Below are 288,358 nucleotides of genomic sequence, written 5' to 3' on the forward strand. Positions count from 1 at the left end.
CTCCTATGTTGAACATAATAAACGGCTCTCTATCCACCGGATGTGTACCAAACTCACTAAAAGTGGCAGTAATAAAGCCTCTCTTGAAAAAGCCAAACCTTGACCCGGAAAATATAAAAAACTATCGGCCTATATCGAATCTTCCATTCCTCTCAAAAATTTTAGAAAAAGCTGTTGCGCAGCAACTCACTACCTTCCTGAAGACAAACAATGTCTACGAAATGCTTCAGTCTGGTTTTAGACCCCATCATAGCACTGAGACTGCACTTGTGAAGGTGGTAAATAACCTTTTAATGGCGTCAGACCGAGGCTCTGCATCTGTCCTCGTGCTACTAGACCTTAGTGCTGCCTTTGACACCATCGATCACCACATTCTTTTGGAGAGACTGGAAACCCAAATGAGTCTACACGGACAAGTTCTGGCCTGGTTTAGATCTTATCTGTCGGAAAGATATCAGTTTGTCTCTGTGAATGGTTTGTCCTCTGACAAATCAACTGCACATTTCGGTGTTCCTCAAGTTTCCGTTTTAGGACCACTATTGTTTTCACTATATATTTTACCTCTTGGGGATGTTATTCGAAAACATAATGTTAACTTTCACTGCTATGCGGATGACACAGCTGTACATTTCAATGAAACATGGTGAAGCCCCAAAATTGCCCTCGCTAGAAGCCTGTGTTTCAGACATAAGGAAGTGGATGGCTGAAAACGTTCTACTTTTAAACTCGGACAAAACAGAGATGCTTGTTCTAGGTCCCAAGAAACAAAGAGATCTTCTGTTAAATCTGACAATTAATCTTGATGGTTGTAAAGACGTCTCAAATAAAACTGTGAAGGACCTCGGCGTTACTCTTGACCCTGATCTCTCTTTTGACGAACATATCAAGACTGTTTCAAGGACAGCTTTTTTCCATCTACGTAACATTGCAAAAATCAGAAATTTTCTGTCCAAAAATGATGCAGAAAAATTAATCGATGCATTTGTTACTTCTAGGTTAGACTACTGCAATGCTCTACTTTCCGGCTACCTGGATAAAGCACTAAATAAACTTCAGTTAGTGCTAAATACGGCTGCTAGAATCCTGACTACAACCAAGAAATTTGATCATATTACTCCAGTGCTAGCTTCCCTACACTGGCTTCCTGTTAAGGCAAGGGCTGATTTCAAGGTTTTACTGTTAACCTATAAAGCGTTACATGGGCTTGCTCCTACCTATCTTTCCGAGTTGGTCCTGCCGTACATACCTACACATACGCTACGGTCACAAGACGCAGGCCTCCTAATTGTCCCTAGAATTTCTAAGCAAACAGCTGGAGGCAGGGCTTTCTCCTATAGAGCTCCATTTTTATGGAATGGTCTGCCTACCCATGTGAGAGACGCAGACTCGGTCTCAACCTTTAAGTCTTTACTGAAGACTTATCTCTTCAGTAGGTCATATGATTGAGTGTAGTCTGGCCCAGGAGTGTGAAGGTGAACGGAAAGGCTCTGGAGCAACGAACTGCCCTTGCTGTCTCTGCCTGGCCGGTTCCCCTCTCTCCACTGGGATTCTCTACCTCTAACCCTATTACAGGGGCTGAGTCACTGGCTTACTGGTGCTCTTTCATGCCGTCCCTAGGAGGGGTGCGTCACTTGAGTGGGTTGAGTTACTGACGTGATCTTCCTGTCTGGGTTGGCGCCCCCCCTTGGTTTGTGCTGTGGTGGAGATCTTTGTAGGCTATACTCGGCCTTGTCTCAGGATTGTAAGTTGGTGGTTGAAGGTATCCCTCAAGTGGTGCGGGGGCTGTGCTTTGGCAAAGTGGGTGGGGGTTATATCCTTCCTGTTTGGCCCTGTCCGGGGGTATCATCGGATGGGGCCACAGTGTCTCCTGACCCCTCCTGTCTCAGCCTCCAGTATTTATGCTGCAGTAGTTTGTGTCGGGGGGCTAGGGTCAGTTGGTTATATCTGGAGTACTTCTCCTGTCTTATCCAGTGTCCTGTGTGAATTTAAGTATGCTCTCTCTAATTCTCTCCTTCTCTCTTTCTTTCACTCTCTCGGAGGACCTGAGCCCTAGGACCATACGTCAGGACTACCGGGCATGATGACTCCTTGCTGTCCCCAGTCCACCTGGCCTTGCTGCTGTTCCAGTTTCAACTGTTCTGCCTGCGGTTATGGAACCCCTACCTGTCCCAGACCTGCTGTTTTCAACTCTTAATGATCAGCTATGAAAAGTCAACTGACATTTATTCCTGATTATTATTTGACCATGCTTGTCATTTATGAACATTTTGAACATCTTGGCCATGTTCTGTTATAATCTCCACCCGGCACAGCCAGAAGAGGACTGGCCACCCCTCATAGCCTGGTTCCTCTCTAGGTTTCTTCCTAGGTTTTGGCCTTTCTAGGAAGTTTTTCCTAGCCACCGTGCTTCTACACCTGCATTGCTTGCTGTTTGGGGTTTTAGGCTGGGTTTCTGTACAGCACTTCGAAATATTAGCTGATGTACGAAGGGCTATATAAAATAAACTTGATTGATCTAGGAAAACCAAAGTCCAAAGGCTGGGCCTAATATAGTGTATAAGAGGTCATACAAGAAGTTTAGTAGTGTTTCCTATATTGATAACGTAAATAATATTTGCTGGTCTGTGGTGTTTAATAAGGAGCAACCTGACTCTGCAATTGACCCATTTATAAAATGGATTATTCCAGTTACTAATATGAATGCACCCATTAAGAAAATAACTTTAAAAACTGTTAAATCCCCTTGGGTTGATGAGGAATTGAAAAATTGTATGGTTGAGAGGGATGAGACAAAAGGAACTACAAATAAGTCTGGCTGCACAACTGAATGGAAAACATAATGCAAATTGAGCAATCATGTGACTAAACTGAATAATAAGAATAAGAAACTATTCTATGTAACTAGTCTCCCAGTCCCTGCCACTGAAAAACATATCCACGATTCTGCCACCACCATGCTTCACCGTAGGGATGGTGCCAGAATTCCTCCAGGCGTGATGCTTGGCATTCAGGGCAAAGAGTTCAATCTTGGTTTCATCAGACCAGAGAATTTTGTTTCTCATGGTCTGAGAGTCTTTAGGTGCCTTTTGGCAAACTCCAAGCGGTCTGTCATGTGCCTTTTACTGAGGAGTGGCTTCTGTCTGGCCACTCTACCATAAAGTCTGCTGCAGAGATGGTTGTCCTTCTGGAAGGTTCTCCCATCTCCACAAAGGAACTCTACAGCTCTGTCAGATTGACCATCAGGTTCTTGGTCACCTCCCTGACCAAGGACATTCTCCCCCGATTGCTCAGTTTGGCAGGGCAGCCAGCTCTAGGAAGAGTCTTTGTGATTCCAAACTTCTTCCATTTAAGAATGATGGAGGCCACTGTGTTCTTGGGGACCTTCAATACTGCATAAATGTACCCTTCCCCAGATCTGTGCCTTGACACAATCCTGTCTCGGCTCTCTACAGACAATTCCTTCGACCTCATGGCTTGGTTTGGGACCTGTGGGACCTTTCCAAATCATGTCCAATTAATTGAATTCACCACAGGTGGACACCAATCAAGTTGTAGAATCATCTCAATGATGATCAATGGAAACAGGATGCACCTGAGCTTAATTTTGAGCCCCATAGCAAAGGGTCTGAATATATAAATAAGGTATTTCGAGTTATGAAAAAATATATATCTATAACTTTGAAAAATAATCTAAAAACCTGTTTTTCTGAATACTTTCTGAAGGCACTGTCTGTAGTGGTGTAATAATGTTATATGATGTACTGTTTTATCTTTTGTTTTTTTGTGTGATGTAAGTGCCTTAATGTGTTTGGACCCAAGGATGAGTAGCTGCTGCCTTAGATACAGCTAATGGGGATCCCCAATAAATACAAATACAAACCCAGGTTTAACATTTAAAGCATTAGACCTCACTAAAGGCATTAGTCATACAAAAGTTATACTTAAATCTGAACTGGTTCTCTAGTAAATTAGTAAGAATGTCTCATCCCATGTTCAAAAAAACAAAAACAGGAGCTGATCGTGGCCTACCGGAGACAGAGGGAGTGGAGATGGTGAAGAAGGCCCAACAGCGCCTTTACAACCTCAGGTGGCTGAAGAAATTCGGCATGCTCAGCCACCCGAATCACAGTCTATTTGCTCTGCTACCATATAGCAGAGACAGTACAGGAGCATCAAAGCCGGGACCAAAATACTGAAAAACAGCTTCTATCTCCAGTCCACAGACTGTTGAACAGTTATCACGACATTTCCTGTAGTAAGAGACAAAGAAAGACTCACTCACACAAAATGCACACACTCACTTCATACACACGCAGACTCCTGCATTCACATATACACTCACAGACGCATATGCCCATGCCCACAAACACACAAACTCACAGCCAATGCTGCTGTCCCATGTATATACTGTAGATACATTAAACACTGAAACATTTCTATTATACTGTTTTTCATATTGCGTATTCATATAATGTATTCTTCACTTAGCTCATTCTAATATATCAACTACTGTACATTGCATTTTGTTACACTATTTACAGTTGAAGTCGGAAGTTTACATACACCTTAGCCAAATACATTTAAACTCAGTTTTTCACAATTCCTGACATTTAATCCTAGTAAAAATTCCCTGTCTTAGGTCAGTTAGGATCACCACTTTATTTTAAGAATTTTTTAATTATTTATTTCAGCTTTTATTTCTTTCATCACATTCCCAGTGGGTCAGAAGTTTATATACACTCAATTAGTATTTGGTAGCATTGCCTTTAAATTGTTTAACTTGGGTCAAACGTTTTGGGTAGCCTTCCACAAGCTTCCCACAATAAGTTGGGTGAATTTTGGCCCATTCCTCCTGACAGAGCTGGTGTAACCGAGTCAGGTTTGTAGGCCTCCTTGCTCGCACACACTTTTTCAGTTCTACCCACACATTTTCTATGGGATTGAGGTCACGGCTTTGTGATGGCCACTCCAATACCTTGACTTTGTTGTCCTTAAGCCATTTTGCCACAACTTTGGAAGTATGCTTGGGGTCATTGTCCATTTGGAAGACCCATTTGCGACCAAGCTGTAACTTCCTGACTGATGTCTTGAGATGTTGCTTCAATATATCCACATAATTTTCCTGCCTCATGACGCCATCTATTTTGTGAAGTGCACCAGTCCCTCCTGCAGCAAAGCACCCCCACAACATGATGCTGCCACCCCCGTGCTTCACGGTTGGGATGGTGTTCTTCGGCTTTCTTCGGCTTGTTCTTCGGCCCTTTTTTCCTCCAAACATAACGATGGTCCTTATGGCCAAACAGCTCTATGTTTGTTTCATCAGACCAGAGGACATTTTTCCAAAAAGTACAATCGTTGTCGCCATGTGCAGTTGCAAACCGTAGTCTGGCTTTTTATGGGTTTTTTGGAGCAGTGGCTTCTTCCTTGCTGAGCGGCCTTTCAGGTTATGTCGATATAGGACTCGTTTTACTGTGGATATAGATCATTTTGTACCTGTGTCCTCCAGCATCTTCACAAGGTCCTTTGCTGTTGTTCTGGGATTGATTTTCACTTTTCGCACCAAAGTACGTTCATCTCTAGGAGACAGAATGCATCTCCTTCCTGAGCGGTATGACGGCTGCGTGGTCCCATGGTGTTTATACTTGCGTACTATTGTTTGTACAGATGAACGTGGTACCTTCAGGTGTTTGGAAATTGCTCCCAAGGATGAACCAGACTTGTGGAGGTCTATAATTTTTTTCTGAGGTCTTGTCTGATTTCTTTTGATTTTCCCATGATGTCAAGCAACGAGGCACTGAGTTTGAAGGTAGGCCTTGAAATACATCCACAGGTACACCTCCAATTGACTAAAAGTATGTCAATTAGCCTATCAGAAGCTTCTAAAGCCATGACATCATTCTCTGGAATTTTCCAAGCTGTTTAAAGGAACAGTCAACTTAGTGTATGTAACTTCTGACCCACTAGAATTGTGATACAGTGAATTATAAGTGAAATAATCTGTCTGTAAACAATTGTTGGAAGAACTACTTGTGTCTTGCACGAAGTAGATGTCCTAACCGACTTGCCAAAATTATAGTTTGTTTACAAGAAATTTGTGGAGTGGTTGAAAAACGAGTTTTAATGAACCTCCAACCTAAGTGTATGTAAACTTTCGACTTCAACTGTATATACTGGACTCTCATAGCTCACTGTAATATATCTTCTGCTGTACATATCATTCTTTGTATATATTTTTGGTGTATATACGCGTAGATTGTATTTCAGTTGTTAACTGAATTCGTTCTGCCATTCATCATTTCTTGTTTCTAGTTGTTTGACATTTTTGCTGCACTGTCAGGAACTAATAACACAAGCATTTTGCACCCACTATAACATCTGCTAAACTGTGTACGCGATCTCTAAACTTTGATTTGTGTATCAAGCTGCGATCCTAAGACTGTCACTTCATGTGACCAGCAGTCACCACGGAAAGGAATGTGAAGAGAGAAAGCTGTCACGTTACTGTTGCACCAAGATTTTTTAGGAGGGAATATAATTTCCTCAACTGATGATCTGAAACATAACAACTATCCTCAGCAAGGCATCATACATGTGTCTGCCTTGAGGGCAAACACCGTCCAAACAGACATTTCACACTGGCAGCACAAATCTCCGATCGGGGTTTCTATTGGGAAAATACAGTAAACTACACAGCACACCACTGCCACCAAGTGATCAAAATATGAACACACAGCTTTAAAAAAAAAAGTTAAGAGTACATTACTTCCGTCATGTTTTTTTTATTAATAATTAAACCATATTTTTTTTTTAAGACAAGACATAAAATGTATACATAGCCCATGTACATCTCATTTGTTTGTGCTATCATGAGCAAAAACATCCACTCCATGTACACCGTTAGTATTTACATATGCTCCGTCCCCAAATTGCACCCTATTCCCCATATAGTGCACTACTTTTTGACCAGGGCCCATAGGGCTCTGGTCAAAAGTAGTGCACTATATAGGGTATAGGGTGTCATTTGGGACGAACATGTAGTCATTTTTCTTATCTTCAAAAATGAACATGTTTACTTGTTAGGCACGTTTTGTATAATAACCCTCTCGTAAAGATGCTGGGTGCAGATGCAGACACAAAGAACACACGGTGGAATGTGTTGTCTCCTGGTTAGAAACCATCCTGCAAACAAAACTACGAAGTTGATGTGTTGTGATGGTAGCAAAGTCATGTTCTAATCATTTTACACCACACAAAACAACAAAAAATACTTCATGGGTGCATTTTAGATTTGTGGGCAATAGCATTCTTAAACTGTTCCAAAACTATAGCGGTCCTAGAGATATGTACTACAACCATTCCCAAGATACTTTCCCATAACATATACTATTACATTACAATGCAAAAGTCTTCATCATCGAATTCATTATACTAATATACTGTACATAGTTCATTTTACTCTTACAGACTGGTTACAATATAACACTGGAGGAAATTAAACAACAGTCACTCTGACTGAAAGTAGGGGAGAGCGGGGTAAGTTGAGAATTTCTTTACATTCCGCATCACTCCGGCAAGGGAAATATACAGTAGTGTTCTAACTAAGAAAGATATCTACATATATTTCAGGATGTTGTGTATCCCTGGAAATAATCAGAATTCATGTAAATATTACAGTTTCCAAAACATAGCTTGTCCAAAGAATGTGGTCTCTTGGTACAATTTACACCAGGTATGGGGTAAGTTGAGCCACGGGACAGTGTGTTAAGCCGCTTTTGAATGTCTTTATTGAATTAAATGCTAACACTACCTTTTTAAAACCAAGTCTATGTTTATTTCCCAAACATAAACACAATCACCATAGATTTTTTTTGTCTAGTAATCATTTTAAGCATATTTTAACACAGGCTTAACACCTAACAAATACATTAACATAGGCCAGGCCCTGTTGTTATCTAATATCCCAGCGAAAATGCGTTGCATTAAACCTGTCAAGAAAACACTTACATTTGCTCAACTTACCATTGGATCAACCAATGGCTCAACTTACCCCAAGGCAAACATTTTGACTATATTAGCCCACACAGCTACAAGGATGCACTTTCATGCTTGTTTTAGGACCTCATATTGAAGCTTATAGAGACCCCAACTGATGTATAGAACAATCTTAAAATTATCTACTTTGCTTTAGATATAAGCATTATGAAACCTCGAACAATAAATTCCTTTGACTTCTTGAAAATCTGTTTTTTTAGATCTAGCTTGCTTATCACCTTTTCCATGTGGTTTCTTCCTTCACAGACTCCATTAAATTATGGCATCTTCCTAAATATTTGGTAAATTATACATTTGTGTATGGTTTGCTAGAAACCCCTTTGGTTCAACTTACCCCCACTGTTAACCTCCTTCTGACATCAATTTATGGATTCTTGGTCAAGATACTTCATAACAGGATTGGGGTTGGAGGTGACAGATGGTAAAGCTTTACCTTCTCCTGCTCACTTCAATAATGCGTACAGGTCCCATAGCATAGAAAACAAGGACATGACTGGCAACCCGTAAGGGCAAAGCAGAAGCACTGACACATTCTAATGTCTGGGCACAGGCAATAACCAATCAATTGTCTGGAATAAAACGGTATACCTAATATGCTGTCCATCATATCATTTCAGGGACAGTCAAGAAGACATGCTATATGTGTAGCTGTGTCTTCCTGTCCCATTGGCCACTTTGTTTGAAATATAAATGCTTTGAAAAGTTCACATACCAGTATGACACATTTTTGGAACTTTCTAATATTATACTCTTTTCAAAATCCAGATGTCCCATGGACAGCTATTTACTATTCATGCATTCAAACAGGAATCTCCTTCAGTAAATACTCAACTTAACACTGGCATGAGCCTCTTTAGATGGATAGGTCTAGAGTACACAACTACTTCCTCATTCACATTAGGGAAAACAACTTGGTGTTGTTTTTCACATGGGGGGAAATACTAGTTTCAAAAGCCTAACTTGTAGGGATACAGGACTACTACCCTTAAAGGTGCAATATGCAGAAATCACTTCGCCATTTCCTGGTTGGTAAATTTCGAATAGTTCGCCTAATTTCAGTTTATGTGACAAAACAAGCAACGCACAGTGTGGAGAATCATTGCACCATCTAAACCGCTGTGAAACCTCACAGAAAAGAGAAGGATGATTGTGTACAATAATAACGTGCAACTCGTGTATTTGATCAGATGAAATAGCTTTCACTTCATTTATATTTTATAAACCCTGGGTTAGTTAAATTTGACTCTTGGGGTGTGAAAACTATTTGAGCTAACGATGGTTTTGCAGATGTTAAAATCAGACTTCAAAATAAGGAATTTGAAAGCTGAGGTAGCTAGTAACACTTGGACATATTTATTGAAGAAAAAAAACAATGATTGAAATTCATGATTTTGTCACCCAAATAAAAAAAGGAAACCTCACCTTATATCCACCCCTATAATATACTTCAGAGTAAGGTTATACTTAAAAGACAATGAAGAATCCTCCCAAAAATTACAAAAAGAAAACCAGTAAAAATGTGTCTCACTCAAAGTTGAATATAATATTTTTTACTACCAAAGTAGCCTAGACATTTCGGTCAATATGTTGCAGAATGTTAGCAATATTATTTTTACAGCATGGATAACAGGGTTGGGTCAATTCAGGAAATACACTGAAATTCAAACTCGAATTCCAATTCTCTTCAATGCTTTTCAATGAGGAAAATGTGGAATACTTTCTAAATTGACTGGAAATGCACCCAGCCCTGATGTATAATATCAATAAAATACATCATAAATACATCTTATAAATTATATTCTTCAAGATAAAAAACGTTTTTATACAGTAACAATCAAGATTTCACAGAATGAACAGAAACCGCAGGGCACTGCATGAAACCATAACCCTCAGCGACGATTATGGCATCATTAACACCTCAATTCTGCCTCCTGACATGAGGCGACATCCAGTAAGTATCCTACATACTGTAGTTCCATGTTCTCACCATACAGTAACACTTTTAGCAGTTTCTCTAGGAGCGGTGGTTCAAGTACCGAAACTCTTCACAATAAAGTGTGAGATGAGATCTTGGAGTAAAAAATTACATCAAGATCTCATCTTCCTATGCCAACTACTCTACCATCCTAATCCCCCATGTCTCCCCACAACCTTATAAGACAATGATATGATAAGTGCTCTCTGAAAAACGTGAGTTGTTGTAAGGCTTGTGAACAGAAGATCCCATGAAATATCGGACTAATATCTGAGCCCTTTTATTATGTCATAATCCTATGGCTGCTCATAGTGACATAGTTCCTCTATGAGCAGTCTTCTAAAGTAAATATGTTAAGTGTTGTTGACTACTGGCACAAGTTCTCCTTCTTGTATCGAAATGATGCGCAGCGGAGTTTGAAAATGCGTTGAAGCAATAAAATGCAGGGCACAGCAAGCTCTTTCTCTTCTACCTCCATTAAACATAGTGCTAAAAAAATAAAATAAAATCACTCAATCTCCCCAGCGGGCAAAGCTGGTTGAAATGGCATCATTACAACCAGATTACAACCAGTAACCAGATTTGCCCGCTGGATCCACTATCTCCGCTATCTCTCCTTTCAGACTCTTACAGCAAAACAAGGTCCAGAGTCCTATAGGTGAAAAACTAAAAACACTGGGGTAACCATCCCCCAAAAGATCACAACATCATAAACAGTTTATCAAATCCTCTTAAATAAATAAATACTAGTTCCTATGGGGTAAGGGCGGAGACAGGGGCGTAGACCAGGGAATTAATGGTTGGTTGTGCAGTGCAGAGTTGCACACAAGATTGAGTTAGGTTAGCTAGGCCTCTGTCCCATCCCTATGCCCCCTTTCTCTCTCTCCTCCTCCTCCATTGGGGATAGATAGGCTACATAATTGGCGTGTTGGGGTAGTTCCCATAGCTGGGTGTAACAATACCAAAGCCGCCTGCTGCCCTCCCTCAGTCACACGACGCTGTCCTGCAGCAGGGGCTCAAAGTCCTCATCGCTGGTCGGCACCTGCGTGTCCTCGTCGCTGCCCGGTAACGGGGTGTTGATGTGGACGCCGGCTAGCGTGGAGGTTTCCTTAGTATCGGCGCAGGTCACAACTGGAGGCTCAGTGTGTTCGGGGATAAACAAGGCTACTAGGAACGCCACGACAACCGTGCACGAGCCCAGGAGGAAGGGAGGGCCGGGGATCAGTGATTTCTGTATGGAGAGAGACAGTATATTATAGATATGAAGAGTTTGATTCCAAAACACGATATAGCCATTTTCATACATGTTGGCAAATTGACATGAATTAAAAACACATCTTGTGAAAGACCTAGAGCTATAATTTTTTCATCTTACCATGACATGAGTTTGTGAAAACCCAGACATGACTTTGACCAGGTATACACCGACCAGGTAAATCAAGGTGAAAGCTATGATCCATTATTGACGTCACTTGTTAAATTCACTTCAATCAGCAGAGATGAAGGGGAGGAGACGGGTTAAATAAGTATTTTTAAGCCTTGAGACAGTTGATACATGGATTGTGTATGTGTATCATTCAGATGGTGAATGGGCAAGACAAAAGATTTAAGTGCCTTTGAATGGGGTATGGTGGTAGGTGCCAGGCGCACCGGTTTGTGTCAAGAACTGGACGCCGCTGGGTTTTTCACGCTCAACAGTTTCTCGTGTGTATTAAGAATGGTGAACCACCCAAAGGACATCCAGCCAACTTGACACAACTGCGGGAAGCATTGGAGACGACATGGGCCAGCATCCCTGTGAAATGCTTTCGACAACTTGTAGAGTCCATGCTCTGACGAATTGAGGCTGTTCTGAGGGCAAAAGGGGGGGGGGGTTGCAACTCAATATTTAGGAAGGTGTTCTTAATGTTTTGTACACTCAGTGTATACTGCAAGGTCATTTTATTTTAGAGTGACAAAATGCTATATATCCACCCCAAACAACAGAACTCCCAATTGGGTTTTAAACAGTTACATGTAATAAAGTAGTCCTATCTATACATACATGAATATTAAATGATCCCAAACAGTAAGTCTGATTACATGTAAAATAGCCTTTTGAGTGACTAAAACATAATCCATAATCTTTTTGGGGGCTAGAAATGTTCAAACTAGCAGGAAGTTTGAAAAGACAGGCTGAGTGGGCGGGGAGGTTATATTCATGAGCTTGTCTTGACTGACAGCTCTTTGAAACGCCTATGTCAAGGAACTTGGATACAGTGAGCAGTGTTGCAGTAAAATCGTATCAAGCTAATTTGGTGATACACAAACCAACTCAAACAACATTGAAATTGCATCTGCGTCAGAGTTTTAAACGATCCTTCGCCCCCTTTTGTTCCATGCTGCCTGAAGACCTAGCTAGCCAGTAGCTAGCTAACACCAGACACAGATGAAAGGGGAGACATGTATCTTTGTCATAGTTGAACAGGGCAAACCTTTAATTATATTTTCTGACACCATACAGTCAAATTTTGGCAGCAGTAGAGTAGCTATCTAGTAAAATAAACCACGCCCTTTCGCAAACACGCCTTCTCCGATGTTGGTTAGAATGTGGTACTTATTTAAATTAGGTAAAAGAATATCATGTTACCATTGGTGTATTAAAATGAGAGTTAGGGTGATGTCACCCTATCCCCTTAGTTGTCCCGCCTCCTGAATCCAACCAAGAATTTAACATGGGGGAGGGAACCAGTAACTTTATGATCAAACTTTATCAATGTAGAAGCAACAGTCTTGTTTCATACTTTGATCTGGTATCTTCCAAATATCATCCAATTTCATGAAAAACATGGTTTTGACTGTTCATGAACTTTAAAATAATCAATTTGTTTAAACTATATTTTGCAAAAAGCCTATCACTGTCACGTTCGTTGTAGAAATGAGCGGACCAAGGTGCAGCGTGCGTAGAGTTCCACATATTTATTAAGGTGAAACTTCAAACAACAAATAAATAAACGAACGTGACAGAATATCCCACCACTACAGGACCAAGCAGCGTGCCATAGAGGAAAAGGAGAGCTGGACATTGGAGGAAATAATGGGTGGATGCGAGACCCTTCCTTAAGGAGTAAAAAATGTAAAAATGTGCTTAACAAGTCACATAATAAGCAGCATGGACTCACTGTGTGCAATAATAGTTTAACATGAATTTTGAATGACTAACTCATCTCTGTACCCCACACATACAATTATCTGTAAGGTCCCTCAGTCGAGCAGTGAATTTCAAACTCCGATTCAACCACAAAGACCAGGGAAGATTGCAATGCCTCGCAAAGAAGGGCACCTATTGGTGGATGGGCATAAATAAAAAAGCAGACATTGAATATCCCATTGAGCGTGGAGCATATGGATGGCAGGTAACCTAGTTGTTAGGGCATGGGCCAGTAACAGGAAAGTTTCTGGATCGAATCCCCAAGCTGACAAGGTAAAAATCTGTCGTTCTGCCTCTGAACAAGGCAGTTAACCCCCTGTTCCCCGGTAGGCTTTGTGCAATTAACAAAAGTTTTGATGCATGCTTGTCTGCCCTGCGAAGATAGGGAAGGAGCACACTGGCTGAGAACGGAGGAGAAAAGCGCAAGGAAATCAAAAGATAACAGTGGAAGATGTACAGATAACTCATCCAAACACAGCAGAAAGCTTACACAATATGATGCCCCGTCACCTTACTAATTTAGTAACTTACGTAGATAGCAAGCGAAACTTAGGAGTCACGTTAACGCAGAATTCGTAAATGTGTAAGAAATCTCTTGCCGCGTTTTGTAAACGCAGATCTAAAATGCTTCTTATTGTAATTTCTGCCCAGCATCAGACATCGTGCTTCTACACCTGCATTGCTTGCTGTTTGGGGTTTTAGGCTGGGTTTCTGTACAGCACTTTGTGACATCAGCTGATGTAAGAAGGGCTTTATAAATAAATTTGATTGAATGATGAATACTGTCTGAAGGCACTGTATCTAGAGAGTTGGGCCAACTTTTCGATTTTTTTTATATTGTTCTAATTCTAGGCATTCAGAAACATAGCATTTAAAAAAAATATTCCCTGTGTAATGATAATCGGATGCTAACATGTCTGCCATAGAATGTTGTCGTGTCATGTAAATGCATCATAATGCAGAAAACCCAATGTCTATACTCTCGATACACATGGCTCTGGATATAGCTCGTTTTGGTATGAAACAAGTGTGTCGCATATCGCGTTTAGCAACAAAAAAAACATTTTAAAGAACATCTAAAGTAAATGTTATAGAAGTATGAGAACAACCATAATTCATACACATAGAAAGGGATCCCTGAGCATTCATTTCAGACAGCGACCCATGAGCAATTTCATTTCAGATTTTGTGTTTATCGTGTTTTGGGAATCAAACCCTTCAGATATAACTTATTTTTCTGTAGGAACTTGATTTCACATTCATATAAACACAAATAATATAATCCATCTCTGAATAAAGAAACAGAAGGATTCAGGATTACAGCTAAGGAAAGATTGCAAGTGCTTACTTAGAAATAAATATGTTTTAAAGCTAAAGAAGATAGATGTATATGGCTAGTCTGGCTGGCCCTAGAGGCAGAATGAGAATGTGATATTGGTTTTAGTAATCCATTTACCTCAGCCGGTGGGTTTATAGGTATAGGGTCGATGGGGTATTCTCCCTGGATGGGGTCAATGGTGTTCAGCTCTACGTTGAACATGAAGAAGATAAGGCCATACAGTGCTGGGCCCAGACCGTTACACAGGCCCCGGATACCAGTGATCATTCCTTGCACCAGACCTGAGGAGAGAAAGGTTAGTAGTTTATTTGTCACTAACGATATGTACCACATGTAGCTACATAGACCATCTGCGGTTCGTGGGCAGAACACACAAACAGCATGACATCACAGAAAACACAGCATATACCTAAACATCCATGAGGATCTGTTTTTGATAAAAGTCTATTATAAAAACAAATTCAAATGACAACAGGATTTGTCTGCTATGAAATAAAACAGTCAACGTTAAAAACATCCATGCATTTATATGCTGTGATGTGTCTTAATTGAAAATGGTAGTAAAAAATGTCTCCAAAAAATAAATAACATTTATTCACTATCAAAAAAGGACAACGGAGGAGGAAAGGCAGTACTGTAGAGAACAGGATGAATGGATAGATTACATGGAGGAAAAAAGGGAATGACTTAGAGCAGGACAAATGGATAGATTACATACAGTAAAGGGCATAAAGGGGAATGTTTTACCCTGTTTATCTGGGTCTGCGCTGTGGGACACCAGGGCGCTCACTGCAGGAAAGGTGATACTAGACATGGCTGCTACTGCACCCGCAGCCCACATCATCCTAAAAACCACAGCGAAAGAGACACAGAGGAGACCGTGGTTAGCTACAGACACATACAGTATGATACATCACTTAGCTAAATGGACCCACTCTAAGGAGTCGCACCATCAGGACCAGCCATACTGAGCATGCTCAATGATCTTTGACAAAATCGATTCCCGATCCTCCTTCTCTTTTCTTTTCATTTTAGATAGATTCTAAGATGAAGGAGAAAGATATACCAGTAGCTACATAAACATATAGATTTTACATGTAAAACATTACTTAGTCATTAGAAAAACATTTTTTTTTTGCTAACTGTATGTAGGACAGCTCTGTAGATCACACTCATACCACAGTGAAGAGAGAGTTAAAGGTGACCCACCATGGTTCTGCCGCAAAACCGTACCAGGCCAGCTGTAGAATCTGGAAGCCCAGCCCCAGTAGAACTGTGTTCTTGTTTCCGATCGTTCTCATCAAGACTGTCAGGATAAGTGTCTGCAACAACAAATAATCAATGAATCAAACAAATGTATTTATAATGCCCATTTTATAATCAGAAGTTGTCATTAGTGCTTTACAGATTGCTAATTCGTTTCTTCAGAAATATTGTATGCATAAGAATGACACGAGTTGCTACATTACATTAGAATGCTTTTCTTATAAGTAGGATAGAGCGGGCAGCCTCAGGCTATGTCGACATGATTTACATCTAAACGTGGAGCTAGATTAAATACATTCCAAAGGACAGTCACACATTTGAACTGAGACACATGCTGTTAACCTAAGAACGGACTGTTCGTTAACACATTGCAGTTCCCCACAGACACAGTTAAATGGACTAGCAGAAGGTCACCATTGCGTCAGATACATACCTGGGCTATAATGGAGAGGATTCCAACCACCCCGATGAACACCGCGATCGTTGCCGAAGAGAAGTTAATGACCTGAGTCGGGGTAGAGAGAAAAAAAGAAAGAAAGAAAGCGAGAGAAAAAGAGAGAAAGAGAGAGTAAAAAGAAAGAACGAACAAAAGAAAGAAAAACAGCATTAGCCTCTCTTTCTCTCTTTGCTCCAAGGGTCAAGGGCAAAGTAACAGAACTATGCTAAATGACTAGCACTTGAATGTGCTCAATGGAGATAGAGCTGTACAAGTGGATCTAAAAAGAACACTCTCTCTAAAATTATAGTCGCTGTACTAAAACGAACTGAACCAGAGGTACTGAACCAGAGGAACTGAACCAGAGGTACTGAACCAGAGGAACTGAACCAGAGGTACTGAACCAGAGGTACTGAACCAGAGGAACTGAACCAGAGGAACTGAACCAGAGGTACTGAACCAGAGGAACTGAACCAGAGGTACTGAACCAGAGGAACTGAACCAGAGGTACTGAACCAGAGGTACTGAACCAGAGGTACTTTCAACACTGTGTGCTGAAATAACTTTGCTGTTCTTCATCTCTTGTTGTTGCACTTGTAGTTTATGTAGATGGTGTTATCATTTGCAATCTGGCATGTCTTTCTTAATTGCCCCTAAGGGGATGAATAAAGTTGAATTGAATCTCATGTTTACTGCCAGATGGTGCAGGTAAATGTAGAGGAGTTGTCCTGCCTAAGATACAGGACAAGCTGGATATTTACCTGTCTAAGGTAGAGAAAAAAGCTGGAGTATTGGCCAGCTTCAGGTAGGTAAGACAGGAACACTGTTATACAGATGAGAAGAACCGTGGGATCCTTCCCCACTTTCCTCATCGACTGCAAACAAGAGATAGACCATTGACTTTTAAACAACAGAGAGACAACAACGTCTTTTAAACAACAGAGAAACACCAAAGTCTTTAAAACAACAGAAAGACACCAAAGTATTTTAAAAAGGACAGACCCTCATGAAACCATTAGCTGATGTAGCTTTCTCAGCATAGCATGGCATGCCATGGCATAGCACTCACCTGGAAGGGGTCGGCCTGCTCCCAGGTGATGGGTGCACCCCAGGTGTTGAGCCTCATCTTCTCCGGGAGGGACTCTGGCACGGCCAGCAGGATGAAACAGATGTCTGCCAGAGCAACCAGTGTAGCCACCAACACCACCAGGTTGTCACCATAACACGCGGACAGGTACGCCCCGATGGCTGGACTCGTCACCAGGCTGGCAGCAAACGTAGCCGATACCTAGGGACACAGGAGGAGAATTTTCGTTTCAAACACACAGTTGTTTCGAGGTCAGTTTATATTTCATCATGATAGTCCACTCAGTGACAAGTGTCACTGTTTTCCATCAAGTCCTTGTCGTATGTTTTGTGTTGTGTATTTTTTTGAATTGTGTTGGAGCCAATAGCTGTCAACGACCCAATTGTCAGGGATGCAGTCATTTTTCACAAGTGGTTGAGCTACAAAGGAAAAGGAATTTATGTTCATTCAAGGCCAGGGCTCAAAATACAAAGAGAAAAGGATGGGAGAATTCAATGGGATATGTTATACTGCAAGCATTTGGTTGCACCTGCTACCATCTACTAATCTGTGTGCACAACCAAATAACTTTGATTTGATTTACTGCATGCTGTGACCTCAAGGGACCCATCACGACACAACAGTATTAGATATGAAAACCACCGTGTGAAGCATAGGCTTGCAGAAACATGACACTACCGGCATCTATTCTCAGCACAAAAGAGCACATTGCATGACCCTTGTAGAATTACGGAACTTGATCTTTACTCACATAACTGTCAGATAGAAAGGTAAGATGATCCACTACCCTCTTCCCCAATCAACATGGGAATCGAATGAGAAAGATACAGGATATCATAATGAAAACCTGTAAATAACTTTTTACCAATCCGTATGCTGTGCTTCTCTCATGCTCCTCCGTGACATCAGCGACATAAGCGAAGATGACAGAGAAGGTGACAGAGAAAGCCCCTGACATGGAAATCGCTGCAAAGTACCACCTGAGGGAGGGAACATTGTCAGTTAGACTCTTTTCAAACTGCCAGTCAGTCACATTCAAGCAAGTGCATTTCACACCATGTCCTTGACAAATAACATCAACAAATACTCATTCAGACTCTAAAGATAGAGATTCCGTGACTGATTCCATGACAGTCTTAAAGTGTTTACCAATTACAAATGCTGACTAAAATTGGTAAAAAAACGATATGGTGGTGTGTGCATATGAGGGATAATATAGTATTTGAATCTAAAACAGCACTGTTACATTTGGACAAAGACTACACTCTTAGACAAAATTTGCGAGGGATAGGGTTCTACCATCTGAAAATCCCTTTTTGGAAGACAATGGTTCTTTGTAAGGCAAAGGGTTCTACCTAGAACCTTTCATTTCCTAAGAACCGTTTTTTGGAAAAAGGGTTGATGATTCTTTGTAATGTAAGAAAGATTCTTTGGAAGGCAATAATTATTCTTTGGAAGGCAAGAAGGGTTCTACATACAGAGCATTCTGAAAGTATTCAGGACCGTGGGGCGACGCACAATTGGCATAGCGTCGTCCGGGTTAGGGAGGGTTTGGCCGGTAGGGGATATCCTTGTCTCAGTATGTAAAAAAAAATGTAATAAAATGTATGCACTCTACTGTAAGTCGCTCTGGATAAGAGCGTCTGCTAAATGACTAAAATGTAAATGTAAATGTATTCAGACCCCTTGACTTTTTCCACATGTTGTTGCGTTACAGCCTTATTCTAAAATGTATTAAATTCGGGGGGGTTTTCAATCTACACACAATACCCCATTATGATGAAGTGAAAACAGGTTTAGACATTTTTGCAAATATATATAAAAAATAAAAAAACAGAAATACACATTTACATAAGTGTTCAGAGCAATACTCAATACTTTGTTGAAACACCTATAGCAGCGACTACATTCTCAAGTCTTCTTGGGTGTGACATTACAAGCTTGGCACACCTGTATTTAGGGAGTTACTCCTATTCTTCTCTGCAGATCCTATCAAGCTCTGTCAGGTTGGATGGGGAGTGTTGCTGCACAGCTATTTTCAGGTCTCTCCAGAGATGTTTGATCGAGTTCATGTCCAGGGTCTGGCTGGGCCACTCAAGGACATTCAGAGACTTGTCCTGAAGCCACTACTGCGTTGTCTTGGTATTCCTGTTGGAAGGTGAACCTTCGCCCCAGTCTGAGGTCCTGAGCGCTCTGGGGCAGGTTTTCATCAAGGATCTCTCTGTACTTTGCTCCGTTCATCTTTCCCTTGAGCCTGATGGGACTCCCAGTCCCTGACGCTGAAAAACATCCGTCCTCAACTGGCAGCTTCATTAAATACTACCCGCAAAACACCAGTCTCTACGTCAACAGTGAAGAGGCGACTCCAGGATGCTGGCCTTCTAGGCAGAGTCATATCTCAGACTAGCCAATAAAAAGAAAAGATTGGAAAAAAGACTAATCTAAGTTTGAGGTGTTCAGATCACAAAGAAGAACATTCGTGAGACGCAGAAAAAATGAAGATGCTGCAGGAGTGCTTGACGCCATCTGTCAAGCATGGTGGAGGCAATGTGATGTCTGGGGGTGCTTTGGTGGTGGTAAAGTGGGAGATTTGTTCAGGGTAAAAGGGATCTTGAAGAAGGAAGGCTATCACTCCATTTTGCAACGCCATGCCATACCCTGTGGACAGCGCTTAATTGGAGCCAATGTCCTCCAACAACAGGACAATGACCCAAAGCACAGCTCCAAACTATGCAAGAACTACAGTGGGCTCCAAAATTACTGGCACCCCTGGCTGGCAATGCACAAACAATACTTTAAAAAATGTAAACAATATAATTATTGAGATAAACTCAAAATACCAACATGTGAGAAATATTGTACTTTATTAATGTTTCAATGGAACCAACCAAAATCATACAATTATTTAATACAAAATAAATTGAACCAAAATCAAGGTTTCATAATTATTGGCACTCCTCATTTAGGACTTAGTGCCACCACCTCTGGCAAGGATAACAGCATGGAGTCTTTTCCTGTATGTTTGACAAGGTTAAGGAACACATTTGGAGGGATTTTGGACCATTCCTCTATGCAGATCCGTTCAAGATCCTTCACATTCTTGGGTTTGCGCTTATCAACTGCCCTCTTCCACTCAGCCCACAGGTTTTCGATTGGATTGAGGTCCGGCGACTGAGATGGCCATGGCAGAACATTGATTTTGTTTTCACAGAACCATTTCTGTGTGGATCTTGAAGTATGTTTCGGGTCATTGTCTTGTTGGAAAGTCTACTTACGGCCAAGTCCCAGCCTTCTGGCAGAGGCAACCAGATTGTCAGACAAAATTACCTGATACTTGGTGGAATTATTTATGCCGTCAATCTTAACCAGTGCCCCTGGTCCTCTGGAATTAAAACAGCCCCAAAACATCACTGACCCCCCTCCATATTTCACCGTGAGTATGAGGTTCCTCTCCTTGTATGCATCTCTGTTTCCACGCCAAACATGCCGAAGCTGTATCTGACCAAAACGTTCAATTTTGGTCTCATCTGACCAGAACACCTTCTTCCAGTCATAATTTAAATGACGTTTGGCAAACTCCAAGCGCTTGCATTGGTGTCTTGGGGTCAGAAAGGGCTTTCTTCTGGCAACCCTTCCAAAGAGCCTGTGGTTGTGGAGGTGGCGTCTGATGGTTATTTTTTAAACCTGGTGACCCCAAGGCCTGCAATTCTTTCACAGTGATTCTTGGGGATTTTGTTGCTTCTCTCACCATCCTCCTCCCTATCCTGGGGGGCAAAATGCATATGCGTCCTCTACCCGTGAGGTTTACAACTGTTCCATATCTTTTGAAATTTTTAATAATTGCCCTGACAGTGCTCAGTGGTATATTCAATTGTTTGTGGATCTTCTTGTAGCCATTACCAGATTTATGAAGGTCTACGACCATCTGTCTCTTTTGAACTGCCAGTTCTTTTCTTTTCTTCATGATGTTGGATGACAGCGGGATATTGCATGTGTGTCACCTAATTTTTATACCGTACTGAAACAGGAAGTGATGTAATGGCTCAATATAGTTCCTTAAGACTTAGATAAACTTAAATAAGTGGAATTAAATTTGTGGTTTAATTTTGGTAGATGTTATTTACAATAATCTTTAAGGGTGCCATTAATTGTGAAACCTTGATTTGGAGGACATTGATTTTTAATTAAATCAATAAATTATTTTGGTTGGTTCCATTGAAACATTAATAAAGTACAGTATTTCTCACATGTTGGTATTTTGAGTTTCTCTCTATAATTATATTGTTTATATTTGTTTAAGAATTGTTTGTGCATTGCCAGTCAGGGGTGCCAGTAATTTTGGAGTCCACTGTATTTAGGGAAGAAGCAGTCAGCTGGTATTCTGTCTATAATGGAGTGGCCAGCACAGTCACCGGATCTCAACACTATTGAGCTGTTGTGGGAGCAGCTTGACCGTATGGTAAGTAAGAAGTGCCCATCAAGCCATTCCAACTTCTGGGAGGTGCTTCAGGAAGCATGGAGTGAAATCTCTTCAGATAACCACAACAAATTGACAACTAGAATGCCAAAGGTCTGCAAAAAAATTGCTGCAAATGGAGGATTCTTTGACGAAAGCAAAGTTTGAAGGACACAATTATTATTTCAATTAAAAAACATTATTTATAACCTTGTCAACGTCTTGACTATATTTCCTATTCATTTTGGAACTTCATGTATGATTTCATGGAAAACAAGGACATTTCTAAGTGACCCCAAACTTTTGAACGGTAGTGTATGTGTGTATATATATATATATATATATATATATATACACGTGTATGTGTGTGTATATGTGTATATATATATATATATATACACACACACACACACACACACACACATATATATATATATATTATATATATATATACATATACATATATAAACATTGGGAGGGGGGGCTTGCCTATTTTGCATGTTATTTTAATACGTGTCACATTTCAGTTTGCAAACAATTAAAATAATTATATATATATATATCATTGAGTTAATAAAGCTGCATACAAACATGGACTGTTTTTTGTTTTCTTGAGTAAGGCAGCTCCAAAATGCAGGTGTTTCAGCCTAGCTCAGTGTTTTCTGTGGTGGTAAGGCACACCAGCAGAAAATAGGAGCATTGCACCGTGAATGGCTCAGCATTTCACCGTGATTGGCTCAGTGTTCTGTCACTCATGGGGACACAGGTCACCTGCCTTTAGTAAGGGTAGACATCAAGAATGTGAGCCCTTTGGGTCCTGCCATAGACTTAGATTAGAAGTGCCCTTCCAAAAATGCTCAAGGTCATTTGCCACATTTAAATGACGTCAAATCACGTTACATCTACAGTAGCTTTGATTGGATCATCAACATAAATCAAGTAGACAATCTACTGGCAAATCCTTTTTAATCATTGTCATATAAAGAGAAATAATGAAGAGAAATTACAGATAAAACGTATCGGTGCTCATCAGCCATTGGACATAGAAATTACACAACAAGTTGGAAATCGCAAATTCAACAATGAGTCGTTTGGAAGGAATCACTGGCTAACTGCAAGTGTTGCAAAAAAACATTAACGTTAGCCTGCTATTCAATGGAGTGGCTGTGAGTTCCCACCATAAATCCAGAGAATGCCAGACTACGATGACAAAGTTTGCCCACAAAGGACCTCTGCGCCACTGTAATATGCAAGGGATAAATGTATACTGTAGCTAAGAAAGTAATACTAAGTGTATGTTGTGTAGTAAGCTGTTAGCAGCCCATGTGTCTCACCCTAATAATTTGGTCTATTTTCACCAACGTGGTATTGTAAACACATCATTGGTGGCCCGGTGTGTGCTTGTTTGGCTACTTTTTGTACATCTTTGACAGTGCTGCTGATAGTAGTGGTGGTGCTTAGCTTGCACGTGCAAATTCAGCACACACAAGATTATATAATAGAATTGTGTTATTTGACGTGTCAAATTAAAAGCTTATTTCATGCGTCAAATAGTGTTATATGGCGTGTATATGTTTTGACACGCAAAACCCAAATGGCGTTCAATGTGCCTCACCCTAATAATTTGGTCTAGTTTCACCTCTTGATTTCGCCTACTGTTCTAACTTGGTGGTGCACCTAAAGCCTACAACCTGTTTCAGAGAAATGTAATCATTGAATATTGTAAGAGCTTTCATTGTCTGTTTATATGCCCCCTTTATTTATCCTACGGTTTTGACTTGTACAGGGAGTACACTGTAAGAACGGCCCAAGTTCTGAATTCAGTCGCTGTACATTTCAAAAGTGCTGATCAAATAGTTATATTGACTATGTCCGGCGTTGTTTGCTCTTTAATGTCTTAATCGAAATTACGGATTGCCTCTTATCTACTTGTCGTTCACTTATGCCATAGTTTGTACATCTCAATTGTCAGTAGACATCACATTTGTTTAAGTAAGTCAGCTATATCAGCTATGTTTTTTTTAAAGGCAGTAAATGAGGCTGATTTAACTGTTTCACTGCCAGACAAGGCTCTGCTGAAAGCCAGGTGTAGCAGTGGTAAGGTGTGGGGACTCTGCTGTCGGGACTCTGCTGTCGGGACTCTGCTGTCGGGACTCTGCTGTCGGGACTCTGCTGTCGGGACTCTGCTGTCGGGACTCTGCTGTCGGGACAGCTTTATGTAGGCCCTAACAGTTTGTGGGCACCATTTGTCACCGTTATAATTAATGTATTGTTTAGTGTTGTGTTGTGTAGTGGCTTTGCTGGCATGCATCCCACATTTCTTTTGTTGCCCCACCAAGATTTACATGCTAAAATCGCCACTGACCTGAGCTCAATTTTGAGTCTCATAGCAAAGTGTCTAAATAATTACGTAAATAAGGTTTTTAATACATTTGCAAAATTGTCTAAAAACCTGTTTTCGCTTTGTCATTATGGGATATTGTGTGTAGATTGATGAGAAAAAATGTTTTTTAATCAATTTTAGAATAAGGCTGTAATGTATCATAATGTGGAAAAAGTCAACGGGTAAAAATACTTTCCAAATGCACTGTATGGACATAGGATTAGGATGCTGTATATAGCATTTTAAGATATTACAACAAAAGAGATAAATAATATTTGTCCAGCCTTTGCTGCTATGCTTGCAGATGTGCATGATATGCTGCGCCCCTAATCAAAAAGTATTTAATAACTTAAAATAACCAAAATGTAGCTATAGGTTGTTGTAACATTTAAACTTAAAACATGTTTTACTTTTTTTTTGCACTGCATGGATCACTTGAGCGGTGCAAGGCAGCATTGCTGTATGGTGCACTCAAAACGTACTGTAGTTGAGTAGCCAACTTAGGCTACTGCTCAAATGTTGCTGTCATAGGCTTACATTTTTCTCTTTTGCATTTTGTTTTGCTGCAGTTTAAAAAAAAAATATATATATATATATATACATTTTTAAGCTTTAAAAACTGAAGCCAGTCTGCAACATTTTAGTAGCCTAGCTAGGACTGTGAGCGTGTGTCTGTACACTTTCCCTCCACTGAGCGCTGTAAACGGGACACATGAAAGCAGCACAGTTGAAGTTGAATTAATGATACGAACACATCAGGCTGTAATTTCAAAAAGTAGAACTGTTGACTAATTTATACTCGCTTGCTTGTGTGTCCTACTTGGCCCGCAGGCCTTGTGTTTTGTGTTACGCTAGCCTATCTGCCATGTTATGACTGACTTGTGATCATTGCCCTTGCTAGTGTGATTGTATTGTATCTAGTTAGAGTCGTCCGTTTTTGTTCAAAATATTGACTCACTGAAACGGTGTATCCCGAATGGGTGGTGGCAGCAAACAATGTACCAGGCCAGCTGTGATTTACAATCCGATAGCAATATTTTTTGGACTACCAATAAATGTATTGGTGAATTACATTAATCATGTATTGAACTGCATCGATCTATTCTGTCAACAATGCCTTACTGTGCTGGGAATTTGATATTTTTGACTGATATTAGGATTGTCTGTTTCATACTGTATACGCAAAGTAGTTAAAACACTGTCAGTTCGTTTAAATACTGCCTAAGCAGTCGTATTTCCCTCAGTGTTTCAACCGTAACATCAGGAGTTTGAGTAATCTGATCAATTTTAAAAGATAGGTGTGAGAATGTTTTAATAAGCAGAGTTGAGTGAGAGTGTGTTACTTTTACTAGAGTAAAAGACTCTAAACCATGCCAATTATTATCATATTTCCCAGCATGCTCTATTGCAGGTAGATTTTCAGAATTGTTTGTTTCAATATCTGTATTTTTGCATGTACAGTGAATGGTTGATTCATTTTATGCTAAACAAAGATAAATAGCATGCATTTTTATAAACTAATCCAATCTGTTAGTAGTTGGATTTATTGTACCCGTTACTGAGATGATTGTTCCAGTTTAGAAGATTTATGTAGACTCTTCCCTACCTTAGCAGTAATTTTGAATGCAGACTGCTAGTGATGTTACGTTTGATAACAGCTCTGAGACATGCGTTGAAATTGTTAAGCAGTTTACTTCGAAGCAGTATGCCGGTATCAATTTTTCAGACTCACGTGATCAATGACGTCCGAAGCTTTGTTTAGTCAAACAACCAATTGAATGCTTTGATATTGGTTTCGGTAGAAAACATAAAGGCTACCCTGCGTACGGGCTGCTGTGTTTGGGATGTCATCTATAATAATTTGGCTGCTCTAAATTCTTTTGACCAGCAGGTGCCACTAGTGTACACTGTGTTGATCAAAGCCTTGAGTATAAACCTATTTTTGACACAATGGGCTGGATAGCCTCAATGCTTCAAGAAGCTTAGTTTCCCCATCACTAAAGATTGAGGGTGATCAAAAGTTTCAATTGTGAGATATCCTCACTCTGGCTGGATTCCAACAGGAATTACACTTCACTTTCCAAGTGAGCATAACGTGCATTGCAGGCCTGATGTGGCCTGTAAACAAGGAGTTTCCTAACACCAGTGTTAGGGTATAACTAGGCCCTCAAAGATAAGGCTTTTGATATATGTAATTTATTGTCATAAAGACTTTTACCTTTAAAGGCTAATACGGCCAATGCAAGCACTCAGAGGGTTCTAGGAAGAACCCTTCAAAGATGAAAGGGTTCTTAGTAGAACTGTTAATATCAAACCAAATCAAATTTTATTGGTCACATGCACCGAATACAGGTGTAGACCTTACCGTGAAATGCTTACTTACAAGCCCTTGACCAACAATGCAGTTCAAGAAATAGAGTCAAGAAAGTATTTACTAAATAAACTAAAGTAAAAAATTAAATAAAAAGTAACACAAAATAATAACTTGGCTATATAAAGGAGGTACCGAGTCAATGTGCGGTGGTACAGGTTAGTTGAGGTAATTTGTACATGTAGGTAGGGGTAAAGGGACTATTCATAGATAATAAACAGCGGAGGGTGTCAATGTAAATAGTCCGGGTAGCCATTTGATTAATTTTTCAGCAGTCTTATGGCTTGGGGATGGAAGCTGTAATAGAGGGTTCTAGGAAGAACACTTCAAAGATAAAAGGGCTCTCGTGGTACCTTTCATCAAGATTTCTAGGGAGAATCTTTAGAGGATAAAAGGGTTATAGGCAGAACCCTTCAAAGAGGGTTCTAGGTAGTACCATGTACAGGGGGTTCTATGAATAACCATACATAGAGGGTACTAGGTAGCACCAAAAAGGGTTTCCCTATGAGGACAACCCGAAGAACCCTATGTGGTTTTACTTTCACTTTTTTTCTAACTGTAGATTTCATGTTTAAATGTGCTTATTGTTTAAATCAAATAAACAATGAATACTAAACCAAATCACAGTGTTTTTTCCCCAGCAGAAACGGGCTGTCTTACCAGGGACTGAGTCTCATAAGAGGGATGGGGGCGCAGGTGAAGAACACAGTGACCAATAGGAAGGGCCGTCTTCCCCACACGTCTGACAAGGCACCAATCAGAGGGGCGCTCATGAAGGACAGAAGACCCTGTTGAAGAGGAGGGTGAAGAGAGGAGGAGCCTCTGTTAAAATTGTCATGGTTACCGGGAACCCATAATGAGAAGCCTCATTCATCTTTAGTGGAAATGAGAGCAAGCTTGATTACAATCATGTTGCAGTACAAAAATGGCTCGTTTCATGGCATCCTGAAATGACCTATAATAAACCTACAATAAACATGCACTTGATATGAAATAATAAGACACTGAAAAAAGATCAGCTAGAGTACACAGAATAAAGAATGTGCAGCTTTTGTTCAATTGCTCAGGGATGCAACTCTATGGGGGGTCCTCTGTAGCATAGAGGTGATCAATAAATTACATAGTTGGTTCATTTTTGGGGAGATATACTGTTCGTAGTCTTTGCTAAATAGTTATTTCTAAGCATGATATCTTACCTTCACCCCTTGAATGAGACCATTCATCAGAAACGTGTGCTGTGGAAAAGTTTCATGTAAAACCTGCAAAGAACAGAAAAACCACAAACATCTTAAACAGGGCTGTTCGATGGAAAGGCTGCCAAGAAACCATAACAGTCACAGACACACACACACAAGCATTTTAACAAGCCAAGAAACCTACCCTAAAAAACAACACAGGTGCGTTTTACGAGACCATTCCATAGGGAAGGTAGACAGAGAGGGAAGGTAGACAGAGAGAGAAAGCGAGTACAGAAAGATGAAGAGGAAAATAAGAGCAAGAGAAGGATGACTGTGTAGTGTCAGAAAGAACAAGATAGAGAACGATAGAGAGAGACCTATAGACAATTAGTATTTCTGTAATTCCTCATAACCTTCTTTCTTGCCTCCTTCTCAACCGTATTGTAGGGAAGGGCCAAGGGCCCTCGGTCCCAATGAGTTTTGAGAAGATTTATCTCAGTTAACACATATGGACCCAGAGTGTTCTGGGTTAAGAGAAGAGGTAGAATGAGGATCGGAACGGAATAGGAGTAAAAAGCTCCACCCTGTCTCTTTGCAAGTTACGGGCAAGTCTATGGGCCAAATGTCCCCTCCTTTTCCGAAATTTGGAAAGATGCTAACACCTGCGAAGTCATGATTTGTCCAAAGCACCAGAACAAATGCTGCTACTTATCTCACGCATTCCCTTGTATCGTGACAGACCTACGGTACCATTTACAGTTGAAGTCAGAAGTTTACATACACTTAGGTTGTAGTCTTTAAAACTCATTTTTCAACCACTCCACAAATGTATTGTTAACAAACTATAGTTTTGGCAAGTCGGTTAGGACATCTACTTTGTGCAAGACATAAGTAATTCTTCCAACAATTGTTTACAGACAGATTATTTCACTGTATCACAATTCCAGTGGGTCAGAAGTTTACATACACGAAGTTGACTGTGCCTTTAAACAGCTTGGAAAGTACAGAAAATTAAGTCATGGCTTTAGAAGCTTCTGATAGGCTAATTGACATAATTTTAAGTCAATTGGAGGTGTACCTGTGGATGTGTTTCAAGGCCTACCTTCAAACTCAGTGCCTCTTTGCTTGACATCATGGGAAAGTCAAAAAGAAATCAGCCAAGACATCAGAAAACAAATTGTAGACCTCCACAAGTCTGGTTCATCCTTGGGAGCAAATCCCAAACGCCTGAAGGTACCACCTTCATCTGTACAAACAATAGTACGCAAGTATAAACACCATGGGACCATGCAGCCGTCATACCGCTCAGGAAGGAGACGCATTCTGTCTCCTGGAGATGAACGTACTCTGGTACGAAATGTCAAATCTATCCCAGAACAACAGCAAAGGACCTTGTGAAGATGCTGGAGGAAACAGGTACAAAAGTATCAATATCCACAGTAAAACGAGTCCTATATCGACATAACCTGAAAGGCCACTCAGCAAGGAAGAAGCTACTGCTCCAAAACCGCCATATAAAAAACAGACTACGGTTTGCAACTGCACATGGGGACAAAGATTGTACTTTTTGGAGAAATGGCCTCTGGTCTGATGAAACAAAAATAGAACTGTTTGGCCATAATGACCATTGTTATGTTTGGAGGAAAAAGGGGGAGGCTTGCAAGCCAAAGAGCACCATCCCAACCGTGAAGCACGGGGGTGGCAGCATCATGTTGTGGGGGTGCTTTGCTGCAGGAGGGACTGGTGCACTTCACAAAATAGATGGCATTATGAGGGAGGAAAATTATGTGGATATATTGAAGCAACATCTCAAGACATCAGTCAGGAAGTTAAAGCTTGGTCGAAAATGGGTCTTCCAAATGGACAATGACCCCAAGCATACTTCCAAAGTTGTGGCAAAATGGCTTGATGACAACAAAGTCAAGGTATCGGAGTGGCCATCACAAAGCCCTGACCTCAATCCTATAGAAAATTTGTGGGCAGAACTGAAAAAGCATGTGCGAGCAAGGAGGCCTACAAACCTGACTCAGTTTCACCAGCTCTGTCAGGAGGAATGAGCCATAATTCACCCAACACATTGTGGGAAGCTTGTGGAAGGCCACCCGAAACATTTAAACCAAGTTAAACAATTTAAAGGCAATGCTACCAAATACTAATTGATTGTATGTAAACGTCTGACCCACTGGGAATGTGATGAAAGAAATTAAAGCTGAACTCTACTTTTATTCTGACATTTCACATTCTTAAAATAAACTGGTGATCCTAACTGACCTAAGACAGGGAATATTTACAAGGATTAAATGTCAGGAATTGTGAAAAACTAAGTTTAAATGTATTTGGCTATGGTGTATGTAAACTTCCGACTTCAACTGTATGTTTACGTAGTCTGTCCACAAGATATTATCAAAAGACGGATGTGAGGAATCAAGGCCATTTTGTTTTAGAAAGAGCCCTACACTCTTTAAAATAAACGTGCAATAGGAGAACCATTTGAGGGTGTCTGACTGAACCATAAATTGGATGGTTCTTTGAAGAAACATACAAAAATGCAAAACCAGACATGTTTCGGCCTTCCAGGACCAGAATTCAATAGCCCTGCTGTAGGGTTTCAAGGCATATTTGCATATTTCCCACGGTGCCTTTCAGGTGAATTGAATGAGTTAGCACCCATGACTGTGTTTGCTATTGACAGAGACATGCTTGTTGCACTTATCCAATTTCATTCCTGAGCCTTTTCACCAATTGAGATCCTAAGAAAATATGTTGTCATAAAATGTTATAAAAAAATGAAACATATTTCATAAGAATTTATTTTTCAGGGCATAGTTTTACCCTAATACAGTGGCCTGAAACTCTTGGTATACAGGCCACATTAGGCCTGCAAGTCACATTATGCTGGCTTGGAAAGTGATGTGTAATTCCCATTGGAATCTAGCCACAGTGGGGCTAACCAACATTTGGGATCTTTTATCCATCTGCAAACTGCATCCAGAACTATTTCCAGGGTTGGGAAGACTAAAATACGAGACTACCTTAAACATCTAAACTGGAACAACCATTTCAGTAACAGATGCAATAAGTCCAAGTAACAGATTGGAATAGTTTAGAACAATTTTTGTTATTTATATTTGAGTAGCTTGATATCAATTAATCAATCAATGCACATGCAAACACATAGGTATTGAAACAAATCATTTTTTTTAAATCAACCGTATAGATCATGCTGGGAAATATGATAATGATGAGCATGGTTTTGGTTCAACTCTGGTTATTAACACTAGTACTGAGGATATTTTAACCCACTGAGTGTTAATTTAAATCTTTATTGAATTCTTGAATCAACACAAAAAAATTCAACAACCTTTCCAAATTCTGAAGAACCCGTAGATGCCACATCAAGCACCCCACACTTAACTCAAAGGTTATTTATCAGACAAGTGTTCTTAAAGGAACCTTAAGAGCTGAGGAAGAAACATTTAAGAACCTTAATTGTTTTCAGTGTAGATCATTCCACGGAGGGCTGAGTGTCAGCGGGTTTTCACTCCTCCCTTGTACTTGATTCATTCATTAAATTCACTAATTAGTAATGAACTCCCCTCACCTGGTTGGCTAGGTCTTAAGTGAAAGGACAAACAAAAAAGCTGCAGAAAGTAGGCCCTCCATGGAATGAGTTTGACTCCCCTGGTGTAAATAGACCTGGATAGACCTAGCTAGCCCAATTCTGATATTTTGCCAAATTACTGTCAAAAGAGCTTATCTGATTCATCAAAATACCAATTACTGGGAAAAGATCTGAATTAGGCTGATGTGTAAATGGGAAAATATCAAAATTAGGCAGAGGCAGCCTAATTCTGATGTTTTATTACACTAATTTGTCTTTTGACCAATCGCATCAGATCTTTTCACATCAGCTCTTTTTCAAAGCTGATCTGGTTGGTCAAAATACAAATTCGAAAGATAGGCAGGCAAGCCAGATAGAGATGGAACTCACTGTCAGCATTGGAGTGGTAAGGAGACCCCAGGCAAAGAACTCCAGGAAGATGACCACCACAGCATGGGAAACACTGGGTCTGCCAATACCCTGGCCCGGCTGCAACACACAGTAAAGAATGTCAGCCATTTTAGAACATATTGTATTCCATGTTAAAACATACACTATGGAAATTAGCAGCTCTTACAGTGTTAGAAAAATGTAAACAGTGTTTCAAAAAGGTAACTTGAGATGATCAACAACCACCATTTCACCATAATCACAAAGAATATAAAAAACATTATCAGGACCCTGTGAATGGGGTTGCTGTATTTGAGTGCCTGGATTTATTTTGACAAATGCAGTCTATTCTTTTGGGAAGCAGAAATACAATATGCACTATTAGGAAACCAATTTACTAAGGCAAACATTTATTGATCTACACTCTATACCGTAGATCTTTCTTCTGAATGAGATGGTCAAGAGGAGTCCAAACAAAAATGATCAATAAAAAAAACCCACTGCTTCTCTGTTAATATGAATCAGTCACTTTGCTATTTGAAGACATCCACGTGGCCATTGTCTCCCAGGACATCCCTGAGCAAGGACAGACAGCAGTGGTATTTGAGGAAGGCAGTGGCATAGAAAAGATAGATAGATTAGCACAGGCCCCTAGCTACTTCACAGCACAGTGTGAGGCAGCCTGCAGCTTGGGAAGCTTGGGACATGGCCGTTACATAACAGTGGAGACGAGATGGGCCCCCCAATTCCCTATTCCTCACAGTGAGTGCACCAAGTTTTCTGTGTGTATGTAATATGTATGCATGAGTGAGGACTGGAGGAGATTGAGATGTGGTTGTGTTCTCAGCTCGCTGTCACGCAAAGAGCAAATCACGTCATCGTCACCTAGTCTAAACTGAGAAATTAGACATACATTGTAGCCAGGCCTAATGGAGATTGAATCACTGTTTGCTTACTGCTTACTGTTTGAATAAAATAGACTTAGGCCTAAACGTTAATTTGCGTTGTTTGCTACAAATAAAACCACTGATCTAAAATGAATGTCCCAATCCACTTTGCTGTGATAGCTCAGATTACATAATAGAATAGAATCTTGTTTATTTTTATATTGGGCCATCTGTAATTTAGTTTTTGGTCCAGGTCCCCTTTCCTTTCCAAGGAAACACCATGGTAACACCTTCTATGGCCCTCACAGCTGGCTATTGGCTAGTGTTCAGCCTATGAGGAGGTTTAAATCCGAGGGCACTGTGGGATACACAACTTGCCTGGAGCACCTCCAACATCATCAACACCAACAGTTCATGAAAGGATAGAGGTCGCTGCAATAAAAAAAAGTGTTTTATTTTTATTGCAGGGGATCTGGACTCTATTATCTCTACCTATAATAAACAAATAGGCCTTAAGCATTTTTTTTATGGCAATATCATGATTATGCACCAGTCTATGAATATGATTATGGAATTATCATGCAAACAGATTGCGTTGAGAGGCAGCCGGGGATGTTATGTAATACAGTAGGCTAATGGCAGCGGCAGGACAATGTTATACAGTCTTCATTCAATAAGCTATCTGCAGCTAGGCCTTCTGAAAGACGCAACCCCGATATATTACCGGACGCGTCCTTCCAATAGAGGTTGCAATGTACCCATCTCCTATCACTATTGATCATCTATTAACAAATTGATACAAATGTCAAAGCTGTTTGGCAATAGCATTACGGAAAACTGTGGTGCACTGTACGCTGACAGAGCCGTTACATTTTTCACAAGGTACAGTATCTCGAGTGCATAATGTCCGCTTATGTCATAACCTGCAGCTACCGCAGGCGCACTCACAGCTGATGTTGCATCCTTTGCCGTTTATGTGAAAATCGGTTACATTGTTACATACACATTCCCGGTTACAATTGGTAGGATACCGAAATAAAGACGATTAATTCACATACCGTGGGCCCATCTTTCATGATAATTTGCTTGACCAACACTATACGGTTGGTACCCTGATGATCTTTCTCTCCCGGAGCCATCTCCTCATTACATTTTACCGGAGTTATATAGAATCCATGCTGCGTAGGGATCTTCGGTGCACCCGTTTCGTCCAGGATGCCTTCTGATTTAGCCTTGAAAGGCTAGCGGTTATTAAATGACGTGTTTATAACCCAGTAGCACCAACCGAATTGACAACTGTACAAAATGGATATTGCACACGTCAACACGTCCTCTCGAATCCCTCTCTGTGCCGAGGACAGCGCACTATGCGATTGAATTTTAGAGAGGAGCTGAAGGACTGACTGCGGATCAGTGCGCGGTTTAATGGCGTCATTTTATGCATCGGCTTGATGTCGGCTGAAGGTTGGAAAAGCTGGTCTGAAATCAGATTTATGGCTAAGCAGCGCTTCTTTCTGCAGCCACAGTAGACTACGGGAAACTACGTGGCACTTGTCTATTAGGGTTTATTCTCCCTCTGGTACAAATAAAACATTAATTTGTGGTTAAATGTATTGAACTGAAAGTACATGACCTAATTATGGCCTACTCTGAGAAAACATGAGCTGTGATCAATTATTCAAAATAATATAATTGGGAGGCTATATGACGACTCTATGAAATATGCTGCATGGAATTCTATTGTTGTATTCTTACATTCACTGTCAAAAAAAGGTTATGCGATATCCACTTGCATTCTATTGACAAATCATGCAGTGTCTGTTTTTCTACCAGGTTTTGAATTGTAGGCTATCAGGTGTAGCATTCACAAGGTCATTTTTTCTTCTGATATATTTCTATTCCATGCCCATAAAGTGTGTACTAGGTGGGTAAGTCATGCGAAATAAATTGCTTTACTTTGTGCTCCATGGGGTCTGTTTGTGGTCATTGCTAGGGTTTAGCCAGCAAACTCTACTAGGATCACCTAAGGCAAATTCCTTCTCCTCCACAAATAACATCTTTAGACCCACTTGTGTCTGTTTCTATAGACAGAATGGCCTTAGCAAGTGGACACAGGGTTGACAAGGAAACAAAAGGTGAACCGCCAAGCCCCAGGTAAGTAAGTAAGTGTCTCACAGACAGACAGACAGACAAAAATGTATTCCTCTGTCTTCTGTAGGAGGACCTGTCAGTATATCTGAATTACTTCTACATGCTCACAGTTTCAGTATAATTCTACTCTATGAGCTCAACAAAACACACGCAGGCTATGACTAATACCCTTGGTGATGGCTTGGTTAAATCATAATTCCAGCCTTCTTAAAAATGCACTGTGATATGATTATATGCATGATTACTCACTTCACTTTACAAGTTGAATTGTGTTGTAGTTTCACCCACTCACATCACATGGGAGGTGATGCCACAGAATGGTAAATTATATACTGTATACAGCATCTGAACAATTAAATACAATTGTCAGGGTGCCTTTTGAATTAATTTTAAAGTTACCAGTACCACTCATGAGTCTGTTTGCTAGTGACAGAAACATGGTTGTTACATTCATTCATTCTCAGTTCTGTGGCCTTCACCAAGTGAGATCCTAAGTAAATACGTTGTAATAAATGTTTTATTCTTAAACACAAAGCAATACATATTTCATAAGGCTTTCTTTTGAGGGCCTAGTTTTACCCTAACACAGTGGCCTGAAACTCAGTTTACAGGCCACATTATGCTGGCTTGCACACTGATATATAATTCCTATTCGAATCCAGCCAGAGTGGGGATATATTACACTTAGCATTTTTAGTGTCCAAGCTGCAGGCTGGAGAATGTCTTCCTGCATTCTTAAAAATAATTATTGCCAGAGCTGGGTACACAACAACATGAGACTACCTTAAACATCTAAACTGGAACAACAATTTCAGTAACGGGTGCAATAAGTAACAGATTGGAATCGTAAAAAGAATTATGCTATATACTGTATATTTGAGTAGCATTAGATTAATTAATCAATCAATGTGCACGCAAAAACATAGATAACGAAACAAACAATTCTAAAAATCAACCTCCAATAGAGCATGCTGGGAAATATGATAATAATTGGCATGGGTTTGGTTCACGTCTGGTTATTAACACCAACACTAGGGTTCTTTACACCACTGAGTGTTAATTAACTCTTTACAGTGTTAATTTGACTTCTGAATCAACACTCTCTGCTACAGCACAGCTAGTGGTACAGGAGCACCAACTCTGGGACCAAAATGCACCTGAAAAGCTTCTACCCCAAAGCCATAAGACTGCTGAACAGCTAATTAAACGGCTACCCTAACTTTCTGCTTTTCACCCCTTACCTACATGTACATAGTACTTCAATTAATCGCCTAACCAAACCTACATGTACATATTACCTCAATCAATCTCCCAACTACCTCGTACCCCAGTACACTGACTCAGTGCCGGTACTCCTTGTATATAGACTGTATATAGCCTCGTTATTGTTGTTTTATTGTGTTACTATTTTATTTGTATGTATTGGTTAATTTTCATATTTTTTACTGCATTGTTGCGAAAGGGCTCGTAAGTAAGCATTTCATGGTAAAGTCTACACTTGTTGTAGTCTGTGCATGTGACAAATAAAATATGATAATTTTTTTATCGTTACACTGAAAATCAACACCAGTTTATACTGGCCAATTTCCTGAAAGGGACACCTCTGTAGGCTTCCAAACATTTCAAGAACCTTTAAGAATTCTGAAGAACAGTAGATGCCACGTCAAGAACCCCACACTTGACATTTTTTCAGTGTGGAGTCTACTGCTTTGACATAGGTAAGCTTACAGGACAGGGCAGGGCAGGGAGTCTAGTCTGTCTACTCCTGGGTTAATAAAGGGAAGGAGTGTAGACGATAGGAAGAACACAGCCTCAACTCTCAAAGATGAAGGCTAAAATAACTGATTAAAAGCCAGCTTCTTTGCTACTTCATTTTTGCCAATGTCAACGGACGGGATGGTGGATCTTAACTCCCCAAATGAATGACAGCAACTTTGAAAGAGTAGTACCCATAGCATCCATTATTTCCACGGGCCTTGACCCATATTCAGGATCTTTAGGGTGGGATTGTAATGTTCATTACTGAGTTTGCTGTACAATTTATCATTGCTAAAACTATACAGTCTGATACACAGTCACATTATACAACGCCTCTCCCCCATGTGACCTACTTGTTGTGTGTATGTACTGAAATGTATATGTGTAACTGATACATGCACACGCGACATAGAAATTCTACCAAATATAATTTACAGAAACTTGTTACAAATGACGGAATCATCCATGATTCACCCAAATGTACAGTTGAAGTCGGAAGTTTACGTACACCATAGCCAAATACATTTAAACTCAGTTTTTCCCAATTCCTGACATTTAAACCTAGTAAAAATTCCCTGTCTCAGGTCAGTTAGGATCACCACTTTATTTTAAGAATGTGAAATGTCAGAATAAAAGTAGAGAGAACGATTTAATTCAGCTTGTATTTATTTAATCATAGTCCCAGTGGGTTAGAAGTTTACATATACTAATTGAGTATTTGGTAGCACTGCCTTTAAAATTGTTTAACTTGGGTCAAACGTTTCGGGTAGCCTTCCACAAGCTTCCCACAATAAGTTGGGTGAATTTTGGCCCATTCCGCCTGACAGAGCTGGTGTAACTGAGTCAGGTTTGTAGGCCTCCTTGCTCACACACGCTTTTTCAGTTCTGCCCACAAATTTTCTATAGGATTGAGGTCAGGGCTTTGTGATGGCCACTCCAATACCTTGACTTTGTTGTCATCAAGCCATTTTTCCACAACTTTGGAAGTATGCTTGGGGTCATTGTCCATTTGGAAGACCCATTTTCGACCAAACTTTAACTTACTGACTTATGTCTTGAGATGTTGCTTCACATAATTTCCCATGATGTCAAGCAAAGAGGCACTGAGTTTGAAGGTAGGCCTTGAAATACATCCACAGGTACACCTCCAAATGACTCAAATTATGTCAATTAGCTTTACAGAAGCTTCTAAAGCCATGACATCATTTTCTGGAATTTTCCAAGCTGTTTAAGGGCACAGTCAACATAGTGAATGTAAACTTCTGACCCACTGGAATTGTGATACAGTGAATTATAAGTGAAATAATCTGTCTGTAAACAATTGTTGGAAAAATTACTTGTGTCATGCACAAAGTAGATGTTCTAACCGACTTGCCAAAACTAGAGGAAGCAAAATATTTTTATATTTTAAGCATATGTTATCATTTCAGTCTCCTCCATCTCCACTAACTGAAGTTAATTGTAAGGATTTATTTTTCTATTAATAACGTCAAATTAACAGCTGCAGACTCATGTGAAGGCCAAATTACAGAGGAGGAACTTGTTGATGCAATTAAAGCCTTTCAGTCTGGGAAAACTCTGGGGCTGGATTGAATACCAGCTGAGGTGTATCAAACATTTTTCTAGTTTTTTTACATGGACGATACATTGGAGATAATATAAGACAAGTACTAGAAACAACAGAACACTATGAACAAATTGGGAAACCGGGCATAGTACGAATAGCTGATTTTGAAAAAGATTTTGATAAAGTACAATTAGAATTTATGTATAAATACCTGGAGTATTTGAATTTGAAAACCCAGCAACGATGCAGTTCTTGACACAAACGGGTGCGACTGGCATCTACTACCATACCCCAATCAAAGGCACTTACATTTTTTGTTCACCCTCTGAATGGCACACATACACAATCCATGTCTCAATTGTCTCAAGGCTTGAAAATCCTTCTTTAACCTGTCTCCTCCCCTTCATCTAACTTGATTGAAGTGGATTTAATAGGTGAAATCAATAAGAGATCATAGCTTTCACCTGTTTAGTCGATGTCATGGAAAGAGCAGGTGTTCCTAATGTTTTGTACACTCAGTGTACGTATTTGGTGGGAATTTAAAAGATTTTTAATACTTAGGTACTTCTTTGCAATCCCATTACACTTATACATCTTTCTTCAACTTTAGCAATGTGTTATTCCCTCTCTGGAATAATGGGCCGGGTGCAATGCACGCTGACACGGTCACAAGGTGTACGGTGTTTCCTCGTGACACATTGGTGCGGCTGGCTTCCGGGTTAAGCGGGCATTGTGTCAAGAAGCAGTGCGGCTGGCTGGGTTTTGTTTCGGAGGACGCACGGCTCTCGACCTTCGCCTCTCCCGATGAGACAAGACTGTAACTACCAATTGGATACCACGAAATTGGGGAGAAAAGGGGGTAAAACTTAAAAAATGTTTAATTAAAGGTGATAAATCTGACAATGGGCCTTGAGCAAGGCCCTTAACCCTAATTTGCCACAGGGGCACCGTACTACTATGCCTGACCCTGTAAAACAACACAGTTCACTGCACCTATCCAGTGTGTGACAGTACAACATATATTTATATTTTTTATCCCAGGAAGAATGACGAAAGCTTTGTTTGTGGTTTGGTATTGCAGGAACTACAGGAAATGCTTGAGAGACACAGAGCCCAGAACGAGACCTGGCTATGTGCTCAGGCAGAGGAGAATGACAAGGAGAGAAAGGAGCTGTGTAAACTCAGGGTTTTTTGTGGTAACACCACCTTCACACCCAGCAGTACAAACATAAACAGACATGTAACATTTCCAGGCCATTCTAAACCTAGGTACGAAACATAAGAGACAGATTATGAAAACATTTATTCTATTCAGTTTTATTTATAGTGGATTATCGGTCTTCGGGGAGTGTGTGACAGTCGTACCTTCCAGCACCGGGCTATAAGAAAATACCACTTGTTCAGAAAAGGTAGCCGTCCATCTATGAATACATCAATGTGCTTTTAAACTGAGGTATACTGTAAAAAGCCATGGGGCTATCGTGAATGAATTTTCCTTTTCTGATTTTCAAGGAGGAAGTTGTGCATGAGCAGGAGAAACTGAAAGAAGAGCAGTGATCAGCTCCTATCCATCATGCAACAGTTCAAAGGCATGTAAAGACATATGTTTCCATGGCAACCACCTGGAGGAAGCAGATTGCCCATGTTTGTGGGTGTGGTTTACTTTCCCAAGGATGAAAAACCAAAGGGGTCAACTCAAAAGTCTGTGAAAAGGAAATGTGACATTAATTTGTCTTTTTCCACTGGTGTGTTTAAATAGTTAGCATTTTGTCCATAGCTGAGATTAACTTTTGTTGTCTTTTGCCAAATAGTCATAATATTTTAGAGAGATGGGGGACAAAGGGATTATTTTGACCCTGTCAAAAGAACAAATCACTCATGGCATAACGTTTAAATCTTTGGAATTCCTAGTTGGGCATTTCAAAGTAGGTCTGTATCATAATAGGCCCAGTGGCGACCCCTCATTCAGGACAGGTGGAGCGGCAGCCAGGGGAAAATACAGAGCATAGGCGTTGGTAATGTTCTCTAGTTGCGCCGTGATTGGCTCAGTGTTCTGCCACTCATGGGGACAATACGTCACCGCAGAATCTACAGGGAGTGCTAGGCAGTTCAAGTCGCCTTGGGTCCTGCCATAGATTTACATTAGAAGTGCCCATCCATAAAGGCTCAAGGTCATTGGCCACAGATAAAGTGACGTCAAATCACATTATATCTACCATAGCTTTGATTGTACTGATTTTGTCAACATCATACTTTCAAAATCTCAGCTAGTAAGCTAGACAAGCAGTCATCATCATGAATCAGGTCGACAATCTCCTGGGAAATCCTTTTCAATCCTTGTCATATGACGAGAAATGATTGATTAAACATATCGGTGCTCATCGGCCATTGGACATACAGTAAACATTACACAACAAGTTGGAAATCGCATATTCAACAATGAGTGGTTTGGTAAGAATCAGTGGCTAACTGCAAGCGAGGCAAAGCAATCAATATTTTGCTTCCCCTGCCTGCTAAAACATCTGTCTAAAAGGGTCTCTTTTCCAAGCTTAAAAGGACAAACATTCACACGCAACACCATGGGCCAGAAAAGTTTGAATACATTGACCATGTCAATCCAGCATGACTTCTGCCACATTCAAAACAACTGTAAACTCGGAACTGGGAAATCTCAGACTTCAGTGAGTTCAAGACAACTGGGAACTTGGAAAGAAACCGGCTCCGACTGGGAAAATACGTTTTGAACGGTCATCCAACTCGGAACTTGGGCCTCTTTCTAGAGCTCCGACCTGAAGATCACTGACGTCACGATTCAACCTTGTTTTTTTCAAAGTTCCCAGTTGTCTTGAAAGCACCATAAATCCAGAGAATGACAGACTTTGATGACAAAATCTGCCCACAAGAAGGACCCCTTCCTGTTCAAGTGAGCACAGCACAACAACGGTGAATCCAAAAATGTCTTGTATGCTGCTGCATATATGATGTAATATGCTAGAGAGTTATGTATACTGTAGCTAAGAATGTAATACTAAGTGTATGTTGTGTCGTAAGCTGTTAGTAGCCCATGTGCCTCACCCTAATAATTTGGTCCCTTTCCCCCTCCGAACTTAGCCTACTGTTCTCACTTGGTGGGGCAAGCTTTCTTTGTCTGCTAATATGTCCCCTTTATGTATTCTACGGTTCTGACTTGGTATACAGGGAGAAACTGTAAGAACGGCCCATGTTCTGAATTCTGTCACTGTACATCTCAAAAGTTGAAAAAATAATTATATTGACTTTGTCTATCTTAGCTCGCTTATTAATGTCTTAGTCAAAATTACGGATTTCCTCTTATCCCCTCATTGTTCTCTTATGCCATAGTCTGTACATCTCAATTGTTATAAGCCTTTTGCTTATATAATGTAGGTCTATCTCATTAGTATCTTATTCATCATTTTAGGCAACGTTGGAATGATTTCATTGTTTTCTTTACTTTGTGTATTATAATTAGCTTGTGCTTTTCTTGACGAGAAGGAGATACTATATAATGTTGTTGTGTCTGTAACCATGTTTGCAAGTGAGTCTCTTCCCATTCAAAAAATTTTTTTCAACAAAAAGTTCAGTAATAGACCCATGTAATTCCAGTTGATATTGTGAGGGTTGTTTTGTTTGTGCAATGCGCTGTCTGTGCGTCGGTATATTGCATATAAAGTGGATCCTCATGATTGTATTTTCCTTCCTTTTTAGACAACATAGGCCAAATAAAATACCTCAAATGGTAGGCTAACCAAGAGTCTCTCTCTGTGTGGTGATTTAAAGAATAGTAAAGTTAAGGCCATATTTCAGAATTTATCTGAACTAACATCGATCTGACTTTCTGTCTGTATCCATTTTGAAAGTGCTGACCGAATAGGCCTACCTCATTGGAGCTTGTTTGCTTGCACTTGCTTATAATTAGAGTTAAGTGTTAATGATATAAGAATAAACATTATGAATTTACTGAACATAAATGTAATAATGTTTGTATATGGTTCAAAAGTCAAAACTAGTTTTGGCGTTCATTATTATTGAAGGAGAATGCGGTTCTTATCGACTTACACAAATCCACGTGGAGTCAGCAGTAACCATATTTGTTTAAGCAAGTCAGCCATATCAGCTATGGTTTTTAAAAAGGCAGTAAATGTTGGGACAGCTTTCTTAGGCCCAAACAGTTTGTGGGCAGTTTGTCACCGTTATAGTGCAATTAATCAAGTGTTTTGTGTTGTGTAGACTGGTTGTCAATTAAATAGTTTACTCAAATAGTTTTCTTGTCCTCAAGTTGTTCCGAGCCCTGTCGCAGTCACACATGCGCAGGTGCAGAGCTGTCGGTTCGGGGAACGCGCAATGACTCACTATTTTGCAGGAAGATGGAATTTACTGCGCCAATTGTTTCTCGTGCTGTAACACTATTTGGCAGCGGAAGAAGAGGGGAAGGTTTTTGGCCGTAGAATCGGTGTTGCCATCAAACGGAGACTGGCTTGGCACAGGGGACAAACGGGAGACGAAAATATCCTTCATATCTTGCTATAATTTCACAATAAAGCGGGTAAGATATCCCGACAGACAAACATCTATTGTCAGACAGGAAGCCAACCACAAATATGCATTCGAAAAGGTCTCTATGCGCGCGTAACATGGGTTTTCAAAATTAGGGTGGAAAGTAGGCTGGTTTGAGTCATTTTTGTTTTCACTTGAAAATGTGTTTCTTGTCAGCCAGAGTACAGTACATCCTTTGTTCGACTGTGCGGTTTTAGTACTTACTCTCCCCTCTGCTGCAGGGAATGTAAATAATAGTAATGTAATATGGCTGACATTGGCTGCTGCAGCCACTAACGTTAGCTAGTGTAGCTAATTATGCGCTGTTTGCAGACTGCATTTTTCTTACCATTTTAAGACAATGACCACGTTTACATGCGCACAGTATTCCTGATAGTAGCTCATATCCCGCTTAAAGTCAATTTAGGCTTGATCCGAAAATGTGGTCGGAGGCTTAGTATGGAGGGCGTGACGCAATTGCGTAGTCATGCAGAGGCAAGTAAAACTCTGTACCGCATCGCCTTGCCCTTCCGAACTATGCGGAGTGTTCCGTATAGTCCGCATCGACATGATTGGTTGACGGTAGGTGGGGGCGGTACATCCTGTATAAACACTAACTTCCCCGACAACTTCCTTCACAATTGCTCTGCTCTGCTAAGCGCAAGAAGTATGAAAGCCTTGACATCTGTGGAGGCTGCATCTCAGTAAATGCTGTATGGCCACAGATGTCTGATTGACCAATCAGAGCCTTTTAAGGTCATATTCGGGATAAACTGTTTACATGAACCTTTGATATACTGTTTACATTAACCCTTGATATCCTGATCATGAGTATCCCTGTAACCATGAATAAACAGAATTTTCCTAATTTAAGTATATGGGTTAAATTTAATAGTAACTGATATATGGACACTGACTGTTGGCCTATAACCTCTCACATGTAATGTAATATAACATTAACTCCTCCTGATTTATCAATTTTTTGCAGAGAAATTATATAACAAATGTTAACTTTGTCTTGGGAACAGGAGTGGAGAAATATATATATTTTTTTTCTTTCAGCATCTCTTGAGAACATGTGAATGAGTGTGTAATGTGTAATCATTGACACTGTTATGCAAGCAGACAGTATTTCAAAGAAAATTTGATTGGCCACATACACATATTTAGCAGATGTTATTAAGGGTGTAGCGAAATGCTTGTGTTCCTAGCTCCAACACTGCAGTAGTATCTAAAACTATTCACAACAATACACACAAATCTAAAAGTAAAAGAATGGACTTTAGAAATATATACATTTTAGATTGAGCAATGTCGGAGAGGCATTGACTAAAATATAGTAGAATAGAATACAGTATATACATATGACATGAGTAAAGCAGTATGTAAACATTATTTAAACATTATTAAAGTGACTAGTGCTCCATTATTAAAGTGGCCAGTGATTCCAATTCTATGTATATAGGGCAGCAGCCTCTAAGGTGCAGGGTTACGAAGCTGGCTAGTGATGGCTATTTAACAGTCTGATGGCCTTGAGATCGAAGCTGTTTTTCAGTCTCTCGGTCCCAGCTTTGATGCACCTGTACTGACCTTGCCTTCTGGATGATAGATATGTGAACAGGCCGTGGCTCGGGTGGTTGATGTCCTTGATGATATATTTGGCCTTCCTGTGACATTGGGTGCTGTAGGTGACCTGGAGGGCAGGTAGTTTGTCCCCGGTGATGCATTGGGCAGACCGCACCACCCTCTGGAGAGCCCTGCGGTTGCAGGCGGTGCAGTTGCCATACCAGGCGATGATACAGCCCGACAGGATGCTCTCAATTGTGCATCTGTAAAAGGTTGTGATGGTTTTCGGGACCAAGCCAAATTTCTTCAGCCTCCTGAGATTGAAGAGGCGCTGTCGCGCCTTCTTCACCACACTGTCTGTGTGGGTGGACCATTTCAGATCGTCAGTGATATGTACGCCGAGGAACTTGAAACTTTCCACCTTCTCCACTGCGGCCCCGTCAATGTGGATAGGGGCGTGCGCCCTCTGCTGTTTCCTGAAGTCCACGATCAGCTCCTTTGTTTTGTTGACGTTGAGTGAGAGGTTATTTTCCTGCCACCACTCTCCCAACGCCCTCACCTTCTCCCTGTAGGCTATCTCATCGTTGTTGGTAATCGTGCTTACCACTGTTGTGTCGTCAGCAAACGGGATGATTGAGTTGGAGACGTGCGTGGTCACACAGGCATGGGTACAGGAGGGGGCTGAGCACGCACCCCTGTGGTAGGAGAAGAACCATACAATTTGAATCACTCATTAATTCTCTTCATGATTGAATGATTCCTGACTTATTTGATGAATCATTCTAATTATATGTGTAAAACAGGGCTAATTTAGTGTTTTGATTAGCCTAGTCCTGGTATCTAATGGTAAAATCTGAGTGACATAGGGTGGATGGTAACAAAACAGGCTTCTCCTTCACTTTGGCGATCATCACTTCAATGTAACTGACTACATACATGGCTTGGATACATTCCAATAATACACATGAAATCAGTGTCATCAGGGTCTCTCACTGTTGCCATGACATCCTCACACCAGTGGGAAGAAAGAGTTTTTTTTTTTTTTTTAAAGCTACAGTACCAGTCAAAAGTGTGGACACACCTCCTCATTCAAGGTTTTTTCTTTCTTTTTACTATTTTCTACATTGTAGAATAAGAGTGAAGACAACAAAACTATCATGTAGTAACTAAAAATGTTGAACCAATCAAAATAGATTTTAGATTATTCAAATTAGCCACCCTTTGCCTTGATGACAGCTTTGCACACTCTTGGCATTCTCTCAAATAGCTTCACCTGGAATGCTTTTCCAACAGTCTTGAAGGAGTTCCCACATATACTGAGCACTTGTTGGCTGCTTTTCCTTCACTCTGCGGTCCAACTCATCCCAAACCATATCAATTGGGTTGAGGTTGGGTGATTGTGGAGGCCAGGTCATCTGATGCAGCACTCCATCACTATCCTGCTTGGTCAAATATCCATTACACAGCTTGGAGGTGTGTTGGGTCATTGTCCTGTTGAAAAACAAATGATAGTCCCACTAAGCGCAAACCAGATGGGATGGCGTATCGCTTGAAAATGCTGAGGTAGCCATGCTGGTTAAGTGTGCCTTGAATTCTAAATAAATCACCTGACAGTGTTACCACCAAAGCATCCCCACACAATCACACCACCTCCTCCATGCTTCATGGTGGGAACCACACATGCAGAGATCATCCGATCATCTACAATCATCTAAGACATGGCGGTTTGAACCAAAAATCTCAGATTTGGACTCATCAGATCAAAGGACAGATTTGATTTCCATGAAGAGCATGCATTTAGTTTTACTAGCATTTAAAAGCAATTGGAGGCCATGGAAGGAGTGTTGTCTGGCATTGAAGCTCGTTTGGAGGTTTGTTAACACAGTGTCCAAAGAAGGGCCAGATGTATACAGAATGGTGTCGTCTGCGTAGAGGTGGATCAGAGAATCACCAGCAGCAAGAGCGACATCATTGATATATACAGAGAAAAGAGTCGGCCCGAGAATTGAACCCTGTGGCACCCCCATAGAGACTGCCAGAGGTCTGGACAACAGGCCCTCCGATTTGACACACTGAACTCTATCTGAGAAGTAGTTGGTGAACCAGGCGAGGCAGTCATTTGAGAAACCAAGGCTATTGAGTCTGCCGATAAGAATGCAGTGATTGACAGAGTCGAAAGCCTTGGCCAGGTCGATGAAGACGGCTGCACAGTACTGTCTTTTATCGATGGCGGTTATGATATCGTTTAGGACCTTGAGCATGGCTGAGGTGCACTCATGACCAGCTCGGAAACCAGATTGCATAGTGGAGAAGGTACAGTGGGATTCGAAATGGTCGGTGATCTGTTTGTTAACTTGGCTTTCGAAGATTTTAGAAAGGCAGGGCAGGATGGATATAGGTCTACAACAGTTTGGGTCTAGAGTGTCTCCACATTGGAAGACGGAGATGACCGCGGCAGCTTTCCAATCTTTGGGGATCTCAGACGATACGAAAGACAGGTTGAACAGGCTAGTAATAGGGGTTGCAACAGTTCTGGTGAATAATTTTAGAAAGAGAGGGTCCAGATTGTCTAGCCCGGCTGATTAGTAGGGGTCCAGATTTTGCAGCTCTTTCAGAACATCAGCTGTCTGGATTTGGGTGGAGGAGAAGCGGGGGGGGGGGGGGGGGGGGGGGGGGTTCGGGGGGTTGGGCAAGTTGCTGCAGGGGGCCTCCCGGGTGGCGCAGTGGTCTAAGGTACTAGCTGTGCCACCAGAGACTCTGGGTTCGAGCCCAGGCTCTGTCACAGCTGGCCGCGACCGGGAGACCCACGGGGCGGCGCACAATTGGCCTAGCGTAGTCCGGGTTAGGGAGGGTTTGGCCGGCAGGGATATCCATGTCTCATCGCACACTAACGACTCCTGTGGCGGGCCGGGCACAGTGCACGCTGACCAGGTCGCTAGGTGTACAATGTTTCCTCCGACACATTGGTGCGGCTGGCTTCCGGGTTGGATGCGCGCTGTGTTAAGAAGCAGTGCGGCTTGGTTGGGTTGTGTTTCGGTGGACGCATGGCTCTCGACCTTCGCCTCTCCCGAGTCCGTACAGAAGTTGCAGCGATGAGACAAGACAGTAACTACTAACAATTGGATACCACGAAATTGGGGAGAAAAAAATAAAAGAATTGCCAGGTGGAAAGCATTGCCAGCCGTAGAAAAATGCTTATTGAAATGATCGATTATCGTAGATTTATCGGTGGTGACAGTGTTTCCTAGCCTCAGTGCAGTGGGCAGCAAGGAGGTGCTCTTATTCTCCATGGACTTTACAGTGTCCCAAAACTTTTGGGATTTAGTGCTACAGGATGCAATTTTATGTTTGAAAAAGCTAGCCTTAGCTAGCATATCGATGGGGCATATCGATGGGGCATATCGATGGGACTATTCGATGGGGCTATTCGATGGGGCATATCGATGGGGCATATCGATGGGGCATATCGATGGGACTATTCGATGGGGCTATTCGATGCTAATATATACACTGCTCAAAAAAATAAAGGGAACACTTAAACAACACAATGTAACTCCAAGTCAATCACACTTCTGTGAAATCAAACTGTCCACTTAGGAAGCAACACTGATTGACAATAAATTTCACATGCTGTTGTGCAAATGGAATAGACAAAAGGTGGAAATTATAGGCAATTAGCAAGACACCCCCAATAAGGGAGTGATTCTGCAGGTGGTGACCACAGACCACTTCTCAGTTCCTATGCTTCCTGGCTGATGTTTGGTCACTTTTGAATGCTGGCGGTGCTTTCACTCTAGTGGTAGCATGAGACGGAGTCTACAACCCACACAAGTGGCTCAGGTAGTGCAGTTCATCCAGGATGGCACATCAATGCGAGCTGTGGCAAAAAGGTTTGCTGTGTCTGTCAGCGTAGTGTCCAGAGCATGGAGGCGCTACCAGGAGACAGGCCAGTACATCAGGAGACGTGGAGGAGGCCGTAGGAGGGCAACAACCCAGCAGCAGGACCGCTACCTCCGCCTTTGTGCAAGGAGTAGCACTGCCAGAGCCCTGCAAAATGACCTCCAGCAGGCCACAAATGTGCATGTGTCTGCTCAAACGGTCAGAAACAGACTCCATGAGGGTGGTATGAGGGCCCGACGTCCACAGGTGGGGGTTGTGTTTACAGCCCAACACCGTGCAGGACGTTTGGCATTTGCCAGAGAACACCAAGATTGGCAAATTCGCCACTGGCGCCCTGTGCTCTTCACAGATGAAAGCAGGTTCACACTGAGCACATAAGCACATGTGACAGACGTGACAGAGTCTGGAGACGCCGTGGAGAACGTTCTGCTGCCTGCAACATCCTCCAGTATGACCGGTTTGGCGGTGGGTCAGTCATGGTGTTGGGTGGCATTTCTTTGTGGGGCCGCACAGCCCTCCATGTGCTCGCCAGAGGTAGCCTGACTGCCATTAGGTACCGAGATGAGATCCTCAGACCCCTTGTGAGACCATATGCTGACACATGCACATTTGTGGCCTGCTGGAGGTCATTTTGCAGGGCTCTGGCAGTGCTACTCCTTGCACAAAGGCGGAGGTAGCAGTCCTGCTGCTGGGTTGTTGCCCTCCTACGGCCTCCTCCACGTCTCCTGATGTACTGGCCTGTCTCCTGGTAGCGCCTCCATGCTCTGGACACTACGCTGACAGACACAGCAAACCTTCTTGCCACAGCTCGCATTGATGTGCCATCCTGGATGAGCTGCAATACCTGAGCCACTTGTGTGGGTTGTAGACTCCGTCTCATGCTACCACTAGAGTGAGAGCACCGCCAGCATTCAAAAGTGACCAAAACATCAGCCAGGAAGCATAGGAACTGAGAAGTGGTCTGTGGTCACCACCTGCAGAATCACTCCTTTATTGGGGGTGTCTTGCTAATTGCCTATAATTTCCACCTTTTGTCTATTCCATTTGCACAACAGCATGTGAAATTTATTGTCAATCAGTGTTGCTTCCTAAGTGGACAGTTTGATTTCACAGAAGTGTGATTGACTTGGAGTTACATTGTGTTGTTTAAGTGTTCCCTTTATTTTTTTGAGCAGTGTATATACATCAATGATGTTGCTCTTGCTGCTGGTGAGTCTCTGATCCACCTCTACGCAGATGACACCATTCTGTATACTTCTGGCCCTTCTCTGGACACTGTGTTAACAACCCTCCAGATGAGCTTCAATGCCAGACAACTCTCCTTCCGTGGCCTCCAACTGCTCTAAAATACAAGTAAAACTATATGCATGCGCTTCAACCGATCGCTGCCTGCACCTGCCCGCCCGTCCAGCATCACTACTCTGGACGGTTCTGACTTAGAATATGTGGACAACTACAAATACCTAGGTGTCTGGTTAGACTGTAAACTCTCCTTCCAGACTCACATTAAGCATCTCCAATCCAAAATTAAATCTAGAATCAGCTTCCTATATCGCAACAAAGCATTCTTCACTCATGCTACCAAACATACCCTCATAAAACTGACCATCTTATCGATCCTCGACTTTGGCGATGTCATTTACAAAATAGCCTCCAACACCCTACTCAACAAATTGTATGCAGTCTATCACAGTGCCATCTGTTTTGTCACCCATATACTACCCACCACTGCGACCTGTACACTCTCGTTGGCTGGCCCTCGCTTCATACTCGTCGCCAAACCCACTGGCTCCAGGTCATCTACAAGACCCTGCTCGGTAAAGTCCCACCTTATCTCTGCTCGCTGGTCACCATAGCAGCACCCACCCGTAGCACGCGTTCCAGCAGGTATATCTCACTTGTCACCCCCAAAGCCAATTCCTCCTTTGGCCGCCTCTCCTTCCAGTTCTCTGCTGCCATTGACTGGAACGAACTACAAAAATCTCTGAAACACTTATCTCCCTCACTAGCTTTAAGCACCAGCTGTCAGAGCAGCTCACGGATCACTGCACCTGTACATAGCCCATCTATAAATAGCCCAAACAACTACCCCTTCCCCTACTGTATTTATTTATTTATTATTTTGCTCCTTTGCACCCCAGTATGTCTACTTTGCACAATCATCTACTGTCAAATCTACCATTCCAGTGTTTTAATTGCTATATTGTATTTACTTCGCCACCATGGCCTATTTATTTGCTTTATCTTGGCCAGGTCGCAGTTGTAAATAAGAACTTGTTCTCAACTAGCCTACCTGGTTAAATAAAGGTGAAATTAAAAAAATACTAAAATAATGCAGAACGCCACAGGATGTTTTTATGCTGGTCAAGGGCAGTCAAGTCTGGGCCTGATTTACGCAGTCTCTGAACAGTTGATGTTGAGATGTGTCTGTTACTTGAACTCTGGAGCATTTATTTGGGCTGGAATTTCTGAAGCTAGTAACTATAATGAACTTATCCTCTGCAGCAGAGGTAACTCTTCCTTTCTTGTGGCGGTCCTCATGAGAGCCAGTTTCATCATAGCGCTTGATAGTTTTTGGGACTGCACTTGAAGAAACTGTCAACGTTCTTGAATTTTTCCATATTGACTGACCTTCAAGTCTTAAAAGTAATGATGGATTTCTCTTTGCTTATTTGAGCTTTTCTTAACATAATACGGTCTTGGTCTTTTACCAAATAGGGCTATCTTCTGTATACCAACCCCACCTTGTCACAACACAACTGATTGGCCCAAACGCATTTAGAAGAAAAGAAATTCCACAAATTTACATTTAACAAGGCACACCTGTTAATTTAAATGCATTCCAGGTGACTATCTCATGAAGCTGGTTGAAAAAATGCTGTCATCAAGTCAAAGGGTGGCATTGGCTACTTTGAAGAATCTCAAATATAAAATATATTTAGATTTGTTTAACACTTTTTTGGTTACTACATGATTCCATATGTGTTACTTCATAGTTTTGATGTATTCACTATTATTCTACAATGTAGAAAATGGTACAAATAAAGAAAAACCCTAGAATGAGTAGGTGTGTCCAAACTTTTGACTGGTACATCTTGATGATTTAGCCCACAATATTTGGGGAGTCTGCTTTGGTATGAAATGGATAACCAAACACAATGTTTTTCTCTTTTTTGAGATTATGTGCAAAATTAGTCTTTTAAAGTGACTCAATAGAATTAAGCAATAAGGCACGTGTGGTATATGGCCAATATACCATGGCTAAGGGTGCCACGGCTGTCAGCCAATCAGCATTCAGGGCTCAAACCACCCAATTTATAATCACCTTTATATAATAATTTATTTTGGTTTGCAGGTCTTCGCAGAGACCTGATGTGACCGTCATCCCTGAACAGAGACATCCGCCTGCTCCGAAGTCAGTCCTCAACCATCCGTGGACAATCTGGGTTGAATACCATAATCCGTCCCTATCCCTTTTTTCTGCTTTCACTGGGTATCATAGATAGACGCTTTACTTTTTAACTCCCTCCCTCCCACTGGGCAAAAACTGGTTGAATAAAAGTTGTTTCCACATCATTTCAACCCCAAAAAACAATATGTTGACGTTGAATCAACGTGGAAAACTGATTGGATATGCAAAAAGTCATCAACATAAGGGCATTTTGTAATTTTTTCACTCAACTTTTAACCTAAATCCAATGACATGGTGACATTTTTTGTTGGTTTCATGTTAGTTGACAACTCAACCAAATGCAAATCAAAACTAGATGTTGAACTGACATCTGTGCCCAGTGGGCAGTTTCCATTTTCTGAATTGGTTGCCAAATAGATTTTCACTTTCTCACTTCCTCTGACTGGACCCACTGGATTCTATTAAGATTTATTCCCTGGCTGTTGTCCATCTCTCTGGGCTATTACATAAATCATTAATGTTTTCATTACATTCATATTTTTATACCCCAGACTTGGTACCATAGATATTTTCACCCTAGTCTGGCAGCTCGGCTGCTCCCCTATATGCTGATGAATGAAGACCCAATTCAGGAAGAGCGCGCCGGGCCAGCGATCCAGAGCTGATGCAGGTTAGTTTGGCTTTAATCAGGCTCTTTATAGATGTGTTTGCGGCATCCCAAATGGCATCCTATTCCCTTTATTACTTACTTACTTAGCCTGCTCCTTTGGGAGCATAGGCCATCAATGACTCCTCTCCATCGCACTCTGTTCTAGTGTTGTATGGTAAGCTGAAATGTCTGTACTTTTTTATACTAGAACATGAGAAACGGTTCAGTACTAGAATTTGTATTATTTTCGGTACTTCTGTCAAATGTCTCATGTCGTCTACTGATTTGAAAGAGGATCAAGTCTGTCTATCAGCGCAGTCGAGGTGCCCTTATAGCGCGAGAGCACCGTGCCTGCTCCACTTACTCAGTGCTAGCTCTAGCCTGTCCTGAGGAACCACTGAACTCACTGAAGTCTGGGCTGCATCATGTTAGCTCCCCACTCATTCGGCACAGAAGTTAGCACACTTGAATAATGCAAAACGGCATTTAGAAATGTTGCAACTGTTTTGCGAACTGTATTTAACAATGGCGTTACAGGCGAGAGCACTTTAAAAATACAATATTGAAGATACCGGTAGCTTCCAGCTTTGTAGGCTAACTTCCCTTGCTAGCTTACAGCTGAAGCTAACATCAATTCACTACCCTAGTACTTAGTTTGTGATATGCCAAGCGTAATGCAAAATATGCTGATTTCAAAGCTGATTGTCAACACAAACCATAGCTACAGTCATTGCCCAAAACTTTATTCACTTTGTCTCCCTCGCCTGCTATGCTAGGTTACGTCTTTCATGTCTCTCTCATTGTGTGTGTGAATGTACCACCTCAAGGCTTACTATAAAGCAGGTGACAACGCGCCTTATTTGGTAATGGTCTTGGTAAGTGGAGTGTGCCAATATATTTTTGCTTGATGCTTCCTTGACTAGACTACTGACATTACCCAAAATTCAAAAGGCAGTAAGGCACATTTCCGCATATGACCAAATTCAACATTCTTTCTTACCCTTTCATACACATCTATGTGCTTTTGCGAAGAAGAAAAAAACATGTAGGCTATGAGGATTATACCTTTTATATTCGTAGCTACATCCATCGTAATAAGAAATAGATGACAATGGTAGTCATCTCAATTCCTTGTATTTTTTCTCAACTACTATGACTGATTGGTGGCGCTGTTCGCTAGGACAGTTGGCTCATAGTTCAATAGATGGGTTAGCTGACAAGGTCACGAAAACTATATGCAACTATACCAATACTAACATAATGTATACTACATACTTAATGAGTATATATTACATACTATTAGTTCATTTTAGTATATTGTAAACGAACGGTATCCTTTCAGTTGATTATATTAGTGCTTCGCCTGTCTACCTGAAGTTGATGCTGTTGCTATGCAACCTATTGCTAGCTTGTTAGCATAACAAATTACTAGCTAGATATTTTACGGTTTCGGGTGTGTTCGTAAATTCAATCCAGAGTGTTGTCAGATTGTCCATTTGCAAATTCAGAACGTTTCGCTCTTGGAGTGTACACTGGACGCTCTGGCCGAGGAGTAGGGTTGATCCGAGCGAGTGTTCTCACCTCACAACGGTAATCAAGCACCCAAGCTAACGTTGGCTAGCTTGCTAGCTACTTCCAGACACAAATGAGAGAACACCTCACTCTGACCATTTTACTCGCCCTAGCAGAGCTGGTTAGGCTGTTTTAATGTTATCCAGAGCGTTGGTGACTGTAACTGTGCTGCTGGCAACAATTTAATTACGCTTGTTTTTGCAGACGTTTACTGACACTGGCCATATTCAATAGGCGTTGAGCGTTTGTAAATCCTTCAGTAATTCTTCGCTCTGGCACACTCAGACGAGAGTGCTCTGAAATTGGAGTAGATAGCCAAAATTAACAATATCCATTGAGAACTCACAACGACTATACCACTTAGCTAAGAATGACGTGAATAATCAAAATCAATAAATGTTGGGTAGTTAGTTAGCATATAGTTAATATACTGCCTGGCAAGTTCATTGAAATAGTAGCCAACTAATGTTAAGTAACTAACTAACATACCGATACATACTGTTGTAATGCTATGCGGTTCGTAAGGATAACAAACTGACTAACAAATTGTCAGCCAACATAATGTGTAACGTAACTTATTTGAAAAGTCATTACTTTATTACATTGCTCAACATTTTCTTAAACATTTGTCATAATTAGTTAAAGCAATGAATTTTGTATCCGCTCTCTTCAACTTCAGCTGCATATTTTCCACCATTTTCTTCAAATCTGAAAACATTGTGAAACCACGCCCATTTTCTGAAGAATTTCATTATGGGCCCTAAAAGCACAGAAATAGTGTCGACTGCTTGAATTCTTCGTATTTTGGCAAAATTAGTACGACATCCAGGAACTTTTGGAATACTAACTATATCCATACTATGACCAATAAGCATACTACATACTCAATTTATGTCACAAATAGTACAGTTAGTGTAGTTGGTATGAGTATTTGAATATAGATGTCTTGTTTTGAGGTGTTTTGACGGATTTCATATCAATGCTAATATGGCTGAAATTCGCTAGCCAGATAACCAACAACTGTAACCATGTATTTGAGAGACAACAAGTGCTCATTGTCCAAATGTATTTATGTTTTCAATAAACATTGGAGACGAACTATACATGTCAACAATCTAAGCTAACCCCCTCTAGTTTTTTTCATGTAGTTGCACGTGCCTTGGTTTTGTTGCTAAACAACCAACCCGTCTATGGTCGAGAGTTCTAGCCCCACATGGGGCAGATATCTTATATATATATATTTTATCCTTTATTTACAATATTCATCCCGTGCCCACACACTTTGAATTCTGAAAAGTGAAAGCATACCTGTGAGAGAGGTCGCCCTGGTAGTAGTTTTTATGTTTTTTATGTAGTACCCACGACCAATCTGTGAGTTAATTTGACCATTGAAAAAAGAGCTACTGCATAAATACTACAATGCGGGTTGGATTGAACTAAGCCCCCCCAATTGAGCCCCTAAATCTTAATTTTCAAGGGATGATTGTTATTTTCTTTCCAACACAATAAATGTTAGTCCACATTTCAACAATTTTTTTTGCGCCTCATGTGGGATTCGAATTTACACTGCAAGTGGCAATAGGTGTCAGGAACTCAGGAACTTGGCGCCTTACCACTGGTTTCCAACTAGTTACCACAGCCACAAAGTAAAAGTTGGCTATAGCGTAAAAATGAATGAAAACAAAAATTAGGCATAAGTTAGGGTTGTGTTAGGGAAAGGTTAGCACTGTGGTTATGTTAAATTCAAATTTTAAGAAGATAAGTTGTAGAAATAGGTGGCCTGTATGACTTTGTGGCTGTGGTAACTTGTGACGACCCATACAGGGGCTAACTCTCCTAACTGCCCAGTGCCGTATTTGCTCGCAATGCACATAATTGTATTATCAGAGCATGCCAGTGGACCTCTGGTAAGTAGGCTATGTTTTATTGAGAAAGTGTTGGGATCAGGTACTACTACGTTTACCTTGGTAGGCCGTCAATGTAAATAAGAATTTGTTCTTTAACTGACTTGCCTAGTTAAATAAAGGTTAAATAAATAAAAATGAAATACCCCCAAATGAATATTTATGTGCAATTCTCCCAACCCACAACTTCTCACCTGAATTACTTTTTATTTTTACATTTTAAGGCGCAAAGGCTTAAATTGGGGTTGAGAGTTACCCTTTAAAAGAGACAGCGCACACTTTTATATAAAAAAGATATTGCTTTCTATGCAAATGTCGTTCATCAGTAGGCTACTGGGGATGAGTAGCCTAGTCAAACTGCGCGCTGTTGGTCAGTGTGCGAAGCGAGAGGTAAGCGGCCTATTCCTATTCAGGTAAGCGGCCTATTCCTATTCCTTGCACATCTGCGCATGGCACCTCCAGCATTCAAATGCTTGTAAAATGGTTGCGTAATGTTAGGCTTTATTAATTGAGTGACAACCACTGTAATTGGTTATTGTTATCAAATGCTGTTGGAAAATTGTGTTTTACCGGAATAAAAGAAAGCGACCAGAGACACATCTCTCATCTGGCTATAGCCTATATACAGTGTCTTTAGAAAGTATTCACACCCCTTGACTTTTTCCTAATTTTGTTGTGTTACAGGCTGAATTTAAAATTGATTACATTTAGATTTTGTGTCACTGGCCTACACACAATACCCCATAATTTCAAAGTGGAAATATGTTTTTAGAAATGTTTACAAATTAATAAAAAATGAAACCTGAAATGCCTTGAGTCAATAAGTATTCAACCCCTTTGTTATGGCAAGCCTAAATACGTTCAGGAGGAAAAAGTTGCTTAACAAGTCAATAAGTTGCATGGACTCACTCTGTGTGAAATCATGTTAACCCCTATTATTGTTGAATGACTACCCCATCTCTGTACCCCACACATACAGTTATCAGTAAGGTCCCTCAGTCGAGCAGGGAATTTCAAACACAGATTCAACCACAAAGACCAGGGAGGTTTTCCAATGCCTCGCAAAGAAGGGCACCTAAAAAGCAGAAATTGAATATCACTTTGAGCATGGTGAAGTTATTCATTACACTGGAGGGTGTATCAATACACCCCCTCACTACAAAGACGCAGGCGTCCTTCCTAACTCAGTTGTTGGAGAGGAAGGAAACCGTTAAGGGATTTCACCATGAGGCAAATGGTGACTTTAAAACAGTTACACCATTTAATGCCTGTGATAGGAGAAAACTGCAGATGGATCAACAACATTGTAGTTACTCCACAATACTAACGTAAATGACAGAGTGAAATGAAGGAAGCCTGTACAGAATAAAAACTTTGTCCTTAATTTAAAGCATTATGTTTGGGGCAAATCCAATAGATCACTGAGTACCACTCTTCATATTTTCAAGAATGGTACTGGCTGCATCATGTTATGGATATGCTAATCGCTGCCAAAGGTGATTCTTACATGTATTGACTTGGGGTTGAATGTAATCAAGATAAATTAGTGTTTTACTTTTCATGTATTTTCTTAAAAATTGTAGAATTTTTCTTCCACTTTGACAGAGTATTTTGTGTAGATTGTTGACAAAACAATTACAGTTAAATACATTTTAATCCCACCTTAACACAAACTGTGGAAAAAGTCAATGGGTGTGAATACTTTCTGAAGGCACTGTATACCTGCTGAAATTAGATTTAATTTTGATTGTTCAGGTTCACCATCAGCAATAGTTTTGGTAGTTTTGCTTAAACCCAGTTCAACATTTTCACACATACCAACAAACTGATGTGATCTTCTAGTGGTCCCTGCAGTGTACGCTCAAACTGGTGTGATTAGAATGGTTATTTAGAACGTCCAGTTTCGATTGACGCAGCAGTCAGCATTTGAGCCAGCCACATTTTGCACAAACACAGTTCTTACAAAGTTATGTCCTGAATGTGACCAGTTTATTTTTGGATGCAGTAGCGACAGCATACGCAATCATCCAAACCAGACAATGTAGGCTACATTAGTGGATGTCAATTAAGGCAGCCCTCACACCTCTCTGATTCAGGGGGGTTGGGTTAAATGCGGAAGACACATTTCAAGGCATGCAGTTGTACAACTGACTAGGTATGACACAAGTAATTCTTCCAACAATTGTTTACAGACAGATTATTTCTCTTGTAATTCACTGTATCACAATTCCAGTGGGTCAGAAGTTTACATACACTAAGTTGACTATGCCTTTAAACAGCTTGGAAAATGATGTCATGGCTTTAGAAGCTTCTGATAGGCTAATTGACATAATTTGAGTCAACTGGAGATGTACCTGTGGATGTATTTCAAGGCCTACCTTCAAACTCAGTGCCTCTTTGCTTGACATCATTGGAAAATCAAAATAAATCAGCCAAGACCTCAGAAAATAAATTGTAGACCTCCACAAGTCTGGTTCATCCTTGGGAGCAATTCCCAAACGCCTGAAGGTACCACGTTCATATGTACAAACAATACTACGCAAGAATAAACACCATGGGACCACGCAGCTGCCATACCGCTCAGGAAGGAGACGCATTCTGTCTCCTAGAGATGAACGCACTTTGGTGCGAAAAGTGCAAATCAATCCCAGAACAACAGCAAAGGACCTTGTGAAGATGCTGGAGGACACAGGCACAAAAGTATCAATATCCACAGTAAAACGAGTCCTATGCGTAGTATTTTTTTTTCTTTCTCAGAGGCGCTGAGTTTGAAGGTAGGCCTTGAAATACATCCACAGGTACACCTCCAATTGACTCAAATGATGTCAATTAGCCTACCAGAAGCTTCTAAAGCCATGACATGGCATATAAGTGAAATAATCTGTCTGTAAACAATTGTTGGAAGAATTACTTGTGTCATGCACAAAGTAGATGCCCTAACCGACTTGACAAAACTATAGTTTGTTAACAAGAAATGTGTGGAGTGGTTGAAAAACGAGTTTTAATGACTCCAACCTAAGTGTATGTAAACTTCCGCCTTCAACTGCAATTAGATTGGTAAAAACGAAGTCAGTGGTTGTATAATTGATTACTTAATGCATACATGACTATCTCTGAAAACATATGAACATCAAAAATTTAAAATGTAATGATACCTCAAAAGATCTGTCTGGGTCAAGTGCCATTCTGTGACTGGCGTTTTTTGTTGTGATGGTATTGAGTGTCATGATACTTAACCTGGTATCAAAGTCTTCTGCTATTGTGACAACACTACTTTTCTGGGCAGTCTTCTCCAGCTCGTTCCACTCCAAGCCGGTTCTCCTTGTATCTGCCTCAAGCTCCCACCTCCAGGTGTTTCTCGACACCCTTTTTCCCTTTCGCCAGCCTTGTGAATTCCAGGATCCAGCTTGTCTGGTGATGTTGGAAACACCTGGACACCTATTCCCTTTATAGGGCACTACTTTTGTTTCCTTAATAATGCACTTCTTTGAACCAGGGCCCATAGAGGCTTTGATCAAACATAGTACTCGGTAGGCCTATAATAGGGGGGGACAGACTTTGTGGTTTGCTTTTGTTATCTTCAGATGATAATCAGGTACATTTAGCCCACTTATAAGAGTAGAGTAGCCTAGCTACTGAATAGATTTACTCCATTAATTTGCATTAGAATCATTTTTTTTTAAATGTTTTTGTTTTTAAGGGCACTCAGGTGTTTCTGCAAATATGAAGAAAAAGAACTCCCACAAGTAAGCCAGGAATCCTCTACTTACCTTAGCTATTATGTACCCTTTGTGATTGTGCATTTGTAAAACATTCAGCATTCAACTGTTTTGAATAGACATTTTGCGTAGTAGGCCTATTAAATGAACGGCTAAAACCATCTGCAGCCTACTTTTGACTATGTAGAGAACAGTGGTGCTTGGTAAGATACATTAATTATTTAGTCTAGTAGTGCCACGCTGAATACCTGATATCTAATACTGTTCTTTAGTGGCCTGCTGAAGCGAATACAGGGCTAGTATCAGCTGTGCAGTGACACACTACCATGGTATGGCCAGTACTATATTCACACTTCAAAGTACACAGTCTTTACGGGTCTCATGTAGACAGATCCAGAGAATGAAAGCAGATCAGAGTACACACTTGACTGTATTATATTGCTATGGGCGACAATGCATTTGGAAAGTATTCAGACGCCTTGACTTTTTCCACATTGTTACCTTACAGTCTTATTTTTTTTAAATGAAGTCCTTATCAATCTACACACCATACCCCATTATGACAAAGCAAATAGAGGTGTGTACTTTTTTTTGCAAATGTATTAAAAATAAAACAAGAAATAACTTATTTACAAAAGTATTTAGACTCGAAATTGAGCTCAGGTGCATCCTGTTTCCATTGGTCATCTTTGAGATGTTTCTACAACTTGATTGGAGTCCACTTGTGGTAAATTCAATTGATTGGACATGATTTGGAAAGGCACACACCTGTCTATATAAGGTCCCACAGTTGACAGTGCATGTCAGAGCAAAAACAAAGCCATGAAGGTCTCTCAGACCATGAGAAACAAGATTATCTGGTCTGATGAAACCAAGATTGAACTCTTTGGCCTGAATGCCAAGCATCACGTCTGGAGGTAACCTGGCACCATCCCTACAGTGAAGCATGGTGATGGCAGCATCATGCTATGGGGATGATTTTCAGCGGCAGGGACTGAGACTAGTCAGGTTCGAGGAAAAGATGAACGGAGCAAGGTACAGAGAGATCCTTGATGAAAACCTGCTCCAGAGCGCTCAGTACCTCAGACTGGGGCGAAGGTTCACCTTCCAACAGGAATACCAAGACAACGCAGTAGTGGCTTCAGGACAAGTCTCTGAATGTCCTTGAGTGGCCCAGCCTGAGCCTGGACTTGAACCCGATCAAACATCTCTGGAGGGACCTGAAAATAGCTGTGCAGCGACTCTCCCCATCCAATCTGACAGAGCTTGAGAGGATCTGCAGAGAAGAATGGGAGAAACTCCCCAAATACAGGTGTGCCAAGCTTGTAGCGTCATACCCAGACTCAAAGTTGTAATCAATGCCAAAGGTGCTTCATCACAGTACTGAGTAAAGGGTCTGAATACTTATGTAAATTTGATATTTCCGTTTTTGCTTTGTCATATGTGGTGTTGTGTGTAGATTGATGAGAGGAAAAAATGTTTTTCAATTTTAGGATGAGGGTGTAACGTAACAATGTGGAAAAAGTCGAGGAGTCTGAATACTTTCCAAATGCACTATATATATTTAATAAATGAAATATTTTAGGCTATTTGATGTACTATAAAATTGATCCAGTTAGATTAGTAGCTAATGTAAGGGACTGACAGCCATCAGGTTTTCACCCTTTTCATTGGCTAAGTGTATGTTTGTTCCCCCGAATTCCCCTTTTTCATAAGTTGTCTGAAACATCGTTCAGGAAACAAAAGAACAGCATGGGCCCCAACAAGGCAGTGTCGTCGGCGCCACGGCGGAACATGGTGGGCTGTCGTATCCAGCACATCTGGAAGGAGGGGAGTGCTACGTCTCAGTCGCAGTGGAAAGGCACGGTGCTGGACCAGGTGCCCGTCAACCCCTCGCTCTACCTCATCAAGTACGACGGCTTCGACTGTGTCTACGGCCTGGAGCTGCATAAAGATGAGAGGGTACAGGGCCTCGAGGTGCTCCCTGACCGTCAATGTAAGACCTTGGTCTATGTATACATATTGTTTATATTGATTGTTGTCATTTGGTGTTGATTGATTAACGCAAGTCGCAGACGAGTTTCTGTTTGTGCTCTAATGGTGTTACACGTTCATAGTGCTCCTAAAATGTTAATAACATGGATTGTGAGTTTGATCGTTAATCGTTGATATTCATGAGTTAGTAAGTTTTCCAATATATAAGTTAAACATGGCAAATAAACTTGAAACTAGATGTTACCATGTACCATGTACTCTGTTGCAGCCTCTACGCGCATCAGCGACGTCAACCTGGCTGACACGATGATAGGGAAGGCAGTGGAGCACATGTTTGAGACGGAGGACGGAACTAAAGACGAGTGGAGGGGCATGGTTCTGGCCCGGGCACCCATCATGAATACCTGGTTCTTTATCACCTACGAGAAAGACCCCGTCCTGTACATGTACCAGCTCCTAGACGACTACAAGGAGGGAGACCTGAGGATCATGCCTGACTCAAGTTAGTCCTGTCCTTAGAGTTAGGCTGCACTTCAAAATGACAATAGACCACTCTCTCTTGATTGTAAGACTGCTTAAAGCTAAGATGTGTGTACGAGTTTATGAACATTTTATAAGCATGCATGAGCCTTTATAATGTCTATACTCGCCTGATGATGGGTGGGTGGGTTGCTTTTCATGATGATAGCAGGCTACTCTCTCTTCATGATTAAAGCTTTGTGTTCTTCATTGTCCAGGTCTCTCTTGTAAAAGAGATTAACCAGGTTGAATAAATAGATAGGTGAACATGTTTGAGTTTCCAATGATTTCCCATAAATAAATTACATATGGCAAAATTAACTTAAACTTGTGTTATTGTTTGTCTCTTAGATGACGCTACGCCTGCGGAGCGGGAGCCGGGGGAGGTGGTGGACAGTCTGGTGGGGAAACAGGTTGAGTACGCTAAAGAGGACGGCTCCAAACGAACTGGCATGGTCATCCACCAGGTGGAGGCCAAACCCTCCGTATACTTCATCAAGTTCGACGACGACTTCCACATCTACGTCTACGACCTGGTCAAGACCTCCTAAGGGCCACCTTTGACCTCTGACCCCTTTTCACACTACTGAGCCGAATCGAGCAGTGCTGGTCTGTTTACGTGTCCATCCACCATTGCTGAAAAGGACTATGTGGGAAAAATATTTCATAGAGAGCCAGTATAGCCTGGTTCGGGTCAGCACGGTAGTGTGAAAAGGCTACTGGGTCACTGGGCCCAGAGGACAGGAGGGCTGTCTGGGGAGTTAACGATGGATGCGGAAGTTGTGGGGAAACTCTACCATGCAGGAAAGACGATCAACCACCACCATCACCACATGGAACCTTATCTTATCCACCAATTTTCCCAAAATATCTCTTCAACGTTTCATGCAAATACTTCTTTGAGATGTGACAGACGGACAACTGGATTGGATATTTCACTGAAGCCTTTGGATTTCTACTCATGAAACATCTCTGATAGCTCTAGTCAGAGAAGAAAAAGGGGGCACTGTGCATCTGAATTAGTGGCCACAATTTGTTTCGTCAACTGTCTATCCCCTGTAGTTGAGTGATCCTATGGATACATCCCATCAATCTCTAAGGGAAAGGACAGGGAAATGATAACAAGCCTAATATTTGCACACTGCATATAAAGTTAGTTGGCATCTCATTCGATTATTATCAGTGATTTGATGACCAAACCAGTCATAGCAATGTATATCCTATATATGTGTGAGTGTATGAGCTCTTGTGTTCATTATTTTGTTGTACATGCAGTTCTGGAGTCCCCCTATCTTACAGTGGTCAGTGACTACAGTACTTGGGTTTGTTTCAGTTTCGTAGAATCATTCAAACCCTGACTATGATTACATTTGTTTCTTTGTAATGTTGAAAGATATGCAACAACATATGCAGTGAGCAAAGAAATGTGTGGAAGTTATGAGAGGGAGGTGACCAGTGTTTTAAAATGATATTTTGGCAATGAGGCCCTTCATTTACTTTCCCAGAGCCAGATGAAGTCGTGGATACCATTTGTATGTCTCTGCGTGCAGTTTGAAGGAAGTTGCTAACTAGCGCTAATGCAATTGCTAACTAGCGTTAGCATAATGACTGGACGTAATTGACAAAATCCCAAAGTATCCCTTTGATTCAAACGTTTTATTTTTTTCCAAGAACTTGTTTACTTTATACTGTATTTAATGTATATTCATAGAAAATAATAGTTTGATACAGATTTAGTTCTATCACAGCACTAATTTCAAAAAATCTTCTTAGAAGATAGAGGATTTAAGAGCACTTGTTTGTTTTAGTTTTTTTGTCTGAAAGGACAATTATATTTTGATCATCTCAACAACACTATTCAAAAATGGTTAACCAGTGAGAGCGTTAATCTGTTGTCCTGAGAAAGATTTTGTTTAATATGCCTTGCCAAATCCCTCGACCCTTTTAATTCATTATTCATTCATAATAACAGCAATAATTGTTCAGATAATAGTTGTTTATTGTTGTTCCTGTATTCATATGTTTACAACAGTTTGTTTTGTTGGGAAAATCTATTTTCGTTACTTTTTTACTTGTCATACGTTACTTAGAATCATCACATTCTTCTTGACCTCTGTGTTAAACACACTTTCTGTTTAATTGTCATAGTAACATTTTAGTAAACTGTTTTCTCATGGCTTTTAAAAACTGAAGACGGTATGGTAAAAGCACTGCAAAGTAAGACAATTATTTAGAAGTGAAAATTCCATACCAGCTCCTCAAAAGTGTTCTAAATTCAGCAGTACCACTACAACAATACTAGAGTGATTTTCAAAACATTTTCACACAACTGTTAATACACAAGAAGTATTCAAAACTTTAAATGCAACACCCACTTTATGGAGTGCATGAAATATTGTACTTGACGAACGGTTACTCGCCCTGAAAGAGATTTTTATTTGCTGTGTGTTTGTGTGTGTGTGTAACCAAACTACATGTTCCACCAGATGACCTCTTAGTATGCTCCTTTAGGGACGTTACCCCTGTTGTCAGAGAAACAGTGGGCAACTAAGTGGTCTAGAACCTCTAAGATACAGATGTTGTTAATTAGTTTGTAACGTATGTGACTGTAACTCCCAACACTCCACCCTCACTGCTTTCTCCATGCCCTCCATGACACTGAAGCAGTGTATGTTCAGATGCAGTTTCTGAAGAGGGGTAGTACTGTTCTTTACAGTATTCTGCATAGTAACAGAACAGATTAGCTGTTGTGACTGATTTTGAGATTAAGTCCCTCTGTTAGAGGAGTAGCTAATGCTTACTCTAGGTTATACACAAAGTATGACTGAATGGTAGCTTTAGAGATGGATAGGAAAACCTGAGAGTATGTATATCGGTTATAATAAAGATGATAATTTTAAGACCCCGTACAGTATAAAGCCCCTCTATATCAGAAAAGCTACACACAAGTAAATATCTTCTATAACCTGTTGTATTCCAAACTGCAAACTGACTTGTGTTTTATGCAAGAAGTCACCTTCAGAAAACAATTGAAAGTGTTCGATGAATTGGCCTTTCACACTTGCCTACTGTAGTATTGTACTGTGTTTGATGTCAGTTCATTGTGGGATAGAAAAACAGACCATTCGTTTTGCATGAGTAGCGAAAACAGAACTGTAAGTGGAAGTTAGTGTGAAATGTGAGATGTATGTGTGTATCTCTCATTTTATTTAAGTTTTTCTATGATATGTTCAATGTGTTTCTTATTGTGACATTCCCTTCTTCTTTTTTTTTGCATTTCTAAAGAAAAACAGTTATTTTTTGTATTCCATTTTTTACCCTGCTCCGCTATAGGATCAAACTCACTGGTGTTGTATGTGGCGACAACAGAAGGGCCACAGGGTGGTGGTGTTACACAGTATTTGAGGGATTATATCCTTCACATACAAAACTGATGTTGTCCAAAATAATTATATATATGTATCTCTTTTGAGTGCCACAAGGAAAATATGAACTCAAAGAAAAAGGCCTTATACAATTGGTAGGGGTGGGGAAATGTTTATATATAAATATAGTATATATATGGTGTGTAAGTGTATGCATGTGTGTGGATGTATAAGGTAGGTAGCACATCTTAGTTACATATCCGTGAAATAAATAATGTACATAGACATTTTTCAGAAAAATACACTACAAAAGTATGTGGACACCCCTTCAAATTAGTGGATTCAGCTATTTAATCCACACCCGTTGCTGACAGGTGTATAAAATAGAGCACAAAGCAATGCAATCTCCATAGACAAACATTGGCAGTAGAATAGCCCGTACTGAGGTTCTCAGTGACTTTAAATGTGTCACCGTCATATAAGTCAGTTTGTCAAATTCTGGCCATGCTAGAGCTGCCCCGGTCAACTGTAAGTGCTGTTATTGTGAATTGGAAACGTTTAGGAGCAACAACGGCTCAGCCGTGAAGTGGTATGCCACACAAGCTCACAGAGTGGGACCGCCGAGTGCTGATGCGCATTAAAAAACGTCTGTCCTCGGTTGCAACACTCACTACCGAGTTCCAAACTGCCTCTGGAAGCAATGTCAGCACAATAACTGTTTGTTAGGAGCTTCATGAAATGGATTTCCATGGCTGACCAGCCTCACACAAGCCTAAGATAACCATGTGCAATGCCAAGCTTTGGCTGGAGTGGTGTAAAGCTTGCCGCCATTGGAGTCAGTGGAAATGCATTCTCTGGAGAAACTAATCACGCTTCACCATCTGGCAGTCTGACGGACAAACCTGGCTTTGGCGGATGGCAGGAGAACGCAACCTGCATAGTGCCAACTGTAAAGTTTGGTGGATGGGGAATAATGGGCTGGGGCTGTTTTTCATGGTTCGGGCTAGGGCCACTAGTTCCAGTGAAGGGAAATCTTAATGGTACACCATTCAATGACATTGTAGACGATTCTGTGCTTCCAACTTTGTGGCAACAGTTTGGGGAAGGCCCTTTCCTGTTCCAGCATGGCAATGCCCCCGTGCACAAAGCGAGGTTCATACAGAAATGGTTTGTCTAGATCAGTGTGGAAGAACTTGACCGGCCTGCACAGAGCCATGACCTCAACCCTGATGAGCAGGTGTCCACATACTTTCAGGCATGTAGTGAATACACTGAACAAAAAATATAAATGCAACATGCAACAATTTAAAAGCTTTTACTGAGTTACTGTTCATGTAAGGAAACCAGTCAATATAAATACATTCATTAGGCCATAAATAAATCATCTATGGATTTCACATGACTGGGTAGGGGCACAGCCATGGATGGGCCTGGGAGGGCATAGGCCTACCAACTTGGGAGCCAGGCATACCCACTTGGGAGCCAGGCCCACCAACTGGGGAGCCTGGGCCCAGCCAATCAGAATTTGTTTTTCCCCACAAAGGGACTTTTTTAGAGACAGAAATACTCCTCAGACGATCCGACATGTGATCAAGCCGGATGTGGAGGTCCTGGGCTGGTGTGGTTACACATAGTCTGCGGATGTGAGGCAGGTTGAATGTACTGCCAAATTTTCTAATAAGACAGTGGTAGAGAAATGGACATTACATTTTCTGGCAGCAGCTCTGGTGGACATGCCTGCAGTTAGCTTACCAATTGCACGCCCCCTTAAAACTTGAGACATCTGTGGCATTGTGTTGTGTGACAAAACTGCACATTTTAGAGTGGACTTTTATTGTCCCCAGCACAAGGTGCACCTGTGTAATGATCATGCTGTTTAATCAGCATCTTGAAATGCCACACCTGTCAGGTGGGTGGATTATCTTGGAAAATGAGAAATGCTCAGTAACAGGGATGTAAACAAATTTGTGCATACAATTTTAGAGGAATACGCTTTTTGTGCGTATGGAACATTTCTGGGATATTTTATTTCATTTCACGAAACATGGGATCAACACTTTACATGTTGCGTTTATATTTTTGTTCAATATATATAATTAGGGTTTTCATCTCTCAGTTACACTTAATTGTGTTTAAAAAAAAAAAAAAAACGATATGATTTATATGGCCCCTTTTGGATGCTGTTGCTCTTTAATAACTTTGTAAAATACAGTGCAATTGGATGGTTGCAGATACATGTAATGTATAGTTGATTCTTCATGTTCGTTGTTGTCTACTTGGCTTCTATTGACCGCATCATCTTTTATTGTTCTGAAGAATGTAGATAGTTAATTTTATTTGAATTTAGAGGTATACACACATTTAAAAACATGTACTTTTTATACTTATTATGTAAGTATCCATATAACATTTGATCAAATTAAAACTTTATGTGAAGTTGTATGTTGGTTTCTCTCTTTGTGGTTTCTCTCCTTTTAGGGATGACAGACTTTGGTATTTATCTTAAAGGAGTTTACTACCGTCATACTATAGTCTAATAGATAGTATGTAATATTAATGAGGCTATTTGTATTGTGTAAATATTACTGATTGTACCTTTAAATAGTACTGTAGAGGACGGAGGACACTGATTGGCCTCGCGAAATGTCAATCAAATTGACTGTTTTTTTAGCCAACCAACAACAGCAAGCGTCACACAGCAGTGAGTACAGTTTGTTATGACCACGTTATGACCGGTAGTAAAGTGATACAAATAGTGATTGAACACTGAAAACTATGACAGCGTTGTACTTGGACGAGTGATTAAGCGTCTTGCTTCAAAGTAACGGTTCACGGCGAGTATAGCTGCAACGGTGACCGTCCTGAACTGGTTTTGGCTACAGTTGCCTAGTTCGTTACTGTTGCGCGTGTTCACTGACCCGACCATGGTGGAGGTATTTGCTGGGAAAACTCTCCTCAATAAAGAAGGGGATCTTATAGACCCAGAAGAAGCTCTCAGGAATAAAGTAGTGGGAATATATTTTTCTGCCGGCTGGTGCCCGCCTTGTCGAGATTTCACCCCTATTCTATGCGATTTTTACACGGAACTTGTCGAGGAGAGCGAACCACCTGCACAATTAGAAATCGTTTTCATATCTTCTGACAAGTCGAGTGACGATATGGTGGAGTATTATCATGACATGCACGGAGATTGGCTGGCCCTGCCTTGGACGGATCAATACAAACAGTAAATTCGTATGACTGTCTCATCTTTCATGTAGCCTATTCCCATTTGAGTTATTGGAAAGGGATAGTATTGATAAACATGTTTGAATTGATTTTAGGCCTATATACTTTCCTCCACTGTCTAGCCATATTACAGCGAGTGTAAGCAACAGGCTTTGTAAGAGGTTTATGGGTCACCCTTTGAGGGATTAGGTTTAAAAATAGGGCAATGTCTCTACCTGCCTGATGAGACAAGTGATTGGAGTTCAGCAAGGCTTGCCTACTGTATTCCTCTGCTAGATTGGGACCTGTATTTTGTATGGTATAATCCATATAGTTATAAAGTCATGATTATGCCCTGTGCTCTTCCACTTTCCCTTCAGTGATTTAAAGAAGAGATTCAATATCACAGCGGTCCCTAAGCTGGTGATTGTGAAGGAGAATGGAGACGTCATCACAGACAAGGGAAGGAAACAGATCCGGGACCAGGGACTGGCCTGCTTCAGGAGCTGGTTGGAGGTGGCCGAAGTGTTCCAGAACTTTAACGCTATATAGACATTCTAGAGTACATAGTTATACATAATAGAGCACCTTCCTTCTTCTGACTTACAAAAACAATTATTTTTGAACAATAGTTGCAATACTAAACTTCTGCACTACAACAAAAATTGGGCTTTTTTTCTTAAATAGGCTTTTATAATACCAGCTACAATAGAAACAATGAACAGACATGAGTGGCTTATATTTTCAGAATACATATTTTGAGGTGTTCGGCTATTTTTATATTTTGTTTTATATGACTTAAAATGCACAATAATTAAATCCTTTGCTGTCTGTTTACAGTGTAGTTATTGTTGACTGTGGAGTCTTGTGTTGTTGTGTTATGTATGGAACATTCATGTCACTGTCATCCCCCAGTGTGCCATTAGTATGCTTCTAGGAAAGCCCATAGGATAGTATTTCCACCTTAGCTAATACACCCGAGTCTCACTCCTCATTGCCTTTGCACCTCTTTGCATTGAAGCATCATTTTGTTTAACTTGTAAATTGGCAAGCTCCTCAACTTCGATTACGATAGTCTAGTCACTCAGCACACATCCCCATCTCTGTAGATTAGATTGTTTTTAAGGTTACCTAAGGGCCTCGTTGTAATCATGCAAAGCAGGCTCCAGAGATTCTATCATGACAAATCATGTTGATGTACATGAATTGAATAATGTCCTCTTGATGACTGTAAACGAACAAGGTAATGCTAATGTCTTTGCACTTTATTTCAGGGATTTTATGGCAAGTTCACTTAATGCCTCAAGATGTCGCCATAGACTCACCTGTGAGGCTACATCCTCAGCTATGGATTGATTGAAACAGTATTACCTCTAGTCCCCTCCTAGGTTGTATGTTTTTCAACCTTATTTTGTGAGAACATTTATTGGAAACAATGTCCTTTTAAAATCTTATTCTGAGAGAGTTGCTATTGCGGTATGTCAAACAGGGAAACTATAGTTCGAGGGCGATTTGACCAAATGTTCAGCTGAATTTGACTCTTTGAAGTAAACGAGGCTTTACAAATTGGAGGAATTTTGCGTTAAACAAATCTCTCAAAATGCCATAGGCATAGCCCTTGCTAAGTAAGCTCCTCCCCCCGATACATTATGGTCTGACTGAAATACTGCCTATATAGTGCTGAGTGGGCCATTCAGTCTTCGGGTGAATATTTTTACAATAATGGGCAATTATGTCGAATCTGTGGAAGAAACTTGCTGTCCTTACTCAACTGAAGTGCCTTTAGGTCATCGTCTTGACCATGAAAATGTCTATTTGGGCTTTGATGAAATTTTTTCTTGTTGTCAAGGTGGGCAACAGGTGATCAGAGCTACCTTTAGACCTTGTTCACCGGTCTGACATCTGCTCTATGTAACTAGCGAGCTGCCACCAATTTAGTCATTAAAGAGGCTTGAACTAGTGAGCATATGATTACAGGGAGAGCTCACACCTGTGCCATATAGGTCAAGACCTCTGGGCAGAGGCCATAGTTTGCTCATGTAGGCTTCCGCGAAGCTATAGTCTTACCAGGTATGAGGCAAAGAGTCCCTCCGATGCTAGACAAAACTGACAGTCTACGATATTGTTTAGTTCTTCTTGATGGGACCATGATATATCACTTTGCCCAGAGAGCAAACTAAAACCCCTTCGGCTGTTTGACCAGTTTACACTGCTTGAATGCATGACACACAATCACTTGCGCTGTCCTCAGAGTATGCGCAGACCAGCTGGCTGGAGTGTTTACGGACATATTCAATCTCTCTCTGTCCCAGTCTGCTGTCCCCACTTGCTTCAAGATGTCAACCATTATTCCTGTACCCAAGAAAGCAAAGGTAACTGAACTAAATGGCTATCGCCCCAAAGCACTCACTTCTGTCATCATGAAGTGCTTTGAGAGGCTTTTTTTTGCTTCTTAATTTTTGAAATTTAACCTTTACTTAACTAAGCAAGTCAATTAATAACAAATTCTTACTGACAATGAGAGGCTAGTTAAGGATCATATCACCTCTAACTTGACACCCTAGACCCACTTCAATTTGCTTTCCGCCCCAATAGATCCACAGACAACGTAATCGCAGTCACACTGCACATTGCCCGATCCCATCTGGACCAGAGGAATCTATGTAAGAATGCTCTTCATTGACTATAGCTCAACATTCAACACCATAGTACCATCCAAGCTCCTCATTAAGCTCGGGACCTGGGTCTAAACCCGGCCCTGTGCAACTGGGTGCTGGACTTTCTGGCGGGCCGCCCCCAGGTGGTGAAGGTAGGAAACAACACCTCCACTTCGCTGATCCTCAACACGGGCCCCATAAGGGTGCGTGCTCAACCCCCTCCTGTACTACCTGTTCACCCATGACTGCGTGGCCACGCATACCTCCAACTCAATCATCAAGTTTGCAGATGACACAACATTAGTTGGCCCGATTACCAAAAATGACGAGACAGCCTACAGGGAGGAGGTGAGGGCCCTGGGAGAGTGGTGCCAGGAAAATAACCTCTAACTCAAGATCAACAAAACAAAGGAGCTGATCGTGGACTTCAGGAAACAGCAGAGGGAGCACGCCCCTATCCACATTGACGAGATCGCAGTGGAGAAGGTGGAAAGCTTCAAGTTCCTCAGCGTACACATCACTGGTGATCTGAAATGGTCCACCCACACAGACAATGTGGTGAAGAATACGCGACAGCGCCTCTTCAACCTCAGGAGGCTGAAGAAATTTGGCTTGCCCCTAAAAGCCTCACAGAGTTCTACATATGCACAATTGAGAGCATCCTATCGGGCTGGATCACCACCTGGTATGGCAACTGCACCGCCCGCAACCGCAGGGCTCTCCAGAGGGTGGTGCGGTCTGCCCAATGCATCACCAGCGGAAAACTACATGCCCTCCAGGTCACCTACAGCACCCGATGTCACAGGAAGGCCAAGAAGATCATCAAGGACATCAACCACCCGAGCCACAGCCTCTTCACCACGCTATCATCCAGAAGGCGAGATCAGTACAGGTGCATCAAAGCTGGGACCGAGAGACTGAAAAACAGCTTCTATCTCAAGGCCATCAGTCTGTTAAATAGCCATCACTAGCCGGCTTCCACACTGTTACGCAACCCTGCACCGGCTGCTGCCCTATATACATAGACTTACTGCTTTACTCATCGCATATGTATATACTGTATTCTATTTTACTGTATTTTAGCCAGGGTCACTCCGACATTGCTCAATCTAATATTATATATTTCTTAATTCCATTCTTTTACTTTTAGATGTGTGTGTATTGTTGTGAATCATTTTAGATACTACTGCACTGTTAGATACTGCTGCACTATTGGATCTAGGAACACAAGCATTTCGCTACACCCACAATAACATCTGCTAAATATGTGTATGTGAGCAATAACATTTGATTTGATTTGCTTGAGTCAGACTTCCCAAGTATCCAAATGAACTGTCTGACCGCAACCACTGCTCTGAGACCTGTTCTCAGTGTGCTTCGAGACACAGCCAGTGGGATTGTGTGAGTGGTGAGTGCAGCCCTGATGAATAAACCACTATTTTGTAGCTGCGGATGTAGTTTTCCTACCGCTGCTCAGCTCTGCTTCTAAACCGCATTGTCAACAGAACAGAGTTGCAACAGGAGGACCTCAGTACTTCCTTTTCTTAACTGACAAGAGACTCGTATTACCGAAAATAATGGACCTGATTTTGGGACCAAAATGGATTAGGCTTTTATCCATCAAATTGATCTTGATTTATTTCCACATGCATGTTAGCCAAGAACAGTAGGCCTACGTTTGATATTTCACCACCGCAGTTTTACTTGTTCATACTAGATCAAAGGACAGAATCGAGTGTGGAGCGCTTTATAGCATGCTTGTGTGTCAGGGGCGTTTCTCAACTCTCATCTCCCCGATTTCTTCACATGGGATTGTCAAGTCTATTTCAGGGCCAGACCAAATAAGATACACAACAAGTTACGCAACTGAAATTGTGCATAGACAAATCCAGATTCACATGTCTAATGCATTTAGAGATTCAATCAAATAAGACTACTTTCTTGCTGGTCTGTGTATGAACAACCTGGTCTCAGAGAATGTCGTATTATTCTGTAAGTATATCCGAGACACTCCATTTAGTATGATATGTTACGTTTCGTATGGTAGGCCTATTTATTAATTTGTGGATGTCCTTCGCCCATTTCCATGATATGTTATGAATTACAATTCATATTATATGTCACGAATTTGCAAAACGTACAATAGGGGAAGGGTTAGCTAACATGCAAAATAGAGAAAAAGTACTAAGTAGTTGAAAAGTTGCTAATTTGTTCAAATGCTAAAGTTGTCTGCGATGACATTTGAACCCATGACCTTTGGGTTGCTAGACGTTCAGGTTGTATGCCTACCCATCCACTCTGACCAACTAACATACTTTAGAATTTGCTCTAACAATCTGTTTTATGTAACCATACCAAACTTACTTTATCACACTAATTTGAGTGTACCGGATTTATGTTTACTATGTTAAGTCTAGTCTATGAGACCAGGCTGGTATGAAAGCCAGTAGTGTTTCTTATGCTAATGGGATGCTGGATCAGGTAACAACACATCCATTATGTGAGTTGCTAGAGGAGAGGCGGAGGAATCACCGGGGCGGACTCGCGGATCCTGTTCCTGTCAGAGTATACATACACACACACACACACACACACACACACACACACACACACACTTTAAACTCGTGTTCACGGACTCAGGAGCTCGAAGACCGGTCCAGGTTTGGGTACCGCACCGTGCGCTTCAGCGAACCCCTCCGCTGGAATTATGAGAAATGGATGAATGAAACTGAAAGGTACGTAGAGATTACAAAGATTATTGTTAAATCTTGTCTGTCTAAAGCGTGAGATTGCGATGCTGTGGGTAAGTAAGATACACTTTGCCATTGGTTGGCTATTGTTTGAGAGTTGCGGTTGATGTGAGCACATGTTGCCATGTACACACAATTAACTGTTCACATTAGGACGCTTAGAGTCTCTTTACTTGAGTGTAAGATTTGGTGAGGAAATTGTTTCAGTTTTAACTAGTCAGTTCAGCCATTTCAATTTGTAAAATTATTTGGCGTGTGTGTGTGTGTGTGTGTGTGTGTGTGTGTGTGTGTAAAGAGAGGAGACTCCTTGAATAATGGTGTCTTATTCATTGGGACAGGATAGTGGGATGTTTTCTTTTAAACGATGGGAGGGCAAGATAATATTGGGAAGAGAATGGACTAATAGAATATGGATAGGCTGGAGTGGAAATGGGATTGTGTCTAATGAGATGAAAGAGGGTAGTGTTGGAATGAGATGAGACAGTATCCTACTCTCACTTCTCCAGCAGTAAGCTATAACACACACACACACACACACACACACACACACACACACACACACACACACACACACACACACACACACACACACACACACACACACACACACACACACACGGGGAGAGAGTGATGAAGTGTAAATCAATAACTGAACAGGGAGAGGTCATGATTTCAATTAGTTTTGTGCGCAGTCATGCACCCACACACATTCAGTGCATTCGGAAAGTATTCAGACCCCTTCACTATTTCCACATTAGGTTACGTTACAGCCTCATTCTAAAATAGATGTTTGTGTTTGTTTTCTCATCCTCTACACACAATACCCCATAATGACAGAGCGGAAAAAGGTTTTTAAAATTTGACAAATGTATAAAAATACATTTAAAAAATCACATTTACATAAGTGTTCGGACCTTTTACTCAGTACTTTGTTGATGCACCTTTGGCAGTGATTACAGCCTTGAATCTTCTTGGGTATGATGCTAGAAGTTTGGCATGCCTGTATTTGGGGAGTTTCTCCCATTCTTCTCTGCAGATCCTCTCAAACTTTGTCAGGTTGGCTGGGGAGCGTGACTGCACAGCTATTTTCAGGTCTCTCCAGAGATATTCGATCGGGTTTAAGTACAGGCTCTGGCTGGGCCACTCAAGGACATTCAGAGACTTGTTCCAAAGCCACTCCTGCATTGTCTTGGCTATGTGCTTAGGGTCGTTGTCCTGTTGGAAGGTGAACCTTCGCCCCAGTCTGAGGTCCGCTCTGGTGCAGGTTTTCATCAAGGATCTCTCTGTACTTTGCTCCGTTCATCTTTCCCTCGATCCTGACTATTCTCCCAGTCCCTGCCACTGAAAAACATCCCCACAGCATGATGCTGCCACCACCATGCTTCACCGTAGGGATGGTACCAGGTTTCTTCCAGACATGACGCTTGGCATACAGGCCAAAGAGTTCAATCTTGGTTTCATCAGACCAGAGAATCTTGTTTCTCAAGGTCTGACAGTCCTTTAGGTACCTTTTTAGCAAACTTCAAGCGGGCTGTCGTGTGCCTTTTACTGAGAAGTTGCTTCCGTCTGGCCGCTCTACCATAAAGGCCTAATTGGTGGAGTGCTACAGAGATGGTTGTCCTTCTGGAAGGTTCTCCCATCTCCTCAGAGGAACTCTGGAGCTCTTTGAGAGTGACCATCAGGTTCTTGGTCACCTCCCTGACCAAGGCCCTTATCCCACGATTTCTCAATTTGGCCAGGCGGCCAGCTCTAGGAAGAGTCTTGGTGATTCCAAACTTCTTCCATTTAAGAATGATGGAGGCCACTGTGTTCTTGGGGACCTTCAATGCTGCATAAATGTGTTGGTACCCTTCCCCAGATCTGTGCCTCAACACAATCCTGTTTCTGAGCTCTAGACACAATTCCTTCGACCTCATGGCTTGGTTTTTGCTCTGACATGCACTGTCAACTGTGGGACCTTATATAGACAGGTGTGTGCCTTTCCAAATCATGTCCAATTACAGGTGGACTCCAATCAAGTTGTAGAAACATCTCAAGGATGATCAATGGAAACAGGATACGTCTGAGCTCAATTTCAAATGGTCTGAATACTTATGTAAATATTTTTTGTTTTGTTTTTTTATATAAATTTACCAGCATTTCTGAAAAACCAGTTTTTCCTTTGTCTTTATGGGGTATTGTGTGTAGATTGATGAGGGAAAAATTATAATTTTAGAATATGGCTGTAACGTGACAGGCACTGTACATACACACTAATCCAGCCAGCCCACCCGTCTCTTGTCATGCTAAATTCTGATGACAATTGGGGAGGTTAGCAGTAAAAGATTAAAGTCGTGAGAGACTAAAGTGTCAGTATTTGGGTTGTTTCACCATAGATTTACCACATCACAACATCAGATCTCCTATAGCCTATACCCGCAATTCTGCTCTCTTACAATTCAACCTCTTGATTTTAATCAGGAAAGTTGTGGTTAAGTCCCTCACTGCTAAAATATTTGTCCATAAAAAATCCTGTTGTTTTCTAAACCATGGAAATCCCAACTGGGATTGATTTAAATGTGTTTTTTATGAATGATTTAGTCAAATATTTTAACTATGAGCACTGGCAGTCAAAAATCAGCCACGTACTATTTTCCTTACTAGTGTCAGACCCCACGCTGTAGCAGTGAAATGACTAGTAGTCACTTGCCAAACACATACACTACACTACTAAAGTATATGGACACCCCTTAAAAATTGTGGATTTGGCTATTTCAGCCAAACCTGTTGCTGACAGGTGTATAAAATCGAGCACATAGCCATGCAATCTCCATAGACAAACACGGGCAGTGAAATGGTCCGTACTGAAGACCTCAGTGACTTTCAACTTTCAACGTGGCACCGTCATAGGATGCTACCTTTCCAACAAGTCAGTTCATCAGATTTATGCCCTGCTAGAGCTACCCCGGTCAAGTGCTGTTATTGTGAAGCCTCTGGAAGCAATGTCAGCACAAGAACTGTTCATCGGGAGCTTCGTGAAATGGGTTTCCATGGCCGAGCAGCCGCACACAAGCCTAAGATCCCCATGCGCAATGCCAAGTGTCAGCTGGAGTGGCGTAAAGCTCATCGCCATTGAACTCTGGAGCAGTGGAAATGTGTTCTCTGGAGTGATGAATCACGCTTCACCATCTGGCAGCCAATGGACGAATCTGGGTTTGGCAGATGCCAGGAGAATGCACGGGGGCAACTGTAAAGTTTTGGTGGAGGAGGAATAATGGTCTGGGGCTGTTTTTCATTGTTCGGGCTAGGCCCCTTAATTCCAGTGAAGGGAAATCTTAAAGCTACAGCATACAATGACATTCTAGGCGATTCTGTGCTTCCAACCTTGTGTCACAGTTTGGGGAAGGCCCTTTCCTGTTTCAGCATGGCAATGCCCCCGTGCACAAAGTATGGTAATGCCCCCGTGCACAAAGTGAAGTCCATACAGAAATGGTTTGTCGAGATTGGTCTGGAAGAACTTGACTGGCCTGCACAGAGCCCTGACCTCAACCCAATCGAACACTTTTGGGATGAATTGGAACTCCGACTGCGAGCCAGGCCTAATCACCCAACATCAATGCCCGACCTCGCTAATGCTCTTGTGGCTGAATGGAAGCAAGTTCACGCAGCAATGCTCCAACACCTAGTGGAAAGCCTTCCCAGAAGTGTGGAGGCTGTTATAGCAGCAAAGGGGGGACCAACTCTATATTAATGCCCATGATTTTGGAATGAGATGTTCAACGAGCCATGTAGTGTATGTTGTCCACTTAACTTTCTGTTTAGGAGGGTATGATTTACCTTAGTGAGATGCTCAATACAACAATACATTATATGTCTGCATCTGTGTGGGAGTCCAATGTCCATCTGTTAGAGATGTACTGTTGTTTACTGTGTGAAATATTCACTAGTTAGTCCTCTACTGGCCTGCTGGTGGACGTTTAGCTCATGTTACACAGATCAGGTGTCAGTCATCCTCTCTCTGAAGTACAGTCCATCTCTGAAGTACAGTCCACTGATATACACTCAATCGCCAGTTTATTAGGTACACCACCCTGTTCAAGAATATAATTCACTCCTACAGACAGTAAGTCATGTAGCCGTGGCTTGCTATATAAAGCAGGCAGACAGGCATCGAGGCATTCAGTTACTGTTCGATGGAATGTTAGACTGGGCAAAATGAGTAACCTCAGCGACTTTGAGCGTGGTTCCAGTATCTCAGAAACGGCCGGCCTCCTGGGCTTTTCCCACACAACCGTGTCTAGGGTTTACTGAGAATGGTGCGACAAACAGAGCCAGCTGCAGTCCTGTGGGCGAAAACAGCTTGTTAATGAAAGGTCGAAGGAGAATGGCAAGAATCGTGCATGCTAACAGGCATGCCAAATAGGCAAATAGCGGTGCAGTACAAGAGTGGTGTGCAGAACGGCATCTGAGAACGCACAACTCGTTGGTCATTGTCGCGGATGGGCTATTGCAGCAGACGACCACACCGGGTTCCACTCCTATCAGCTAAAAACAACAAGGATCGTCTCCAGTGATCACCAACACTGAACATTTGAGGAGTGGAAAAACATTGCCTGGTCCGACGAATCCCGGTTCCTGTTGCATCATGCTGATGGCAGAGTCAGGATTTGGCATAAGCAGCATGAGTCCATTGCCCCATCCTGCCTGGTGTCAACGGTACAGGCTGGTGGCGGTGGGGTAACGGTGTGGGGAATGTTTTCCTGGCACACGTTAGGTCCCTTGCCACCAATTGAGCAACATTTTCATGCCCCAAAGAAATCAGGCTGTTCTGGAGGCAAAGGGGGGTCCAACACGGTACTAGATGGGTGTACCTAATAAACTTCACCAGGACCAAATGGGTAGTAGTGCACTATATAGGCATTAGGGTGCCATTTGGAATATACATTTTGAGTCCATCTGGCCAGTGTGATTTATCACGTGTTCATTATGATCAGTAGTAATGTGATCTCCACAGAGATATGTCTCCATAATGACCAGATTTCAGAGGATGAGTCGCCCTCATCGACCCAGCTCCACACACACACACACACACCAGCTCTGGCCACATACACTAACTCCACCTCTCATTGTGTTATGTAACCAGTAGTCTTGGCTACCAGTCAAGTGCACATGTATCCACACTGGCTCCATTCACTGATCCTATTCCCAGATCAGTGAATGGAGGCTGGCATTGCTGGCCAAAGTATTACACCGTTTTCTTGGAAAAGGTCGCTGGAATCTGCGCTTTAATTTGCCAGAAATCCGGTCCATCATGTATTTCACGGGCAGCTGGAAAGCGGAGGGGAAAGAAGTGTGTGGGAGTGCATGACAGTTTGTGCGTGCGTGTGATCTTGCGTGCATGTCTTTTGAGTGTCATACAGCCATGCCATCTGTGCAGATAAGACGTGACCTGCGGCTAGATGGTCATGCTTGATGAGCTCATCTGTTTTCAGGCAATCATCGGACACGGGTGGTGAGTGCCAAGGCACTGAGGGCAGAACACACACATTTAGTACACGTATAGTATATTATCACTGAAAACTATAGGCTGTCACAAGCACCTCCCCAACCTCCTGCCCCTCTGAGTGTCAGTGACGATGGGATAGGAAATTGATAATATAGACTAGGGCAGGGGTATTCAACTCTTACACTACGAGGTCCGGAGCCTGCTGGTTTTCTGTTCTACCTGATCATTAATTGCACTCACCTGTTGTCCCAGGTCTAAATCAGTCCCTGATTAGAGGGGAACAATGAAAAAACACGGTGGAACTGGCTTTGAGGTCTAGAGTTGAGTTTGAGGGGACTAGAGGAACAACATGATCTTCCTACGCTAAGAACCCACTAATAAACTAAAAATAGTTGTCTGGTTGAAGGACTTAGGAAGGAAGTAAATACCTTTTTAAGACACTAGTTTAACCAAAAGACAGCAGGATGTGGGGTTTGAAGCCCAGAGACACTGAAATCAAGCCCAGCTATCCCTTCTCACACATTATTTAAACAGTTGTAATTATAGGGATGGATTTTTGTGCAGTATTAAAAACATTGTGACTTTTTATTGTGATGCACTAAGGATGTGCCCTCTAATTTTCCTCATCTGTGCATTGTTTTATGAAAGGCAACTTTATAGTGTTTATGGTTCAAGTACCACTGTTTTAGGCAAATATAGATTAGTACTTACGTTGCCGTGGAAAAGTATTTGACCACTTTCTCATTTTCTCTACTTTTGCATATTTTATGATACTGAATGTTATCAGATCTTCAACCGAAACCTAATATTAAATAAAGGGAACCTACTTTTTCACAGCAATGTACATGCAGAACTAATTGCACTATTTGTAGTACCTATAAAGACACAGCCTAGTTGAGAGAAGTTGTGAGCATCTGGAAGAATGTGAAAGTACACAGCGAATGTTTCAATACCCAGGTATGATGTTATGTTCTCTTTGTGTTTACTAAGTATAGGGTATAGGTCTACCATTTAAAATACTTTGTGACTTTGTTGTATGTCAATGTGTGCTTTTGTGTGTACTGTACATCGATAGAGAGATGGAGTGTGCAACTGAGAGATGTGTTTAGTGTGTAGCAGAACAGATGGGGGGTTTTAAGAGCTGAGTGGGCCAGACGGTGGGTAGGGTAGGCTAGGATACGGCTTGGGTCTGGCACTGAGGAAACCAGCTACCAGTAAGCCTAATCAAGGGGAAGGAGAATCACCTGAGGGCCAGAGAGACATCAAAAAGACCCTTCTCTACCTCTAACCCTCCCTCTCTTTCTCTCTCTATAGATCACTCTAGCTCTCTTTCTCTCCCCTCTCTCTTTCTTCCTCTAACCCTGTCCTCCATTTTTTCCTTCTCTCTAAAGCAGGTTTTCCAAAAACTTGGTCCGAAACGTGCACCCAGGACTGCTCTCCAATGACATCTGGGACTGGTTTTGCGTGCTCTCCTCCTTTCTCTCAGGGATGGACCTGATGATGGGGTTATGGTAAGGCAGTGAAACCAGGTGGCGCGGCCCGGCAGCCCCACCTGGAGCTTTTCCTGTATGTCACAGTAGAACATCCTCCTTTTACCACGACCAGTTCAGACAGATTCGCTGTAAAAGCCTATGTACGTTCCCTAAGGGAAAATAACAGAAGAAATACAGAGATCACAGAGTATTTTTAATAGGGTCAGAATCATGCCTTGTGGTGTCTTTCTGTGGTTAATTTTCTTGTTTATAGTGATTACAGACCGACCACTGCTTATGCCTTACGGGGATGTATGTAACGAATGTGTCTTGTTGAAATGATCACTATGGTAAATTATTGTACATTCTAGCTTCATGTATTTAGTAACGCACGTGGGTACACACACACACACACACACACACACACACACACACACACACACACACACACACACACACACACACACACACACACACACACACGCACACACACACACACACACACACACACACACACACACACACACATTGAACTACTGTTTGTACATTTGGAGACTGTCACAGAATCATACTTCACACTTCACAGAGACAGTCTCTTCTACTGAGGAGAAAAAGAAGGCTGTCAGAAGCCCTCCCGCCCCCCTCAAACCTCCCAATCCTCCCAAATCCTGCCAAACCTCCCAAATCCACCCAAACCTCTCAAACCTCCCGATCCTCCCAAATCCTCCCAAACCTCCCAAATCCACCCAAATTCTCCCAAACCTCCCAATCCCCCCAAACCTCCCAAACCTCCCAAATCTTCCCAAACCTCTCAAACCTCCCAAATGCTCCCAAACCATCTCAAACCTCCCAAACCTCCCAAACCTCTCAAACCTCCCAATCCTCCCAAATCCTCCCAAATCCTCCCAAACCTCCCAAATCTCCCTTCTCTGTTTCAGGAGTTATTTCTCCTGCATAACTGTGACTGCTGTCTGGGAATGGGCCAGAAACGTGTCACTATTTATAATAATAATGCCCCCCCCCCCCCCCCCTCACACACATTCTTCCCTCCCCCAGGTACATGTAAATATTAGTTTGACGTAGTCCCAGTACATTTAACATTTTTAAATCCGACTAACTTAGCAGACGCCCTTACAGTAGTAGGTGCACTCATTTTCATATTTTTCTCCTTCATACTGGTCCCCCATGGGAATCAAACCCACAACCCTGGCGTTGCAAGCGCAACGCCCTACCAACTGAGCTATACGGGACTATAAAGACACACACACCACCACCTCCCACCCACAGAACGGCGAGCACAGTTCCACGCCACTCCACCACCAATGTAGCCAGGAAGCCGCTCTAACAGGGGGCGTCACTTCTGTGCCAAAGCCAGATGCCGCTCAGCGTTGAACACAGGAGGCGTCCCGATCTGATCTTCGCCCGCCCGACTCGCCACCTCACCTCGCTCTCTTTTCTGCCGTTCCCTCTTTTCCCTCGCTCGCTCTCTATCAATCTGTTTTTCCTCTGTCTGTCTGTCTGTCTCTCTCTCTATATCTATCTATCGCATTTTTACATTTGTATACAAGCGTTTATAAATATTTAGAAACACTGTTTGCGTAATGATCATATAATGATTCAGATTTAGCCACTGTGTAATTAAATATTCTGCATAAACATGAATCTGGCTTTACTGCTCCAAAGGAACAAACCAATCACTCTTAGTCATGCAAATCCCGGGAGAGAGTCAGAAACATGAGCAGAAGTAACAGCAGTAACTGTAAGACAGAACCCACTGTGGTACGTAACTATTTAGGCACAACAGCACAAATCAGAGGTGACTAAACTCATGTAAACTGTGTCACCACAGTTACTTCTCTCTGATTGGACAGTGGCCACTGCTGAGATGAGATGTGCCAAAATGAGAAAAAAAAAGGCACATCATTTCCTGACTGCAATACAATGCCAGTTTGTTTTACTTCAGTTGGAAATTAAGTCAAGACTTGTAGGTTAGCTCAGTTGACAAATTACCCGAGTTCTCAGAAGTAGATGTAGATGTTAGGCGTTCTTTAGATGTTACTTTTCGTAATTATCTTATTTGAGTTTCACATGAGGGTTACATTGTACTAAATGTAGATATAATCAGTATGATGATGCTGTAATTTAATAATAAATCATCATTTAATTATGAATGTTAGAGAAGAACACGTCATCCCGTAATATGATTTAGAGGTTATATATTGTGGTATGACAGCCCTGTCCGTTCCCTTGGGGAGTTAAATGACAACCAGTGAATCTATCCATTGACACAGTCAGTGAGAGTCAGTGGTTTGGCTGTGAGTCACCATTCATTCAGTCTCTCCTCCCAACCCCAGTCCCTGGCTCTGTGGGATGGGAATCTCTGTGCTGCTAGAAGGATGCCTGGTAATTAGAGGCTATATGGACTCACAGGCTACATCTCAATAGTCGTAACGTCACATCCTCTTGTCTCCTTTGCAGTTCATAACATAACCAGGCAGGTGAAAGTTCATTTCTATTATTCAGGCTCCCCCCACATTGTTTTCACTTATTTCAGTCAATCTCAGACCAGCAATGATGAAGGAGAGGAGACAAGAGGAAGAAGCCACTTTAGATTCTTGAGATCTAAAGTGGCCATGGCGCTGTTACAGGAAGGGCAAAGTCATCTGGGAACTTTTTTTCAATGGTGTCTACGTACGTAACACATTCATAATCCCTACATAATGCATTCATTTCGTAAATGCTTATGTAAACATCGGCGACTGGTTTGACCCAGCAACGCAGGCACAGAGCACAGGACCTATACAGCCCGGTATTCTGACATAACTGGTCCTTTCATTAGTAGCAGGCTGCATTGAGCCTACACTACCAGTCTAAAGTTTGGACACACCTACTCATTCAAGGGTTTTTCTTTATTTGGACTATTTTCTACATTGTAGAATGATAGTGAAGACATCAAAACTATGAAATAGCACATATGGAATCATGTAGTAACCAAAAAAAGTGTTAAACAAATCTAAATATATTTTATTTGGCTCTCATGAGGACCACCGCAGGAAAGGAAAACCCAGAGTTACCTCTGCTGCAGAGGATAAGTTCATTAACTGCACCCCCAGATTGCAGCCCCAATTTCTTTTTTCTCACAGAGTTCAAGTAACAGACACATCTCAACATCAACTGTTCGGATGAGACTGCGTGAATCAGGCCTTCATGGTCGAATGGCTGCAAAGAAACCACTACTAAAGGACACCAATAAGAAGAAGAGACTTGTTTGGGCCAAAAAACACAAGCAATGGACATTAGACCGGTGGAAATCTGTCCTTTGATCTGATGAGTCCAGATTAGAGATTTTGCATGAACCGCCGTGTCTTTGTGAGATGCAGAGTAGGTGAACGGATGATCTCCGCATGTGTGGTTCCCACCATGAAGCATGGAGGAGGAGGTGTGATGGTGTGGGGTTGCTTTGCTGGTGACACTGTCTGTGATTTATTTAGAATTCAAGGCACACTTAACCAGCATGGCTACCACAGCATTCTGCAGCGATACGCCATCCCATCTGGTTTGCACTTAGTCCCACTATCATTTGTTTTTAAACATGACAATGACCCAACACACCTCCAGGCTGTGTAAGGGCTGTTTGACCAAGAAGGAGAGTGATGGAGTGCATCAGATGACCTGGCCTTAAACAATCACCCGACCTCAACCCAAATGAGATGGTTTGGGATGAGTTGGACCGCAGCCAACAAGTGCTCAGCATATGTGAAGCTGGTTGAGAGAATGCCAAGAGTGTGCAAAGATGTCATCAAGGCAAAAGGTGGCTACTATGAAGATTATTAAATGTATGTTGATTTTTTAAAACACTTTTTTTGGTTACTACATGATTCCATATGTGTTATTTCATAGCTTTGATGTCTTCACTCTCATTCTACAACGTAGAAAATAGTAAAATAAAGATAAACCCTTGAATGAGTAGGTGTGTCCAAACTTTTGACTGGTACAGTATCAAATAGATCATTGTGTGGTGAGTCAACAGGGAGATACGCGTACAGACACACTAACTGCACAGTAACTACACTCACAAACACACGTGGACCCGTGCTTCCATCGTGCACAGCACACACAAATAAACCATCACCTGCACAACACGTGCCCACAGGCTTGGAAACATAGGCCTACAGGCAAGCAGTCTTTTTCTATCTCTGTCCATACAGTCTTCCTTAATGTGATTAAGGAAATTTTCTTGTGGATGAGAGAGAAAGACAGAGAGACAGAGAGAGTGTTTGTGTGGGTGTGTAAATGGCCCATTTTCTTGTTTTGTGTTTGCTTGTCTCCTACTGATCCAGTTGTTCCACAGTGAGAGGACAGGCAGGCAGAAGTGTCCACATACGTCTACAGTCCTTAATGCTTTTAGAACAGCCCCCATAGTGCCACACTGTCATCACTAGCAAACATTGTTATTCAGCAGTTAAAGGGATTGCGAGATGCTTGGCTTGGCTGTGTCGCTAGGTAGAAAGCCATGCTTTCAGTTCATATCAAAGTAAACATTTCAAATTGAGTGGCATGTTTTATAATCTGAGTTAGATATTGAAACTATTGTCCTTCCCTATATCCTCATGCAATAGACCTTAGACCTCATGCAGACCTCTAGCCCTCCCAGGTTTATGACAATTTTTTTATCTCTGAAAATAAAACATCACAGATTTATACTGCAGCATATCGAGAGCTTTACCACAAAGTGAAGCTCTTCATTTTCAGAGAGCCAAGCAATCGTATATACCAAGACATATGTCTAGATGGAGATTTGAAGAAATTGATTATGATGACTATGGGATGTTAATGATAGTGATGATATCATATACTCATGAACCTTAACTGCGCTTTCATACCAACTGAGTTTTAACTCTCTCTCTCTCTCTCTCTCTCTCTCTCTCTCTCTCTCTCTCTCTCTCTCTCTCTCTCTCTCTCTCTCTCTCTCTCTCTCTCTCTCTCTCTCTCTCTCTCTCTCTCTCTCTCTCTCTCTCTCCCTCTCTCTCTCTCTCTCTCTCCCTCCCTCCCTCCCTCCCTCCCTCCCTCCCTCCCTCCCTCCAGAAGGCGACTCATGGAAGATATATACATCATGAAGAAACTGCGAACAACCCAAAATGTTCATTCACTTTCTTTTAAGGGATGTGGTTTTGTGTTCTCACTCCTCTATGCAGTTTACTCAATCAGGTCCAGGAAGACGAATCATGTGTCATCACCCCTCAACATGAGTCCAGTGGAATAAACAACGAATCCCAGACAGACATTCTCTCAGGGGCCTGTAATGCAGCATCAGACAGGAAGGATAGAGCAGGGTGCACAGAGAAAGTAGTGGGACCATATGTGATGTGAGTCACTGATGAATGGCGTCTGTTACCAATGACCGGATCGGAAATAGAAATAGCCAGGTTCTGGACCTCGTCAAACCTTACTGGGCCCCAGCCAGGGGCGAAGGAGAAGGGGACATGACCAATGGGCCTCACCCTTGAACGCAAACATACGGATGAGGAATCCAGACAATGGTATGAGCAATGTTGAGATGTCCCTTATAATGGCCCAAATGATCATTCAGGCGGATCTTCTTTGGTTAGTCAGACATTAATATCAATCACAAAGACAATCATATTTTAGTGGGCGGTGAGACTGCTGGAGGGTAAGGTGTGTGTGTGTGTGTGTGTGTGTGTATCCCTGGATCCTCTGGGTAATAGCGGGATGCTGCGGAGGGGTCTGCTGGCCTGGGTGTCCCGTGTGGGCGTGCTATTGGTCCTAGTGTGCTGCTCTCTGTCCCTCCTCTACGTCATGACCTGCAGCCCCCACTCCGAGGACAACCTGGTGAGCCACGCCCTGCCACACCCAGGGCTGGGGGTAGGGGCAGCAGGGGGCACAGGGGCGGCTCAGAGCGGACCCCCGGGACGGGAGGACTACCAGGCCATGCTAGCGGAGCGTGAGGAGCAGCACAAGCTACACATGGCGAGTCTGAAGAAGCAGATCGCCCAGTTAAAAGAAGCACTGCAGGAGCGTAGTGAGCAACTCAAAGGAGTTCAAGAGACAATGGAGCGGGCGGCAGGGAGAGGCCAGGGCGGACAGTCCCCAGGAGGAGGTGCCCTCGGGGAGGGGGGCCAGGGGCCTGGGGCTGACAGGAGCCACACAGACCTCCAGGAGTTCCTTCGCAGTCAGCTGGGCCGGGCGGAGGTCCACCAGGGTACTAGAATACCCAATGAGTACGCTGTGGTGCCCTTTGAGAGCTTCACCCTGCAGAGGGTGTACCAGCTGGAGATGGGCCTGACAAGGCACCCTGAGGAGAAGCCCGTGAGGAAGGACCGGAGGGATGAGCTGAGTGAAGCGCTGGAGACAGCCCTGCGGAGCCTCAACACACCCCGAGACGGAGCAGACAAGGGCCGCACCACCAAGGTCTACTCACCATCAGACTTCATAGAAGGTGAGTCACTAAGCTCCATACCAGAGCCATATGTATACAGCCATAATGGTATACATACTGTGTATGTATAATTGGCGAGGACGGGCTCGTGGTAATGGCTGGAGCAGAATAAGTGGAATGGTATCAAATTGGTGCCATTCCATTTGCTCCGTTCCGGCCATTATTATGAGCCATCCTCCTCTCAGTAGCCTCCTGTGTATGGCATATATACAAGGTTCTGCTCCACACTATACTACGACAGCTTACAATAGCTACATTGTGGAGTGGCTGTTGAACTATTGGAATACTGACACGGTTGTAATAAAAATGATATGAAAATGATCAAAACAATGAATTCACCAAATTGAACTCCAGCCGGAAACAAATAAATAATCAGCACATCCCCATTTCCAACGGAGAAAATCGAACGATTGTTTCTATATTTTCTCCGGTAAACTACATCCGTAACGAACATGTTCGTGTGTTCCTTCTTGTTTTTTCGTTGTTGTAGTTTTGCTTTGCTGTGCGATAGCCATAATAGAGGTGCTGAAGAGCCACAGCCAGGATATCCAGCTCGTCCTGCATGATTTGGAGTAGGAAATGAGTAGAGCTGCTTTCCATTCAGTGTGTAGCATCTCTACAAGCTCAGAGAGGGTGTACGCTTCCTCTGAAAGGTCAACATCTTTACTGGGGCCATGTCGGACTAATTCCTACGTGTACCTGGGAGAGGGAAAGTGTGTGTGTGTGTGTGCCTGCCTTTGCGTGTGGTGTCTATCTGTGTCTGTCTGTGTGTGTCGACATACCAACAATATACTGAAAACCCATAATTGTTTATGTACCTCTATCTCTCCCTTGAAATACTTGTTCAGGTATCAGCTCTTAAACATACTCATAAGGAATTAAGAGTTTCTTTCCAAAAGGCGATATAGAATAATAGTGAAGACATCAAAACGGTGAAATAACACATATGGATCATTGTAGTAACCAAAAAAGTGTGAAACAAATCAAAATGTATTTTAGATTCTTCAAAGTAGCCACCCTTTGCCATGATGACAGCGTTGCACACTCTTGGCATTCTCTCAACCAGCTTCATGAGTTATTCACCTGGAATTAATTTCAATTAAAAAGTGTGCCTGGTTAAAAGTTAATTTGTGGAATTTCTTTCCTTCTTAATCCGTTTGAGCCAATCAGTTGTGTTGTGACAGGGTGGTATACAGAAGATAGCCCTATTTGGTAAAAGACCAAGTACATATTATGGCAAAAACAGCTCAAATAAGCAAGAACTTTGAAAGTTTCTTCAAGTGCAGTCGCAAAAACCATCAAGCGCAATGAGGAAACTGGCTCTCATGAGGACCGCCACAGGAAAGGAAGAACCAGAGTTACATCTGCTGAAGAGTTCATTAGAGTTAACTGCATGTCAGAAATTGCAGCCCAAATAAATGCTTCACAGAGTTCAAATAACAGACACAAAATGTGTGGGCTCTCCTTCTCCGTGGCCAACGTGAGTAAAACATTTAAACGTGTTAACCCTCGCAAGGCTGCAGGGCCAGACGGCAACCCTAGCCGCGTCCTCAGAGCATGCGCAGACCAGCTGGCTGGTGTGTTTACGGACATATTCAATTAATCCCTATCCCAGTCTGTTCTCCCCACATGCTTCAAGATGGCCACCATTGTTCCTGTTCCCAAGAAAGCTAAGGTAACTGAACTAAATGACTATAGACCCATTGCACTCACTTCTGTCATCATGAAGTGCTTTGAGAGACTTGTCAAGGAACATATCACCTCCACCCTACCTGATACCCTAGACCCACTCCAATTTCCTTACCGCCCCAATATGTCCACTGACGATGCAATAGCCATCACACTACACACTGCCCTATCCCATCTGGAAAAGAGGAATACCTATGTAAGAATGCTGTTTATTGACTACTGCTCAGCATTTAACACCATAGTACCCTCCAAACTCGTCATCAAGCTCGAGACCCTGGGTCTCGACTCCGCCCTGTGCAACTGGGTCCTGGACTTTCTGACGGGCCGCCCCCAGGTGGTGAGGGTAGGAAACAACATCTCCCCGCTGATTCTCAACACTGGGGCCCCACAAGGGTGCGTTCTCAGCCCTCTCCTGTACTCCCTGTTCACTATGTCTGTGAGGCAATGCACGCCTCCAACTCAATCATCAAGTTTGCAGACGACACTACAGTGGTAGGCTTGATTACCAACAACGATGAGACGGCCTACAGGAAGGAGATGAGGGCCCTCGGAGTGTGGTGTCAGGAAAATAACCTGTTTAAGTTTTAAGTTCCTCGGCGTACACATCACGGACAAACTGAAATGGTCCACCCACACAGACAGTGTGGTGAAGAAGGTGCAACAGGGCCTCTTCAACCTCAGGAGGCTGAAGAAATTTGGCTTGTCACCTAAAACATTCACAAACTTTTACAGATGCACAATCGAGAGCATCCTGTCGGGCTGTATCACCGCCTGGTACGGCAACTGCACTGCCCTCAAAGGCAAGGCTCTCCAGAGGGTAGTGTGGTCTGCACAACGCATCACAAGGGGAAACTACCTGCCCTCCAGAACACCTACAGCACCCGATGTAATAGGAAGGCCAAAAAGATCATCAAGGACAACAACCACCCGAGCCACTGCCTGTTAACCCCACTATCATCTAGAAGGCGAGGTCAGTACAGGTGCATCAAAGCTGGGACCGAGAGACTGAAAAACAGCTTCTATCTCAAAGGCCAGCAGACTGTTAAACAGCCATCACTAACATAAAGTGGCTGCCAACATACAGACTCAAATCTGGCCACTTTAATAAATGGACTTAATAAAGGTATCACTAGTCACTTTAAATAACGCCACTTTAATAATGTTTACATATCCTACATTACTCATCTCATATGTACAGTTGAAGTCGGAAGTTTACATACACTTAGGTTGGAGTCATTAAAACTCGTTTTTCAACCACTCCACAAATTTCTTGTTAACAAACTATACTTTTGGCAAATCTACTTTGTGCATGACACAAGTAATTTTTCCAACAATTGATTACAGACAGATTATTTCACTTATAATTCACTGTATCACAATTCCAGTGGGTCAGAAGTTTACATACACTATGTTGACTGTGCCTTTAAACAGCTTGGAAAATTCCCAGAAAATGATGTCATGGCTTTAGAAGCTTCTGATAGGCTAATCGACATCATGTGAGTCAATTGGAGATGTACCTGTGGATGTATTTCAAGGCCTACCTTCAAACTCAGAGCCTCTTTGCTTAACATCATGGGAAAATCAAAAGAAATCAGCAAAGACCTCAGAAAAAAAATTGTAGACCTCCACAAGTCTGGTTCATCCTTGGGAGCAATTTCCAAACGCCTGAAGGTACCACGTTCATCTGTACAAACAATAGTACGCAAGTATAAACACCATGGGACCACGCAGCCGTCATACCACTCAGGAAGGAGATGGGTTCAGTCTCCTAGAGATTAATGTACTTTGGTGCGAAAAGTGCAAATCAATCCAAGAACAACAGCTAAGGACCTTGTGAAGATGCTGGAGGAAACGGGTACAAAAGTATCTATATCCACAGTAAAACGAGTCCTATATCGACATAACCTGAACGGCCGCTCAGCAAGGAAGAAGCCACTGCTCCAAAGCCGCCATAAAAAACTGCACATCAGGACAAAGATCGTACTTTTTGGAGAAATGTCCTCTGGTCTGATGAAACAAAAATGTAACTGTTTGGCCATAATGACCATCGTTATGTTTGGAGGAAAAAGGGGGATGCTTGCAAGCCGAAGAACACCATCCCAACCGTGAAGCACAGGGGTGGCAGCATAATGTTGTGGGGTGCTTTGCTGCAGGAGGGACTGGTGCACTTCACAAAATAGATGGCATCATGAGGGAGGAAAATTATGTGGATATATTGAAGCAACATCTCAGACATCAGTCAGGAAGTTAAAGATTGTTTGCAAATGGGGCTTCCAAATGGACAATGACCCCAAGCATACTTCCAAAGTTGTGGCAAAATGGCTTAAGGACAACAAAGTCAAGGTATTGGAGTGGCCATCACAAAGCCCTGACCTCAATCCCATAGAAAATTTGTGGGGAGAACTGAAAAAGCGTGTGCAAGCAAGGAGGCCTACAAACCTGACTCAGTTACACCAGCTCTGTCAGGAGGAATGGGCCAAAATTCACCCAACTTATTGTGGGAATCTTGTGGAAGGCTACCCAAAACGTTTGACCCAAGATAAACAATTTAAAGGCAATGCTACCAAATACTAATTGAGTCTATGTAAACGTCTGACCCACTGGGAATGTGATGAAAGAAATAAAAACTGAAATAAATCACTCTACTTTTTTAATGACATTTCACATTCTTAAAATAAAGTGGTGATCCTAACTGACCTAAGACAGGGAATTTTTACTAGGATTAAATGTCAGGAATTGTGAAACACTGAGTTTAAATGTATTTGGCTAAGGTGTATGTAAACTTCCGACTTCAACTATATGTACTGTTCCATACCATCTACTGCAACTTGCCTATGCCGCACGGCCATCGCTCATCCATATATTTATATGTGCATATTCTTATTCATCCCTTTACATTTGTGTGTGTAAGGTAGTTGTTGTGAATTTGTTAGATTACTTGTTAGATATTACTGCATTGTCGGAACTAGATGCACAAGCATTTCACTACACTTGCATTAACATCTGCTAACCATGTGTATGTGACCAATAAAATTTGATTTGATTTCACTATTATTCTACAATTTAGAAAAATTATACATTTGTAACATCAATATTTAAAAATAAAATGACTCAATACAGTAATATGAGATCTGTATGTAAAACATTTATATTTGACATTTCCGTCATTTAGCAGAATCTCTTATCCAGAGTGACTTACAGTTAGTGCATTCATCTTAAGCTAGGTAGGGGAGACAACCACATATCACAGTCAAATATAGAGGATATGAACATTCTAATCCAGCTAAACAATGGATATATAGCGTTTTGCAAAAATAACACATTTTTTAATACACACCTAAAATCTATGAATTAAAAATTTGAGAACAGTAATATTTTACACACATGAAGGTACCCATAAGCAATAATTTCTGGTGAAAAAAAACACGTGAAACATTTGGTAGATATAGCGTTTTGGAAATCAACTCTTTGAATGTGTTTTGACCCTGTAGATAGCCAATTTGTTCCTGAGTAATCCAAAGAGTACTCTGTAGTTGGGCGTGGCTGTGTAGCAAGTAGCAAACAACAACCGTTGTTCAACAACAAAAATGAAAGCGGCCGTGTAGGCTAGTTAATGAACTGTCTTCATATTAGCAATGAAGGTCTCCTTGCCCGTCCTTTTAAATGAGTTGTACCAGTGGACAAGTACCGTTTCATTCACTCAGTGGACAACTTGAAGCTTGTTGAGATGCTGACGATTACAAAGGGAGCATTAGAGCCCTGCCAATTCTCAGTTAGCGAGCCGCGACTGAACACAAATACCGAACACTACCCATTGGCTGCAATGAATGGTGTTTTTCAGGAGCTGCCCTGGGTGGGTTTGCTCAGCTGTCTTACAGAAAGAATGAGAGTGGGGCAACGAGACAACAAGGAATAAGCGGGACAGAGTAGAAGGGGAGAGAGAGCGAAGGAAACGCGAGGGAGAGACAAACTAGAACAAATTAGAAAGCAAAAGAGAGGGTTTGGGTGGAAATAGAGTGGTACAGACGTAGGATCTTCATTTGAGCCAGTTTGCTACAGCAGGAAAATAATCATGCAGCAAGAGGAAATGTGAATTATTATGGCTGCTTTTAGAGGCAGCCCAGTTCTAATTTTTTTTTTCACTAATTGGTCTTTAGACCAATCAAATCAGCTCTGAAAAAGATCTGATGTGAAAATAGATTTTTTTTTAAATGTAACTAGGCAAGTCAGTTAAGAACAAATTCTTATTTACAATGATTGCCTACTGGGGAACAGTGGGTTAACTGCCTTGTTCAGGGGCAGAACGACAGCTCACCCTGTCCCCAGATTTAAGAGAAGATGGCTCTTATCACAGGAAGTTAGTCTTACCACTATCGGACTGGGGATCACAAGCTATTCCGCTCGGCTTTTGCAGCTTCCTGTGTTTCTATCGGTGTAGTTTGAGCGGGAGAGTACAGTAGCCTGCAGTATGAGGATTTTGATACTGCACTAGATTCTACTGCATTGTTGCTTGACTTAAAAATTCCTGTTTATTCTTGAAGTAATCGAAAGTAGAATGTTTTGAAATGGGAATAAAGTACAAGCATTTTCTGTAGAGAATTCAAATAATTATTTCGGACAGAATTTTGCTTTCGTGATGACAAACCTCACACACTTGCTGTATTTTTGTTCAGTCCAGTCATGTCATCTTTGGAACAAGAGGTTTTGACTGACAATGCACAGCTGTGAAGGGGGGACTGAGTAAACTGTATTGTTGTTGAGTGATATGTCTGGGTATTAACTACTGTGAGGCGTTGTAAATCCAGTGTGAGTATGATCTCTATGCATGACCAGTCTCCTTCAGCTGTCGTAGTGGCAGATGGCCCAGGGCCCCAGCCAAGTCCACCTAGGAGCAGAGAGGAGAGGCTGGGGATCTTTACAGTGGCCTGAAATGCCCTTTCTGTCCATCTCTCTCTGGACATAAAAATGCCCTGTCATAATGCCCTGTCTGTCTGTCTCTCTCTCGACCCCCGCTCACTCTCAATTCAATTTCAATGTCAATTTAAGGGGCTTTGGTTTACATTACCAAAGCAAGTGAAATAGATACTAAACAACAGTGAAATAAAAAATGTGACATTACAATCAATAAAAGACATTTCAAATGTGATATTATGTCTATATACTGATGGGTTCTGACTTCTAAACTTGAAATATTGAAGGGAGGGAGAGCGGGGAATGCAGAACATGTTATTGTTAGACATCAGGTATCCTATGGAGAGGAGAAGGGCCACAGTCTGGTACAAGTCAACAGGACAGCCGTCCGTTGGGGGAGGAGTGAGGAATTTGGGCCGAGGTCAGGTCAGATGAAGTGAGAAAGAACATGCATCACTAACGTCCTGTCTAGCAACCGAGATGTATTGGCTGTCCAGATGTGTAAGGAGGAGACTCAGCATAGGAGGCAGGTTTAAAAACGAGCGTTTCATAGTTGCCCTTCACTTTTTACCATGTTATTTAGAACCTAACAATACGGTGTTGTGATGATGTGCAAATAGTTAAAGTACAAATGGGAAAATAAATAAACAAATATAGGTCGTATTTACGATAGTGTTTGTTCTTCACTGGTTGCCCTTTTCTTGTGGCAACAGGTCACAAATCTTGCTGCTGTGATTTCACGCTGTGGTATTTCACCCAATAGATATGGGAGTTTATGAAAATTGGATTTGTTTTCGAATTCTTTGTGGGTCTGTGTAATCTGAGGAAAATATGTGTCTCTAATATGGTCATACATTTGGCAGGAGGTTAAGAAGTGCGGCTCAGTTTCCACCTCATTTTGTGGGCAGTGTGCACGTAGCCTGTCTTCTCCTGAGAGCCAGGTCTGCCTTCGGCGGCTGTACATAGTCAAAGATTTCCTTCATTTTGGGTCAATCACAGTGGTCAGGTACTCTCTCTCTCTGTGTGTCTGTGTGTCTGTCTGTCTGTCTGTCTGTCTGTCTGTCTGTGTGTCTGTCTGTCTGTCTGTCTGTCTGTCTGTCTGTCTGTCTGTCTGTCTGTCTGTCTGTCTGTCTGTCTGTCTGTCTGTCTGTCTGTCTGTCTGTCTCTGTCTGTCTGTCTGTCTGTCTGTCCCTTTCTCATTCCGTGGGCCTGAATTGCCCTGTTTGTCTCTCTCTCTCTCCCTGGGCTTGAAATGCCCTTTCTCTCTCCCTGGGCCTGAAATACCCTGTCTGTCACTCTCTCCCAAGGTCTGAAATGCCCTGTCTGTTGCTCTCTCTCTCACTTAAATGCCTGTCTGTCTATCCCTGTCTCTCTGGGTCTGTCTTAAATACCCTGTCTGTCTCTCTCTCCCATGGCCACACAGCCAAGGACTATCCTTCTCTTTTCGAAAAACTTTCAGTTTCAGGCAGCAAAGTGGAGAAAATATTCACCAGTTGACAAACCCAGACAGATTATCCACGATGCATTACTGGATAGCAATCAACATTATAACAACAAATAATCAAATAAACTGAACTGCAGTTCAGCTGTGTGTGTGCGTGTGTGCGTGTGTGCGTGTGTGCGTGTGTGCGTGTGTGCGTGCGTGCGTGCGTGCGTGCGTGCGTGCGTGCGTGCGTGCGTGCGTGCGTGTGTGTGTGTCTGCATTTGACAGCCCTGGTGTGTGCATGTGTATGGGTAAACTCACTCTTCTCCCTTCCCCAGGTATCGCTCGGACGGAGAAGGACAAAGGCACTCTGTATGAGCTCACCTTCAAAGGGGACCAGAGCCGTGAGTTCAGGAAGCTGGTTCTGTTCCGTCCCTTTGGACCGCTGATGAAGGTGAAGAACGAGAGAGTGGATACGGCTAACGTCCCCATCAACATCATCGTGCCCCTCTCCCAGAGGGCCGACAAGTTCAGACACTTCATGCACAACTTCAGGTGAGAGCCACTCAGTTATTCATGCGTGTTATTGGCCCTTTCGCCCCTCTCCTCTTCCTTGTAACTCTTTCCCCGGGTTGTTGTGGTAAATCAGAATGTGTTTCCGGGCAACCTACCTAAAAATAAAATAAAGGTAAAATTAGGGTTAATAAAGAAATTTTAAAAAGCATGTTCACTTGTATTAACTATGATAATGTTAGGCAATAACCGGGTTAAAGGGAACGAGAAACAGAATATACAGTAGTTATCCATGTTTGACATTCCTGGTTTGTCACAGCAGTAAGGATTCAGAATATACAGTGGGGCAAAAAAGTATTTAGTCAGCCACCAATTGTGCAAGTTCTCCCACTTAAAAAGATGAGAGAGGCCTGTAATTTTCATCATAGGTACACTTCAACTATGACAGACAAAATGAGAAAAAAAATCCAGAAAATCACATTGTAGGATTTTTAATGAATTTATTTGCAAATTATGGTGGAAAATAAGTATTTGGTCACCTACAAACAAGCAAGATTTCTGGCTCTCACAGACCTGTAACTTATTCTTTAAGAGGCTCCTCTGTCCTCCACTCGTTACCTGTATTAATGGCACCTGTTTGAACTTGTTATCAGTATAAAAGACACCTGTCCACAACCTCAAACAGTCACACTCCAAACTCCACTATGGCCAAGACCAAAGAGCTGTCAAAGGACACCAGAAACAAAATTGTAGACCTGCACCAGGCTGGGAAGACTGAATATGCAATAGGTAAGCAGCTTGGTTTGAAGAAATCAACTGTGGGAGCAATTATTAGGAAATGGAAGACATACAAGACCACTGATAATCTCCCTCGATCTGGGGCTCCACGCAAGATCTCACCCCGTGGGGTCAAAATGATAAAAAATAAAAATAAAAATCCCAGAACCACACGGGGGGACCTAGTGAATGACCTGCAGAGAGCTGGGACCAAAGTAACAAAGCCTACCATCAGTAACACACTACGCCGCCAGGGACTCAAATCCTGCAGTGCCAGACGTGTCCCCCTGCTTAAGCCAGTACATGTCCAGGCCCGTCTGCAGTTTGCTAGAGAGCATTTGGATGATCCAGAAGAAGATTGGGAGAATGTCATATGGTCAGATGTATAGAACTAAAATATAACTTTTTGGTAAAAACTCAACTCGTCGTGTTTGGAGGACAAAGAATGCTGAGTTGCATCCAAAGAATACCATACCTACTGTGAAGCATGGGGGTGGAAACATCATGCTTTGGGGCTGTTTTTCTGCAAAGGGACCAGGACGACTGATCTGTGTAAAGGAAAGAATGAATGGGGCCATGTATCGTGAGATTTTGAGTGAAAACCTCTTTCCATCAGCAAGGGCATTGAAGATGAAACGTGGCTGGGTCTTTCAGCATGACAATGATCCCAAACACACCACCCGGGCAACGAAGGAGTGGCTTCGTAAGAAGCATTTCAAGGTCATGGAGTGGCCTAGCCAGTCTCCAGATCTCAACCCCATAGAAAATCTTTGGAGGGAGTTGAAAGTCCGTGTTGCCCAGCAACAGCCCCAAAACATCACTGCTCTAGAGGAGATCTGCATGGAGGAATGGGTCAAAATACCAGCAACAGTGTGTGAAAACCTTGTGAAGACTTACAGAAATCGTTTGACCTCTGTCATTGCCAACAAAGGGTATATAACAAAGTATTGAGATAAACTTTTGTTATTGACCAAATACCAGTACTTATTTTCCACCATAATTTGCAAATAAATTCATTAAAAATCCTACAATGTGATTTTCTGGATTTTTTTTCTCATTTTGTCTGTCATAGTTGAAGTGTACCTATGATGAAAATTACAGGCCTCTCTCATCTTTTTAAGTGGGAGAACTTGCACAATTGGTGGCTGACTAAATACTTTTTTGCCCCACTGTAGGAGGTAAAGGTTCTGTTTGTACTCTGATAGCCACGGCATGTCTGTCTGTTAGAGACTCTTTCATTCCTGTAATTTGTTACACTCCTGCACAGCTGCTTATCAAGGCTTTGAGGGGGGTTTTTTTCTGGCAAATCCTGCTTAGTAGCCATCTTAAACCCGGCACATTAAACTGCCCCCTGGACTCAGAGGAAACCTGTGATATAGTGGTGCTGTTCATGCTGTACAAAGGTTCCCTGAGTCGCTGAGCAAACGCTTTGGTCTCATCCATATTTAAGGGAGGAGGTGTGTGTGTGTGTGTGTGTGTGTGTGTGTGTGTGTGTGTGTGCGCATTCACGTGGAGAGAAGAGGAATGTGAGGTCGAACTGACAGTCTTTCAGAAGCCATGTGCCTCATTTACTGAGCACAGCATATACATTTGGCGTGTCTCCATCAGAATGTCTGCTGCTAGAGTTCTAGAATGTCACACTAGTGCTGGAGATCGATCGCTCTAGGCTTCTGTCTGGTGCCAGGTCCTCATTGTGTGACTCCTATATAAACGTAACATACTGTATGTAGCCTGTGCATATACCGTATGCACCAGTGGAGGCTGTTGGGAGGAGCTAAAGGAGGACGGGCTCATTGTAATGGCTGGAATGGAATCCATGGAACGGAGTCAAACATGTGGTTTCCATAAGTGCAATGTGTTTGGTACCCTTCCATTAATTCCATTCCAGCCATTACAATGAGCCCGTCCTCCTTTAGCTCCTCCCACCAGCCTCCACTGGTATGCACCTACCCTTGAGGGTACTCGCTGATCTTGCTGTAACCCCATTTTGAACTGACCTCTTTGAACTGACCGTTACAATATGTGTTTTCTTTCAAATACTTTTGAACTTTTTGTCTCAGCCTTCCTAGCGAAAGTCTGCTGAAAGCAAAACAAATGATTGCAACCTAGGCTACCTTTCCCCTTGGCCCTCTCTGTACTGGGATTGTGTATAATAAGTCCCTTGCTCTGTTTGATTCATTGTTTCTTCATGTGTTTGTGTGTGTTGTTGCAGAGAGGTGTGTGTGCGGCAGGATGGCCGTGTTCACCTCACAGTGGTGTATTTTGGGAAGGACCAGATGAATGAAGTCCGGAACACTCTGGAGAACACGTCTAGGTGGGTGGAAACACACAACAACACACCCACACATGCTCACACATGCACAGATGAGCAAATATGACTGTATGCTTAATTTTTTTAATTATTTTATATTCATAAAATTGCTCGGAGAAATGATCTAAAAATGATAGGGGTCAGAATGATTGACACCCCTGTTTTCAATACTCCAGAACCCTCCCATTGTGAGGTTAACGACACTGAGCCTTTCTCTAAAATGTTTTATGAGATTGGAGAACACATTGGGAGGGATCTTAAACCATTCCCCCAGACAGGATCTTTCCAGATCTTTGATATTCTTTGTCTGCTCTTATGAACTACCCTCTTCAATTCAACCCACAGGTTTTTAATGGGGTTCAAATCCGGAGACTGAGATGGACATTACAAAATGTAAATTATGTGGCCAATGAACCATTTATTTGTGGATTTTGATGTGTGCTTGGGGTTATTGTCTTGCTGGAAGATCCACTTGTGGCCAAGTGTCAGCCTCCTGGAAAAGGCAACCGGGTTTTGGCTAAAATATAATGGTTCTTGGGAAGGGGACAGTGCTAGAGTATTGAAAACAGGGGTGTCAATCATTTTGACCCCTATCTTTTTCAGATGTTTTGTGTTAAACAAAATGTCTTTCTCTGGGCAATTGTATTAATATCAAATAATGTACTTAAAAAAATATGTGAGCATACAATATAGCTCAGTATTTGTAATATTTATTTTATACTGTCTTTTTTGCTCATTTCTATCAAGGGTGCCTATAATTATGGACCCCACTGTACAACCCCCCCCCCCCCCCCCCCCCACACACACACACTCCCTGTCTCTCTTTATAGCAACTCAGAAACCTCAGCACCGTCTGATGAATAATGTAGGAGTGTGGCCACCCAGAGGCACTCAGTGACCTCTGCCAGTGTCGGATATTACAGGCCTGGGATCAGGGCTGACAGCTGACAGTGAAATTAGTGTATTGCCCGCAGATACAATTACAGGTCCAGGGTCAATTTGAGATCGTCTTGTGGGTGAAATGAGTTCACATGGTACTCTGGTACTGTGCTGATTATCTGGTAGGTTGCCATGGAGACGCTGTGCTCACCCCTGGCCGGATGGTTTGCAGGGGTAGAAAGAGAAAGAAGGAGAGAAAGAGGGAAGGAGAGAGAAAGAGTTGCACACCTCATGCTAGGCTTTGAGCTGGTTTCAGATGTCACACGACAGCTTTCTCTCTCTCTCTCTCTCTCTCTCTCTCGCTCTCTCGCTTTCTTGCTCTCAATGACAATGAGGCCGACAGTATTGTCTAGAAAGAGAAATCTGATGAGAGCCAAGGTCTTTCGCTCAAAGATATCTCATTGTCAACAGCTCTCATGTCTCTGCGAATGGCTGTGATGGAGTGAATAGTTAAAGGGAGAAAGGCAAGACGGTGTCCTTGTACATTCTCTCTGAGACAGTGACCTCCGCTGCTAATGTGTTGTCTCACTGTGCAAGGGAAAGAGCTGTGTTAGTCCTTGGAGGATTTGTTCGCTTTGCTCCCAGCAAATACCATAGACACAGCCTGTGAGTAACAAGACATGTGTTGATACCTGTTATCTACACAGTCTCACTCAACTAGTTCACAGACAACTGAGCACTACAATCCCTCGTTCTTGCTAGGCTTTGTGTATCACAATTACTCTGATAACCAATATCTTAACAGCCATAACAGTCCCACGATTGAGCTCACATCAGACCTGGGTTCAACTAGTAATTGTGTACTTTCAAATGATTTAGCTGCGTTTTATGAGCTTGCCCTGGCACTCCAGGCAGACTCAATCAAACTCTTTAGAGTAACACTATTTGACACCGGGTCTGCTACAGTTCAGGATGGAGCTCACATGATACCAAAACATATCTACTGTGTCAATCATGGTCTGTCCTCTTGCCACCTTATAAACAGCTCTCTTGTTGTCAATCGCCATGGTTACGTAACACTTCCTCTGACTCTGGATCAGACACTTTAATCAAGCGCTGATCTCCTCGAGTGAAAGATAACAACATCCAAACCTCCAATCTCTCCCTGTTCCCTTTTTTCCCTGTTGAATTGGTCTGAATGGTTATTGATTTGTGTGACGGTACAATTATTCCATGGGCGACGATCTGAATCCTGCCTGCCCTTATTTTAGCTTTGCCGATGTCAATGTCTGTTTCCAACAGCAGGCACCGCATGGATCATTTGCTGCTGCTGCTGCTGCTTCTGCCCTGTCTAAATCAAAGTCATCCTTCCCTAGCCAAAGACTATTTGTGTTCATAATCATAGGGGCAAGCGCTGTATCCAAGTCAGTTAAATCACATCATCAAAGTGGAGAGACAAAGCAGGTTGAAATACAGTTACATTCCTTTTGCTCTATGTTAGTGAGCTGCACCGGGACCACGAGACATGATTATCATGTCGAACACGCTTCGACCACTAACTGTCCGTCACTCCAGTATTGAGATGGACAGAGACACACCGAGCTGTTTGAAGAGTGGGGGAAATCGATAGACATGAATAAATGAGTGTCCATGAGGGAGCGAGGAGAGGAGAGGAGAGGAGAGGAGAGGAGAGGAGAGGAGAGGAGAGGAGAGGAGAGGAGAGGAGATGCATCAAAGAAAAGACACAGCAGAGAAGAGAAGAGAGCGGAAGAGGAGAGCGTTTTGAGCCCAGGGTGATAGCTGAACGCCTGTGAACCACAGAAGTCCTCAGAACATAAACACCAGCCCACCAGCTAGCAGCGTACAGTAAATGCTAATGCACCATTCCCACATCTCCACAGAGGGATCAGCTCCTCAGGGAGACAGACAAAGCACTGCATCCTTTTAACAAAAAAACTTCATCACAGGGTAGTGTAGGATTTCATATGGATGACACAATATTTTGGCTTCTCAGGAAACTGGAAGCCGGAGTGTGTTCTTTCAGTGTTTCCATCCAATGTTGATGTTGATCCACGTAAAGTAAATTTAAATCTGCCTCATTATGCTCTGTTTTCTCACACACACACACACACACACACTTAAAAACCACTTCAGCCCTGCTTAATGGGGCCTTGCCTGAAGCCTGCGTCTACACACGTCTACATTTTTAATGACCAGTACTGATGATGTTTCTTCAAAACATTTGACTGAATCCTAACTCTCCAGGGTCCTCCAAAACACTAGAGGCCCCGGGTGTCAGACAAATGGGCGGTGAGTGCTCTCACTCAGACACACACACACACACACACACACACACACACACACACACACACACACACACACACACACACACACACACACACACACACACACACACACACACACACACACACACACACACACACACACACACACGAAGTGAGACTCCTCAGGGTGTTAACAGTAGACAGAGAGGGGTCTTGAACTCCTCGTTGAAGATTTCCCCTCCCTGGAGGCAGAAGACAGGACAGGGCAGACAGACAGACAGACAGGAGCTCCTCCCTGTGCTTGTTTGACATGGCAGTACTGAGGATGGCTGGAAAATGGATAGAAGGATGTAGGGAGAGGGAGAGGGGGAGAGAGAGAGGTGGGGGGGCTTTCCCAGACCAGCACTAGACAGACATACCAAACCAGGATCACAAAAGGAAATATCCAGAGTGTGTTTTGGCCTGAGGCTTGGGGCTGCTTGAATCCCAGTGGAAACACTCCAACAAGCAACCTGAGTCCTAAACTAATCCCACTCCTACCCACAACTAATGTGATTTGAATTAAATCATGTTTGCCTGCTTTTAATTACTCTGGCCCACATACATATTTAATGCTTTTTCAAAAATATATAATTTGTTGTTTAAAAGGTATTTATCAAATGCGGGAACAAACTCCCACGGGGCTTGGCAAACAATGTCTTAATGTCCTAAGAATTTCTGGGGACTTAAAAGATTTTGTGCACCTTGAATAAACAACAGCTGGCTGGGAATTCTAGTGGCAACATTTACAAGCATACATTCTGCACTAGTATGAGTTTTAGTATGTGAGTATGGTAGGCATGCATGTGTGCATTTTTGCGTTTGTGGGTGTATCTGTGGGTGTCTGTGTTTCTGTCTGTTTATATTTGTCTGCCAGTCTGTCTGTCCCTATGTCTGCGCACACCAGCCAAAACGTGGGTGTATCTGTTCTGGCCACACCAGCCAAAACGTGGGTGTTTTTGTTCTGGCAACACACCCACGTATTGGCTGGTATCTGTTTTAGCCACACCAGCCAAAACGTGGGTGTATCTGTTTTAGCCACACCAGCCAACCCGTGGGTGTATCTGTGTGTGTCTACGCAGGATTAAGCTCATGTACACTGGTCCTAAATCTGTTTTCTTTCTGACAGCAGATATAAGTCGGTCTCCATACAGATTAATCTGAAATCAAATACACAGTTGATCTATTCCAGAGCCAGAGTCCCCAGGAAGGAGAGAAAGAGCCCTTCCCTCTGGTTCAGTTTGGCTAGATGCTGATAGAGAGATGATAAGAGACGGGGAGAAGGACTCCGTACTGGGAATAGCCTACGGGCTATAGTGTCAGACTGAACTACAGATGCCGTATCTTGATTTGACCCAGTTTCTCACAGCAGGAAAAGAATCCAGCAGCTACAGGAAATGTGAATTATTATGTGGATTATAATGAATGTAAAAAATAAAAAAAAATTGTAGGGGTTGATAAATTTTTCATTAGGGCAAATTCATTATGACAAATTGTCGGACTCAAGTAAGACTAGCTGTCGCCATTGGCGTCGGCGAATGGGTATCCCAATAAATCAAATCAAATCCAGTCTCGTATTTTTAAGTGGAAATTTGAAACGTTAGAAGCATTTTTAAACCTTCAATACACTACAAGTTTGCATTTCCATTATGATCAAATTAAGATACGGCATCTGTACTACAACTGTCACGCCGCCTCCCACCGTATAACTACCTTGGAGTAACGTCTAACCCTGCAGTGCAAAGCTAGAGATCAGGCCGCAACCATTGTCATCTTATAGCCACCATTCAGAACTATCACACAGTGCTATAGCGGACTATGAACCCCATAATAAAGGCACATGAATCAAGTATCAATATTATATTTTAATAATAACTCGATAATTTAAAAAAAACGGATTATGTTCCTCATGTTCTTTGATCTGCTGATGGGCTACAGTTGAATCTATGGGTTATCTCTGGAAATATTATCCGTTTATCTTCTGCTACCAGACCTGTGAATAAAATACACCACAGTACATCATCATTTATGTCACAGATTAGTAATTATGTTCTCTTTTTAACTGGAGAGTTGAATTTATGATCCATTTTGGGCATGAATATGTGATCATGTGAGAGCGTTCATTAATAATGTATTAACAATTTTATAGTGTTCACATCTCAAACAATTAATTGCAATGTTTTCTTGCTATTTCCCCCTAGTGCAAGGCCCAAGGTTAGGAATGGATGTATAATTTATCCTGATGGATCCTGCTGTGTGTGTGTGTGTGTGTGTGTGTGTGTGTGTGTGTGTGTGTGTGTGTGTGTGTGTGTGTGTGTGTGTGTGTGTGTGTGTGTGTGTGTGTGTGTGTGTGTGTGTGTGTGTGTGTGTGTTTGTGTGTGTGTGTGCGTGTGCGTGTTTGAACTCCCATAGCGTCTTTGCAGTCCCCGTCTCTCTCTCTCTGTCTGTCTCTGTACGGTAGCAGGCTTGTATTTGAGTTGAGCCCACAACGTGCCACTCTATCCACAAGGGCATAATCCCACACTAATAAAGGAACATCAATCAGTGGTTGTTTACCGTGGGTGGATGATAATAATGCCTAAAGGAGGCTGAGATGTCACAAAACACATTTGTCACGTTGACAGAGTAAGTAGCATATTAACTATGTAGGGCATACTGTAGGTGCCATTTGGGACCCAGCCATCATGTAGCCACTTTACAGACCTGATCTTATTAGTTCTGCTGTTGTCAAAGGGGAAATTAGGTTCGCTACAGTATACGGGGGTAGTGTGTGTGTGTGTATGTCTTGTAGTTAATGGTACAGTACAAAGACAGAGCTGTGTATATTGTACGCGGTGTCTGTATTCGGACTCAGCTGGGCACTCTGCTCTCATAAGACCCATTAGACACTGATGAATTAAGCCTGTCCCACTCCCTCTACTAAATTAACTTTAAACCAATGACGCTAATTCATTTTTGGTCCATTTTGTTTTCCACACTCCCTCCCTCTAGTGTCTGTTGGGTTCTGTCTCTGAATCAACCTCCGATTTCATCTCCAATTCTGTCAAATTCTCTCTTCCCCTCTCTCTCTCTCTGCTCCAACCTCTCCAACCTGTTTGCATATGAGTTTCTTTCGGAGAGGTTGGGTTAAAGCAGAAGATACATTTCTGTTGGACATTTGTGTATAAAAGGAAAATAAAGGATTCTTCTTCTTATCTCTCTGCAGGGAGATCAACTTTAAGAACTTCTCCCTGCTCCAGCTAAATGAGGAGTTCTCCAGGGGGCGTGGCCTGGATGTGGGCGCCAGGGCGTGGAAGGGAGGAAACGTCCTCCTCTTCTTCTGTGACGTCGACATCTACTTTACCGCCGACTTCCTGAACACCTGCCGTCTCAACGCTCAACCTGGTACTACAGTACACTGAACAAATCCACATCAGTGCTATGTTCGGCGTAGGCCGCTGTGTCTTTGGTTTTCTAACAAAGCTGAGATTTGAATGAAATAACTGTTGAGATGTTGTTTTGTATTAACCACTGGTAATTAATACTTTGGAAATCTTCGATTTGTTTGGTTACATTTTCATGTGTTTATTTCTTCCTCAGGTAAGAAGGTCTTCTATCCTGTTCTGTTCAGCCAGTATAACCCAACCCTAATCTACGGCAATCATAACCACATCCCGCCAGTTGAACAGCAGCTGGTAAGAAACCTGCTTTCGCAGATGTCCTCAGAAATATGTACAACAGCACATTTTCTTAAGTTAAAGATTTCCTGTTCTTTTGTTGTTGTTGCTATTTTTAATAGGTGATTAAAAAGGACACAGGATTATGGAGAGACTTTGGCTTCGGAATGACGTGCCAGTACAGATCAGATTTCATCAACATCGGTAAATATCATGTGACCGTGCTCATCGCTGGTAAATTGTCATATACAAACCATCTGCAATAGCATTATGGACTCAAGCATATTGGCTCTCAGGACAGGTTTTGCCTCAATACATTTTTCCACCTCAGTCGAGGCCATTCGATGAAGTCACAGGCTATAAACTATGATGTACATAAGAGTCGTTTCTGGACGGTGTCTGCATCCCAAATGGCGCCCTATTCCGTATATGGTGCACTACTTTTGACCAGGGCTCGTAGGGCACACGTGTCTAGGCCAGAAATACACACACACACACACACACACACAGAGAGATAGACAGAGATTTGACTGTTTGTCATTGTAATTTCATTTGCCACTGGCAGAACATTAATATTACTGTGGAGGGAGACAGAGGTACAGCATCTGTCTGACCTTAATCTCTCAGGAGAGAGACACATTGTACTACAGTATGACCTATAATACATCAAATACTCCTTGCAACTCTAGGGTGAGTGATTTGAGATTTAGATGTGATGCGAATAGTAATGAATAATTAATTTATCTGTGAATGAGATTTTCACCCAAAGTAGAGAGAGATGAAGGGAGGTAGAGAGAGGCACAGACAGAGAGGGAGAGAGAGGCACAGACAGAGAGGGAGAGAGAGGCACAGACAGAGAGAGGAAAATAAACAATGTGCTTCTCACAGTGAGATGAAGAGAAGAGACTTCAAACAGAGGAGATATTTTTTGGCTCTGGTGCACACACAAATAAACAATTTCCAACTTCCTGGTCCGGTTCATTGTTTAGCCCCTCAGCACTGAGCAGTCATCTTAAAAAGAGAGAAAGAGAGAAGGGGGGGGAGAAAAACCGCACTCATGCATAAATAAGCAAAACATGATTACCCGTGTCACCTAGGGTATGAAGAGGATGTAGTCCAGTTGGTTGGAAAGAACTGCCGTCAGCGTCTTCCTTCCTCTGGAAGTCAAGTTAGGGTATGTTCTGAGGTTCTATCGCAATATTTCATCACGCCACCGCTGTCATATCATCAGACCCCATGCATTATGCATGTAGAAAAAACTGGAAGAACACTGAGTGTACAAAACATTAAGAACACCTGCTCTTTCCAATACCCGACTGACCAGGTGAATCCAGGTGAAAGCTGCGATCCCTTATGGATGTCACTTGTTAAAGTCACTTCAATCAGCGTAGATGAAGTGGAGGAGACAGGGTAAAGAAGGATTTTTAAGCCTTGAGACGACGGAGACATAGATTGTGTATGTGTGCCATTCAGAGGATGAATGGGCAAGACAAGAGTTTGAAGTTCCTTTGAATGAAGTATGGTAGTAGGTGCCAGGCGCACCGATTTGTTCAGAACTGCAATGCAGCTGGGTTTTTCACGCTCAACCGTTTCCCATGTGTATCAAGAAAGGTCCACCACCCAAAGGACATCCAGCCAACTTTACAAAAGTGTTGGAGTCAACATGGTCTAGCATCCCTGTAAAACGCTTTCAACACCTTGTAGAGTCCACGCCCCAACGAATTAAGGCTGTTCTGGGGTGGGGGGAGGGGGGGCAACTCAATATTAGTAAGGTGTCCTTAATGTTTTGTAGACTCAGTGTATATAGATTCAGAGTGTTTAATAGTCACATGTACAGGGCTGTAGGTGTGATTGCAGGGTACAGTGAAACTCTTAGGCTAAAGGGCTCCAACATGCAGGACTAAGTGAAATAAAATTATGAAAAACGGTAATAAAAAACAACAATTGAAATAGAAATAGCCCTATATAATAACAACAACTGTAGCAGTGATGAATAAATACATGTTCATTGGGGTGGAAGCAGAGTAAAGACTGTTGAGGGGGTGGAAGCAGAGTAAAGACTGTTGAGGGGGTGGAAGCAGATTAAAGACTGTTGGGGGGGGGGGCAGAGTAAAGACTGTTGAGGGGGTGAAGCAGAGTAAAGACTGTTGAGGGGGGGGAAGCAGATTAAAGACTGTTGAGGGGGTGGAAGCATAGTAAAGACTGTTGAGGGGGTGGAAGCAGAGTAAAGACTGTTGAGGGGGTGGAAGCAGAGTAAAGACTGTTGAGGGGGTGGAAGCAGATTAAAGACTGTTGGAGGGGAGCAGAGTAAAGACTGTTGAGGGGGTGAAGCATAGTAAAGACTGTTGAGGGGGTGGAAGCAGATTAAAGACTGTTGGGGGGGAGCAGAGTAAAGACTGTTGAGGGGGTGAAGCAGAGTAAAGACTGTTGAGGGGGGGGGGAGCAGAGTAAAGACTGTTGAGGGGGTGGAAGCAGAGTAAAGACTGTTGAGAGGGTGGAAGCAGATTAAAGACTGTTGGGGGGGAGCAGAGTAAAGACTGTTGAGGGGGTGAAGCAGAGTAAAGACTGTTGAGGGGGGGAAGCAGAGTAAAGACTGTTGAGGGGGTGGAAGCAGATTAAAGACTGTTGGGGGGGTGGAAGCAGAGTAAAGACTGTTGAGGGGGTGGAAGCATAGTAAAGACTGTTGAGGGGGTGGAAGCAGATTAAAGACTGTTGGGGGGTGGAAGCAGAGTAAAGACTGTTGAGGGGGTGGAAGCAGAGTAAAGAATGTCGAGGGGTGGAAGCAGAGTAAAGACTGTCGAGGGGGTGGAAGCAGATTAAAGACTGTTGAGGGGGTGGAAGCAGAGTAAAGACTGTTGAGGGGGGAGCAGAGTAAAGACTGTTGAGGGGGTGGAAGCAGAGTAAAGACTGTTGAGGGGGTGGAAGCAGAGTAAAGACTGTTGAGGGTGGAGCAGAGTAAAGACTGTTGAGGGGGTGGAAGCAGAGTAAAGACTGTTGAGGGGGTGGAAGCAGAGTAAAGACTGTTGAGGGGGTGGAAGCAGAGTAAAGACTGTTGAGGGGGTGGAAGCATAGTAAAGACTGTTGAGGGGGGGAAGCAGAGTAAAGACTGTTGAGGGGGGGAAGCAGAGTAAAGACTGTTGAGGGGGTGGAAGCAGAGTAAAGACTGTTGAGGAGGTGGAAGCAGAGTAAAGACTGTTGAGGGGGTGGAAGCAGAGTAAAGACTGTTGAGGGGTGGAAGCAGAGTAAAGACTGTTGAGGGGGTGGAAGCAGAGTAAAGACTGTTGAGGGGGGGGGCAGAGTAAAGACTGTTGAGAGGGTGGAAGCAGAGTAAAGACTGTTGAGGGGGTGGAAGCAGAGTAAAGACTGTTGAGGGGGGAGCAGAGTAAAGACTGTTGAGGGGGTGGAAGCAGAGTAAAGACTGTTGAGGGGGTGGAAGCAGAGTAAAGACTGTTGAGGGGGGGGCAGAGTAAAGACTGTTGAGGGGGTGGAAGCAGAGTAAAGACTGTTGAGGGGTGGAAGCAGAGTAAAGACTGTTGAGGGGGTGGAAGCAGAGTAAAGACTGTTGAGGGGGGGCAGAGTAAAGACTGTTGAGAGGGTGGAAGCAGAGTAAAGACTGTTGAGGGGGTGGAAGCAGAGTAAAGACTGTTGAGGGGGGAGCAGAGTAAAGACTGTTGAGGGGGTGGAAGCAGAGTAAAGACTGTTGAGGGGGTGGAAGCAGAGTAAAGACTGTTGAGGGGGGGGGCAGAGTAAAGACTGTTGAGGGGGTGGAAGCAGAGTAAAGACTGTTGAGGGGGGGGGGGAGAATGATCTTTGAGTGAAATAAACAACAACAAAAAGTTACAATATACATATTTACAACTGCAACAGTGATGAATGTCGTTGTGGTGGGGGCAGAGTAAAGTCCGTTGGAGGGGGTGGAATGTCAATAGAGGGAGTAGCAGGTAAGGTAAGGGAGAGTTGAGGGGAGTGGGGGGGGTGTCCATGGGGGGGAGTCGCGGGGGGAATGTCCATAGGGGGAGTAGCAGGTAAGGTAAGGGAGAGGGGAGGGGAGTGGGGGGTGTCCATGGGGGGGGTCGCGGGGGGATGTCCATAGGGGGAGTAGCAGGAGGAAGGGGGGAGCAGGTAGCTGACTAGTGGTGGCTATAAAGCAGCCTGATATAGTGAGTTTATGAGTTCATGTCTCTCCTCCAGGTGGTTTTGACGTGGACATCAAAGGTTGGGGTGGTGAGGATGTTCACCTTTACAGGAAGTACCTGCACAGCAACCTGCTGGTGGTGCGTTCCCCATCGCGGGGCCTCTTCCACCTGTGGCACGAGAAGCGCTGTGCTGACGAGCTGCCCCCGGAGCAGTACAGGATGTGCATGCAGTCCAAGGCCATGAACGAAGCCTCACACGGCCAGCTGGGCATGCTCTTCTTCCGACACGAGATCGAGGCACACTTGCGTAAGCAGAAACCCCAGCGGTCCATTGCCAAAAAGACATGAGGGAATCACACAGGAATCTAGACTACAGGAAGAGGGCATGACAGTATGACAGTCATAGACAGTGAGGGGGTAACAACAACAAAACAGAGATCTTCCGTTATGAACAGTGATGACATAACAGTACTGACTCACTATAGAGGAAAAACACTCCAATATATCCTCCCTTTTGTTATGCCAAAAAGGGCCTAACAAAATACACCTAAGACGCCTGCCGTTACTTGAAGAAGTGCAAGCACTGTGAAGACAACAGTTAAAAGGGCCAGCAGAAATACTTGTATTGACTGCTCCTCTGTGTTTTGGTCTAAAATCATGTGCCTCGTGTTGACTGACTGACAGCTGGTTTTAAGAATCATGACGTGGCATTGCTGGTTTCTTGAAGGAGGCTGGAGGCAGACCGGAACAAGATTTCCCTGTGTCTTACTAGAGCCACCTTGTGGACAGGAGGAAAACAGCATGTCAGTGAAGGGAATGTGGACACTAAAGCTCAAGTCATGTAACCTGGTTACGTGACAGTGCACTCAGACAGATGGTCAATCAATAAATGAAAACAGGTGTTAGCGATGCTTATTTAGCGAGCCAATGACAACAATGGAGGGACATGGACACTGTGAGACATTCATTATTTCTCAAGCTCCACAGAATCATTATGGTGCTCTGCTTTTTCACGAGTTTTACTAATCCTACCTGCATGTGCTTTTATGTGGTTTTTCATCATCAAGAATCAAAACAGTACAGTGTTGTCTTGTTTTGAAGGGTCAAAATATATATAGTATATTTTTTACACTAAGCAGTATTATGGTTTGCAGTTTGAGAATGAAGCTACATGTATGAGGAAGACTGTATGGCCCTGAGAGTAAATATGGGTACAGTGTCCTTTGTTTTGAGTATGGGCTAACATTGAGCAAATAATATATTTTATAATAGATGTATTACACTTCTGTTCCAAAATTAAGTTATCCAGTGTTCAAATTATAGAATGATTTTCACACTTTTGTTGGAAAAAGAAAAAGCCTTGCTCCAAAAAAATGCTTATTTATTAGTAGCAATTGTTAGCTACATCACTTATTTGCCTATTCTTTCTTAGAAGCAGAAATGACGGTGGCTTGACACAAGTCTACATGAGCCAAATTAAGTTTAGTGGTTGTGTAATGCGTCCATGTCTACAGAGCACTATAGACCAGGACAAGAAAGGTTAAGAAAAAGCCAGTATGAATGTGAAAATAAAGACAATCTGAAATGGAATGTTAATATGGAAAGAGTGTCTGGTATTTGAAAGTGGCAAATTGTTTTGACGTTAATCCTGATGGATTTCTACTGAGAGTATTCCTTAGAGATGTAGCCTATAGATAAATACACTTTCACAGGATTGACATTCACAGCGAGTGACAATGCCTTTAACGAGTTCACTTATTTGTCTTCAACTAACTATTGAGAGATTTGATTTAATTCCCAGGTCTTTCAATTTCAAGAAAGCACTTGGGTTGCTTCACATGGAAGAATTTGTATGAACCTAAATTTGTGTTAGATGACCAAAACCTGTAAAAAGAGTCAAGAGGATGCATCTTTTAATTGTTTTACATTTTATTGTTTCATGAAAGGATACTTCTATCTGTTAATAATACATTCAACTTTCCTGATGAAGTTCTTTATAGATTCTCAATTCATGCCCATTTTTTCTTCATTTTTCTGTTCGAAGTGTTGTCTACAGTTGAAATAAACATCTATACTCATTTTGAGACCCTTGTAATAGTTTGAAATGAAGAAATAAAATGATATTCTGGTCTGATGCTTCTTCACAGATTTTATTGGACTCCAGTATGTAAAAACTGCAGTAGTTTGTAATGTACAATACTGTATCTCTACGCTATACTTTATTCTCTACTCACCTGTGGTGCAGCCTGCGAAATGTCTAGAAAAGACTCAGTGGTATTGTGTAGGGATGTACACAAGATGGTAGTCTCGTCATTACATTGTGTTCAGTAGTAGATGGAAGCATTGCATCCCAGTCGAGGAACCAAAGTGCCAAAAACCTATGAACAGATACTGTATGTTGGCTATGAAATAGATGTTGTGGAGAGTTGTGTGTGAACTATGGGGTGAGCCAGGGGTCATTCATCTCCCCTGAAAGAGACATGAGCTCATCTAGAGGCAACAAAAGTCAAACTTGGGGGGGGGTCTCTAAATATTGATAATTTGACCAGAACGCGTGCCGACAGCAAGATGCATGAATCTCAACGGAGAATGAATCCTATTGAGCGAAACAGCGCCCCTCCATTGCTCATGTATCTGATGGTGCCTGTCGAAAAATAGTATGAAATGTTACACATGCTGAGCCAGCGGGGCGCTGTTTCGCTCTCTCATACTGTAAGCTTTCTCCGCTGAGATAGATTCAGCCACATGCGAAAAAGTAAAATGATGAAACATTATTTAAAGTTGTTTTATTTATTATTATTGTTCACATTGTTGGGGAAGCATGGCTTCCCTTGGGTTCTATAAATGCACGCCGCTGTAGTTGGCCTAATGAAAATCGCTGAATGTCATTACACTTTTGTAACAGATGTCTCTTTCAATTCATCAATTGGTCCGTGCACAGTGCACTGTTTGGATGCTGGAATTATTTTGGAGTAGCCTACTTTTTGAAGTGATTTGTTCGACAATCAGCCTAGTACATTTTTACCATTAAATTACTTTTTTCCTATTAGGCCCATAAAGAATTTACAGTGCCGTGAAAAAGTATTAGCCCCCGTTCTGATTACTCTATTTTTGCATATTTTTGATACTGAATGTTATCAGATCTTCAACCAAAACCTAATATTAGATAAAAGTAACCTGAGTTTACAAATAAACAAAAAAAGATATATACTTATTTTGTTTATTTAATTAACAAAGATATGCAACATACAATTCCCCTGTGTGAAAAAGTAATTGCCCACCATAACACTACCACCACCATGCTTGAACGTTGCTTTAAGGTTATTTCTGTGGAATGCAGCGTTTGGTTTTCACCAGACATAATGGGATCCATCTCATCCAAAAGGTTTACTCAAGTTTTCCAAAAAGGACCTGGAAGCACCTGGATTATCATCAAGACTCTTGAAAGAATGTTCTATGGACAGATGAATCTAAAGTATCTTTTAGGATAACATGGGTCCCATTATGCCTGGCAAAAACCAAACGATGCATTCCACAGTAAGAACCTTATACCAACGGTCAAGCATGGTGGTGGTAGTGTGATGGTTTGGGTATGCTTTGCTGTCTCAGGACCTGGACGACTTGCCTTAAATAGAAGGAACCATGAATTCTGCTCTGTATCAGAGAATTCTACAGGAGAATGTCAGGCCATCCGTCTGTGAGCTGAAGCTGAAGCACAGCTGGGTCATGCAGCAAGACAATGATCCAAAACACACAATCAAGTCTACATGAAAATGGCAAAATAAAATGTGTTCATTTGAAGTTTTGGAACGGCCTAGTCAAAGTCCAGACCTAATCCCAATTGACATGTTGTGGCAGGACTTGAAACGAGCAGTTCGTGCTTGAAAACCCACAAACGTCGCTGAGTTAAAGCAGTTCTGCATGGAAGAGTGGGCCAAAAATTCCTCTACAATGACGTGAGAGACTGATCAACAACTAGAGCACAACCAGTTATTGAGTGTAAGGGGCCAATGACTTTTTCACACAGGGAGTTTGTTTATGAAATAAATGAAATAAGTATGTCATTGTTGTATTATTTTTTCATTTGTTCCCTTTATCTAATATTAGGTTTCGTTTGAAGACCTGACAACATTCAGTATAAAAAAATATGCAAAAGTAGTTTTGAAAGGGGGCAAATACTTTTTCACAGCACTGTATACCCAATAGAGGCTCCCCCTAATGTCACAGTATAATTTATACATTATAGGGCATTTGCAACCTGAGACTGACATTCAGTGCATCCTGTAACATCCGATTACAATATATAATGTTATTTTATCAATTCGATTTCCTCACCTCCTGCATCCTCTCTCCACCGTCCTCTTGAACAAGGTCAAAGGTCATCGAGGAGAGGGAACTTGCATGGAAATGCACTTGCTTGACATGAGACGGTCCTTCTCCACTCGTGCGTCATTAGGCACATTACATTTACAGGGGTGGATCCCAAAATAAACGGGTAAAGTGATCAAAACAAATGAAGTTAGTTGTGCAAGACATTTTATAGATAAAACAATAAGTAGCATGTTCTTTTTAATGTAACTTTTTCGGCCACCCGACCAAATTCAACACAACTGATTGGGTCAAACACATTAAGAAGGAAAGACATTCCACAAATGTACTTTTAACAAGGCACACCTGTTAATTGAAATGCATTCCAGGTGACTACCTCATGAAGCTGGTTGAGAGAATGCCAAGAGTGTGCAAAGCTGTCATCAAGGCAAAGTGTGGCAACTTTTAAGAATTTAAAATGTATGTTGATTTGTTTAACACTTTTTTGGTTACTACATGATTATACCATATGTGTTATTTCATAGTTTTGATGTCTAAATAAAAAAATATAAAAAATTAAAAACCCTGGAATGAGTAGGTGTGTCCAATCCTTTGACTGGTACTGTACATACACAAACATCAATGACATCACACCTGCCCAGACCCATCTGCTCACACCCATCGAGTATCTCACTGCACCCTCATATGTCATCTCTTCAAATATGCAGACAGACGTATTAAAAGTACATTTACATTTTAATACTTCTGACAACAAACTTTCTAACTCTGCCCATGACTTTTGGACTAAAGCATTCCCAAAAGGAATGGATTTTGAGTCCTTGTTAGTTTTACACTTAACTTCTTATGGCCGCAGGGGCAGTATTGAGTAGCTTGGATGAAAGGTGAACAGAGGTGCCCAGAGGAAACGGCCTGCTTCTCAGTCATAGTTGCTAATATTTGCATATTATTATTAGTATTGGATAGAAAACACTCTGAAGTTTCTAAAACTGTTTGAATTATGTCTGTGAGTATAACAGAACTCATATGGCAGGCAAAAACCTGAGAAGTTCCACTTCCTGTTTGGATTTTTTCTGGGGGTGCTAGATTTTCAACCAAGCTCTCGTTGAAATTACAGTGAGATATTGATGAGTTTTCACTTCCTATGGCTTCCACTAGATGTCAACAGTCAATAGAACTTTGTCTGATGACTCTAATGTGAAGGGGGGCCGAAGGAGACAGGAATTAGTCACCACTGCCACGAGCTGACCATGCTTTGACCACGCGCGTTCACGTGATAGGCATCTCCGTTCCATCGCTCAACTGAAGTCAATCTAATTCTCCGGTTGGAACGTTATTCAAGATGTATGTTAACAACATTCTAAAGATTGATTCAGTACATCGTTTGACATGTTTCTACTGACTGTTATGGAACTTTTGGACATTTCGTCACGTTATAGTGGACGCGGTTTGTGACTTTGGAATTGTTTACCAAACGCGCTAACCAAAGTAGCTAATTGGACATAAATAACGGACATTATCGAACAAATCAAGCATTTATTGTGGACCTGGGATTCCTAGGACTGCATTCTGATGAAGTTCATCAAAGGTAAGGAAACATTTATCATGTATTTTCTGGTTTCTGTTGACCCCAACATGGCGGCTAATTTGGCGGCTAATTTTTGCTTTTTCAGCAAAGTTTTTTTGAAATCTGACACAGCGGTTGCATTAAGGAGAGGTATATCTATAATTCCATGTGTATAACTTGTATTATCATCTACATTTATGATGAGTATTTCTGGCTATGCAAAATCACTTGATGTTTTTGGAACTAGTGAATGTAACGCGCCAATGTAAACTCTGATTTTTTATATAAATATGAACTTTATCAAACAAAACATGCATGTATTGTGTAACATGAAGTCCTATGAGTGTCATCTGATGAAGATAATTAAAGGTTAGTGATTCATTTGATCTCTATTTCTTATTTTTCTGACTGCTATCTTTCGCTGGAAAAATGGCTGTGCTTATTGTGGTTTGGTGGTGACCTAACATAATCGTTTGTAGTGCTTTCGGTGAAAAGCATATTTGAAATCGGACACTTTGGTGGGATTAACAACAAGATTACCTTTAAAATTATATAAGACACATGTATGTTTGAGGAATTTTAATTATGAGATTTCTGTTGTTTGAATTTGGCGCTCTGCACTTTCACTGGCTGTTGTCATATCGATCCCGGTAGCGGGATTGCAGCCATAAGAAGTTTTAAGACATGACTCTGCCATTGTGCTGTAGAATGTGAATTTTGTCTAGTGTAATAATTGCTATACATGAGTTTATACTGGATTAAGTACACATTTTTGTTAACTGTAAATGTCATTAGATTGAGATAGGCTATTGCCACGACGAGCGCATCGGCCATCACGTGAGTAGCCTATGGCTTCATCTTCATCATTAGGTTAATCAGTGTGACACTAGGAAGGGGTGGGGGGTGGTTTGGTAGGGGGGTGGTTGTGTAGGCCCTGCACACACACGCACATCCATAGAATCGGAAGTTTACATATACCTTAGCCAAATACATTTAAACTCAGTTTTTCACAATTCCTGACTTTTAATCCTAGTAAAAATTCCCTGTCTTAGTTCAGTTAGGATCACCACTTTATTTTAAGAATGTGAAATGTCAGAATAATAGTAGAGAGAATTATTTATTTCAGATGTTATTTCTTTCATCACATGCCCAGTGGGTCCGAAGTTTGCACACGCTTTTTCAGTTCTGCCCACAAATTTTCTATAGGATTCATTGTGTCATTGTCCATTTGGAAGACCCATTTGCGACCAATCTTTAACTTCCTGACTGATGTCTTGAGATGTTGCTTCAATATATGCACATAATTGTCCTGCCTCATGATGCCATCTATTTTGTGAAGTGCACCAGTCCCTCCTGCAGCAAAGCACCCCACAACATGATGCTGCCACCCCCGTGCTTCACGGTTGGGATGGTGTTCTTCGGCTTGCAAGCCTCCCCCTTTTTCTTCCAAACATAACGATGGTCATTATGGCCAAACAGTTCTATTTTTGTTTCATCAGACCAGAGGACATTTCTCCAAAAAGTACGATCTTTGTACCCATGTGCAGTTGCAAACTGTAGTCTGGCTTTTTTATGGTGGTTTTGGAGCAGTGGCATCTTCCTTGCTGAGCGGCCTTTCAGGTTATGGCGATATAGGACTCGTTTTACTGTGGAGATAGATACTTTTGTACCTATTTCCTCCAGCATCTTCACAAAGTCCTTTGCTGTTGTTCTGGGATTGATTTGCACTTTTTGCACCAAAGTACGTTCATTTCTAGGAGACAGAACGTATCTCCTTCCTGAGCGGTATGATGGCTGCGTGGTCCCATGGTGTTTATACTTGCATACTATTGTTTCTACAGATGAATGTGGTACCTTCAGGCATTTGGAAATTGCTCCCAAGGATGAACCAGACTTGTGGAGGTCTACAATTCTTTTTCTGAGGTCTTTGCTGATTTCTTTTCATTTTCCCAAGATGTTAAGCAAAGAGGCACTGAGTTTGAAGGTAGGCCTTGAAATACATCCACAGGTAGACCTCCAATTCGCTCAAATAATGTCAATTAGCCTACCAGAAGATTCTAAAGCCATGGCATCATCCAAGCTGTTTAATGGCACAGTCAACCTAGTGTATGTAAACTTCTGAACCACTGGAATTGTGATACAGTGAATTATAAGTTAAATAATCTGTAAACAATTGTAACGGCAGTCTAAGTCGTCCTCCTCATCGGACGAGGAGAGGCGAGAAGGATCGGAGGACCAATTTGCAGAGTGGTAAGTTTCCATGGTAATTTAATGAACACGAAAACAATACACGATACAAAACAATAAACGAACATACCGTAACAGTCCCGTGTGGCGAAACACTAACACAGGAACAAACACCCACAAACCACACGTGAAACCCCGGCTGCCTAAGTATGATTCTCAATCAGGGACAACGATTGACAGCTGCCTCTGATTGAGAATCATACCAGGCCGAACACAAAAAACCCAACATAGAAAACACACATAGACAACCCACCCCAACTCACGCCCTGACCATACTAAATACATACAAAATAAGGGAAATCAGGTCAGGAACGTGACAACAATGGTTGGAAAAATGACTTGTGCCATGCATGACTTTATTCCCTTTTCCTCCAGTGACTGTCTGATCAGAATGTATTTACTTGCGTTTATCTATTAGATTAGCAGACAGGTCCTGGACGAATCAAATGGACCGGCCATGTATTTTGATCTCCTTCCTCCCCTGTGCCCTCAGAATGTTTATTTTGGTCTGATGGTTCCACAGTTTGAAGATTACCATGAGCAGGTGTTTATCTTTCTTCTGCGGATCATTCCAGATCTTCTGGTGATATATCCATGTCAAGCTCCTCCGATATCAGTTTGACCACGTAGCTGGAAATGTCTCCTTTCTTCTCGTCTTCCGGTATGGACAATATTCTCATGTTGTTTGGTCTCATTCTGTTTTCTTGCTGGTCCAATTCATCTTCTGAAGTTTGCAACCTTTTTTCAAAATGCAAATTTTGTTTGTTCACGTGCACGCCTTGTTTGTGCATGTCTGATACAATAGCCTCTACTATCTTTTCGAGCAAATTCACTTTTGTAATAACAAATTGAAGCCGTTTGTTTGTTTTGGTGTGCATTGTGAACATTTTAGCTACGTTTCCCTGGATAGCCTTTGACAGTTCATTCCTTTCTTTTGCCTCTCCAAGTTGCTCCTTGTCTTTTCCTCTGGGGGAAGACATGCCTTGTTGTATTCGTGTCGCCACGCCGCTTTACCAAATGATTTGATCGCTGTTGTACATAACTGATCGCTCACTTTCCCAGTTGCTTGGGGATATGTTGATTTATCGATTTTAGAGGATTCATTTAAACTTTGTTGTCTGGTTTCTATATAAACTCAGCAAAAAAAATAAAAAACGTCCTCTCTTTTTTGCTTTCTTGATTAAGGCAGCTCCAAAATGCAGGTTTTTCAGCCTAGCTCAGTCCTTTCTGTGGTGGTGGGGCAGCCAGCGGAAAATACGGAGCATAGGGGTGGGTAATGTTCTCTAGTTGCGCCGTGTTCTGTCACTCATGGGGACAATACGTCACCGCAAAATCTATGGGGAGAGCTCGAAAATTCAAGCCCCTTGGGTGCTGCCATAGAGTTATATTAGAAGTGCCCATCCAAGAAGGCTCAAGGTCATTGGCCACAGATAAAATTACGTCAAATCACGTATATTTCTACAGTAGCTTTGATTGGACTGATCATGTCAACATCATACTTTCAAAATCTTAGCTAGCAGTCATCATCATGAATCAAGTCGACAATCTACTGGCAAATCCTTTTTAATCCTTGTCATATGAAGAGAAATAATGAAGAGAAAGTATAGATAAAACGTATCGGTGATCATCGGCCATTGGACATAAACATTACACAAGTTGGAAATCGCAAATTCGACAATGAGTGGTTTGGAAGGAATCAGTGGCTAAATGCAAGCATTGCAAAGCAATCACTTGCCTGCTATTCAGTGGCGAGGGTGTGTGGTTCCAAGTCTGTTTATGTGCCCTTGAGCAAGGCACTTAATCGTAACCGCTCCTGTTAGTCACTCTGGATAAGAGCGTCTGCTCTATTACCTAAATGTAAATGTATTGAGCCATCATCAATACAGCTCATCAATGAATATGCTTAATGATCCCTGAGCCTGTTATATGTAATGTTGTATAGGCCTAGGCCTATTTATTTTCTTGATTGTTGTATGTAAAATCGTCATGCATTTATTTTCTGTCTATCTAGGCAATACAGGCTGGTTTCTTATCGGATCACCCTGGAGTGGACGCCGAGTGGAGAACATCTAGGTTGAGGCCAACGACGGCTACTCCCAGCCTCTGTGGTGGCAACAATTACATCTAACTGCCCTGACCCCAACAGCAGCAACATTGGATTCAAGGAAGTTGAGGAGGCTCATAGCGTCTTATACAAATAATATTTTCAAGAAACAACATTGTATTTCTAAAAAAATTTAAATAAAGAATTTGTTATTTTAAAACAACAATTTCACAGTTACAATGCCATTCACACGTCACTCAGCATTAGTTACAAACATGTTCCTGAAGAGCAACCGTCTTGTAGGTTTTCACTCCAACAAGTGAGCTTGATTAGGGTTGGGTTGGATTGAAATCCTATAGGACGGTAGCTCTCTAGGTACAATGTTTGAGAACTGCTGGGTTATATAAAACACAGGGAAAATCCCAATTGCATACTCCTTGCATACTCTCTCCTTTTCAAAACACTTTGGATGAGAAAGCCAGAGGACCTTTCTCATCCAACGTGTTTTGAGAAGGAGACGAGGAGAGAGAGGACGTGAGGAATTTGTAATTGAGATCTTCCCACAGAATCCTAGTCTTTACTCCATGTGTTGGCTCACGCCTGTTCCAAAACTTCACCTGATGCACCGTAGGGATGGTGCCAGGTTTCCTCCAGACGTTAGGCTTGGCATTCAGGCCAAAGATTTCAATCTTTGTTTCATCAGACCAGATAATTGTGTTTCTCATGGTCTGAGAGTCCTTTAAGTGCCTTTAGGCAAATTCCAAGCGGGCTGTCATGTGCTTTTTAATGAGGAGTGGCTTCCATCTGGCCACTCCACCATAAAGGCCTGATTGGAGTGTTGCAGAGACGGTTGTCCTTCTGGAAGCTTCTCCCTTCTCCACAGAGGAACTCTGGAGTTCTGTTAGAATGACCATCTGGTTCTTGGTCATCTCTCTGACCAAGGCCCTTCTCCCCGATTGCTAAGTTTGGCCAGGCGGCCAGCTCTACAAAGTCTTGGTGGTTCCAAACTTCCTTAATCTAAGAATGATGGAGGCCACTGTGTTCTTGGGGATCTTCAATGCTGCAGAAATGTTTTGGTACCCTTCCCCAGATCTGTGCCTCGACACAATCCTATCTTGGAGCCCTACGAACAATTCATTCGACCTCATGGCTTTTTGCTCTGAAACATTGATTCCTCCTTTAAAAGTTGCGAGTTTACACCGCAGGACTTAGCGGTACCCAGTGTCATGGGTTCATTGCTCCAGACCACCACAAGGGGGAGTTAGAGCATTCATTATGCATTTGGGTCCCAAGGTTTTTATATGACCAATCATATCGAGTGGTTCCAATGACAAATTTGACGTGAACCACCCGTCCCTGGTGACTTTCTTCAGCCAAGATGGCTGACAAAACATTACAGGGAAGCAAATGTAAGTAGTTATAACGAGTCAAGCAAAAAAAATACAATTGAGAAGAATCTGTTAGTGAATGTAGAGACAAACGATTATGCATATTTTTTGTCATAAAGTTCATTTACGAACATCACTATTTAGCAAGTTTTTTTCTGTCATATCCAATACCAAGTGTATAAAACACCATTATTTGAATGATGCTGTGTCTGCATGTATGTATTACAATTATACACTTCAACAGTGTTTACCACTCCTGCTCCTGGGACGTCAATGATTACACATTGTAACTATGCAAAGATTAGAAACATGATTGATTTGTAATTCATATATAGAGTAAAAAACAGTACATCCTGCCAGCACGCCCACAAGCGTGCTGAATGACGCGTGGAAGAGAGCGAGGAACGAGATGCGAGTAACAACCCAGGCTATTTGCTCTGAGACCTGCATAATAATGTAATGAAACAAGGAGGGAGCAGGTTTCGAACCCTCAACATTCTAGCTCAAAGTCCAGCACGCTATCGACTGTGCCCAAATGTATTAATTAGGGTTGAGGCCGATTGTGGCTAAAAACACTTTATTAATTGGAATCTTTAACATGTGGAAAGGGGGGAAAGTATTATTATTAGTTTTTCACAAGCATAGCAGGATGGGCTATTAGCTGAACAATGGACTATTCAACCTTTACTAAAGAATTGTCTAATAGCCGAGCTATTAGCCCCCCCAACTTGAGCTAGGTGTGAACACCCAAACCCCCCCTCCCCAACTTGCAACAAATCATTTGTATCTATCGATCTACCTACACACGTATCTACCTCCCCACGGTTAATGTTCTGGGGAAAAAAAGATATTTATATGTCGCGATCGTCGTTGGAAGCATACTCGGACCAAAGCGCAGCGTGATCTGGGTTCCACATATTTATTGAAGTGAAACTTAGAACAAGACAAAATAAAGAAACAACGAAACGTGATGTCAATGAAGTGCTAAAAGGCAACAAGACAAAAACAAGATCCCACAAAACACAGTGGGGAAATGGCTGCCTAAATATGATCCTCAATCAGAGACAACGATAAACAGCTGCCTCTGATTGGGAACCAACATAGAACTAAACAACCTAGATAGGAACCCCCCCCCTAGTCACACGCCGACCTAACCAAAATAGAGTAACAAAGGCTCTCTATGGTCAGGGCGTGACAATATATATATATATCATGGCTCCCGAGTGGGGCAGCGGTCTAAGGCACTGCATCTCGGTGCAAGAGGCTTTACTACAGTCCCTGGTTCGAACTCAGGCTGTATCACATCTGACCGTGATTAGGAGTGCCATAGGGCGGCGCACAATTGGCCCAACGTCATCCGGGTTTGGCCGGGGTAGGCCTACATTGTAAATAAGAATTTGTTCTTACCTGACTTGCCTAGTTAAATAAAGCTTCAATTAAAAAAACAACTGGCAGCAACCGCAGCGCAATCAATAGGAGGTGAACAGTGGCTGGGGCTGAAAATATAGCTAACTTGTTATGCAAGTGTTGCACACCAACAGATGGAGAAAACCTACACCAGTCGAGCAATTCATTTCAACAATAATCTTCATTTTAATTTGACTTTACAAACAACAAGAGGGCTTTATAGGAGTCTATTTCTTCGGAGCCCAAACCTATATAAAATAACTTAACTGGCTGAAGTAGGCTATGAGGCTTAACAGCCTAATAGAAGTAGAGGTTATTTATTAGGCCTACTTACAATTGCAACTGGTCAAAAATGTAGCATCCTACATAAAACTATAATTTAAAGACAAAAAGTCTGCACGTTCGAACTAAAGAATGGAACTAATAATTAAAAGCGCACATTTGTAAATCCCAAACTCTAAAAGTAATTGGAAAGGTAGATACAAATGTGTGGCATTGTGGTTACAATAAAGAATGTAGCCCATCATGCAAATGTTTCCTATTAGCAGGACAATAGATTTTATATAGCCCGGCTACTGTTGTGAAAATCCCTCAACTTGCAATGTATTCGATGCTTAAGTACTCTAAAGTGTTACATTTTTAACTCAAAACAGCATTTCTTCATCAACATCTTTATGCTTTCGTTAATCTTCTTGATCTTCTTCCTTTTTTTCTGTAGCAATTTTGAGCAAATTGTTGATTTGTCTGTGAAGATGACGTGATTGAATGTCTCGCCAGCTTTGATCCATGCCTTGGCCTGCAGGACGCAAAGTTCTTTGTTTGTCAGACGAATCACTAGAATCATTGACTCACTCACGCGTTGAAAAGGGCGAGGAACGAGATGGAGTCACAATCCATACCAGACACACCTGTGAGCTCTGGAACTCCACCTCCGACAGGCAGAGTCAACATACGTGGCGGGTTTGTCAGGTCTTCGGTTCACCCTGACATTTCCATTCCTCTTCTGACAACTTGACCAACTGCTCACCAGGCACAGCAAGGACCGCCCGGACCGTTATGCTGTTCTGCTATTCCAAGGATGTGTAACTGAAGAGAGATTCCACGAGTGGGCACAGAATACATAGCCTTCCCACTGCGGATGTCTATTTCAGCACTGTTTCACGCTGCTCTGAGACAAGCATTGAGAAATGAAAATGTTCAAATATTCCATGATATTCTTAAGATATGTGTTGACTGAATATAAGCAAGTGATGTCTGCTAAATAATCAAGTTAGGTTTCTCCAGAAATAAATAATTCAAAATAACAAACTGGCTTTATTTACAAATTAGAGAGAATGTCTCACCCCCATGTTCAAGAATTGCCTTTTTCTCACTCACTCTAGGTTAAATGAAAACGAAATCTCAAAAATATCGTTAATTTTTAAACAAAGCGATTATTATTATTAATTCATTTAGAATTACATAAAAGCCCCTTAGATATTCTCAGATATTCTCACAGACGAATCATTGGGTCGAACCTACAGAACAGTACAAAACAAGCGAGCACACATTGTTAATGTTCTGATAATTTAAGAAAAATAATATATATATAACATTTCTCACCAAGCCTTTCCATAAGTCCACGCAAGTTTCTTCAACTGTCTTCTGACTGTAATTAGAGCGAAAAGCCTACAACTATTTTAGCACCGTTTCGCACTGCTCTGAGGCAAGCATGGGGACTGGTCTTGATAAATCAATGAGATTTTTATTTTCACTTAATCTCCGTGTGGGTATTGGTTAGACAATAATTAGAAAATTAGGGTGCAGAAATGTTATGCTCTTAGTGTAACCTTTATTTAACTAGGCAAGTAAGTTAAGAACAAATTCTTATTTACAAGGACAGCCTACTCCTTCCTCGTGCCCTGCGGGGATTCTTTAGCTAAATAGCCCAGTACTGTACTGCTGACTGTCATGTTGTACAGCACCATATTTTCCATTCCATCCTGAGGGAAACCCAGAGAGTTTTTGTTTGTCTTGGAATAGAAAAAACATAATACGAATCAAATTAATTAAGCAAGCACCAGTTAAAGGTTTGGACATACGTACCTAGTCATTTAAGGATATTTTTTATTTTTACTATTTACTACATTGTTGAATAATAGTGAAGACATCACAACTATGAAATAACACCGGTCTCCCGCGTGCCCTGCATTCTGTAGTACAGACATGGCCTGCTCTCCCTTATGTAAGGAATTAGACACCTTCCCATGTTTACTACAGTATGTATTGTAGACTGCACAGTAGCCTAATAAACAAATAAACACATTTCATTAATAAAATAATGATGAAAAAAAGACTCTTTCAAAATGCAGAGGTTGATTTAGTTATGGATCCATAACGAATGACTATGGGAATAAATATCACTGATTTACAGAAATATTGGAACAAAGTTGTCTATGTTTTAATAATTTCATTTTTTGGGGTGAAGCTTGCCACTCCCTTTAGCACACAACATGCTTCGATTCACCCTGTCACAAGGAGATGTATGGCTGATTTAAGAAGAAACTGTCAACCCTGTTACGTTCAACCCTCTTACTTTATCTGGTACTTAATAGGCACTTATGATAGTCAAGTTGATCATGTGCTCTTTTTATGACCGAATGTTAAAATTAGTGGAATACATTTTTTTTTTAACGAATTTACACTTCTCAAAAGGCCCAGAATTGGTGGAATGACCCATGCCATGTTAGGGTACTAGGGGGTAACTAGCACCCCCTAAGACCAATGTTGAATTGCTGCCACAAAAAAATAAATGTTTGGTATGTGCATTTAACCCATTTAACCCAACACACTCATCCAACATATTACTAACGTTACTTTACTCAAAAATGATCTATATTTTTCTCTCTAAACAAGTGGATTATTTATCTTAAGGCTTTCCTACTTGTATATTAAAAAAATATATATAGATCTAACTTCATTGGAATATAGCTACAACTTTTTCAAAATTTACAAAAGTTACATCAACTTACCACAAAATTGTTTTGTTGAAATATCTCCAAAAGTTGTGATGACACAGTGGACATTTTTGGTTGAGCAAGAGCAGCGGCAGCCAGGGAAATTGTTGGGGAAATAATTTGGTGACATCTTGTGGTCTTAATGTGAATTACATGGGGAGGGGGCAGTTACCCCCTAGTACCCTAATAATGGTATCGAGTGAGAATGACTAACAAAATCAATGGGGGCCCTCTGGAGGTCAGGGCCCCTGGGCACATGCCCTGCGTGCCTGGTTGGTACTCAGGCACAATTACTACAAGTTTAGATAGCTGGCTAGACTAACTACCAATCTAAAAAAAATGGTTAGCTGACATGGCTAATTGAGTGACTGTCAGTGACTGACATAACAGGAGACAAACTGCTGATGCACAACCAAATTTAGAAACTGCACCTGGTGTATTCTACTATTCCTACTCTCAATAGTAAATTTAGACCCAAATGAGTCACTTATGCTTGGAATAAGGCCTGGAACCAGCCCCGACTACCGGTTATGATTCCTAAAGCACAATCAAATGTTCTGGATAAATTATATATTTCCATCGGAGTTAAAAATTCAAGCTATACAATATTGATGAGATGTCTTGGCAATGTGTATCTATAAAACCAATACAGCTTTGTGTTGCAAACCATGCTTTGCATTTAACCTATCAAACAGCCTGTGTAGATTATTTTCTTCCTGATATCTGTGTGCCTTTTCCTCAATTAGTTATTAAAGGACCATAATAACATTGCTACAGTAACTGAGAAAAGTAACACAGCAATGGGACAGATTATTAGAGTAGGTACCGAAAGGGGACGTGACCAGTGTTCTCATATTGTGCTGGCAAGCAGGCGATAGGCTCTTCTGTTGATCCTCGTCAGCTGCTATCATGAAACCCCACTGTGCCCATGGCTTGGTGTGCAGTCCGGTACAGAACTCTACCGAATAGTTTACGCCGTCGGCCAAGCGATTTTGAATGAGACGGCAGAGACCGTCTAATTTACCTTTGATTGGAATTTCGATGCGCGCTATAATTCGGTAATTCCAAGGGAAGATCGGCTCTGCATTCCGTGTCAAATTACGGCGACTAGGCTATCTGTCGCCATTAGGGTAGCCTTCCAATGGTAGGCTACTCGATTGACGGGGTTTAATAATCTTTTTAGGTAGAAGTGTAGTTTTAGTCTGAGATCTGCGGTTTGCTGATAGGTTTGGCTACTGCGCTTTCAAGGATACGACAACGACACCACCAAGGAGCAATTGACTCGTGCGAGAGTTTTTTCTTATCTGTGTCCACGAGCTGAGGAGAAGAAGCCGCAATCATGTTCGAGACGAGAGGGATTCCTTTTATTCTGCTTGACATAGCCTGTTTAATTATCGGTATGTATCTGGTTGACATGACTTGCGTATTATGTTGTTACATTGTAATGAGTTAACCTTGTTTCCATAATGATATTTTTGACAATCACTGTCACGTGCATGCAAAGGCTATTACGTTGGGAGACCGTGGGTTTGAGATTCGATGTTTGCCAGACATTCGGACCTTCAAACTTCAATAGCTCGTTAACGATTTGAGGTACATACCTCAGGTTAAGCTCTCTACGAAGGCAAAAGTTGTACAAAATTGCACAGGTCTTATTTTTATAATCATATGGTAACGGTGTAAGCAGCGTGACTCACCATCAATGCAACCAGTTAGGGACCGTCGACAAAGTACATGATCACAATATTGAAATGTCAATACGTCTTCAACCACATGACTTAGCAACATAATTTCAATTGTTCATTATTCCTTACAAAGAGAGGTATGCTGCACATGCGTTGGTTTTGTCAAAAAATTATTCTATTAAAATATATATATATATAATTTCATTAAAACAATTCTCACAATTCAATAGCTCCTTGATCACATGACCAAGGCACTTGGTAATATTGGCACTGAACACAAGGGCCACTATTTTCAAACCCCATAGATCCTCTGTTATCCAAAGGTTATTGCATTGCTAACATGTACATTTAAAATCCCATAGAGAATGCTAACTAAGTTCTAACGAGCGCATTGCAAGCATTTTATACAGTCTCTGACTTAAAGTATTCGCAGGACAGACACCCCAGTTCATAAAGTTATACAAGTAACTAAAAAATGCTACTCCTAGTTTGATGCATGCACAAAACAAATATTAGACAGCAAGGCTCTTGATCCATGAGGGGATACTGATCAAGAGCCTTGCTGTTGCTAAGCTTGATTTTGGAAGTAACTAACCACTTAGCTAGATTGCTAACTAGCTATTAATTGAGCAAACCAATGCACAACTGCAGAGCATTAAGCACAGTTTAGACCATTAACCTAATAAGTATAAGATATCTATACTGAACAAAAATATAAACACAACATGTAAAGTGTTGGTCCCATGTTTCATGAGCTGAAATGAAAGATCACAGAAATGTTAAATGTGCACAAAAAAAATATACATCTCAAATTTAGTGCAGAAATGTGTTTACATCCCTGTTAGTGAGCATTTCTCATTTGCCAAGATAATCCATCCACCTGACAGGTGTGGAATATCGAGAAGCTAATTTAAAAGCATTATCAGTACACATGTGCACCTTGTGCTGGGGACAATAAAAGGCCACTCTAAAATGTGCAGTTTTGTCAAACAACACTACCACACATGTCTCAAGTTTTGAGGGAGTGTGCATTTGGTATGCTGACTGCAGGAATGTCCATCAGAGCTGCTGCCAGAGAATTGAATGTTTATTTCTCTGCCATAAGCTGACTTCAACATCGTTTTAGAGAATTTGGCTGTTCGTCCAACCGGCCTCACAACCGCAGACCATGTGTAACGACGCCAGTGCAGGACATCCACATCTGGCTTCTTCACCTGCGGAATCATCTGAGATCAGTCACCCGGAGAGCTGATAAAACTGTGGGTTTGCACAACTGAAGAATTTCTGCACAAACTGTCAGAAAACGTCTCAGGGAAGCTCATCTGCTTGCTCATCGTCCTCACCAGGGTCTTGACCTGACTGCATTTTGGCGTCGTAACCGACTTAGTGGGAAATTGCTCACCTTCGATGGCGACTGACATGCCGGAGAAGTGTGCTCTTCACAGATGAATCCCGGTTTCAACTGTACCTGCAGATGGCAAACAGTGTGTATGGCCTCGTGGGCATGTGGTTTGCTGATGTCAACGTTGTGAACAGAGTGCCCCATGGTGGCGGTGGGATTATGGTATGGGCAGGCATAAGTCACGTACAACGAACACAATTGCATTTTATCTATGGCTATGTCGTGCCATTCATCACCTCATGTTTTAACATGATAATGCACAGCCACTTGTCACAAAGATCTGTACGCAATTCCTGGAAGCTGAAAATAACCCAGTTCTTCCATGGCCTGCATACTCATCAGAAATGTCACCCACTGAGCATGTTTGGGATGCTCTGGATCGACAGCGTGTTCCAGTTCCCGCCAATATCCAGCAACTTCGACAGTCATTGAAGAGGAGTATGACAACATTCCACAGGCCACAATTGACAGCCTGATCAACTCTGCGAAGGAGATATGTTGCGCTGCAATAGGCAAATAAATGGTGGTTACTCCAGATACTGACTGGTTTTCTGATCCACGTAACCTAAGTTTTTTTAAAGGTATCTGTGACCAACAGATGTATATCTCTATTCCCAGTGATGTGAAATCCATAGATAACGGCCTAATGAAATTATTTCAGTTGATTGATTTCCTTTATATGAACTGTAACTCAGTAAAATCTTTGAAGTTGTTGCATGTAGTGTTTTATATTTTTGTTCTGTGTAGCTTGCAAACATTTAGTTGTAAATTCCATACTGTAACTAGATCACCTGGTGTGTGCTGCACAACAGTGAGTGAATCACAAGGTTCCGGTGTCTCATCGTTCTGTGCTTGTAAACAAATACCACGTGACTGGGGACTACCGGCAAGCTTCATAATGAACAATTGTGACCGGTGAAATGAAGAACGCAGTCTTCTTTATCTCCTAACATATTGCACAAATTGAATGCAGGTATTTTCTTAAGTAGCTACAAATATTCACATTTTATTTTAAAAAAAAACTTAGTTTCAATGATATTGACGGTATTGGAAAAACCATCTCTTGGCTGTATCCAAATACCCCGGTATACAGATTACCTCCCAAGCCTATTGAATAACACATTCATAAAAGGAAAAAAAGACAGTCAAAAAATAAAAAGATTTTGAAGTGTAAGAAAGCTCAGGAAATATTTCTGTTTTTTTGGACACATATTTAACCCTTTTATTTTTGTTGGCACAAAACTGCCTCCATACTTTCATTCATTTGTATGGATTACCTTCAGATGAATCCCTTGACACCTGTAGGGGTCGTAGAGCAAAACAGAGAACATCATCGTGTTCGTGAGAGTCTCCCCTTTCCACAGTGGGGTCATATCGGTCAGATTTTTGGGGTGTCTCATGGTCTGACAAACGTCGCTGTAGCTTGGCCACTTTCCACCGCAAATGCAGAAGGACGACAGATCTCTCTAGCTTAAACGGACAGGTTTTGATGGAGATATTTGTATTATGTTACTTATATTAACACACAGTACCCGCAAAACACCAGTCTCAACGTCAACAGTGAAGAGGCAACTCTGGGATGCTGGCCTTCTACACAGACAATGTCCAGTGTCTGTGTTCTTTTGCCCATCTTAATCTTTTATTTTTATTGGCCAGTCTGAGATATGGCTTTTTTTTTTGCAACTCTGCCTAGAAGGCCAGCATCCGAGAGTCGCCTCTTCACTGTTGGTGTTGAGACTGGTGTTTTGCGGGTACTATTTAATTAAGATGCCATTTGAGGACTTGTGAGGCGTCTGTTTCTCAAACTAGACACTCTAATGTCAGTTGTGTACCGGGGCCTCCCACTCCTCTTTCTATTCTGGTTAGAGCCAGTTTGTGCTGTTCTGTGAAGGGAGTAGTACACAGCGTTGTACAATTTCTCGCATGGAATAGCCTTCATTTCTCAGAACAAGAATAGACTGACGAGTTTCAGAAGAAAGGTCTTTGTTTCTGGCCGTTTTGAGCCTGTAATCGAACCCACAAATGCTGATGCTCCAGATGCTCAACTAGTCTAAAAAAGGCCAGTTTTATTGCTTCTTTAATCAGAACAACAGTTTTCAGCTGTGCTAACATAATTGCAAAGGGTCTTCTAATGATCAATTAGCCTTTTGAAATGATAAACTTGGATTAGCTAACACAATGTGCCTTTGGAACACAAAGGGGTTGTTGCTGATAATGGGCCTCTGTACGCCTATGTAGCTATTCCATTAAAATCTGTCGTTTCCAGCTACAATAGCATTTACAACCTTAACAATGTCGTCTACTGTATTTCTGATCAATTTTATGTTATTTTCATGGACCAAAAAATGTGCTTTTCTTCCAAAAGCGTGGACATTTCTAAGTGACCCCAAACTTTTGAACGGTTGTGTGTGTGTGTTGGAATATTTTTGTGAGAACTAAAGGCTATGCAATATGCCTTTCTATGTAATGAATAATATACAATTGAAATGAGATTGCGTGGTTGAGGAGCTATTGAAACGTAAATATTGTGATCCTGCACTTTGTTGACGGTCCCTAACTAGTTACATTGAAGGTGTGCCAGGCTTTCTAAACATTGCCATGTGATTTATGAAACTCCGGTCCGAATTGGGGAAATAAGACCTGTGCAGTGTAAACATTTTTTCCTTAATAAAGAGCCTAACCTGAGATGGGTAGCTCAAATCGTTCGCGAGCTATTGAAGTTTGAATGTCTGAATTTCTGTCAAATATTGAATCTCAAACCAAGCTGGAAGACCAAGGGAGTGGTTATGTGTTGCCTATTGGTCAAGCGAGGGTGTATCTTTCTTGAATAATTTGATTATAAATCATAAACAGCCGAACAAGTATTTTATTTACTGCTGCTGCTGGTTTACAATAGTTGATTGATGTTGAACCGTTTGTTGCGGTTGCAATGTAATAGACAACGGTAACAAACGTAACTGTTGCGGTCTAGAATGATTGTTGCAATGTAACTCCCGACAAAATTTGTAGAACCATGTCGTGAGCATTGCTGTTGCTGCTGTTTAGATTGTATCGAGTTCCAGCCAACACCTCTATCGTGCATCCACACATTATCTATTCAAAGCTCTCTTCTATTTCAGGCAATATTGAATTGCCATTCATTTGTGATGATTTATCCATTGTTGCCTGGAAACATGGCCTTATTGTGTTAGTGATTCTCTTAAGAGCTTTATGGAAAACCCATTATGGATAAAACTACCTGTCTCATCATGTACTTAGCAATTCTAAAATCATTACCTGGTCAATTTGTGTCAATTCTGCACTGGTGCATTTTTTTACGTAGGCTACTTCTCACAATGCCTGGCTTATGAGATACTAGGCCGAAATAATGTAACATATAAAGTTCTGATAATCTCTTTTTCAGATTATGACTCGTATCTCAACGGATTTGTGTAGGGGTTTAATCTCATTCTGAATTATGGAAGTCCTGGATGAGTCATAGATAATGTATTCCAAAGTGCAGTGATCTAATTTAATTTCCCTGTGTGCTGAACGTTATCTAAGAGGACCCATGAGCCTCAACATGTAAAGTTAATAGGACCGTGACAAATTTAAAGCTAAGAGTCTATTTTGGGGGGGGGGGGGGAATGAAGGCATATACAGTTTTTACCATTTACCATCCTTAGTTTTAGAGAAATTATTTGCCTTCTGTAAAATGTAAGAAGCATTGCCTTGTGCCTTGTAATTCTGTTACCAAAAACCCACATATCGTAAAGATATTTCAAAATGTCTCTCCCTCATGAGGATGAAAGTTCACAGAAGTAACAAGTAAAGGTAGACTTACCAATTAGTTTGTGTTTTTACTGATGTCACGTTTGTTTATGAATTAATAAACGATTAAAACTCGTAATTTTGTTACCAAATCAGTAACAGAATTACAGAAAAATCTGTAACGAAATGACTGCAATTGAATTGGCTACAATGGGAACTCATAGTTGTCACAAACCACAGTTGGGTCACCTGCTACTGTCCTCCCTTCCACTGACATACTGTTATGTTCAGCTGTTTTATTTCTGTTGTCTGGTGGTCAAAGCAAGACTGTGAAAACAACAATCTAGACAATCCTCGCTCGCTCTCTCGCTCTCTCTCTTAATGTCACCTCTCCCTGCTCTTACTGACAGCTCCCATGACACCACCACCTACCCGCTTTCCATTTACTAAAACAAGCCAAATCTAATTGGATTTGTCACATGCACCAAATACAACAGGTGTAGACTTTACCGTGACATTCTTACTCACGAGTCCTTTCCCAACAATGCAGAGTTAAAAAGTAAGAAATTAGCAACAAAGAAAAAGGAAATGGTAACATAATAAATAATATACAAGGAGTACCCGTACCGAGTCAATGTGCAGGGATACGAGGTAGTTGAGGTAATAAGTACATGTAGATAGGGGTCAAAGTAACTAGGCAATCAGGATAGATCATAAACAGAGTAGCAGCGTATGTGAAGAGTGTGATTGTGTGTGTGTGTGTGGTTGGAGGCCAGTGAGTGTGCATAGAACCGGGGCAAGAGAGTCCGTGCAAATCAAAAGGGGGTCAATGCAAATAGTCAGGGTAGACATTTGGTTAACTGTTCCACCGTCTTGTGGCTTGGGGGTAGAAGCTATTCAGGAGCCTTTTGGTCCCAGATTTGGGGCTCCGCTACCTCTTGCTGTGCGGTAGCAGAGAGAACAGTCTGTGACTTAGGTGACTGGAGTCTTTGCCATCCAGGACCTGTTATAGAGGTCCTGGATGGCAGAGAGCTCGGCCACAGTGATGTACCGGGCCGTACGCACTACCCTCTGTAACGCTTGCGGTCAGATGCCAAGCAGTTGCCATACTAAGCGGTGATGCAGCCAGTCAAGATGCTCTGAATGGTGCAGCTGTAGAACAGTGAGGATCTTACAGCCCATGCCAAATCTTTTCAGCATCCTGAGCAGTGGTGATTTTAACATGGAAATCTTGGTGGGGCAAAAATAAAGTGGAATGCATGCCAGCAAAGCCACTAAACAATACATTAATTGCACTATAACGGTGAAAAACGGTGCCCACATAAAGTTGTCCCAACACCTTACCACTGCTACACCTGGCTTTCAGCGGCGCCTTGTCTGGCAGCGAAACCGTTAATTCAGCCTAATTTACTGCCTTTAAAAAAAACAGCTTATATGGCTGACTTGCTTAAACAAATTTCTAATGACAATTGAGATGTACAAACTATGGCATAAGGGGACGACAAGCGGATAAGAGGCAATCCCTAATTTTGATTAAGACAATGAGCGAGCTAGGACGGACGTAACGTTAGTCAATATAACTATTTGTTTAGCACTTTTGAAATGTACAGCGACAGAATTCAGAACATGGGCCGTTCTAACAGTGCTCTCCCTGTAGACCAAGTCAGAACTGTAGGATAAATAAAGGGGGCATATAAGCAGACAATGAAAGCTCTTACTATATTTGAGTATTATATTTCTCTAGAACAGGTTATACGCTACAGCAAAACAGTCAGAACAGTAGGTGAAATTAAGAGGGGTAAATAATCCAAATTATTAGGGTGAGGCACATGGGCTACTAACATCTAGGACTGATTCCTTCCAAACCACTTGTTGAATTTGCAATTTCCAACTTGTTGTGTAATGTTTGTTCAATGGCCGATGAGCACCGTTTTATCCATAATTTCTCTTCATATGAAAAGGATTTGCCAGTAGATTGTCGACTTGATTTATGATGATGACTGCTAGCTAAGATTGTGAAAGTATTATGTTGACATGATCAGTCCAATCAAAGCTACTGTGGGGAGGCAGGTAGCCTAGTGAGCGTTGGGACAGTAAACGAGAGGTTGCTGGATCGAATCCCGGGCCGACAAGGTAAAATTCTGTCGTTCTGCCCAAGCAAGGCAGTTAGCCCACTGTTCCCCGGGCGCCGAAGACGTGGATGTCGATGTAAGGCAGCCCCCCGCACCTCTCTGATTCAGAGGGGTTGGGTTAAATGCGGAAGACTCATTCAGTTGTACAACTGACTAGGTATCCCCCTTTCCCCCTACATAAAACATGATTTGATGTCATTTTATCTGTGGCCAATGATCTTGAGCCTTTTTGGATGGGCACTTCTATGGCAGCAGCCGAAGGGTTAGAATTTCTTGTCTCTTCTTACACTTGGCAGTGACGTAAAGTCCCCATGAGTGACAGAACACTGAGCCAATCATGACGCAACACTCTGTATTTTCTGCTGCCTTGGCCCACCACAGAAAGCACTGAGCTAGGCTGAAACACCTGCATTTTGGAGCTTCCTTACTCAAGAAAACAAAAAAGAGACCATGTTTGTATGCTGCTTTATTAACTCAATGATATACATATATCATTTCTTACATTGTTTGCAAACTGATATGTGACACGTATTCATGCCAAAACAACATGCAAAAAGTGCAAGCCCCACCCCCCAAAAAATATATATAGCAAAACAGGTGGGGCTCTGAATGACGGGTCACCACTGTTCCTGAGGGGGAAGAGGCATTTTCGTGCCCTCTTCACGACTGTGTTAGTGATGTGGACACTGAGGAACTTGACGCATTCGACCTGCTCCACTACAGCCCTGTCGACGTGAATAAGGGCGGCTCGGCCCTCCGTTTCCAGTAGTGCACGATCAGCTCCTTTGTCTTGCTGATGTTGAGGGAGAGGTTGTTGTCCCGGCACTACACCGCCAGGTCTCTGACCTCCCTATAGGTCGTCTCATCGTCGTCGGTGATCAGTCCTACCACCGTAGTGTCGTCGGCAAAACTCAATGACGGCGTTGGAGTCGTGCGTGAAGGAGGGGACTAAATGATTCCATGTGTGGTTACTACATGATTCCATATGTGTTATTTCCTAGTTTTGATGTCTTCATTATTATTCTACAATGTAGAAAATAGTAAAAATAAACACCCTGGAATGAGTAGGTGTGTCCAAACTTTTGACTGGAACAGTACATGGATACAATACATACAACAGAGTAGCTCTACATGTAATAACATGAATATAAACAGAGCAAATGAATGGGAATACAGTGTTGACAGCAATAGCACAACATTGCTAGTGATAAATAGAACAAAGGACTGTGTGAATATAAACAGACATGTAATAACATACAGGGAAAAAATAACCACTAACGGTAGTAAATACACACTCGATCACCGCCGCACACTTTTACCCACGCACTTCATTAACATACGTACATCCACCTCGGGTCTGCGCTGGAACGCTACAGCCATCGGCAATGTGTCCTGTTTTATAAGGATGCAACAGCATGCATCAGGCCTGCCTAGCCAGTGCAGGACCAGCTAGATGTCCTGGGACAATCAGAGGGTGCCTGGTCAGTACAGAGTGTGGGGCAAGCGGGGTACCAGCTGATTGACTGAGACCCATGGGCTGTGCGCTGATCGATATCTCCTCACATGAGGAGAGGTAGACTCTGCAGAGCCAGCCAAAGATAAACCGATGTGCACATAAACAAGTCGAAATGTGAAATAGTGTCTACAATGTGTTTTTATTCACTTTGATTAGCAGATGGTGCCGTAAGGACCCTTGTCCAACTACGTCAACATTTGTAATTGGCTGATTTATAGAATTTGTTAATGGATGTCCAGCTGGTGTGGTTAGCAACAGCATAGGGCTAAGTATGTCAGGTTATCTGATGGTTGAAAAAGCTTGTTCTATCACATGCAACTATGTCAAAGATTTTATTTGGTCGATGAGGATTTAGACTCAACAATTCAAACTGTTTCTAATATTCGCAAGTACGGCCCCTCAATCACCAATGTCTAGATGTGTGACTACGGAGAACTTCATAGCTGTCTCTTGAAATTGTGGTCAATAGGTAAATCCTAGGGATGTGTGTGTGTGTGTGTGTTTGTCAGGCTTGCTCACGTAACTAAACCCATATGGTTAGTTTTAAGTTACTCTGCTGGTCGCAAGAAACCTTAATGCACATATCACGACAGCACGCGTGTGTGGTGCTTTTACCTCTGCACTTTCACAGACAACAAAGTAACCTAAACATATTAAGGAGTTGTAACAGCCTATTTGAATGTTTGTGACTTGACTCTTCAATGTGACCACACTCTTTCCCTATAGGCCCAGAAGCCTCCTAGTCTATAGTATTCACCGAGTGTATCTCTGCACTGCAGCTTAACCATGATCAGTGTCATCCCCTGTCCTCTTTGAAGAGAGGAGGCCAAAACAGGATAAGATTATGAGAGAGAGGGAGGAAAGGGAGTCCTGGGATTTTGTTGTGGCCTGCTGTGTTTTACACACCCACAGGCGCTCTCAGCTGTCACTGCCACTCAATTTAACGGGGTGGCACAGCTGACAATGAGAAATTAAAAACCCAGATATAGATACCAGACAGAAAAGAGAGAGCAGCTTGGAAGGTTTGGTTGTGGCTGGCTAGTAGGCTATAGGTAGCAGGGTTGAGGTCAATTCCATTTTCAATTCAAGTCAAAGTCCAAAACTCCTCAAAACAATGTAAATTCACTTCCTAATTGACTGAGTAAAAACTGAATTGACCCCAACCCTGTTGGACGTGTACTCGGAACATGCACTGACCAGCTGGCAAGTGTTTCCCAAACATTTTCAACCTATCCCTGACCCGGTCTGTAATACCAACTTTTTTTCAAGCAGACTACCATAGTCCCCGTGCCCAAGAACACCAAGGTAACCTACCGAAATTACTATTGCCCCGTAGCACTCGCAAATATAGCCATGAAATACTTTGAAAGGTTGGTCATGGCTTACATCAACACCATCATCCCAGCCACCCTGGACCCACTCTATTTCAAATCCCGCTCCAACAGATCCACAGATGACAAGATCTCTATTGCATTCCACACTGCCCTCACCCACATGGACAAAAGGAATACCGACGTAAGAATGCTGTTCATTGACTACAGCTCAGTGTTCAACACCATAGTGCCCTCCAAGCTCAGGACGCTGGGACTGAACACCTCCCTCCGCAACTGGATCATGGACTTCATAACAGGCCACCCCTAGTCGGTGAGGGTAGGCAACAACACATCCGCTACGCTGACCATCAACACGGGGGCCCCACAGGAGTGTGTGCTTAGGCCCCTCCTGTAGTCTGTTTACCCACGACTGTGTGGCCTCCCACGAATCCAAAACCATCAAGTTTGCTGACGACATGACGGTGGTAGGACTGATCACCGACGATGATGAGGCAGCCTATACGGAGGAGGTCAGAGATCTGGCAGTGTGGTGCCAGAACAACAACCTCTCCCTCAATGTCAGCAAGACAAATGAGCTGATCGTGGACTACGGGAAGGGGAAGGGCGTGCTACATCGATGGGGCTGCAAGTTCTGCGCTAATCACATCACTAAGGAATTAACATGGTCCACACTCGAAACTGTATCTTCCCCCTCGGGAGGCTAAAAAGATCCTCAAAAAGTTATACAGCTGCACCATTGAGAGCATCTTGACTGGCTGCATCACCGCTTGGTATGGTAACTGCAAAGCACCCGACCGCAAGGCGCTACCGAGGGTGGTGAGTACGGCCCAGTACATCACTGGGGCCGAGATCCCTGCCATCTATACTAGGCGGTTTCGGCCCATTCTTCCTGACAGAGCTGGTGAAACTGAGTCAGGTTTGTAGGCCTCCTTGCTCGCACACGCTTTTTCAGTTCTGCCCACAAATGTTCTATAGGATTGAGGTCAGGGCTTTGTGATGGCCACTCCAATACCTTAACTTTGTTGTCCTCAAGCCATTTTGCCACAACTTTGGAAGTATGCTTGGGGTCATTTTCCATTTGGAAGACCCATTTGTGACCAAGCTTTAATTTCCTGACTGATGTCTTGAGATGTTGCTTCAATATATGCACATAATTGTCCTGCCTCATGATGCCATCTATTTTGTGAAGTGCACCAGTCCCTCCTGCAGCAAAGCACCCGCACAACATGATGCTGCCACCCCCGTGTTTCACGATTGGGATGGTGATCTTCAGCTTGCAAGCCTCCTCCTTTTTCCTCCAAATATGACAATGGTCATTATGGCCAAACAGTTCTATTTTTGTTTCATCAGACCAGAGGACATTTCTCCAAAAAGTACGATCTTTGTCCCCATGTGCAGTTGCAAGCCGTAGTCTGGCTTTTTTATGGCGTTTTTGGAGCAGTAGCTTCTTCCTTGCTGATCGGCCTTTCAGGTTATGTCGATATAGGATACTTTTGTACCTGTGTCCTCCAGCATCTTCACAGGATCCTTTGCTGTTGTTCTGGGATTGATTTGCACTTTTCACACAAGTACGTTCCTCTCTAGGAGACAGAACGCGTCTCCTTCCTGAGCGCCATGACGGCTGCGTGGTCCCATGGTGTTTACTTGCGTACTATTGTTTGTACAGATGAACGTGGTACCTTCAATTTGGAAATTGCTCCCACGGATGAACCAGACTTGTGGCGGTCTACTATTTTTTTTTTCTGAGGTCTTGGCTGATTTCTTTTGTTTATCCCATGATGTCAAGCAAAGAGGCACTGAGTTTGAAGGTAGGCCTTGAAATGCATCCACAGGTACACCTCTAATTGACTCAAATGATGTCAATTAACCTATCAGAAGCTTCTAAAGCCATGGCATTATTTTCTGGAATTTTCCAAGCTGTTTAAAGGCACAGTCAACTTAGTGTATGTAAACTTCTGACCCACTAGAATTGTGATACAGTGAAATAATCTGTCTGTAAAATATTGCTGGGGAATTACTTGTGTCATGCACAAAGTAGATGTCCTAAACAACTTGCCAAAACTATAGTTTGTTAACAATACATTTGTGGAGTGGTTGAAAAACAAGTTTTAATGACTCCGACCTAAGTGTATGTAAACTTCCGACTTCAACTCTACAGGCTACATACGCCCACACACTCATAACATAAGCACACACACATTGCTACTGCTCCACATACGCTACAGCGAAGTCTATTTATCCTGTTACCCCTACTTATAAATTCGGCAAAAAAGATATGTCCTCTCACTGTCAACTGCATTTATTTTCAGCAAACTTAACATGTGTAAATATTATGAACATAACAAGATTCAACAACTGAGACATAAACTGAACAAGTTCCCCAGACATGTGACTAACAGAAATGGAATAATGTTTCCCTGAACAAAGGGGGGGTGAAAATCCAAAGTAACAGTCAATGCAGCTGGTGGCCACACCAGATACTAAGTACTGCAGTGCATCTCCTCCTCATGGACTGCACCAGATTTGCCGGTTCTTGCTGTAAGATACCCCACTCTTCCACCAAGGCACCTGCAAGGTCCTGGACATTTTGGGGGGGAATGGCCCTAGCCCTCACCCTCCAATCCAACAGGTGTCAGACGGGCTCAATTGGATTGAGATCTGTGCTCTTCACTGGCCATGGCAGAACACTGACATTCCTGTCTTGCAGGGAATCACGCACAGAACGAGCAGTATGGCTGGTGGCATTGTCATGCTGGAGGGTCATGTCAGGATGAGCCTGCAGGAAGGGTACCACATGAGGGAGGAGGAAGTCTTTCCTGTAACTCACAGCGTTGAGATTGCCTGCAATGACAACAAGCTCAGTCTGATGATGCTGTGACACACCGCCCCAGACCATGACGTACCCTGCACCTCCAAATTGATCCCGCTCCAGAGTACAGGCCTCGGTGTAACGCTCATTCCTTCAATGATAAACGCGAATCCGACCATCACCCCTGTTGAGACAAAACCGTGACTCGTCAGTGAAGAGCACTTTTTGCCAGTCCTGTCTGGTCCAGCGACAGTGGATTTGTGCGACGTTGTTGCCGGTGATGTCTGGTGAGGACCTGCCTTACAACAGGCCTACAAGCACTCAGTCCAGCCTCTCTCAGCCTATTTCGGATAGTCTGAGCACTGATGGAGGGATTGTGCGTTCCTGGTGTATCTCGGGCAGTTGTTGTTGTTGCCATCCTGTACCTGTCCCGCAGGTGTGATGTTCGGATATACCGATCCTGTGCAGGTGTTGTTACACGTGGTCTGCCACTGCGAGGACGATCAACTGTCCGTCCTGTCTCCCTGTCTTAGGCGTCTCACAGTACGGACATTGCAATTTATTGCCCTGGCCACATCTGTAGTCCTAATGCCTCCTTGCAGCATGCCTAAGGCACATTCACGCAGATGAGCAGGGACCCTGAGCATCTTTCTTTTGGTGTTTTTCAGAGTCAGTAGAAAGGCCTTCTTTAGTGTCCTAAGTTTTCATACCTGTGACATGAATTGCCTACCGTCTGTAAGCTGTTAGTGTCTTAACGACCGTTCCACAGGTGCATGTTCATTAATTGTTTATGGTTCATTGAACAAGCATGGGGAAACCGTGTTTAAACCCTTTACAATGAAGATCTGTGAAGTTATTTGGATTTTTATGAATTATCTTTGAAAGACAGGGTCCTGAAAAAGGGACATTCCTTTTATTACCTTGTACCTCTGCACATTGACTCGGTACTGGTACTACCTGTATATAGCCATATTCTTTTATTCGTTATTCACTGTGTATTTATTCCTCATATCACTATTTACATTTAAACATTTTATACATTTTATTACAAAGTTAACCCCTTTACTTCCTCTCTCCATCCACAGGGGGACTGCCCCTGGCAGCCTTTAACTTGGGCAAAATCAAGCCCTATCAGAGGGGCTTTTTCTGTAACGATGACAGCATCAGCTACCCCTTCCACCAGAGTACAGTCACCTCCATTGTGCTCTACACGGCGGGCTTCGCTCTGCCCATTTGCTGTGTAAGTAACAATAGTAGAATTGACAAACCAAGATATTTCGTAGATTAACTGACCAAACATTGAACAGCAGCGTACAAAATTACCAATGCACCTCTGTTACTGTTAGTACTACACAATGACTAACAAACAGGCAGTTGTTCTATCTCAGTGAAAAGTTAAACGCATAGATCTAATACACATACATATCACATAAAGATGTTCCATTTAGTTCTTATGTTAAACCCCTGGTCATGATGCGTATCGTATCACTAAGGCCTCAACATTAGGGAGGATGTCCACTGAGCTTAGGTGTCTGAACCGAAGGTTTAAGTTCAACAAGGTCATACCCAGTAAGCAAAACTAGTTGATGCCATTACAACCCTATAAACCGGTTGTAATCCTGTTGCTTTGCCAACTGTGTTAACTCAAAAGAGGATGTCCAGTCCACAATGAGTTCCCCTTCCCATGTCCTCATTTTCATTTCACATATCCTGATTTCCACATGTCATTTCAGTCACCTGAGAAGCTTTTACAACACGAGCTACGGAGAAGTTTTAGTCAACATTAGGCCTTTAGAGTCCAACGGATCAGCGAGGAAGTCCTGGTGTTTGCAGGCGACTCACAGGAAGGGTGTTCTGGGGTTGAATATCAAAGAGCATGTAATAGCACTTAAGATGAATGCACTCCCTGTAAATCGCTCTGGATAAGAGCATCTGCTAAATGACTGAAATGTAAAAAGAGATTAGAGATTAGACCTGAGAGAAACTAGCAAACCCCTGTGGTCAAGCGGTTTATTATGTTACCCTGTTAACTAGGCCATTCAAACGTGATTTAAAGTTTAACTAGGAACGAGCATGCCTCGCCTACCTCCAGGATCTGTCGATTTCAGCCACCTATTTCCTGTGTTTGAGCGGTGCAAAATCCACTTGTCACTTCAATCTCGCTGGCTTGATTTTACTCCTGCGACGCTTTCATACTCTTGTGCCTATCAAATTTTTCCCGTTAACGTTACGACCGCGGAACTGTTTGTAATGACCTGTCAAATGGTCTTAATGGAATAAGCTAAAGTTTTGTCTGGGATTTAACGCACCGTCTCGACACTTACATCACAAGAAAGAGAAGAAAAATGACTTTTTTTTGATGGGTGTTTTTTTTGTGGAATTGAAAAAAGTTATAATTTAATAGTTGAAATGTTTACAAATTACATGCGCTGAAATGAAAAACTTCCGAAAATTAACACGCAGATTGTAGTGAATATTATTTCGGATCTCACAAACAACGTAAAGTAAGTTTAGATGGGTGTAATCTAAAGCCAAGCGTGTGATTAAAAAAAATACATCTGAGAGTATGCTGCTATTGACACACTTGTTGAATTATGCAAGAGAATGTGACAACAGTAATAAATGAGGCAGTGTAGACGGCGCAGGGGAGTGCAGGTGGGGTAGCAAGTGGCTGGAAGGTTGCAGCCCTGTTAAACCCCCTTATGTTAATTAATGAATATATGCATATACATATGTTTTTCTGCAAATGAGGCACATAATTTTATTTATTTTAACACAAAATATGTAAAATACTTCATACAATAAGAAAATGTATGTTTTACAATACCAGAATTCCCACAAAAACCCCTAAACTTCATTCATTATTTGTCCGTGCAGTAAAATATCTGATGGATTATTTAAAAAAATAAAGTTTGGAGTATCTTCATCCATTGTCCAACTGTTGCATTTCTTATAATTGTTTTGAATACCTTTGGCAATTTCGATGACCTTTGCTAGTTTAAGGTCATGTCCATGTAAAAGAACCCATGAGCACCAATGTGAAGTTCATATGAGCATGTCAAACGAAAGCAAAGAGTCTATATTTTGGAGAAATTAAGACATACGTGCCTTCGGAAAGTATTCGGACCCCTTGACTTTTTCCACATTTTGTTAGGTTACAGCCTTATTCTAAATTTGATTAAATCGTCCCCCCCGCCCCCCCCCTCTTCAATCTACACACAATACCTCATAATGACAAAGCAAAAACTAATTAATAAAAAATAACAAAAAATACATATGTATTAAGACGCTTTACGTAGTACTTTGTTGAAGCACCTTTGGCAGCGATTACAGCATCGTCATCTTAGATATGACGCTACAAGCTTGGCACACCTGTATTTGGAGAGTTTCTCCCATTCTTCTCTGCAGGATCCTCTCAAGCTCTGTCAGGTTGGATGGGGAGCTTCACTGCACAGCTATTTTCCGGTCTCTCCAGAGATGTTCGATCGGGTTCTGGCTGGGCCACTCAAGGACATTCAGAGACTTGTCCCAAAGCCACTCCTCCGTTGTGTGCTTAGGATCGTTGTCCTGTTGGAAGGTGAACCTTCGTCCCAGTCTGAGGTCCTGAGCACTCTGGAGCAGGATTTCATCAAGGATCTCTCTATACTTTGCTCCGTTCATCTTTCCCTCGATCCTGACTAGTCTCTTGTCCCTGCCGCTGAAAAACATCCCCACAGCTTGATGCTGCCACCACCATGCTTCACCGTAGGGATGGTGCCAGGTTTCCTCCAGACATGACGCTTGGCATTCAGGCCAAAACGGTCAATCTTGGTTTCATAAGACCAGAGAATCTTGTTTCTCATGGTCTGAGAGTCTTTAGGTGCCTTTTGGCAAACTCCAAGCGGGCTGTCATGTGCCTTTTACTGAGGAGTGGCTTCCGTCTGGCCACTCTACCATAAAGGCCAACTGGTGGAGTGCAGCAGAGATGGTCGTCTTTCAGGAAGGTTCTCCCATCTCCACAGAGGAACTCTGGAGCTCTGTCAGAGTGACCATCGGGTTCTTGGTCACCTCCCTGACCAAGGCCCTTCTCCCCCGATTGCTCAGTTTCGCCAGGCGGACAGGTCTAGGAAAAGTATTGGTGGTTCCAAACTTCTTCCATTTAAGAATGATGGAGGCCACTGTTCTTGGGGACCTTCAATGCTGCAGAAATGTTTTGGTACCCATCCCCAGATCTGTGCCTCAACACAATCCTGTCTCGGAGCTCTATGGACAATTCCTTCGACCTCATGGCTTTTTGCTCTGACATGCACTGTCAACTGTGGGACCTTATATAAACAGGTGTGCTTTTCCAAATCATGTCCAATTAATTGAATTGACCATAGGTGGACTCCAAGTTGTAGAAACATCTCAAGGAGGATCAATGGAAACAGGATGCACCTGAGCTCAATAGCAAAGTGTCTCATAGAAAAGAGTCTGAATACTTATGTCAAAGTATTTCTGTTTTTTGTTTTTAAATTTGCAAACATTTCTAAAACCCTGTTTTAGCTTTGTCATTATAGGGTATTATATGTAGATTGCTGAGACAATTGTGTTACTTAATCAATTTTAGAAGAAGGCTGTAACGTAACAAAATGCGGAAAAAGTCAAGGGGTCTGAATACTTCCCGAAGGCACTGAACATTTTACAACCATTTTCCATTGTACAAATTTGGAATAAGCAAAGGCTTTGATTTCTGGTCAAACAGATGGAAAAGAGAACATATAGAGAACATATAAAACACAACGTTGAAGACCCCTGCCAACTACTATCTACACTTTGAACGCATCTTTCTGCCTTCTGTGAGTTTATGAAACATTGCCTTTATGTGCCTTGAAATTCCGTTATCAAAAAAACAACATATATTTAAGATATTTTCTAATATCTCTCCCTCATTAGGAGGGAAAGTTCACAGGAGCTACAAAGTTCACAGAAGTAACGAGTACAGGTAGACCTATCAACTAGTGATGCACCGATATTACATTTTTTACCGCTATCCGATATTTTCCTTGCCAAAAAAACGATACCGATATTTACATATTTAGCGGCCTTTTTAAGCATTCTAGTACAGTTAAATAGTTAACACACACACTGCATCTCAGTGCAAGAGGGCGTCCCTACAGTCCCTGGTTCGAATCCAGGCTTTATCACATCTGGCCGTGATTGGGAGTCCCATAGGGCGGCGCACAATTGGCCCAGTGTCATCAGGGTTTGGCCGGGGTGGGCTGTCATTGTAAATAAGAATTGACTTGCCTAGTTAAAGGTTACACACATACCACACTGACCAAAAATGTATTTTGTTGTCATTTACGCATGTTCCCATTACCAGTAAAACATAATCAAAACCTATTTCTTTCACTTACTTGCTGTTTCTATGTTTATTTGTTCAGTCGTTTCATTCTCAAACAGGATTTCATCATACATGTCAAGCAGTAAAGTTTCAGCTCTGTCTGTCAGTGGCCTCTCTTCCTCGGTGTGCACTGTCACTGTGTCCGTTTCCACCTTGTCCAGCTGTGTATGTAACATTTCACGTAAACCCTGTTTCTTGTCTGCATCGACGTAGCGGTCCTTGTACATAGCATCGAGCATGGTGGCGACACAGTAAAGAGAGAATGCCACCGAATAGCTTGTTCACAGCCTGTGTCGGCAGTTTTGTTGTCAAGCGTTTCAATGCCATGACAGAGGGTATCACATCTGCTGCAGGCACAGTTGAGCTTATTTCTTGAGTCAGTTGTTTGAATGGAGCTAGCTGGTGTGTTCATATTTTCAAAGTTTCAAACATGTTCTCAAATGCCATTGAAATGGCAGCAGCAGCGGTATGACAACCAGCACATTCATGAGCATGCAGAACAACTTTCCTCAGTACGAAATCCTCGAAGACCCACTGTGCTGTCAGACTCCGCATGATATCGCTGGTCCAAATGTCACCCGTGAAGCTAATAGCAGTGACGATATTACTTTGTAACTCCGGTAGGGCAACATCTTAAAAATAGCGCACTTGGTAGTGTGTACCGGTGCTTGACTAGTCGGCGAAAGCTAACATTGCCCATGACAGAGAACGGTTGATTGTCAAGGGCAATGAATGCCATTATCTTGGCGTTTTAATGGATTTCACCTTTGAGTTGTCTCGCTGAAATGTTCTTACTCTTTCAAATGACTGCTCGACTTGTTGACTGCTCGATCCACACAGCAGACGTTGTGTGCTAGGTTAGGAATGCTGTGTGTAGCGCTACATTTTACGTGGCGTCATTACGTCATGTACCTACGTTATATAGGTATGCACGTCAGCTTTGACATCGGTTTTGCACATCGCCATTAAACTAGACATCGGGCCGATGTTGGCATTTTTAGCTAATATCGGCCGATTCCGATATGCTCACCGATATATCGTGCATCCCTACTATCAACTAGTTTAGTGTTTTTACTACTATTTATTTTGTTTATAAATGATTAAGTGATTAAAACTAAAAACATTTACCAAATCGGTAATGGAATTTCCGAGGAATCCGTAACATAATGCCTGCAATTTGATATGGCTACAATGACAAATCATAGTAGTCACAAACCACAGTTGGATATTCAAGTTTGGGCAGCGCAGTAAAGTATAGTTCAGTAAAGAAAAGTACAGTAGAGTTTGTTACAGTAGAGCATACTAGAGTTGAGTACTGTACTGAACTCTACTGTACAGTACTGAACTATACTGTAATTTAGTGTACTGTACTTGTACTATACTCTACTGTTCTGTGCTGTGCTCTACTGTGCTGTACTTTGATGTCCCCTACTTGAGAAACAAATACATCTATAATTGGTTCAAATTTGGTCTTGTTTTGGGGCAGAGGTCATTAAAATAATAGCCAGTGTGTAGAATAATACCCAAATATGCAAAGAAGGATATTGCATATTTATACCATTTTGTGTACCTATTTAGGATACATCACCATATCCATAATTATACATTTCTGTGTACTACAGATTAGGGACCCATGATGAAATTCTGTTACTGGGTATAAATCCAGTTCACTTACTGTTCAATAACCAAAAGAGATTTTTTTTCAAAGTCAATGTGTCATGTCATCAGTGAAACCCTATTCTTTCTGTAGACATCGTTAAATCTTAATTTGGAGTAGATTTAAGAGTTTTTGGAAACATGGGAGATTTTACCAAAATTCTGTTACCAAACTTTGCATCTGCAGTTCTTCCAGTAAATGTGTTTTTGTAAAATGTTCAGTGTAAATTGTTAACAGTAGTCTTGGTGCATAGATTTTTTTTAATGGTTTGTTAAATTTTGAAATCAAAGTTGTTTTTTTTGTTTGGCATACATTGAGTCTCGGCGCAATTACGTTATTGTGGAATTGCCCTTAACCACTTTTTCCAACTTTGGCAATAGCAAACATAATTGATCCTAAGGTTTATCTGCTAACACAGAAATTAGATTTAGAAGAATTTCAACATGTTTGTTATTGAGCTTTGGATGTAGAGATGTTATTAAAACTTGAGGATCCTGTTGATAGGCTTTGGAACAAACACTGTTTACTTTCTCTGTCCAAAAATAACTGGAATACTTTCCTGGAACACTCTGATTTGAGTATGTTGATACACACACACACACACACACACACACACAACTATGTCTCACTATACTTGTGAGGACCAACAATTGATTCCCATTCAAAATCCTATTTTCAATTATCCTAACTCCTAAAAGGCTATATAATAGCCTTTTTACAATTGAGGACTGGCAAAATGCCCTCACTTCTCTGAATTTTTGTTGGTTTTCTATGTTTGTGAGAACTTCTGGTACTCACAGGTATAGTAAAACGTGTACACAGACTCTAGACTTTTTTTGCCATTACCTATACTTAATCTGTCATAATCTACTGGAGTCCCATACATAAGTCTCACTGCTTCTGTTTACTATCTCCACTCCAGTCCCCTGGACAAGACTATTTATGGTTCACTCTGATTTATTTATATATACATCAACCTGTTGCTTGGCAACATTTTTCAAACTGTGGTGCTTCACAATGCAGCTTTCGCTCTAAGGAACAGTGGGTCTGTAAAGCGAGAGTGAATCTGTCACTTGACTCTGTGTTGGACCAGTTTCTCCTCTTAGTCCTTGACAGCCAGACTGTTCTGGGGTCCTTTGTGATGACAGCAGCATGATCGGACTATGATAACATCCAGAAAAACAACCTCTTAGATCAGTCGTGGAGAGTATTTGCATACTAATGTGAATTAACGTCAACTATTTTTTGGGGGGGGGTCTTTCTACATGCCCAGTTTCTACTTTCTTTGGGTCAATGTGTGTTGTAGAGCTAGCAGTGTGGGATTTTACAGTTTTGTGTTTATTACTAACTACTAAAACATTTTCTTAATTGACTTACCTGTATATATAAAGGTCTAACAAAAACTTCTTCCACAGCACGTTTGAAGCAAATACAGTTTCCGTACTGTGTGTAGTGTGAACTCTATTGTGAAGTTTCTTATGTAACTAACATTGAAACCAGGTGAATCTTCCTCCGAGTCACTTGGGCAATTCATCGCCAGTGGAGCGGAAAATATTTCTGTATCTCAGATTGTTCTTGCAATTCTCACATAGGAACTTCGTTTGGGAGGAATGATGTTTGACCTGCTTTTTAAACATTTATATCACAACATGTTTTTAGAAAATTTTGGTGAAAGTGGGGGAAATCATGATGAAAGTGGCCATAATTGGCCCTTTTATTTTTTGAACTATGATCTGTGAACCCTACATGATACAGACAACATCTTGGTGTCATTATACACCTTATCATGTGTGTCAACTTATGGAGTATGTCTTGATTCTGAAATGCCAATTCTAACATTTAATTTATTCAACATTAAAACATTAATATTGAATATCTCAAAAATACTATTTTAGATTTTGCTTATGTTTAGACATATATTGTTTGAAACAATATACTCTTCAAACACATACGATTTCCAGAGTGGGCTCTCTGGTACTTTTAATGATATGACCCATTTTATACATAGAAATGAAAGTTATGGGTCATTAACCAATCACAGCCCTCCTTTAGGAGTGCACATTCAGAAAATCACAAGCAGAGGGAGCTCCCATTTAAATCCATTTAACATTCATGGTGTTGGTGGTGCTCCTAAAATGTATCAGAACTTCAGAATTAGCAGAGAGCCCCTTCTGGAAATGTTATGTACTTGTAGAGTATATTGTTCCAAACAAGATATCTTTAAATGAACAAAACCAAAAAGGGTAATTTTGAGATATTCATATGAATATTTTTTTTATGTTGAAATATGTGTATTTCAGAATCTAGAAATACTCCATAGGGCACACTATAAGGACACCAATATATTGTCTGTATCTTGTACGATTCACGGATCCTAAGTTATTTTTATAGGAGGCATGTATAGGTATAAAAAGGCCTCAAACTGATGATTTTCATGATTTTCTTAAAAATGGTTTGTGATAAATGTAGAAAGGCAGGTCAAACATCCTTCCTCCTAATGAAGTTTCTATGTGAGAATTGCCAGAACAATCTGAGATGCCGCCCCCCCCCCCCCCCCCCCCAAAAAAAAATCACTCCCGTTGGCGTGGAATCGCCCACTTCCAAAAGGATGACCTGCTGTGTCCTTAGATGAAGAGAGAACAAGCACTATTGGGAGTTGTTGTGGAATGGACAACTACTTGTCATATTGCATGTCCAGTCCACTGCACTCAAGCACGAAACGGCTGTGAACGTTAAGGCTGTGAATCAGTGCAGAGGAATCATTTGGGCATGGTTTGTTCTACCATTAACATCTTCACCACGGAAGTGAGTAGGGGCTGTTGCCATGACAACTCTCTAACCACAATGTTTTTCATTCCTTATGTTCCTGACAGCATGCGATGTTTAGATATCTACTTAGATATGTCTTGACTTTCCTCTCTGAATGTTCTCTTCCTGTCAGTCTTAAGGCGTCAGCATGCTTCAGTTTGGCTGGAGCCTAGCCGACCCGAACGAGTGTGCTCGCATACTCAGAATTAATCTAACTCAAGAAATCGGTCATTAATTGACATTTATGCCAAAGAGATATTAGATATTTATGTAATTTAGCAGACGATATTATCCAGTGCAACTTACAGTAGTGAGTGCATACATTTCCCCATACCGATCCCCCATGCGAATCGAACCCACAACCCTGGCGTTGCAATCGCCATGCTCTACCAACTGAACCCATCTAACCAAGATGTTTGGTGCAGTATTCTTCATTTAAAAGAATGTGCATAAAAACGAGTCATGCCTCTGTAACAGTATAACTTTAACCCGTCCCCTCGCCCCGACACGGGCGCGAACCAGGGACCTTCTGCACACATCAACAACAGTCACCCACGAAGCGTCGTTACCCATCGCTCCACAAAAGCCGCGGCCCTTGCAGAGCAAGGGGCAACACTACTTCTAGGTTTCAGAGCAAGTGACGTAACTGATTGAAACGCTAGTAGCGCGTACCTGCTAACTGGCTAGCCATTTCACATCCGTTACACTCACCCCCCTTTCAACCTCCTCCTTTTCCGCAGCAACCAGTGATCCGGGTCAACAGCATCAATGTAACAGTATAACTTTAGACCGTCCCCTCGCCCCGACACGGGCGCGAACCAGGGACCTTCTGCACACATCAACAACAGTCACCCACGAAGCCTCGTTACCCATCGCTCCACAAAAGCCGCGGCCCTTGCAGAGCAAGGGGCAACACTACTTCTAGGTTTCAGAGCAAGTGACGTAACTGATTGAAACGCTAGTAGCGCGTACCCGCTAACTGGCTAGCCATTTCACATCCGTTACACCTCGTTGAATGACAGACTTTCTTGAAGAATCCCTACTGTTGACCAATCACCGATGAAGGGGCGTATACTTCGGCTCCAAAAAAACAAAACAAAAAACTCCCTGAAGTCCAAAACGAACAAAAACGTCACAAAATGTTGCCATAATATATGCACAAACTCTACTGAACTGTTTCGTCCGGGAAGCATGCGGACGCCTTTAGACAGGTGTGCATTGACTTTATACGGAGAGGCGGGTTAAGAAGGATGTTTAGGGCCTGCTCTCCTAACCGATTTCTCTTGTTCTGTTTTTTTGCTTTTTGCTAGCTGGACTCCCATTCGCAATACTCACACCGCTACACAATCCCTTCAAACGTGGATTTTTCTGTAACGATGACTCAATCAAGTACCCTCTTAAAGAAGACACCATATCCTATCAGTTGTTAGGTGGAGTTATGATACCCATCACAGTACTCACTGTAAGTGCACCTGTTTTTATGTTCACTCGATAACTTATCGTTCTCTTCCTTTCCCAGTCTTAGCGCTTGTCATTTAATTTATGCTATACATACATCACTGTAGCAATGATGTGTGTGTATAGTTTAACCTCTTGGCTTCATTAATCACATTCTCACACTGTCTGTGTGAAAATAAACAAACGGAGCTTCATGCTCCTTCTTGCAAAAGCAAGCAAACTAATAATCTGATTTGTAAATTTAAGTGCATATTTTAGAGATGATCGAAGTATCACTTGAGAACTGAAAAAGCAAACAAATCCCCTACTCTTGCTAGTTGCTTCTCTATGTGCTCGTAGATCACAAACGTATCAGACCATGGCAGTTGACCGTTAAAATCCCAGTAACAAAGACCTCTCCATAAGTCTACTCAGTCTCTATCTGAACGATACAATAGGAATGGCCAAACTGTCCCTCCCTCTGCCTTCCTGAGATATCGCTAGACTCTGGGCCAGTATTCTGACTGGCTAACATGCTGAGCACACCGCCCGTGTGAGTTACACATGTTATTCAATAATTTCATTAAAAACTGCTCACGAGCGTATGCATCGCCAGGCGCTAAAAGAGAACTTGGTTTTATAAGTCCCCTTTTATCTGTGGATTAATTGTTGGGAGTAAAAATATTCCACAAAGATCCAGGAAAAAAAGGACCTTGTGCATTTCAGGTAAAATAACAACCAAATGTTTATATCCCAGGACAAATTAGGTAGCAACAGCAAACTAGCTAGCTAAATGTCCATGAATGTTTAATGTGTTTCGACCTGTCCCCAAATTAATATAGTTGGTTCAGAGTTTTTGTTTTTATATTTCAACCTGCTTGTCCTGATCGCGTTTGGTGTGAATGGACAAAATCAACAAGCGCGCGATGGCACATACGGATGTACGCCCCTGGTCTAGTTAGTACGTTTCCTGATAGTCAAACTCAAAGCACAGAGGCCCGTATTCACAAAGCATCTCAGAGTAGGAGTGCTGACCTAGGATCAGGTCCCCCTGTCATCATGGTCTAAAACAGTGGTTCCCAAACTGGGGGGAGGGCCCCTTACGGGGGGCACGAAGGGTCGGCATGGGTGGCGCACATCCGGCAGGGGTGACCTCCACATCCAGCTTCTTCACCTGCGGGATCTTCAGAGAGGGGGGGGGGGGGGGGGGGCAGGCAGAGTGAGTGAGTGCAGAGGAGTATGTCTGTATGTATTAAAGCCCTTTTGTGGCTTTGCTGGTGACACTGTCAGTGATTTATTTTGAATTCAAGTTGCACTTAACCAGCGTTCTGCAGCGATACGCCATCCCATCTGGTTTGTGCTTAGTGGGACTATAATTTGTTTTTCAAAATGACCTGGCCTATACAATCACCCGACCTCAACCCAATTGAGATAGTTTGGGATGAGTTGGACCGCAGAGTGAAGGAAAATCAGCCAACAAGTGCTGAGCATATGTGGGAATTCCTTCAAGACTGTTGGAAAAGCATTCCTCATGAAGCTGGTTGAGAGAATGCCAAGAGTGTGCAAAGCTGTGTTGGAATCTAAAATATATATTTTGATTTAATACTTTTTTGGTTACTACATGATTCCATATATGTTATGAAATCATAAAAATGCACAAGGGTCAATTTCGAAATTGGCTAGTGTTTGTCATTGCATACCTTAGTCAACTAATGTTTTTTTTCTGTAGCCCATAAATATTGTTATTTGTTTTGTCAAGTATCACATGAATACACATTAGACATGGCAAAATGTATAGAATTGCAAGAAAATTTTCTTTGCACCCCATGACAAAATGTGTAGAATTGCAGGAAATAAGTTTTAAACCTGCAAAATTCTCTCTACCAACGAGGGGTGTGAAGTTTCTGTCACGAACAATATTTGGGCCCATAGAAATAGACATGATGTGCGAGGGGCGCTGGATGTTCTCCAATGCTGGAAGGGAGGCCCCCCCGAGTGAAAAGGTTTGGGAAACCCTGGTCTAAAAGACAACTGATCCTACCATCAGTCCTACTCTGAGACTTTGTGAAATATGGGCCAGATAGATATCAGTAAAATGCCTAAATGAGGCACTCTAGGAGCATTGTTGTGGCTGTTATCGAAGTCCTTCTTTTGCAGCATTCAAAATCAAAAAGCTTTTTAGTTCCATTAAATTGACATAAAACAGACAAATTCTGCATTATAATTGATGGGAAAAGACAAAAAGGTTCACATCCCATGGTCCGCATACATTTCCAGTCAGTCAGTGTAATTGTACTCAGCAAGTAGAAACCCTCACACAGGATGTAACTCATTTATAGGTCATGAATGAAAGTTGGGGACTCCCTCTATCCTCAAGACAGTTCCTCAACCATTCCTTCACACACACAAAGGCTTTCGGGTTATGACTTGATGGTATCTGTGTCATGGTGGTAATTAACCTTGATGTTTATACAGTTGAACAGTCAACCGTTATCAGATCAACGCCCACCTCTTGAGCGTGTAGAGTACAGTAGTAAGCATATGGTAATGTTGTAGGCCTATTTCCAGATAGGGGAACGCAAATACACTCCCACAGAACTGCGTATGCTTTCAGGTCCATTGTCACACAGTGTGGTAGAGAGGTGTGAGTCAGAAAGTTGTCACACTATTTGACATTTAAAAAGACCCACCTCACCAACCGCCCACAATGTTTAAATGACACGTTTGTTGCACTCATGGTCTCTATCTACATTGTGATAATTCCCCTTTTAAAATGGCCTTTACTCATTTTACTTTAGACATGTTTCTCTGTGGACATCCTTGTTAGGCCTTTATAATATATTCACTCAGATGAACATTCTTTTTGTGACTTTTGACTTGAATTACAATACTAATGTGCAAATACTTGTAACTCTAAGCTGTGAGGGATGAGTAAGTGATCTAACCTCTACTTCCTCTCCTCACAGATGGTCTTTGGAGAGTGCCTTTCAGTCTATCTAAAGCGCATCAAATCAAAGTCCTCTTTCAGCAACATGTATGTGGCCAGTGTTTACAAAGCCATCGGCACCTTCGTGTTCGGGGCTGCCATGAGCCAATCGCTCACTGACATCGCCAAGTATTCGATTGGTCGGCTGCGACCTCACTTCCTGGACGTGTGCAAGCCCGACTGGAAGCTGATCAACTGCACGGCAGGCGCCTACATTGAGGACTTCACCTGCACCGGGGATACGCACATGGTCAACGAGGCCAGGTGGGTGTTGTTGAGAGGAAACTGACAGCTGGGCTGAATTTTTCTCCCTACCACTTCCCCTCAGCCCTCCTAACCCTTCAGTGTTTACAGATCGGGTGGGTATTAGGCATATCTGATGAGTCTGGAAAGGTATAGGCAGTGAAGTGGTGGGGCGTCCTTCTTATGCCTAAAAGGCTTTACGTGGTCAATCCGACATCTGCAGTGGCTGTACAGCATTTACTGTGAATGCAGCCTCCACAGAAGTCGGCGCATTCATACTTCTTGCGCTTCGGGTAGCTGTCATGGGCATCCAATAAATTGGTCTGCGCCGCACCACTCGTAGTGATTCAGGGCTAATCTCTATAGCCATCCAGCTAATTACAAGCAACTGGCGTAGTACCTCTTCTGAGATGTTGGAGTCTGTTTCCCGGTGCTTGACATAGATCAGCCAAGATAGCATGAAGTAAAAAGACTGCTGTTTTCCCACCTGCATCTCCATCCCAAATCGCCCCAAAATGTGCCTACATTTAGGCTATTGTTTATATGTGTATTACACACACTATGTTGAGGTAAAAATCTGAGTATAATACTTGAATGGATGCCAGCCCCGATACATGTTCTTGTCATCGTCAATCAACTGCCTTATAGTTGAAAACTAATTTGACTACCACCATCGATTTCTGTATGTTAGCCATTCTCCCAGCTTGTACGAATGGGAATTAGCATTTAGCAGTCACTTTTTCTAAACCTGAAAAGGGACAACTTCTAAATGTTACGTGGCAAAATACACTACTCAAAAAAATAAAGGGAACACTAAAATAACACATCCTAGATCTGAATGAATGAAATATTCTTATTAAATACTTTTTTCTTTACATAGTTGAATGTGCTGACAACAAAATCACACAAAAATTATCAATGGAAATCAAATTTATCAACCCATGGAGGTCTGGATTTGGAGTCACACTCAAAATTAAAGTGGAAAACCACACTACAGGCTGATCCAACTTTGATGTAATGTTCTTAAAACAAGTCAAAATGAGGCTCAGTAGTGCGTGTGGCCTCCATGTGCCTGTATGACCTCCCTACAACGCCTGGGCATGCTCCTGATGAGGTGGCGGATGATCTCCTGAGGGATCTCCTCCCAGACCTGGACTAAAGCATCCGCCAACTCCTGGACAGTCTGTGGTGCAACGTGGCTTTGGTGGATGGAGTGAGACATGATGTCCCAGATGTGCTCAATTGGATTCAGGTCTGGGGAACGGGCGGGCCAGTCCATAGCATCAATGCCTTCCTCTTGCAGGAACTGCTGACACACTCCAGCCACATGAGGTCTAGCATTGTCTTGCATTAGGAGGAACCCAGGGCCAACCGCACCAGCATATGGTCTCACAAGGGGTCTAAGGATCTCATCTCGGTACCTAATGGCAGTCAGGCTACCTCTGGCGAGCACATGGAGGGCTGTGCGGCCCCCCAAAGAAATGCCACCCCACACCATGACTGACCCACCGCCAAACCGGTCATGCTGGAGGATGTTGCAGGCAGCAGAACGTTCTCCACGGCGTCTCCAGACTCTGTCACGTGCTCAGTGTGAACCTGCTTTCATCTGTGAAGAGCACAGTGCGCCAGTGGCGAATTTGCCAATCTTGGTGTTCTCTGGCAAATGCCAAACGTCCTGCACGGTGTTGGGCTGTAAGCACAACCCCCACCTGTGGACGTCGGGCCCTCATACCACCCTCATGGAGTCTGTTTCTGACCGTTTGAACAGACACATGCACATTTGTGGCATGCTGGAGGTCATTTTGCAGGGCTCTGGCAGTGCTCCTCCTGATCCTCCTTGCACAAAGGCGGAGGTAGCGGTCCTGCTGCTGGGTTGTTGCCCTCCTACGGCCTCCTCCACGTCTCCTGATGTACTGGCCTGTCTCCTGGTAGCGCCTCCATGCTCTGGACACTACGCTGACAGACACAGCAAACCTTCTTGCCACAGCTCGCATTGATGTGCCATCCTGGATGAGCTGCACTACCTGAGCCACTTGTGTGGGTTGTAGACTCCGTCTCATGCTACCACTAGAGTGAAAGCACCGCCAGCATTCAAAAGTGACCAAAACATCAGCCAGGAAGCATAGGAACTGAGAAGTGGTCTGTGGTCACCACCTGCAGAACCACTCCTTTATTGGGGGTGTCTTGCTAATTGCCTATAATTTCCACCTGTTGTCTATTCCATTTGCACAACAGCATGTGAAATTTATTGTCAATCAGTGTTGCTTCCTAAGTGGACAGTTTGATTTCACAGAAGTGTGATTGACTTGGAGTTACATTGTGTTGTTTAAGTGTTCCCTTTATTTTTTTGAGCAGTGTATATCCAAGTCGAATTTTAGTAACCACATTGTGGGCCTGTTACAATACATCAACCATGACAGATTTGACAAAAAAACACTTTGTTAGATCAGATTTGTTGAAAGTGCGCCAGCGTCCTCCACGGCCATTGACCTCTTTATCGCATCTTACCTCCCCGATCTCTTTCCAGGAGTTCAAACTCATTTTTGTGTCATTGAATTCCCTACACGAGATATCATAAAATGTTTTATTTGTGAACTTGTTGGATAGCCTTTTGTCAAAGTTCTCCATGTTTGTTGTCAAGGAAGTTGGTGTTTATACAGGATGTACCGCCCCCACCTACCGCCAAACAATCATGTCAATGCGGAGCTATACGGAGCCCTCTGCATTGTTACAACATTTGGGAGGCGCACAGCGATGCGGTACAGAGCTCGCGGAGGCTCCGCAATTGCGTCACACCCACCGTACAGCATTGCTGATCAAGCATAAATTGACTTTTACAGCTCTGCAAACATCAAAGGAAGGGTTAAGGGATGATTTTGGACGAGCTGGGATGCTTGTTACAGATCGTCTGACTCAATTATATCATACTTCCTCTGAAATAGAATATCTCCTGCTTTATTGCTGATTATGTCCTGTTCCTAGAAATAGAATCCAATATATTATATTTCTATGGTTCAGATATGCTGACCATGAGATCATTGTTGAGTAAGGCAAGCCCACACTTTGAAGTTTCCAGTGTGTCCCAAATTTACTGCACTACTTTTGACCAGAGCCCATAGCAAAAGTAGTGCACTATATAGGGAAAATGGTAGCCATTTTGGATTCAGACTGTGCCCAGTTGAACAACTGCTCAGCTGGAAATCGTCTATAAAGACTCACTGAGGGGATGTGTCTGACACTGACAACTAGGCTGGCTGCTTATCAGGGGGAAATGACTTCAGCTAGAGCTCTCTCTGTACTTTAACCTTTACAATGTTTTACAATTCCACAAATAACTGTGGGAGTCAAGGCCAAACTGGAATAAACAGAAGTAGGTCTATTGCCTGGCTATAGCTCCTACATTGTACTGGGACACCTGGGGTTGCTTTAAGCCCTAATTGCAATGGACTAGGAACCATGGTTTTACCTTGATTTGCCTTTGGGTAAATGGGTCTTTCCAGGTCAATAGACCCAGTTTTGCAAGCCTGCTCCAGAGCCGGACGTGGGTCTGAGTTTAGAAGTTCCATACGAATTCTGCTTCTCCGAGCATTCACTGAAAGCTGGTCTCCAAGCATACTCGTTGTCACCATGTAGACCAAGGTTAATTACCAGTATCAGATAGGCACTAACCAAATTCTGTAAAACAGTCGCTCTAAATTTCAATCTGACAAGATTGGAACATCCTCCTTTTTCATCTACTTGAAAACAGACAGATGTACGAAGGAGAGGAAGTCTGTCTTTATTTAGATTTTGAAATCTACATCTAGGACTTGTCAATTATTGACCAACAACAAAGGTAAATGGAGTGCCTGCCGGTCTGTCCCATCCTCAGTCATACCAGTGGTGGGCGATAGTTAGTTCGCTGGCTGTCTCTATACAGACTATACACTTTAGCTGTGGTGTTCGCTGGCTGTCTCTATACAGACTGTACACTTTGGCTGTGGTGTATCATTACCTCATGTGGTAAGACTCTCCCGTGTTACCCTAGAAACCTGAGTATACCCCATACAGAGACTACTCTAATCTCTACCATGATCCCTGGGTGGGCTCTCCCAGTCTCGTGTGGCCCCAGGTCATATTTACCTGGGTGTTGCTCTGGTTTCCCATGGCAGCCCTTCCCCGGTCGAGGGCCCGGTTCTGGGTGTTTTCTTTGGGATGGTAGTCATTAATAGAACAAATAACTGCCTGGTGGATCGAGTGATGAGAGCAGGTCAGATCAACTTCTCAATTCCTCTTTCTGCAATGTGAGCCTTTCTCTCTGGGAAATGAGGCCCGCTGTCGGTCAGAACCGTGGCTTGTGTGTCCCAAGTGCCTTACACTTGGACACCTCCCTCAGTGAATCAACGTTATTCCCCTATAATGGTTTACATGGGGTTTTGGGTCCTGTGGGTTCAATCTATCAGTCTTCCCTCATTGCTGTACGGTCCTCGCATGGTTAATAAAGATAATTGAATTAAGGGAGTTGTTAGAGCTCTCTTTGTGTGATATGTCTTAACCTCTGTTTTCACCCATTACCACTAGAGAAGCTGTATACAGCTCTCTATTGTTATGACATTAGGCTGGTGGATTATGTTACAGCGCTGTGGACTTTTTCGGTCACTATGGTCAGGCTTTCTCCCAACGCTAACTAGTGTCCACTTCGGTACCAGGCTCCAGGGCGTTGTCTGTGGGCCTGCAGCTATCCCCAGCTGGTTATCAGTCATTTGCTGGACGGGCGGATGCCTCTGCAGCGCAGCACTGCTTAGGCAAACAGGAAGACACTAAAGCCGGCTAGGGTAGCGGCCCTCTAACCGCCCGCCCAGGGCAACTGATGCTGTCTCAACATCCCCCCCTCATCAGTCAGTGCTCCATAATAGACGTCAGCAGACATCCCTCCCCAGCCCAACCCTATTACCCAGAAAAGGGTGTGTCAGTTTTGCCAGTGTGTGTTTCTGTTATTCAACAGAATAGGGATTTATCACCAACACCGAGCTGATTTTGAAGTGGGTGGGTGAATTATTTCAGTGTTTTTTCCCCCCCAGTGCACAGCCATCCCATGATGCCATTGTGTGTTGTGTTGCAGGCTGTCCTTCTACTCCGGCCACTCCTCCTTTTCCATGTACTGCATGCTGTTCCTGGCAGTAAGTATGCTCTATGGGGTTTCCTCTGTGTGCACTCATGTATCATCGAGCTAGGTGATATGGACAAAAATCCATATACTGAATTTTAACGATAAATTGAAAACAATGTGCACCAATTTATTACCCTTAACCACTACTTTAAATGTAACCATCAATTGTCACAGATATTTGAAAACTTTTCAAACTTGACATTTCTCTAGTAGGGCCCTATAGGTTTTTTATTGTAATGAATTGTTGCAAAATGTCCAGTGTCGATTATTTTTGGTTTATCGTCCCAGCTCAAATGTATCAGATTCATTAACAGTTTACAGTGCAGACATTTATAGAGGGTCATTGGATGTGTTCTATGAGTATTTAATACTCGAAAAGCAGCAAAAATACCACGAATCTGATACGTCGACAAGTAAATCAGATTTACATTAGACCAACTGAGTTTACTGCAGTGCAGTGACAGTATATACTGAACAGAAATATAAATGCAACAATTTTAACGAGTTCATAAGGAAATAATCTATGGATTTCACATGACTGGGCATAAGCCTACCCAATCAGAATGAGTTTTACCCCACAAAAGGGCTTTATTACATACAGAAATACTCCAGTTTCATCAGCTGTCCGGGTGGCTGGTCTCAGACGATCCCGCAGGTGGACGTACTGCCAAATTCTCTAAAACAATGTTGGAGAAATAAAATTCTGGCAACAACTCTGGTGGACATTCCTGCAGTCAGCATGCCCCAACATAAGTTGAGACATTGTGTTATAACAAAAAAGCACATTTGAATGAGCATGCTTCTTAATTATCTTGACAAATGCTCACTAACAGGGACGTAAACAAATGTGCAAAAATAAGCTTTGTGGGTATGGAACATTTATATTTTTGTTCGATATACTTGACATACAGTAGTACATGGTTCATAGAGAACTGAATTTACCTCAAGTTCACTACAGTGCAGAAACATGGGATGATAAATATAAAGGCCCATTGCGTACATCAAATACTGGTACTCAAAATGCAGCAAAACATCAGTGCACTGCGTTGATCTTCACTGGGGTGTAGACAGTTGCTATGGATGGTCAACAAAGTAGTGTATTTCTGTATTTTGTGAGCTGGGTCTCTGACTAACAGAACACGAGGGTCCCTTTGGCTTATCTTAGAAGCAGGATGTCGGGTTACAGTAATGCTGAACACAATACACCCTTTCATTACCTACAGTAACTTTTGGGAAGGTGGCATAGCTTTCTACAGTATGCCAAAGTCCTGACAATCGCTGCAGCAAATGGGAGTTAAGACCAAACAGCAGTTCTGAAGTCCAAGAACAGAGACGTCCAAAGTCTATTTTAAGAAGCATCGCTGGTTTGTTTTCCATGAATGAATAGACACACCCATTATTGTACAAACGCATTCAGAACTACTGAGTGAAGTTGATTTGTTGCATTGACCAAAATGGTCTAGAAAGGCCATAACTCATAACCATGTACACTGATTTGGAAACTATATTCCATAATTATGAGGTGGAAATGGCTGTAAGTTATTGTTTTGATAATTGATAGAAATGATCTATTTCACTTAACTATATATGAAGTTTCAGGCCTAGTAAAAACAGCAGACGAAGGCTGGTTAAATACTACTTTGGAAGTTTCAGCTGTGCAGTATGTTAATATCCAAGAGTTGAGAAGCTGCCATGTAGAGCGGTTAGAGAGTAGAGTCGGTTTAAGTAAACAGGAGTTTGCAAGATCCCACAGCTGCCAGCGTCAACATTAGAATGATTTTTACATACACCAGAACACAGTGGCATAACCAGCTCACGCACATCAATGATGGACCAGACCACTTTCAAACAGTAGCCAGCACTAACCAACCCAAACAGTACACACGAACCTCAAGTAGAAAACCAAGAGGATTGAAGCATGTCAACTACTGGTTTCAACCTACAATTGCTCTGGCGACATTGCTATGCAGCAGACACTGTGGTCCTTGTGTGCAAGGTTGGGTATTGTGACAGCAAAGCAATTTGTGGTCGCATTAAATCCATTTAGCCTGTAACTCATTTCCATTTTAACTGACCAAACAAGTTAGTAGTAAAAACCAGAAGGCTTTTTTTTTAACCTTAAACTAGGCAAGTCTTAACTCACTTCCACCCGTCTCCCAGCTATACATTCAGGCCAGACTGCAGGCAGAGTGGGCTAGACTCCTGAGACCAACACTCCAGTTCTTCCTGATCGCTGCATCCGTGTACACTGGCCTGTCCCGTGTGTCCGACTACAAACACCACTGGAGCGACGTCCTGGCTGGCCTTATTCAGGGAGCACTCGTGGCCATACTGGTGGTGAGTTACCATCACACTTCATTTGGTTAAGGCAATTCAGCTTTATTTGTCCATTTGTTACAATAGAAATTGCGCTCCGCTACTATTACCCAGAGGTTAGAGGGGTATTTCATCCAGACCCAGTGGATTGTAGTCAAAAGGTGTCTCCTGACCTGAAACTATTTAGACCTATGTGTCCCACTTGCAAAGCCTTACTTCCTACCTAAGTAGCAATTCTCTTCAATAAAATCATGAACTCTGAGGTAAGTCAACAGGTTAACCATTTCCCCCCAGAGCTGTCCACTGACACTTCTCTTTCCCCTGCAGGTATTTTTCGTGTCAGACTTCTTCAAGAAGAGGGTGGAGCCTCAGGAAGATGTGGAGATTCCCCACAACAGCCTGCAAGAGACACCCACTAACGGAAACCATTACGACAGCAGCCCCAACTAAGCTATAGAGAAGAGGAACCGTACACCTGCGTATCTGGTGGGAAGCGTTTACTGCATGCACATCATACCCCACCGAGGGTCAGACCACTGGGGTGGAAAGGAAATGATGCGTCTCAAATGGCATCCTATTCCCTACATAATGCACTAGTTTTGACCAGGACCCATAGGGCTATGACCAAAACTAGTGCACTATGTAGGGAATAGGGTGCCATTTGAATGTAACCCTGCTTTGTGCTTTCCTGACCCTATGACCTGGAGCCAAGCTGTCTGAGCTCCCTATTGGACTCTGAGTCCCACCCATGTTGCCTTGGCTGGACTGCTACTATTACAGCTTCCTGTGTATTATCCAGACCAATATAATGTATCTTCACCTGAAGCAACAAAAAAACAAACAAAATATATTTTTATCCAGCTGTATGTTAAAAGAAATCACTATACAGACTTTTATTAAAATTGTTGAAGTATGTACAAATGTTGCGCTTTTTGGAAGGAAAATAAGCCATTTTATGCTTATTAACACAAATAAAAAATTCTGTGTAATTTGTCTGGATGTCATACTCAAACCAACAAACACAGGTCTGTCTTACAAAGGTGTCACTCGGTCACAAAATACAACAAATCACAGATATAAACTGGCAGCAAACACAATATCCCTCTTGATTTTCGTAATACCTGTAATGAAAAACAAAAGAAATACATGAGTATAATTGTCGTTGAAATTGTTCAATGTACACTGCTGTAGACACAGTAGGTGCCTCCAAGCTTGACAACTCAGTCCTACAATCTAAGATATTGGCAGGGTCAAAAAACTGCACTAGTTGGAATTAAGCTGAAACCCAACACAGTGTTGGTTGTCTGCATTGACTACTAAGGATGTTTAGACTTTAGTTTTGTGAGCTGTGGTTGTGTCTTCGTAACAGAATGTATTTTAACTAGGGGAGATGTCTTCACTTTGGGACACAGGCACAACCAACATGAGGATTCTCTGAGCCCTGGTAGTAGTACACCAAGTTTTAACTCTGGCATACATATGTCAGCATCGGGGCAGTCAGCAGAAGAGATCAGATTACCCTCTGCAGACTTGTTCTACTATTGGTTTAAACTGTAGACTTACAGACCACACGAGCATTCTGTCAGCCTGAAGGCTACAACCAGTAGATGTAGAGCAGATCTTACCCTCCGCAAACTTGTTCTCCAGCTCGGTGTTACCGATGGCCTTGGCTGCTTGACACATCTGACGGAGCAGCTCCTCCAGGCGACGCATGCAGCGGATGATACTCCCTACAGACAGACACAGGGGTCAGCGACCACAGACGGAGCAGAGAGACAGGGATCAGTATGAAAACGGTCAACTCCGCACAGATCAGTGAGACAGGGATCCGTACTCAGACAGGAGTCTCTTGAGATCTGGGTCAGTTTGACTAGAGTGATAGCCCGCAGTCAAAATAACAGCACTGGAGTCATTCAAATAGAGGATGTGTGTGTATAACTAGGGAAATTCAGGGGAGAGTGTCAATGGGGGAGTCTTCAGTAACTATTCGGCCAAAGGCCATTAAATGGTTATTCGAAGACAGTTCTAACTGAACTATACGATACCATGAGTACCAGCCACACCAAGGTTTGCCTCTCAGTGTGACCAGAACACCAACCCTCCTTATAAAAAAAAAACAACCACCGTTTACAGCTTCACATGGAATCCAGAGCCAAAATCTCAGAAGGATCTGATAACTGAACTATGATCTGTGCGTCACAATAAAAAGGGGAGATGCATATTTTCCTGCTCATGTCAGGGTGAAATACCAGTCTTATCTCTAGAGTTACTTTGAAGAGAGAATGAGAGCATTAGGGGGGGATGATCTGTTTCAGCTATTTCTCATCATTTTAAATCCTCTACACTCATGGTGCCTTAAAAGCTACAACCTGGGATTTGTTTTTCAGCAAAACAGCAGCTCTGTCACTTGTTTTGGTATGGGACTGGGGAAATGTAATCCCTCTGAAATTCATAGATGCCCGTCTAGATGCAAGGACTGACACTCCATGAGACACATGATGGTAGTAAACATATTTTGAAGCTATTCATTACACGAGGTATAAATCTGTTATTCCCTGAAGTGTACCTCAGAAAAACAGAAACCTTTCCAGCCATAAAGGACTAGGCCTACTGCCAATACAGAATGCAGAGAAAACCATATATTTCATCATGAGAGTTCATCACCTGGTCTTCTGGCTCTCTTTCCATGTACTACAACATGCCAGTTTGCAAAACAAATAAAAAGTTATCAACTGCTAGTCAGAGACATTGGCCAACAGAAAAACAACAATTGGAAGGCTGTCCATTAGATTGGCACTTACCTTGCACTGATTGCAAGTGGCTCTGGATAAGAATACCTGCTAAATGACTCAAATGTAATGGGGCTACCCCACACGGAAACAGAACACCTAAATTTGGAGCGCGCTGTCCATTTCTTAGGCACTGGACAGATAGAGCGCCAGGTGAGTTACCTTCAAAGACGTCGGTCATCTTGCAGATCTGGGCGAAGGTGGCGCCGTTAGCCCAGGTGTAGACCACGTCCATCAGGTGAGGCTTGAACTTGTCGAGGTAGGTATCCTCATCCACCTCCAGCTTAGCCTCCGCAGACACCTTGGCAACGCGCTTGGCACACTCCTGACAACCAGTTCCAGGTTTTATTACATCCATGTGACAGCCATGGGTTGCGTGCAAAATGGCACCCTATTACTTTAATAGTGCACTCATTTTGACCAGAGCCCTATGGATACTGGTCAAAAGTAGTGCACTACAATTGGGACAAGTCCAGATCCCGAAATACATTGCTATAGGGTATAGGCTAACATTAAAAAAAACAGAATTTAAAAAGGGAAAACAAACAAAAAGTACAAATGATAAGTACATGGCATATCTTACACTTTGATTATACCATTTCAGCAAACATCCATTCACATGAAGGCAAACACTCAGGCAGGGAGACCCAATCTAATCTTTCACCAAACATCTAGATTGTAGACGGCGCTTCTAGCTGACAGGTTTCCGCAGACAGAAACAGCAGTAAGTCAATAGAATAGGTAGACTGGTTGGATTCCAAGTCAAACATACATTGCAGTGTAGATAAACATGTCGGTGTATGCCTTGGTTCACAAACAGCATGAGCTAAGTGTTAGAAACCACACATCGGAAAAGCAGACTAAACCAGGCCTGAGGGGTGCATCACAAAGCAGAATTAAAGTGTCGAGTTTGTTACCATCCCCGTTTCAATTCCATACGTAAGTTATTTAAATCATATTTAGAAAAGCCTGCTGCTAAACTCATTGGCTATATCCCAAACGGCACCGTATTCCCTACTGTCTGCAGTGCACTACTTTTGACCTGGGTTACACATATTGATCCTGCTTTGTAACCTATGCTAACAACCAGGACAGTGCTTATTCTGCTGGACTGAATAGTGTTTACCTGCATCTGTCTCAGAGGTCCAGCCAGCTGCTCTGTCAGCTTGGGCATCTCGGTAACCTGAGGGAAGGAAGAGAACAAAAACACAACGACGTTAGGTCTAAAGCGTTGGACACACCGCGACCACCTGCTGGGTGTCGAGGAGCAAATGTGTTTTTGCCAATTCAACACGTTGAATCATTTGAAAAATTGAAAATGTTGGCCGATACTGTGGTAAGAGGCACTCGGTAGCAGGATTATTGATCATTCTCTGCCTTCAGCAAGAACACTAAGGTAACCTGCCCAAACGACTACCGACCCGTAGCACTCACGTCTGTAGCCAAAAGTGTCAATGAAACGTTACTGCTGCCAGTAGGTTATTGATTTAAGGAGAAACATGCAGTGAGCTAGCTCAGTAATGGGAGCGAGCAGTTTTATGTTTCTTGACCTCATTTCTACTGTCTAGGCTACAGTGCCTTCAGGAATGTATCCATACCTCTCGACTTAATCCACATTTTGTTGGGTCACAGGCCGAATTCAAAATGCATAAAATAATATTTTTTCCCCCTCTCACCCATCTACACACAATACCCCATAATAACAAAGTGAAAACACGTTTTTAGAAATATTAACACATTTATTGTAAATGAAGTAAAGAAATCGCATGTACATAAGTATTCATACCCCTTTGCAATGACACTCCAAATTGAGCTCCGCTGCATCCAATTTCCTTTGATCATCTTTGAGATGTCACTACAACTTGATTGGAGTCCACCTGTGGCCAATTCAATTGTTTGGACATGATTTAAAAAGAAAACTGTCTTTAAGGTCCCACAGTTGACAGTGCATGTCAGAGCAGAAACTACACCATGAAGTCCAATGAACTGTCCGTTGAGCTCCGAGATAGAATTGATGATACATCTGGGGAAGGCATACATCTGGGGAAGGTTTTAAAACAATTTATAGAGTGTTGAAAGCTTCCAATCGCACAGTGGTCGCCATCATTGGGGGGGAAAAATATATATATATATATTGATCTACCCAGACTATGGCTAGAGCTGGCCGTCCAACCAAACTGATCAACCGGGCAAGAAGGACCTTGGTCAGGGAGGTGACCAAGAACCCAATGACCACGCTGACAAAACTATATCCTTGGCTGAGATGGGAGAACCTGTCACAAGAACAACAGTCTCCACAGCACTTTACCAATCTGGGCTTTATGGGAGAGTAGCCAGACAGAAGTCTTCCTGAGAAAAAGGCACATGACAGCACACCTGGAGTTCACAAAAATCCCAATGAAAGTCTGGAAAGACTTGAAGATTGCTGTTCACTGCTGCTCCCCATATAAATTAACAGAGCTTGAGAAAATCTGCAAGGAAGAACGGCAGAAAAGCTGATACACTCAAATCTGTAATCACCGTCAAAGGTGCTTCTACAAAGTTTTGACCCAGGGGTGTGAATACTTATGTAAATTAGATATTTCTGTAATTCATTCTCAAAAAATTTGCAACCATTTTTAAAACATGTTTTCACTTTGTCATTATGGGATATTGTGTGTAGATGGGTAAGATATATATTTTTATTTAATACATTTTCAATCTAGACTAACAAAATGTGGAATAAGTCAAGGGGTATGAATACTTTCTGAAGGCACTGTAAATGTTTCTTCTCAAAAGGTCATGGATGACCGCACTGATGACCTTAGCCTTTTCTCCCGCCACATCAACTCTAGCTGGCTAAATGTCTGACTGGTAAAGGTCACAGATTGCTGTCCACTCTCCAGGTAGTCACCATTGTTACCCTTGCTAATAGTAAGTCAAATATTGTTAAATTGACTTAAGGCAAAGTTAAGTCAAAAACATGATTACATACATAAATAAACTCAGGAGATGCACCGAAGTACTTAATGCAGCTGGTGGCCACACCAGATACTGACTTACTTTTGAACCCCCCTTTGTTCAGGGACACATTAATCAATTTCTGTTAGTCACATGTCTGTGGAACTTGTTCAGTTTATGTCGCAGTTGTTGAATCTTGTTATGTTCATAATATTTACACATGTGAAGTTTGCTGAAAATAAACGCAGTTGACAGTGAGAGGACGTTTCTTTTTTTGCTGAGGTTACACACACACACACACAGTACCAGTCAAAAATTTGGAAACCTACTCATTCAAGGGTTTTAATTTATTCTACATTGTAGAATAGTGAAGACCTAAAAACTACGAAATGACGCATATGGAATCATATAGTAACCAAAAGTGTTAAATAAAAAAATATTTTATATTTGAGATTTTTCAAAGTAGCCACCTTTTGCTTTGATGACAGCTTTGCACACTTGGCATTCTCTTTCCTTCTTAATACGTTTGAACCAATCAGTTGTGTTGTGACAAGGTAGGGGTGGAATACAGAAAATAGCCCTAATTGGTAAAAGACCTAGTCCATATTATGGCAATAAGCAAAGAGAAATGACAGTCCATCATTACTTCAAGACATGAAGGTCAGTCAATCTGGAAAATGTCAAGAACTGAAAATTTCAGTCGCAAGAACCATTCAGTGCTATGAAATTGGTTCTCATGATGACCGCCACAGGGTTCGCTCTTCTGCAGAGTATATGTTCCTTAACTGCACCTCAGAAATTGCAGCCCAAATAAATTCTTCAGAGTTCAAGTAAACAGACATCAACTATTCAGAGGAGACTTAGTAAAATCAGGCCTTCATGGTTGAATTGCTGCAAAGAAACCACTACTAAAGGACACCAATAAGAAGAAGAGACTTGCTTGGGCCATTAGACCGGTGGAAATCTGTCCTTTGGTCTGACGAGTCCAAATTTGAGCATTTTGGCTCCAACCGCCATGTCTTTGTGAGACGCAGAGTAGGAGAACGGATGATCTCCACATGTGTGGTTCCCAACGTGAAGCATGGAGGCGGTGGTGTGATGGTGCTTTGCTGGTGACACTGTCAGTGATTTATTTAGAATTCAAGGCACACTTAACCAGCATGGCTACAACAGCATTTTTAAGCGATACGCCATCCCATCTGGTTTGCACTTAGTGGGACTATCATTTGTTTTTCAACAGGACAATGACCCAAAACACACCTACAGGCTGTGTAAGGGTTATTTGACCAAGGTGAGTGATAAGTGCTGCATCAGATGACCTGGCCTCCACAATCACCCGACTTCAACCCAAGTTGTTGGACTGCAGGGTGAAGGAAAAGCAGCCAACAAGTGCTCAGCATATGTGGGAACTCCTTCAAGACAGTTGGAAAAGCATTCCTCATGAAGCTGGTTGAGAGAATGCCATGGGTTTGCAAAGCTGTCATCAAGGCAAAGGGTGGCTTCTTTGCAACAGCTGGTGCACGATATCTAAGGAAGTCTCAAGCTATTGCTCGCCTAAGGTAAAGTATCTCATGATAAGCTGTAGACCACACTACCTACCGAGAGAGTTTGTCTGTATTCTTTGTAGCTGTTTACATACCACCACAATCAGAGGCTGGCACTAAGACAGCATTGAATGAGCTGTATTACACCATAAGCAAACAAGAAAAAGTTCACCCAGAGGCGGCGCTCCTAGTAGCCGGGGACTTTAATGCAGACCAAATTTCTATCAGCATGTTAAATGTGCAACCAGAGGAAAAATAACTTTGGACCAACAATACTCCACACACAGAGACGCATACAAAGCTCTCCATCACCCTCCATTTGGCAAATCATCAATACAGGACTAAGATCGAGTCGTATTACACCGGCTCTAACGCTCATCGGATGTGGCCGGAATTGCAAACCATTACAGACTACAAGGGGAAGCACAGCCGAGAGCTGCCCAGTGACACGAGCCTACCAGACGAGCTAAACTAGTTCAATGCTCGAGGCAACTTGCTACGAGGCAAGTAACACAAACATGCATGAGAGCACCAGCTGTTCCGGAAGACCGTGATCACGCTTTCTGCAGCCGATGTGAGTAAGACCTTTAAACAGGTCAACATCCACAAGGCTGCAGGGCCAGACGGATTACCAGGACGTGTACTGCGAGCATGCGCTGACTAACTGGAGAGTGTCTTAGCTGACAATTTCAACCTCTCCCTGTCAGAGTCTAATACCAACATGTTTTAAGCAGACCACTGTCATGACGTTGGGTTGGGGGTAGGTTTACGACAGTCATAAATACCTCTTTCCCCCTTTTTCTCTCTCCCCCACTATAACTGATGTGACATAAGGAAACCCATGGGTTAACATAGAGATTCTGGGTAACATCAGAAGTTGGTGGAAATGAACTATATTCTGGTAATCCAACCAACTGTACATATGTGGTGGTACTTAAGGTATATTATGTCAGTTCGGTTGCCCTCTGACACATTCTCATCAATGATAGAATGACATAAACGCTACTGTGAAAAGTCTAAACGTCAGAGGTATCGGATTCACATGGAATTGTTGTTTAATTCAAATGTTTGAATATGACATATGATAAATCAAACCTGTATAGGCAATTTGTGAATAAAACTTTAATTAACCTGAGAAGTGCTTAATCTAGGTTAGTTTGGAAAAAGTTTGCAATGTCTTATTTAGAGAACTCAACAATTTGGATATTATTTAAAATATCCATTTCAGAATGTAAATGGCCAGATTTACACTTATTAGTTCAATTGGATAAGACATTGATATTCGTCTGGAAATCATAAGTAATGACTTGAGTGTGACCTGAATAATTCTTCATGAACGAATATTCTGGGCACACTTCAGCGGCCAATGATTTAACCCGCTGAAATCAAACGGAACTACCCGCGTGCGGGACTTCCGTTCCGCGAGGCGGAGGAATTTCAGCGTGGCACCAGAAAAACAACTATTTTCCCTTGTTAGCTTTAGCACCTCGTGCCAGCTAACCCTCCTTTGTGCCTGAAAATGTAGCACGTAGGATTCCCTTGGCAGGGAAAAGGTTTTACTAATAACGTATTATGTTCAAACCCTTTTCGGCGTTTTTTGACGATGTTTTAACCGGAACACGCGGCAAACATGAAACGCACCGTGTTCTCTTCGCGTTGAATCGCGAGAGAGAGAGATAATTATCGCTGGTCACGCTATATCTCCTGAATTTCAATCGGCTGGCTCTTTGTCCTCGCTCGAGAAATTAATAATGACCTGCCCTACCAGCGTATGAAACGCGCCAGGCAGAAATAGCCCTGCGTTTGGCCAAACGCACTATTTCTCAGATTTCTATAATTAGCTTTCTCAGCCTCATACAAGAAATGTATTCGCTTACGTTATCCACTGACTACGTCAGAGAACAACGTGGGGCGGGGGAATCTACAGCACACACAACCGAAAATGCTTGTCTATCACTCCAAAAATGTGTATACTAAACTTGGTATATTATGTACTCTGCTTTTCAATTTAATACAGGCTGAATCAAAATGAAAGCCTCATTCTATCTTAGACTCCACACAACGGGGCACCAATATGTAGTGTCTTTGACTATGCCTGTTCGATTGCTATGACATGCTATTCTATAAATTAATTTCTCCGTAATTAATATTACCTGGTTGAACTAATCATGTAAATATTAATTAACTAGAGAGGGACACCACGAAAGAATATTTATAGAGCTGTTATCTTTCGAATAAACTCTTAAAGATTTAGGAATATTTTACTAAATAGTAGTCACATTAATCGTCATTTTATTCAGTCTCATCTGAAAGTTGTAAGTCCTTGATTATCTGCAAGAATCCTGGCTAACAAGTTGAATCAGCAATACAAAATTGGGTTTAATTATTTATTTACTAAATACCTAACTAATCACACAGAATCACACATATACAATTAGATCATAACTTGATCACAAATTACGTCATACAGAAAACGTCCCTAGCGGGCGGAATAGATATGACAGCTTGTTACACAAAGGGAAGGGGCTGAGTCTTAGTGAAAGAGCGGGAGATTGGAACATAGGCGAGCTGTGCTCTCGTAAATCAGTATCTGATGCATTCTAAATTACCGCCCATTTGAGAAAGAAAATGCAATACATATTTACTCTGAGCTGCGCTTCAGTAGGTTGGTGGTAGATGGAAGAACGTATCGCCAACCCGAGTCCTCTGTCCTTTGGAGAATGTCTCTGGTTGTCACGGGATACTTTGTAGTAACGTTGTGTGTGGAAGACGGGATACTCGGACTGTCCTTCCTAACCTGCGTTTGTAGCAGCTGTTGCCAACTCAACGGCTAGGAGATATCACTTCTGTAGTGAACACGAGTTCAAAGTTCATACCATTCACAATCAAAGTCCATGCTGATGTTGGCCTAGTTCTGTAGTTATTGTCTGAACCATCTTGACATCGGATCGTCATCCAAAATGTACCCGGAACAGGAAGTTATTTTCTGGGAAAATGGCTTTTATAGTGGAGGGAGAGGGGTGTGTCTGAAAGGTTTATAACCCATTCCTCTTCACAGGGGCGGACCACTGTGAGCAGAGAAACTTATGAAAGCACAGATCTCTCATTTGGAAGCTAAAATTACATTTCATCTCTTCACAAATAATGTCATATTCAAACATTTGAATTAAACAACAATTCCATGTGAATCCGATACCTCTGACGTTTAGACTTTTCACAGTAGCGTTTATGTCATTCTATCATTGATGAGAATGTGTCAGAGGGCAACCGAACTGACATAATATACCTTAAGTACCACCGCATATGTACAGTTGGTTGGATTACCAGAATATAGTTCATTTCCACCAACTTCTGATGTTACCCAGAATCTCTATGTTAACCCATGGGTTTCCTTATGTCACATCAGTTATAGTGGGGGAGAGAGAAAAAGGGGGAAAGAGGTATTTATGACTGTCGTAAACCTACCCCCAACCCAACGTCATGACACCACCATAGTTCCTGTGCCCAAGAACACTAAGGTAACCTGCCCAAACGACTACCGACCCGTAGCACTCACGTCTGTAGCCATGAAGCACTTTGAAAGGCTGGTCATGGCTCACATCAACACCATCATCCCAGAAACCCTAGACCCACTCCAATTTGCATACTGCCCCAACAGATCTACAGATTATGCAATCCTCATTGCACTCCACACCGCCCTTTCCCACCTGGACAAAAGGAACACCTATGTGAGAATGATATTCATTGACTACAGCTCAGCGTTCAACACCATAGTACCCTCAAAGCTCATCGATAAGCTAAGGACCCTGGGACTAAACGCCTCCCTCTACAACTAGATCCTGGACTTCCTGACACGCCGCCCCTAGGTGGTAAGGGTAGGTAAGAACACATTCGCCACGCTGATCCTCAACATAGGGGCCCCTCAGGGGTGTGTGCTCAGTCCCCTTCTGTACTCCCTGTTCACTCATGACTGCACGGCCAGGCCCGACTCCAACACCATTATTACATTTGCTGATGACACAGTGGTAGGCCTGATCACCGACAACAATGAGACAGCCAATAGGGGGGAGGTCAGAGAACTGGCCATGTGGTGCCAGGACATCAACCTCTCCCTCAACGTGATCAAGACAAAGGAGAGGATTGTGGACTACAGGAAAAAGAGGACCGAGCACACCCCCATTCTCATTGACGGGGCTGCAGTGGAGCAGGTTGAGAGCTTCAAGTTCCTTGGTGTCCACATCAACAAATTAACATGATCCAAGCACACCAAGACAGTCGTGAAGAGGGCACGACAAAACCTATTCCCCCTCAGGAGACTGAAAAGATTTGGCATGGGTCCTCAGATCCTCAAAAAGGTTCTACAGCTGCACCATCGAGAGCATCCTGACTGGTTGCATCACTGCCTGGTATGTCAACTGCTCTGGCCGCATGGCACGACAGAGGGTAGCGCGAATGGCCCAGTACATCACTGGGGCCAAGCTTCCTGCCATCCAGGACCTCTATACCAGGCAGTGTCAGAGGAAGGCCCTAAAAATTGTCAAAGACTCCAGCCACCCTAGACTGTTCTCCCTGCTACCGCACGGAAACCGGAGCGCCTAGTCTAGGTCCAAGAGGCTTTTGAAACAGCTTCTACCTCCAAGCCATAAGACTCCTGAACATCTCGTCAAATTGCTACCCAGACTATTTGCAGTGCCCCCCTTACACCACTGCCACTCTGTTGTCATCTATGCATAGTCACTTTAATAACTCTACCTACATGTACATACTACCTCAAATAACCGGTGCCACCACACATCGACTCTGTATCGGTATCCCCCTGTATATAGTCTCGCTATTGTTATTTTCACTGGTACTCTTTAATTACTTGTTACTTTTATTTCTTATTCTTATCTGTATTTTTTTTAACCTGAAATGTTGGTTAGGGGCTCGTAAGTAAGCATTTCACTGTAAGGTCTACACCTGTTGTATTCGGCGTATGTGACTAATAAAAACTGATTTGACTGAAGAAACTCATATATAAAATATATTTTGTTTTGTTTAACACTTTTTTGGTTACTACATGATTCCATTTTTGTTATTCTACAATGTAGAAAATAATAAAAAGAAAAACCCTTGAATGAGTAGGTGTGTCAACTTTTGACTGGTACTGTATATATATATCCACTCTATGAGGTTGGAATAATACTGTGAAAATTACATTCATGTCCTTTTAGTGTAAGGGTTGTGGTAAATTAGTTAACAGACCAATAAGAAAGTTAAATTAGTTAAAAGGAAAACTCCACCCAAAAAGTATATTTTTGAAAACTAGATTTCTGACATGCAAAACATTTTGGGACTACATCAACAATGGACTAATGAAACAAATACCAAAATATAGTTTTTGGGTGGAATTTTCCTTTAACAGACCAATAACAAATCTCTCTGCCAATAACAGCTCATTTTCAGTTTTCCCCTCCCCACCCAGACTACTCCCAGACAGTCTTAGCAAAATTATTGCTTGAGAAATTGCTGTTTGCTAAGAAGCTATTTTTGTTTTCAATTAAAATGGTTGAAAAAAACTCAGTATGGTAATTAACTGTTACTCAAAATTGATATTGATATTAAGAACTGCTGCATTGGACCTTTAAAGGTCAGTGGTGAAGTGAAAGTCTACCTCCTGCAGATGGGGGGATACAAGACCGTTAACCACATTTTTGTCTTTATAAAGATTCCCACTTGTTTGTGGGAAATAATAATTAGTGTGACTATCTTGATCCCATTTCCCACTCTCCCATGGCAGTGCCTCAGGCCCCCAAAGCTCCCTCTCTGTGCCCTACTCCCAAGCCTATTCTGTCTCTGGCTCAGTGCCCTGTGTGACGCCCCATTAACCCCTGATGTTTTTAGCCTGTCATGAGATCTTCTCTGCCTGCCTGCCTCAGCCCTCACCAGCCTCTCCAGCAGCAGCAGCAGGTGGAAGCTCTCCCTCCACACAGAGAAGAGGGAGCAGCTGCATAAATATCAACATACAGCACACTGTAGCCTTTATGCGGGGAAGTGGGGCGACAGGACACTGGACAGCTGCATGTGAATGTCACAGAGCTGATCTGCTAACAGACACAGAGGCATGAGAGACAGAGAGCGAGAGAGAGACAGAGACAGAGAGAGACTTGCAGGCAGTAGATATGACATGATACATATAGAAGCCTAAAACTAAATTGCAGTATAGACAGTAGACATGATAATACACAAACACAGAGCTAGACCCTTAAATGTAGTGTTGACATGATGCACACACAGCACTAGACCTTTGCTCAAGAACACACCTGTACTGTCATTACACTACGACACTCAAAACACATGGAGCTAGAAAGACCAGCATTTCACGCCCACCACTAAGCTGGAACACACCCTTACTGAGGGCTGCCATACTGAGAGCAGCAGTGAAGAGGCTGTGGCGCCCTGCTTACAGAGAACAATGAACACTCCGAGAGGAGAAACGTGCCGGAGAATTAACTTTTGGCAGAGTGACCACCTGCCTGTACGATGGAGTTTAAAGAGTGGACTTTGCCATTGGGGAGGTCAATAATCGAGGAGGCCAAGACAAAAAGTCTTCAAACATTTGACACAGGAATTCCTTGTTTTGAGAGGAAGCATCAAGAGGATGTACTGAGGATTTGATTAATTTAAGCACTTAACATTCAAGATATGGGAACATTAGACTACTATCAGACTTGAAGTAATAGGTCAAAGTGCTTTTAGTGAAGGGTGTAAGAAATGTCGTGACGACATTTGAAGTTGAAGAGTGGGGGGAAAGAAGATTGTTGCTTATCCGGCCAAAAGTATGTTTTAACTGATTGCGCAGGAAAAGACGTGTGTGTGTGCGACTTACGTTCTCCTGGAAGACGAAGACGCTGAGTAGAGCGGTAACCTGTTCTGCAGACAGATCGTTGAACAGGCCGTTGAACACCATCTCAGTCAGTAGAAGCTCATCAGCACTGGATCAAAACACAGGTCTCAGACCAGTCAGTGTTTTTTAATAGCATGTTGATATAGATAACTGTTCTAAGAACAGCTGAACACCATCTCAGTCAGTAGAAGCTCATCAGCACTGGATCAAAACACAGGTCTCAGACCAGTCAGTGTTTTTTAATAGCATGTTGATATAGATAACTGTTCTAAGAACAGCTGAACACCATCTCAGTCAGTAGAAGCTCATCAGCACTGGATCAAAACACAGGTCTCAAGACCAGTCAGTGTTTTTTAATAGCATGTTAATATATATAACTGTTCTAAGAACAGCTGAACACCATCTCAGTCAGTAGAAGCTCATCAGCACTGGATCAAAACACAGGTCTCAAGACCAGTCAGTGTTTTTTAATAGCATGTTAATATAGATAACTGTTCTAAGAACAGCTGAACACCATCTCAGTCATCAGCAGCCAGGGGTTAAAGCAACAACAAAAAAATCCCATGAGAAACTTAAGCAGATCGCAGATGGATTGTCTGGGGCCAAGTTACCGCCAAATTTCATGTAAGAAAGTCATGACCATCATTTCTTTTTTTATGTGTATTAAACTGCGAGTTTGGACAATTCCAGTCCTCCCCAGGATAACGTTTATATGGAAGCACTGAGAAGCTTAGTTCTGGTAACTTTTTTAGAAAGGACATTATACTCCAAAATGAATGAAAATAAAATTATGCAGACAGACTCAAATATGTCCACCTCCAGAAATTATGCCCAAAACATATTGGTAAAAATGATAATAATTTTTTAGATATTGGACCATGTATATAACCTATGCATGGTCTGCATTATCAGATGTGCTATTAGCAATAAGACGTATCACCTGTAGCTCAACTGATGCAGCATAGTGGCTATAAAATGTACATAGGCTGGAGCATGTAGTTTGTGCATCTGCATTTACCCCATTGGAAACATCCTGATTGTTATTATTAATACTTATTAAATAATGACAAATTATTATTCGCTCGAAAAATCTTACGTTTTTATTACTAAGTATGTCATTGCCCTTTTAAGATTGTCCCCTTGGAGCTCTTGCGTAGTGATGGGCATTCCGAGTCTCTTTTGTGAGCCGAATCACTTGGCTACATTCACCTAAAAGAGACATTAATTTGGCTGCCAAACGGCTCTTTGTTCAGTAATGCTTACAAATTGACCTAAAACCATTCATTTAAAGCATCGGAGTGTCAGCAACAATCCTGCAAGTCAGTTTGATGCACACAGTTTAACAGAGAAAATAAAATGTTTGAGAATACATTTGGGGATACAGTGAGCTCCAATATGATATTTATGCATCTAACTTTCTCACTCATTATTATTCACGATTCATTCGGGATTATCCGTAATCATGGTAGCGTCCACATTAATGTAGAACTGAGTAGAAACATATATTCTTATTTACAATAAAAGTGACTCCAAAATGGCAATACTTTATTTACCATTTATTTCTATTTGGCACAAAATAATCTGAAACAACCAAAACGAAGAGCAAACGCATCCAACAAATGTGTTGAGTCAAAAGCATGATGTAGTCATTGTGTGCTAGGAATACGGGACCAAATACTACACTTTTGACTACTTTAATACACAAGTGAAATTGTCCCAACACTTTTGGTCTCCTAAAATGTACAGAAAGTGCTGTAATTTCTTAACCACAGAATCCAGACATAATTTAATTAAACAATATTCAAAAATATATTGACCTGGGCAAATGAATGTTCTACTAAGTTAATCATAAGACACTTAAAATGCATCAGTGATTTAGTTTCCTGCAACTTTCTGACACACAACAAGAATGCCCCAGTATGTGTGTGTGGTGCGTATGTCTACACTGTGTAGCTGTTAGCAATTATGCTAACTATAACCACCTGGTAGAGATGGAAAGGCTTTCCCAAAAACATTCTCAATTAAATGTTAACTACAAAGTAGCTTATGCCTACCTGGCAGAATGATATGATTATTGGCATTAGTCAAGTGACCATTTGCTTTGCAAACTCTGCAATCACATCGCCAACCAAACCATGGGCCCTGGTGCACACTTGAATTAAAAGGGTAACTATACACCCAAACCCACAAAATTCTTATTTTTTCCCAGACCTGAAAAGTAGTCTCTTGATGTGTTTTAAGCATTGTTGTGGAATTTTTACGATATTAAAAAAAGCTATTGAGAGCAAAAACATGAAGAGACAAAAATAAAACCAATTTTATAGGGCCCTATTTGGGTAAAGTGTTACCGGTGGCTTTTCTTTTCCTTACCTGCTGATCTCACAGGCCACTCGGCCCTTCATTTCGATCACATCCGAGGAAGTGGCAAACCCGAGACGCCTCAGGACGCGCTTCCTGCACTTGAGCTCGTCCATCTGCAGCACGGTTCGAGCCTTCTTCAGCTCCCGCTTGGCCCCTTTGATATCCCCCGCAATCTGACAGACACAGGATAACATGACACTTGAAACCCATTGCGCCCTAGTAAGGAACCACATGACAAAAATATTACTGATCTCAGTGCTAACAACCAGACCATAGACCGCTTTCAAGGAAACAAATATGTACATTTGTCATTAGGCTGACCAATCCATTTAAAATGTACCATTTTATTCATATCATAAGGCCATATTGTGACGTTTTGAGAGTCCAGATGAACATTTGTCGTGCATGACTGAAGCTGCAAACTGTGGCATTCAATCCAATCAGAGCTCAGCCATAGCCAAGACTGACAGCCGAGAGGGAGATGGTGTTGGTTAACAGTCTTGGTCTGTTACAGGCAGTTGTTTTCCTCTCCACCACACACAGTGCCCAACTGTCCCTGCTTAAAACCATTATCCAATTACAGGCTCACCCAACACATATCATGCTGCAGGGAGAGTCTGACTGACCACAGGGGGCGACTAGACAACACCAGTATTAGGCAACCTCAGTCGGCACAGCTCTAGAGTCAGATGTTTTGTTTTACATATGTCGTGGAGTATACAGGTTACGAGATGTGGGCTCCGAGTGATATCACTTAGTAAAGTAAAAGTGTGTGTAAGGTACAGATGGGGTTTGAAAAATCTGGATATTCGAAATAGGTCTACATGTTTTTTTTCAATGTACGTTTTTAACCGGAGCATTGCTTTGATTAACCAACATTTAAATTTGTCATTTAGCAGACGCTTTTATTCAAAGAGATTCAGGGTGTTCACACTATGTCCCTTACAGACAACTTTTGTGAACTCGGCGCGGTACGCTTCATTTTTTTGTGCAGTGTGAACACGCCAAAGGAACTCAGACCTCTCAAAAGTGCCCCGAAGCGAACAAAACTGAGACCAATCTCAGAGGTGGTCCGAGTTTAGTTCGCTTGAATTCCACCATCCGGTTCCCTTTTCTAAGGACACTGAACACAAAGCTCCCTAGGTTCACTTGTCATTATTCCCGCACCACACACTAGACTACTGCAACACTGTTTCACCTGCCATAATGCCATAAATGAGATGAGCAGGTTCGTGGAAAAAAGCTTTGGGATAGCTTTGGATATTGATTAGCGGTTGTCAAGGATTTACAGAAAGAAAGTTTTGAGTTCAGATTATTTGTTTGCAATATGTGATCTATAGGCTAAGAGAGCATCATAAGTTGTTCATTCAATTGTGGGGTTTGAATAGTGTGCAAAGACAACATATTTGGCGAGAATTACAACAGGGTACAAAATCAATTCTAGGGGCAGAAGCCTACATTGGGTGTACAATTTTCAATTACAGCATTAATTCATCTGCAGTTTTTCTTCTGTTATTTATTCAGTTACCAATAATATTAAATGTTAATATTATTTTCTGATGACAATCATGTATAATCTTTTAACTAAATGCAATCTATCAGCTTCCAAATGTAAGTGGGTAAATCTCACTGTCCAATAACACATTCTGATGGAATGGCAGAGTGCATTGAGTGAATGTTGGAAAAAATATCTTGGCTCCTTCTAAACATAGCAATGTGAATGCAGAGAGGACTCGGACCACAAAATAGGTGAAGTGAACTGGCAAAAGAGTTGAGTCCTCATTCAAAGGCAAGGGCAGTGTGTTTACTTAGCTTCTTCTTTTTGTTTTTACCTCAGAGTTCAATTTAAAGAGGACTCAGATCAGTACTTATAGAGGCCTGTGTGTGAAAACAGTCTTACAGTAGTTAATGCATATATTTTCGTACCCCCCCAATGTACTGGTTCCCCATGGGAGTCGAACCCACAAGCGCCATGCTCAACCAACAGAGCCAGATAGGACCCATACACAAACAACAAGCTACACACGTGAAGGCCACCGGTCTGCTACCAGTCTTTCTCTGGGGCACACGTCATAAAATCTACATTGAAAGGTATGTTGTTTTATTCAATTGAAATGGCATGGTATATCCATGTAGTATGTAACAAAGTCAAACTGATATTTTTTATAAAATTTTGAAAAAGCCTGTGTTAAAACAGGCCTATCATTTTTTGAGGTGTAAAAATGAACACTCACAAGTTTCCAATACTAACGTCTGTTCGGATATTCGAATATCCATGCACATCCCTAGCGTAAGGTTATGCCTACGCATTTTATTCAAGCCCAAGTCATCCCAGAAAAACCACCCGGAATAGAACCAGCTTTGTGTTACTAGTGAAAGAGTACGTCTGTCCGTCTTCCCTTCTGTAGCAGGCCGATCAGTTGTGCAGTGGCCCAATCCCAGAGGCCAGGCAGAGGATTGGAGATCTTTTTCGAGCAGCTATAAATCTCACGTCATGCCTAATCAAACATGGTGTGTGTGTAATCTGGTTTATAGGGCTTTATCCCTTCCCATGCGTAGACATGTAATACATCCCACACACAGAGATAACAGAGGTCACAAAGGTCATGACCTAGGCCAGTTGTAGGAGCGGGGAATGGAAAATATAAATAACCGACCCAGCATAGTACAGCTCGGGACTTAAAAGGAAAGATTCACCCATTTTGAATGCTATATTGCTTTTGTGCATCTCTGAGCGATGTTCAATCGATTCCAGGGTCATTTCATGGTTTCATGTGTATCTGAGTAATTGCCATTCAAAGCAGGCAGAAATCTGGTATTAGGTAGCACTGTGATAAAGTCGCTCCGACTACACTGGAAGTTAACAGGAATACGACTTTTAGATCGCGAAAAGAGTCTATCATACATGCTAGATTTCAATACTGGTGTCATAACGCGGGAGGTTGTCTTCTCTGGAATGAGGGCCCAACACATTTCTCCTATTTGTCGAACTCTTAAGTCCAGGGTGCATTGCATGGAGCCTTTGCATTGCCGCTGTGAACATCAGACTCCACTCTGCGAGGCACATCAATCTGCAGGTTGAACATGGTGAGATTGTAGACTCCTAAATTGATAGTGCAGTTTGTTCAGGCGATTTTACAGCCAACTACCTACTTCACATGCTGAAACGTACTTGTATTATTGTACGTAGCTACCCAGCAAGCCGACAGACAGCATTACATGGGTTTTGTAGTCGACTTGAGCCGCAACAGATTTCCACATGTTGCTACCAACATTATGACAAAATGAAACATTTGTTCACAACAAAAATAGTTTTCACATGTGTAATATAACTCTGTAAATTACAGGAATGGGTGGTTTTGAATACATTTTTCCTTTAAAGCTGGAATATGTAACTTTTTGGGCTTCCCAACCAAATTCACATAGAAAGGTGTTATAAATCTGTCACTCTCATTGAAACAAGTCTAAGAAGCAGTAGATCTGTTCTATGTGTGCCATTTCTATGATTCCCATTCTTAAGTTTTGTTTTTGTGTCTTTTACATTCGGTTTTGTACACCAGCTTCAAAACATGTGAAAATACAATATTTCTGGTTATGAAAAATATATTTCACAGCGGTTTAGATGGTACAATGATTCTATACACTATACTTGGTTGTTTTGTCACAAACTGAAATTAGGCATATTCTTAATTTTTGCAAACAGGAAATAGCGGAGCAATTTCTCCATAGTGCTTCTTCAACACTCATCGTCTCACAGGTACTTGGCCACACAAATATTAACTTTACTCCTCATTTCATAAATATCTCCCACCTTGGCATTTCAGAGCCACAGCCAATTAAAAAGAGGCACAGTCGGTTGGTGCCGAACGTTCTGCCGTATTTAGATGAACGAAGGAGAGCGATCTCATTTCCATCGGATATTGTACTTCACCACACCCTATGCCTGTTTCGGTCAGTACATGACCGTTTCCAGCTCAGACGGACAGGAAGAGACCAAAAACAATTGTTCTGATTTAGGCTAGATCTACGTAAGTGACAGAAAAAAAAACAAGCCTTGGGGTGTGGGGCGCGTGGGGGATTTAGTAGAGAAGCTTTGATTTACGTCGACAGGGGGGGGGGGGAAACGATGTTCAAAATCATTCAAATACTTTTCGTCAAAGTCCATGTTTGTTGAACCCCAACCTATCCACAAAACAAAATACCCATCAGCCCCACTGACAAGCCTCTCAATCATTACTTACTGACAGAACATTAAATGGTGCCAGCAACACACTGGGCAGTGTGGCCCTACGGGACATGAACCAACCAACCATCCCAAATACCACCACCCCACCCATCCTCACCAGGGCTTTCCTCTCGCAGAGGGAGTAGACGGCCTCCAGGCTGGGGTCAGAGTGCATGGGGTGGGAGTACATCCTGTGTTCGAATGCCTCCACCTTCTGGATGACCTTCTTCAGGCCCGGGTCCTTAATGCCCATGTCATCGATGGGGTCCAGAAGGGGGACGCCGTCCGGGAACCTCTTCTGCACCTCCTGTGTGGTGGAGACGGGACCAGAGAATGATCCATGATCACCGTTGACAAAGAGATGTATTCTATCTACAGTACTAGTCAAATGTTTGGACACCTACTCATTCAAGGTTTTTCCTTTATTTGTACTATTTTCTACATTGTAGAATAATAGTGAAGACTAACACATATGGAATCATGTAGTAACCAAAATGTTTATCATGGTGTTGTGTCCTCCAGGAATGCAAACTGGTGAGGGCCCAAAAAGGTGATCATTGTTTTGCACGAAAAAAAAGAAAATAAAAATGTGCCTATTTTCAGAGTTGGGTTGTCACAATACCAACATTGTACTAATGATGTGATACCAGGCCAAGTATCACGATACCGAGAAGTATTTTGATACCACAGGGTTCTCACCTGTATGGATTTGAGCATGCTCTGTCGGTTGTCATAAGGCCGCAGGTCTTTGGGGCTGCAGAGGCGAACTGAACTGATGGAGGTCAGGAGGTGGAGCATCACAGGAACCACCTGATCAGAAGCAATACAAAATGATACGTATATTAGTTTATGCATACAGTTACAATACAAACATATACGTATCTATTTACTTAGTATCAAACATTGTAGCTGTCATCATAGCCATCATCATTGACTGACGCAGGAGATCCTGAACACTAACTAAATGGGGTTTTAAATGCATATACAGAACTAAGACACAATTCTGTCTGCTGCTATGTCTACGGGATCTGTATATTGGCACAAACTGCAGAACACCTGATTCAACTAATCAACCTCTCCATTTAAATCAAATTTGATCCCCTAGTCTGTACTTTTTAATGCCAGAAAGGCCACTGGATATTGGTCTGCAGATCCCTCCAGTCCACACACTGCCAGATAGACGGCACAGGCTACAGAGGAGCTAGAAGAGCTTGGGGAGAGAGGGACTTTGCCGTACTTTGACAGTGAAGGGGAAGATATGAGGGAGAGAGTGGGGAGAGAAAGAGAGGCTTTGCTTTGACAGAGGGATTCGTCGTAACGCGTTTAACAGGAGCGAGCCCAGAAAGCAGGGCCAGACAGCATTTCAGCTAGAGTTTAAAGGCTCCTCTGAGATATGGAAGAATAATACGAGACAAGAGACAGGCAGGCAGCTAAAGTCATCTAGATCTAGACAGAGCTCACAGAGTAGTTTAGGACAGGAGGACTGCACTAAATAACAAGACAGAATCTAAAAGGACTAGTGCAACATGGAGGAAACGTGCATAGGCAGCAAAAGAAGCAGCAGTTTTAATGCATGGTACTTGGCAAACTTGGGTTCAAATACTATTTGAAGTCTTTCAAATACTTTGAGCGTTCGATTTAGCCTGCCTGGAGTGCCAATGTGGGCGAGTGTTGTAGTTGGGAGTTCTCTATTGGTTCCATTGCAACAGGCAAGCTCAATCATGCACAGATACAGTATTTGAAATTATTCAAACAGTATTTGAACCCAGGTCTGGTGGTATTTGGGTAGAAGACAGCCGATATAGTGAGAAGGGGAGACAGAGAGAGCAAGGGGGATATGGGATATATATGAGAGAGGGAGAGAGAAAGAGAGAGGGATGAAATCAGATTTTTTTTAAGCGTCTGTACCCATATGAACATAAACTAAGACAGAGAGTGTGTGTGTGTGTGTGTGTGTGTGTGTGTGTGTGTGTGTGTGTGTGTGTGTGTGTGTGTGTGTGCGTGCGTGGATACGAACCTAAACTGAGAGAAGTCTCAAAGTTTAAATGGTGTTTATATTATATGAAGGGTTACAAAACCAAAGGAAAATAAATAAATGTTTTAAACGAGGGGCATCGATCCCGACCACACCATTCACGGTGTTTCAATGTGAGCATGAAGAGACGGTATAAGACAACTAATGACATAGCATACAAGCGAATTCCTCCTGAAAACAGAGATATAATATGTGTTCCATTTCATTACGTGGTTGTTGCTTTAAGTTAAAGGGACGCTCCAGGACACAGCACAGCAACAGTTTCCCCATTAACGACTTGGCAGTGTTTGATTTCCTTCAGGCTCAAGGACAGTTACAGTGTAGTAACCCCTCCCATAAATTACTTGTGTGTGTGGTCTACATTCTAGAAAGAACCACTTCAATGTTGGATTCCATCCTGCGGCAGACCACCAAACCAGGAGTACATAGTGTCCAGTGATATTATTGTATCACAGCATTGCATTGGCTATATCTGAACTTGTAAACCATCAGGTCTTTTGACTCTGTGTGAGGCCATATAGGGTCAAAAGTAGTGCACTAGGGCAGTGGTTCCCCCCTTCCATCATTGGGGAACATCCCACACCTTGATCCCCCTGCATTTCTATACATTTCACCATGGGGTGGATTTTTCCTGCAATTCTACACATTTTGCCATGTCTAATGTGATGTCGGAGCGACTCAAACATTACAATATCTATGAGCAAAAAAAAACAAGCTAAAAACTTGAAGCTGACATGGGCTAGATCTGGGCATTTGTGACAAGTTATAAATAGCTCTGCAATTCCCAATAAAAGGTCTACAATACTTAATTTCAAAATTGCACCTTGTGCATTCTACTATTACAACTTAAGAGTAAGTTGAAAGCCTGAGTTCCCTTAAAAAAAAAAAGAAAAAAAAAAAAAAATGGACCACCGCAATAGAGCGCCATTTCTGACGGAGCCACGTCGTCCCCCATCATATGTACCCACCTGCATTTCACCCTTCTCCCCAGCGGCAGCAGGTTTGGCAGCCTCTGTGGCGGTCTTCTTCACACTCTCCTTACTACAGTGGACCAGCACCTCTACCACGTATAGAGGGTCTGCGTCACCCGTAATGGCCTGGAGGGAAACAATCACATACCCTCAACATGGGTGCAATACTAAGCATTATGGGGTAACCTAAAGGACAACAAATGCATAACACAGAGCCCCAAAACACATGCGATAAAAACAAGCTATAACACAAGTTGTATCTACATTGTATTTCGTTTTCAGTACAAAAAAAAGGCAGTTTTCACAGATCCTTTCTGATAACATTCAACATATCAAAATTACCTTGACGTTTGACTTCTTTGAGAAATTAACAACCACGCCCCACCCAAAGTCAGCATCTTCGTTTTTGACCTGGAAAATAGTTCAACATTTTAGGCACGTCTGTACGTACAACAAAACACTCATATTGTTCCTTATCTCAGAAAAACTACGTTGGGGAAAAAAAAAAAAAAATCTGCATAAGCCCTTTTGAACAGCACATGAAGACTAAAGAACGACGGTGTACATGTTGTCTTTGGGCTGTGCTACATTGCAAGTACTTGAGTTGGTGGTATGAGTGGTATTTGGGTCTCTAACCTTGACCAGTCTGCCAGGCTGGAGGAAGGGAAGGCAGTATTTTGGCTTGTGGATGAACTCCTCTATCTCCTTGCTCAGTTTGGCCAGCTGTTGGCGGATCTTATAGTAGGTCACCACACTCTCCTCGTTGGGGATCTCTATGGCGTTGTACATCTCTTCCAGCTTCGCCATCTCTGTGGACATCAGAGGAAAGGCAGTCGTACACATAGAAATAGAATTACTAGAATGGGAACGCACATCACTAGAGTGGGAATTCCGGTATGGAACGAGCAGCTAAAAATAGCAGCTCACACTGATGAATGATATACACAAACTTTCTATTAAATATATTTAATATATTCTATCGCTAAAATTACTGTGTCACAAGCTCGCGGAATCACGGTGATTCTGCCCAAAGTTTTATTTTAAAATGGAGCTCACGGGGTCATTTTCGTTGTTTGGCAAGGACAGAGGATTTGGAATCTGAATCTGCTATTTTTGATACTATACAGACATCAAAAAGTCTTACCTGCCTGTGACTAGGAGTCCCTTTTTGGCACTCCGTTTACCTGCCTGTGTCAATTCCAAGGTGCACTGCTAATCAAATCTAATCTGCTAATCTTTACATACAATTTGACAATTGATAATATTCTCACCCATCAGACTATTGTCAATTTAATCTCGTTTTTAGGCTAACTATTATTATTACATATATATATATATATGTGTGTGTGAAATTAGTTTAGGTGTAGTTTCAAGCTGACTGCCAGTGAATGACTTGCTGTGAATGACAGGCAGGGGGAGAAATGACATGTTCTCTTAAACTGATTGTAACACGTTCTTTTTGTGATATTAAGATTCAAACAATGACAGCGTTTTAAACAGACGCGTTCAGGAAAAGTCAAGAATGGGCAGGGGACATGACTTAAAATGGTCGAGTAATTAAAAAAGTCCATTTGGCTTGAGTCAACATGACACTCTCCTAAAGTTAAGAGGATCAACAATACACCAGCAACTAGGCAACATCAAAACACGTCTTTAGAAAGCTTTACTCGTACTATATTTGACCAAACCAAATCAACAGAACAGTCTACCGAATCAATCCGATCTATTCTCTTGAATAAAGCATGACTAGCGGGGGGGAATTCCCAACCAATGGAGAGGTTGAGAACCAAATACAGGACTGGAGTAGGTAGGCCTGTATTCTGTACTCACTCTCTACGACCCCGGGCACAGCCCTGTAGTGCTGAAACTGGTAGAAAGACTTCTCCAGCATGTACTCCGGGTTGATCTCCTCCACGCGCAGCAGGTTGAGAACCATGTTGTAGGTGAGATGGAAGGCACTGTTCAGAGGGTCTGCCGAGCCCTGCGGAGAGAAAGGAGAAGACAGGAGAGAGATGGTTAGGTTTAGACAGATCGAACGTATTCAGCAGGGTAAGCTCCGGTGGAGCAGGGGAGAGGACGATGGTCATTCAGCTGACTATTCAAAAAGACACACGGTCACGTCATAAGGAAAGCTGAGTAACTCGGTGAATGCATGGGACAAAAGACCCAAGTCATGCTTTTCAATGAGGAACATTGGAATTTCAGATTACCTCATCAATTGAGTGAATTGAAATGGAGTGTTTGGATAACCCTGTCATAAGGACAGCTGAGCAACTCATGGAACAGTTTAACACTTAACAGACCTTGAAATCAGTCAAACATTGTCATCCCGTCCTACTCTGACAAGTCCTCTAGTTAGGGACTGAAACATAAACATGGAGTTTGGAGCTCCCATTAAAATCAGCACAAGCTGATGGTGAGTGACTAAATGTACCAAATTGTGAAATCACATTACGGCAGAAAAGTTATCCATTATCCAAGGAAATGTTTGAGACCACTTGTCGATGTAGCCATGGGCAGTTTGAGTTTCTCAGAATCTTTCTTTCGCAATCAAAACATATCCTTCAGTTGTGTTTTCCAGAAAGCGATTACAAACAGTACAGTAAGAAGATAAATGATATCTACTCCAGCGCAGCCAGATGTCTCATTAAAATACATTTCTGCCATTAATCTGTCATGCGTTCGCCAGTGTTTTCCACAAACACATGAAGTAGCCAGCCAAATAGATAAAGTAGCCAGCCAGGACCCCCCAGGGAGTAAGCCCCCCCCCAGCGGGTTTAAGAATTGTTTGCCAAAACTATTTTTGGTGGCCTCTGGTACCTTCTAATGCCTTGATTCCATCCGAAATACACAGCAAAATGATTGAATACTTTGAGTTGACATCAGACTGGACACATTTTTGTGGTATTGTTTACCATTTCAAATAGTGAAAATGTATGAATTCAGTGTATTGTTAGCTTTTTTGGATTTGTCTAGGCCTGTATGATAAGGACTATTTTCTAAGTAAGAAAAAAAAGTAAACTTTTGTATTTATTTTTACATTTAACCCGTCGTCTCTTGAAATTAAAGTATTTTACCACAATGTATGAATTGCCACAATGTTTGTTCTTCAAATTATGCATTTTATTAAAACAGAATAGCCCAAACTATCTTGAAAAAAATTTTTATTTGAAAATTGAAAATAAAATAGAATTGTGTGATGGGCACCTTTTCTAATGGAGAAATGGGTCTCGAGCAGATGTTCAATTAAGTTCTGGGTCCATACATGTTAAGAGATAGAACAACAGTTAAATTAGTGAAAGAATTTCAACTAGTTGTGTGCAACTTTGGGAATGGCAGAATGTCATTTATAAAAATGTAAAAAAATGTTTTTTTAAGAATCTTGTAAGAGAGTTTGCTGACTTCCCCAGGCTTCGAGCTTCCTTTCAAGAGGCTTTTTCTCAACCATCTGCAATACTGGTATGTTTATAGAACGAAGCAGGTGTTAATCATGAGCTTCGCTACACAGAAAGCAGCAGTTGACTACTCCGACACGGATTAAATGAATTAGATAGATCAATTATCTTTGAAAATACCATATAAGAAACATTCACTTTTAACACAATTCAATCCATTTTCTTTTATGATATTTTGTACCAGAGTGAGGCTATTGCTCTACTAGCCTAACAATTTATCTGCGGATAATCGCCAAAAAGCCTACCCGTATGCAAATTAGGGAACCAAATAAATGGCTCTCTTACCAATGGGATTCGGTAGGCTGACAAGTCACTCACTTTAACGTCACTGCCTGGCAAGTCCTGATGGACTTCAGATTGAAAATACAAAACGAGAGCTTTAGTTGACTTGTCCCGATGCGATACCATGGACATGTAAACTAAGTTAAATTATTTATAAATGGCAAGGATATGACATCGACCTCAGTCAGTTCGACACCTTTTACAAACTAAAGCTTGCTGTTCGTCCAAGTACAGTAATAGCCTACGCACCAGTACTTGGTGGCTGCATACGAAACACACGAAAGAAAATAAAATGGTGCCAGAAAATAGGCTAAGTGGATTTTGACTCATCGTTCCCACATTATATGGGACGTGCAAATTGACTCACAGACGAAGGAGCATCATGCTCTCCCCCTCCGTGTAAAGAAATTTGAGTTTAACCACCACAGTGTCAACAAACACACCCAGGTACCAGGAGGAACAGACAGCCGACTGTCAAACCATCAGTGTTTCCCTGTCATCGCTCACTTTGTGACTGACAGGCGCCTGTCCTATCTATAAAATCGCACATTCTCGCAGGAGAGGGCTCTGCAGACTTATTTTCTAACTATGAATTAACTAGGCGACTTTTCAATTCGCATCACTTATTTTAGCAGGTGGCTCAGCGGAGTTATTTTCTGAAAAAATTGCCTAGTTAATTTAAGTGGAAAAAGTATCTGGCTGAAAATGATTGTGTAACCGGCTGTATAGCCGACAGTGGAAAGGAGGAAAACACTGGTTAAGACCAAGATTAACTGCCCTTTTGTCTGTGAAAGATGGTGTTGCTCAAGCCTCAATGGGCTTCAACCCAGGGCCAAAGACACAAGGGACCAGGAAGAGACGGAGGACAGACTGTTCCCCAGAGAGAACCTCTACACTACAGAACCACCTAAATGGAAAGAAAGGTTTGCGCTTTGGGATTTCAGGCTTGCAAGCCAGTTAACCAAACCAAGGATCCAAGGGTCCAACGGGTCCCTGATTGTGTTAAGACACCCTAAAGACTTGAGGTTTGAACGTGAGAGTCAGTTAATCAAACCAAGAGCCGATAGATGCCTGATTATATCAAGACTAAGGACTCCCTATAGGTTAGGAGAAGTGTTTGGCTGCGGCTGAGTGAGTGTGTACTTGCAAATGACCTGAAGGTCAGGAATGAGCTACAGTTTAGGGGAAGTGTTTTTCTACACAGGCATGTCTATCTGTCCTTGTCTCTCTCTGTGTGTGCGTGTAAATGACCCGAGGGTCGGGAAGTAGCTCTGTGACCCAGTAGAGAACCCCAAAACGACCGACTCACTCCATTACTGCGACTCAGGAGAATATCAGGGCTCTTGGCTCAGGTTGTGCTTGTAAACCCCTGCCCTCTCTACTCCACCGCTGTGCAATCATTCATAGAGCCTGTACGTCACCCGGACAGTGTGTGGAGGGGAGGACTACGTCGTTTTAAAAACACCAGGGGAGATGTCTTGGCCCGAGAACCATTGTGAGATCATCCCAGCAGGGGATAGGATTAGTGCAAGATTCTAGAGTAACTGATCTGGTGCTGAAAGTGTTTTACAACTGGACTATTAGGTGTTCTGGGACTCGTATAGTGTACATACTAAGACGCGTTCTATAACCCCTAAATAAAAGATGATATCAGATCAATGCCAACACTGCAGGCATCCCAATCATTCATGTGTGTATTGACATTCTGTACACACACGGAGAAAAGTTATGAGGATGATCCTTCTGTGTGAAAATGACACACATACAGCTGTTATTCAAAGCCCCAGTGTGCAGTCTGTGTTTAGTCAGTACCTTAAGCAGCTGTTTCCCAATTGCAGGGCTCATCTTGTCATCCACCATGAAGATGACGATACCCCTCTCATCCATCCCTCTCCTGCCAGCTCGACCGGACATCTGGATATACTCACCAGACGTGATCTAACACAGAGAGAGAGAGCGAGAGCACAGCACATTAATATTGTCACTAATAATAGTCACAGCTGTCAAAACACACATGCTTGCTCGCTCACAGACACACAAATAGCAGCCACGTCAATATTCACACATGCATGGACATCTTTTGCGTGGGAGAAGTAGTTCAGAAATGTGGAGCTAGTACCAATGACAGAAGTTAAACTATTTTGGCCTAATCGTCATTAGAAATGTGTACGGAATCAGATTAATTTACTCAAATAAGGCCAATTCTCTTTTAGATGTCAAATGCATTCCTCTGAAACAAAGCCAGAACAGTGAGTGGAGGTTTGTTCCTAAAGCTAGACTGTTTAGTGTAGATGAAGGGAGAGGAAACACCGGATTGTGTCAAGAACTGCACTGCTGCTGGGTTGTTTAAACTCAACAGTTTCCCGTGTGGGGCGGCAGGTAGCCTAGAGCGTTGGGCGAGTAACCGAAAGGTTGCTGGATCGAATCCCAGAGCTGACAAGGTAAAAATCTGTTGTTCTGCCCCTGAACAAGGCAGTTAACCCACTGTTCCCCGGTAGGCCGTCGTCATTGTAAATAAGAATTTGTTCTTAACTGACTTGCCTAGCTAAGTAAAGGTTAAATACATTAATAAAATATAACCACTGAAAGGACATCAAGCCAACTTGACAACTGTGGGAAGCATTGGACATAACATGGGCCAGCATCCCTGTGGAACACTTTCGACACCTTGTAGAGTGTGTGTGTGTGTGTGTGTGTGTGTGTGTGTGTGTGTGTGTGTGTATTAAGGTGTTAAGTTTTGTACACACACAACCAGTCAAAAGTTTACACATTGTCATTCAAGGCTTTTTCAAAATGTGTATATATATTTTTTTACATTGTATAATAATACTGAAGACATCAAAACTATGAAATAACACATATGGAATAATGTAGTAACCCAAAAAAAGTGTTAAACAAAAAATATTTTATATTTGAGATTCTTCAAAGTAGTTGCTTGACAGCTTGGCATTCTCTCAACCACCTTCCTGAGGTAGTTAACTGGAATGCATTTACATTAACAGGTGTGCTTTGTTAAAAGTAAATTAGTGGAATTGCTTTCCTTCTTAATGCGTTTGAGCCAATCAGTTGTCGAGGTGGTATACAGAAGACAGCCCTATTTGGTAAAAGACCAAGTCCATATTATGGCAAGAAGAGCTCAAATTAGCAAAGAGAAACAACAGGCCATAATTACTTTAAGACATGAAGGTCAGTCAATATGGAACATTTCAAGAACTTTTAAAAGTGCAGTTGCAAAAACCATCAAGTGCTATGATGAAACTGGCTCTCATGAGGACTGCTACAGGAAAGTAAGACCCACAGTTACCTCTGCTGCAGAGAATAGGTTCATTAGAGTTAACTGCACCTCAGAAATTGCAGCCCAAATAAATTCTTCAGAGTTCAAGTAACACACAACTGTTCAAAGGAGACTGTGAATCAGGCCTTCATGGTCAAATTGTTGCAAAGAAACCACTACTAAAAGACACCAATACAAAGAAGAGACTTGCTTGGGCCAAGAAACACGAGCAATGGGCATTAGACCGGTGGAAATCTGGCCTTTGGTCTGATGAGTCCAAAATTGAGATTTTTGGTTCCAACCGCCGTGTCTTTGTGAGACGCAGAGTAGGTGAAGGGATGATATCCGCATCTGTGGTTCCCACCGTGAAGCATGGAGGAGGAGGTGTGATGGTGCTTTGCTGGTGACACAGCCTGTGATTTATTTAGAATTCAAGGCACACGTAACCAGCATGGCTACCACAGCATTCTGTAGAGATACGCCATCCCATCTGGTTTGCGCTTAGCGTGACTATCATTCGTTTTTCAACAGGACAATGACCCAACACACCTCCAGGCTGCGTAAGGGCTATTTGACCAAGAAGGATCACCTTCCAACAGGACAACGACCCTAAGCACACAGCAAAGACAACTCAGGAGTGGTGTCCTTGAGTGGCCCAGCCAGAGCCCCGACTTAAACCCCATCAAACATCTCTGGAGGGACTGAAAAATAGGTGTGCAGCAACGCTCCCCATCCAACCTAACAGAGCTTGAGAGAATCTGCAGAGAATAAAGTCCTGATTAAAGGGTCTGAACGCTTCTGCAAATGTTATCTTTTTATTTTATTTTATAAATTTGCGGGGTATTGTGTGTACACTGAGGGAAAGAAACAATACATTTTAGAATAAGTCTGTACTGTAACAAAATGTAGTAAAAGTAAAGGGGTCTGAATACTTTCTGAATGCATTGCGTGTGTGTATAATTCTTCTTATATTAAATGTTATACCGGTTATGACGGTTATTTTATGGTCACAACGGTCGTCATCCATAACCGTAGGTTATACGGTAATTGTGCCAGCACTAGTTGCAACGTGCACAAACACCTCTTCAGAACATTAACATGGAGAAGAGCTGCAATGGCTTGATTTGCCAATTGGTTTATAAACCCTCTGCTTTACTAAAGCTGCCTGCCACACATGGCACTGATTTAAAAATCACCAGATTCCATTTGGTCTCGGACTTATAAACATTACTGGCTCTGCCACGAACGAGCTAATCCAAACAGTTTCTTTTATGCCTTTGTCAAGCAGATTCAACTCTAATCTCTTGGGCATTTACGGTGCTCTACAACATTTGGTCCCGTGTTTAACACTGGCACGGGGCTCGACTCTCTCCTTACATCTCTGCGAGACTCGCACACACCATGACAGAGCCAGAGGAGAGCTAAGAGGGGGCAGTCACCCCGTGAAGGGGCCTTGGATCTCTCCCTTTTGCTTTGTGATGGAGGGAGGGAGAGAGAGGAGGGAGAAAGGCCTTGACTGCATGCGTGGTGTTCTGGCATCAGTTCTCCCACACCAGATGTTCCTCGTAAGCCTCTTGGACAACCGCTTCCTTTTTCTCTCTCCCACCCTTTATCAAGCAAGCAATCGCTCTCCTCGCTCTTTCTCTCTCCCCATCCCCGAGCCAAAGGGGTAATAATCCAGCCCTTTTATTCCCAACAGCTTGATTCACAACCAGTCCTGTGACCCCCAGCTCCTCACATAAACAAGACGTGGCTGTTTATCTTTGTCATAGCTACCATGGCTTTATAAAAGGCGTCACACAAACACGCAGCGAAAATGATGAGGAAGCCTCAAGGTGAAAAGTCAGACAGAGAGAGCTCTGCACTACATCAAGTTATAACCCTGGGTTCATCTGTCGGTCTGGTTGCAACATAGCAGGGATTACCCAGATTGAAACACGTGTACTGTGTTTATCCAAACCTAATGATGGCTATTAATCATTCCAGGGAGTGATGAAACTAGGGCTGTGGCGGTAATTAAATTGTCCGACGGTGATTGTCAAGCAAATAACTCTCAAACACATTTAGCATCTCCTGGCTTCCACGTATAGCCTATAAGCCACTGATGCAGACCTTTGAAACATCTACATTTTAAAAAGTCTAATAAATTAAATCCATCACAATAAAGCCATAATTTATTTTAGACATGTCTAAAGAAACATGATATAAAGAAAATATAGTCTACTTCAGAAGAACAGAATAGCATACTCTGCGTTGTCCTGATGTTAGGTCCTGATCTGGCTATGGGCTACACTAATTTGGCAGACGATGTGCTTAGAATTCCTTGGCATTATTTTATAGTATGAAGAATACAATTGAATATAGCTGAATAAAACAGGATATTTTCTCCAAAATATTTGAGGGAGTGTGCACATGCGGCTGGCTATTCTGTGTTGAGCGATTAACAAAGAAACAGGATCTCCTGTAGGCTTAATTTGGAGTTACTCCCGGCTGGGCACACCAAAACACAACTCTTACATGGCTCTCAGTCACGTGATCGAGTCTCTCACAGGCTACAAGTGAAGACCGACACATCTGGGACGCAACTGCGCGCGTCCTTATCCAATTCCGAGGTGCATACTGAAGCTATTGGAAGAACTGTCCACATTTAATTTGTCAGCCAACAAGATGAGTTGGCCTAATGAACAGCAAAAGCACTAGCCTATGTCAATCTACTATCCCCCATAGTATTCTATCCTGTGAGAGAAATAAATATTCCAAACAGTCTGACACTTGCACATGCTATAGATCCCAAATTAATAGAAACACTAGCATCTCCGCTTTTTTTTATAGTAATGAGGCTTACGCAACAGATCAGAACATTTAGCTTAAAATGTTGATTAACCATTAGACTATTTGTTCAAATTATAAGCGCAGTAACACGCACACTGCAGTAGGCTGAAAGTGTTCCATTTTAAAAATAAAAGAGCTGCTAGCCAGCACCTCGCCTAAATAGGTGTGCGTTTCCATTAGTGTTCCATTAGCAGGAAAATACCATTCTCAAAAGTGACTACAAATGCGATTATGCATGTAATGCTTTTATTATAAAAGGTGCATTTTTATGGTGAAAATTCTTCCTACAACTCACGCGCTGCTTATGTATGCCAGTTAGGCTCTACACCCGTTGAAAAGTGGAAGAATGCGCTTAATTTTAAGTAGTACTTTGGCCACTTTAGTTGTGATAGAAACGTTGGGCCATATGTTTTGATTCTAATACATTCAAAAGGGTACAAGATGCTAATCTAATGATATGAAAAAAGTTGCATGAAAGTCAAGAGCTCTGCTTTGTTTTTTTGCGCAGGCTGTACACACTTCAACAGTCTCGCATTCTCAATTAGACAAGCACTTGATAATGACTTGTATTTCCCGGTGGCAAATATATCATTCACAAGTGATAGGCTAATATTGTCACCCATCAGACTATTCTTGATTTAATCTGGTCTTTATATATACTAAATAATATACAGTGCCTCAGACCACTGGACTTTTACCACATTTTGTTACGTTAGCCTTATTCTACAATCTATTAATTAAAATCAGCAATCTGCACACATTCACCCCATAATGACAAAGCGAAAACAGGTTTGTAGAAATGTTTGCAAATGTATAAAAAATGAAATATTACATTTACATATGTAATCAGACCCTTTGCAATGAGATTTGAAATTTAACCCAGGTGCATGTTGTTCCCATTGATCATCCTTGAGATGTTTTTACAACTTGAAGTCCAGTAGATTCAATTGATTGGACATGATTTGGAAAGGCACACACCTGTCTATACAAAGTCCCACAGTTGACAGCACATGTCAGAGCAAAAACCAAGCCATGAGGTCAATAGGAATTGTCCGTACAGCTCCGAGACAGGATTGTGTGAAGGCACAAATCTGGGGAAGGGTACCAAAACATTTCCGTAGCATTGAAGGTCCCCAAGGACACAGTGGCCTCCATAATTCTTAAATGGAAGAAGTTTGGAACCACCAAGACTCTTCCTAGAGCTGGCCGCCCGGCCAATCTCTGTGGAGATAGGAGAACCTTCCAGAAGGACAACTATCTCTGCAACACTCCACCAATCAGGCCTTTATGGTAGAGTGGCCAGACGGAAGCCACTCCTCAGTAAAAGGCACATGACAGCTCGCTTGGAGTTTGCCAAAAGGCACCTAAAGACTCTCAGACCATGAGAAACAAGATTCTCTGGTCTGATGAAACCAAGATTGAACTCTTTGGCCTGAAGTGTCACGTCTGGAGGAAACCTGGCACCATCCCTATGGTGAAGCATGGTGGTGGCAGCATCTTGCTGTGGGTATGTCTTTCAGCAGCAGGGACTGGGAGAATAGTCAGAATCGACTGAAAAATGAACGGAGCAAAGTACAGAGAGATCCTTGATGAAAACCTGCTCCAGAGTGCTCAGGACCTCAGACTGGGGCGAAGGTTCACCTCCCAACAGGACAACGACCCTAAGCACACAGCCAAGACAACGTAGGAGTGGCTTTGGGACAAGTCTCTGAATGTCCTTGAGCTCCCCAGCCAGAGCCCGGACTTGAACACGATTTATCATCTCTGGAGAGACCTGAAAATAGCTGTGCAGCAATGCTCCCCATCCAACCTGACAGCGCTTGAGAGGATCTGCAGAGAAGAACGGGAGAAAATCCCCAAATACAGGTGTGCCAAGCTTGCAGCGTCACACCCAAGAATAATTGAAGCTGTAATTGCTGCCAAAGGTGCTTCAACAAAGTACTAATGCTAGTACTTTGTACTAAGGCTTATGTAAATGTGATCCGTTTTATTTTTTTTCTAAATTAGAAAAATTTAAAAACAGTTTTTGCTTTGTCATTATGGGGTATTGTGTGTAGATTGATGAAAAAAAAAAAAAAATTAACAATTTTAGATTAAGGCTGTAACCTAACAAAAAGTGGAACAAGTTAAGGGCACTTTCCACACACACTGTATGTGTGAAATTTGTTTTAATTTACAATGAACCATTATCATGCACCTGTCTCAAAATGGGGACAGGGGAAAAAAATACATGACATCTATGCACTTAAATAGCGAATGGAGGACGCTTTTCCCGTGGTTAATTGTCATGCCAGCCAGGTAGGCTATACCCCTGTTGCAAAGAGAAGCAATGTGCTAAACATTAGGTAAGTTGAGAAATATAGTAGACCTAGCCTATAGAAAGCTCAAGGGGTCCTCCTCTTTTTAATAGAGGCCATCACTCTGTTTTCTCCCGCAATTGCATAGCCTATAGAAATGTTACACAACATGAGCTCATGGGCTCTCATGAAGTGTTTGATTAGATTTTCAATAGCGTTTGCATTGATGTCAGAGTGATTAGAGGGACAAGAGTGCTGAGTAGCAGGCAGTTAGCAAGTTTGGTAGGCTACTATTGACCATCAGCAGTTTTTTTTTTACCTTAAATTTAACTAGTCAAGTCAGTTAAGAACAAATTCTTATTTACAATGACGGCCTAGGAACAGCGGGTTAACTGCCTTGCTCAGGGGCAGAACGACAGATTTTTACCCTGTCAGCTCTGGGATTCGATCTAGCAACCTTGCGGTTACTGGCCCAAAGCTAGGGATGTGCATCGTTCCCTTTCAAAACCATTTGATACATATCTATATACACGGGATCTGATAAAGGAACACTGCGTTTTAGTTTAAAACAATCCAGTGTAATTCGGTTTGATTAGAAGAACGAATTGACGAGATTCGGTTCGATATGATTCAATGAGCTAACATTTTCCATTCTACATTAAAATCTGCTGCTGATGGAGATCATGAGTTGCCCCAATTAGCATGTAGGCTATATCCAGATGAGTTGTCTCCCCGGCGGTAGCTAAGGTTACTTTCATTCAGGTAAAACAATTTTCAACAGCGTATATGATTCCAAAACATTACTTAGCAAATTACATTGGTTGTCACTCAACTAATAAAGCCTAATACTGCACAAGCCATTTTACAAACATTTGTATGCTGAAGGTGTGCAAGATACGGAATAGGCCAACCTCATTGGTCAGCGCGAGAAGCTGCTCACAGCACGCAGTTTGACTAGGCCTGGGGTTGTTCGGCATGCAAAATGATTTGTAGATCAATGAGTGTCAACACAATTACATGCTTAGTTCCACACCGAAGGAGAGGATGCAGTTGAGGTATTTTCGGAAGGTATAGTAATATGTGCAAAACATTTTAGTGAACCAGCGATTCAAACGTTTGAATCGATATCCTAATCGATGGTTTGTGGTCCCGAGGACAGATGCACTCATAACCAGGACCGATGGACATCTGTGAATCTTTAAATCCCTAATGATAAAGTAGTAGCTAAGTAAGTAACAGTAGGCTTTTTTAAAAGGAGTATTACCCAGCGGAAGTCTTTGCCATCAAACTTGCGTGCGTTGGTGAACAGGACAGTGCGGGCGGGCATGTTGATGCCCATGGCAAAGGTCTCTGTGGCGAACAAGGCCTGTGGAGAGAGAGGATAATAACACATTCAGCATACTGACTCCTATTGAAACACAAAGCAAGGCCTTCGGGTTATAGCCTTTTCACACTAGAGATGAGATGAGCAGAGCTGTACTGGCCTTGTTATGCATCCATAATAGTTCCTGGAACGACAATATCCGAGCCAGCACAGAATGGTGAGTGACAACGGTTGGCATGATTCAAAGAGAGATCCAGACAGGCCTACCTTGAGTAGCCCCTCAGAGAACAGGATCTCGATGGTTTCCTTTAGGATGGGGAGCAGTCCTCCATGATGAATCCCTATACCTCTCTTCAATAGAGGCAGGACGTGCTCCACCTGGAAACACATAGCAAGAATAATCAGACATTTGATTCATAACACATTTCTTGTCAATGATAGCACAAAGATATGCCAAAGATAGCAGAACAAAGCCAAAGCTGGCACAATCTACAATAGAAATCAAAGTGAAGCCATACAACAATCAAGTAAGATCAAATGTATACAAAAGCTGCTCACACGAGCATGAGGCAGCAATCCATCTCAAGGACAATAGAAAGAATGTGCCTGTCCTCCTCTGACCCTAGCAGAGCCACGATCCCACATGGTCGTGACCGTTAAGCCTGCGGAGCCGGCTTTCATAGCATAGCAGCCTTCTCCTGACATCTGTACTACACTACAAAAATAACGACCACCGCTGAGTCTAACGAAACTACGAGAAACAACCGCAAAGAAGAACAAATCCAATCCAGCCTGAACTTACGGCATTAAGGGAAACGAAAATACTGTGTGTGTGTAAAATCAAAGCCACCAGAAGGAGCCACAAAGAGAGTGTGGAAACTTTTACAATGCCCTATTAAAAAGCTACTTTTAGAACCTCCAACATAAACATCCCTTTTTCAGGACCCTGTCTTTCAAAGATAATTCGTAAAAATCAAAATAACTTCAAAGATCTTCGTTGTAAAGGGTTTAAACACCGTTTCCCATGCTTGTTCAATGAACCATAAACAATTTATGAACATGCACCTGTGGATCGGTCGTTAAGACACTAACAGCTTACAGACGGTAGGCAATTAAGGTCACAGGTATGAAAACGTAGGACAATAAAGAGGCCTTTCTACTGACTCTGAAAAACACCAAAAGAAAGATGCCCAGGGTCCCTGCTCATCTGTGTGAAGGTGCCGTAGGCATGCTGCAAGGAGGCATGAGGACTGCAGATGTGGCCAGGGCAATAAATTGCAATGTCCTTACTGTGAGACGCCTAAGACAGGGCTACAGGGAAACAGGACGGACAGCTGATCGTCCTCGCAGTGGCAGACCATATGTAACAATACCTGCACAGGATCGGTATATCCAAACATCACACCTGCGGGACAGGTACAGGATGGCAACAACAACTGCCAGAGTTACACCAGGAACGCACAATCCCTCCATCAGTGCTGACTGTCCGCAATAGGCTGAGAGAGGCTGGACTGAGGGCTTGTAGGCCTGTTGTAAGGCAGGTCCTTACCAGACATCACCGGCAACAACGTTGCCTATGGGCACAAACCCACCGTTGCTGGAACAGACAGGACTGGCAAAAAGTGCTCTTCACTGACGAGTCGCGGTTTTGTCTCACCAGGGGTGATGGTCGGATTCGCATTTACCATCCAAGGAATGAGCATTACACCGAAGCTTGTAATCTGGAGCGGGATCGATTTGGAGGTGGAGGGTCCGTCATGGTCTGGGGCGGTGTGTCACAGCATCATCAGACTGAGCTTGTTGTCATTGCAGGCAACCTCAACGCTGTGCGTTACAGGGAAGACACCCTCCTCCCACATGTGGTACCCTTCCTGCAGGCTCATCCTGACATGACCCTCCAGCATGACAATCTCGCCAGCCATACTGCTCGTTCTGTGCATGATTTCCTGCAAGACAGGAATGTCAGTGTTCTGCCATGGCCAGCGAAGATCACAGATCTCAATCCGATTGAGCAAGTCTGGGACTTGTCGGATCAGAGTGTGAGGGCTAGGGCCATTCCCCCCAGAAATGTCCGGGAACTTGCAGGTGCCTTGGTGGAAGAGTGAGGTAACATCTCACAGCAAGAACTGGCAAATCTGGTGCAGTCTATGAGGAGATGCACTGCAGTACTTAGTATCTGGTGTGGCCACCAGCTGCATTGACTGTTACTTTTGATTTTGTCCCCCCTTTGTTCAGGGACACATTATTCCATTTGTTAGTCACATGTCTGTGGAACTTGTTCAGTTTATGTCTCAATCTTATGTTCATACAAATATTTACACATGTTAAGTTTTCTGAAAATAAACGCAGTTGACAGTGAGAGGACAGTTTTTGTTTTGCTGAGTTTCTCTCATCATTTCACTGAGCGGAGCCATTTCGGAAAACAAGCGTTCACATTCAGGTTGCTCTTTGCTGTGTCTTAAGTGGTGGAGTTATGATATCCACAGAAAACCATAAACATCAAGGAGACCAAATTTTCACAGACTTCTTTATTAGTGCCGTTCAACGCGATGGAGGTGCATTCCTGGTGCCTCTATTGACATTGTGTTGTACGTATAAAATGGTTGTGTTGCGTGTATGAAATAGTGACGCTTCACAGCATTTCAAAGCTTAGCGTGATGAGAGCGTCGTTTTAGAGAATTTGGCAGTACGTCCAACTGGCCTCAACCGCAGACCCCGTGTACCCACACCAGCCCAGGACCTCCACATCTGGCTTCTTCACCTGCGGGATCGTCTGAGACTAGCCACCAGGACAGCTGGTGAAACTGACAAGTATTTACGTCTGTAATAAAGCCTTTTTGTGGGGAAAAATTCCCCAGTGGGTAGGCCTGGCTCCTAAGTAGGTGGGCGTACACCCTCCCAGGCCCATCCATGGCTGTGCCGCTGCCCAGTCATGTGAAATCCATAGATCAGGGCCTAAAGAATTTATTTCAATTGACTTATTTCCTTGTATGAACTATAACTCAGTAAAATAGTTTAAATTGTTGCGTTTAAATTTTTGTTCAGTATATTTTCAAATCAATCAATGAGAAGTACTCACCTGAGGGAGCTTCTTGTCCTCGTCTGACAGACAGTCTATGGCATTGTTGAACACCTCCTCCACCAGCTTCTTCTCCTCATCTGGAAAAACAAACGGAACAGATTTACATATTCATTCGCACATTTAGTTAACAAATCAGACTTGTGTATTGTGCCTTCTGCCACCTGACCGATGGAGGAGTCACTCAAAAGCTAAACGTTATCCCTCTGACAGAGCAGGGAGTGTGGTGTGTTTTGTTCTGTCCGAGGTCAATGTTGAATACTTTGCAGAAATACAGAAAAGTACTCATGCTTGATATGGATCCAACGTCATTGGTAGACAAAGTCGTTTGGATGTGATAAGACTACGTCTTAGCTTCTCAACCATCAGCCAACCACAATGCAATGGTGTAATAGAAGTTGATTGAGAAAGAGATGCGGAATTCAGCCCCATTCTGTGTGAATCATGCAGGCTTTGTAGGTCTGATGCAGATCTGATTATCATTTCCATATATTCCACACCACAAAGACTGAGCCACAGGTGTCAAACTCATTCCACAGAGGGCTGCGTCTGCACTTTCACGCCTCCCTTGTGCTTAATTGACCAACCAAGGACACTCATTTGTAGGAACTCCCCTCACCTGGTTGCCTAGGTGTTAATTGGACAGGAAATAAACAAGCAAACATTCTGCCCTCAATGGAACGAGTTTGGTGTAAGCCAATGTGCATCAGAGTGTGCCTCTCCTCACCCTCCACCCAACTGCCTGTCACAGATGTAGGCCTAACCAGGGCTGGCTCTCTAGCCGAGTAATGGTTCCTCAGGTTATTGCTAGAGGTCGACCGGCATGGCCGATTAATTACGGCCGATTTCAAGTTTTCATAACCATCGGTAATCAGACTTTTTGGACGCCAATTATGGCCGATTACATTGTAATCATGAGGAAACTGCGTGGCAGGCTGACCACCTGTTACGCGAGTGCAGCGTCAAAAGGACCCTGTGGCTGCAATGAGCCAAGGTAAGTTGCTAGCTAGCATTAAACGTATCTTATAAAAAACAATCAATCTTCACAATCACTAGTTAACTACACATGGTTGATGATATTACTAGGTTAACTAGCTTGTCCTGCGTTGCTTATAATCAATGCGGTGCCTGTTAATTTATCATCGAATCACAGCCTAATTCAACTTCGCCAAACGAACGATGATTTAACAAAAGCGCATTCGCGAAAAAAGCACAATCGTTGCACAAATGTACCTAACCATAAACATCAATGCCTTTCTTAAAATCAATACACAGAAGTATATATTTTTAAACCTGCATATTTAGTTAAAATAAATGCATGTTAGCAGGCAATATTAACTAGGGAAATTGTGTCACTTCTCTTGCGTTCAGTGCAAGCAGAATCAGGGTATATGCAACAGTTTGGGCTGCCTGGCTCGTTGCGAACCGTGTTTCTTCCTAACAAAGACCGTAATTAATTTACCAGAATTGTACATAATTATGACATAACATTGAAGGTTGTGCAATGTAACAGCAATATTTAGACTTAGGGTTGCCACCCGATCGACAAAATACGGAATGGTTCTGTATTTCACTGAAAGAATCAACGTTTTGCTTTCAAAATGATAATTTCCGGTTTTGACCATATTAATGACCAAAGGCTCGTATTTCTGCGTGTTTATTATAATTAAGTCTATGATTTGATAGAGCAGTCTGACTGAGCGGTGGTAGGCAGCAGCAGGCTCGTAAGCTTTCATTCAAACACCACTTTGCCAGCAGCTCTTATCAATGCTTGAGGCACAGCGCTGTTTATGACTTCAAGCCTTATAAACTCCCGAGATTAGGCTGGCAATACTAAAGTGCCTATAAGAACAAAGGTATATGAAATACAAATGGTAGAGAGAGAAATAGTCGACGCGTAATAATACCTATAATAACTACAACACAAAACTTCTTAACTGGGAATATTGAACCACCAGCTTTCATACGTTCTCATGTTCTGAAACGTTAGCTTTTTTACATGGCACATATTGCACTTTTACTTTCTTCTCCAACACTGTTTTTCCATTATTTAAACCAAATGTTACATGTTTCATTATTTATTTGAGACTAAATAGATTTTATGTATTATATTAAGTTAAAATAAAAGGTTTCATTGTTCATTCAGTATTGTTGTAATTGTCATTATTACAAAGATATATCTAAATCGGCATTGGCTTTTTTTGGTCCTCCAATAATCGGTATAGGCATTGAAAAATCATAATCGGTCGACCTCTAGTTATTGCTGTAAGTGGCCATAGTAAGGCTGTGCCACGGTCCACTGCTCCCCGAGAAGGCCTACACTGCAGGGTGAGGACAGTCCCAGGGCAGCAGGAAAAACACATGGACAGAATGACAGAACGAAAGCAAGAAAACAAACCACAGCCTACAGGCAGGCCACTGGCTTACACCAGCTCTCTGGCACTGGGCCCAAACGTAAACACTTTAAATACACACATGTAGACCTACACATACAAATAGATTTCCACACACACAAACTAGTTTCCATCACAGAGACAAACTCAGTCATTTAATATACACACGGATACCGTTTTGGCTCGGAGATCTCAAAACAGAAACAGTCACACGTTAAACTCTAAACACACAACCACATAACTGCCATGCGACTACGGGCACAAGAGGCGCCTGAGTAGTGTGTAACGTAGAGCTAGCGGTGTCAGCATGACCACACCAGCAATCCCTAGTAACCAGGTCAGCACCAGAAAAGTATTTTAACTTATTATAAAGCCCATCTGTCTGATATATAAATAGTATAAGTGTGACTTCATCAGATGATAACCATTATATACTGAACAAAAATATAAACCACAACATGTAAAGTGTTGGTCCCATGTTTCATGAGCTGAAATAAATGACCTCCGAAATGTTAAAAAGCTTCTCACATTTTGCGCACAGATTTGTTGCCAAGATAATCCATCCACCTGACAGGTGTGGCATATCAAGAAGCTGATTAAACAGCGTGATCATTACACAGGTGCACCTTGTGCTGGAGACAGTAAAAGGCCACTAAAATGTGCAGTATTGTCACAACACAATGCCACAGATGTCAAGTTGAGGGTGTGTGCAATTGGCATGCTGAATGCAGGAATGTCCACCAGAGCTGTTGCCAGAGAATTGAATGTTCATTTCTCTACCATAAGATGCATCCAACGTTTTAGAGAATTTGGCAGTACGTCCAACCGGCCTCACAACCACAGACGACGTGTAAACACGCCAGCCCATACTTTACATTAGCGGCAGGAATCTAGAAAAACATTTCTCCAGTGCCAAGTAAGACAACAGATGGTAACCTGATTAAAAAAGCAAGCTATTTCATATTCAGGAAATGCATGACTGATATTTTGATGTGCAACCTGGCTTGTCAGAAAATTTGACGACATCTTTGTGCATATTGGGCTAAAGGCTATAATATGGATAAGGATAAGATCCTACAAAAACTTTACAGCACTACTTGATGCAGGCATATCCACTGCAACTGGCGCGCCCTGCACTGGTCTGACTACAGCCTACTCCGTTTGTAGTGGTGCTATGAACTCAATATTAAAAAAGTGAAAAATGTGAAAAATACATAATATACTCACAGAAAGCTGTAAGTCCCCTAACTAAAACAATGTTATTTGCTTTAAAATTTTATTCCTACAATAGCATTTTGAGCAACGGTTATCTGCTTGTGCATCTCAGAATGCATCTCTACCACCTCTGTACGCACAGTGGGGAGAGAGAGTGGGAGTCCGCAGCTGACAGCGAAACAAGCACAGGCAGATACTTTCATAGCCTATGCAATATGTTGATTCGTGCCATTATTGTTGACCAAATAATGGTTTTAGAACAATCATCCGGATTATTGTGTCGCAAAAATCACAGAAGAGGAAGGCAATGTCGGTAATTTTCGGGTTTATCGTCCAAGTTCTAGTCCAGAGCCAAGCAGCCCGATCCAGTGTCACACAGCTGCCTTGCATGCAGAGTAAGCCATGCAGGCACCATAAGCCGCGTAGTAAGACATGACCGACAGTTCCATAAACACAGCCTAGAAACAAATATGTCATAAAAGATTAAAGCCCAGTCAGTTCATTAAAGGAAGAGAGCGAGAGAGATGGAGAGAGAGAGACAGAGATGGAGTCAGGAGGGGGAGTGGAACGTGGCTCCAATTAGGCTACTACCACCCTCTTACACCACAGAGACATAATAGCTAGCCAAAACCTGAAGACAGGCCAGCAGCTCGGTTTCTATAAATACTACTAATACGAAACTACGTCTTATCCCACAAGAGTGCTGCAGCTTATTAAAAATAAAAAAAATGCTCATGTATTAAGTAATGTGACAAACAGGCTTTCGGTTCAGAAGAGAGCAAAACAAAAGTATTTGACTTTCCATAATATAGCCACTTCACTCAAAGTGAGCACTAGCACCGTCTAGATAGGTTGGGGCGGCAGCGTAGCCTAGTGGTTAGAACGTTGGACTAGTAACTGAAAGGTTGCAAGTTCGAATCTCCGAGCTGACAAGGTACAAATCTGTCGTTCTGCCCCTGAACAAGGCACTACTTTTGGTGGCTGTCTTAACCCACTGTTCCGTCATTGAAAATAAGAATTTGTTCTTAACTGACTTGCCTAGTTAAATAAAGGTTAAAAAAAAAAAGAAAAAAAAGAAAAGAAAAATAAGTCTTGAGGAATTCTCTGGAAATCTTCAGTATAAATCACACATCATATAGTCAGATTGTTTGTTTGTGTAAATAGAACTGGAGCACATGCTGAAGTGAACTCCATTATTAACAGAATCCTCCTGTGTTCAGGATGGGGGGGGATGGAAACCTTGTTTGCCAAGGGCCTGACTCCAGTCAAACCAAGAGAAATCAGCTCCATCTTAATCAATACACTGTCGCCTCTCCTCCCACCAGAGACTGACTGGGCAGTATCGCCATAACGCTGTAAGTCGATCAGCGAACATCTACAAACAGCTGAGAAAGCACAACACCCATATTCATATCAACCCGATGAGAGATCGTTCACATACTGCCCAGTGGAAAGAGAGCGTTTGGTGTTCTTGGACGTTAACTGACTTAATCGAAATCGCACACAAAAGCGTGAAGATTCGCCAGCTACGCAGGGCGGACACAGTTAGGCCTAACCAATTAGATCTGCAGCCCAGATTCATCCTGCTGCTCAGGGTCATCTTGCAATGAATCAGCACAGGCTGCATAACCTACTGGCACAGAGTGTGTAGTCAAGTATTGGGTGGCAAATCTATGGCAGCGCCTGAAGTGGCACCCTATTCCCTATTTAATGCACTACTTTTAGTGGCTGTCCGAGGTGGCACCCTATTCCCTATTTAATGCACTACTTTTAGTGGCTGTCCGAGGTGGCACCCTATTCCCTATTTAATGCACTACTTTTAGTGGCTATGTCTGAAATGGCACCATATAGGGTGCTATACTGACGGATGCTATGCATTTCTGAGTGGCATGTGCGTTCACATCAGTGGATTTAGTTAGCATCATCAGTCACCCCCCAAGGAGAGAGAGAACAGTGAGATCTGTACAGTTAATACAAAACATTACATTGAATGACTTGAGTGATGCCGATTATTAAAAACACCCTTAGCAAACTTCATGACTTATACCTGCCCCACCTTCCGAGGGAGTACATGGTTGAATTCATTAGACACCAAACGGAAGAAAAACGACTGAAACAGGGAGGGGGGGCAACTACCTGAACTTCTCCAATAAGAAACACCTTTATCCATTGAAATGCGCTTTGCTACGGTGTGCCCTAATGAATTTCCATTAGGGCACGGTGTTACCCATATCACTCATTGAAGGAGTAGCTACCGCTATTGAAGTCGAGCTTGGACACCTGCAGGGAGTATCGTTAGAGTTAGGCTATTAAACTGTATATCATTACGGGGATAACTATACCTGTGTTGAAGTCGAGCTTGGACACCTGCAGGGCATAGGCCTCACACTCCTTCTTACTGAAGCTAAAGATGATGACCGGCTGGAAGTTCCGCTCCATGATCATTTTAACAATCTTAAACACGTTGGACGGCCCTAAAGAGAAACACAACCACGTTGGGGGAAAAAGCAACCATTTCAAAACCCTAATTTAGATGACACCGAATCTCGTGACAAAACTACTCGCATAAATACTTCCGCTATTCTAAAATAACATCATGGTTTATCGGTCTTAGTCACACACACACACCTCGTGTCCCTCCTTTGCGCCCCTTGGGGTCCCATTTGCCCCCTCCGCTGCCACCTCCAGAGTCACCAATGTCTCTCAGCACCTGCATGGCCGTGTTGAAGTTGTCCTCCCTGAACTCTCCCTGGAGGAGACAAGTCAAGCAAAGGATCAACAGCCAACCTTAACCCTACAGTAAACCAGGCTGACAAACTGGCCTCATTTCACATTCTGCAACAAACTCACTAAGATCTAACCACAACTCAGGTGGGTCTTGTGTGGTGAAGGATAACACTTATTTACAGCATGTTTTATTCCCAGTACCCTTGGCAGTGGGATTGTTGTGTGTTCAGTACCTAATGAGAGTAAACTCTCGCCACATTTTATTTGTTAAAAATGTGACATATGTCAGTGATGCGGGATGCATTCTAATCACAAATCGTGGGTCGGAATCTTGGGATATTATGCACCTGGCCCCATTACTCAACACATTGGTAATTCCTGGAGGTGTGACTGGTCCGCACTCTAAGCCACTAATTGTATGTTTAGCCTAATACCTAACACCATGTTTAGTCATGGACCGACACTGTAAACCAAACCTAAATAATGAAGTGAGGGGATTTCTGTTTGTTCCCGGCACAGTAAAGCATCTGGGCTGGGTTTCCAATAAGCATGGTAGCACTAAGATTATTTAAATTCTACTGAAACTAAATTGACTAAAGATTATCTTAGTGCTATGATGTTTTTGGTGTAAGCAATGCTCAACACAGCACTATATTATCTTTATGGCTACTATCTATTAAATTATTGTACAAGGAACCGAATGAAGTATATTTCCACTGACAGGCTGTGCATCATCTCTGTGTGTGTGTAGTAAATGCAGAATGTAATGTATTATCGTCCTAGTCAAGACCGAGGAAACCTCTAGCTGTGTGCATTTCCTTACGTTCTCATCCACCACAAGGTGAAGTCCGTCGCCACCTGCTGGGAAGATGTAGTGCTGCAGGGGGGTGGGCCGGAAGTCAGTGTACACCACGTGACAGGGCTGCATGGGGACAGGGGGAAGTCAACAGCATGAGCACCTAATGACAATCCCTGAAATTCTTTGAAACCTATTCATTAAAACAATTACGCTTGATGCATGTCTATACAGTTAAGACACACATACGCTTATAGGAGACAAGAACAAGTCAATTGTATGAGCACCTGATGCTTGATACACATGTAAGCAGACAAGGGATATTTTCTGGCTGTGTTTTCTCAGCCTTCGAAATGGAGAGGCCAGTGTTGTGGCCCTGCCTTTCTGCTGACTGAGGTTGATCTGGCAATGGAAGGAGACTGGACAACCAAGGGGACAGCAACTGATCACTAGACAAGGCAGGGGCAAGGGAAATGCATTGTAGGGTAATCCCAATCAGGTCTTGATGAACCTGGGACCTTTAAACTGTCATCCCGACACCTTAGCCCAAGAGATTCAAACCCCTTGACGAGGTCTCTAGTTGTTGGGTTAAGGTCGCGCCGTGGTAGCCTACACACATCGATAAAAGTAAATCCATTTTTTTTCTTTACCTGTTTGTGGAGGTGGCAGATCCATTCAGCGAACTGCTTGGCGTTGGGGATGGTGGCGGACAGGAAGACATAGTGGACGTTGTCAGGGAGCAGGATGATGGTCTCCTCCCACACCACGCCACGCTCGGCATCTCTCATGTAATGGATCTCATCAAAGATGACCCAGGCCACCTCTCTCATGACCTCTGACCCTCGGTACAACATGCTCCTCAGGATCTGAAACACAGAAACAAATGAATGTCAACATATTCGATCATTTTCAAACTAGACATACTAGTAACACTAGAGAAAAATGTAAGTACAACTTAGTCATATTCTAGCTCAGCCTAAAGACACAGTGGAGTTTGTTGGCGAGAATAATGTAATTATAATAGGAAGCTGTAATGTCATACTTCGGTAGTCATGATGAGGCAGGAGGCGGTGGGGTTGATGGTGACATCACCGGTCATCAGGCCAACATCCTGGAACTCTTCGTACATCTCTCTGTACTTCTGGTTACTCAGGGCTTTGATGGGGCTGGTGAAGATGACCCTCTGCTTCTCCCTCAGAGCTAGAGCTATGGCATACCTGGATGAGGAAGGGAGAGGGAGGGAAAGTGAGTAAGAGGCTTTTTCTGGCGGGGACAAAGCCAATGGCGCAGTCACCGACCTAAGATTTTAGAGGTCCTCCTGTAGGCTGCAGTGGCAATTTAGCTGTTTTAAAGCTAATTTCCTGCAATTCTACACATTTTGCAATTGCTTATGCTATATAAACAGAACATTAGAACAAAATAATTGCGGGGCCATGACAAAAATACTCATTTTGATTCTCCCCGACTTTAAAATGTTAGTTAATGATTGTCAATTCTCAAAGATGACATTGTAAAAAAAAAAATGCATTCATACTTAATATCTTGTTTTAGTTGTTTAAGTTCATACTGAAAATACAATTTCGGAAGGGGGAAAAAATCTTTAAAACCCCGTTGAAAACAATCCCGTATGTCACTCATCACAAACGCGCAAGCCATCTGAACACAGTCGTACTCTTTTCCCACCATCTTGCTAACCCGATACGTACTGTACTGCACAGTACGTTACAGCTCGGCCAAACTCAGTAGCGTTAAACCTGAAAGGGTATCAGCATATCAAACTCACTCTGCACAGACAGTCTTTCCTGCAGAGGTGTGGGCAGACACAAGCACTGACTGGTTGTTATCGATACACAGAATGGCCTCACGTTGGAAGGGATCCAGAACAAAGGGGTACTCCTGCAAAAAGAGATCCGTTTGATGTTAGCAGAAACACAGATGGGTGGACTGGAGTCATTTGACAAGGCAATGTCAAAGGCCATGAGTTTCAGACTGCGCTCTCAAAGTATCCCTATCCAATCAGTGGACTGATGTACCGTTACAGTACCTTGGCTGCTTTCCCCACACGAGGCTTAAGCTGTGCGTACTCCTCATTGGCTGGTAGGGCCACCTGTCAAGGTAAAGAAAGCAGATTTTCAGTAAAGGCAACCAAGTTGTAATATTGAGATATAGGCCTACCTAGGTTTCATAAAATAATTTTAAAAAATGAAGTCATTAAATTCATATATCAAAAGTCCTGTGAGCGCTCTTACCTCGTGGTTGCATCCTTCCACTGTCTCAACGGGCTCCACCCTCACCTTGGGCATGCAGTCGGCAAGACTGAAAATGCGAGTTTCACATTCATCAGTACTCAATCCATTAACCAACCATGAGAACAATTCACAGTTCTTTGCAGATCATATAGTCACAAAGCATGTCCATGACAAGACAATAACACCAGACAGTAATACTAATCTTGCCTCGCCATATTGTTCTTTTTTCCTAAGGACAGCGGCAGTCGGTAGAGATGAATGATAGCGAGTGTGCAGAAATAGCAGTGGGCTGGATTAGAACCCGTGCTGCAGGGGTAGCTATATCTAAGTAGCCGTCGATCATGACATTACACATAAGATCAATGGACGGACGAAGGCGTCTTCTGTAGGGGGGGGGGGTTGTTAAGAGCCGCAACGCTCGGTCTGAACATTAACACGCATCGCTTGCGATAAGGTTTTGGAAGCATAAGGGTCTTATCTTATTGAAGAAGAAAAAAAATATGGTTAAATTGATACACACATTGGTAGGGTTAGGGTTTCCATGTTACAGCACTATTTTACAGAAAACAGACAAAAGATAGAGTGGACTACATTTGCTAATTAGCTGTGTCCAAACACCTATGTGTAAACAGAATTGATTAACGGCTCATGGTGTAATCATAACGGCATACAGGAACTCAAGTCCTTTTGTTCACCTGACCTAGAATTCCTTACAATCAAATGCCGACCGCATTATCTCCCAAGAGACTTCTCTTCGATTATAGTCACAGCCGTGTATACCCCCCCCCAAGCAGATACCACGACGGCCCTAAAATAACTTAACTGGACTACTTAAACTGGAAGCCATATATCCTGAGGCTGCATTTATTGTAACTGGGGATTTTAACATCGACGTATACACTGAATCTGAGTGAGTTTATTAGGAAGTGCATTGGAGATTTTGTACCCACTGTGACTATTAAAACCTTCCCTAACCAGAAACCGTGAATTGATGGCAGCATTCATGCAAAACTGAAAGAGCCAACCACCGCATTAAATCATGGCAAGGGGACTGGAAACATGACCGAATACAAACAGTGTAGCTATTCCCTCCGCAAGGCAATCAAACAAGCAAATGTCAGTAGAGACAAAGTAGAGTCGCAATTCAACATCTCAAATACGAGACGTATGTGGCAGGGTCTACAGACAATCACGGATTACAAAAAGAAAACCAGGCCCGTCGCAGACATCGACCTCTTGCTCACAGACAAATTAAACAACTTCTTTGTGCACTTTGAGGACAATACAGTGCCAATGACACGGCCTGCTACCAAATACAGTGGGCTCTCCTTCTTCGACGTGAGAAAGAGATTCAAGCGTTTAACCCTCGCTAGGCTGCCGGCCCAGACGGCATCCCTAGCCGCGTCTTCAGACCATGCACAAACCAGCTGGCTGGTGTGTTCACGGACATATTCAATCAATCCCTATCCCAGTCTGCTGTGCCCAAATGCTTCAAGATGGCCACCATTGTTCCTATTGCCAAGAAAGCAAAGGTACCTGAACTAAATGACTAACGCCCCGCAGCACTCACTCCTGTCATCATGAAGTGCTTTGAGAGACTAGTCAAGGATCATATCACCACCTTACCTGACACCCTAGATCCACTCCAATTTGCTTACCACAATCGCCATCACACTGCCCTATCCCATCTGGTCAAGAGGAATACCTACGTAAGAATTCTGTTCATTGACTACAACTCAGCATTCAACACCATAGTACCCTATCTTGGGTCTCAACCCCGCCCTTTGCAATTGGGTTCTGGACTTTGACGGGCCACCCCCAGGTGGTGAAGGTAGGAAACAACATCTCCACCCCGCTGATCCTCAACACGGGGGCCCCACAAGGGTGCGTGCTCAGCCCTCTCCAGTACTCCCTGTTCACCTATGACTGCGTGGCAATGCACGCCTCCAACTCAATCATCAAGTTTGCAGACGACACTACAGTGGTAGGCTTGATTACCAACAACGACGAGACAGACAACAGGGAGGAGGTGAGTGCCCTCGGAGTGTGGTGTCAGGAAAATAACCTCCCACTCAACGTCAACAAAAAAGATGATCGTGGACTTCAGGAAACAGCAGAGGGAGCACCCCCCTATCCACATCGATGGGACAGTAGTGGACAAGGTGTTAAGTTCCTTGGCGTACACATCACGGACAAACTGAAATTGTCCACCCACACAGACAGTGTGGTGAACCTCAGAGGAGGCTGAAGAAATTTGGCATGCCACCTCAAACCCTCAAACTTTTAGATGCACAATCGAGAGCATCCTGTCGAGGTGTATCACGGCCTGGTACGGCAACAGCACTGCCCTCAACCGCAAGGCTCTCCAGATGGTAGTGCGGTCTGCATAACACATCACCGGGGGCAAACTACCTGCCCTCCAGGACACAGACAGCACCCGATGTCACAGGAAGATCAAAAAGATAATCAAGGACAACAACCACCAAGACCACTGCCTGTTCACCCCGCTATCATCCAGAAGGCGAGGTGCATCAAAGCTGGGACCGAGAGACTGAAAAACAGCTATCTTCAGGCCATCACTAACATAGAGGCTACTGCCAACATACAGACCCAAATCACTAGCCACTTTAATAAATGGATTTGATAAAGTTATCACTAGTCACTTTAAATAATGCCACTTTAATAGTGTTTACATATGAGATGAGTAATGTAGGATATGTATATACTGTATTTTATACCACCTATTACATCTTGCCTATGCCGCACGGCCATCGCGCATCCATTTATTTATATGTACACATTCTTATTCCATCCCTTTACATTGTGTGTATAAGGTAGTCATTGTGAATTTGTTAAATTACTTGTTAGATATTACTGCACTGTCGGAACTAGAAGTACAAGCATTTCGCTACACTCGCATTAACATCTGCTAACCATGTGTACGTGACCAATAAAATTAGATTTTAAGACGTACACCACAAAACGTGTTGTCACCAAAAAATACTGTCGGCTGCAACTGTTAAAACCAGTGAATTGTTAGATACTACTCCACTGTTGGAGCTATGAACACAAGCATTTCGCTACACCCGCAATAACATCTGCTAAAAATGTGTATGTGACCAATAACATTTTATTTGATCAGTGTACAGTAAGTGTGTATTTTGCATTTGTGAAATTATTTTTATGTGATATGAAAGGTATTTATGTTTCAAGAAACGTACCATTCAAACAGAACATGTAAGGTCCTTGGACTAAGGAGTAAAGTTAGGCTCCATTAGTCCAATACTGGGCACATCCAATATTGGACTAAGACCACCCTAGACCAAAAATCTAGCCGTGTTCAAAGTGAATCTTACTTGATCTCCTCTGTAGAAAGAGTCTCCAGCTTGGACCTCTTCCCAAACACCACCTCATCTGTCCCATTGTTGTCTGCTTCCCGCTTACTCTTGGCTGCATAGAACTCATCCTTTCCTCCTTTGCCATTTTTACTGGTCGATTTCCTAAAGGAAGGGAATATTTTACGGTACTGTTACTTTAAGACGGAAACAAGTAGACTTTTTGCAGCCCCATATGTTGGTAGGTATTGTTCCTCAGCCATTTCTGGCTGATATTTTAATATTTAAACTTAAATGGCATCTAGCTAAGGAACATAGACCTGCCAATCAAAATGATCAGATATGAAATCCAGGACAATACCACCACTTAAAAAATATGAAAATAGCTAATCACTACATATGACTATGGAGAGTATGGAGGGCCAGATACAATAAACGGTTGACACACTGGACTGCATCCTACATAACTAACATAATTCACATTTTCAACAAATAAAATGTTGCGAGAGCTTATTCTCATTAGCTAGGTAGAAAACACACAAATCTAACTACCAAGGGTCTGGGATGAAACAAACACAATGCCGGTGTAAACGTGGGCAATGTGCTGTAGCTAGCTAGATACTGTAGCGTTACCATTGAAGTCTAACGTTAGCCCTGATGCCGCCTGCGCGTGTTCTCATTTGATAGTTGTCTATGTCACTACTTGAACTAAACATCATCCTAACTGAGTTAAAACCCATAGCATACATACCCCTTTTCAGGTACCGCTAGTTTCTTTTTAGTTGAAGTTGTTTGTTCTTCATCAAACACGCTGAACAAATCGTCACCAAAGGCATCCGCCATGATTGCAAGAGGAAAGCACACAAATCCCACAATGCAAATGTATCAGCAATATCACTTCCTGTACAGCATCCGGAAACGATCATAACAGTCATAACACGGGAAAAATATTTTAGACTCGTTTGACTATTCCTAAAACTAGGCACAGCATTATCAAAGACAGTACAATATGACGATAGGATAAAACTGCTTCTCCAACAGAAATCCCCTTTCACACTTGTCGGTCATCGGGTGTCTCACGCCGAACTGCGCATGTGCAGACTGTCAAATCAAAGGCACTCCTTCGATATAATGTTGTTTTTGACGATAATGAAAACGTGTCAGTTTGTCACTCTCGCAAGATTGGAGTAATAACATGTTCAGCTATTTAATATTGGCTTATACCTAGGTTGTGCCTTTAGATTTCGAGAAAATTATCAACTCAGGAACAATTTGTGCTTCTCTCATTAACTTCTCAAACCCCAAACCCCGGTCTGATCTGTTTGTCTGTTTCGCAATGTGCGCATCTGGTTTCCTTCTTCTTCTATGATATAACTGCAGTCCGCAAACCAATGTTAAAAGTGTATGCCGCCACCTACTGTGTTGGAGTGTGTGGTCAATCACTGTTTACAACATTTCTAAATCCTCCTACCTAACTCAGTACTTCTGAGAAAATAGAAAACAGCCCTACTAACATCTCTTCAGCATACTTACAACAATATAACAACACAGGCTCCATCCACCATTTCATCGACCATACACTCCATACACAAACCATTCATATGCTTGCCAACCAGATGTAATGACGAGTTCAATGTACAATGTCATAAGCGCAACTGAGAATCTTGATTCACCAACATTTCTTTGGAGGGCATATGAATGCCGGCCCATGTGCTCGGAGTCCCATCTCTTCTGCCGCACATCTATCAAAATGGCTCTGATCTTACATTTGGCCTCAATTCTACCCAGTGGAACATTAATATCAATCATATCTCGTTTCAAAGCTCTTTTAGATAACTGGTCTACAATTTCATTCCCTTCCACACCTGAAAGTGCTGGGACCCAGAGGAATCTCACTACTACACCCATTCTCTCAATTCTCCATAATAACATGAATACCTCCAATAGAACTCCTATTAGATTTACCAGATGATAAACTATTCAATCCAGACAGAGAATCTGAGCGTGCTATAATTCTAACAGGTTGTACATCCTCCGCCCGCTGGAGGGCAACTATTATCGCCAACAGTTCAACTGAGTATACTGACAGTTCATTTGTTAGTCTTCTACATATCTGCACATCAAATTCAGGAACATATATGCCTGCTCCTGTGCTCCACTATCTGGGTTCTTGGATCCATCTGTGAAAAGCGGTAAAAAAAGCAGAACAACTTCTACCAATGTAATTGTCAACCAGTTTCCCTATATCACTGACTTCTGACCCATCTTTTCTTTTCTCTACCAAGGTTAGATCAACAACAGGATCTGGGAGCAACCATGGAGGAACATCCCCTATCACCATAGAAGGGCCAACCTCTAACTCCCTCAAACCACTCTCATCAGCAAGCTTCCCAACTGTTCAACCAAAACCTTGTCTTCTATTATATTCCCAACAGTCATCTAGAACAGTAGCAGTGGGATGCTCAACCTCACAGCTTTTCAATCTAACCCAACAAGCTAATGACAATGTTTTACACCGTATATCTCACCTGCCTCCACTAGTAAGGCACATACAGATTTTGATTTAAATACACCAATACATATCCTTATTTATATTAAACAAGGCAAGTCAGTTAAGAATATATTCTTATTTACAATGACGGCCTACCCCGGCCAAATCCTAACCCGGAAGACGCTGGGCCAATTGTGTGCCACCCTATGGGACTCCCAATCACAGCCAGTTGTGATACAGCCTGGAATCGAACCAGGGTCTGTAGTGACGCCTCTAGCACTGAGATGCAGTGCCTTAGGCCGCTGTGCCACTCGGGAGCCCTTAAAGCGATATACTGGATTTTGTACAGCTTCTGTTCCATAAACTATACACCCATAATCAATTGTCATCCTGATTGGAGCTCTATTAATATCTATCAACGATTGTCTGTCAGCACCGCATTCATAACCAGAGACCGAGCGCATACAGTGCATTCGGAAAGTATTCACACCCCTTGACTTTTTCCACATTTTGTTACGTTACAGCCTTGTTCTAAAATGGATTAAATCGTTTCTTCCCCTCATCAATCTACACACAAGAACCCATAATGACAAATCAATCATTTTTTATTTTCGCAAATGTATTCAAAATAAAAACTGAAATATCACATTTACATAAGTATTCAGACCCTTTACTCTGTACTTTGTTGAAGCACGTTTGGCAGCGATTACAGACTCGAGTCTTCTTGGGTATGGCGCTACAAGCTTGGCACACCTGTATTTGGGGAGTTTCCCTCATTCTTCTGTGCAGATCCTCTCAAGCTCTGTTAGGTTGGATGGGGAGCGTCGCTGCACATCTAATTTCAGGTCTCTCCAGAGATGTTCGATCAGGCTCAAGTCCGGGTTCTGGCTGGGCCACTCAAGGACATTCAGAGACTTGGCCCATAGCCACTCCTGCGTTGTCTTGGCTGTGTGCTTAGGGTCGTTGTCCTATTGGAAGGTGAACCTTCGCCCGAGTCTGAGGTCCTGAGCGCTCTGGAGCAGGTTTTCATCAAGGATCTCTCTGTACTTTGCTCAGTTCATCTTTCCCTCAATCCTGACTAGTCTCCCAGTCCCTGCTGCTGAAAAACATCCTCACATCATGATGCTGCCACCACCATGCTTCACCGTAGGGTTGGTGCCAGGTATCCTCCTGACGTGACATTTGGCATTTAGGCCAAAGAGTTCAATCTTGGTTTCATCAGACCAGAGAATCTTGTTTCCCAAGATGTTGTCTGTACCATCTACATCACAGATACAACCTGTACTCAGGGGTAGACAAAAATCGATGACTTGCTCTCTCATAATCAGTCACATTGACCCCAAAACGCATTTGGAAAGAGGAGAATGTTAGCTTTCTAATGAGACCAACATACAAGGTGTGTCACCAAGCCATGTTTTTGAGAAAAACACAGTCAAAGTTTGCAGTTACTTTTAAGACATGTTTTCAAATAATTAATAACAACTTAATACAAAACACAATACATGAAATCCATTGGCATGAGAGTCCATGTTCTTCTTTCTCTCACTCACTAACGCTCATTCATACACTCACTCAAGCACGCACACACACACGCACGCACGCACGCACGCACACACACACGTACACGTACACTACCAGTCAAAAGTTTTAGAACACCAACTCATTCGAGGGTTTTACTTAATTTTTTACTATTTTCTACATTGTAGAACAATAAACGGTGGCTATTTGAAGAATCTCAAATATAAAATATATTTAGATTTGTTTAACACTTTTTTGGTTACTACATGATTCCATATGTGCTACTTCATAGTGTTGATGTCTTCACTATTATTCTACAATGTAGAAAATAGTAAAAAATAAATGAAAACCCTTGAATGAGTAGGTGTGTCCAATCTTTTGGCTGGTACTGTACATACATATGTATGACAGTGAAACACTCTCTCACACTGCACATGTTCACGCTGTGATATGTTCGAGGACTACATGTGATGTCCATGAATATATCATGGTTGTGGCCCATAGGCTTGCAAGGATAAATAATGAATAAATGACCATGTTAAATAACATCTTCTATATATCCATGTCACAGAGAATGTGTACAGGCTATACGTCTTGACACGTCACTGGGCACAGCACACAAAACATGCAGATGTGCCCAAGCAACCCTCTGACAAACCCAGGACCTGCATTTTTATAACAGTCACACAGAGTAAACGACATCTGAAAAGACCTAAAACAAGGAAGTGGATGGAGAGGGTGAAAGCTAAAAAAAGGTCAGAGTAAGGTCTGGTCTCTAAGCAGCAACTGAAATGAGAAATATTAAACAAAATCTGACCACAAATACACGTCACCAGAGAGTAAGGACAGACAGTCTCTTTGGATCCGATTCATAGGGGCTTAGGTTCGTGTCCTTGTCACTGGTCCACTGGCTTGAGCTGACGAACGTTTGTTACAAATATAAGTATCAAGATTTTAAAAAACACTCACCAATCATTGTGCTATCCTATTCTACACTGCTGTAAATAGTTCAGAACTGATCCATGATCTAGAACAGGAACCAATACGTAACTCATGGTGTTGTGTGTGTTCTTCAGGAGTTCATAGTGAAAGTCTCAAGCTCTGGTGGGGCCTTGGTCCTGACCTAGTCCACTTTAGCTGTTATGGGGGATTTTCTGGTGCATGTGTTGTTTTGTCTCGGAGTGTTGAGCACAATCAATGTGGGCTTGGGGGGAGGCCATTGTGTGTGTGTGTGACTGGGCCATTGTGGGCTTGAGGGAGGCCGTTGTCTAGTCCTGTGGGTGTCCTTGGACATGCACCTGCGTTATGAATTAATGTCTGTATTATTTTTTGTATCGTTGCTATGGTTACGCCGCCAATATAACCTATGCCCTTGAAGTATGTGCCAAGAAGGGGAGGAGAAACCAAGTAAAGATGGTCGTAGACAGACTAGAAGTAAGATTAGGAAACAATCGTGGCAGAGTAGATGAGAATCGTATACATAAAGAGGAGTGACTGTGTCTGTTGTGTCAGACTGAAACTGTACATAAAGAGATTTCTGAGTCTGAGACCGGCAGTTGCTCCATGGACCAGCTCGGCTTATTACTTTGTAATAAAGTCTATTTTGAACTCACAAGCTCCGGTGTCTAAGAGATATTTTTAAGAAGTATTTCCACGACACTGTCGGACCCACCACGGCAAAAATGGATTGAATCCATTTTAGAATAAGGCTGTAACGTAACAAAATGTGGAAAAAGGGAAGGGGTCTGACTACTTTCCGAATGCACTGTATTTTGTTGATACAAGCTTATAGCCTTCATGGAGAGATTAGTTCTCTGCAGCTCAGTTGGTATAGCATGGCGCTTGCAATGCCAGGATAGTGGGTTTGGTTCCCAGGACCAGAGGTATGGAAAACGTATGTACACATGACTGTAAGTCACTTTGGATAAAAGCGACTGCTAAATAGCATTAATAACAGATTGGTTTATGTCTCCCTACTCAGGTTCAGACTGGTAGCTCGACACTGTCGTCCAAGGACCACAGGCAGCTGTGTTTACAGTGCCCTCTGCTGGAGTTAGGAAGGTACTGGGGTTTATTTCTCTAGTGCAGCGATGAATTGAGACACTGCTATGAATGAAAAAAGTGAAACAACAATTTCCTACATTACCCTGTCTCTATTTTAGATTGTGCTGTCCACAAACATAGTGGAAACTGGAGTCTCCATACCTGATGTTGTGTTCGAATATCAATACCAGAAAGACCAAAGAAAACAAGTTCCATGAGAGCAGTCAGATGAGTTCCCTGGTGGAGACGTTTGTCAGCCAGGCCAACGCCCTCCAGAGGCAAGACAAGGCAGGACACGTACGGAACGGCTTCTGCTTCCGCCTCTACCCCAAATCCAGGTCAGGTTCTCTCTGTGAACCACAGAACAAGTTACCCTCTACAGCCTTATTGGGGTCAGCAGCTCCACAAGTAGCAACCTGATTGTGAATGTTCCTTCTAACAGGTTTCTGGCCTTCGTGGATTTCTCCATACCAGAGATACTGAGGGTTCCCTGAAGGATCTGTGACTTCCATACCGTGGTACAGTAACAATTATTTTTAATCAAAGGCGAACAATTTAAAAAAACACACAAAGTAACCACAGACCCATACTCAAAAATAACTACTTGCACATGGGTATAGAATAATGACTGTCTTACCACTTAAACACAAACACATGATCTCACCCCAAACAACCTCTGTTTCCGATTCTGTCCCCTCTACAGCAGTGTGAGTACGGCTCCCCATAAGAGTTCCTGTGCAGAGCCCTGGATGCGCCCCAGCCCCAGTCAGTGAGTAATGCTGTGTGCCTCTTCCAGGGGATTGGGGCGTGCATACCGGAGGGTCATGCCCTCAGCCCTCTGGGTTGCCACCCTGCCCATAAATTGGCAAGATGCTCATCTTCGGCACCATCTTGGGCTGCCTGGAACCAATTGTAAGTTACGTCCATCAACGGTGACATAAATGATGTCTGAATTGCAAAATGAGCAGTTATTTTCTCTGCAATACTGTGATGGAACTCATATCGGTAAAAACTCTATAGCTCTGGGTACGAAAGGTGCTCTTTGAATAGGGTAGTCTCCAGTATATTCTCCATACTGAATGTAATTGTATATCCCAGGCGACTACAGAGGCAGCCATCTCGGAGAAGTCTCCCTTTTCCACACCCATGAACCAGAAGGATCAGGCCAACCTGGCTAAGGCAGCCCTTGCTGTTACCAACTGATCACCTGGCCATCTACAACGCTTACTTGGAGAGGTAGCTCTTTTAATAACAGTATGAATGACCAAAATCAGAGGTAGCTAATGCAGGCACATGTTGATTAGGGCACACGGTAGCAAAACATTTTGCAACGGCGGATGAAAACGAGCGTGTCTTACTCGACAGGTTCACTCAGTACCTCTACATTTCAATCCGTTTTCTTCCATTCTGTCCCTAATGAACAGGACCCTGTTTTCTCTAATATAGTAATATAGTAATATAGTCTAACTGAATGAGTGTATTGTTTCTATGCCCTTCCAACTGTTCAGCCAACATCTTGGTTCCTTATAACATATAATATATGCCATTTAGCAGACGCTTTTCTCCAAACAATTGTCTTGCTAGCAGGTGGAAGATCATACGCAGGTGGAAGAACAGACGCAGTGAGAGATATCGAGCCGAGACAACCTACTGCAGGAAACACTTCCTGAATCGCACTGCCCTTATCACCATAAAGGTACTCTACTCAATCAATATATCAAATCAATCAAATGTATTTTATAAACCCCTTTTTACATCAGCAGATGTCACTAAGTGCTATACAGATACTCATTCCTAAAACCCCAGAGAGCAAGCAATGCAGAAGTACAGTAGCTAGGAAAAACTCCCTGAAAGGCAGGAATCTAGGAAGAAACCTAGAGAGGAACCAAGGTGGCCAGTTATTTTCTGGCTGTACAGGGTGGAGATTTGAGGACAGATCATTATTCAAGACGTTAAAACGTTCATAGATTACCAGCAGGGTCAAATAATATCCATGGTGGCTATAGAGGACAGTTCAACACCTATGGAGTTAATGTCAATTGGCTTTATATAGGCAGGCATTCAAAGTTTTAATGTGTCTCTCCGTGCGGCAGCAGGTAGGGAGGGGGGTTGAACAGCATGTCTACTCTACTTTATTCTCTCTCACACAAATTTGTGCATGTTTTTCTCATCTTGTATCTTACATCATCATGTATCTTGTAACAATGAAGATGTTTGTAACTGATACGGTATACAGTGTAAGTAGTGATCTGACCTTTAGAGTGGTTAGTGAGAACATTTACCAGAGATGGTGTATAGTCTTGGTTTGGATCATGGTGGCTCCAGTCTTGACTCCAGTCTTGACGTCTCTGAAATTCACCTGGATCTCATCCCCATCAGTACATCAAACAGGAGCTGATAAGGATGATGGACCAGGTCGTATTCTCTTCTTCCTCCAAGTCCGGTCGAGGACCAGCTTCCCGGGACTGGTCTGACCCAAGGGGGCCCTAGGCTCCCCTCACCCCTTTGGGTAAGGGTCAGATCTGTGTACTGAACGCGGTGGTAACGGGAGGGCTGTGTGACAGTGTGGGGCAGATCCTCTACACGCCCTCTGTGGATGCGCTGGACCGGGTGGCCTGTTCTGTGGAAAACTCCCAGGGGAAGGCCCACATCCACCCCTCCTCCTTCAACCGCTGCCTGCTCTTCCAGGAGAAGGTCAGTTGGATAGAGATAACACTATCGCTCTCACTCTCTCTGTTTCTTTATCTCTCTGTATATCTATTAATAGACCATCAATACACCTTTTGTATTTGTCTCTATGGTGGGTCCATCTTACTCAGGGAGGCACTGAGGTAGAAGATGCCCTTAAGATTTAGGATCAGATTACCCAACTCCCTCAATCCTATCCATAATCATTTAGGAAGTGAAAAATCTGACCCTGTATCAGAGGTTTGGGGCAACCTCTAACTACTCCTAGGGAGGCCCCAATAAATTGAAGTACTAAATGTGTTTCCTAATCGGATGTAAAAGACTTGATGTTTTAATGCCATTTGGACTCTTCCTCTGATCTACCTGCGGGACACAACCCTGATATCTCCATTCCCCATGCTACTGTTCGGAGGGGACATCGACGTGAAGCACCGTGAACGACTCATATCTCTGGTCGAATGGATCCACTTCCAGGTCAGAGTTCATCTCTGGGCCAGCTGTATTAAATGTGTATTATTATACTGTATGTGTCATGCATGACTAGAGGGTTGTGTTACTGATACAGCAGAGACATTAGGATACACAAAGATAAAGAAAATCTAACTATTGTAGCCAATTTCCCAGACCCAGATTAAGCCCACTTCTGAACTGAAAATGAGTGTTCAATAGAGAATCTCCATTGTAAGTGCTCTTTAGTCCAATACTAGGCTTAATCTGGGTCCAAGAAACTGACCCGTGTAGTTGTTGAGCATACTGTAGCAAGCAAGGCTCTGTTTGATCTCGGCTCCTCCCTGTTCCCTCCCCCAGGCCCCAGTGAGGATTGGAGTGATCTTTAAACACCTGAGGAAGCTCTTAGACTCACTACTGGAGAAGATGCCGGAGAACCCAAGGATGAATCTAGAAAGTAATATTCTACCCTTTCTCTGTCTTTCCCCTCTTCCTTTTTTTTCTTGTATCCTTTTCTCATTTTCTAATTTCAAATGCTGTATTTTGTGTGTGTGTGTGTGTGTGTGTTTATGAAATTAAACATTTAGCTCTGTGTTTGGCACTGTGTAGTGGCTAATGGTATTATTTACTCTCTTTGTCTCTCAACTGTAGATGAGAAGACCATCCAGTTGATTAAAGAACTGATCAAGATGTTGTACGTCTCCTGACCTCTGTGACTTCTCATAGGAGACCTCAGTTATAGAGATGTCCCTGAGACAGGATGGGTGGGTAGATGGGACAGATGGATGACCCAAGGATAAGAGGGTGGTGGTGAGTGTATAACGAAATGTAAATCATGAAACAAAATAGCATATTTCTTCTCCAATGATGACTGTTGCCAAACATCAAATAAAACTATCTTTGGTGTTCATGTTGAATATACGTTTTAGGGAAAAATGATTTATTCATGACTCCCTCGCTTGGGATGTAACAGACATTCTTTGGGGAGTGTTTAATGTTTTGGTTTTCCAAAAGACAGAAACAGAAGTGTAACAGCTTTGTGTTTTGCTTCTAGTAAACATCCTTGAAATATTCCTGCAATTATGCCACTGGTGCTGCCCAAACATTATTTCTTTAAGAATAGAATAGAACATCTCCAAACAACAACGAACGAGAACAGCTGTGCCCAGTGCTGTAACCCAAGACTTTCTCTGTCTGTGACACAAACAAACAACATTACTTCAATGACTATCAAGGGATCTACCCCCACTAGCTAGCTTAATGTATTATGTCATTTACTTGACATTTAGAAACCACAGAAAATAAGTGGCCATGCACACAGAGGGTATACAAATCTATTTTGATTTTACTCTGTACAATCTAAGAAAAAAGTGTTTCCTGAAAAGGGTTCTTCAGCTGTCCCCATAGGATAACCCTTGTTGGTTCCAGGTATAACCCTTTTGGGTTTCATGTTGAGCCCTCTGTGAAAAAGGTTCTGCATTGAACCCAAAAGGGTTCTCCTATGGGGACAGCTGAATAACCCTTTTAGGTTCGAAGGTGCTAAGTGTACTGTGTACACATGCGAGTTCTGGCAGTGTGGTTACGTTTACACTTTGATTTCCTGAATATATAATAAAGCTCTTTAGGTCCATGTTCATTAGGCGCCAAATGGAAGAAAACGGACTGAAACAGGGAGGGATTACCTTGACTTCTACAATATAAAACGCTCAGTTCAAACATGAACACAACCCAGGTTGGATACCTCTGCTTTAATAAAGTGCAGTCCCACTGACCCCTCCATGACCACTTGCGTGACAAAACATACCAATATTTATGAACACCGACTGACCTCACACAGTGACTGCTCTCACTTGAAAATAATATTTAATCTCAATAAGATCACCATGTTAAACAAGGGCCACATTTTTTTTTAAACATGGAGGTGACTCCATCATGATCTTCTCCTCCCCTGTGTGACAAAACTCTCCCACACATCACAGTTAAGAAACAAATGTTATGCCGTTTCAACCACCAGTTGGCGTTTTGGACAGTAGTATGTTGAAACATTATTTTGTGTGATTTCCCATTTCTGCTGATTCTATCACTGTGTTTTCTCAAGCCTTACCCACTTCTGTATTTGTGTGGCTGAGGCTCGTTCGAAACACAAACGCCCAAATATGGACATTACTGTCTTTCAAGGATACGACGTGTATACTTGGTTTACTGCAATATTAGCTCTTAAGGGGACTTGGATGATTTGGATGTTATCTGTCGGAGATCTGTCTCACTTTCTATGCATTTAAAAAATGCATGTTTATTTGTGAATGACAGACTATGAATCTCCACAGCTACATGCCATGCCACACTGAGCAGGAAACAGGAAGAGATCTTCAGATGAAAACAGCAAAATACCCATCTCAAAGAGTTTGCCAGACAGCTGAACACTTTGCATCCATATTAGGGGCTCTATTTTAACAAACCGAACGCAATGTCAAATCTTAGCACTGGCAGTAGTGTTATAGGTTCAGGAGTGTGTCAGAAATATTTTTGCTATTTTTACAACCGGAATTATGGGCGCATTAGCTGGCGATGGTGCAAAAGTCCTGGGTTTTGATGAATAAACAATTTGTTGATGTGTCGAGCCTGTGTCATAACGTGCTCTATGGCTAAATATGGGGTTGCTTCAAGTTCTGTATTTAAGGTCTGTTAGTCCGTTATAGCCTAGTTTGTTAAATAGCCTGCACCATATTTGCTAAATATGTTGAACATGTTTTCAGTCCACATTGTTGTAATTGCATTGCTTCAATATGGAAATACATTGTTAAACATAGGCTCTAGCATGCGCACTGATATAGCGGCTAGGTCTACTGTAAATTACAGTCTGGACATGGACATACTGTGCCAAACGTAATCAATAAGCAAGATTAAATTCACTAGGCTATTGATAAGGCCTAAAAATACATTGTATACTTCTAATCAAATTCTAATAAAAATGAAACAACTTGTTTTAAATAGGCTATGTCTAAATACAGTTCCAGGCATCTTAATTGCTCCCTGTGGATGTCTAATACACACAAGGCAACTTAGACTATGGAGGGTTTTACACACATCCAAACTTTTCACAGGAGCTTGATAAGGATTCAATATAAAGAGAAAGGGGGCTTGTCCATTCACCGTTATACTGCTCATGAATGTAATGTTTTATTGTCACGAACCGGCTCAAAGCCCGTAACAAAAGGGAGACCACATGCAGATAAGCAATAACAAAATATATTTATTAACTAAGGTAAAGTAAATACAATTAACAATGGTGTGTGTGTAGTCAGTAGTCAGTAGTGTAGGTGAGTGGTTGCGTGTATACATGTGATAAGTAGGGGTGTTGAAGGGTGCCAACACAAACGAACCAAATAACCACAACAAGGCCACAACCAAAATCTGTCTGTGTCTGAATGGAGAGAGTCTCCTCAATGACTGTGGAAGAGGTCTATTTATCCTGGGACACACCCGGGCCCAGGTGTTTCCCATGTAGCTGATGACCCTCCATACTCCGCCCACCAACATCCTAATAAGGAAACAAGAGCAAAGAGAGAGAGAAAACAGTAGACAGAGTGGGAGGGTCGTCACATTATAAACATCATGGAACCATCTGACAGATCATATTTGCACTTCTCCAGAAATAGCAGACGAAGTTGCATTACATTCGAGAATCTTTCCAATAAATTAGGTTTTTAATCAAATTAAAATGAAAAACAATCAATCTGCTTTTTAAATTAACAACAATATTTCTAAATAGGATCGGGTCAGAAGCATAATATCATAAATCGCTTCTCTCATTCCATGGTACTGTGTACACACTTATGCCTAAATGTCTTTATGCATAGGCTCCTGTTAATTGTAACGTTGCCTATGAGGCAGATTCTCAAAACAATTGTCCGTTAATATGGCATTATATGAGGACAATAGTTTGGAGGAGCATGTCTTTGGTAATCGGACGAGGGGTGCTCTTTGAAAATGGGGATGGATCAGAGGAGGCTGGTGGAAGGAGGTATAGGAGGATGGGCTCATTGTAATGGCTGGAATGAATGGAATAGTTGTATTAATGTTTCTAAATAGCAGATTCACTGGCACATCTCTCCTTCCATGAGCACTGTGCGTCATGGCTGAATAGGCTGAGTATCAGCTCTAAAAATCCTTGCCATTATCAACTGCGTTTCTGTTAAAACCTGCATTTTATGAGTCTTAAAACTTCGCAGGTTGACGTTAATTGTCATGAATCTTACCCTGGAGGCTGAACTGAGCTATTTCCACGAGTTGCGCAAGCTGCAAAGTCAAAATTGGCTAAATCGTGAAAATTCATAAAAACAAAAATGTTAATTAAATTTAAGGTGAGGGTTAGGCGTTAGGGTTAGCAGTGACGTTAAGGTTAGAGTTAGGTTTAAAATCAGATTTGATGACTTTCTGGCTGTGCCAGCTAGTGATCACTCTGCAGAGCTGTCTCCAGGGCAAGATTTATGACAATAAATGCCAACCTGCTAAAACTTCCCATTAGGGATGCATGAAATTGTCACTTTCACACTTGTTTTGAAGGACACACCTCAAACATTGCCACACCTCGCACCACAAGTGAACTAATGTTATATAGGTACAGTGCTGAACCTGACATTAGAACTAGAAACTGCCAGTGTGGCAGTTTTTACATGACAAAATTGCTAAATAAAGTGCGTTTGACACAGCCAAAAATAGATCCCTAGATGTCAAGCGTGTCAGGTTCCTGTGCACCCACTCATTTGTTCCTCAATTTGATTGTATGGGGTGTCATGACGTTGCCCTGTTGGTGAGGTTTATGACCCCCATAAATACCTTTCCCCCCTTTCTCTCTCTACTCTACAGATTGGACTCTTAGAAAGCCCTTTGTTAACATAGAGAGAGTGGTAACATCAAAAGGGTGGGGAACGGAACCATATTTCGCTAATCACACCAGTTGAAAATATCTGTTGGTACATAAAGAATATGATGTCAGATCAGTTGTCGTCTGAGACATAATTACTGCTTATAGGACGACATAAACTGTATCTTGGAAAGTCTACACATTCTAGTTATCATATTCACATGGAATTGTTGTGCAATTTAAATGTTTAAATATGAAACTGTGTGAAAAGATGAAATGTAATTTTAGCGTCTAAATTAGATAATTATTTTCATAAGTGAACTATGCTCACTCAGTGGCCCCGCCGAAATGAACAGACATTGGTTGTAAACTATGAAACACGCCCTTCTCTCCACCACTACAAAAGCCCATTGATGAAAGTCAACCTTGGGTTCCCGATGACGTGAGGACTGCTGTCCATGCGTTTAAAAGGGCTAATATCAACTACAGAACTAAGCCAACCTCAGCATAAGCTATGGTTTGTGAATGGTTGAACGACTACAACCTAACGAAATTAACATTGTGTTCCCGAGGACGTAAGGACTGCTGTCCATACGTTTAAAAGGGCTAATTTCAACGTGGAGGTGACAATCGACACGCTGGAAGGATGAATTTCGACTATACCAGCCAGAATATAGCATGAGCTTATAGTATGGCAACTTGGTATGAACTTTGAACTCTTATTCACTAAAGAAGTGATACATCCTAGACGTTGAGTTTGCAGCAGCAGCTGTAAACGTGGACTAGGAAAGGACGGACAATCTCTTCAGAAAGACAGGGTACTACAACGTATCCGTTCTACCACACGACGACGGTACTACAACGTATCCGTTCTACCACAAGACATATTTGTCACGTTCGTCGTATTCACATTTGGACCAAAGCGCAGCGTAATATCGGTTCGACTTATTTTATTTATAAGTGAAACGCATAAAAAAAACAATAAAGCATACACGACACATGAAGCTATGGCGTGCTCACAGGCAACTACACATAAACAAGATCCCACAAAACACAGTGGGGAAATGGCTGCCTAAATATGATCCCCAATCAGAGACAACGATAAACAGCTGCCTCTGATTGGGAACCATACCAGGCAAACATAAATATAAACATACTAGATCACCCACCCTAGTCACACCCCGACCTAACCAAAATAGAGAATAAAAAGGCTTTCCATGGTCAGGGCGTGACAATATTCTTCAAAGGACAAGGGAGATCTCTGATCTCACTTTCAGTTCATTGAAAATGGAGCACAATGACCCTGAGCTGCCGAGGAGAGCCCCAGATGGCAACGTGGGCTACACATTCAGTCTCTACTGAGGACATCTGTAAGCCATTCAAACGTGTTAACGCTCGCAAGGCTGCCGGCCCAGATAACATGTCTATCAGTGCCCTCAGAGCATGTGCAGACCAGCTAGCTGTTGTATTCTCTGACATGTTCAATCTCTCCCTAGCTGAGGCCTCTATCACCCACCTGCTTCAAGATGTCCACTATCCTCCCTATGCCCAAGAAAGGGAAAGTAACTGAACTGAATGACTACCGACCAGTAGCCTTCATTTCCTTCATCATGAAGTGCTTCAACAGGCTGGTCAAAGACCATATCACCTCCTCCCTTCCTCCCACCTCCTCTCCAACTCGCCTACCGCCCTGACAGATCCACGGACGACGCAATCGCCATTGCACTGCACACTGCAGTTACCCACCTGGACAAAAGGAATGCATATGTGAGGATGCTGTTCATCAACTACAGCTCATCCTTCAATACCATAGTGTCCTATTAGCTCATTACAAAGCTCACGGCCCTGGGTCTGAACTCCTCCCTATGCAATTGGGTCCTGGCTTCCTGACGGGCCGCTCCCAAGTGGTGAAGGTAGGCAACATTACCTCCTCAACACTGATCCTCAACACGCGGGCCCCACAAGGGTGCGTCCTCAGTCCCCTCCTGTATTCTCTGTATACCCATGACTGCGTGACCTCACACAGTTCCAACTCCATCATCAAGTTCGCTGACAACACCAACAATGACGAGACAGCCTACAGGGAGGAGGTAGGCACTCTGACGGCATGGTGCCATGTAAACAATATCTCCCTCAACATTAGCAAAGAAAAAAAGCTGATTGTGGACTTCAGGACGAACCAGGCTGGACACTCCCTCATCCTCCTCAACGGGGCCGCCGAAGAGACGGTCAATAACTTCAAATTGCTAGGCGTACACATCTCAGAAGCTGAAGTGGTCTAGCGTAGAAAGCACGACAGCGACTCTTCAACCTCAGGATGCTGAAGAAATTTGGCCTGTGTCCCCCAACCACCACAAGCGATACCCTGTTCTCCCCGCTTCAATCACAGACACAGCCAGGAAAGGAGCACCATGGCAATAACTGAAAGACTGGCCAATAGTTTCTACCCTCAGACCATCAGGCTGCTGAATAGCCACCACTAGTCAGCTACCTGCTCCCCCCTCCCCCTGCTGGACATTCTTTCCCCTGCTGCCCCCCCCCCCCCCCTCCCCTTTCTAAAACAAGCCATACAAAGCTGGTTGCAATTCCAGTTTCATCCTCCAGAAAACACAGAACAAATGTTACAACAAATATTATGGTTCAACTCAAATATACTAATTGATTCAAATTTAAATTATTTATAGAAAAAAAAGGAATGATCTTTGTTAATTATATTATGAATAGGAAAGGTGTCACGCCCTGAACGTAGTAAGCTGTTTATTCTATGTGTTTGTTGGGGCGTGATAGTGACTAGGGTGGGTCATCTAGGTTTTTTGTATGTCTATGTTGGCCTGATATGGTTCCCAATCAGAGACAGCTGTTTATCGTTGTCTCTGATTGGGGATCATATTTAGGCAGCCATTTCCCCTTTGTGTTTCGTGGGATCTTGACTATGTTTAGTTGCCTGTCTGCACTATTTTGTATGGCTTCACGTTTTGTTCGGTGTTCCTTTATTAAAGAGAATGTACGTATACCACGCTGCGCCTTTGTCCATTCCATATGACGATCGTGACAAAAGGTGGAGTTATTTCACATATGCAGCAAACAAAAATGTTTGCTTTATCCAAAATTACAACCGACTGATTACAGCATTACCGCAAAAAATTAAGGAGGCAAGTGGAAGGGGGAGAAGGTAGGGAACTTCCAAAAAACATTCCTTACCCCAGTATACTTCAACTGGTGACCATCCGGGAGAATAAAGAGAAAGAGAACTCTGTTTTTGCGTAAATTATATAGATTTATTGATGAAACAAACAGACAATAGGCTTACATTTCGGCATGAATCGCCTTCATCAGAGCCTTGAGCAGGAAATGTGTGGGAGGCACCTACTCTATATGCCCTCGCAGTGGAGTGTCCACGCTCATCATGTCAATCAAACATGTCGATAATGTCAATACTGTCTGTACAATAGTAGTAGCAGGTTATTCAAACAAGAGTAGGATCATCATTCAAGATTCCTACACATACATTCGGGAAATTGTTTCGTCTGCCTTTTATTAAAGACCAAAACAATCGTCATAAATATAAAAAGATTTCTGTTTCATTTGACGAGCAAAATATTGACAGCAGCCCATACAGGTTACAAAATAGTTGAGAAGAGAATTTCAATGTGCCAATTCCATGGCACATTGTTTATAAACGGATACAAAAAACACCGCTTGATTCAACGTTTTTCCAATTGAAATGATTGTACAAAATTCTTGCCACCAACAGAATGCTATGTCTATGTGGCATACAGCCATCTCAGCTCTGCAGAGTTTGCTGCGAAGAGACAGTATCATTAGATCATTTATTCTAGTATTGCCCCTGTGTAGCTTGTTTCTGGTCACAGGTTCAGAAATGCCAGAAAAATCTCAACATTTACCTAAAATGAACCCTACAAATAGCACTGTTGGGAGATTTGGAAAGCAATAGTAAATCTATCAACAACATAATAATACTTTTAGTAAAAATATGAGTCTTTAACTTACAATCTGTAGATACTATGCGATTAGAAAGGTTCAGAATTGATGTGAAACATCACAGCACAGTTGAAATATATATGAAATCATAAGAGGGCAATTTAAGGAAATAGATGAGATGGACTGAGAGTAGCTGAGGGGTGGGTTTAAAAGCTCATGTTCTAGAATAGTTGACTAAAAACACAATACATAATGTATACCGTATGCGTTTGGGTACCTTCTATCCGAATGTGATTTATGTCAACTATGTAACTACTGTGAAGAAAAGAAAGAGAGATGTGCCATGTATGAAAGATGTTTGTACAGTGGATGTACATTTAAGCTTTATTTTGGACCAATTATTTTGGTCCTCCGAAGAGGGGAGGATGGGCCAATAAAAAATAATAACAAATAAAGTGAATACATTTATTTTTGCTTTAACAATATTTCCTGGTTTAGACTGTACAAAACGAAATATATTACCAATTGATATATATATTGTATACGAGCTATGACACTTAATCTTACTGTTTATAACACAGCTATAAAACCACAATGATGACATAATCAAACATACTGTACTAACGTCAACGTTGGTGGTCATTTCTTAATTAGGTTGTCAGGTGTCACTGTTGAATGCACAAAGCACAAAGTCCACTCTTTACATCCATCATTGAAGGGATCCACTGCCAGCATTCCACCAGGCAGTCAATATCAATACCCATAGATAACTGGAAACGAATAGAAAAAAAATAAAAACTAATACAACCATGGTTTTAGGTGGGCTCAAACTTATTGTGGTGACAATGGTCATTTGACTGAAGCTGTAATACTGAAGAATACACTACTTACCAGTGTGCTAGTATTGTATAACACTGTAGGCTGGATCTAATTCAGTTGAGTTGATCAAATCACCTACGGCAGAGGAAGTCAAAACGCAAATAAATAAACAAACAGACAGTGGCAGGTCATTAAAAGGAAAACAAAGAACCGTTTATTCATATTTTCAATGATGGATTATATCTGACAACTTTGTCATAATATCTATATATCTCAGTCATTTTTTAACATATACCTCCGGTGTTGGTTGGATTAGGCAACGGTCTCCTGATTTTCACAAAAAAAGACAAAATAGAAATCGACATGACGTGAGAATTATGATGAAAATTTAAAAAATGTTGGTAAGGGGAAGATCATCATCTGCTGTGCGTGTTGTTCCCCTTTCAAGATATTATTTGTTTCCCCCCCCCAAAAAAAACATTTATTGATAATATCGCTCTCACCTGGTGATAGATGGAGCCATTTTGGTGGCTGATGGTGCTACGGGGACCCTCTGACTGCTGTAGAAGTTATCATACAGAATAGGAGCTGAGAAGTGAGGACAGAGCAGGTCAGGGGGTGAGCAGTGAGTACAACTACAATAAACAACTCGACTGTCAAGGAGGGGGACCCGGACACACATAACAAGGCTAATGCCTACATAAAAGCATCAAGGATGACACAAAAAAGTCTGATTTTCATTGTAGCCCTTAGATGACCTATAATGTACTGTATGTGCCTGTTGTTTTCTTTGGATGACAAAGGCGATCTGTGAAGAGTGAGGAACTGTACCTGGTGGTTTGTCCCCAGTCCGTCTGAGGTTCACAAAGTGTTCAATGTCCTCCTGTATGTCACAATGTTCAAGAGACTTCCTCACTTCCTCATATAGCTGAACACACAGACAAACACGTTAGAAACAAGCAATATGGAAGGTCACTTAGTCACAATCCTTCATGCTATTCTTTGCGTATCATTTAAAAAAAAAAAATACATTGAATACCAGTAAGTAACTACTGCAGATTGCACCTTGATGAGTCCCTAGGAAATAAAGCATTTGAAGTGTGACTTTACCTCATCGCTGGTGACACACTGCTGGGAGAGCTGGTTGAGATGAGTCCACACCATGTTCCTTAGAGTGTTGATCCTCTCAACTTCCTGCTTCTCAAATACCTGGATGTAACAGAGCACTAAATGATATACAGTGCCTTCAAAGAGTATTCATTCCCCCACGTTTTGTTGTTACAGCCTGAATTCAATATGGATTAAATATATGTTTTTTCTCACCAATCTACACACAATACCCCTAACGACAAAGTGTAAACATGTTTTTATAAATGTTAGCAAATTTATTTGAAATAAAATACATAAATATCTCGTTTACATAAGTATTTACAACCCTGAGACAATACTTGGTAGAAGCACCTTTGGCAGCGTTACAGCAGTGAGTCTTTCTGGGTAGGTCCCTAAGAGCTTTCCACACCTGGATTGTTCAACATTTGCCCATTATTCTTTTCAAAATTCTTCAAGCACGGTCAAATTGGTTGTTAATCATTGCTAGACAACCATTTGCTGAAAGGTGAATTCATCTCCCAGTGTCTGGTGGAAAGCAGACTGAACCAGGTTTTCCTCTAGGATTTTGCCTGTGCTTAGCTCCATTCCGTTTCTTTTTTATCCTGAAAAACTCCCCAGTCCTTAAAGATTACAAGTATACCCATAACATGATGCAGCCACCACTATGCTTGAAAATATAGAGTGGTACTCAGTAATGTGTTGTATTGGATTTGCCCCAAACATAACATTTTGTATTCAGAACAAAAAGTGAATTGCATTGCCACATTTTTTTGCAGTATTACTTTAGTGCCTTGTTATAAAGAGGATACATGTTTTGGAAACATTTTATTCTGTACAGCAGGGTTTCCCAAACTCGGTCCTCGGGACTCCAAGGGGTGGACGTTTTGATTGTTGCCCTAGCACTATACAGCTGATTCAAATAATCAACTGATCATTAAGCATTGATAATTTGAATCAGCTGTGTAGAGTTAGGGTAAAAACCAAAATGTGCACCCCTTGGAGTCCCGAGGACCGAGTTTAGGAAACACTGCTGTACAGGCTTCCTTCTTTTCCCTCAGTCAATTAGGTTAGTATTGTGGAGTAACTACAATGTTGTTGATCCATCCTCAGTTTTCTCCTATCACAGTCAATAAACTCTATAACTGTTGCCATTGGCCTCATGGTGAAATCCCCAAGCGGTTTCCTTCTTGTCCGGCATAGTAAAAATATGACAAATAATATACAAGTAATACAGTATTTAACTAACAAACCAACAAAATACTATGATGCTTTCTGGCCCTTACCTCGCATGCTTTGACATGCTCTTTCTGCCAGTCCTCCCTGATGTTTCCCAGCGCAGTCACATTCTGCATGTATAGCCTGTCTGGGATTCCAATCAGAGAATATACATCTTTGGAGATCATACTATCAGCACATAGCCTAGATGATGACTTGTGGTTTTCCCTGTTTACGGTGGATAAGAGCCAAAAGGATAATAGGTTGTCATTCTTACCAGCTACTTCTGCATTCATTTTTGCTTGATTTGTTCTTGCAAATAGCTGAAAGATGATAAAGAAGAAAAACACTGAGGACATATTCGGTACTTTATGTAACCCTTCCTTGTGTTCAGGTCGTTACCTTAGTTATTTTTGTTTAAGTATACAGTAAAAGTATGACGTCATATTGGAAAATGTCCACTTCATAAACGGTGTACAAGCTAGATAGCCTTGTTCTTCCTGTGGTCAATGTAGGCCTCTTTTTAAAGCCCCCAAGCAGTCTTTTTAATGGTATGTTTAAATCATCACTGTATGTCTAATAAATCACTGTGTGTGTTTATTTCATGAAAATAACACAAAATGTACTTTTGATCATTTATTTCCCTGAGCCTCCTTTTGCCATTGAAATGCTCAGTCTGATTGTGTGGGCGTGTTGATACTAATGTAAATACAGTATATTTACATACACAGCCCTGTTTGGAGGATAGGATCGTCTAGACTCTAGACTAGAGCCTACCCCACTTATCCCTTCAAAGTAGGAGGATATATGTAAGGGATAATTCACGTGGGGCTATTCGTTCTATGGAAAATAATGGATGACGAATCGTATTAAACAATGCCAATAAGGTTTTTTAATTCGACTTTAGCTTTCAAAAGCAGTCCAAACATAGAACATGTAAGAATTAAATATAGCCATTGAATTCTACCGTGTTGATATACCGTGCGTTATAGGGAAATAATGCACGGTCTAGAATGCCCTTCAAGCCAATCACAAACGAGTATTCAACAATGCATTGGTATAAATGCAAATAAAAGATGACTGCTCATTGGTCAGAATAATCAGATCAGATTGTGATGACATGCTGTGGGACAAACATTTCATCGCACCAAAAGAGCATTATCATTATTTTCACAATTTCAGAGTGTTTCGACCCCATTGTGTTGAAATATTGTTTAAAAAAAACTGGAAAACCACAATTTTGACTCCACTGTCACGTTCATGTTTTTTAAATATTTTTTTTTATACAGTGAATAAGTTATGGAGATTGGGGAGATAGAGGAGAAGGACATAGAATGGAAAGTGGTGCAGTCAGAGTTTGAAACTCCGTTTCTCTGAAGCTTACCTTTTCCTGCTGCTTGGCGTTACTGGTGCTTGCATTTCGGTTCATGTTCTGTTCTGCTTCCTCTTTGTCTCGACACTTTTGCTCATATGTCTTCTTTGACTTTGGTTAACAACATGGAATAACAGGGGAAGTGGGGTTACACATGTGAATGTGTGAAAACGCTTTACTGACTATGCTATTCTTCACTGAATGACTGACAGCATGAACGTCTCTAAAATATTGTCATTTGTTTGAGGTCAACTACCACAGTGTTGGTTCTGTCAATTGCTGCTACCATAGGACCAAAAATAACTGAGGTCTGATATGATGGTGTTAAAGAACTTGAGTGCTGAAGTCTCACAAATCATAGAACCCATTTAACAACCTGTGTTCATACCGCAGCAATATCCCCCACCACCAAGCAGAGAACAGGCTAACATGACAACGCATTATAAAGCACAAGGCCCCCCGCAGCAGCACTGGCCAGCTCGTGGTCTCGGACATCAACGGCGATATGAACCACAGGTAAAGTATCCCAGTTCCAGCCGAGACACAAGCCAAGGGTGAGAGAAACAGCACAGTTCCAGCCGAGATATGCACCACAGCGATACTATGCAACCCCAAACCGTGGCCGTATGAGAAGGTGCTTCCACTGTCATCAGAGCAGATCAGAGGAGTACTGCCAGCACTGCTACAGATGTGGGAGCAGCGACCACTTCCTGGCAGGCTGTCGGTTTAGAAGAACAAGGCCAACCAAAGAGGTTCCTTTAAAACGAAGACATGTTGCCTCTGTGGAACAGGGAGTAAGCAGTCACACAGACACGTCCCAACACTGTACAACCTGTGGAATGAGAGAAAAGGGCCATGCACTGAAACAGTGCTCATCCTGTAAGAAAACACTCTACTGTTCGAGAGAATGGCAAAATGAACTCTGGGCTGAATACCGAAAATACTGCACACAGAGACGAATGTAACAAAAAAAGACTTCTGCTAAGGTAAACCCACCTTCTACTGTAACTGCCTTAGTAGGAAAACAGTACCTTGTTGAACACTATCTACAGGGTCAGAGAACTCAAGCCTTGTGGGACACTGGCTCTCAGGTGTATATCAGTGATGAACTGTGGAAAGATGAAAACTTACCTGGTGTTAGGCTGAGAAATGGTTCAGATATAATTGACTCACCTGAATCACTGCAGATAGTAGCTGTCAATGGAATGAATATGCCTCAAGTAGGTTGGATAGAAGTGACTTTCAAACTGGCACCAGAGGCGACATCCCAGTGCTCGCGATGAAGGGCTTTAATGTGATTGAGCAAATCACCAACAACAGTGAACAGTCAGGAGGCACATGCACGGAACAGTTAAATGAGACGGTGAGAATGGCCTTTCCTAGTCTAACGAAAAACAACGTCCAGCCGTGAATAGAGTGAGCGCTAGCGAGTTCTGCACAGTCATACAAGTACCTGGTGAAAAAAACAAAAAAGAAAAGATCAACATACCAAAACGCTCCTCTGTTCAGGTTCAATGTCGAGTGCAGACAAAGCCTGTTAAAGAGGACACCACACTGATCTTTGAGCCTGCTGTAAACCCTCGGGGGGCAGAAGGACTTGAGTTCTGTGAGACTCTAGTAAAGCTAAGAAAAGACGCATCTCCACCTGTCATCGTTGATGTTCAGAACGTCACAGACCACGACATCATGTTAACAGGGCAACTGTAATTGGCACTGTGCAGGAAGTAAAGTCAGTCTATCCCGCCACCATGCTGGAAAACTGTAATCAACCCCCCCGTTGTCAACAGAGTGAAAATACTAAAGACTTATGGGATCCTCATGTTGATCTGAGCCACCTCAACACACAGCAGCAACAAATCATTCACCAACTGTTGAGAAAGGAGTCTAGCTCATTTTCCAAATCAGACAGTGACATCGGCTGCAATGAGCATCTGAATCTGAGCATTTAATTAAAAGACAGTGATCCTGTTGCACGAACCTACCTGTCTGTTCCGAAGCCAATATAAAAAGAGATGAAAGACTACGTGCATGACCTGATAGCACAGGGTTGGGTGGAGAAGTCCAACTCTCCTTACTCTTCCCCAGTCGTATGTGTAAGGAAAAAGGACGGTAGCTTACAACTGTGCATAGACTACAGGGAGCTGAACAGGAAGACTCATCCTGACCGCCAGCCAATACCCAGAGTACAGGATATCATGGACAGCCTTGGAGGACATTCCTGATTTTCACTCTTGGATCAGGGAAAAGCATATCACCAAGGGTTCATTGCAAAGGAAAGCAAGCCCATGACAGCCTTTGTGAGCCCCTGGGGACTGTATGAGTGGGTTCGGATTCCGTTTGGACTCATGAATGCACCAGCAGCCTTCCAGCGCTGTATGGAGGAATGTTTGGATGGCTTGAAAGATGAGATCTATATCCTGTATCTGGACGACACCCTTGTCTTCAGCAAGACCTTTGAGAACCATATCAACATCTTTCGAAAAGTACAACAGAGCCGAAGAGAATATGGGATAAAGCTGAAGCCCAGAAAGTGTGAGATATTCACAGCGGAGGGATCGCTCTTTAGGGAGAATAGTGTCTGCCGAGGGAAGCGAAATTGATCCAGCTGATACTGCAGCAGTCGGAGCTCTGAAGGACAAAAGACCAAGTACAGTAGAAGAGCTCAGAGGAACCATGGGGCTGCTGAGCTACTATAGGCAATACATCAAAGACTTCTCACGCATTGCTAGCCCGCTCTACAACCTGCTCACAAGGTCTCCTGAAGAAGTTACAGGTACACACAACAAAGCAAAGAAATGGCAGACAAAGGGGAAAACAAGAGGATGGCCCTCTCACAAATCAATGACGTGGACTGGTACGCATCAACAGATAATGGAGCGGCTGATAGACCGCTTAGTACAGCCTCCTGTACTCGGTTTCCCAGACTTCTCAAAGCCGTTTATCATTCACACAGACGCGTCAAACAAAGGTTTAGCAGCTGTGTTGTATCAGAAACAAGACAAAAAACTGCGTATGATAGCCTATGCATCTTGGACCTCGACTGCACCTGAGAAAAACTACCATCTCCACTCAGGAAAATGTGAGTTTCTAGCCATGTACTGGTCAATCACAGTAAAGTTCCGCGATTACTTGTACTACGCACCGACTTTCACAGCCTACAGTGACAGCAATTCCCTTACCTACGTCTTGTCGACCACCAAGCTGAACGCAACGGAGTGCAGATGGGTTGCAGAACTCGCCAATTTCCATTTCACTATCAGATATCGTCCAGGCAAAGAGAACATTGACGCTGATAGTTTGTCCAGAATGCCAATAGACATCGAAACACTGATGAGAGAATGTTCAGAGGAGTTGAAATCGGTCTCATTAGGAGCAACTGCAATGCACAACAAGACTCAAACATATCCTGGTCAATGGCAGTCTCCGCTGTGTATGCAGCAACAACAGAAACCAGATCCATCATGCCTTTCTCAAAAGCAGAGATACCGACAGACACAAAGAGAAGGTGAGCGCATCGGCCCAGTGATGGAACACAAACTGTCAAGTTCAAAACCAAAAGGGCAAGAACTGAAAACATTCAACATGAAAAGCAGATGTCTTCTTCAAGAGTGAGACAAGCTCAACTTGGATGAGCATGGTATCCTCCATCGCAAGACACTATGGGGTATTGTGTGTAGGCCAGTGACAAAAAAATCTCAGTTTAATCCATTTTACATTCCGGCTGGAACACAACAACATGTAGAAAAAGTCGAGGGGTGTGAATACTTTCTGAAGGCACTGTATGTAATAATAAAATGTACTAACTTATAATAACTTCCCCTTCATTCGAGGTGCCCCAGGACATGTAATGTAACTTCCTATTTATTTGAGAGGTTCCCCCCCTTATTCACTTCTCATGTCTGTTGATGAATTCCCCACTTTTTAGAGGAAGGATTTACTTATATTACAATAGTCTGTTTCACATTTTGGTAACACGATGACTGAAACGAGACATGATTTTAGATAACAGGTGTTCACTTGTGGGATGATAAGTGGTGGTTTGACTAATAATATAGGAGAGTTCTCCAGCTTACCTCCATGGTTTTCTTGAACTGAGTGGCCCTCTGTTTGTGTAGGGCATCCATCTGTTGTTCTACCTGCAAAGAAGAAGTGTCAAAGATATTATATTGTACCTAAAACGATAGAGATGATAAATCCCTGATTTGCAATTACAGTGCGCATTATCACATCCATGCAGGACAATTTGATATAAGCAGTTATAAGTGGGTGATCACTATAAACACATTCACTATTAAGCAGAGTGCACTGTATTAGCAATGCATTATTAGGTCATTAAAGATTTTAAACATTTCCTACATTTATTTCAGGGGTTTAAGTAGTTGATGGAATGCAACGGTACCTTTTTCCTTGTCTCTTTCTGTCTCTCCCTGAAGTCTTCCAGTTTTTTTGCCTCATCCCTCATTGTTTGTGCCAGTTGTAGGTGTGACAAACTCACATGTTCAGTCTCTATGTTGTAAAAGAGGGTTTGAGTGAATGAGTAAATGATGTGGATGACACAACACACGTCACATGGAAATACCAACTCATAGCACAGTCATCATCATATATCATCAGGCACATTGTTGCGACTGCAGCACTTACGCAGTTTGAACACATCCAGCGATCTCTTCAGTGTGCTAAACAAACACACAAATAATGTAAAATTATGAAATGTAATTTATGCAAAACAACCTGACCTCACATAACAAAGAATCATTAATAATGAAGAGAATGAGCTGTTTGATGAATCGGTTTAAGAACCCCCCCACCACACCTTACCGGAAAAGGCCTTAACCACGAAACCATTTGAAGCATGTGACCAAACTGAAACAGGATGGACACTCAAACCACTGACAGAATCCTTCTCAACAGTTAAAAGGCCATTCAATCGTGTAACACAAATGCACTAATAACGCTCATGCATTAATGCGTACTTGTATCTCGCTGTGTAGTGCTGCATGGTCAATGAGCCATTGAAGCGTGCAGACCATCTTACAAAGCGCAAAAAAAATGGGTTTGGTCAACTTCAGACAGTGCTATCAGTGGGCAAATCCACAGCCTTCTAGTGTGCCATCTGAAGGCTGCATGCCAGGCAATATCAACAACCCAAACATTTTTTTTTAAATTAAAAAAGGTTTTGCTTCGTCATTATCGGTTATTGTCTAAAGATTGATGAGGAAAAAAACTATTGAATCACTTTTTTGAATAAGGCTTTAATGTGGAAAAAGGCGTCTGAAAACTTTCTGAATTCACTAAGTTTGCATTTACTTGTCTTGTTTGAGACAGACTGGCACCAGGGTAATATGAAGGCTATTAAAACATGTTATGTGATGGCTTTTAAGGGCTTTCAACAAAGCCCATTACAAGGGCATATCTACCTTTAATAGCAGGCCTTTCAAATGAGTTCGGTATACATTTTTAGTGTCTGACTGATGGCAAGCAATATCAACTAGAGCATGAATAACATCGGCAACAACAGACGGACTTACTTCATCTCACTGCACCCACACACCTTCTTGGAGAGACCCAGTAGCTCTTTGGCATACTTCTCCTCTATGGATGCTCTGAAAGATGACCAAACACATCTCTTCAGAGGTGCATTCAACAAGGTAAACAGTTCACAAATGTTATCTACAATATGTGCATGAGAGAACATTCGGCTATAGTGGGAAGATTTGCACAACAGAAGGGAAGTCCCTAGTGTCCATAAGATACTATATAAAGAAAATCAAAAGACAACTTTCACCATAACTGATTTCACTTTTTTTTCTTCTACATGACTGCAATATATTTGCAAAACCACACTTTATATCTTTCAATATGACAGTGGTATAATGGGGCTGTGTCCTGATTGCACAGCCTGTATTGTGCTTTGATTAATGATTACGCAGTACAGCATACCAGGGAGAAAGGAGGAAACTGTAATGATGGGGCGGTGAGTCGGAAGCAGGTGCAGGTGAAACGTTTTAATAAAACAACAAAACCAAGAACACGACACTAACATAAGGCAGAATGCCGATACAGAATATAATACCATGCTGACCAGACCGGACACGTCGCGTGCGCGAGCGTCGCAAAATATATTTAGAAATCCATGTTATTCAATTATTGCACCCACACTGCTGGCGCGCGCCAACGAGCGTCTGCGATGCCAAGGGATAAAATAGAACTCCTTTCTATTTCTGACGATAAATAGGACAAATTAGCTAGCAAGTGCAAGCTAACTAGCTAAATTGCCATACATGTTTAATGCTTTCCGACCTGTCCCCAAATTAATGTCATTGGTTCAGAGTTTGTTTTGATATTTTAACCTGCGTGTCGTGATCGCGTTTGGTGTAGGGGGACAAAATAAATGTATGCACGATAGCGCACGATGGCGCACGCACGCAGCCGGTTTGGGTTCCGTGTAACACGGGACTCGTCAGAGTGTTTTTTTTTTTGTGTGTGTGTGTCAGTGTAAATGACGTCGGTTCCGGGAGCCGCTACAGGCTCTCATGCCTCAGCCAGATCGCCAGGCTCCCCTGCCTCTGCCGGCTTGTCAGGCTCTCATACCTCAGCCGGGTCGCCAGGCTCCCCTGCCTCAGCCGGCTCGTCGGGCTTTCATGCCTCCGGCGGATCGCCAGGCTCCCCTGCCTCAGCCGGTCTGGCAGGTTCCCGCACCCCATCCGCTCCTGATCCCCGGGTCCGTCCCCTTTTTTGGCGTCCTGCGGCTGGAGCCGCGCGCCGGGGAGGGGGTATTGTCACGTATACTGCCTCTCCAGCCTCTAGGTCATCAGGCTGCTGATTATCCCACACACCTGTCACCATCGTCAAGCGCACCAGCGCCACATGACACTCAACTAGACTCCATCACCTCCTTGATTATCTTCCCTATATCGGTCACTCCCCCTGGTTCTTTCCTCAGGTGTTATTGACTCTGTTTCATGTGTTGTTTGTGTTTCGTGTTCATTGTTTTGTTTGTTTATGTATTAAAATGCTCATTCCCTGTACTTGCTTCCCGACTCTCAGCACACTCGTACAGAGACAATAAAATCAAACATAGAAATGATTCATAATATGAACTTTGGTGAACTATGCTGTATCAGTTGGTCAGGAAAGGATTATATTTAGATTAGGGGGATTCTCCCTCTTCAAATCTTGTGGTGTATTACACAGTAACTAGGTGCTATCTAGAACCTTAAAGGGTTCTTTGGCTATCCCCATAGGATAACCCCTTGAAGAACCCTTTGTGGTTGCAGGTAGAACCCGTTTGGGGTCCATGTAGAACCCTTCTCTACAGAGGGTTCCACCTGGAACCCCAAATAGTTCTACTTGGAACCACTTCCCACTTTATCTCGGGCCTAACAACACCCATGCCATTATATCCTCCAAACACCGGCTTCTCTGGCATTATCACTTAAATGACTTTCTTATCTTACTTCTGTATCGTGGAACGAATCCTCATGCCCTTTGAAAAGGTCAGCCCACAACAAAACATTGCTGATATTCAGTGAAAATAAACAGACAACAACAAGAACAACATGGCAGCAGAACCTGTGGGCGCTGGCACCTAAAACAGAATGATAGCAATCGTAGTCTCTTTTTCAGAGTTTATTCTCTGTAGAACACTGTTAATAAAATAGAAAGACTCAAAAACACAATTTTGTTGTAAAACCATGAAAAGTAGTGCACCTATGCTGATATCTGGTGTTCGGAGGGGGTTTGAACGTAGACCCAAGTGTTATGACCCACTGTATTTCAAAACGGAAGTACTCTGTATTTCAAAACGGAAGTACTCTGAAGTGGTTCTTTAATCTGAAGAATTGTGTTTTAAGTGAGTGTTGTAAAAACACTTTTTGGCGTTTCAGTGCATGTAAAAGGCAGCATCAACACATACAGTATGTTTTGGCAGACTCTCGCATCCAATCTGATGGTTTTAAATTGCAAATAGTTTATAGCATAAATATTGATTGATGATGATGTTCAGTCAATATTTGAATCAACATTTTAAAGAAGACACTGGGAATTGAATACTTTTCCTAGGATAGACCGTGGCACTAATTATAGGCTACATTTGCCAGGACCCATTGTAAGATGATGATAAATATTGTTACAATCAAAATGTTTAGGGCAATCTAAGTTATAGCAGAGGTACCATGAGGTAATGTGTAAAATGGGCCTTCATCACTGGTACTCATGTGAGGCGGATGTGAACCCGGGTCCTGCTTGTCAAAACACTGCCTTAATGCTCTCAGCCAGTCTTCAGGACTAAACGGTTGTGCCGAACCACCCTTGTTATACTGAGCACATGTGGCCCGATTCAGACTTGAGATAAGTAGACCTAGCATGGACTCAATAAAATATGGATTCAAGTCATGTTGAATCAACTTATCTCAAGTCTGAATAGGGCCTAGGGAGATTTTTTTGGGGGGCGAAATTCCATCGTTATTATGGAGTGAAAGTTGGAAAAGCAGAAGAAGGAATTGAACCCCCGAACCTCCAATTTCTTTGGAATTTGACCCACTCAACCACACAGTCACGTACCGTATGATGAACTTGGGCCCCCTATTTAAAGGCAAAGGTTAAGATTAAAGGCAAAATGTGAACTTCAATCTGTCACACCATGATCTGTTTCACCTGTCTTGTGCTTGTCTCCACCCCCCCACCAGGTGTCGCCCATTTCCCCCTGTGCATTTATACCTGTGTCTGTTTGTCTGTTGCCAGTTCGTCTTGTCTCGTCCAGCCTACCAGCGTGTTTTTTCACGTACTCCTGTTCTCTCTAGTCCCTGTTTTCTAGTTCTTCCAGTTTTGATCATTCTGCCTGCCCTGACCCTGCCTGCTGTTCTGTACCTTACTGACTCTGCCCTGGATTACTGACCTCAGCTTGCCCTTGACCTGTAGTTTGCCTGTCCCCTGTTTTGTTATTAAACATCTGTGATTCGAACTGTCTGCATCTGGGTCTTATCCTGAGTCCTGATACAAACATTGTGCTGCCGTACTGTTCAGAATTCCCCCAGTCTGAGGCATGGAGGTGGAGAGGGCGCATTCGCGGAAGGTGTGCCCTCCAGCAAACTCTATGGTCGAGTAAAAAAACTGCCAAGTTTGTTGGTCCTTCACGAACTCAGGTGAAAGCACACCAGACGCTCAGATTAAACTCTCCAAAACAATCCAAGGAAGTATGTGTCAATGAAAATGTGAGTACAAAATGTTTTCACATTAAGGAAGGAAACAGAAAAGGAATTCACTCAATGAGAACATGGGTTTTGTGTAGAATTTCAGCCACTAATGCTTAATAGTCAAAGTCGAACAGCAATTTTGATGAGTTTTCATGATGCCACGTGTCATTGTTTGCAGTTTTGCACCTTTCGTGCACTTGTTTTAAATTAAGGCAGGCTTTTCAGTTAATACTGCTGGCTTGTTTGCCTGGTAACTTTATGAGCTTTATCTATTATTTGATGTATGACCCAGTAAATATCCACTGCAAATGTAGCCTGCTCTAGCATTGGCCTACCCCATTCATGGATGCTAACTGCTTTAGCGCCTATTGACGATCCTTACCAGAGCCAGCGAAGACAAGAATCACAAACTAATGCCAACTGAATTGTCAGCCGTCAATCATATGATCATCTCAACTCTACGGTCATTCAATCCACATGAACAACTTTCCATGCATGTACCATCATCTGAACATAAAGACTCAGGTCAGACATTAACGTAATGGATGACTTGAGCTCTGGCCTGAAGTTTTGTACAAGGTTAGTTTAAGTGCTAATGCTCACATAAGCAGTCATTGCATGTCTTTCCCCCCCCCATTGATATACAATATAATTCTTTATTTCTGTTGCTTTTGAAGAATATTAATATGATAAATAGCTTAGAGATCTTTGAACTGTCTTTATGAATATAAAAATAAGGAAGACCTGTTCAAGCTGTCATTTGATCATTTGCAAAGAAAAGAAAGCATTTGAAGCTTCAGAATCATGTGTTGAAAAAGTAATTTTGTACTAATTAATTATCGTTCTGGACAAACGTATTCATTCGTTCTTTCACAAAACAATCTTGTGTCCTATGTTAAAGCATTATGTGCATTTGACCTTTTGGATATACTGAGTTTGTCAACATGCCATATAAGAAGCAGTGAATATACACTAAGAAAAGGGATACCCGTTTACAGTATTTGGAAACAAATTCTGCACTAGACAGTAGGCTTAGGCGGTATATCGTATATACCGTATACTGAGGTATTTGGAAATAGCCATTGGATTGTTTTTCAATACCGTTGAAACTATTTATTTTAAGTTTTTCAATACATTTGTATATTTTAACGTTTTTACCAGAGAAAAGTAGGCTAGCTACACAGAGAAAAGTATTGGAGAAAAGATGCGACACATCAGTCAGAGTTAGGGTGACCACATGTCCCGGATTGTGCGGGACAGTCCTGCATTTTGTTCCTTTGTCCCGCAACCAAACAATTATGTGCCACATTTTATCAACAAATGAAAATACCACTAATTTAGACAAAAGGTAGATTTGTTCCGTATTTCATTCAGACTTCCTACTAATTCGATGAGAATTTACATTCCAACCTCTCTTTTGTGGTCACTTTGCACTTATGACATGATATTACATCATAAGGATGTGGTGCTGGTGACAAATACTTCTCCAATCATTGTTGAGATCTGATATTTACATAGGACAATGTCTTATCGTCAACCAATCACATTTGTCAAATCCTTTTAGGCTAAATTCCAGCTAAACTTGGAGAGGACAGTTAACTACCGGTATTTACAAAAAGTGTGCGTCTAACGAAAAGCTACAAAAGTAAGTAAATAGCCGTATTAGACTGAAGGATAAGATTATTTCGTCAAACTCTCAATGCCCATTCAACATATTTGCTGCTACTTCACTCAAGCCCGTTTTAAAAGTCTCCCTAACTAAGACCAACCAGAAATGTTTCCTTGGCCACATATTCCCAGATTGTCATAAAACAGCCACAGTCTCTCATTTCTGGATCACAACATTTTGTGGGAGGCTTGCTCGTTGCAGCGGGAGGGAGATTTTTGTGCGTGTGAAAAACATATTCAGGTTTAGGCTACACTATACTGCAAATGTCCCACTAAATCATCCCGTTGTCCCGCATTAGGGTATTTTAAATGTGGTCACCCTAGTCAGAGCGCTGTCTGCTGACAGAAAGCCCGTTTGTGAATTCTCATCCGAGTGGAAAGTGCAACTGAAGCACAAAATTAGTCTGATGCCGAGCAGAAATTACAAGAAGCATTCTAGATCTTCGTTTATAAAACGCAGCAAGATATTTCTTATGAGTAACAAAAAAACCTGTGTGAAATATGCAGAATTCTGCATTAACGCGACCCCTTATTTATAGTGTTCGCTTTCTTCCTTGTTTAAGAAGTCAAAGCCCTTTGGGTGAGTTATCTGTACAGCTGCCACTGCTCAATTTCCTTGCATTTTTTCTCCTCTCCGTTCTTGGCCTGTCTGCTCCGAGCAGAGTACAGTGTGTACACATGCTGCTTCAGAGTCAGTACTGTTCTTCCTTCAGACATTTATGTCAAAAGTTTGTTCATTTGCACAATTTCTCTCGTTCACATTCGCTTGTAAATGTTCAAACTCACCAAAAAAACTATATATATTGATAACTTTATGAGCTGGATTGACTATCTTTGCAATTTATTTATTTTCGTTTGTGCTTGTTAGCATATTTAGCTATCAGCCTCCAAGGAAATTCGCAATTACTTGTGCTAATTTTGTTAGCATTCTGGAACTAGACGCTTAATGAGCTTTTTTGCATTTTTGACTCCACTTACTAAGCCAGTGATACTCTAAATCCAAGTATGAGCGAAGGACTGTATAACGTTATGAATATCTGGATACCGCACAACCCTACTAGACAGGATTTGAAACACCACAATAGTGTTTTAGAAGATTTAGAGAGAGGAAACGACACCAAAAGAGCAGTAATCTAAATCTTCACCACATAGGACTTGAAATGCCATAATTTCAACCTTTTCCGGGTTAGTGCTCCCAGGCTATGGCAAGGTGTTGCACAACTCTTGATTATGTGGTGCTACAACACGCCACGTCATATTCCATAACACCTCAGGATGAATGTTTCAGTACCCTCACAACCATATGTTTCAATAGCAGCAAAGTTAAGATTTTCTTTAAGGTGGTGGCAGTTCAGTTGGGCACTAGTTAGTGTTACAAAGCACTTCATTTTTTAACAGTGTAATCTGAGGATTCAATGCATGGTTTCTATTGGACGATATCTTACATGGTTTCTCACCTGGCTTTCATGAAGTCTTCTATCTCCTTGCATGTCTTCTTGCCATCGTTGAGGTGCTGGATGATATTGTCATAACCCCCAGTGCTGGTGAAATCCCCGTTCTGGCAAATTTTGGGAATGTGGAAAAGCAATAGGTAATCATGGCACCCCATGGAGTGCCTCTCACACCCTCCCAGTAGTAGTCATTCGAACCCCTACACACCTCACTGCATTGCCTTTTAACAGTCTATCAAAAAGGAAACAACTCATTCCAGAAATTCAGAGAGAAGACCCACCAAGTGCTCCAACCAAAATGATCCATCATGTAAAAGATTCCCAATAGTACAGCACACAAGACAATGGAAACAATAAAGAAAACAGTAATGAAGCAATAGAAGTATTTTGTGAGCGTGAATAAATTGGTGTTTTGTGTGCTAATTTTTAACCACACGTGATTTGAGAGGTACAGTAGGCCTACAGATGTCGAATATTTAAATTTGAGCCAGTTCGCTACAGCAGGAAAATAATCCGGCAGCAACAGCAAATGTGAATTATTATGTGGATTAAAATTAATGGACGTTTTTGTCAGTTTACGTATGGTAAAATCAAATTAGATTAAATGGCCAACTACAGAAGACTTTTTAAACCTCAAATACATTACAAGTTTTACATTTCCTGCATTGATATAGCCTACACTGTAGGGGTATACTCCTAAACCCTGCCATTCTGATTTGCATCTAGACATTACAAGGTTTTCAAAAGGACCAGAACCAAATCCATGCAGTATGTAATACTCTAAAAAAGTACATTACTTAACAAATAGACATTAAATCATGCAGAGAGAGCACGCAACAGTGAGAGTACTTTAAATGAGGAACAGCTGATACCTCGTCCTGTGTGGCTCAGTTGGTAGAGCCTAGTGCTTGCAACGTGAGAGTACTGATCTGGATTACTGACCAGTATGAAGAAAAACAAAAATGCCTGTTCTATTATTGTGTAGGCGTATGTTGTGTTTACAACCTTATAAATGAAAATACACATTTGCATAACTTACATGAAAATCATATTTAGATCTCTAAAAACAAATAGCTCTGCAATCACATTTGTACTCACCCAAAAGCAATCCTTAAAGTGAAGTTCTCTCATTGTAGACAAGAATAACGGCAGTAGAACTCTTCAAATTCCGCAGCTTGTTACCGTGTGAGTGACTGACGAACTTCTCAATGGAGGGTGCGTCTACGACTCCACTCATACCGCAACGGAACACTAAACTCCTTCTCTGGGTCCTAACGACCGAGGAGAAACACCTACCGACCTACGAGCAAGATAGATTCTGTTGGATTTGGTGCCACTTGGTGGTCACAAGCAGATGAGCAGGAAGGACCTGTCAGCCAATTCATATATTATATTGCCTCTTGGTTCCTCTTTTATCTGTATTTATACCATTCTCTTGTAAATATGCTTTTAATAGATATGATGAAATCGGGATATATCTGGAGACGTTAAACATCCTCATTTACAAGCTGACATACAGAAGTGATACAAACTACTGTAATAATAAAAACATTTCAACAAAATGTAGTCCCTTTAAATGGCTTTTATTGATTACTTATTATAGCAAACCCAATAAGACAAACACACACATACGGCTACATCTGAAGTACTCAACAAGCATAACATACATTGGGTTTTCAAACACAGCACAAGAAGAAGTAAAGAGAAACTTAAAGCTTAAAATATACACAATGTTGTCTTGGTCGGTCACTTAAAAAAATGTGGGTCTCTTCCTTTAAAAATGTTTCAATAACAATATAAAAAATGGTGGCAAAGTGAAGAACAAAAACAGAATGTATGGGTGTGGATGGTAAATCCCAGGCATCCAGAGGCCTCCCTCTTATATCGCCTTCACAGCGTCGTCGATCTCAGAGATTTGATCCTTCAGCTGGCTCCACTGCTCTGGGTTTAGTGAGATACCTGGGCACGGAACAGAGGAAAGTTAGACAGAGGAAAGTAAACTGATCTAGGTTCAGTTACTGAATCCAAAAAAGTAGCATCACTGGGCTTGATGTCAAACATGACATCTGGGTACCACTGTGTCTCGGTACAGAGGTAGAAAAATACATAGAAATTGTGATAACCCTTAACATTTGTTATCCTTTTAAAATGTTTGTAAAGGGCTTATGGAGTTGATAAATCATTCATAAACGGTTTCAACTCATTATTTGAAGCCGAAACGACGATAAAATTATTTCAACCAATGATTCATCATTCCAAATCCATATGTGTGTTTGTTTGACGGTGGGCTCAGGGGCCAGGGTCCTGCTGTGACAGATCTTACCTTTCCTGCCCGGCTTCATCTCTCCCTCCTGGTCCATCCAGTACTCACGGATGTCAATCAGACACTTCCCTTTGAATTCACGAACACTCACATACCTCATCTTCCCAATCTGAAATAAAAAAGATGCACGTGAAGACACAATCATATCGCAGACCTTCCAACTTTGAATTTTTTTTATGAGTACCACATCAGCGGCCCCCACCAGCCCCCATGCGTGCAACACCGACACTGCTATAATCATAGGCAAATGCACTCTTTTTTTATTGACCTAATAATGATATTGGCAGAAGACTGTCTCAGCAGCAACGGTAGCCTACAAGGTGACCGTATTACCGCCACATCGGCAGTCAGGAGTCACGACCTCAGTCAAATTCCACGTGACCCTATGAGACACCGTTGAGCTCGGATGCCTCTGATGGTCATTAGTAGCCTACCAAACGTGCTAACGGCCAGTTGCTAATGGCCGGTACTCAGCACTGCATTGTCCCTCTAATCACTCTGGCATCAATGCAAATGCGACCGAAAATCATATCAAACTCTTCATGAGAGCCCTGGCTTTCAAAGTTGGAGCGGAATAGGATCACCTGTTGCGCAGGGAGAGCCAGCTCCTCATAGCTGGTTGATGCACGGAATAAAATGTTCCTGTTGCGCAACATATCTATAGGCTATGCTATGCAATTGAGTGAGAAAGAGTTTTGCTGGCCTCTATTAAAAAGAGGGCGCCATCAGCTTTCGATAGGCTAGGACAATATTTACTTCTCAACTTTCCATATACTAAGCACATTGCGTTGCTTTACTACCGGAGTAGCCTACCTGGCTGAGAAAAGCATCCTCCATTTGTTATTCAAGTGCATAAGGGTGACACGTCTTCCCCCCCCCTGCCCCTGTTCCAAGAAGTGCATGACAACGGTCCATTCTAAATCAAAACTAACTTCACAGATATTATTTAGTATATGTAAAGACAAGATTCAATTGAGAATTGTCTGAATGTTGATAATATTATCACTTGCGATTGATGCACAGCGCGCAAATTTTTGGGCCGACTAAAAACAAAATCATAGTCTCATTCATCACGTAGCCTAGCCCATAGGACTAGATGTTTTGTATCACAACTGAAGTAACTCCAAACGTATCCTATAGGCCTAGGACCCCTGGAACATGGTTGGAGAGCCCATAGCCGACAGAGCCTAGCGAAACACGTGTTCTTATAAGCCCCGTCATTGTGCAATCCCGTTTGAAAACAGAGTTCTGACAGGCCACTATTTAATAAAAGCATATCCCAGCTTTCTCGTGCTGCTTTACTTATTGCTAAATTCTTACAAATTTAGCACATTAATCTTCTTTACAAACAGTGCAGCCTATTAGGCATATTAAAAAAAAGTTGCTGCATGTAACCTACATTTCGCTATGCTAGGAGACAGAACGGGTCTCCGTCCTGAGCGGTATGGCGGCTGCGTGGTCCCATGGTGTTTATACTTGCGTACTATTGTTTGTACAGATGAAAGTGGTACCTTCAGGCGTTTGGAAATTGCTCCCAAGGATGAACCAGACTTGTGGAGGTCTACCATCTTTTTTCTGAGGTCTTGGCTGATTTCTTGTGATTTCCCCATGATGTCAAGCAAAGAGGCACTGAGTTTGAAGGTAGGCCTTGAAATAAATCCACAGGTACACCCCCAATCGAGATTTTTCCAAGCTGTTTAAAGGCACAGTCAACTTAGTGTATGTAAACTTCTGACCCACTGAAATTGTGATACAGGGAATTATAAGTGAAATAATCTGTCTGTAAACAATTGTTGGAAAAATGACTTGTGTCATGCACAAAGTAGATGTCCTAACCGACTTGCCAAAACTATAGTTTGTTAACAAGAAATTTGTGGAGTGGTTGGAAAAACGAGCTTTAATGACTCCAACCTAAGTGTATGTAAAGTTCCGACTTCAACTGTAACTTTCTGTGAAGGACGGTATTAGCAGAACAGCTCTCTCTGCCATGTCTGTTTCCAGACATAGCGGACTGAACTACTGCAACACAGCACATTTCCTTGCTCGCCAATGCGCCTGCGCCTACTACCGTTGCGGAGATTACAGCATGTGCAGGCGAGTAAGTGTTCTCGCTTAGTTGACTAAACGCTGTAGCTACCTACCTTTGTTGTAATGACGCCTTAGCTAAGGAGCGAAAGACTAAATAATAGTGGTTGTGCGCTTCACTAGCACATAAAATGTAGGAAAATGTATTTGACAAACAGTTCGTTCTCCATTTTGCCTACCCTTTTCTCCTCACTGGTATCAACGGACAAAGTGGAGAGCTGCCATCCAGCTCGAGGGAGGAAAATAGTGTTAACGCGAAATGACACAACGACAAGGTTCCAGTTTAACAAAGTTTACTATACCGTAAGAACACACTACAAGGTAGCCATCGCACACCAGGCTAGGTCCATCAACAGAAAGCCTTCCCGCGCAGGCGCACTCTTGACAGAGTGATAGCCCCGTAATAACAGAAATATAGGGATACTTAAAACATGAACTTAACAAATAGTACTGCGACTACGGGGCGGAGAGCTAGAGATTTCTCTCCTTGCCCGTCCTCCAATTGTCTCAGCTCCAACTTCAGACAGTCGAGTCAAAAACCACAACGTGCAAACTAGAAGCCTATTTTTTTGGCGCATTTTAGGGTCGTTTTTCATACCAGCATGCGTTGACCTCAAATCTCATCCATGGTATGCAAAACGTCTGATATCGACATGCAACTAATGTTGCATCTTTTGTACTGGGGATGGACGGACACGGTGTTCTTCTGCACTGGAGTCTGGTCGAGCAGCAACACAGAGCTCTGATCTCCTTACCTGGAACTTGTTGTCATCCTTGTCCTTGTTGCCGCTTCCCTTGGAGGTTCCACCAGGTTTGGAACTCTCCCCTCCTTTCGGTTTCTTAGCTGCTGGTTTCTCTGGCGCTGCTTGCTTTCTCTTCTTGGTCTACAACAGGGGTTCATTTCCATAACATTTAACAATTGACTTTCTCTTCTGAGAGTACAAAAGGAAACCTCTGATTGTAATACGAACTGGATCAGGTTAGCGCTTGTCGTCATGAATCTTGTTCAGGAAGCAGCTCTGCAGTGGTCACTAGCTGGCAAGGCCACAAAGTCACAAAATCTGAGTTTAAACTTTACCCTAACCATAACCTTAAAGTATGACCAAAAGGCACATTTTTGTTTTCATTCATTTGTATAATATCGCCCCCCTTTCTTTTTATTTTGCAGATGGCCCATCTACAGGATATCGCTCAGTTCTGCCTCAAGGACATGACTCATCTCAATAAACGTCAACCTGCTTTGGGCTCCCGAGTGGCGCAGCGGGCTAAGGCACTGCATCTCAGTGTGAGAGGCATCATTACAGATACCCTAGTTCGAATCTAGGCTATATCACAACAGGCCGTGATTGGGAGTCGCACAATTGGCCTAGCGTCGTCCGTGTTTGGCTGGCATTGTAAATAAGAATTTGTTCTTAACTGACTTGCCTAGTTAAATAAAAAAAATCGAATATAAGCAACTATATAAAAACACGGCTTTGAATCTACATACCCCAAACTTTCAAACGGTAGGGTGACTTAGAAATGTCCTTGTTCTTGAAAGAAAAGCACATTTTTTGCTATTAAAATGACATCAAATTGATCAGAAATAAAGTGTAGACATTGTTAATGTTGTAAATTACTATGTAGCTGGAAACAGCTGATTTTTTATGGAATATCTACATAGGTGTACAGAGGCCCATTGTCAGCAACCATCACTTCTGTGTTCCAGTGGCACATTGTGTTAGCTAATCCAAGTTTATGATTTTTAAAGGCTAATTGATCATTAGAAAACCATTTTGCAATTATGTTAGCACAGCTGAAAACTGTAGTGCTGATTAAAGAAGCAATAAAACTGTCCTTCTTCAGACTAGTTGAGTATCTGGAGCATCAGCATTTGTGGGTTCGATTACAGGCTCAAAATGGCCAGAAACAATTGCCACGAAACTGAAGATCTCGTACAATGCTGTGTACTACTCCCTTCACAAAACAGCACAAACTGGCCTAACCAGAATAGAAAGAGGATTACAAGAGGCCACGATGCACAACTGAGCAAGAGGACAAGTACATTAGAGTGTCTAGTTTGAGAAACAGTCCTCAACTAACAGCTTCATTAAATAGTACCCGCAAAACCCCAGTCTCAACGTCAACAGTGAAGAGGCGACTCCGGGATGCTGGCCTTTTAGGCAGAGATGCAAAGAAAAAGCCATATCTCAGACTGGCCAATAAAAATAAAAGATTAAGATGGGCAAAAGAACACAGACACTGGACAGAAGGCCAGCATCCCGGAGTCGCCTCTTCACTGTTGGACGTTAAGACTGGTGTTTTGCGGGTACTATTTAATGAAGCTGTTAGTTGAGGACTGTTTCTCAAACTAGACACTCTAATGTACTTGTCCTCTTGCTCAGTTGTGTCCCGGGGCCTCCCACTCCTCTTTCTATTCTGGTTAGAGCCAGATTGCGCTGTTCTGTGAAGGGAGTTGTACGAGATCTTCAGTTTCTTGGCAATTTCTCGCATGGAATAGCCTTCATTTCTCAGAACAAGAATAGAATGACGAGTTTTAGAAGAAAGTTATTTTTTTCTGGCTATTTTGAGCCTGTAATCGAACCCACAAATGCTGATACTCCAGATACTCAACTAGTCTAAAGGACAGTTTTATTGCTTCTTTAATGAGAACGGTTTTCAGCTGTGCTAACATAATTGCAAAAGGGTTTTCTAATGATCAATTAGCCTTTTAAAATTATAAACTTGGATTAGCTAACACAATGTGCCATTGGAACACGGGAGTGATGGTTGCTGATAATGGGCCTCTGTAAGCCTATGTAGATATTCCATTAAAAAACAGCCATTTCCAGCTACAATAGTAATTTACAACATTAACAATGTCTACACTGTATTTCTTATCAATTTCATGCTATTTTAATATACTTTTTTTTTTGCTTTTCTTTCAAAAACAAGGACATTTCTAAGTGACCCCAAGCTTTTGAACGGTAGTGTATATCTGAGCATTTTGAAATATTTTTGTCCTTCTCAGTTCTTTTGACGGAAACACAATGTCTTTGCGTTGTGGCTTTGGATACAACACAGGAGCAGGGGGTGTCTGCTTACCTTGGTCTCAGCCTCACTGTCTGAGTCACTGGCACTGGCACTGCCAGAAGTAGATGACAGAACTTCCTTTGACTTGGGCATCCTGGAAAAAGATGCAATGACAGAATAAATACCATCCTTTCGTAAGACTTCAATGCACAATGTTATCAAAATAAATGTACATTCCGAAGAGCATGATTTTGTTCTATTGCAGTGTAACCTCTGATAAATCTGCTTTATTATGTCTGTTTGTTACTGTGTGCAATGCATTATACAATAGTTAGCAGATGAATGATAATCAGTGACCTAGTCTATAATGCACTCGTAGAAAAAAGGTGCTAAGTAGAACCATACAGGGTTCTTCGGTTTGTCCCCATAGGGGAACCCTTTTTAGTGCTGGGTAGAACCCTATCTAGAACCTATCCATCTAGAACCCTCTATGTACGGTTCCTCAAAGAGCCGCCTGTATATGGTTCCACCTAGAACAATAACCATTTTGTCATCTAAAAAGGTTCTTCCTAGATCCCTCTATGAACGGTTCCACCAGCTTTACTAGCCTTTAAAATGTTATTATTTAGGACAAAATGTTACAATTATCATCAGGCCTTTCTTTGAGGACCTGGTCAAAGATTTGTAGAACTAAACCAAGATAAACCACAGCCTGTCGTTTCAAATGGGAACAAATGAGCCATAGTGGGCAGAACAAGCAAGGAGGTTGGCAGAGGCACGCACGAGCAAGCGAAATCCTATTGGCGCATTCTAGCATGCATTTGCATATTTCCGTTGGGGAACCCCTACTCTGTAAAGTGCATGTGTGCATTAACTCAATTTGCCTTTTTACTCCTTCTAAAACAACCCAACTTTGGCAAAGGATAAAGTCTACAAAACATTGTCCACTCTGTTCGTAACAGATTGTAGTTTTGGGAACAGAAAACTGTATTGAGATCAAATGCTTAATCGATGAGTAAATTAACAGAATGTCGGCCAAAATCCATCTCGTTCCATCACTGCCGGCCCCTGCCTTCCTCTTGCTACCATATTTGGTAGCGAGTGGAAACGCCAACCGGGTGCTTCACATTTATACATCCAGTGAAATATCTGTTTCATTGTTCTCTGTGGCCTAGTTATACTCTAACACAGTGGTGTTAGGAATCTCCTGGTTTACAGGCCACATCAGGCCTTCAAGTCACATTATGCTGGTTTGCAAAGTGATGTGTAATTCTTATTGGAATCCAGCCAGAGTTAGCATATCCAGTAAGTGGAATTGTTAATCAATTGCAACCTGCATTCAGAATGACTGCCAGGGTATGGAAGACTGAATACTGAGACTACCTCAATCATCTAAACTGGAACAACCATCTAAGTAACGGGTGCAATAAATCCAACAGATTGGATCAGTTTAGAAAACTGTGTATGTTATTTATCTTTGTGTAGCATAAAATGTATTAACCAATCAATGTACATGCAAAAACATATTTTACAGTAAAACAAACAATTCTGAAAATCTCCCTACATGCTGGGAAACATGATAGATGGTTCTATGTAGAACCCTTGCCTTCCAAAAAACATCCAAGAACCCTTTCTTCCAAAAACGGTTCTTAGGATGTTAAATGTTTCAGATAGAACACTTTGCCTAACAAAGGATCATTGTCTTCCAAAAGGGGTTCTGATCAAAATGGTTATTGGTAGAACCCTATCCCTCCGCAAAGAACCCTTTACTACAGGTAGATAGATAATGTAAAACAACTGATGTCGATATATACAGAAATCTATAACATTTCCACTGGACATTTTCCTACCTAAAAAAATTACTACACGGTTCCCTCACGCTGACCTAGATGTAGTCCACGTGACCACCGAATATGTACGTTCTAGTAATTTTTATGTTTATTATTTCAATTTGCAATCTAGGACTGATTCGCTCGAATTATTGCACAGCTCGTCGAGCTACTGTAGAAAATAGCACGCGCATACTCTGGATAGGTAGGCCTGAATTAACCAATAATCCAACAATGTATCACGATCAATCGAGTTTGTAAAGTTCTTGCAGCACGGCTACAATGTTGCATTTAGGTTTGCACCTTTGTTTGCTCCAGGTATAAAATCTACATAGTAACAACAATACAGTACTTACGTGCAATATTTCACTGTATTGAGCTCGAGTGTCGTGTACGCGGATACTGCTGAAGGCGCGAGATAAAGGCCTGCAAATCAATAATTTCTTGTCTTGTCAAAACCTGCGCGGTTTACCAAATCTTCCTTTCAAATGAACTGGACGAAGTAAAATCAGCACGAGGCTTTCTTCCTGTTCATGTGATCTAGAAATCAGTGGCGCAAGTTTGCTGCAGCTTCGATGCATCCGGAGGTAAACGGTATTTGTGGGAAATGGTGTTCTCTGATTGTGCTCCTGCTTACAGTTAAAGGCGCTGCACGGTCAATTCTGTTTTTATTTTACCTTTATTTAACTAGGCAAGTCAGTTAAGAACAGATTCTTACTTACAATGACGGCCTAGGAACAGTGGGTTAACTGCCTTGTTCAGGGGCAGACTTTTACCTTGTCAGCTCAGGGATTCGATCTAGAAACCTTTCGGTTACTAGCCCAGCTGTAACCACTAGGCTAGCTGCCGCCCGGTGTGTCTGCATTGGCCGTGCAGCATTTACGGCGATATGGCCTCTGCATAAATCAGGGCATTCATGCTTCTTGCGATTCGCCGATCAGCGCAGAGCTGTCGTAAAGGAAGTTGACAAGGAAGTGAGTTTGTGTTTATACATTCGTAGCCCTCCGCATTGTTACAACATTTGAGACTGTATGGAGCTAAATTTGGCCTCCGCGCGCCTTAGGCTACATGTACAGTCTTTATGGCGTTACATAAAAAGTATGTCAACAGAAAGTCTCTGCACTGTCTGAAAGGATACATTTGGTAACAGTTAAAAAAAATAAATGCATGCATTTTGGTAATCACTATGAAAGTAATAGGGCCTGAATTATTCTATCAATGACCTTGTAATATAGTTGTAGTAGCAGCACATCATATATCATTATTTGGTGGGTGCTTATATTTGTCAAATTTCACACATGTGTATAATATGTGTATAATATAATGTGTATAATATAATAATTCACATGTGTGATTTTTTTTTGTTGCATATTCCAACTCGCTCCTAAGACACATTCAGAGAGTGAGGTCACAACCAGGGTCAGCCATTATCAATGGCGACCCTGGAGCAATTAGGGTTAAGTGCCTTGCTCAAGGGCACATCAACCGATTTTTCACCTTATCAGCTCTGGGGTTTGAACTAGCGACCTTTCGGTTAGTGACCCAAAGTTCTAACGGCTAGGCTACCTGCCATGTTCTGTGAAGTACAGTATATAATATGATACAGTATGCTGTGTGATAGCCTTATATTCACTAAAAACAAATTTCCTTTGCATCAGTTCATTATCAAACTAAAGGTAAAAAATGATAGCATTTAAAAAAATAATTCATAAACAGAATCATGTTTGCTCCACGTCTAATGTGAAAACATCCTCTAAAATCTTCCTTGACACACTGTTTAGGATGTGTCATAAAGTACACGTAGTTGACCGTAAGGAAAGATAAGATGATTCTGCTAAGTGCCTTGGAACAATGGTTTATTGGGCCTCTGGGTTCAACCAAGGGTCATATTCTTTAGGCACCAAACGGAAACAAAACAGACTGAAACAGGGAGGGACTACCTGAACTTGTCCAATAAGAAAGTCTTGTTTTCCTTTTCTATTGCAAAACGTTTTGCTACAGTGTGCATCAATGAATATGACACAGGAGTCAGCTGACAACAGGTGCACTCATTGCAGACACTGTAGAACTGTACAGTACTTCCCCACATCTGATAGGCACGCCCACAATACAGGACAAGCCATAACATGTTAGTCACTGCTATTACTGTTGTGACCAGGGATATGAGAACACTCATGATAGGAGGGAAATTATGTCCACATCAGTTCTGAATCTGGTGCCAGTGCAGGCCTTTGAAACATATGTAGTATTGTTTGAAAACCCATAAACATTTGCAGTGAGTGCCCTGGCCTGAAATAAACCAAAATAATGACATATTTGGAGAACTAGCCTAGGGTCAAATGTGCTCTGTAATGTTCATTAAAGACACACATTCCTTGGTATGTATTAGAAACAACCTGCCAATCAATATTGCACAATCTAGCCTTATCAATCGTTGTTTGTCATTTTATCAATTGAGGTATGTTCCAATCACAGTTGAACTGTTTTATAAGACATGGATAGATGCTCCTGTCCTGTGTTGTTATTCCGTCTATCAATGAGTACATTGAGCAAGACAATTCATTTGGACAACTGTTTTACGTAAGTGTGCAAGCATTCTCCCAGTGATATCAATCAAATAACATGTTGTGTCCTAACCCAGCATGCTATTGATTGCAGGTGTGGTGTTCCTAACATACACAGCATCACTTTTGACAGATTATTTTTGACAGATTATATGCACTGTCGCTTGCTGCAGTGGAAAGTGTACTGTGCCAATCAACTTTCAAGTGGAGACCAAGAGAATATCCCTAATTTACATTTTCCAATATTCCATTTAATTTGGTAACTGTCTAGTATTTTATGAATCAATATTTCAGATATTTATGAGTATCTTTTTGTTCCACAAAATAATATAAAATAGTGTAACTATATATAGTCCTTAATTCATCTTTACTTGGGTAATTGGGCACCCATAGTCAGTGAGGGCCAAAGGAATATCCAGAATTAGTTTATGGATAGTGTAATGTATGATTTTTTTCTAGGCCCACCCCACAAACTTCCAAGTGAATTAGCCTACAATGATAATCAGCTGCCTACTTGATTGCAAAGTCATCTTTGAGGAAACACAGCGCACAAAATTGTAATAACAATGTAACAACAGGACTGAGCATAACCGTAAAACAGCAGCTGATTAGGAGGCGAGACTTGCACAAGGGATCCACAATTTACGTCACCAAGGCTATATAACGAAGTTAACTTCTGACCTTAGCAGAAACTTCACTGCTGACTGATAAGCCTTACAGAGCTGCATAAATTCAGATACTCAATCTACTCTGTACCACAAGCACAACATAACTCTGGAAGAGGTCAACAAAGAAACAGAACGCAAGCCCAATCAATATGACCGGAAAAGGTAATTCATATTTCTGCCATTTCATTTTGTACTTACGATTTTACCACAAATGAGACATTATCCTATGTTAAACTGACCGACTAAACTATGACTTTCTCTTCTCTCCAGATCTAACTGCCGTTCTGGACTGTGCGCATCAGCTGCGTAAAGTTGGAGACGGCCTCGCTAGTGACGTCCTGGACTGGAGATTCAAATTGTTGGAAATATTGACAACACATTACAAGAATATAATCAAAGTGAAGTGAGGAACTTCAACCCACTCACTGAAGATCACGGAAACAAGAAGACGGAATACTACCTCAGTGCCCGAGGGCAACGGTTTTGTTAACCATGCTGTGGGCGGGATGGAGGGTTCCAGTTCGCCCTCGGTGATTCAAAGGGTGCATTTGCGGCCACCTGAGGTGAAGTCAAGAGGATACTCTGCCTGGACCTGGCCCACAATCAATGCCAAGGTGGCTGGTGCACCCCACGAAGTCATGGAGAGAGTGAACAGTGAACCTGTGACATTGTAATGGCAAAACCAGTGGACCACCATGTGTCGTTTGACATTTGGCCAGTGGTGGAAAAAGTACCCAATTTTCATACTTGAGTAAAAGTAAAGATACCTTAAAAGAAAACGACTCAAGTAAAAGTGAAAGTCACCCAGTAAAATACTACTGGAGTAAAACTTTAAAAGTATTTGGTTTTAAATATACTTAAGTATCAAAAGTAAATGGAATTGCTCAAATGTAAAATAGTATCAAAAGTAAAAGTATAAATCATTTAAAATTCATTATATTTAGCAAACCGATTTTGTTTTTAAAATGTACAGATAGCCAGCGGCACACTCTAATACTCAGACATAATTTACAAACTAAGCATTTGTGTTTATTAAGTCCGCCAGATCAGAGGCACTAGGGATGTTCTCTTGATAAGTGTGTGAATTGAACCATTTTCCTGTCCTGCTAAGCATGCAAAATGTACTTCTGGGTGTATGGAGTAAAAATAACATAATTTTCTTTAGGAATGTAGTAAGGTAAAAGTTGTCAAAAAATATAATTAGTAAAGCACAGATACCCCAAAAAACACTTAAGTATTTTTACACCACTGCATTTGGCAGACCTGTGGCCAGTCATATGGACGATCTGACTCAAAACGGGGGTCCAGAGCCCAAACAAAACTATCATACAAAGTGTGATGAAACAAATGATTATCTGTTGTTGGGGACAAGTGTCCTATCATGTTCAACTACGTAGAGATCATGGACACAAAGTGGCCTTCAAAGTGCTTTAATGTGTTATGTGAGGCCAGAGGCCTGTGAGTTATTTTTGCTTCCATTAATTACTACACGTACCACTAAAAGCTGTGTTCAAAAACTGCATCTTGTGAAGTTAGTTATCCATTGTTAGTGTTTTTGATTCTCATGTTAAAATAAAAAAAGTCAGACAACAGGCTATACTGTATGTTTCAGTCAGATTATGAGTCCTTTTTACACTTTGTTGTAGTGCAATCAATCTGGAGGCGTTTGTTTTGAGTACTGGTAATTCATTCAAGGAATTATCATACAAAGGAGGCAGATAAAGACAGGAGCGCTACACAGTGCTAAATTCAGGCACTTAAAAGATCCATCCTTTATTGTGGTAAAAAAAAAAAGCATTCAGAAGATCCCTTTCATTACGCTGTACATTGATCAAATTTTGATATTATAATCAGTTCCTCTTAGGAAATCAATACTATATAATCATCCCCATCCAATCCCTCCACCATACTTTGTCTGTACACCCTCCAGATGAGTCAACTGCTCAAGGTAGAAGTTAACCCTAACCACAGATCTAGGATTAGATTAACCCTTCCCCCTGTCCTAACCTTTAGGCAGATCAAATAGTATCTGACCCTGTATCAGCAGTTAGGGCCAACTCCAAGTGATGAATAGTACAACCAACTAGCAGGCATAAAATAGAAAATAAAAAGCCCAAACCATGAATGAAGACCAACTACATATGAACGTAATCATGTGAATTATATTAAAGCAATAGAAATTGGCCCAGTAGAAAATAAAATATACATATTATGGCATAAAATCAAAAGCGTTAAGATTATACTGCCAGAGAGGGACACGTATAGAATACAATTAGCCCGTTTTAGGAGATGTTTCTTCTACCTAGTCATATGCCACAATATCTTTTTTTTCTCTCAATACACTAACTAAATGACATAGATATTTGGCCAATTTGAGAGAATTTCTTTCTTGGAAACTGTGCCTCTTCAAAACATGACTTTGCACACATGTACACCCGAAACCAGTTTGCCTGCAAAGAGGAGACGTGCAGTGTCTGGAATAGGATGATAGAGTTGCAGAGAATAGTCTCCCATCTGAAAACGGATGGTCAGCACAAGCTACGATTCTTTAGTACATGGAGAGGGGAGATAAAGTAAAATTGAACAGGAATAAAGCATGCACTGGTTGGTACCCTGAACAAAATAAATGGTGCTCGGAATTCAACTTCAATGTTTTTTCTGTTTGTTTTTACAAATAGTAAACTCTTCTATATCCCGTGTTGAATGTGCAAAATGGTTTGGAGATGGTTAACATTTATTAACAACAAACAGACGTGAGATCTATAGGTCATGTCTAAAAACCTCCTCAAAGTGACTAAACGCAAAAGAAAAGACAAAAAGAATGACTTATGTTCTGTATGGTCATATCAGGTCATCACGGTAGGTCTGGGCCATGATGGTCAAGCAAAACCTGGCGGTTTTAAAAGTTCCTCCTAAAAGGAAGGACACAGACCTGGGTGGGTGCCAGCTACTGACGCAAGTGCTTAAAGTTACACTAGGTCTCACAGTGAACAGAAAGGCCACAACCCAATTGACACCCCATTTCCTATGTAGTGCCTACTTTTGATCAGAGCCATTAGGGCCCTGCTCAAAAAGTGCCCTATATTAGGGAACAGGGTGCCATTTGGGACGAACCCACAGGGTACTTGATGTCAACCAACTGGCCAGGAGATAACAGGACAGTGACTCCGAGAGGTCAGGGGTCACAGCACTGTCAATACAGAGGGAGAGCCGTGCTTCGTGATCTTCATCGCCGTCTTCACCACTGCCAACACCATCATCATCATCCTTGTCGTCATCGTCATATCAGAAACATGGGAGATCTGAGAGCTCTGAGCCCCAGAGGTCTGTAGTGTTTTTTAAAGTTCCGTCTCACATTGGTTTCCGGTAGGGCTTCATTTGGTGAAGGCGGCCACCACGGCCCACAGCAGCTCGTTAGCATTGGCCTTGGTGCTCTCCGCCTCTGGCTCCAGGTCCAGCAGCAGACGTACCCTCTTCATGGCCAGGTCATACTGTTCGTCCAGCAGCGGGGCGAAGGCGTTCTCCAGCACGTCTGACGAGTGGGCCAGGAAGATCAGGGCCAGCACGCGCTTGTCGAAGCGCCCCGGATCGTTCACCCACTTGTCCAGGACGGACTCCTGGACCTTCTTGACCAGCCGCTGTTTGATGGTGTCGTTGGTCAGTGGGTGTGTGGTCATGTCGAAGAGGAGGAAGTTCTGTTTCTCTGTGGTCAGAACGCCTTTCTCGACCAGGTTCTTGGCCAGACGTTCACGGACATTCCTCAGCTGGTAGTGCAGCTTCAATGGGTTCCACGTCTCACCTGGACAACAAAACAAATTACGGGTCATTTCTGTACAATTTCACTTGGAAACCTAATAGGCTAGCTATTGTTAAAAAAAAAACATCAAGACAAACACATTTCATTTCAAACAGAACTGGGAAGGGGGCACAGTGTGGTAATATCAAATAATCATGATGACAATAAAGAACAAAACACTAAGAACGGAAGACAGGCAGATATAGCACAAACAAATACAGTTGTTTAAAATAGGGGGAGTAATGGAGGGTGGGCGTATTCAATATGGCTTCTCACCGCTCAGCAGCTCTATCCAGCTCTGGACTGTCTCTGGGGGCTGGGTTTCTTTGACATGCTTCAGAGCCTCGTCCAGCAACATGTCTCCTGTAGGGGCGGCTGACTTACAGATAACCTGACAAAAATAGATACCAGTTTTTTTTTTAAAGGTTGATTTCACACACAACAAAACCTTACTGTAACATTGGGATACACACACATTAGCATAAACTGCTAGAGTTGGCAGACTCTGCTGGTCTACCACATTGCAATGCCACACACACACGGCAGGTAGCCTAGCGGTTAACGCCATGGATGATGAAAGTGTTCCACTGGGATGCTGGCCTGTGTTGACTCCAAAGCTTCCCACAGTTGTGTCAGGTTGGCTGGATGTCCTTTGGATGGTGGACCATTCTTGATACACACGGGAAACGGTTGAGCATGAAAAACCCAGCCGCATTGCAGTTCTTGACACAAACCTGGTACCTTCTACCATACCCCGTACAAAAGGCACTTAAATCCTTTGTCTTGCCCATTCACCCTCTGAATGGCACACATACAAAATCTGTCTAAATTTTCTCAAGGCTTAAAAATCCTTCTTTAACCTGTCTCCTTCCCCTTTATCTACACTGATTGAAGTGGATTTAACATATGATTTCAATAATGGATCATAGCTTTCACCTGGATTCACCTGGTCAGTCTTGGAAAGAGCAGGTGTTCTTAATGTTTTGTACACTCAGTGTATAAGCAAGTGGGTTTGTAGGCTGTTGACACTTGAGAGAGAGGTGGAAGAGGGTGTTCTGTGTGAAACTGACAGCTGTGGTGCACGTTGGAAGAGAAGTGTGTTAAGAGTGGCGAAAAAAGGAAATAAGAGAATTAAGGTTCCGGTGGAATCTTGTAAAACCAAGTGTAATTCTGCCGCGTTTTTAGTCCGTGTGAGGGTTTTGGACTGATGGAGTTTCCCGGGACATCTGATCAACAAATCATGGATGCATTGGGTAATGTGGCATCAGTTAGGGTAACAGAAGGTACGGTGCCTTCAGAAAGTATTCACGCCCATTTACTTTTTCCACATTTTGTTGTGTTACAGCCTGGATTTAAAATGGATTTTTAACAAATTGTGTCACTTATCTACACACAATACCCCATTCATTATCAATTGGAATTTTGTTTGTAGATTTAATTTAATATTTTTTTTTTTTTAAGTAAGTACTTTTGGTGGCGATTACAGCTGTGAGTCTTTTGGGGTAAGTCTCTAAGAGCTTTGCACACCTGGATTGTACAATATTTGCCCATTATTGTTAGAATTATTCAAGATCTAAAGTTGTTGATCATTGCTCAGGGGGTGTGAATTCTTACGTAAATGGTATATTGTGTAATATCTGTATTTAATTTTCAATACATGTGATAACATGTTTTTAGGAATGTTTTCCCGTTGTCATTACAGGGTATTGTGTGTAGACGGGTGATAAAAGAAATCTATTTAATACATTTTGAATTCAGGCTGTAACACAACAAAAATGTGGAATAAGTCAAGGGCCAAGGGGTATGAATACTTTCTGAATGTACTGTAGCTGCTTAACTAACAAACCCTTGACCTGCACTTTCTGGTGTGCTGGTGTAGGAGTGGATAGGTATGGGGAGTGGCCGGGTGTCACGGAGGCCAGTCTGCGAGGCACTGTCACAGACTATTAAATAACTCTGCATTTGATTGAATAAAGACAATGATGTCAGATGAAACTACGTAGGAAATAGTGATATAAATAAAAAATATTAAATATACGATTAAATCAAATCAAATTTTATTTGTCACGTGCCGAATACAACAGGTGTAGTAGACCTTACTTACAAGTCCTTAACCAACAATGCAGTTCAAGAAATCGAGTTAAGAAAATATTTACTAAATAAACTAAAAGTATTTTTTTTTTTAAGTAACAATAAAAGCACATAACAATAATGAGGCTATGTACAGGGGGTACCGGTACTGAGTCAATGTGCGGGTGCACAGGTTAGTCAAGGTAGTTTGTACATGTAGGTTGGGGTAAAGTGACTACGCATAGATAATAAACAGCGAGTAGCAGCAGTGTAAAAACCAAGGGGTGGGTCAATGTAAATAGTCTGGGTGGCAATTTGACTAATTGTTCAGCAGTCTCCTAGATTGGGGGTAGAAGCTGTTAAGGAGCCTTTTGGACCTAGACTTGGCGCTCCGGTACCGCTTGCCGTGTGGTAGCAAAGAGAGCAGTTTATGACTTGGGTGTTTTTTGGGGCCTTCCTCTGACACCGCCTAGTATATAGGTCCTGAATGACAGGAAGCTTGGCCCCAGTGATGTACTGGGCCGTACGCACTACCCTCTGTAGCGCCTTACGGTCGGATGCCGAGCAGTTGCCATACCAGGCGATGATGCTACCAGTCAGGATGCTCTCGATGGTGCAGTTGTAGAACTTTGAGGATCTGGGGACCCATGCCAAATCTTTTCAGTCTCATGGTTGGGAAAAGGTGTTGTCATGCCCTCTTCTCGACTGTCTTGGTGTGTTTGGACCATGATAGTTTGTTGGGGATGTGGACACCAAGGAACTTGAAACTCTCAACATGCTCCACTACAGCCCCATTGATATTAAATGGGGGCCTGTAGCACGCCTTTACCTGTAGTCCACGATCATCTCCTTTGTCTTGCTCACATTGAGGGAGAAGTTGTTGTCCTGGCACCACACTGCCAGGTCTCTGACCTCCCTATGGGCTGTCTCATCGTTGTCGGTGATCAGGCCTACCACTTGTGTCATCAGCAAACTTAATGATGGTGTTGGAGTCGTGCTTGGCCACGCAGTCGTGGGTGAACAGGGAGTACAGGAGGGGACTATGTGCGCACCCGAGGGCCCCCGGTGTTGAGGATCAGCGTGGCAGATGTGTTGTTGCCTACCCTTACCACCTGGTGGAGGCCCGTCAGGAAGTCCAGCATCGACTTGCAGAGGGAGGTGTTTAGTCCCAAGGTCCTTACTATGGTGTTCAACGCTGAGCTGTAGTCTATGAACAGCATTCTCACATAGGTGTTCCTTTTGTCCAGGTGGGAAAGGGCAGTGTGGAGTGCGATTGAGATTGCGTCATCTGTGGATCTGGGCAGTATGCGAATTAGAGTGGGTCTAGGGTTTCCAGGATGATGGTGTTAATGTGAGCCATGACCAGCCTTTCAAAAGCACTTCATGGCTACCGACGTGAGTGCTACGGGGCGGAGGCCATTGAGGCAGGTTACCGTCACCCTCTCTGGGGAAAGGGACCATGATGGTCTGCTTGAAACGTGGGTATTACAGACTCGGTCAGGGACAGATTGAAAATGTCAGTGAAGACACGCCAGTTGGTCTGTGCATGCTCTGAGTACACGCCCTGGTAATACATCTGGCCCCACGGCCTTGTGAATGTTGACCTGTTTAAAAGGTCTTGCTCACATCAGCTATGGAGCGCGTGATCACACCAGTTATCCGGAACAGCTGGTGATCTCATGCATGCTTCAGTGTTGCTTGCCTTGAAGCGAGCATTAAAAAAAGGCATTTAGCTCATCTGGTAGGCTCGCGCCACTGGGCAGCTCGCGGCTGGGTTTCTCATTATAGTCCGTAATAGTTTGCAAGCACTGCCACATCCTACGAGCGTCAGAGCCGGTGCAGTAGGATTCAATCTTTGTCCTGTATTGACGCTTTGCCTGTTCGATGGTTCATATGAGGGCAAAGCGGGATTTCTTGTAAGAGTCCGGATTAGTGTCCCGCTCCTTGAAAGCGGCAGCTCTAGCCTTTACCTCGGTGCGGATGTGGCCTGTAATCCATGGCTTCTAGTCTGGATATGTACGTAAGGTCACTGTGAGGACGATGTCGTCAATGCACTTGTTGATGAAGCCAGTGACTGAGGTGGTATACCCCTCAATGCCTTTGGATGAATCCCAGAACATATTCCAGTCTGTGCTAACAAAACAGTCCTGTATCGTAGCATCCACGTCCATATAGAGTGAGTCACTGGTACTTCCTGCTTTTGTTTTTGCTTGTAAGCAGGAATCAGGAGGATAAAATTATGGTCAGATTTGCCAAATGGAGGGCGAGGGAGATCTTTGTACACGTCTCTGTGTGTGGAGTAAAGGTGGTCTACAGTTTTCCCCCCCTTCGGTTTGTACGTGACATGCTGGTAGAAATTAGGTAAACCGGGTTTATCCATGCATTAGTCCCCGGCCACAAGGAGCGCCGCTTCTGGATGAGCATTTTCTTGTTTGCGTATGGCCTTATACAGCTCGTTGAGTGCGGTCTTAGTGCCAGCATCAGTTTGTGGTGGTAAATAGACGGCTATGAATAATATAGATGAAAACTCTTGGTAGATAGTGTGGTCTACAGCTTATCATGAGGTACTCTACCTCATGCGAGCAATACGTTGAGACTTCTTTAATATTAGACATTGCACATCAGCTGCTATTGACAAATAGACACATAATTTACCAGACGTAGCTGCTCTGTCCTGCCGCAACTTTATGTACAAAATAAGTTCAACAATGCGGGGGAAAAAAATAAAAATAGCAGTTGGGTAGGAGCCCGTAAAACGGCAGCCATCCCTTCCAGCGCCATTATCAATGTAGACCAATAAGTGTATTTCAACAACCTATTTAATACCAATGTTTGTACCTTATTTTTACGGTTGCTTTTATAATTATGTATGTTTATGACTTTATTATTATGATTTTGTCTCTTTTCCCAGCCATAGGCAAGAGATGGGTTGGTGGGGTTGTGGGGGAGAGGGTAGATGGAAAATTGGGTGAGGTTAAAAGTGGGTGGGTAATAAAAAAAATCCTGTAGGATGAATTACTATTACGTCACCGTGCGGGAATAATTGTGAAAACATAATAGCATTTTTTTGTTTTTGTTTTATTTGGGGGTTTGTGTGTACGTGCTAGAGGTCAACCGAGGTGCTCGGCCATGGAAACCTATTTCTCGAAGCGCCCGATGAACAGTTATTGTGTTGACGTTACACCCAGAAGCAGTTTGGAACTTGGTAATGAGTGTTGCAACTGAAGACAGACGATTTTTACGCGCTGTGCAGATCAGCACTCGGCGGTCCCGTTCTGTGAGCTTGTGTGGCCTATCACTTCACGGCTGAGCCATTGTTGCTCCTAGACGTTTCCACTTCACACTAACAGCATTTACAGTTGACCAGGGCAGCTCTAGCAGGGCAGCCATTTAACAAACTGACTTGTTGGAAAGGTGGCATCCTATGACGGTGCCACGTTGAAAAGTCACTGAGCTCTTCAGTAAGGCCATTCTACTGCCAATATTTGTCTAGCATGTGCTCGATTTTATACACCTGTCAGCAAAGGGTTTGGCTGAAATAGCCGTATCCAATCATTTGAAGGGATGTCCACATACTTTTGTATATATAGTGTATTACATGTTAAAAAGGTGGACTTTGTATAATTTATTGCAATGGTCATAAACTGTACAGCACAAGTGGAGAAGGAATCTGAGAAAATGTGCATCATTGTGAGTGCGGCTAAATGTTTTTGGACATTGTGATTTCAGAGCCGAGGCCTTCGAAGGAATCCTGCTGACGACTGTTCCACCCTCACAAGACCCTGTGTAGGGATTGTGTGTTTTGGATTGGACTGGGACTGAAGGAGTTGGATGGGTTTTGTTTGAAGAAATGGCCCACCGCCCCCTTTTCCCGCAATGGATAAAAAATTAAACAAAAAATGACTACTCCGTACAGCAGGTGGCGGCAATACACCTTATATGTTGTAGTCTGCCAATAAGACTCAAATGATAAAAGACGCAAGCACAGTTAGAACAATGAGACAGATCTTTCACTGGATGTGTAGCATCCGGTTGGCATTACCGCTCACCACCAAATATGGTGACGAGAGGAAACCATGGAGCGAGGTGGATTTTGGACGACATTCTGGAAATGTTCTCATCGACGAATCGTCTGATCTCAATACAGTTCTCTGTTCACAAAACTAGAATGTATTACGAAGAGAGTGGACTACGTTTTGTAAACTATTGCCTTTGCCGAAGTAAAAAAATTAAAAAAGGTGTTGTTTAGGAGGAGTGCGAGGGCGAATTGAGTTATTGCACACGCGCACTTCAGAGTAGGAGCTGCCAAACAGAAATATACATGATAGAACGTGCCAATAGGATCATGCTTTGCCCACTTCCTTGCTTGTTCTGCTTTTTATGATTCATGCTCCCATTGGAAACAACAGGCTGTGGTGGGGAGCAATGGCGGAAGCATTGTGTGATTCTGTGGGCGCGAGTAAAATTGGTGAGAATGAGAGTGGACGACAATGAAGAGTGGAGTAAAAAGGCCCGAAGTTGGAAATGAGCAGAAGTTTGTTGGAGTGCGATTCACCAGCATGTTTTTTTTGGGTGACCCGTTTGCGTTCTCAAAGATGGTGAAGGACGAATTGGGACAAGTGGAGTATAGAGTGACCAGGAGCGGTATGATGTTGGTATGATGTTGATTTTGTGTGTGTCAAAAGAGCAAAAGCTCTATCGACTGATGATGTGGAAAGCTATGATTTTCTGAGTAGGGCACCGATTAAAAGGTGTCATCTCTGGTGTCTCCTTGGACAGAGGCTTCATGGTTTAGGGAGAACATGCCAGAAGTGGTAGACGCATGTCGCGTGACCCGAATGATACACCGGAAGAAGGTGGAAAGTCTATCGGCTTTACTGTTGTTTGAAGAAGTGATTCTCCCGACTCAAGTAAAACTTAGGTATGTGAGATATGCGGTGAGACCGTATGTACAAAAACCACTGCAGTGTTACAATTGTAAAAGGTTTGCAGAAGGAATACATGTAAATTGGTGAAGATTCTGAGAAAGCATGGTGCTGCAATTGTGGTGGGAACCACATTCCCAAGTTCCTGGAGTGCCCAGTCAGGGTGAAGGAGGTCGCAGTATCTAGGATCAGGGCTTGCTCCAGCAGTTCTCCTTTGTGGAGGCAGTACAAATAGCTGAAGGAGTGAGTGGAGATTAAATGGTAGTGGATGCCCCACAGCCTGTAGTGAGATGGTGTTCATCAGAGGGATCCTGAAATACTAATAGTTGCATTTTTGCGCAATCGATCAATTGCACTGGACAAACTAATATATAAAAAAATATCTGAAACTAGGCATCATTGTTAAGGTGGCAAAAATATTTTGGGATCTCCAGGACCTCAGGGCTGAAACGGTGCAGGGAATATTGAATGAAGATGTTCCCCCCTCTCAGGCTCCCGAGCATGTGTAGGGATCTGAGTACACATTTGAGTCTGACTGAAGGAGTACATTTTTTCCTTTTAGAATACTAGGAGTATGTTTTATTTTCACCTATTATTTCTGTTTGAAAGTTTCTCCGTTTTCAACCTATCCAGTAGGTGCTGGCATGCACATCTAATACTTGTTTGCGAATCACCATAATACCATGGAAGAAGATGACAGGCGGTGGTCTATCTTGGGTTATTTAAAATATATATTTGCCACAAGTGTGGTAACCAAGTTAATCAGTGTGTTTCACTCACCTTTCTGGCCAGCAGGCTTTTCCTCCTCATGCCACAAGCCTCTAGCTGCAGTCTCCCTCTCAAAGCCAGTTCGATGAGCATACAACCTCGGAGACCAGAAGAAATGCAGTCATTCCAGAATGAAGTGTAGCCCTGTTGGAGAAAAAAAAAGTCAAGCATTTGGTGAATACTTCACACGATGACACGTCCTGGTTAAATTAAGCAAACATCCTGCTGATGACATAAGTGACACGCACAAAGTGACACGTTTGAAAACCTTATACCGCGTCAAAACAACTGGGAACTCGGAAATCTCCAACTTCGGAGAGTTCAAGACAACTGGGAACTCTGGAAAAAAACGAGTTTCGAATGGAAAAAAATAGTTTTCGACGGTCATCCAACTCGGAAATTCGGGCATTTTTCTAGAGTTCCGACTTCCCGACCTGAAGATCACTGACGTTATGATTTTACCTCGTTCCCGCCCCCAAGTTCCCAGTTGTATTGAAAGCACTATTAGTTTGCAATGTTGAATAGGCATATGACATGACGGTAAAGCTAGCTAGCTAACGTAGGAAAAGCGCATTAGCTTAGCTAGCTATGTTAGCACATAACGTAAGCTGGTTGGAACGTAAACAAACAGCTACTGTAGCTAGCTAACGTTATAGCAACATGCTAACGACGATAACTAACACCATACCTCTCGATCTTTCAATCCCAATAGCAACACTTCTTCCATCAACGTCAGTCGAGTTTCTTTGGAGTCTCCTTTCTCATCCTCTTCCTCTTGACGTGGCTCGTAGTCCTCATCATCGGACCCCCTCTCCTTGTCGACAGCTGCATTGCGAGAGGCCTCGGTCCTCCTCTGCACCAGGCCCGAACTTCGCTGTGTTAGGGAAGTCATACTCTGGATGCACGTCCCAACAACAGGTAAATACAAATTATTTGGTATCTCCTGACGGTTTTAGTGTATCCGATGCATAAATAAACCCGGTTGATCGTAAAATTGGGTGTATATCAAATGAATATTCGAATAACTACAACAGCAAACCTGCAACAGATTAACACTTCAACACTTTCCACTTCCTGATCCAATATGGCGACACGTGATGACTGGATACACGTGATGACGTCAGATGAGGATATGCCTCTCTCTTTCTCTCAATTCAATTCAATTCAACTCAAGGGGCTTTATTGGCATGGGAAACACACAAGGTATAAACATGGTTGAGTGGGCATACTTAAATCCATAGACTATTGTAGGTTGTAATATATTATGTTGATTGTACAGGAGGTAGGTCCTTGTTTTTAATGTTGTGATGCAAACTCCATTGCCTTCTGAGCTCTCAACATTTGGCAAAACATGTATTACTGATGCATTCACTCATGTCTTTTTCTTATAGTTCCATTCATGCAGTCTAATTGAGAAGCACCTCCGTCTGATGAGAGAAGAAGACTTGTCATAATCCCTCCACAGTAAACAAGATTCATTCAGCCGATTCTGTTGCAAAACATTTCTTAAACGGAATCAAATGGAACGAAGTGAGGAGGGACCTACCTGAATTTGACTTCCATTTGGTTCTTAAACGGTTTCCGTTTCAACTCCTCTTAAGTGTATTCCGGCTCAAATGAATAGGGCTCCTATGTAAAAAAACAACAACATCCAAAACATTTTTGTCCTCCGTCAGGCTTTACAAAGCCAGGTTAAATGTGTCAAGCTAGATGTCCTGCAATGGCTCTATTGAACAAGGACAACTATAGCTACTTGCTGCTAGGAGGCGTGATTGCGCAATCGGCAAAACACAAAGGTCACAATGATTGCTACAAAACATAAATGTTTTGATCAGACAACAGGCTCAATCAACCAATGACACCAACCAATGTGTGTGTGTGGCCTGCAAATCTGAAACAGCGTTGATCTTTATTGATCTCTGTTGGGGAACACGAACCTTCATGTTTTTCTTCTTTGGGAAATAACAGGACGAAATACACATTCAATCTGTGTGTAATACATAATTCATACCACAAGATGGCAGACTAAAAGCAAATAATAAGATGATACCTTTTCAATTACTTGCTGTACTGATACTGGTAGCACTATTGTTGTAGAAGCTGTTAGTAGTTGTAGCCATAGCATTTTATCTTTTCACCTGTTTCTCTTCTACTAGCCAGAAAAACGAACATGTGAAATTAAACTTTTGACATACCAATCTAAAAAGGAAATGTATTTGATTTTCAGTACAAAAAAACACTCTGGAAATTGCTCTCTGAAATATCCCATTTATTTCCCCTGCAAATAGAGATGTGCTAGTCTTGGTCTTAATCACATCAGTTTGGGAACATCAGGGAATCAACAAGTAGCAACATATATGCCACATGGCTTTGAGTGGCACAATGGTCTAAGGCACTGCATCTTGAGGCGTCACTACAGACACCCTGGTTCAAATCCAGGCTGTATTACAACCGGCTGTGATTGGGAGTCCCATAGGGCGGTGCACAATTGGCCCAGTGTCGTCTGGGTTTGGCTGGTGTATGCCGTCGTTGTAAATAAGAATTTGTTCTTAACTGACTTGCCTAGTTAAATAAAGATAAAAACGTGTATAAATGGCCCTTGATTCCCATTGTGAGCAGAAAAGCTGCTCTTTCGTGCTCACAGTGAAATGAGAGAGCTTCAGCACTCCTATGAGAAAACGGTGGAGAAGCTTTGGCCCAGTATTAAAATACACTCTCATTTCCCAGCGTTCAGATTCAGAAAGAATTTCTGGAAACGAAAACTGTGTTTTAGGGACATGAGGATGATGACTATGATGAGAATAAATGTTTCTTTTTCTTTTCGTGTACAAAATCAAATCAAATTTTATTTGTCACATACACATGGTTAGCAGATGTTAATGCGAGTGTAGCGAAATGCTTGTGCTTCTAGTTCCGACAATGCAGTAATAACCAACAAGTAATCTAACCTAACAATTCCACAACTACTACCTTATACACACAAGTGTAAAGGGATAAAGAATATGTACATAAAGATATATGAATGAGTGATGGTACAGAACGGCATAGGCAAGATGCAGTAGATGGTATAGAGTACAGTATATACATATGAGATGAGTAATGTAGGGTATGTAAACATAAAGTGGCATAGTTTAAAGTGGCTAGTGATACATGTATTACATAAAGATGGCAAGATGCAGTAGATGATATAGAGTACAGTATATACATATACATATGAGATGAGTAATGTAGGGTATGTAAACATTATATTAAGTGGCATTGTTTAAAGTGGCTAGTGGTACATTTTTACATAATTTCCATCAATTCCCATTATTAAAGTGGCTGGAGTTGAGTCAGTATGTTGGCAGCGGCCACTAAATGTTAGTGGTGGCTGTTTAACAGTCTGATGGCCTTGAGATAGAAGCTGTTTTTCAGTCTCTCGGTCCCTGCTTTGATGCACCTCTACTGACCTCGCCTTCTGGATGATAGCGGGGTGAACAGGCAGTGGCTTGGGTGGTTGTTGTCCTTGATGATCTTTATGGCCTTCCTGTGACATCGGGTGGTGTAGGTGTCCTGGAGGGCAGGTAGTTTGCCCCCGGTGATGCGTTGTGCAGACCTCACTACCCTCTGGAGATCCTTACGGTTGTGGGCGGAGCAGTTGCCGTACCAGGCGGTGATACAGCCCGACAGGATGCTCTCGATTGTGCATCTGTAGAAGTTTGTGAGTGCTTTTGGTGACAAGCCGAATTTCTTCAGCCTCCTGAGGTTGAAGAGGCGCTGCTGCGCCTTCTTCACAACGCTGTCTGTGTGGGTGGACCAATTCAGTTTGTCCGTGATGTGTACACCGAGGAACTTAAAACTTTCCACCTTCTCCACTACTGTCCCGTCGATGTGGATAGGGGGGTGCTCCCTCTGCTGTTTCCTGAAGTCCACAATCATCTCCTTTGTTTTGTTGACGTTGAGTGTGAGGTTATTTTCCTGACACCACACTCCGAGGGCCCTCACCTCCTCCCTGTAGGCCGTCTCGTCGTTGTTGGTAATCAAGCCTACCACTCTAGTGTCGTCCGCAAACTTGATGATTGAGTTGGAGGCGTGCATGGCCACGCAGTCGTGGGTGAACAGGGAGTACAGGAGAGGGCTCAAAACGCACCCTTGTGGGGCCCCGGTGTTGAGGATCAGCGGGGTGGAGATGTTGTTACCTACCCTCACCACCTGGGGGCGGCCCGTCAGGAAGTCCAGGACCCAGTTGCACAGGGCGGGGTCGAGACCCAGGGTCTCAAGCTTGATGACGAGTTTGGAGGGTACTATGGTGTTAAATGCTGAGCTGTAGTCGATGAACAGCATTCTCACATAGGTATTCCTCTTGTCCAGATGGGTTAGGGCAGTGTGCAGTGTGGTTGCGATTGCGTCGTCTGTGGACCTATTGGGTCGGTAAGCAAATTGGAGTGGGTCTAGGGTGTCAGGTAGGGTGGAGGTGATATGGTCCTTGACTAGTCTCTCAAAGCACTTCATGATGACGGAAGTGAGTGCTACGGGGCGGTAGTCGTTTAGCTCAGTTACCTTAGCTTTCTTGGGAACAGGAACAATGGTGGCCCTCTTGAAGCATGTGGGAACAGCAGACTGGGATAAGGATTGATTGAATATGTCCTTAAACACACCAGCCAGCTGGTCTGCGCATGCTCTGAGGACGCGGCTGGGAATGCCGTCTGGGCCTGCAGCCTTGCGAGGGTTAACACGTTTAAATGTTTTACTCACCTCGGCTGCAGTGAAGGAGAGCCCGCAGGTTTTGGTAGCGGGCCGTGTCAGTGGCACTGTATTGTCTTCAAAGCGAGCCAAAAAGGTTATTTAGCCTGTCTGGGAGCAAGACATCCTGGTCCGCGACGGGGCTGGTTTTCTTTTTGTAATCCGTGATTGACTGTAGACCCTGCCACATACCTCTTGTGTCTGAGCTGTTGAATTGCGACTCTACTTTGTCTCTATACTGGGACTTAGCTTGTTTGATTGCCTTGCGGAGAGAATAGATACACTGTTTGTATTCGGTCATGTTTCCGGTCACCTTGCCCTGGTTAAAAGCAGTGGTTCGCGCTTTCAGTTTCACGCGAATGCTGCCGTCAATCCACGGTTTCTGGTTTGGGAATGTTTTAATCATTGCTGTGGGTACGACATCGTCAATGCACTTTCTAATGAACTCGCTCACCGAATCAGCGTATTCGTCAATATTGTTGTTGGACGCAATGCGGAACATATCCCAATCCACGTGATCGAAGCAGTCTTGAAGCGTGGAATCAGATTGGTCGGACCAGCGTTGAACAGACCTGAGCGAGGGAGCTTGTTGTTTTAGTTTCTGTTTGTAGGCTGGAAGCAACAAAATGGAGTCGTGGTCAGCTTTTCCGAAAGGAAGGCGGGGGAGGGCCTTATATGCGTCGCGTAAGTTAGTATAACAATGATCCAAGGTTTTACCAGCCCTGGTAGCACAATCGATATGCTGATAGAATTTAGGGAGTTTTGTTTTCAGATTAGCCAGCTACGATGAATGCAGCCTCAGGGTGTGTGGTTTCCAGTTTACAAAGAGTCAGATAAAGTTCGTTCAGGGCCATCGATGTGTCTGCTTGGGGGGGAATATATACGGCTGTGATTATAATCGAAGAGAATTCCCTTGGTAGATAATGCGGTCGACATTTGATTGTGAGGAATTCTAGATCAGGTGAACAGAATGACTTGAGTTCCTGTATGTTGTTATGATCACACCACGTCTCGTTAATCATAAGGCATACACCCCCGCCCCTCTTCTTACTAGAAAGATGTTTGTTTCTGTCGGCACGATGCGTAAAGAAACCAGCTGGCTGCACCGACTCCGTTAGCGTCTCTTGAGTGAGCCATGTTTCCGTGAAGCAGAGAACGTTACAATCTCTGATGTCTCTCTGAAATATTACCCTTGCTCGGATTTCATCAACCTTATTGTCAAGAGACTGGACATTGGCGAGTAGTATGCTAGGGAGTGGAGCGCGATGTGCCCGTCTCCGAAGCCTGACCAGGAGACCGCCTCGTTTGCCCCTTTTACGGCGTCGCTTAGGGTCGCCGGCTGGGATCAGATCCATTGTATTGGGTGGAAGGCAAAACACTGGATCCGCTTCGGGAAAGTCATATTCCTGGTTGTAACGATGGTGAGTTGACGTTGCTCTTATATTCAGTAGTTCCTCCCGACTGTATGTAATGAAACCTAAGATTACCTGGGGTACCAATGTAAGGAATAACACATAAAAAAACAAAATACTGCATATTTTCCTAGGAACGCGAAGCGAGGCGGCCATCTCGGTCGGCGCCGGAAGCAAATTCTCCAGCGTTAAATCAACACAGAATGTTGGAACCCCGAAGGTGTGGACCCATATAGACGTTGGAACAGTGTTGAATTAACACACTGCTTGGTGTAACACCTTATTTCCCAGAGTGCCATGCCTTTCGAGTGAATTGTAGTTACCACCCATGACTGTATTTGTTAGTGACAGAGATGGTTATTGTATTCATCTATTTTCAGTCCTAGGGACTTCACCCAGCGAAATCCTGAGCTAATATATCATCATTAAAATGTAATTGTTTAACACAATACAATATGCATTTCTTAAGGCAGGGGTATTCAACTCTTACCCTACGAGGGATGGAACCTGCTGGTATTCTGTTCTACCTAATTAATTGCACACACCTGGTGTCCCAGGGGAACAATGAAAAAAATGCAGTGGAACTGGCTTCGAGGTCCAGAGTTGAGTTTGATAAGCCTTATAAGCCTTATTTTGAGGGCCTACACTCTAAACATAACAATTCAGTCTGTAAGTGTTGAATTAACACTCACTAGTCTAAAATAACCCCAGTGTTTCCATCATGCTCTATTGCAGGTTCATTTTAACAATTGATTGTTTTAATATCTATGTTTTTGCATATACATTGATTGATTAATTAATTAATCTTATGATTCTCAAATATAAATGACATACATTTTCTAAACTAATCCAATATGTTACTTGTACTTATTGCTCCCGTTACTGAAATGGTTGTTCCAGTTTAGATGCTTTAGGTAGTCTAATAATTCAGTCTTTCCAACCCAGGCAGTCATTCTGAATCCACGTGATTAAAAATTGTCACAGGTTGTGTTAAATAACCTGAAATGTTGGTTGTTTGGGTTACCCAAACATGGGTAAATGTAACCATCAATTGAGGTTTTATTCACTTTCATGCTGGGTCGAACAAGCAGCTGTTTAAAAAAATGTAATCCATAGATTGTTTTCAAGAGGCGTGGCTTATTAGAGGCATGGCTTTTATATAGTTACCTTTGGCCATCCGTGAGAGTAAATGTCAATCCTGTTAAATTTGTACACTGCAATGTTACATTTCACTTGAATATTATTGCACATTACATATAATATATTTACATATTGCAACAAAGTGGTTAGTATCACATTGGAATTTGCAAAGGCTTTTAAGGAACACATACACTTCTGTAAAAGGTCATTTTATTTGGCTATTCCAAAATGTATTATAGTTTAAAATGTTCTACAAGTTAAAATTCAAACCATCATTCATTAAAAATGCCAAATAAACAATTCAAACACTGTTATCAATTCAAATTAGGCAAAGACAAATGGTCATCCAATAAAACAAAAGCAATCAATTAATAAAAAAATAATCTGAAAGAAATGTCAGTCCATCCAGTCAGTCAATCAGTCAGTCAGTCCACAATGTGTCTTTGTGATGGGGGAGGGGAATGGGTGGGTTCTGGGCTGGCAGTTGCTAAAATAAATTGGCAGTTGTGGTAGTTCGGTGCTGTGTCCAGGGTTGGTGCTGGCGTTGGGGCCGAGACTGGAGTCCAAGGGTTGTTGCTGAGTCTGGTGCTAGGGACAAAAAACAGGAACCGGGAACTGGGGCTGCTGCAGGTGCTTGGTCGGGATCTGAGTCTGTACAGGGGAGGAAGGACAACCTGAGGAGCAAGCAGACACACCTGGAAGCACAAGACCCGGAGGTCAGTGGTGGTACTCCCCTGTGGTATGCTCGCTCCAGGCATAGGTCTAGAGCTTTAGTCCTTCCTCCGCGCCTCTTTTGGTGTGGGGATGAATGGTTCCTGGTCCTGGTGTGGTTCTGTGAGAGGCAGAAGTGTAGAGGGAGGAAGGGGGAAAGGGATGGAGAGGGAGAAGGGGGATGGGTATGTCCATTGGCCTGGGCTGGTTGGTGTTGGGGCAGCAGCGATGCGGCTGGAAGCTGGAAGACAGAGGGAGCAAACAGGGCCCAGACTCACCTGGCCAAGGAGCACTCACAAATAGTTGGTAGATGTGTTCAGTGGGAGTGCCTCCGTAGGGGCAGCTCTCTATACATACAATGAGCCATCTATAGATGGATTCCCTTGAGGAGAGGCAACCATGAACAGCCGTCTAGGGAAAAGTCTTCTGTTTGGAGTGTGTTGTCATGGTCATGATGATGGATTATTGGGGGGAGGTTGGTGTTGGCCATGTCATTGCATATTTGGATGAGGGCATATAGTGGGTTGTTTGTGTTAGGTGGTTCCTGGCTGTTCCTTGGTCTTGGCATGCCTCCCCACTGACTGCTTGGTGAAACCCTGCACTGTCTTGGTGATGGTATGGGGGATGCTGGGAGGGGTGAAGGTGGTTTGGAGGGTTCGAGAGGTCTGGACTGAGGCAGCCTGGTTTGATGCTGTGCGGGCTCAGGGGCCGGGAGGGATAAGGGGTGTGGATCTGGGTTGCTAAGGAGCAGGGTGGAAGAGTCAGGGGCAGTAGGGGGTATGGTAGGAGGGTCAGGTGCCATTTGCGGTGGGAGTGATGATTCAGGACAGTAAGGGATAGGGTCAGAGGGCATCTCAGTTTGGGTTCTGGGGTAGTCTTCTGGTCTGGTCTCTTGTTGGTCTTTTCTGTTTGGTAAATTTAGTCCAATTTGGGTCATCGTCGTCATCTAAGAACTGGAGTTGTGTGGTCAGGGGGTCTTCCGGTTGTATGACCTCTCTCGAAACCAGCTCCTCTTTGACCAGTGGTTTGGAGGGGGTGGAGGTGGCAAGGAAGGGATTTGTTGGGAGTGTAACGGTGGAGGGGCCAGCAGGGGTGGGGCGTCTAGTGTGGTGACAGGGATGAGGGCCGTTTTTGAGACATCTTGGGTGATTGGTTGGGTGTTGCCTGTGGAAAGGTCTGGGTCTTCATTGTTGTTGTCTGATGGAGGGAGTTTGGGAATGGTGGGTTTGGGATTTGGGTTGATGACGTTGATGTTGGCACTTGCTCTGCCGGCGTAGGAACTGACGGAAGGTTCTGATGAAATGGCCCCCTTTCCCTCATAGGTTGCAGGGGCGTGTGGAGGTACAGTCTGAGGTAGGGTGGTTGTCTTCACAGATCTAGCAGATGATGGCTGTGCAGGCTGCGGCCAGAAGGCCCAGTTGGCCGCAGTTCCTGCACAGTTTGGGCATGGAGTCTCTGTTTCCCAGCGTGATGGTGCTAGGGAGGTGTTCATTCCGCTCACTCCGGTTGCATCTGGTCTTAACAGTACCAGACATTTTCTTGCCCCAGTCCAGACGTTGTTTTCGTCCAGGACCCTCCTAGCCACTGACTTGAGGTGGCGAACCTGCTTAACCAAACTTGTATGTTGTAGTCCTGAATGCATTCGTTGTGAAACTGTACTGTAACTATCTTGGACTCTGGAGGGTATGCTCAGAGTTTGTTTAACAGGACTGTGTCTTTGCATTTTCTGAATGATCAAAACTGGTCTAGTAACTGGGGGGTCTTGAAACTGGCTTCATATGATTCCTGTGGCCCTGGGGGTTTCACCAGGCAGTTCAGGTCAGATGGCACAAAGCCCATATCTCTCTGGAGAACTGCCCTGCTGAACTCCAGGCGGGTCATGGTTTCAGGTCTGACGGTTGTTGTTGCTGCTCCCCGGCGACTAGCGGCTCCGTCCTCAGCAGCCTCCTCATTGGGGATTAGCGCCAGCCTCAACGTGTTGTAGCGGCACATCACTCCTGGGTTCATCCCGGTCATCTTGTTCAGGTAGGTGGTGCTGGTTTTTGGGTCTGCTCCGGTCCTGCAGAGGAAGGAAGGACAAACCTCAGAGCGAGCAGACAATCCTGAAAGCCCGTGACCCGTAGGTCAATGGAGGGACTCCTCTGTGGTCTGCTCGCTCCAGGCTTAGGTTGGTGTCTTTGGTCCTTCCTCCTCGCCTCTGGTTCTGGTGGTTGGCAGTCTGCTGGGCCTGGTCTGGTTGGTGGTGGCCTGAGGAGGGGAGATGGAAGAAAAAAAGAAAGGCAGGGGAGGAGAGCTGCAGGCCAAGGGTAGAGGGCTCGCCTCGGCAGCACTCTACTCGCCTCAAGGCCTGCAGTCCGTCGTCTCCCCTCAGGTAGCTGGTCCGTTGCCTGGTCTGGATTCTGGGAGGGTTCCGGGTGATCCCTGGACTGAGGAGTCAGTTGCGGTCAAGCCACTGTTATCCTTCCATCATCCCCAGTCCTTCAGGCTTTCCCGGACCTTTCCGCTGGACCAGAAAGGCAGCGCCAGCTGTGGTGAAGCCACTGTTACTGTTGCTGCCTCCTGGTTCATGCAAAGGAAATGATAAAAGAGAAAGAGAGTAGAGAAAAGGACACAACCAAAGAAAATATCTACCAAGCAGTGTTGTGCATAATGATGAAAAACCAGCATCAGCTAACATTTCTGTAAGCTTTATTAAAGCTACAAAAGTATTGGTGTTCACCCATTACATGGGATAACAATTCAACAGAACAGTTTAACTAGATTGACATTTACTCTCACGGGTGGCCAAAAATAACTTCCTCTTAAGCTACGCCCCTACTAAGCCACGCCTCCAGTCTTCTGATCTGACCCGCTGGGTCATATCTCAATAACCCAGCATCAACAAACCAACCTTGCTCTTAAAAAAAGAAGAAAAAAAACTAAGTGGCCCAATGCCTGCAACATGGCAGTTTTTTTGTATAAAAAAAAAATACAATAGAAACAACCATGAATAAAAGTACTTTTTCTTGTAAAACATCCAATCTGTAAAAGCCATTTAAAATGTGTACGAATGATTTAACAAAAGTAAAACATTTTTAAGACATGAAAACATATAAAAAAGTAACTTTGTTTAAAAGCTGTCTTTAGTCCTTTGTACAGGAATGGGGTGAGTCCTTATCAAACTCGCCTCCTCCTGCTCTTCCGAATCAATAACCGTCCTGTCCTTCAGGGGCCAGAGGAGGTCCCTCCCCTAGGTGCATCGCCCTAGGCGCCGCAGCGCTGTCAGGCCGTGGCCGCCTGGACCTTGGGTCATCCAAACAACCCAGTATTTTTTTGTGTAAGCCCTCAAAAGAAGAACTGAAAATGGATGAATGCAACAGCCATGTCTCTGTCACTAACAAATTCAGTCATGGGTGGTAAACTCTACATTTCACCTGAAAGGCAACACACTCTGGGAAATATGCAAATAAAGCTTTACACTAAGCAGAGTGTTAATTCAACACTTCAGTGTACATACGGGTCCACATTTTCAGTGTTCGTTTAACACTGAGGAATTTGCTGTGTGAGAAAGAGTTGGCTAAAACATTCAGATGTTTATTTTAACTAGGCAAGTTAAAACAAATTCTTATTTACAATGACAGCCTACCCCAGCAGAAACCCAGACAACACTGGGCCAATTGTGCACCGCCCTATGGGACTCCCAATCACGACCAGATGTGATGCAGCCTGGATTTGAACCAGGGATTGCAGTGACACCTCTTGCACTGAGACGCAGTGCCTTAGACTGCTGTGCTACTCGGGAGCAGAGATATACCTCTCTGTTAATTAAAAAAAATCTCATTAGAAACCACTTCTAAGATCCTATCATCACGCCTTAGTTCAGTTCCAAGACTGTTTCACCCACGTCTGCAGTCAGAGTCAAAGCTGAAGCAGAGCTCAGCTGTGTTGTACATCGGGGAGGCCCATTGGCTGAGAGAAGCCTCAGAAGCTCTCAAAGAAATTATCCCCAAAAGGTATTGAACTATGTCCAGTTTAGACAAAACGCCTCCTGTAGACAATCTCTGCCAAAGCGCATGCAGCTCGTCTCTCTGACCATGTAAGTAACATATTTGCACACTATCCAAGATGACAAGATACGCAAGCAATGCTCTCTGGAGAGAATCTGTTATATGTAGGAGTAGCTGTCTATGTCCCAAAGGGCAGCATATTCCCTATATTTTGACCAAGGCCCATAGGGTTATTTTCAAAAGTAGTGCACTATATAGGGAATAGGGTGACATTTGAGACACCGAATCTGACTCCTAGCTTTATCTTCACACACAAAAAAAGCCAACTGTTGGAAACTGAAATTGTTAACAGTTTTCTATATTTGCAGCAGGTATTAATCAGAGGAGGCTGATGGGAGCAGCTGTAGGAGGATGGGCTCATTGTAATGGCTGGAATGGAATTAATGGAACTGTTTCAAACACATATACAATGAACCTGTCCTTCTATACAATGAACCTGTCCTCCTATACAATGAACCTGTCCTCCTATACAATGAACCTGTCACGACTTCCGCCGAAGTCGGCCCTTCTCCTTGTTCGGGTGGTGTTCGGCGGTCGACGTCACCGGCTTTCTAGTCACCACCGATCCATTTTTCTGTTTCGTTTTGTTTTGTCTGCAATATTACACACCTGGTTTCAATTCCCCTATTATGTTCCCTATTTAACCCTCTGGCTTTCATTTCTGTTTTGTCCGTGATTGTTTGTTACGTTAGTGGTTGTTGTTATTTCTTATTGATGTTTTGTAATTATTCCCTTTGTGGAATTTTGCTGTCATTTTTGAGTAAACGTTTTGTGTTTCGCTCAACACCTGTGTCCTGCATTTGACTCTGCTACTTCGCCGCACACAACCCTGACAGAATCACGGACCAAACTTCAAATGGAGTCAGCAGGCACAGCCAGCCCCTCTCTCCCAGTCGGGGAGCAAGTTCAACAGCACGCGACCATGTTACACAGTTTAGGGACCGCCATGGATCGCGTGCTGCAGACAATGGACCGATGGGAGAGAGGAGGTCTCCCGGTAAATCATACCCCATCACCCCCACCCGCGCCTCTCCCTACTCCACCGGTCATCCCTCCATCGTCAGGACCCAGTGGGATTCGGCTCTCGCTCCCAGGAGCGTATGACGGTACAGCAGCCGGGTGTCAGGGGTTCCTCCTACAGTTGGAGTTATACCTGGCAACTGTTCATCCGACCCCTTCAGGACGAGAGAGAGTGGGCGCCCTCATCTCCTGTCTGACGGGTAAGGCCCTGGAGTGGGCCAACGCCATCTGGGGAAGAGAGGGCCAAACCCTGGATGACTATGATGACTTCTCTCGCCGCTTCCGGGCGGTCTTTGATCATCCACCTGAAGGGAGAGCGGCGGGAGAGCGTTTGTTCCATCTCAGACAGGGGATGAGGAGCGCTCAAGATTTCGCCCTGGACTTCCGTACTCTGGCCGCTGGTGCGGGATGGAATGAGCGGGCCCTGATCGATCACTACAGGTGTAGTCTACGAGAGGACGTTCGTAGGGAGTTAGCCTGCAGGGACACCACTCTTAACCTGGACCAGCTGGTGGATTTATCTATCCGGCTGGATAACCTGTTGGCCTCCCGCGGACGTCTAGATCGGGGTCCGCCCGTTCCATTACCCAGCCCCTTGGATCCTACACCGATGGAGTTAGGAGGGGCTGCTAGAAGGGAGACCGGAGGGAGGACCACTCCATGCACCAACTGTGGACGCAGAGGACACACTGCTGTCCGGTGCTGGGGTGTTTCTCCTGGAAGTCGAGGTAGCAGGCGGAGCACTGATGGGTCATCTCCGGTGAGTAGGCACATAACTCACCCAGAGTCTTCTGTTGCGCACATGTGGTTACATATAGAATTTCCTGAGTTTTCCTCGCATCCCCAGCATAAGGCGCTAGTAGATTCAGGCGCAGCTGGGAACTTTATTGATCGCTCTTTAGCACATAGATTAGGGATCCCTATTATTCCTGTTGATGTTCCCTTCCCTGTACATGCCTTAGATAGTCGTCCTTTGGGGT

At 42.4% G+C, this 288,358-nt stretch overlaps 9 protein-coding genes, 1 non-coding gene and 1 pseudogene across 13 annotated transcripts; 5 read left to right on the forward strand and 6 right to left on the reverse strand.

Annotated features, from left to right (window-relative positions):
- Nucleotides 1-9,395: 9,395 nt before the first annotated feature.
- On the reverse strand, nt 9,396-43,154 carry LOC120025780 (hippocampus abundant transcript-like protein 1). The gene is made up of 12 exons (XM_038970422.1): nt 42,991-43,154; nt 31,725-31,823; nt 27,752-27,814; nt 27,216-27,343; nt 18,211-18,325; nt 17,328-17,546; nt 17,020-17,133; nt 16,256-16,327; nt 15,766-15,878; nt 15,304-15,401; nt 14,674-14,837; nt 9,396-11,258 (listed from the first exon to the last, which is right to left on the reverse strand). The coding sequence occupies exons 1-12, from the start codon at nt 42,991-42,993 to the stop codon at nt 11,016-11,018; spliced, it is 1,431 nt and encodes a 476-aa protein (XP_038826350.1). The 5' UTR covers nt 42,994-43,154; the 3' UTR covers nt 9,396-11,015.
- On the forward strand, nt 42,442-65,175 carry LOC120025781 (spindlin-W). 2 transcript variants are annotated; one of them, XM_038970423.1, is made up of 7 exons: nt 42,442-42,651; nt 51,463-51,553; nt 52,071-52,189; nt 59,345-59,390; nt 61,100-61,359; nt 61,627-61,860; nt 62,229-65,175. In XM_038970423.1, the coding sequence occupies exons 3-7, from the start codon at nt 52,135-52,137 to the stop codon at nt 62,426-62,428; spliced, it is 795 nt and encodes a 264-aa protein (XP_038826351.1). In that variant the 5' UTR covers nt 42,442-42,651; nt 51,463-51,553; nt 52,071-52,134; the 3' UTR covers nt 62,429-65,175. The 2 variants fall into 2 exon arrangements, with proteins under 2 accessions (XP_038826351.1, XP_038826352.1); XM_038970424.1 differs by lacking the exon at nt 59,345-59,390 and having other exon boundaries at nt 42,447-42,651; nt 51,463-52,189.
- A 2,752-nt stretch (nt 65,176-67,927) lies between these two features.
- On the forward strand, nt 67,928-69,286 carry LOC120025980 (nucleoredoxin-like protein 2). Its single transcript, XM_038970749.1, has 2 exons — nt 67,928-68,468; nt 68,830-69,286. The coding sequence occupies exons 1-2, from the start codon at nt 68,167-68,169 to the stop codon at nt 68,999-69,001; spliced, it is 474 nt and encodes a 157-aa protein (XP_038826677.1). The 5' UTR covers nt 67,928-68,166; the 3' UTR covers nt 69,002-69,286.
- A 17,257-nt stretch (nt 69,287-86,543) lies between these two features.
- On the forward strand, nt 86,544-110,435 carry LOC120026423 (chondroitin sulfate N-acetylgalactosaminyltransferase 1-like). Its single transcript, XM_038971281.1, has 8 exons — nt 86,544-86,689; nt 86,732-87,270; nt 95,632-95,848; nt 98,796-98,897; nt 105,303-105,481; nt 105,677-105,771; nt 105,876-105,957; nt 109,945-110,435. Exons 1-8 carry the CDS (start codon nt 86,544-86,546, stop codon nt 110,235-110,237), a joined length of 1,653 nt encoding a protein of 550 aa, XP_038827209.1. The 3' UTR covers nt 110,238-110,435.
- Nucleotides 110,436-126,766: 16,331 nt separating this feature from the next.
- On the forward strand, nt 126,767-163,569 carry LOC120025489 (phospholipid phosphatase 1-like). 2 transcript variants are annotated; one of them, XM_038970052.1, is made up of 6 exons: nt 126,767-127,261; nt 141,578-141,732; nt 154,726-155,009; nt 160,090-160,147; nt 162,298-162,474; nt 162,781-163,569. In XM_038970052.1, the coding sequence occupies exons 1-6, from the start codon at nt 127,204-127,206 to the stop codon at nt 162,901-162,903; spliced, it is 855 nt and encodes a 284-aa protein (XP_038825980.1). In that variant the 5' UTR covers nt 126,767-127,203; the 3' UTR covers nt 162,904-163,569. The 2 variants fall into 2 exon arrangements, with proteins under 2 accessions (XP_038825980.1, XP_038825981.1); XM_038970053.1 differs by lacking the exon at nt 141,578-141,732 and adding an exon at nt 151,633-151,784 and having other exon boundaries at nt 162,781-163,568.
- LOC120025488 (exosome RNA helicase MTR4) lies at nt 162,494-216,343 on the reverse strand. Of its 2 annotated transcripts, XM_038970049.1 has the most exons (26): nt 216,214-216,343; nt 215,484-215,627; nt 212,128-212,194; nt 211,923-211,985; nt 211,662-211,774; nt 210,921-211,095; nt 210,529-210,744; nt 209,906-210,004; nt 208,984-209,104; nt 208,698-208,829; nt 202,748-202,827; nt 199,936-200,046; nt 199,609-199,710; nt 191,754-191,879; nt 188,035-188,185; nt 186,841-187,013; nt 186,547-186,615; nt 186,202-186,330; nt 183,898-184,008; nt 183,317-183,505; nt 178,983-179,146; nt 176,595-176,700; nt 166,369-166,425; nt 165,405-165,567; nt 164,079-164,183; nt 162,494-163,574 (listed from the first exon to the last, which is right to left on the reverse strand). In XM_038970049.1, exons 1-26 carry the CDS (start codon nt 216,303-216,305, stop codon nt 163,522-163,524), a joined length of 3,111 nt encoding a protein of 1,036 aa, XP_038825977.1. In that variant the 5' UTR covers nt 216,306-216,343; the 3' UTR covers nt 162,494-163,521. The 2 variants fall into 2 exon arrangements, with proteins under 2 accessions (XP_038825977.1, XP_038825978.1); XM_038970050.1 differs by lacking the exons at nt 162,494-163,574; nt 164,079-164,183; nt 165,405-165,567 and adding an exon at nt 165,574-165,748.
- Nucleotides 210,212-210,340, reverse strand: LOC120026617. The gene has a single exon (XR_005473188.1). It is a non-coding gene; the product is annotated as a small nucleolar RNA SNORA35 (small nucleolar RNA).
- A 5,032-nt stretch (nt 216,344-221,375) lies between the features above and the next one.
- LOC120025628 lies at nt 221,376-225,356 on the forward strand (annotated as a pseudogene).
- An 8,588-nt stretch (nt 225,357-233,944) lies between these two features.
- LOC120026405 (proline-serine-threonine phosphatase-interacting protein 2-like) lies at nt 233,945-251,471 on the reverse strand. The gene is made up of 15 exons (XM_038971265.1): nt 251,386-251,471; nt 250,294-250,394; nt 243,503-243,577; nt 242,616-242,650; nt 242,374-242,480; nt 242,048-242,110; nt 237,987-238,085; nt 236,880-236,925; nt 236,671-236,750; nt 235,388-235,486; nt 235,109-235,205; nt 234,781-234,865; nt 234,573-234,604; nt 234,350-234,412; nt 233,945-234,228 (listed from the first exon to the last, which is right to left on the reverse strand). The coding sequence occupies exons 1-14, from the start codon at nt 251,416-251,418 to the stop codon at nt 234,357-234,359; spliced, it is 1,008 nt and encodes a 335-aa protein (XP_038827193.1). The 5' UTR covers nt 251,419-251,471; the 3' UTR covers nt 233,945-234,228; nt 234,350-234,356.
- A 383-nt stretch (nt 251,472-251,854) lies between these two features.
- Nucleotides 251,855-260,021, reverse strand: LOC120025893 (activated RNA polymerase II transcriptional coactivator p15-like). The gene is made up of 5 exons (XM_038970608.1): nt 259,893-260,021; nt 257,780-257,861; nt 255,451-255,579; nt 252,611-252,719; nt 251,855-252,246 (listed from the first exon to the last, which is right to left on the reverse strand). Exons 2-5 carry the CDS (start codon nt 257,858-257,860, stop codon nt 252,167-252,169), a joined length of 399 nt encoding a protein of 132 aa, XP_038826536.1. The 5' UTR covers nt 257,861; nt 259,893-260,021; the 3' UTR covers nt 251,855-252,166.
- A 4,491-nt stretch (nt 260,022-264,512) lies between these two features.
- On the reverse strand, nt 264,513-276,077 carry LOC120025757 (Golgi phosphoprotein 3-like). Its single transcript, XM_038970372.1, has 5 exons — nt 275,874-276,077; nt 275,016-275,222; nt 274,340-274,471; nt 266,841-266,955; nt 264,513-266,567 (listed from the first exon to the last, which is right to left on the reverse strand). The coding sequence occupies exons 2-5, from the start codon at nt 275,217-275,219 to the stop codon at nt 266,143-266,145; spliced, it is 876 nt and encodes a 291-aa protein (XP_038826300.1). The 5' UTR covers nt 275,220-275,222; nt 275,874-276,077; the 3' UTR covers nt 264,513-266,142.
- Between the last annotated feature and the right edge of the window lie 12,281 nt (nt 276,078-288,358).

Source organism: Salvelinus namaycush, chromosome 31, assembly GCF_016432855.1.
Source record: "Salvelinus namaycush isolate Seneca chromosome 31, SaNama_1.0, whole genome shotgun sequence".
NCBI classification, from domain to species: Eukaryota; Metazoa; Chordata; class Actinopteri; order Salmoniformes; family Salmonidae; genus Salvelinus; species Salvelinus namaycush.

Excerpts from the sequence above, each read along its gene's own strand:
- LOC120025780 (XM_038970422.1), bottom strand. Across the intron at positions 15,402-15,765 it reads GGTTTTGCGGCAGAACCATG|GATGATGTGGGCTGCGGGTG; the intron begins GTGGGTCACCTT and ends TGTGGTTTTTAG. Across the intron at positions 11,259-14,673 it reads CTATAAACCCACCGGCTGAG|AAATCACTGATCCCCGGCCC; the intron begins GTAAATGGATTA and ends CTCTCCATACAG.
- LOC120025781 (XM_038970423.1), top strand. The coding sequence starts at position 52,135 with ATGAAGACCCAATTCAGGAAGAGCGCGCCGGGCCAGCGATCCAGAGCT. Across the intron at positions 59,391-61,099 it reads AAGAAAAAGAACTCCCACAA|GAAACAAAAGAACAGCATGG; the intron begins GTAAGCCAGGAA and ends AACATCGTTCAG. Across the intron at positions 61,360-61,626 it reads GGTGCTCCCTGACCGTCAAT|CCTCTACGCGCATCAGCGAC; the intron begins GTAAGACCTTGG and ends ACTCTGTTGCAG.
- LOC120025980 (XM_038970749.1), top strand. The coding sequence starts at position 68,167 with ATGGTGGAGGTATTTGCTGGGAAAACTCTCCTCAATAAAGAAGGGGAT. Across the intron at positions 68,469-68,829 it reads TGGACGGATCAATACAAACA|TGATTTAAAGAAGAGATTCA; the intron begins GTAAATTCGTAT and ends CTTTCCCTTCAG.
- LOC120026423 (XM_038971281.1), top strand. The coding sequence starts at position 86,544 with ATGCTGCGGAGGGGTCTGCTGGCCTGGGTGTCCCGTGTGGGCGTGCTA. Across the intron at positions 95,849-98,795 it reads CACTTCATGCACAACTTCAG|AGAGGTGTGTGTGCGGCAGG; the intron begins GTGAGAGCCACT and ends GTGTTGTTGCAG. Across the intron at positions 98,898-105,302 it reads ACTCTGGAGAACACGTCTAG|GGAGATCAACTTTAAGAACT; the intron begins GTGGGTGGAAAC and ends ATCTCTCTGCAG.
- LOC120025489 (XM_038970052.1), top strand. The coding sequence starts at position 127,204 with ATGTTCGAGACGAGAGGGATTCCTTTTATTCTGCTTGACATAGCCTGT. Across the intron at positions 127,262-141,577 it reads CATAGCCTGTTTAATTATCG|GGGGACTGCCCCTGGCAGCC; the intron begins GTATGTATCTGG and ends CTCCATCCACAG. Across the intron at positions 155,010-160,089 it reads CACATGGTCAACGAGGCCAG|GCTGTCCTTCTACTCCGGCC; the intron begins GTGGGTGTTGTT and ends GTTGTGTTGCAG.
- LOC120025488 (XM_038970049.1), bottom strand. The coding sequence starts at position 216,305 with ATGGCGGATGCCTTTGGTGACGATTTGTTCAGCGTGTTTGATGAAGAA. Across the intron at positions 212,195-215,483 it reads CTTTCTACAGAGGAGATCAA|TCTTGCCGACTGCATGCCCA; the intron begins GTAAGATTCACT and ends TCGCATTTTCAG. Across the intron at positions 166,426-176,594 it reads TCTTCGTCTTCCAGGAGAAC|GTTACCGAGATGCCCAAGCT; the intron begins GTAAGTCGCACA and ends TCCTTCCCTCAG.
- LOC120026405 (XM_038971265.1), bottom strand. The coding sequence starts at position 251,418 with ATGAGAGAACTTCACTTTAAGGATTGCTTTTGG. Across the intron at positions 242,111-242,373 it reads AGAAAGAGACAAGGAAAAAG|GTAGAACAACAGATGGATGC; the intron begins GTACCGTTGCAT and ends TCTTCTTTGCAG. Across the intron at positions 238,086-242,047 it reads AGTTCAAGAAAACCATGGAG|TCAAAGAAGACATATGAGCA; the intron begins GTAAGCTGGAGA and ends TGTTAACCAAAG.
- LOC120025893 (XM_038970608.1), bottom strand. The coding sequence starts at position 257,860 with ATGCCCAAGTCAAAGGAAGTTCTGTCATCTACTTCTGGCAGTGCCAGT. Across the intron at positions 255,580-257,779 it reads ACAGTGAGGCTGAGACCAAG|ACCAAGAAGAGAAAGCAAGC; the intron begins GTAAGCAGACAC and ends CCCCTGTTGTAG. Across the intron at positions 252,247-252,610 it reads GATGAAGCCGGGCAGGAAAG|GTATCTCACTAAACCCAGAG; the intron begins GTAAGATCTGTC and ends TTCCGTGCCCAG.
- LOC120025757 (XM_038970372.1), bottom strand. The coding sequence starts at position 275,219 with ATGACTTCCCTAACACAGCGAAGTTCGGGCCTGGTGCAGAGGAGGACC. Across the intron at positions 274,472-275,015 it reads TGGGATTGAAAGATCGAGAG|GGCTACACTTCATTCTGGAA; the intron begins GTATGGTGTTAG and ends TTTCTCCAACAG. Across the intron at positions 266,568-266,840 it reads CTGGATAGAGCTGCTGAGCG|GTGAGACGTGGAACCCATTG; the intron begins GTGAGAAGCCAT and ends TTTGTTGTCCAG.